This window comes from Megalobrama amblycephala, linkage group LG21 (assembly GCF_018812025.1).
Source record: "Megalobrama amblycephala isolate DHTTF-2021 linkage group LG21, ASM1881202v1, whole genome shotgun sequence".
Classification (NCBI taxonomy): domain Eukaryota; kingdom Metazoa; phylum Chordata; class Actinopteri; order Cypriniformes; family Xenocyprididae; genus Megalobrama; species Megalobrama amblycephala.
The window spans coordinates 21,108,495-21,341,861 of record NC_063064.1 but is presented as its reverse complement, the minus strand read 5'-3'; the positions used below and the strand labels follow the sequence as shown (position 1 = coordinate 21,341,861).

General features: G+C 37.0%; 10 protein-coding genes and 1 long non-coding RNA gene across 27 annotated transcripts in view; 1 reads left to right on the top strand and 10 right to left on the bottom strand.

Moving 5' to 3' along the window:
- Nucleotides 1-13,320: 13,320 nt before the first annotated feature.
- On the bottom strand, nt 13,321-42,701 carry LOC125256732. Its single transcript, XR_007182170.1, has 8 exons — nt 42,598-42,701; nt 41,844-41,929; nt 41,605-41,680; nt 41,444-41,521; nt 40,513-40,696; nt 40,251-40,351; nt 27,420-27,590; nt 13,321-13,917 (listed from the first exon to the last, which is right to left on the bottom strand). It is a non-coding gene; the product is annotated as an uncharacterized LOC125256732 (long non-coding RNA).
- On the top strand, nt 24,819-42,615 carry myh7ba (myosin, heavy chain 7B, cardiac muscle, beta a). 4 transcript variants are annotated; one of them, XM_048172945.1, is made up of 42 exons: nt 24,821-24,995; nt 25,257-25,360; nt 26,236-26,379; nt 27,454-27,610; nt 27,754-27,781; nt 27,978-28,074; nt 28,982-29,002; nt 29,093-29,185; nt 29,400-29,463; nt 29,562-29,660; nt 29,749-29,852; nt 29,937-30,075; nt 30,162-30,280; nt 30,539-30,688; nt 30,779-30,949; nt 31,099-31,278; nt 31,550-31,682; nt 31,770-31,846; nt 32,208-32,295; nt 32,475-32,592; nt 33,103-33,226; nt 33,354-33,490; nt 35,544-35,799; nt 36,249-36,491; nt 36,656-36,832; nt 36,925-37,070; nt 37,146-37,236; nt 37,317-37,706; nt 38,786-38,912; nt 39,041-39,159; nt 39,259-39,455; nt 39,534-39,883; nt 39,990-40,114; nt 40,267-40,382; nt 40,522-40,714; nt 40,880-41,083; nt 41,176-41,301; nt 41,393-41,563; nt 41,653-41,757; nt 41,859-41,954; nt 42,041-42,187; nt 42,286-42,615. In XM_048172945.1, the coding sequence occupies exons 1-42, from the start codon at nt 24,896-24,898 to the stop codon at nt 42,295-42,297; spliced, it is 5,838 nt and encodes a 1,945-aa protein (XP_048028902.1). In that variant the 5' UTR covers nt 24,821-24,895; the 3' UTR covers nt 42,298-42,615. The 4 variants fall into 4 exon arrangements, with proteins under 4 accessions (XP_048028900.1, XP_048028902.1, XP_048028904.1 ...); XM_048172943.1 differs by having other exon boundaries at nt 24,819-24,995; nt 30,539-30,949; XM_048172946.1 differs by lacking the exons at nt 24,821-24,995; nt 25,257-25,360; nt 26,236-26,379; nt 27,978-28,074 and having other exon boundaries at nt 27,527-27,610.
- A 1,156-nt stretch (nt 42,702-43,857) lies between the features above and the next one.
- trpc4apa (transient receptor potential cation channel, subfamily C, member 4 associated protein a) lies at nt 43,858-57,740 on the bottom strand. Its single transcript, XM_048172407.1, has 19 exons — nt 57,556-57,740; nt 55,376-55,504; nt 55,104-55,220; nt 53,418-53,472; nt 53,127-53,182; nt 52,906-53,034; nt 52,577-52,778; nt 52,160-52,348; nt 50,518-50,660; nt 50,291-50,422; nt 50,133-50,191; nt 49,939-50,040; nt 49,765-49,848; nt 49,592-49,682; nt 49,348-49,488; nt 49,149-49,260; nt 48,051-48,163; nt 47,743-47,949; nt 43,858-45,693 (listed from the first exon to the last, which is right to left on the bottom strand). Exons 1-19 carry the CDS (start codon nt 57,679-57,681, stop codon nt 45,556-45,558), a joined length of 2,325 nt encoding a protein of 774 aa, XP_048028364.1. The 5' UTR covers nt 57,682-57,740; the 3' UTR covers nt 43,858-45,555.
- Nucleotides 57,741-59,411: 1,671 nt separating this feature from the next.
- sla2a (Src like adaptor 2a) lies at nt 59,412-62,464 on the bottom strand. Of its 4 annotated transcripts, none has more exons than XM_048172384.1 (8): nt 61,889-62,464; nt 61,599-61,717; nt 61,354-61,459; nt 61,186-61,272; nt 60,843-60,946; nt 60,602-60,748; nt 60,343-60,472; nt 59,412-60,234 (listed from the first exon to the last, which is right to left on the bottom strand). In XM_048172384.1, the coding sequence occupies exons 2-8, from the start codon at nt 61,672-61,674 to the stop codon at nt 60,120-60,122; spliced, it is 765 nt and encodes a 254-aa protein (XP_048028341.1). In that variant the 5' UTR covers nt 61,675-61,717; nt 61,889-62,464; the 3' UTR covers nt 59,412-60,119. The 4 variants fall into 4 exon arrangements, with proteins under 4 accessions (XP_048028341.1, XP_048028342.1, XP_048028343.1 ...); XM_048172385.1 differs by having other exon boundaries at nt 61,605-61,717; XM_048172386.1 differs by lacking the exon at nt 61,186-61,272.
- Nucleotides 62,465-62,579: 115 nt separating this feature from the next.
- ndrg3a (ndrg family member 3a) lies at nt 62,580-112,864 on the bottom strand. 3 transcript variants are annotated; one of them, XM_048172381.1, is made up of 17 exons: nt 112,697-112,864; nt 91,631-91,702; nt 87,467-87,499; nt 74,784-74,889; nt 74,574-74,694; nt 73,900-73,962; nt 73,618-73,678; nt 71,146-71,232; nt 70,562-70,618; nt 70,336-70,439; nt 70,184-70,249; nt 68,395-68,446; nt 66,798-66,845; nt 66,615-66,650; nt 66,419-66,470; nt 64,648-64,686; nt 62,580-63,617 (listed from the first exon to the last, which is right to left on the bottom strand). In XM_048172381.1, exons 2-17 carry the CDS (start codon nt 91,685-91,687, stop codon nt 63,451-63,453), a joined length of 1,149 nt encoding a protein of 382 aa, XP_048028338.1. In that variant the 5' UTR covers nt 91,688-91,702; nt 112,697-112,864; the 3' UTR covers nt 62,580-63,450. The 3 variants fall into 3 exon arrangements, with proteins under 3 accessions (XP_048028338.1, XP_048028339.1, XP_048028340.1); XM_048172382.1 differs by lacking the exon at nt 64,648-64,686 and having other exon boundaries at nt 112,697-112,862; XM_048172383.1 differs by lacking the exons at nt 87,467-87,499; nt 91,631-91,702; nt 112,697-112,864 and adding an exon at nt 80,380-80,713.
- Nucleotides 112,865-114,127: 1,263 nt separating this feature from the next.
- Nucleotides 114,128-131,819, bottom strand: phf20a (PHD finger protein 20, a). 4 transcript variants are annotated; one of them, XM_048173135.1, is made up of 17 exons: nt 131,671-131,819; nt 128,884-128,981; nt 128,611-128,782; nt 127,380-127,464; nt 124,506-124,582; nt 123,903-124,413; nt 121,168-121,224; nt 120,927-121,079; nt 120,787-120,837; nt 119,951-120,361; nt 119,743-119,841; nt 119,122-119,303; nt 118,514-118,613; nt 118,117-118,321; nt 116,748-117,120; nt 115,226-115,379; nt 114,128-115,111 (listed from the first exon to the last, which is right to left on the bottom strand). In XM_048173135.1, the coding sequence occupies exons 1-17, from the start codon at nt 131,713-131,715 to the stop codon at nt 114,969-114,971; spliced, it is 2,916 nt and encodes a 971-aa protein (XP_048029092.1). In that variant the 5' UTR covers nt 131,716-131,819; the 3' UTR covers nt 114,128-114,968. The 4 variants fall into 4 exon arrangements, with proteins under 4 accessions (XP_048029092.1, XP_048029094.1, XP_048029093.1 ...); XM_048173137.1 differs by having other exon boundaries at nt 128,925-128,981; nt 131,671-131,689; XM_048173136.1 differs by lacking the exon at nt 128,884-128,981 and having other exon boundaries at nt 131,671-131,802.
- A 585-nt stretch (nt 131,820-132,404) lies between these two features.
- On the bottom strand, nt 132,405-169,289 carry arhgap46a (Rho GTPase activating protein 46a). 2 transcript variants are annotated; one of them, XM_048172195.1, is made up of 10 exons: nt 169,082-169,289; nt 152,949-153,416; nt 143,346-144,648; nt 140,292-140,916; nt 138,399-138,491; nt 136,269-136,342; nt 135,984-136,183; nt 134,212-134,303; nt 133,948-134,117; nt 132,405-133,851 (listed from the first exon to the last, which is right to left on the bottom strand). In XM_048172195.1, the coding sequence occupies exons 1-10, from the start codon at nt 169,093-169,095 to the stop codon at nt 133,657-133,659; spliced, it is 3,234 nt and encodes a 1,077-aa protein (XP_048028152.1). In that variant the 5' UTR covers nt 169,096-169,289; the 3' UTR covers nt 132,405-133,656. The 2 variants fall into 2 exon arrangements, with proteins under 2 accessions (XP_048028152.1, XP_048028154.1); XM_048172197.1 differs by lacking the exons at nt 152,949-153,416; nt 169,082-169,289 and adding an exon at nt 145,511-148,343.
- Nucleotides 169,290-171,642: 2,353 nt separating this feature from the next.
- sulf2a (sulfatase 2a) lies at nt 171,643-208,627 on the bottom strand. Of its 4 annotated transcripts, none has more exons than XM_048173193.1 (21): nt 208,087-208,627; nt 187,869-188,108; nt 187,226-187,465; nt 186,974-187,125; nt 185,643-185,812; nt 184,469-184,619; nt 180,832-181,007; nt 180,607-180,735; nt 180,463-180,528; nt 180,093-180,216; nt 179,787-179,985; nt 177,154-177,397; nt 176,948-177,044; nt 176,367-176,461; nt 176,202-176,261; nt 175,923-176,092; nt 175,661-175,803; nt 175,442-175,550; nt 175,317-175,350; nt 173,023-173,076; nt 171,643-172,660 (listed from the first exon to the last, which is right to left on the bottom strand). In XM_048173193.1, the coding sequence occupies exons 2-21, from the start codon at nt 188,047-188,049 to the stop codon at nt 172,630-172,632; spliced, it is 2,625 nt and encodes an 874-aa protein (XP_048029150.1). In that variant the 5' UTR covers nt 188,050-188,108; nt 208,087-208,627; the 3' UTR covers nt 171,643-172,629. The 4 variants fall into 4 exon arrangements, with proteins under 4 accessions (XP_048029150.1, XP_048029153.1, XP_048029151.1 ...); XM_048173196.1 differs by having other exon boundaries at nt 175,923-176,089; nt 208,087-208,626; XM_048173194.1 differs by lacking the exon at nt 208,087-208,627 and adding an exon at nt 203,805-204,658.
- A 12,852-nt stretch (nt 208,628-221,479) lies between these two features.
- Nucleotides 221,480-224,884, bottom strand: timm17a (translocase of inner mitochondrial membrane 17 homolog A (yeast)). Of its 2 annotated transcripts, none has more exons than XM_048172172.1 (6): nt 224,733-224,884; nt 223,819-223,918; nt 223,636-223,699; nt 223,129-223,257; nt 222,468-222,578; nt 221,480-222,360 (listed from the first exon to the last, which is right to left on the bottom strand). In XM_048172172.1, the coding sequence occupies exons 1-6, from the start codon at nt 224,756-224,758 to the stop codon at nt 222,290-222,292; spliced, it is 501 nt and encodes a 166-aa protein (XP_048028129.1). In that variant the 5' UTR covers nt 224,759-224,884; the 3' UTR covers nt 221,480-222,289. The 2 variants fall into 2 exon arrangements, with proteins under 2 accessions (XP_048028129.1, XP_048028130.1); XM_048172173.1 differs by lacking the exon at nt 224,733-224,884 and adding an exon at nt 224,501-224,664.
- A 1,875-nt stretch (nt 224,885-226,759) lies between these two features.
- On the bottom strand, nt 226,760-231,524 carry lmod1b (leiomodin 1b (smooth muscle)). The gene is made up of 3 exons (XM_048172170.1): nt 230,426-231,524; nt 227,897-229,660; nt 226,760-227,496 (listed from the first exon to the last, which is right to left on the bottom strand). The coding sequence occupies exons 1-3, from the start codon at nt 230,693-230,695 to the stop codon at nt 227,470-227,472; spliced, it is 2,061 nt and encodes a 686-aa protein (XP_048028127.1). The 5' UTR covers nt 230,696-231,524; the 3' UTR covers nt 226,760-227,469.
- Nucleotides 231,525-231,663: 139 nt separating this feature from the next.
- Nucleotides 231,664-233,367, bottom strand: part of shisa4 (shisa family member 4) — a 12,430-nt gene continuing 10,726 nt past the window's right edge. Inside the window, exon 5 of the mRNA XM_048172171.1 lies at nt 231,664-233,367. This exon is cut by the window's right edge and continues 206 nt beyond it. The gene's annotated coding sequence lies outside the window, so the exon portion shown is untranslated.

Sequence of the window (233,367 nt, the reverse complement as noted above, 5' to 3'; positions counted from 1 at the left end):
AACTGTAATGACTAAATAATCATACTGAGCTATGATCAGATCTCTGCTATGGAAGCCTGTTTCTTTTTGGAATTAAAAAAATAATAATAATACGACTTAATATCTCACAATTGCAACTTTATATCTTACAATATCTTTATTTCTCAATTCTGACTTGTATAACGATTGTGACTTTATTATTCTCACAAATGCAACTTTATATCTCAGAACTGTAACTTTTATATCTCATGACTACATATCTCACAGCTGTGACTTTGAATCCATCTCACAATGTGATTTTACATCTCGCAATTACGACTTTATATATCTTGCAATGGGACTTTATCTCCCGGTTTCACAGACAAGGCATCCTAGGTGTATATGACTTTCTGATGAACACAATCGGAGGAATATTTATAAATATCCTGATGCATCCAAGCGTTATAATGGCAGTGAATGAGACCAACGAGTATGAGCTGAAGAAAGTGCATCCATCCATTATAAATGTACTCCACACGGCCCCAGGTGGTTACTAAAGGCCTTCTGAAGTGATGTGTTTGTATAAGAAAAATATCCATATTAAACAGGTTATAAAGTAAAATATCTAGCTTCCGCCAGACCACCTTCCGTATTCAACTTACGAAGAAAGTGTAAAACTCGCAGTTCAAAATGCTTAAGCTATGTCCTAGTAAGTAGTAAGTACTTTTTTCGTAAGTTGAATACGGAAGGTGGTCTGGCGGAAGCTAGATATCTGACTTTATAACTTGTTAAACATGGATATTTTTCTTACACAAATGTTACATAGTTGACCCCTCGGAGCCGTGTGGAGTGCGTTTATGATGAATGGATGCACTTTCTTGAGCTTCAAACTCGTTGATCCCATTCACTGCCATTATAAAGCTCGGATGCATCAGGATATTTATTAATAGAACTCCAATTGTGTTCATGAGAAAGATGAAAGTTATATATACCTAGGATGGCTTGAGGGTGAGTAAATCTTGGGGTAATTTTCGTTTTAAAGTGAACTAATCCTTTAATACCTCAGAGTATAACTTAAACGTATAATTCACCCAAAAATGAAAATTCTATCATGATTTACTCATCCTCAAGTTGTTCAAAATCTGTATAATTTGCTTTGTTCTATTGAACACAAAGGAAGATATTTTGAAGAATGTGTTAAACTGAACAGTTTTGGGGCACCATTGACTTCCATAGTAGTTTTTTTCCTACTATGGAAGTCAATGGTGCCCCAAAGTGGCCTGGTTACAAACTCTCTTCAAAATATCTTCCTTTGTGTTCAACAGAACAAAGAAATTTATACAGATTTGGAACAACCTGAGGGTGAGTAAATGATGACAGAATTTTCATTTTTGGGTGAACTATCCCTTTAATATCTCAGAGCTTGTGAATTTGTATCTCATAATTCTGACTTTGAATCTCACAACGAAGTGACTTCATATCTCACAACTGGATTTTGTTTCTTGTAATTGTGACTGAATCTCTCAGTGTGATTTTGTATCTCACAATCGCACCTTTACAGTTGTAACTTTATATCTCACGTGACTTCATATCTTAACTGCAACTTTTTTTTTCTCATATTTGGGGCTGAATCTCACAATGTGATTTTGTATATCGCAATTGTGACTTTGTCACATGACTTTGTATCTCATAACTATGTTTTTGTTTCTCGTAACTGTAGCTTTAATTGGCTTTATTTTCTCATATTGTGTCTGAATCTCACAATTCTATTGTGCAGTTGAGACTTTACCTCACAATGCAGCTTTATGTTTTTTTATCTCGTAGTTGCGACTTTATATCTCAGAGTAGTAACGTTATATCTCAGAATTGTGACATTATATTGCGCATTTTCTACTCTGAGGTGGAAACAGGCTTCCATACTCTGAAAAAATGAGGATGTAAAAAACTAAAATGGATTCTCCAACAGCACTTGTGCTGTAAGCTCCTAGTGGAAACAGGTCTACATTAATCAGACCGAACTGTTGAATCCAGACAGTGAGTCAGCTGCTGTCAAGAGTGAGTTCTCATAGTAAGTGTAGGTGCGTTTGTGGAGCATGAGGTAAGTCCTTCCATGTGCTGTCCCAGATCTGAACGTCTGAAAGAGTGTTAGTATGAGGAGCCTCTTCCCATTTAGTCACTCAACCACTCACAGACATATACGCAATCTCTGGAATGCATGTGTCAGGTGCTGACATGTACTTTACGCCAGTGAAGTGTATCTCTCGAGGGGTGCTGGTTTGGAAAGAATTGTTTAAACTTTACATTTTGGTGATGCAATTGGAGTTAATTCGTCTTTAGGTGCAATGCAACAGTGGAAGGACGCAATCCTCCAAACGCTCTGGAAAACAGACAGGAAAACATCTGTATGAAATGGAAGCAGAAGAGTTACATGTGGTCGATTTGTAACAAGCCCAGAGGGGAGGGAGAGGCGGTCTAATGAGATGACGTTATCGGAGTTGCTGTGAGAAACTTTAAAGAAGAAATTCCTGATAAACCTCGACTCTGTTTCGTCAGCAGGTACAGAGACCACACGCTAGCATATCTGATTCATCAAACTGATCCACGCAAAAAAAGCACATTTCCAAACCTGGAAAGTGTGCGGTGAACCAACACGTCAACGCAGCGCCAGAGAGTTTGCTGTAACGCAACCCGCAGCAATATTTAGTGCATATTCTGTGCTAAGAAATGAAAACTAAATATGCACTCTCATACAGTCGTTCCTGAGGGATAATGAGACGTCTGGCTCTGAAATCGGAGAACTCCTTCCCCACTGCGCGTTCCCAAGTGCCAGAACGTTCACTGTAATTTACCAAAAGTGGCTGCTGCTCCTGCCATAAAGCATGTGTTTAACATTCCAGCCCTTTTCTCAGGGCTTGTGTGTGCCTTTTATACTCCCTTTCTTTTGCTCTTTCTCAACTTTGCATGGCTAAATTTGAGCACAAGTACGATGCGCCTTTGCCTTCACATGAGGATCATCTCTCTCCCTCAGAGACACCCAAAGTCCCAAGCAGGAAATGGGAGTTTACATTGGCCTGACTTTGCAGGGAGAGAACAAGTGGGCTCAAGTGTTCAGTGACTGCAGTTCGGCTGCAGCGGAGCCCCATCCCCCCACTCAAGATTCCCTCCCACGCCTGCTCTCCCACTCAGTCAGGGGGAGAGCGCTGCAAGGGCCTTGGCCAAGACTTGGGGCTCAGGGCCTGGGATACAGGAAGAAGCTGTCAGCCTCTTATAAACACGAGCGGTTCTGCACCCACGACAAACTAGCGCCTGAGGGAATGCTCCAACGCCGCCATACTGTCTGCGTCAAACCGACTGAATGCAAAAAGTCACACATTTCTCACCACAGGTATTCAAAACTTCATTACAAGCATCTCTGGTGTTAGTACCTCAGAAAGCTGTTATGTCTCCTGTGTCAGAAACCGAAAGCACTCACTGGCCAGTCAGTCAATGAATTAACAGACGGCATTTAAGTATGAAGGAAACTGCTTTCGGACCGCCTTCCAAGGCACTGTAACGTCACATATGATGATCTATAACAGAGGTTCTGAAACGGTGGTATGTGGAGGGCGTACAAAGAACGACTCTGAAAAATCACTACAAAAAATAAAGTGTGTATTTTATTTTATTTAAAAGAAAAATGAAAAAATCACTACAAAAAAAAAAAAACGTTTTATTTCATAATTTATTGATTTAAATGTATTTATATAAATTACTTATTTGTATAATTTTTTTATAAAAATTACTACAAAAATAAAAAAGTGTATATTTATTTTTTTTGGAAAAAATAAAAAATAAATAAAGTATATATTTATATAAATATATATATATATATATATATATATATATATATATATATATATATATATATATATAAAATATTATAAAATATACACTTTTTTGTATTTTTTCCAAGGCCCATATATATATATATATATATATATATATATATTTTTTTTTATTTTTATTTTTTTTTAAGGAACTGTATTGTGGTATGTGGATGCTCTGATCTACAAAAATGTTAATTTATAAATTCACTTGCTGGTTTCAAATTGTTTTCAAACAAATACCAGACTGCAAGATCAGAATTGTGGGAAATCATAAGCATTGAAGGACACATCTGTGCTACCTTTAAAATGTACCAGATGGAGGCATTTATTTTGACAGATCTACAAATAATGGATTCAGACATGCCTTGATGACTTCCTACTTCCATATACTGCATTTTCAGGTTCTGGACACTATCTATGCAATCAAGTGTAATTCCTTTCAGATTTATTTCCTTTATTTCAGGTTAACAGGTAGACAAACAGGACACACATTTGGATCAGTGACATGGGAAAGTGAGTGCAGTTTAATGTTTTGTTTGTTTCGTAACGTTAAAGTTTTGTTTATTTCTAAGGATGTAGGGCTTGACAAATGAGAGAACTGCACATTTTTATCTCAAACTTCACCTCACATGACCCACATGTTTCAATCAGATGTGCCCCAGTAACACTACGAGCCTAATTACAGACAGAGACACTTCTGCATCAACTTCTCCAAGGTCTCCCATGAACAATAGCATCTAAACAAAACCACTAAACAAAATGCAAACAAAGACCCTCATCTCTCTCTCCAAGAGCTTCAGAGTTTGCCAGAGGGCCGCTGGAGAAGCGGAGAGACCTTATTACAGAATAATGAATCACACACTCACTAAGTCACAGGGTTGCTAAAGATGAATGTGCTCTCTGTTGGTTTTCCTGGAGCTGCGTGTTTACTAACCAATGACGCAGGCTGCACTTGATCAGAGACATGTGTTTCTGAGGTCTCAGTTCCAGTGAGAAGCGAGGGGAAGGAGAGCCGAGCGCGAATGTGTGGCGCCTGGGCTCCCTTGGCCCCAACTCTGCCACACACACAGGGGATGGGGTAACTGAGGGGGTCATGCTGAGAAAAATAAACCATGTAAACCTCAGGACAGGAAGCAGACTGCAGCGAGGAGATCCACATTAAGCGAGAGCTTGAAGCCTCTAATTTCAGTCTCTGCACTAATTTTGAACCTATTCAATCAATGCCATACACTCAAATAGCAAACAAAGGTGCTCAAGAAGTAATTATATCTACTGAACTCAAAAGGTCTGCCCACTAGTGGTAACAACTACTGCAAAAATGACTGTTTTCAAACAGGTTTCACTGCTGTCTTACACAGCACAAACAGGAGGTCCTGCCCCGAATTAACTCCAGTGTTAACACTTTTCAATAATTAATGTTTTTAACCTTGTTAATTTATTTAACTTATGTATAAAATGGTTACAAATGCATGTGTATATTTGGAAACTAACAGGAGGAATTAACATAGGAAGAGCATGGGATCCTTAAAGGGATGGTTCATCCAAAAATGAAAATTTGATGTTTATCTGCTTACCCCCAGGGCATCCAAGATGTAGGTGACTTTGTTTCTTCAGTAGAACACAAATGATGATTTTTAACTCGATGTGCCCTCCACATCCGGTTGGTGAGGTCTGAACATGCTCTGACAACGGAAGTGATGTCTCGCACTCATTGAAGCAAAGCGCGAGAGATCACTTCCATCATCAGAACGCGTTTTTTGACCTCACTAACCGGATGCTGAACGCAGTTGGACATAGTGGTGTTTTAGAGGTAACCTCTACCGATTGTTTCATGTCTTAGGACATCAATGTGTCGTCACGAGCCGCAGGGTTTAATTTGGATTTGTCTGTGCGTGTTTTTTTTACTCTTATAGATGGAGTTCCCATTGACACGCATTATATGGCTGACAGACCTCAACAGTTGGAGTTAAAAATCATCATTTGTGTTCTACTGAAGAAAGAACCAACCTACATCTTGGATGCCCTGGGGGTAAGCAGATAAACATCAAATTTTCATTTTTGAAAATGAAAGTGAACTATCCCTTTAAATGGGATCCTAGAGCATGGGATCCTTAAAGTCCCCTTGAAATCAAGTTTTTTGGCTTTTAGTATGAATATGTTAGCCTTACTGTTATCTATAAGCTAGTGTGCTCCAAAAACAATGACAAAATTCGCATTTAGAAGATATAAGCATTCAAAACTTACAGTCTCTCTCTTCCGCTTTTATGGATCAATGATTTTGGTGACATCACTCTGCACTTCAGTTTCTCATCAGATTTTCTGTCCAATCAAATGCTCTCTAGAATCTAAAGCGTAACGCTCCCTACATTATAAATAGACGCTAAAGCTATGGCTAAAAATCAGTCACTTGTTCACACATTTACTATTTTCTACATGGTGAATCACATAGTCCATAGGGGAAAGCGTAAATATGCTTTCCATTGGGGCAAATTAAGTGTAGTTTCACATTACCGTCACGTGAACCTCCGCAGCGCACACTACTCTACTGTAACAGTATTGTCCTTTGCCCATTCTTTGCATGTAATGCATTAACTAAAAAATAACCTTATTATAAAGTGTTAGAGAACCAATAATGTTGTAATGTCCGACCCTTTGGGGCAGGGCAAACAATCAGACTGCAATTCCATTGGCGGCCACTAGTAGTGTAGAAATCACACACTTCACCTTACGGTCTAACGGCATAACAATTCCTCAGATGGTTTTGTTGAATTAATTAATGAGAGTTTATCACATTCATGGAATACATGACATATTGTATCAATTATCATTTAAGACCATGACACACTCCACTTACTCGAAATATCCTTGTCAATTGCTTAAAGTCATGTAGAAATGCCTAATGACTCATGACTAAAATTCTTGCCAAAACAAGAGAAACATCCTTGACTGTAAAAATGAACGTAGGCGTTGGCTGAAAACCTAAGCGAGAGGGAAGTGAGGCACATGGAGGATGTAAGTCCAATTTTAGGTCTCTGGCTCACAGGTCGTACTTAACTTGTTCCTGAGCATAGCTTGTATCCTGTGCTCAGCTCCCGCTGCCCAGGCTTTTCCTCACACATGCGGGGGGAAAAGAGTGTCGTTATTCACAGGCTCAACCCCAGATGGACAAGTGTCAAAACTTTACTGTTAGATCAATGTACCTCACAGCATTTCGAGACTTTAACTCTTGAATTTCCTGCAGTTGTCGACCTGTAAAAGGGGGCGTGAACTACTGACTGGGTGTGTTCTGAACAACTGTCCTTCAGATATAAAGAACAAAAATGAATGCATGCCTGATGAAAAGCTGTTTATACGGCGGAATCACGTGGGGTGGCTCTCAGTTTACCAAACTAACTAAACAGTTTAACACAAACTAACACTCAAGCATACACAGTCTATCTACAGCTGTCATATAACATCAAGCAACCCACCAGCACCTTCCCCCAACACAAATACATATGTCCAGGGGTGGTCTTTTGTTGCAGAGAGACCAAACAGCAGCCTAGTAATGGCTAGAAGCACTTTGCAACCTCACAGTCACCCTGATCTACAGGCAGTCTCTAATCCTCTATGAGGCATCGTTCTGATCTTCTCATCCTGTTGTTTGGAGGAGTTTGACAACCCACAATCTCTAAACTAACATATTATGATAGGGGGGGATTCGCTCATTAATGTCAGAGAACTTGAGCAGGAAATGAGATGAAACTCCTCCAAAACTCACAACCACACACGCATTCATATTCTCATACATGCTAGGAGGGATGAAACAAGCTCTTTTGAGAGGGGTATGTGAGATTTGACTCCGGACATCCCTCTTTTGGGGGGTTTAAAAGGCTCATTATAGTGAATATCATGTTTAAGTATTTTCTGCATATTTTTCTTGGGGCCCCCAAGAGAAAATGGCTCCATATGCGTTGCATATCAAGCATACCCAATATTTGCAGCCCTACACGCTTGCATCTTTTAACATCAATGAATAATACATGTTAAACAAAGCAGATCTTCTTGCCATCTTGTTCTCTTCTGTCAGTTTAACAACTCTCACATGCTGAAGTGATTAGACTGCAGCTTGTTGTTTTCCCTTCCCAAAAGTAAAAAGGCTTCACGCAAAGAATGCTGAAAGATTTGCCACCCAACTGAGCTTTGGGTTATAGGAATGCTGGCGTGAAAAACTGTAATGAGCCATGAACGTACAGACTAAAATCTAAAATTTCTCAAAGGTAAAGTGTTATTAAATATTGTCATGGTAGACCAAAGCATTTCCCACATTTAACTCCCTCTCTCTGACATCAATTTGAAATACAGAGATTCAGTGGTGACCATTAATTTAGAAAGAGGAGGAGATCTAATAGATAGGAGGAGTATGGGAACCTTGGGAGGACATTTATAATTAAGTTTACTGCAAAAAAATAAAAAAATAAATGTACTCGAGAAGCAAAACTGTGTAAGATAATAAGATGTGTTTTATAAGATGTTAAACATAATTTAAAATAATTTAATATAAAAATTAAAATTAACTATATTTTAAAAAAAATTATAAATTATAAATAAATGTAATTAAAGGGATAGTTCACCCAAAAATGAAAATTCTGTCATCATTTATTGTTGAACACAAAATAAGATATTTTGAAGGATGTTTGTACGCATTGACACCCATAGTATAGGAAAAAGAAAATACTATGGAAGTCAAAAGCTACCGTCAACTGTCTGGTTACCAGCATTCTTTAAAGTATTACTTCACTTCTGGATAAATTTTCCTGATAATTTACTCACCCCCATGTCATCCAAGATGTTCATGTCTTTCTTTCTTCAGTCGAAAAAAAAATATTAAGGTTTTTGAAGAAAACATTCCAGCATTTTTCTCCATTTAGTGGACTTCACTGGGGTTCAACAGGTTGAAGGTCCAAATTGCAGTTTCAGTGCAGCTTCAAAGGGCTCTACATGATCCCAGAGGAGGAATAAGGGTCTAGCGAAACGATCTGTCATTTTCTAAAAAAAATAAACATTTATATACTTTTTAACCACTAGCTCTGCGATCCGCCAAGCATGACATAATCACGTTACAAAGGTCACATGTGACGTAGGCGGAAGTACCGATCTAGTGTCTACAAAGCGAACTTGCAAAGATTAAGCCAAATGCCCTTTACAAAAAAAAGGTAAAACAATGACATCGGATGATTTTGAAATTGGAGGAGAAAATCAGGTTAAGTTTTTCGGCCTACCGTGGTACTTGCGCCTACGTCACACGTGACCTTTCAACGTAATGCGTGGCCCATCGCAGAGCAGTGCAAGATGAGCATTTGTGGTTAAAAAGTATATAAATGTAATTTTTTTTTTTTTAAATGACAGATCGTTTCGCTAGACAAGACCTATTCCTCGTCTGGGATCACATAGAGCCCTTTGAAGCTGCATTGAAACTGAAATTTGGACCTTCCACCCAGTGAACCCCATTGAAGTCCACTATATGGAGAAAAATCCTGGAATGTTTTCCTCAAAAACCTTCATTTCATTTTGACTGAAGAAAGAAAGAAATTAACATCTTGGATGACATGGGGGTGAGTAAATTATCAGGAAATTTTCATTCCGAAGTGAACTAATCCTTTAAAATATCTTTTTTGTGTGTGTGTTCAACAGAAGAAAGAAACTCATACGGGTTTGGAACAACTTGAGGCTGAGTAAATGATGACAGAATGTTCATTTTTGGCTGAACTATCCCTTTACAATTACTTAAATAACATTCAGAAATTATATATATATACACAGTACAGTCCAAAAGTTTGGAACCACTAAGATTTTTAATGTTTTTTAAAGAAGTTTCGTCTGCTCACCAAGGCTACATTTATTTAATTAAAAATACAGTAAAAAACAGTAATATTGTGAAATATTATTACAATTTAAAATAACTGTGTACTATTTTGACAAAGTAATTTATTCCTGTGATGCAAAGCTGAATTTTCAGCATCGTTACTCCAGTCTTCAGTGTCACATGATCCTTCTGAAATCATTCTAATATGCTGATTTGCTGCTCAATAAACATTTATGATTATTTTCAATGTTGAAAACAGTTGTGTACTTTTTTTTTCAGGATTCCTTGATGAATAGAAAGTTCAAAAGAACAGCATTTATCTGAAATACAAAGCTTCTGTAGCATTATACACTACCGTTCAAAAGTTTGGGGTCAGTAAGAATTTTTATTTTTATTTTTTTGAAAAGAAATGAAAGAAATGAATACTTTTATTCAGCAAGGATGCATTAAATCAATCAAAAGTGGCAGTAAAGACATTTATAATGTTATAAAAGATTAGATTTCAGATAAACACTGCTCTTTTGAACTTTCTATTCATCAAATAATCCTGAAAATCCTTGTACACAAATATTTTGTACAATTGTACACATTAAATGTTTCTTGAGCAGCAGATCAGCATATTAGAATGATTTCTGAAGGATCATGTGACACTGAAGACTGGAGTAATGATGCTGAAAATTCAGCTTTGCCATCACAGGAATAAATTACTTTGTGAAATATATTCAAATAGAAAACAGTTATTTTAAATTGTAATAATATTTCACAATATTACTGTTTTTTACTGTATTTTTAATTAAATAAATGTAGCCTTGGTGAGCAGACGAACCTTCTTTTAAAAACATTAAAAATCTTAGTGGTTCCAAACTTTTGGACTGGACTGTATATATAAAATTCTGTTAAATATATATACATCTGTGTGTGTATTTATATATACATAATAAGTATAAACTCTAAACACAAACTTTTATTTTGGGCATGATTTATCACAATTAATCGTTTGACAGCACTAAAACAATTAATAAGAATAAGAATAATAATAATGAAAATAATAAATAAAAATAATGAGCAAAATAAATATAAATGAAAAAAATATATGTATAAAATAAATATAAATCATATACAACAATATCATGTTCAGATAAGTATATATGTTTATATAATTTTACTGAAAAGGTCAAAAATAGTTTTTTTGCAATATTCTAAAAGCTCTTCCTCTTTTGCTCCTATATATTCACTTCAAACACATACACAAAGGTAGCTGTGTGTTTAAGCAACGTGGACCGCTGGGCCTTTCACAGCACTGTTTTAATGCAGAGCTCCATCAAAAGAACACTGTCTCTCACTGGAACGCTAAATGAGTGACACTTGCCCACCATGCCGGACATTCACACCTTAGATCAAAGAACTGTAGGATAACGGCTTTTGCTCACATACCAGTAAGCTTCATGCAGCCCTCCTCCACCAACCCTCACTTTTAACACCCCAGTGATAAGTCTGAAGTGGGCAAATGGCACAAACACCTGTCTGCAGTTCAAACACTGACATCGTCCTTGTGCAATCACCTGTCGGCCATCAGCTGTGAAAAGGCTTCTCACTTTTACGAAGCAGGAAGGGGCTTTTCATTGTCTTCGCGACATGGTCGGTTTGTTAAGTGGTTTGAGTCTATGTGCATGGACCAGAGAGCTTGAATCCCCCTCTAAATGGTCCTTTACAAAACAAACACTGGTGTTTGCTTAGAAAGATGCATTAAAAAGTTGGTTGACACCTAAGTGAACTTTTTGTGTAATGCAACTTTAAAACAGTCTTCAGTTTGTTTCAATTCAATTGTGTTGGTACTATATTAAAAAAAAAGTTGTATGTGCACAATGAGAACTAGTGTTCTAAATCTCAACAGAGTCAGAGAGAGGAAACGCAGAAAAGAGGGATGATGAGAACAAGAGAACATCAGAGGGTTGAGGGAGGAAATCCCACAGCAACCTGACCTCCATTTGAGCCAACATTACACATGAGTTCACCTACTGTCTCTCTTTCCCCTTTTCTCTCTCTCTCTCTCTCTGGGTGTGGTAGGTACATCAAAAACTCCATGTCTCTATAGACTATTCCCATTTAGGACATTTTGGCAAAAACAAGCAAGGTGGCACCGGCCGCTAAAACACAGACAGTTTTTGAAACGAACATCTAAACAAAGCACACAATTATATGTCTCACATATAAACACGCACAAAACCGAGCAAGTGCATTCCCACAGTTTCGTGAAGCAGCAGAGATAGAGGTCTCTTAAAGTGCTGCATTCCTCTGCACTCATCCACAGTAGAGAGGAAACAGAGCCCTCTCTATCATCTCCTCATTCAGAAAGCTCATGGTCTGCATGTGATTTCAATATGGACACAGTCAACTGAGGGTCTGTTCACATTCATGCTAATATGAGAGCGGCCGTTGAAACGTTTCAACGGGAAATTAAACAAATCTTTTGGAATTTTTATGTTTTTGTGAAGTTCTTATATTTGTATCAGAGAGATCAACAAGCAAACAAAATAAATGTGTTATTTTGGTAAAGGAAAACACATGTACAGATTTGTCTTGGATAAAAGAAAACATTATTAAAAAATAACTGGGATAATTAAAAAATAAATAAATAAATAAAAATAAATAAAATGAATATGAATACAAAAAAGTAAATATTTAATTGTCCTGTTTTAAGAATGCTTAGACTTTTTCCTGGAGGACATGGAAAATGTTTTATATATATATATATTTATATGTGCTATATTGTTAGAGAAAGCCTTACGGAATAATGTTTGTAAAATGGTAAAGAAAAATAATTTAATAAATAAATAAAACAAAATAAATATGAATAAAATGTACATTATATATATATATATATATATATATATATATATATATATATATATATATATATATATAAAATGTACATTTTATTCATATATATATATATATATATATATATATATATATATATATATATATATAAAAATAACAATGAAAAATAAACAAAATTTATAATATAATATAATATTATATAATATAATAATAAAACAGTGGGGTACAAAAATAATAATGAAAAATAAACAAAATTTATAATATAATATAATATAATATAATATAATAATAAAACAGTGGGGTACAAAAAACTAATAATGAAAAATAAACAAAATTTATAATATAATATAATATAATATAATATAATATAATATAATATAATGAATGAATGAATGAGGCATTTATATAGCTATATATTATATTATTAATATAATATAATAATTAATAATAAAACAGTGGGGTACAAAAAACTAATAATGAAAAATAAACAAAATTTATAATATAATATAATATAATATAATATAATATAATATAATATAATATAATATAATATAATGAATGAATGAATGAGGCATTTATATAGCTATATATTATATTATTAATATAATATAATAATTAAACAGTGGGGTACAAAAAACTAATAATGAAAAATAAACAAAATTTATAATATAATATAATATAATATATTAATAACAGTGATTTACAAAAAAAAACTATTAATAAAAATAATAATGAAAAATAAACAACATTTATAATATAATATAATGTAATGTAATAAAAAACATTTTTTGATGTTGTTTTAAGGATTCTAATACTTTTTACTGGAAGACAGGTCAAAAATATAAATTAAGAAAATGATTTTTTAATGTGTTTTATTGGCAGACAAACCTTATGGAATTAAATGAAAAAGCATGCTCTGATTTGTCTGCTACGTTCATCTAAATTTTGGTCAAGTGGCACTGAAACTCTTCAGTCAGCCTGAACGGATTTCTTTTACTCACTAAATAACCGTCGCATGGTTCTTCTTATACCTGGTTCTCACAAGAGCATAAAAAGCGCTCTGTCTTTTCCGCAAAGGCAGCATATTAGTGTTAGTGAAGGATATGGCAAGTGCAGTGGCGGGTGGGGGTGGCCGAGGCACCTTGCAACAGCTGGACTGAATTAGCTGGGGGGATCGGGGGGTGTGGGGGGCTCTGAGACTGCTGGCGCCAGGAGCAGGCCAGCAGGTCAGGGTGGATGAAGATTACCAAAACACAAGCGGGCAGCCATGCCCTGCGGAGGGACAGGGAGGGGGGAGCAGGGGTTCCTGGCTCACAGGCCTTCAGCTACAGGATGGGGCGGCAGGAGGACTTCCACTTCCTGTCAGATAACCCTTTCCTGTCCATATGACATCCAGAGAAAGAATGCCTGAAAAGAAAAACAGTGGATGCAGATATTCACGTGATATATTCGAACAAGGCACCGTTCTTGTCTGAGCTAATGTTGTTAGCAGCTTTTTCTGAGATCTGCCATCCCGTCATAGTTCATATATGCGAGCAAACATGACATGAAATCAAGATATTTAGAATTAGTGGGAGAACGGAATGAAAACAGAGAGAACATTGCTGTAAAGATCTAAATATAGATGTTTTATTAGATTTGGAAGCCAAATGGTTATGTATAAACACACTTAGCCACCATGTCTGGATGTGAAGTGGAGAATGTTCAAGAACAAATTCCATATGAGGCAGAGAAACACATTTTCAGACATTACAGGCATGCAGACCTGTTAATTCAGTCTAAACACAAAAACAAACACTCAGAAAACAGCAAGGAATTACTTTAAACTACTTTTGTTTTGCCTTGTTGTCATTTGGTGTAACAATAAATGCTAAAAGAGGACCTATAATACAATTACAAACTTATAAATACAGAAAAAATGGGTGTATGAAAGCTCTGTAAAATGAATGGTAAATATAAGTCTATGAACAATGATTTACTTTCTTCAGTTAACTTTACGGTTAAAGTGGCACATGGGGCCATCTAGTGGCCGATTACAACATAGCAGCTCTTAAAAAAATCGACCCAATTAAAAATGATAAAAACCTTACTGCTAATTTTGATTGTCAATTTAGTAAAGGTATTTTCAGTTGACTTTTTCCAAGTGACTTTAATTATCAGTGCAGTAATTACATAATCAGACCTGGAGGATCCTAGGTTAGTAGTGGGAGTTTGCATTAGCCATTAAGACAAAAATGTGTTGCATCACTGTTCGTCTGGACAAAACGTACTTTAGAAGACGTGACTATGCATTTCATCAGCAGTCTAATGTGAAGAGCAAATTGTCCAAACACTTTCTAGCATACCAAAGTCCCGCTAGCCACACCTGCACAATCACCAATGACTAGACAATACCAGTAGATGGCGCCAAACGCACCTCACTTCAATACTGGGACAAAACAGGCAACAGCGCTGAAATACGTTTATATATTAAGACATTATTTTGGATTACTCTGATTAACATGTTCAGAGGTTTTCGTTAATATGATGGTCCAGCCCACTGTTTTCTCACAAATTTATTTTTCCTTTATTAATTAATAATTCTAAAAATAGACAGATATTATATGAAAAAACAGCATTTTATTTTATTTTTTTGCAAAAGCAATTTTTCATAAATTGTCGCAACAGAAATATAATAAGTTGCTAGCTATTTGTTTGATTTGTTATAAAATCCCAATTTTTCCCCAAACATTTTTTTAAATTATTATTTCAATGAGATGGCACACAGAAAATTCAAGTAATCAAACATAATTTGTGAAAGTGATTCTACATGTGTGTTAGGAACATTCTAGTGATCATCGCTGATTAATTTCAAAGTAGAAATGTTACTATTTTCAAAATGGCAAGTCAAATTGTGGCACCTGTTGTGTCTCAAAAATCAATGCCCTGAATGTGCAGAATAAAAGCTACTGAAAAGCACAAGTTACATAAAAAAGTTACACTCTAGCAACATTATATTTCATAACAATGGGCTGTAACTGGATGTCACGATATGTGCACAGCATCAAGTGTGCTCCAAATTGTCAGTTCAGTATCATTAACTGCAAAATGAACACCCAATTTACTTAAAGGGTCTAGTGACACTTCTCAAGTGCCTGAGACTCTGCCAAGAAACAACACTTCTCAAGATGCTTCGGGGTTCACACCAACACCCCACAATGTTAGAAGTGCAAGTGATGCACACACAACTAACACCCTTTCTCTCACTGTATACAGATATCAAGCCCCTGAGGGCGGCCATTACATGTGTCAAAGTAGTTTGCCATATTTTCCTGCCAAGCCGTATATTAGTGCTAAAGCAACTGAACTACCTGCTTTCAAGGGTTATGTTGAGCTGCAAACTTCTTACATGATGTATTCATTTACAGATGGAATGAGACACAAAAATGACTGCAAATGCTTGCATATATAACATTAAATGTACTTACTTCCAGACATATTAACATAGGGCAAATTAAATGTAAAAATGTTGTTTGAACATTCAGGTTTTCGTATTAACATCCAGAAACTATAAAGAAATTTTCAATTTTTTATTATATTGTATCCCAATGTAAGATGATAGATACACATTATATATACATTGGGGGTGGTAAGATTGTTTTTTGCTTTTATGATAACCATGACTGCACATATTTGATCAAGAATAGAGTAAAACAGTAATATTATGAAATATTACTGCAATCTAAAATTACTATTTTCTATTTTAATAAAATTTGAAATGCAATTTATTACTCTGATAGCAATTTTCAGCATGATTACTCCAGTCTTCAGTGTCACATGATCCTTCAGTAATCATTCTAATATGCTGATTTGGTGCTCAACAAACATTTCTAAAGATCAAAAGTTATGCTACTAGATATTTTTGTGAAAATGAAACACTTTTCAGGATTCTTTGATGAATAAACAGTTCAAAAGTACAGCATTTATTTGAAATGTCTATTCGCAAAAACATAATTTACATATACAGCATCGTGAACTAGCTATTTTACTGTACTCATTAATTTTTATGCTAATGTCTCCACTCTGTTGCTTTCTAGGACTTATACCAACATTAAAAGACAGTTTAAGCTATGAGTTTAAGTATAGCGCCCTCTATTGATGGAAATGTCTAAAAGTTCTATTGTCTGATTAAAGTCACCATGATATCAAAATGAACAATTCTTAATTTTTTATGGAATATTGCAGTATTTAATATAAATGATTTGAGATCAGTGCACATAATTATTATTATTTTTAATGAATGTGCCCTTGTAATCTTTAATCAAAATAACTACCCCTGCCTCTTGCAGCAACATCTCTTCTCTAATGATGTGTTTACTGGCGTGAGGGCGGGACAACCTGTCACTCACATGACATCATTTTTGCAGTTATGAGACATCGACAGTTGTGAGGTTTTACCAACAGTTTGAAGATAAAGGAGTTAAGAGGTTTAGTCACAAGCTCTTAACTCTTAGCTTTTTTCATTAGATAAATATTTAAAAAATTACGAAATATGGAGATACAAGGTTTTCGCCCGACAGCGTCAAAATGCTTGCTAGGAGTTTTGTGTTTAAAACTAAAGATGGGATCAAATGTTCACATGAACATGTGAAGAGAATGATAGAAAAATAAAACACATGTTTCACAGTTCAGATGCTGCTCTTTAGTCTTTGAGAAAGGCATGCTGAAAGCCATCTGTGGTCATGGGCAGGCTGTGTCTGCGTTTAAGCAGTTGCTCCATGAGACAGGTGCCACGCTCCCCCGGGACGCTTCAGAGGCGCGGGGGGCAGAGGCAGAGTAAACGGACTTCAGTAGTGGGCAAACCCCCCTGCATTCCACACCACCTTAAAGATTAACTGTGGCCTCTGGCATGTGAATCACTACCCTCGTAAGGTTCAGAGGAACCATGGTAAAAGCCATGAGGAGGACAATGTAAATGTATTTACACCTCATTCATCTGATGTGCATGCTGTCTTCAGGTAGCCCGTGAGAAACTACTCAGCAAGACATGCCAACTATATTAGCAAGGTCTTCATATTAGCAAGTTATCAGAGCAACAACTGGTCAGACAAATGAATCAGGTTTAAAATTTCTTAACAAGACGATGAGGGATAAGAGCTGCTTTCACTTGATGCCCATCACAGAGCCTTTATATTCTTTGCTTAGTATAGGAAGCTTAAATAAAACTTGTTATGGAATCCAGGTCTGTGGTCCACTGGCAAGTTTGTTCAGCTAATAACAACAAACAATAGCCTGATTTTGTTAACATTAGGTAAGTGTTTTCTAATTATGTATTTTATGGCTTTACTGTAAAACTGCTCTGGAACAATATCTATTGTGAAAAGTACTACATAAAATTATGATAAACTGAAAAGATCACTGGGTAAAGATAGACTTAATAAAAAAAATAATAATAATACAAAATCTATATTTTCCAGAAAAAGTTTTAAAGGGGTGGTTGATTATGAATTCCCTTTTTTAACTTCAGTTAGTGTGTGATGTTGCTGTTTGAGAATAAACAACATAAGCACAGTAAGGACGCTCAAAGCAATGGGAGATTTTCTCTTTTAACGAATTCTCTGTTTAAGGACTACAACAAACGGCTGGTAGGGGCTACAACGAGCTTCTTCCAGGGTTAGTGACATCACCAACCATAAAATTTACATAAACCCTGCCCCCTGAGAACATGCAACAAAGGGGTGAGGTCATTTTATTGCAATACAGTAGCATGTCATAAAAGCAAGATGACAACATAAGTTATAACCGTAATTAAAGCTGAACTCAGTAAGATTTGCGAAGCTCCCCCTACAGTTTCCTTCAGTGAATCACACTGTCGTAAATACTCCAAGCGCAGCTCTGGACTACAACGCTCACCAGCGCAGTAGTTTTGCAAATACAGTACAAGAAAGAGGAGGTGGGCAATTTGCAAATACAGTACACTCAATGGAGGTGGGTAATTTTCGAAATTGTCTTATAAAGTCATAATATATACATTGTTTTTGAATTACCGTAAAGCATTTTGTCACTCTCACGTGAACGTGAACATGAGGCGAGATTGTTTCGGGTCGGTGCAGCTCAACTTGCAAGTGCTGTTTTCTAGCGTAGATGTGCCAGAGGGGGTTAGTGCACGCCTCAAATACACCACTACAAGTCAATTAACCATCGTAAGGACTTAGAAAACTATTTATGAAGGTAAAAAAATTTACTTAGTTCTGCTTTAAACTAAACTATTGTCACTTGAAGTGTTGGCACTTCTTCTTGAGTCTCTCCATGATTGTCTGACTCCGGTTTGAAAATAAAAGGCTGAACAGTTTCTGACATTTTCAGTGAGTCTGCATGAGGTAATCGGAGCTGCTAACACGAGCTCTTGAAACTCCGCCCTCTTCTTGGGAGCAGCAGCTCATTTGCATTTAAAGGGACACACACAAAACCGGAGCGTTTTTACTCACCCTCAAAAAGTGACAAATTTAACATGCTAAAAGAATTATCTGTGGGGTATTTTGAGCTAAAACTTCACATATACACTCTGTGGATATCAGAGACTTATTTTACATCTTGTAAAAGTGGAATTATATGACCCTTTAATAATTTGCTTTGGTTTCAGTTAGGGTTATTATCGTTAACTAAAATGAAAACTATTAAAACATTTTTGTTAATTGAAATAAAGCTGAAATAAAATAAAATATGAACATTAGATTTTAAAAATTAGAAACAAATTAGAAATGAAATAACTGAAATAAGTTTAAACATTAAAATTGCTAACTGTAATAAAACTAAATGGAACTAAAAATAAAATAAAATTAAATTAAACCTGAACAGTAATATTACAATTAATAATATTACAAAAAAACTTAAAATAAAAATGTCAAAATTATTACAAATTTAACTAAAATTACAATGAAAACTGAAAATATTTAATATCTAAAATTTAATTCAAAATATTAATAAAACCCTAATCATAAATAAATAATACTAAAATAACACTGATTTTAGAACAATAATATAATAATAGTATTATAAAAGCCAATTATTTAATTTTGCAACATAATGTCTTTATAATTTTTTCATACAGTATAAAATGGTCTTTATACATGAAAATTTTATATATATATATATATATATATATATATATATATATATATATATATATATATATATATTTAGCAATGGTATAATGACCATATTTAATTATTTCTTAGTCTCTTTATTAGAATATAACCAGAAAATACAGGAAATTTGTATGCTAAACTTAAACAACAGAAAAAAAATTACTTCTATAGGCTAAAGTGGCAAGTATTTGGTGACCCCTCTTACACTTGAACAATAGCAGGAACCTGGCTCTCTTAAACCTAAATGGAAAGGAAAAGGCCTGGAAGGCCAAGAAAAATTTCAAAATCAGATGAGAAGTTTCTCAGATTTTCTTCTTTGAGAAACTAGAAGAAGTCCAGGAGGTCACACTAAATACTGACTTTCGCTTTAAGCAGCTATTTTGTTCTGATTTTTTTCACGTTGTGTGTACACATTTTCTGTTTTTTTTCTGTTTGCATCATAATAAAGACAAATATGGATGTATATACTATATATATAGTTTTTTAAATTAGCCTTTTATATTTAAAGGTGCCCTAGAATGCTTTTTCAAAAGATGTAATATAAGTCTAAGGTGTCCACTGAATGTGTCTGTGAAGTTTCAGCTCAAAATACCCCATAGATGTTTTTTTTTTAATTAGTTTTTGTAACTGCCTATTTTGGGGTATCATTAAATATGCGCCAATTCAGGCTGCCGCCCCTTTAAATCGTCGCGCTCCCCGCCCCCGAGCTCGCGACTCTATAATACATTGCATAAACAAAGTTCACACAGCTAATATAGCCCTCAAAATGGATCTTTACAAAATGTTCATCAAGCAATGCATCAGATCATGCAAGTATAGTATTTATTTTGATGTTTACATTTGATTCTGAATGAGTTTCATAGTATGTTCCGTGGCTAACAGGCTAAAGCAAACATTACACACTGTTGAATAGATTTATAAAGAATGAAGTTGTGTTTATGAATTCTACAGACTGCAAGTGTTTAAAAATGAAAATAGCGATGGCTCTTGTCTCCGTGAAAAAGATGGTAACTTTAACCACATTTAACAGTACATTAGCAAAAATGCTAACGAAACATTTAGAAAGACAATTTACAAATATCACTAAAAATATCATGTTATCATGGATCATGTCAGTTATTATCGCTCCATCTGCCATTTTTCGCTATTGTCCTTGCTTGCTTACCTAGTCTGATGATTCAGCTGTGCACATCCAGACGTTAATACTGGCTGCCCTTGTCTATTGCCTTGAACATGGGCTGGCATATGCGTACATATTAATGATCCCGACTGTTACGTAACAGTTGGTGCTATGTTGAGATTCGCCTGTTCTTCGGAGGTCTTTTAAACAAATGAGATTTACATAAGAAGGAGGAAACAATGGAGTTTGAGACTCACTGTATGTCATTTCCATGTACTGAACTCAATTTTCCATTCTATGGCACCTTTAAGGAGAAGGTATATCAGGGTATGGGAATTATCATATTAGGGAGCCCTTGGCATCAGAATTTATTTTTAAACCACTGGTGTGGTTCAATTGTATAGTTAAATTATATAAAAACGAATCAACAGTCATTACTGCCTCCAAAAATATACCATACCATATTATCCGTTTAAAAGGCCTCCATGATCTCAACTGTGTAAAATTAAAACATCATCAAGGAGGACAAAAAGCACCAGTTAATTTTCCTACAACAGTAATATTGATGATCGTCACCACATCAGTATGAAGTAGTCTGGGGACGCTTAATGCATAACTGGAATGATGCAGGGATTTCTGCAATATCCCAAAGTGCGACCGCTTGTCTGCATTGGTTTAGATAAAGCCACGTGGCGGTGAGATAGCCGAACAAAGGCATGTTGTGACAGGGAATAAATAGAAAAACAGCTAAAGATGCTGGTATCCCCAGCTAGGGCCAAAGGCCATGACTTAACCAGTGAAAGACAGTCTATTATCTGAAGCCACAGGGGTAGGAGAGGAGAGTCTCTACCCACCACTTGCTTAAAGACTAATTAACTAACTTTCATTGCCCGTTCGTGTGTTTGTGTTAGGCTTTGTTCAGGGTATTGGATGAGATTACTGAAGAGCTGAGGTATTAACTCATGTCTCCTCAATATGCTTTCCCGTCTCCCCTCAGATGGATTGACGACTTGCGACAGAGACAGCACAGTTGCTGAAAGGTTTTGCGTACGATCACAGCGATTATCCGATGGAGTGGCTGCTGCTAACTGGCACCAGTGCATTCTCCTTTAAAGGCCGCTGGCGGACACAGGCGCTATTTTATTTGAAACACTGTCATGCTTTACTATTTTTCCTATTACCACTTGCTGGGCTGGGCGTTTTTTTGAATTATCAGGTCTTACATGACAAATTAGGTATGTATGTGTGGTGGTCTACCCCCTTAAAAGTGTGTGTGTGTGCCTGTAAATCTCAGCCTCCCTCCACTTTAGTGTCTAAGCCTGCTGGCATTTGGTGCACGATGATCTAAAACAACTGTGACCCAACTGCAATTGCAACTTTGATTCCAGGAATCCCTGTTTCAATAGGGATGATCTACTGTTTCGCAACAACAGATAAACATGCAGATACCTATATGCATGCACAAAAAGTCTGGCTCGTTTAAAATGTTTCTGAGCTTGTGTTATTGAATTACTGTAGCTGTTAACAGTTATTTTAATCTTCCTAAATGTTGCGTATGTATAAAAGGATCTAAAATGTTACAGGCACCCTCCGATTTCATTATCTCTCACGTTTTATCTGTCCGTCAACTTTTTTATGCACAGACTAGCGAGTGAGGCTGTACATAACGCAGCTGCCACACTTATGAAGCGTCCCAGAATAGCCCTCAACTGGCCTGCTATATCTAAAAGTTTCAGTCATCAATGCAACACTCCCTGCTTTGCCAAAAGATAGCTGCAGTCCCAACGACAACAATCATTTGTAGTTAATTCCACTAAATTGCTATAAGATTGATAACAAAAACAGGTCTCAGCATTTCATAGATTATGATGCTGTTCATAATGCTGTCTGTGTCCTGTAAATTTGTCTTTTTGTTGAGGGATTTCTTTCTTAAACAATGAGCAAAGCAGCGAGACTTTAACAATAGCCCTTGTCTATTGCTCTTTGTCAGGAATGTCAGCCTTTGGCATGAGGCAGGGATGGAGTATTCTCGTCTATATCGGGACACTATGAGCCCCCTCCCCTTTTGGTCCACACTCTTTACCCCTTTTCCACATACAAGGACACCGATCTCAAGGTCAGATCCACAGGGGCTGGTGTAAAAAGAGGCGCTGCTCTCTAGCATGCTCCATTACTGCGCTGACACCATAGTGGAAAAGTAGCACCGGCTGCCTTCATAATAAGCTGAATTTAGGCCTGTTATTTTAGCACTTTGTCTGGAAAGTTCTGCGCCACACCTGCCGTTTCGTATATCAAAAATGTGTGTCGGCAGTGAAGTGGTCTGGATGTGTGAATTAATGATTATATGAGAAGGTCTGAAACTACATGCAATTGCTCCCTTAAGAAAATATTTCAGACTGGTGTTTTTTTTTTATATTACATTTATGATCGTTTTAGAGTTATTGTATTGATTTTCCTTCTACTCAATCAGAAAATTGTGCTCATTTCCATCGCGGAAAGAATATCCGTCTCAATTATGTTGCTATTATCATTAAGGGCAGTCCATCTTGGCTTATATTGGCATGTATTTTTAGCGTCTCATATCATGTCAAGCACAAGGGACCCTTTAGTAATTTCGTCTAGGGTTGCATTTACTGTGACCACACACACATACACACACACACTCACACACACACACACACACACACACACACACACACACACACACACACACACACACACACACACAATGCCTCCCTCCACTGGCGTTTACAACAAAGGATTCCGCAAACAAGCAATTAGAGTAAGGGAGAAGACTGAACACATGGCCATTATGTTCACCTAATACTTGTCCTGTATGTTGAGGAGAGAATTGTTGACGAGTTATTGAAGAGATGTTAAAGAGCCAATGGTAAGGGTGTTGCTTGTTGCCGCTGAGTGGATCTCTGTAACCTTTATCCAAGCAGGGACCGGGGGAATTTGCAGTGACCACAGCCGATTGTTGGTGTTGAAAACAAAATATAACTCAGAAAAAAAATTATTAACTGAGAAAACTTGACAGAGAAACATGTTTGTTATTAATTATTATTGCAGTTATTAAAAACGTAAGTGTTAAGTTGATGCATATTTGTTACGGTGATAGCGGTTACAAAGCTGTCACAGTCTCAATTAGCACTAAACATGCATACATTTCAGTCTGATAATCAGCTTGAGTGATATAGATAGAAATAATGGTGTTCACAGGAAAAGTTGCTTATAAATGAATCACCTTTTTACATAACAGGCATTCATTTTGAAGTGAAAAAGATGAAACACATAACAGCTAAAAAATGAAATTAAAAACATTTCCATTTATATCTCATATATAATTCATACATAATTTTTTAATGTCATTAAATATTAATTGTTTTATTGCTGTATTCTAATGATTGCTGTTTTTATTGTCCAAAAGATGAAAAAAAAAAATTATATTCCTTTTGTAAGCTATATAATTATCAGAAATGTAAATGAAAATTTGATATAAAATAAAAAATAGACTATTGATTAGTTTCTAATCAGTGCCCTCCACTTAGTCTGCATAATATAATGCTGTATTAAAAATAACTAAGCTTGGGTTTGGGTAAAGATAAAAATGCGGCTTGCCCTTTTGTGTCAGTTTGGGCACACAGTAAGCACCAATAGGCGGTGGAGGAGGTGACACATGATAATTTCTGTGACCATGACCTTGGAGGAGATGATAAAAGGAGTTTGGCCACTCCACCCGTTCAGTCCGTGTTAAGGTCAGTTAGCAAATTATGACTGGACACTTTAACTCATTTCATTTAATTGATTATTTGTCTATAGTAATACAATACAGGAATCATAAAATGCCATCAAATCAGATTCTTAAAACTAAAATCTAATCTTCTGTCAGTAATGCTTTGTTTTATTAAATAATACACCTACTGGAACATATATACTTCATTCAAATTGTAATTGTTTTTGATTATTCCCTCAATGTTTACAAGTTTGTACATTTGACTTTTTGTTAAAATAATACTAGTCTATGTTTTTCACGTTTAGTTATTTCATTATAAGTTTAACCATAAATATATGTCTTCTTTTAAGGTATCTGGAAAGTTTTGTCTTCAGCGAGTAAGAGAGCGGTGGATTTATCATCATGTCGAGACTGTTGGATATGACGGAGTTTGGAGAAGCTGCACCGTTTCTGCGCAAATCCAACCTGGAGCTACTGGCAGCGCAAACTGTGGCGTTTGATGGTACTTGAAATACATTTTCAAGTTACTTACAGTGGATACGAACACTTCAATTCTCTTTGAAATACTTCTGGTTTACGCGGCTGCTTTTATGTGTTAGTAGGCTAATTGCATGTTAGGTTCTCAACTTGTTAATGTTGAAAAGGGCATATTGAGATAAATGTGGCATTGAATAACTGGATTCATAGCAAACAAACGAACGAACGAACGAACGAACGAAAAACTTTCTCGACGCATGGATATTGACAGACTTCTTGTGCGCAGGAAAGAAACGCGCTTGGATACCTGATGAAAGGGACGCGTACATTGAGGTGGAAATCAGGGAGATTGATGGTGACAAAGTCATCGTTGAGACGAAAGATGGAAAGGTAAATCTCTTTAATGGAATTTGATTAATCATGAAAAAAACTATCAAATGGGAGCATCTGAATTTAATGATTTGCGGAACTTTTGCTGCATCAACAGGGCTTTGACTCAAGTGCAGAATCAATGCAACTATTAATGAAGTTAAATTGTAATAATTATGTGTTATTTTGCGATAATGACTTGCTACACTATTCTGCTATTTAGGCCTACCTACATAAATAGCCTACAAGAAATATTGTTTTGTGTTTAAATTATTTTACAAGTAAGGAAAACACACCCATTACAATGTTAAAGACCAACATTGCGTGAGATATTTAATTAGGCTATAGGCCCATATTATCATTTTTATTATTAATCTGCAATTCAAGTTAGCAGTTTTTAAACAAGGAACTAGTTAACAACCATGTTTATCAATGTAACTTGTCCTTCTCTATTTCAAGTTCTCATCATCCAGCACTTTGCCTCTTACCTGTTCGAGGTTCTTCCGTTCAATGTTTTGGTTTTCTTCTAAGCTTCTAGCCATTTAAAGGTTTTATATTTAACATACATTTAAAATTAAGTTGTTCAGAGTGTTTTCTGAGGCGGTAGTAGTAACCGTTTTGAGTCGCCAGATGTCGACATGAACTGTTTTAAAGTGATACGAGGGACATGAAAGTGCCACCGGTGTGTTGACATGAGCAACTGTGATCCAGTTCAGCGGTCATTTAAAAATATAAAAATATTTCACAGCTCAATGCACGATTGACCAATTAGAATTAAATATTTCAGAGAGCCATGTAATGAGGAACAACAATTAAGTTGATTTTCCTGTTTCTTATTATTAGCAACCTTGTTCTGACCCTTTACACATTGTATTTGTTCCCTCTGAATCCTATAGTGCTTAACTGTCAAGGAAGATGACATTCAACAGATGAACCCCCCGAAGTTTGACATGATAGAGGACATGGCCATGCTCACACACCTGAATGAGGCTTCGGTGCTCTATAATCTGCGGAGGCGCTACAGCAGTTGGATGATCTATGTTAGTACCATCACATCACAGTTCAAAGCAAAGAAAAGATCTGCCCTTTCTCACTAATCTTTGATGCCACAAATAACCTGACCGGAGCATTAAACATAGAGGGGCGGCACTATTCATAGAACTTTACAGTCACAGTAATGAATTTAACACTTGCCTTTGCCAAGGGACAAATACAAGTGAATTCCCTAGAGGCATGTCCTTTATAACTGCCATATTCAAAGTATCTCATAAATCTCAGGGAGGTTACAGTTTCCTGAAGTGCATTTAAACAGTTTGTGTACATGGGAAAACAAAGTCCATATAAATAGTAAAAAAATAATAGTGAAATTAGCATTAAAAATATTGTCACATTGTGAGATAGAACAACACTCTCATGGCAATTTGTAATTATTTTACAACTGGTGGCCAATTCGTATGAATTTGTACAATCTCATTCATATGTTTTCGTACAATATGCTTACAGTATGCTTAGTTAGTTTTAGGAGTGATCCTTCTTGCTTTTTTTCTCTAAAAAAACATTTCCTAATGAATCAAATCATATGAATTCATATGAAATCGCCATCTTTTAAAATAGTAACATTTTCTAATGAGATCAATTGGAAATAAAAGTCACATTATGACCTTTTTTCTATGTTTTTATTTTGAGGCTATTTATTATCCTTTTTTGTACAAGGAGGAACTGCAGGGCATTATTTGGTTACGATTATATTGGATTTCAAACTAAGAAAATAAGAATATTAAATTAACAAAGCTGAGGCAAAAATGTAGCTAAATGTAGCATTGCCATTTTTGACAAAAATGTTTTAAATCAAATTAAAATGTACAAGTATATTATTCTATATATGAATAATGATTATTTTTTGGCTTTGCAAATGTAAGGATCATAAAAAAAAAAAAATGTAAATACATTAGTATTTTCTCTGAAGGTCCAGGCTTAAAATTCAACCCTCTGCTCCATCTCTCTATCCACCAAGGCTTGAAAAAATTTGAAGACCCCTGGCCTAAAGAATTGTGTCATTTATTGTGACTAGATAGCATACCTGAGATTAATCTTGTCAAATCCTCTCACGGCAGACGTACTCTGGACTGTTCTGTGTGACCGTGAACCCATATAAATGGCTTCCCGTCTACACGGCCCCTGTAGTGGCTGCTTACAAAGGCAAACGCCGCTCCGAGGCTCCACCTCACATCTATTCCATCGCTGACAATGCCTACAATGACATGTTGCGCAGTAAGTATTTAATTAAAGGATTGCTTGTCTCTTCCCTGCCCTCTACAATAACTTAGAGGAGGGATAATTTTTTCTTAACACACTTTATCCAATGCAGGGAAGCCCTTTATGACCTAAAAATCTGTTTTTGTTTCTCTACACAGATCGTGAGAATCAGTCCATGCTAATCACGTAAGTTTGGACATATCTGTACACATTCTGTATTGTTGCATTAACACATATTTTCAGTCTGGGAAAAAACAGTTTTTCTTTTTTTTAAAGAACATTTTGTTGCACTGTTTTTTCTAATGTTCTTTGCTATGGTATTTTTCTTTCTTTTTTTTATTTTTCAATGTCTTATCACTCAATCATTTCTTGATACTCATAGCGGAGAATCTGGTGCTGGCAAAACGGTAAACACGAAACGTGTAATTCAGTATTTTGCCATAGTAGCGGCCCTGGGTGAGGCACCAACTAAAAAAGGAGTAAGACAAAACGCTCTCTCGGTTTCCCTCTCATCATATCCCTCTTCTTTTTCAATCAGCTTTTTTTTATACCTCTCATGCTGACAAGTGTTTGTCATTTTCATTTTGAAGTCGTTCCTCATCTAGGTGTCTGGCATATTTTTACAGTGACATTACTACTATGTACTGTACCTTTTTTCTATAAATGTAACTGTATGGACATCTAGACTGAGGTTTGACTATCCCTTCCATTTGCATATGTCTTTGCCAATTTTCCCAAATGTTTTTGTGGGGTTAACTTGACTCTGTGTTTTCGAAAGCTTAACCTCAGCACATCATCTCCTGCATTTTTCTTCCTTGTTCTTGAAGTGTTTTTTTGTTGTTGTTGTTTTTTGAAAACAAATTTGTGATTAACATTTAAACTTTCCTTTTTCTGTTTCAAGCTGGCCCTACATATTTGTTCCTAGATTACTGTTTTTACAGTCTTCATTTTTAAACCCATTATTCATGGAATAATTTTTTTCTGATGATCATAGGGTGTGATTGTTAAATACTTTGTTGTATTTGATGTGAGCTAACATGATTTTACCACATTTTTTAATTCTTAACCCATAATAGTCTATGAGTTAGCATTTTAAGTTATAATAAACATTTAATTATTCTTTTAATAATTATTAAAATACTATTTTGATGACACCAATTATTAACATACATAATATAATACTTGTTTAAAAAAAAAAGTACACTTCCCAAATACTTAGAAATGGGTAATTTAAAAAATGTTACATGCACTTTATCACATTTATATAAAAAAATCAGTCTAATAAATATAGAATGAAATAATTTAGTATAATAAAAATAGAAGTTGAGAAATATGTACTGTTTAATGAAACAACAATCTTTTTTGTTGTTGTTTTTTTGTTTTAAGGCCCCTGGCACTAAAACAGGGGTGAGTATATCTTCAAACGTGGAGACATACTGCAAAAACTGGAAAAAATTAAGCTGAAAATCTCATCAATTATAAAATTACTTTTTCCAGGGTACCTTAGAAGACCAGATCATTGAAGCTAATCCTGCAATGGAGGCTTTTGGAAATGCCAAGACACTGAGGAACGACAACTCGTCCCGTTTTGTGAGTATTTGACACTATATAGAGCAATGTTGTAAGTCTGCTCCGCTTACATACACAAAAAGACGAATGTTACCTTACTGTAAAATTAAAATGACTGCATATTGTAATTGCTATAAAGCATGGTTGATTCGATCATGGTGTTCAACCATAAGCATTTTAAGATAATACATAATGTGCAGATTCATTTACATTCTTGAAATAAATCTTGCTCTAGGGTAAGTTCATCAGGATCCATTTCGGACCAACAGGGAAACTGGCTTCCGCTGACATCGACATGTGTAAGTAAATTGTTCAAAGCATGATGATGCCCTTCCAGTTCATGACATTCCAAGATGTAAACCTGACAGTGTAGTGATTTCTCAAATTATTTTTATAGATCTACTGGAAAAATCCAGAGTTATATTTCAGCAGCCTGGAGAGAGAAGTTACCACATCTACTACCAGATCATGTCACAAAAGAAGCCTGAACTTCTCGGTATGATAAATGCTGTAATATTGTGTATTTTATTGACCTATTATTAACGAAAATCCTTAATTCATTTTTTTTTCCTTGTGGATTTCAGACATGCTTCTGGTCTCTTCAAATCCCTATGACTACCATTTTTGCTCCCAAGGAGTGACAACGGTAGAGAACATGGATGACGGGCAGGAACTTATGGCTACTGATGTAAGCGGTAAAAAAAAAATCTCCTACAAAGACCAAATGGAAAAAAAAAAAAAAAGTCTGAAAAAAAAATCTTTTTAAATCCAGCATGCCATGGACATCCTTGGCTTTACTCCAGAAGAAAAGTACGGCTGCTATAAAATAGTAGGCGCCATCATGCACTTCGGGAACATGAAATTCAAACAGAAGCAGCGGGAGGAGCAGGCAGAGACCGATGGCACTGAAAGTGAGTGTAAATCCATATAACCTGACTTGTCTATCACAAATATGCATTAAAGATGGTCCAAAACTTAAATAAAATGATCTTTCCAGGTGCTGATAAGGCCTCCTACCTGATGGGTGTTAGCTCAGCAGACCTCATAAAGGGTCTTCTGCACCCTAGAGTGAAAGTAGGCAATGAGTATGTGGTTAAAGGACAGAATGTCGAACAGGTGAGAAGTGTTCCCAAAATCCTACCTCCTCCTTGGATGTGTGTCTATAGTTACAGAAAGAAAAATATTATTTGGCAGGAATTTTGCTATGTCAATAATAATGCATGTCGAAACCACTGACATTTACTGTTGATCTACTAAGATACAAGGAATAAAACAGCCTGAGAAATCAGCCTGGTATCCAGGCAACTGTTGCAATCCATGTAAGTGACAGCTGTGGTCTTAATGTGCTCCACACACATTGTGTGGCTCCACCAGGTTAACTATGCCGTGGGAGCTCTGGCCAAAGCCACTTATGATCGCATGTTCAAGTGGTTGGTGGGGCGTATAAATAGGACGCTCTACACCGTTCTGCCACGCCAGTTCTTTATCGGAGTGCTGGACATCGCTGGCTTTGAGATCTTTGAGGTGAGTGACTCTCGAAATTCCACACCGCACTTATCTAGATTTCCGCCGGCATTCACACTTGTGCATCTGTCATGTGGATTCTCTCAACAGCTCAACAGCTTCGAGCAGCTCTGCATCAACTTCACCAATGAGAAACTGCAACAGTTTTTCAACCACCACATGTTCATCCTGGAACAAGAGGAGTACAAACGGGAGGGCATTGAGTGGACATTTATCGACTTTGGGCTTGACCTCCAAGCCTGCATTGATCTCATTGAAAAGGTTTTTTGCAGTTGAAACATAATAGGAATATTATAGAAAATATGGAAATAAACAATTCAATTGATTGACAATTCAAAAAATCATTTTGATTACAGAATGTGTCAAGAATATTATTACACCCTTCTGAGCTTTTTTTTTCTCTTTGTTAGCCCTTAGGAATTATGTCCATCCTGGAAGAGGAGTGCATGTTCCCTAAAGCTTCCGACAGCAGCTTCAAGGCTAAGATGTTTGATAATCATCTTGGCAAGTCTGCCAATTTCCTGAAGCCAAGGCCTGACAAGAAGAGAAAGTATGAGGCTCATTTTGAGCTGGTGCACTATGCAGGAGTGGTGAGTTTGTACCAATAACAGACTAAATTTAAAGGTAGCACTTAATATTAGAAGTATATTTTAGATTATTTTTGGTGCTTTCTCTGCTGAAAAACCACTTAAACCAGTCAGTTTGCTGGTTTTAGCAGGTTTAAGGTTGGTCTTCCAGACTGGGAAGTGCCAGTAAGGCTAGGATGGGAAATCAGTTTAGGCTGGTTTAAGCTGTTTTAAGTAACCCTGCTGAAAAAAAGAGATTGAATATTACATAAAAAGAGTTTTATCTGAATTTCAGGTGCCATACAATATTATTGGTTGGTTAGACAAAAACAAAGACCCCCTGAATGAAACAGTGGTAGTCTGTTTCCAGAAATCAGCCAACAAGCTTCTGGCTTCTCTCTATGAGAATTATGTTAGCTCTGACTCAGGTAAATAAACCACACATTCTGTCTGAAATATACCACAGTTCCTTTCTAAACCATAAAATACTAAATGCCGAAACTTTTTCCTTTTAGCCTCTGACGTAAAAACAGGGGCCAAAGAAAAGAGGAAAAAGGCTGCTTCCTTCCAGACAGTGTCACAGGTGCACAAGGTGGGAATATAACAAGACTTTAATGCTACTTCCTACTAGGTAGAAACTGATATTAAACAGAAATAATTATTCATGGTCATTAAACCAAAAAGAAAATCAAAACTCATCAGTACTAAGAGGGAGGCAGTTAAGACTTGCAGTGATGTTTAGAGAAATGACACATGAACATCACTTTAAGTCTGTGCTGGCTCCTGTTCTATCTGTTTCCACAAAGAGCATCAACGACTCAAGGTAAGTCTAGAAACACACTTGACAATGTTTTTTGAGGAGAACGACACCTTTGCATTTGTTGAATGCATTATGCAAAACGTGGAAAAACTGCTGTATAACATGACTTACAAGAGTTGCTTCTCAACTACAGGAGAATCTCAACAAGCTGATGACAAACTTGCGGAGCACTCAGCCCCATTTTGTGCGCTGCATCATCCCCAATGAGACCAAAACACCAGGTGCTGCACTGAGCACTTCAACACATCCAAACCGACAGGATCTTGATGAAAATCACTATTTTAGAGTATCAATCAAAATCACAGCTTTATGTTACACTAAAACAATGGTCTGAAAAAGAATCCAAGCTGCAAAACCTCAGTGCAAACATCTAACTAAAACATTTTCATCTTACTTGCAGGGATCATGGACGCTTTCCTGGTGCTGCACCAGTTGCGCTGTAACGGAGTCCTGGAGGGCATTCGTATTTGCAGGAAGGGATTTCCTAACAGAATTCTTTATGCCGAATTCAAACAACGGTAAGAAGAGCTACTATTTACACTCTTTGTGTTCCTGAGTACATCAAAAAATGCACTATGAATTACTACATAATCCATATGGAATTTCTTTACATTTAGAGAGTATAATTCCCCCTATGTGAACATAATTTGATCTAATGTATGATTTGAAATATTAAGAATTTCAATGAGGTTGAAGATGAAGTGTGATTTCAGGATCACTAATGGCACCAAATGGAATTGCTAAATAATAACTGTCTCCAAAAAGGTTTCCTAAATGATTCTATCACTCACATCCTTTACATCTTTCAAAGAAATTAACTTATGAATGACTTTCTTCACAATAAACTTTGATACTAAGTATTTTAACATTATAAAATTGCACACTTCACCTTTAACATTCAATGACTTGTAAGAGGTTAGCTTGAAGCCAGTTGATAAATAGTCAGTCAAAACAGTGAACACTATAAGAAGAAGAAAATAGTGAATAAGAATAAACAATGAGGATGTGTGAATTCCTCCATTTCGAAGGTATCGCATTCTGAATCCTCACGCTATCCCTGATGACAAGTTTGTGGACAGCAGGAAGGCTGCAGAGAAACTGCTGGCTTCACTGGATATCGACCATAATCAGTACAGATTTGGGCATACTAAGGCAAGTCAGACTTCAGTAAAAATGTTTGTTGCTTTGAGCCACAAGCAATAGGACATCAATCAGAGGTGCTACTCTGAACAGAAGGCAAAATTGTCTAAATCAACCCGTCTGTGTCTCTGCATTACAGGTGTTCTTTAAGGCTGGCCTGCTGGGACACCTGGAAGAGTTGAGGGACGAGCGTCTGGCTAAAGTTCTCACTTTGCTGCAGGCCGCCAGCCGCGGCAAGATCATGAGGATGGAGCTGAAGAAGATGATGGAGAGGAAGTAATACGTGATTCCATGCAAAAGATATTACTAACATTGAAATGATGGCCCCTGAATATATTTGGACATTTAAATCACACTTAATGAATGAAGATCATTATATTAGATAACATTTCCAATCAGGTTTCACTTATTTTTAAGAAAGATATTTCACAAAAAAATGTCTCTTTGGTCTACAGTTAAAAAAGAAGGTATGATCACTTTATTTAACATTTTCTGATTATCAAACATTTGAGGAACATCCATAAAATTATCACTTTGACCCCAGTAGGTCAAAAATAATTGGCTTTACAAAAAAAAGCTCTATCATGATTTGTTTGAAGATGTTACTTGGTTTTACAGTTTGACATCTAATGCAACCAAATGTATACACTTTAAGGCAAAATATATTTTGGGGCCATTGTAAATAGATTTAGAGATTTTTCTGAATATAAAATATAATGTAAAATATGAAGGTTACATATTAAGCTTTAAGGTGCCGTTACATTAACAAAATTTCACGGGTGAAAAGGTCCATTGTCCATTCTCAGTAGTGTAGTGATGTTTGTAGCCTAACTCACAGACAAGCCACAATACTGCGAATTCGAGTGACCATCTTGAACCTGATGCAACATGTGCAAGGTGAAATCTTTCGCCCTCATGCGAAATTCCCGATCGTGCAGATTCCTGATGAAATGGTTTGATTGTGATCTCGAAAATCGAACCACAGTATATGTGACCGCAGCTTTACCCTACTAACAGCTCTCACCTGCTTTCAATCCATCAGTATAAAGAAAAATTCTTCCATGCTCTTATATTTTCCATATTCTTTGTTTAAAATGATGCCGCCCACACAAATATTCACAAACTATACTGATATCCAACAGGTTCAATCCTAATAAAGTTAGCAACAAGCTGTTGTCACTTGATACCTCTCAACCCTCAACATATGAGAGGTATTTCGGGGCCATGTGGATGGAGTGTGTGAGGCGTGTGTCTTCAGACATGCATTTGTCCATGTGCATGTGTGGCCGAGACCCTTCATACGCTCCGACACTCTCTGTGAAACACGTAAGGTTCTCCATGTCCACATCTATGACCTCCACCCTTTCCCTTTATTAGACAATGCAGACAGTGTCCTTAAAGCGTAGAGGCCCAGTGGGTCACATGGCAGCTGCTCACCCCACTCCCCACTAAAAATACAGGCCAGCACCCTTCTCAAAGCTCTGTTTTGCCAAGGCGCCTGTGCCTCTAAAGGACCACATTGAAAGCATATCTGCAGACTGGCAAAGGATTAAAGTCAGTGGTCCAACAGAAGGCCTCGGTTTCTAAATAAATATTAGGCACTTCACCTTTTGGGTGGCCTGGGGCACACATGCACGGCAGCTATTTGATCAGACCGAAATTTCTGCCATCATCCGGCAACATGTAACCGCAGAACTGTGACAGCAAGTGCATGACATCTGAAAGTCGCCCCAGTAATAGACTAACTAAAATGAGCCTCATTTCATGCATTCATGGACATAAGCCAGTGGGTCATATGGGGGTGACACAATCTTCCCATGATCAGTGCTGTTATTGTTAACTAAAACTATTCAAAATTGATGTCACTAACTGAAATAAAGCTCAGATAAAATAAAATATAAATATAAAAAAATTAGAAATGTTGCCTCAGCAACTAACTGAAATAAAAAGCACATAACAAAAAGAAAATTAAAAAAATATATTAATAAATACTATAATAGTATATAAATTATACTAAAATAACACTGCCATTTGATGGTTCAAGTAGTACACACTGCGTTTTTATAAATAGAAATACTAGTTCAATAAATAATGAGGCTGTAAAACAAAACTAACTGTATTAAGCCAATCACATGATGTAACTGAACCAGCCTGAAAAATATAGTATTTTATCATATTTTGAGTTAAAGTCACAAAATTGTAAACTTAATACCAACAGTTTTCAATCTTTCCCAATTCAAGTATATAGGAGTTGTACTTGTATCACAAGATGGCCACCAAGTAGACTGATGTGCCTTAAAGATGATATATACCTGCCTTTTGTCATTAGGGAGGCTCTGATGATCATCCAATGGAATATTCGGGCCTTCAACATAGTGAAGAACTGGCCGTGGATGAAACTTTTTTTCAAAATCAAGCCCCTGCTGAGAAGCGCAGCCACAGAAAAAGAGCTGGCTGCTCTAAAAGAGGAGTTCCTGAAGCTAAAGGAGGCACTAGAGAAATCAGAGTCCAAGCGTAAGGAGCTGGAGGAGAAACAGGTCAGCCTGATCCAAGAGAAGAATGACCTTTTCCTGCAACTTCAGGCAGTAAGTATCATACAGTATCAGTTTGCAGTACGAGTGGCAAAAGTACTGCTCATAAACACCACAAAAATAGCTACAGTGGCCATAGGACTACTCATTATTGGATTTTCACATTTTATTGTGTTACAGCAGGACATTTTGTTGTTCTTCAACATCAAAGTACATCAAAGTTTTCTGCAATGACTTTGTAAAAAAATACCTAGACAGACTTGAGAAATGTAAATAAAAAAATAGCTAAATGCAGAAGTATACAATTGCCTCTCTTCTCCAAGTCACTAATTTTAACATGATCTATTTAGGTTTCAGGGAAAGAAGATCAATGTAAAAGATCTACAATTATAGAATTTTAATGCTGATACCCAATAAAGTGTGAAACAGTCCAAAAAGAAGAAAAATAATTGTATATATTCAGGTGTTAAAATGCTTAAATTTACTTTCTAATCGCTCTAAAGGAGCAGGATAACCTGGCAGATGCAGAGGACCGCTGTGACCTGCTCATCAAAACCAAGATTCAACTTGAAGCCAAAGTGAAGGAGATGACCGAACGCCTGGAAGATGAAGAGGAGATGAACGCTACCGTTCTTGCAAAAAAACGCAAGCTGGAGGATGAGTGTGCTGAGCTGAAAAAGGACATTGATGATCTGGAGATAACCTTGGCCAAGGTGGAGAAGGAGAAGCATGCCACTGAAAACAAGGTAAGGCCATTCTCAAGAAAAATGAAGCTCAAGCTGTGTTGTTGAGCCACAGTGGAGTCTATTAAACTAATCTAAAGTCTCATTCATGAAAAACCTACACAAGTTTGAATCATGACAACCAATATGAATGTGCTACCAAAAGTGACAGCAGCACCTTTTCATAGGTGAAGAATCTGATAGAAGAGATGGCAGTTTTGGATGAAACTATTCTGAAGCTTACCAAAGAGAAGAAGGCCTTACAGGAGAGTCACCAGCAGACGCTGGATGACTTGCAGATGGAGGAAGACAAAGTCAACACTCTGACTAAGGCCAAAGCCAAGTTGGAGCAGCAAGTAGATGATGTACGTTCATATGTTGGATAGATGTTAACAGGACCGTTAACAGATCTAGAATGAGTCAGGAATCAGTAATACTATATAATCTCTTGTTTTAGTTGGAGGGATCCTTGGAACAGGAAAAGAAATTGCGAATGGATCTGGAACGGGCCAAACGCAAGCTGGAGGGTGATCTGAAGCTGGCCATGGAGTCTGTCATGGACTTCGAAAATGACAAGCAGCAATTAGAGGAAAAGCTAAAGAAGTAAGATTATTATATGACAGGATTCTGTAAAACAAAACCATTTCTGTTCTTTATTTGTTGGGATTTTTTTTGTAGGAAAGATTTCGAAATGAACCAGATCAGTTCGAAAATCGAAGATGAGCAAGCATTAATCATCCAGCTTCAAAAGAAGATCAAGGAATTGCAGGTAAGTCAAACTTGACTTTAATCTCCAAATGTATGTTTCAGTCAGAACATTTTTTCATTCGTTCTTTCGTTGTGTTCAAGGCTCGTATTGAGGAGCTTGAAGAGGAACTGGAAGCAGAGCGTTCCACCCGAGCGAAGATGGAGAAACAGCGAGGCGATGCATCCAAAGAGCTTGAAGAGCTCAGCGAGCGTCTCGAGGAAGCTGGCGGTGCCACCTCAGCCCAAATTGAGATGAATAAAAAACGGGAGGCAGATTTTCTAAAACTGCGCCGTGACCTTGAGGAGGCCATTTTGCACCATGAAGCTATGACTGCTGCACTGCGCAAAAAGCACGCAGACACCATGGCTGAACTGAGTGAGCAAATTGACAGCCTTCAGCGAGTCAAACAGAAGTTGGAGAAGGAGAGAAGTGAGGCCAAGATGGAGGTGGATGACCTTGCTTCCAATTTAGAGCAGCTGGCAAAGAGCAAGGTGGAAAATATGATCTGTGTTGCATCACATTCTGATCTAATTTAACTAGCATTAATTTAGCATTGACTTTAACACTGAAAAATCAAGGGCTGATTTCAGTTCGAGCTCAGGTTTAAATCGTCCCAGTTGAATGAATTTTGCGAGCTCTCATTTTGTATATACTATTATTTTATTTTATTTTTAGTTTATTTTAAACAATAAGTTTAAATGCATATTAGGTATAATTTAATTTACAATGAACGATAATTTACAGCATTTATTAATGTAGCTTAATGTTCATTTTTAAATATCCCTCAAACATTTTTTGTTGTATGAATTAACTTCAGTGAATCTATTACGAACAAACATAAAAAAACAACAGTATATCTATGAATTAACATTAACCTAGATTAATAAATGAAAATTGTTGTTCATTGTTAGTTTATGATACCTAATGTTAACAAATTTAACCTTATTGTAAAATTAAAATATATGCCTATATATAACATAAATAATGCTAAAGAAACAATCATTTAAAACAATTACAATTAAAATATTCACATTCCTTATATATAACAAACATTTTAATTTACTAAGAGTTTTAAAAAACTTAATTAAAAATTAATTAAATTAAAAAAAGTAAATTAATAAAAATAAATAAAAAAAATGGTGTGGAAAACTTAAAAGACTTTTTATCCATTTTAGACTAAACTTTAGACATAGTAAAAAGTCCAAACACATGACATCTGCACATTATAAAATAACCAGACAGCCTTAATAAAATTAACTGAACTGAATCAATCAGCAGTTACGGAATCAAAATTTGGCTCACTGCAAGTTATCATAATTTTGAATTAAAGTTTTGTGTCAGTATCATTACTGGGTGGTTTTCCATAAAACAATGTGTTGGTAAAGATACGCAAATAAAGGAATAAATAAAGCAATATTCATATATCTGACAGGAAACATAATAATGTGTATGTGTATATATAGTTATATACTCATATATTTCATATATTTTCATTCTTATACATTTATGTAGGAGACCATTTATTGAAAATGTATCATCTTATTTCATTAATTATATAAAAATATTGCAGGCTACTACTGAGAAAATGTGCCGCCTCTATGAGGACCAGATGAATGAGTCAAAAGCCAAAGTGGAGGAGCTCCAAAGGCAGCTCAGTGACACCAACACACAGCGAGCCCGTGCTCAGGCTGAAAGCGGTATGTCAAAAAACTACGTATTGAACAAATTCAATCTTAACAAGAACCACTCAAACATCTATGCCCTGGTTTTGAGACATTTAATATCCCTACTAACTCTAATCCTACATCATTTTAACATAATACAGCTGAACTGGGCAGAAAGCTGGAGGAGCGTGAAGCTCTGGTCTCTCAACTGCAGCGCACCAAGAACTCCCTTAGCCAAAACATAGAGGAGTTCAAGAAACAGCTAGATGAAGAAACCAAAGTAAGAGAAACCATTTTTTCCCTCGCTGTTTAACAAGTTTTGGCTTTAATGTGAAACAAATTTGTAATTTTACTTGTCTTTGGCATCTACTACTTTCAGTCAAAGAATGCCTTGGCTCATGCCCTACAATCATCCAGGCATGACTGCGACCTGCTGAGGGAGCAGTATGATGAAGAGCAAGAGGGTAAATCTGAGCTGCAGCGTGCACTATCCAAGGCTAACGCCGAGGTCGCCCAATGGAGGACCAAATATGAGACAGACGCCATTCAGAAGACAGAGGAACTCGAGGAGGCAAAGTGAGTGTGTGGATTATAAGGACAATAATAACTGGCTTCATTCGATCTAAAACTGAATCATATTCCTCAACTTGACAGGAAGAAGTTGGCCACCCGCCTCCAAGAGGCTGAGGAACATGTCGAGGCATCAAACGCCAAGTGCTCCTCCCTTGAGAAGACCAAACATCGGCTTCAGTCAGAGATTGAGGATCTCGTAGTAGATCTGGAGCGCTCTAATGCAGCCGCTACTGCCCTGGATAAGAAGCAGAGGCAATTTGACAAGATTCTGGCCGAATGGAGGCAGAAGTACGAGGAGTGCCAGTCTGAGCTGGAATCTTCACAGAAAGAGTCTCGTAATCTGAGCACCGAGCTGTTTAAACTCAAGAACTGTTATGAAGAGGCTCTGGACCATCTGGAGAGCATCAAACGGGAGAATAAAAATCTACAGGGTATGTTTTGAACTTTATGGATTAGAGAAAAAAATGTATGATGTCAAATTAACATATATTGTCAGTCACAAAATGTGATCTTTCAATACCATCATGTTTCTAACAGAGGAGATTTCTGACCTGAATGACCAAATAAGCCAAGGCGGCAAGACCATTCATGAGCTTGAGAAGATGAAGAAGGGCTTGGACATGGAGAAGACTGAAATTAAAGCAGCACTGGAGGAAGCTGAAGTATTGCTTTTTGTGTCTGAAAATTTTTGTAGCTGAGAACCAGAAATGAAAACATGATTCATATTTATGTTACGCCAAAAGTATTGAGGATTGGTCTTGAAGGTACTTGGACTCTCATTCTCTTAAATTCTCTTACCTTATTTTTGTATCAGGGCACTCTGGAGCATGAGGAGAGTAAGACTCTACGTATACAGCTGGAGCTCAACCAGATCAAAGCAGACATTGACAGGAAGCTAGCTGAGAAAGATGAGGAAATCGACAATCTTCGGTGAGAACTTGGAAAGCAAATATAAAAGATTCATGACTAGTGAGGAAGTGAACCATTATTTAACATTACTCCATTCCATTATATGACCATTATTGTTTACACCACAAGTCTTCCTAACCTATTTACTCACCTTTACTAGGCGTAACCACCAGCGTGCCATAGAGTCCATGCAAGCCACCCTGGATGCAGAAGCAAAATCCCGTAATGAAGCCATCAGGGTGAAGAAGAAGATGGAGGGCGACCTGAATGAAATGGAGGTTCAGCTGAACCATGCAAATCGCTTGGCCACTGAGTCCCAAAAAATGGTCCGGAACCTGCAGACACAGATTAAGGTAAATCCAAATGTTACATCTATTAAAACTAACATATTTCAATTATTGCATCTTTAATGTGGGAAACAAAAACAGGTTTGGATTATGATATATATGCAAAATGATCTAAACAAATAGTGACCTACTCAAGCCTAAATAACATAAAATCCGTCTTATAAATTAAAGGACCTTCAGATAGAGCTGGATGAGACTATTCACCAAAATGAAGAACTGAAGGAACAGGCTGCTGTTACTGAGCGCAGGAACAACCTCCTGACTGCTGAAGTGGAAGAACTGAGAAGCCAGCTGGAGCAGAACGACCGTGCCCGCAAACTGGCAGAGTATGAGCTCCTGGAAACCACTGAGAGGGTCAACCTACTTCATTCCCAGGTAATGGACAGATGCTCCATCAAGGCAACTCTTCCGAGCAGTCCCAACAAATAATACCTTGTCATTTACCATAATTCTTTCTGCCTCCCCAGAACACGTCACTGCTCAATCAAAAGAAAAAGTTGGAGAGTGATCTCTCCACGTTGTCTAGCGAGGTGGATGACGCTGTGCAGGAGTGCCGAAATGCAGAAGAGAAAGCCAAAAAGGCCATCACTGATGTGAGGAGCTTGCATAGAGAGGATTTTTTTTTTGGTAAATATTGTTTTGTTTATCGTACAGGGAATTTAATATGAAGCTTTTAACGTGCAGGCTGCCATGATGGCGGAAGAGCTCAAGAAAGAGCAGGACACCAGCGCTCACCTGGAACGTATGAAGAAGAACATGGAGCAGACCATCAAAGATCTGCAGATGCGTCTGGATGAGGCTGAGCAGATCGCTCTAAAAGGAGGCAAGAAGCAAATTCAGAAACTGGAAAGCAGGGTATGCAGGATGACTTTTGCAATCTATAAAATAATTCAAACCTAAATTGCATTGATGATGTCTTGCGTCTTAAAAAAACTTTCCTCAAGGTGAGAGACCTGGAGAATGAACTGGAATCTGAGCAGAAAAAAAGCAACGAATTCCAGAAGGGAGTTCGCAAATATGAGCGAAGGATCAAGGAGCTCACCTATCAGGTACAAACTCCATGAGACAGATGCAGAAATTTAATTTAGATAGCTTGAGTTGCACTACTCTAAAAGAATAAAGCCTGTGCCACCACCTGCTGTTTCTACAGACTGAGGAGGACAGGAAGAACATGGCTCGCCTCCAGGAACTCATAGATAAGCTGCAGGCCAAAGTTAAGACCTACAAGAGACAAGCAGAGGAGGCGGTGAGTCCACAAATAAACCTTCATGTGCTACATCTCATGTATACTTAAAACAACATCACTGATGGCTCCTGCTGATTGTATTGTAGGAAGAACAAGCTAATACCAACTTGACCAAGTACAAGAAGCTCCAACATGAGCTGGATGACGCTGAGGAACGAGCTGATATTGCAGAGTCTCAAGTGAATAAACTACGCACCCGCACCAGAGACTCGGGTAGCAAGGCTAGTCCGAAGGTATGTTGTTTAAGTCTTGCTTTTCAACTTATATATTGTTTTTCCATTAAGTCTGTATTTACTACATTTAGAATAATAAGCTTTTATACCCATTTCAGCTTGCAGAGTGAAGAGGAAGCCCCCTCTCGTACCATGAACACAGCCCACAGCTGCAACAGTTTTGTGTGCCAAAAACAATGAGCAAGATAAAGAAATGTCTTTGTTTATGTAGACTATAGAAATGTGTATTTCATATTGTCCTCATTTGTCAGTGTATACTGGAATTTCTTGACAACTCTGACTTTAAACTTAGAAGAAAAAAAAAAGATAAAATAGCCACTGTAAGACCCTCTTCAGGATGTTCAAGGTAAAAAAAGTTTCAAAGTGTATGATTATACCACAATGTAAACAAATGTGTTTACAATAAATACCTTACAGATGCTCTCAGACTTTCCTGTTGCTCTGGTCAATATGGCAGTCTTCGTGGACGTATACAGACACCTAGTGGCGTGGATGCAGCTTTACATAAAAACAATAACTTTCTAGTTACTGGTACCACTCGAAATGCGCTACTAGAAGCAGCAATGTTTATCTATTTCACGATTGCATAAAGCGAGTAGTGCTGTGTTCGAGTGGCTCCATGAGGCGACACGCTCCATACAACACAAAATGGCTTTTATTAGGCTACTGGTATGACTGGTCTTGCCGTCTTCATCTTATCTAAGTGTAGATAAAAATTAATCATTTAACTTTTAACTTAACTTAATAACACTGCAAAATACACACCTAAAATCAGTAACAATTTTAAATCAGTGCGAAGAAAGTGCTATAAATCATTAGCACTTTTTGAAATATATATTATATAAAATGTATATATAAAATATATACATACAGTCAAACCAAAATGTATTCAGACACCTTAAACATTTCATTAATATAGTTTAATCACTAGTTTAAAAAAAAAATGGTAATAAAATATGACAAGATCTCAAGATCAAGTTAAACTTGTGTCAAAAAAAAAAAAAATCTTTATTTGAATGAAACATGGATTAGGGCCACGCAAAAATAAAAAATAAACCATCTCGAGATTAAAGTTGTTAAATTGTTAAAAACATTTTATCTCGATTTTTTTCTCGAAATGTAACGATTTTTTTCTCGAAATGTAACAATTTTAATCTCGAGATGGTTTTATTTTTTTATTATTGCTTGGCCCTAATCCTCTTCCGTGTATATATATATATATATATATATATATATATATATATATATATATATATATATATATATATATATATATATATATATATATATATATATAAATTTAACCAATAAGTTTCCTTTAAGACGGGTTTTCAAAACATTTTTTTCCCGTTTGTACCATAACTATATGCCAAAAGAATGAGACGTGAATGGCAATAGCTTAAACTTTTTTTTTTTTTTTTTTTCAATTTAAAATTTGTTGTTGTTGTTCTTGTATATGAATCATTTTCTTTTGCATTTCATGTCTATATTCAATTCAAAGACAGGCTTTGACTTGTGCAGTTGTATTAAAACAAAAACAAACTAAAGAGAGGCAACATGATTTATATTCAAACTGTTATAGATTCCTGTTATAGAACCAGTAAAAAAAAAAATAAAATAAAAAATAGGCCTAATAATAAAATAAACACCATCAAAGTAACTCTCAGAGGCAGGGTATTGAATTCAGGTTTATTTAAAGCATTAAGTTTACTGGGCTTGACATGGTTATCTCTTATGACTAAATTCATCCAGACAGAGCTATGCAAGAAAATGTCAGTATTTAAAACCAAACCCAACCCATGCGAGACATGAACCAAGGCCTGTGGATAAAGAAGAGACATTCAGATCCTTTGTGTTGATGTAGCAATCATTCAAATCAGAAAAATCACATTCACACTACTGCTATTATTACAACTACACATTCCTGGTGTCAAAGGAAGTGACCAAAACTCTGTAGCATTCAAACCGCTTTATACGAATGGTATGAAATTGATTTGCCAACGCAAAGCACCGTGACAGTATAAGAAACCGATATAAAGAAAAAACACGAGAACTTGCAAACATCCACAGGTAAAAGCAAAGCAATTCTTGTGAAACACATTTAGTCATTTATACACAGGAACTTTTGCATACACAGTGAAATTAGGTGCAACAGAATAAAATCCGCAACATGCTTAAACTATAGGAGTGGGTTAGAAAACAACACTAATGAAACGAGGTAGTTGATTGGAAGTTTCTAGTTTAGCGCTTCTAGTCTAGCTCAGCTACCACATCCAGCACAAAGCGACCGCAGAAGAGCAGCACCTTCGCAGGTTCCCGGCCACCAAGCCGGAGCTGCATGTTTGAGCGCAACAGATTGTCAACGGCTGAGGCCTGTAAAGTTAGAAGATGGTGATTTAGTGGTTTGCTACAGAACGAACGACAGATGGCAGCATGGAGGTCAAGGCTAGCTGGATATTTACGACCATGGTGTGAGTGAACCTGCATAGTTTAACACCTTCCGTGCCCACGAGATATGAAGTGTTTCACTGTGAAAAAATAAAACAAAAGGGATGATACATGTACTATTAAAAACTAATTTATACAAAAAATTAAAAATAGAAGAACGGAAAATCTCTTATTTCATATGTGCTTGATAAAACCTAACAAAAGGAGCGAAGCAATGAAGAATATGAAAAGAAAACAGGTTTATGATCTCACCACGAGCGCAAAATTACAAGAGAAATGTGAGAAAATAAATAAGACTTGTCCAAATTTCATTTCTAATTCATCTACACTGTACAAAGATTTTGACATCATTCAGTTAAGCATGAGTGCCGTTCACCTCTCAAATGTTAGAATAACCTTCTGACAGCTTGGCAAAGTAACATCCAAGCCACCGTTCATCAATCCAACACTTCTCTTTTGCTTTTTCCATTCTAAATTACAGAGAAAATCTCCTTAAAGGCTGGCTGTGCAGTTCTTAGATCACTAGATCATCGACCACCCTAAGTCGAGGATACATCTTTCTGATCCAAGTCGGACATTTATCCTAAATATTTTCTTCTTTGTGTAATTCTGCATAAAAGGCCCCATGCGATTTCACCGAAAGTACGGCACCAGAACACAACGAGACAGTTTCAGGTCAGAGTTTCGGCTCTGGCTTGAGCTGTCCGGGTACTGCGTTCCCGCTGAATGAATAACGGGGTGGGCGATCCTTCACGGGAAGTTCCTTTGCACCCAGGACCTGGAGATGAATTAAGTGGAACATGGGCACCAAGTAAAGAATGGACAGCTCACTGAGCCATAGCATGCAGTCGGATGAGCCGGGAGGCTGTTCTATACGCTCTCTGAACGTGCGAGTCCCTCCCCGAGCCCACCCGCAAGAGTCAATCCTCTAGAAGGTCCCGGTCTAGCTCCATGTAAGGCTCATCTATGTAGCTGATAATGGCACAGGGAGAAGTCCTGTCCTCTCCGAGCAGTACTGAAACCGTCTCCTTCCAGTAACTGAAGGGAATACAGGAACTCTGAAAGGAAAGAGAACATTGATGGTTAAATATTAGCCTGATACAGTAAAATATAAACTGTATTAGGACTGCACAATATTGGGAAAAAAAACACTGAGACTGTGATATTTTGTTTTAATGTGATTTATATTGCCAAATGAACAAAATACAGGAAGTTTCACCAGATGACTTGAATAGCTTTATTTTTAAAGAATTAATCATTCTAGAATAACTGGAGTGATTCTGTTGGGGAGTGCATCTGCATAGGAAAAAAAGAGCTGAAAAATTACGTTTTGCTCTGAAGACTTTTATCCATGAAATCCTTTAAGGGCTGAATAATTTGGGAAAAATTTGAAAAATTTGGGTGCTCATACTTGGCCCATACCTCTTTAGTTTTGTCTTCATCAGCCACATTCACACTGTTTTTGACCAATTCAATAAGACTATAAAATAATCATGATTTTATTGTGATTTATTATACAAAACAAAACAAGATTAAATAAAATTAAACAAAATAAGAAATATATTGTAATACTATTGTACTGTAAAATAATTAAAATAGTCACTGTAAAATTATAATACTAATATTTGATTATAACTATAATTATAATCTAATTTTTTTTTTTAGCAATGAAAACGAGGCTGTGAGGGATAGAATTACAGGGCATTCAATGGTTTTTACTATTGCTTAACCAATTGTTCAGCTGAAAACCTCTTTCCGAAAAAAAAAATTCAGTGGAGTTTCAAAAAACTCCTTGTCTGGCTATCACCAGACCAAGCTCAATTTAAAATTGAACATTGGTCTTGAGAGTCTGTATGTGTTTTCTACTGCACAAGAGGCGTGATCAACAAGCATTATTCACGCAATTGGACAGTCCTTCAACCAATCAGATCAACGATCCGGGTGACGTACTTTGCAGAGCGACGGGAAACGCCAGACAGGTTTAGTTTGTATTGGTTTGTAGCATTGATCAGCGGTTTGAAGAAGCAGCAATGGCATCGAGCGATTTTTGCAGGTTTGCAAAAAAAAAAAAAAAAAAAACATGAAAGTGAGTGGTATTTACACCCACTCGAGCGATTTGTTTGCTAAACTAAAGAAGTCATTCAGCATCGTCGAGAGGTTAAAAGGAATTAGATTGACGGTCGTGCTTGCCGTCGCTTTTCTATCGTCATCGTGTTATACCCGCCAATAGCGAGCAAGGTGGATAAGCCATTCTGTGATTGGTTCCCGCAAAAGTGTAACAGAAGCAGTAGAAATGAATGTACGGGTTTCCAGACTGAGTTGCCAGGCGAAATCAAATCGCCGGCAGATCAGGCTTGGTTTACCCAGTCTAAAAAACTCCGTAAAACAGTTTTAAAAGTTTTCTAAGTTGTGAAAATTGCCATTGTAAAGACTAATTCTATCCCTCACAGCTTTGATGTCATCCGCGTTTGTGGTGAGGCAGGGCGGGGCTGTGAGCCGTGGAAGTGGAGCGAGGCCTGTGGAGACAATGCTAATGAGAGACATCTGTGTGGCACACCGGTCTCGAGTCCCACAGAGGAGCTCCGGAAGGATAACTGGAGGAGTGATGACAGTGGAAGTCAAGAGAGGCCTGGGACATTTACATTGTTTGTTTCATTATGATTAATATGCTTGCTTTCAATTTATTTGTGATTAAAGTTTATGTTTACCGTTTCCCGGTTCGCGCCTCCCTCCTTCCCTGAACTTGAAGTTTGTTACAGCCTTAAATTCAATATGACGTCTAACCTGACTAGTGTCTATTACCATCAAGCTTTTATTTTGACAGGTAGCCGGAAAATAAATAAATGCACTGCCGGTTTCAGAGTGAAGGCACTGTATGTTAATGTATACGCTGTGCAGCTCACAGCATCTCAGAAAATGAACAAAGCCGTTCTGAGACTGAAACACTATCATGAACAACACAGCGTAAGTGACACGCTTCATTCTGAAATCGGTAGCATAAATATATTAAAGCACAGCCTGTGCAATTTTGTAATTGCACTAAGCCATAACGTGATATTGTTTTTATTTCATCATATTGTGCAGCCCTTAACCGTATATAGCCTCACATTCTCCAGGCAGGTGCTGTCTTTATCCTTGTTGAGGTAGTGGTGCTGCCAAAAGCGCAGCAAGTTGTGGAAGTTGTTAAGGAGGCAGCCAGGATATTTCTCTGTGTATTCCTTCTCCCGCAGGGCGTTCAGGTAAAACGGGAGCTTTCCTCTCCTCCGGGCCAGCATCAGAATCACCAGGCTGGTGTTAAGACAACTCACGTTCTCCTGGGAGAGAAGCCAGAAAAACACAGGAGAAAAACAGAGGAATAATTATCACGGACTCAAACGAGACAAACAGGGTGAGGTGATCTGCACTGTGGTCTTGCCTGTGTGAGGGTCTGCACATTGATGATGTTAACCAGCCTAAAAAGGAAGGACAGCCTGTTCTCCACTCGAGCCATGTAGGACAGCAGACAGCACTCAGAAAGCACTTCAACCACTGCAGAGGCACAAACACAAAGACTAAAATAGAGACTGCAATTTGTCAATAGCGATCAGAAATGATTGACTAATGGCTCTGAACAGACTACCCATCAGATAAAGCAATTTACAATTTAAGTGATAATATTATCAAATCTCAAGTTGCCTGGAAAAACATTTTCATCTTTCTTATCTATCAGATTTTTCTCAGGAATAAGGCAGGGGAAAATATTGAATACTTATATTCGCAGTGCCTGGCAGCTTAAAATTAAGCAAAAACATAATATACTGAGATGATTTTAGTGCACTTTTAATCTGACTTAAATTCCTAAATTAGACAAGCATGAAAATATGAAAATGTTTTAAATTCTGATTATCCTTCAGGTTTTTGAGTGAATCGGTTCAAAAATTCTCAGTGTGGGATTTGTAGTGTTTATAGTTTTAGTAAAAACAACATGGAGGTGAATATTGCTGTTGCTATGTACTGTTATTTTGGAATACATTATTAATACATTTAAAAACAATATAGAAATCTTTCTTTGTATTAAGTGTGAATATTCGAGTACAAGCATACTTTTTGGAAGCAACCATATTTCTACTTTTTGCTTTATCTTTGTTGATCTACCTGGCATACCTGTTTACAAATACATAAAAATCAAGATCAATATATAAAAAAATATATATTACCAATGCTGTTTTGGTGCTCAAAAAAATTCTTATTATCAATGTTGAAAACTGTTGTGCGGCCTAATTTTTTGTGGAAACCGTGATATACATATATTTTTTCAGGATTCTTTGATGAATAGAAAGTTCATAAGAACAGCATTTATTTGAAATAGAAATTTTTGTAACATTATATATGTCTTTACTATCACTTCTGATCAATTTAATGTGTCCTTCAATAAAAGTACTGATTTCTTTCAAAAAAATCTTACAGACCACAAACTTTTGAACGGTAGTGTATACTTTTAGCAACAATCCAAGAGTACAATAGCCAAATTTACCTTTCACATCTTCCGTCTGGCTCTCAAATCGATCAAGAGAGAGGACAATACAACGGACAAGCATGTTGGAGTCCACCAGAGAGCTGTTGATCTGGGTGAGGAACACCTGGAACTGAAGGAGGCACAATGTTTAACCAAAGTCGAGCAGATGTTGTTTAACAACAGCTTTTATTTCTCCACATTTTGTTATTGCTGGTACCTTTTCATCTGTGTTGACGTATTTGTTGAATCTCTTGAAGGCATCGATGTTGAACTTCATAAGCTCCCCGAGCAGGTCAAAGTAGCTCTGCAGGACATCTCTGGACTTGCAGCCACTGTCGATGATGCAGAAGAGGATGTGCTACAATCAAAAGACAAGATTTGAGCAACTCAATCAATTCTAAGGGGAAAAACATTTTGACCAAACAGACAGGCACAAGAATGTACTGTATAAACATCTGTACCTCCAGCAAGCCTCTCTTCAGCAAAAACATCTGGTCTGCATATGATGTGGCCCCTCGGAGGAAGCTCTCAACAGCTCTTGCCTGCCAGAACCTTTAGAGAGAAAATATGTCACCATGACTCATCTGGCATTCAAAACACATTTAGCCAAATCGTTATGAACCCAGTGTCTCACCTGAAGGAAGAGTCTGGCGGTTCTCTTTTCATAACGGCGAGGAGCCGTGTGAGGAGCCCTTTTTTACCATCACACACTAAACTCCTGAAAGACACCACAGATAAGATAAATTATAATATTTGTCTGCTGTAAAGAAAAGTATATTAGCATATAGATTTGACATCTGAACAGTACCTGTCGGTGTTTACTAGTGCCTCCACCTCAGGGATGTTTGCCTTAAGGGAGATGGCACTCAACTCATTCAGCTCTTGAGCGTTCAGAAGCAAGTACTTATTTCTGAGAAATAAAGAATAAATGGATGAATGCATTCTTCTGTCAATCCACAGGTATGTGACATCCCACTTTGAGCTCACAATCTTGTAACTTACTCATGGTGGTCACTAAAGCTCTGCAGAAGCCTCAAAAACTGGATTTTAAAAGAGATTTCCTGCACAGAAAAACAATAGCATAACATGATCAATGAGAATTTGGGGAAATGGATTAGAGCGAATGGGATAAATCTACAATGTATTCGCTCAAAGCTCACCGGACTGCAATCGCAGTTTTCATTCTGTCCATGAACCACGTGATTAGAGGTGGTGTATTTCCTCCAGATGAGCTTGTCGAAAAGGTTATTGAGTCCAGGAATCAAACGAAACTCCGCCAACATTTTATGCACCTAACAGATTATGATTAACAAGAATGGGAATTACAAGACTATTAGAATTTAATTAGTTCTATTGTAGATCCGTAACAGACATGAGCGGCTCTTGCCTGGTTCCGTTGTCGGCCCATGAGCAGGACGCACAAAACGTACAGCACTTCCACCTTATACATGATCTCATGAACAATCTTCATGGACTGTGGCAAACGATGCCTCAAAGGGATGGTGGCCAATGTACTCTCATCAGATGATTCTGTGAGAAAAAATAAATGAATTAATAATTTTATATATTATTAGTAGGGCTGTCAAGTGATTAAAATTTTTAACGATTGCAAATTAAATCGAACATCAAATTTGGCTGAGAAATCAACACCAAATGATTATGATTAAGTCATTATTGTGTTAAATGAGAAAAGCATCAAATGGACATCACAAAAAGTAGCTTTAGAAAGAAATATTATAAGATTCAACAGAGAATTTATTACACAAACTCTTAGGCTACAACAGCCATGAGGCTATTTTTGGATAAACTATATGAAATGAAATAATACTATAAATAAGAAACTAAGACTGCCAGTAGGTGGTGGTAAATAAGACAATAGCTGCGTCTGGAATCGCATACTCTCGAGTAGGTACGTATTTTGGATAAGTAATTACTTCACAACCACTAAAAAAGTATGTTCTATATAGTATGAATGTGTATAGCATGAACGTAATCTGGACATACTACATTCGCCATGTTGCCCTTATCACGTGACCCACCAGCATCAGTTACGTCGCTTCACTGCCATTCACAAATCCTCTCCCATGGCGTCATGGGATAGTAAAGTGTCCACTATATGAATCTTGCCGGAAGTAGTAGGTCATCGGAGTACTTTTTACCTACTCTTCTGTGAATACTGTGAATTCGGACATACTATTTTTGTCACATACTGTTTTTGCCTACTATATAGTAGAGAAGTATGCGATTTCAGATGCAGCCAATGTCTAAATTGGTTTATTAATTAGATTTGTTCAAATGGCTGATTCATTCAGGAATGAAGCAAATTGCTATCTTTATGAATGGGCCACTGAATCACTGGTTCACCCAATTGACTCATTCAAAGTTAGTTCAGAGACACAATCGTTCTGCTGTGGCTTTATATGTAATATTTTCATTGCCGAATCAGACAATATTTACTTTTTTTTAACTGTATAAAATCAGTATCGCATTTGCACTCATGCTATTCGGAACAAAAACAGCACTCGTGTGATATTGCTTAACTATATCATATGATATAAATATGAGACAAAAACTCATACAGGGGCATTCTATAGGCTCCATCATGCAGTGAGTTGTTGCACTGCATCATGTTTATCATTATCAACTGTATGGATGACCTATGTAGGTCTGTTGCAGGGTGGGTGCGTTAAAAGCATTAATTTTAAAGCGTTATTTTTTTTCATAACTAATTAAAATAAAGTGTTAAATCGACAGTTCTATCATGGTTTCCATTAAAAATATTAAGCACACAAATGTTTAACATTTCTTAAACACCAAATCAGCATGTTAGAATGATTTCTAAATGATCATTTGACACTGAATGTTATGAATATATCTAGAAATTAACACGATATATGATGCATAATCATAACCAGTTATTAAGTTTCTTAATGAACGTTTCATTTCTTATAACATTTTTATTTTTATTGTTGATAGTACACACTTGGCTTTGTGTCACATTCATTTTCAGAGCAACCCAACAATTCTACCTGTGCTGCTGTGCTCCGCTTCATCAGTTGCTATCTGCATGAGCGCATCCAGTACTAGCGTGTTGTCGAGCCAAGTGTACCACTCCTCCAGTTCCTGCAGAAAGTTTGATGTTCCAGTTGCCTCGGACACCTTCCGTGTGGCCAATTTACAGAGACGCTCAATGAAGCCAGGGATGTTCAGGAGCGTGACTGGAAAATATTACATCATGTTTTTATTATTCGTGCCCTGTTAACCCTCACCCCATAAATCTATCCCTGCCAGAAATACTCTATATATGCACTGAAAAGTACTGAATGGAAAGAGCTGTCATTTTAACAGATCTACTTTCCCTTTAGCAATGACTTTATTCTCCATCACCACTTTACTGCTCTTTGTGGCATTAGCTCTAAGTAAAGTTAAGTTAGTAGTCCACCTACCCTGGTTGACCTCTGCTCGTGAGGGGCTGGTATTGCGTTTCTGCTGTGCGTTTTTAGCCAGGAGTGTGTGTTTGTCATCGTTCCCCACATCAGGCTCAGATATGGTGACGGAGAGGATACGACAGAAGTTGGCGAGCTGCTGCTGATCAAAGCTCTGGACCAGTCCTGACAGGTTTGGGATCCACTCCAACTGAATCATTTCCTGTTGTTTCATAATGGTTCATAACATCAGACATTAGTGGTGACATTCCACATGGCATGCTTATCACTACTATTTGTTAGGCGTTTGACAAATATTTTTAATACTCTGCAATGCATTTTATGCGGACCTTTTTAACTCCAAGAATATCCTCAATCAATGTAGCTGTTTGCAAAAAGGTCTTCTTATTTGTCATCAACGTGAAGAGAAATAAGACAAAATCATCCCTCGATGCCAGGTTTTTTGTGACCCCTTCCGTCTGTAGGAAAACAAGTGCACTTATTGAACTCATCACATGGATATTGGTCACCCTTGTGTTTTCTATATAATAAACAAAGCCTGAATACTTACACATATGCAGCAGTTGTACAGCACACTAAGGCAGTCTTTAACCAAGTCATCATTCACTATAAGCAGTTTAAAAATGGAATTATTATTATTTATTGTTTTTCACATAGATTTTCACATCTGTTGAAGACAGATATAATATAACAATGGTTACTAGAATAAGTGCAGTTAAAAAATAATTATTATTGTTGTTCTTACTTTATATAAATAATACATTTATATATTTAGCAATAAATAATAATCATATAATTACTTACAAATAATCTGCATAAAATATTCTACTAGTCAACTTACTTTTGGGCTTTTGTAGCGTTGTCAGAGTGGGTCTCATCAGAAGTTCCACCAGGAGCTAAAAAGACAAAACAAACAGTCATCATTATGAATTGATCTAGGTCTGCAACTAAAATCCATTTGATAAATAAATGGATCTGTCAATTATTTATTCAATTAATTGAATAAATGAAAGTTCATTTTATTTACTGTATTTTATTGAAAACACATTTTCCCCCACATCCCACCCAATGTTTAAGCCCAGATGGATTTTTTGTGCTGGTTAGGGTGAAATATGTGCTGAATATTGTCAAATAGACACTACAATCTTATTGACAGATAAAGCGCAAATTATTCAAATATAACATTTATTTTTAATCAACAAACATGTAAAAAAAGGCGAGCAAAACTGTGAGCAACAGCTGTTCCAGTTCTTTTGAGCTTTCTGTTGAAAATAAATTTAATTTTACAATATATTCGAATTTTAAAGGTGCCCAAGAATGCTTTTTCACAAGATGTAATATAAGTCTAAGGTGTCCCCTGAATGTGTCTGTGAAGTTTCAGCTCAAAATACCCCACAGATTTTTTTTAATTAATTTTTTTAACTGCCTATTTGGGGCATCATTAACTATACACTGATTTTGGCAGCGCGCCGCCCCTTTAATTCGCCTGCTCCCTGCCACACGAGCTCTCGACTATATTACAGCGCATTTACAAAGTTCACACAGCTAATATAACCCTCAAATGGATCTTTACAAGATGTTCGTCATGCATGCTGTGTGCATGCTTCGAATTATGTGAGTAAAGTATTTATTTTGATATTTACGTTCGATTCTGTATGAGTTTGAGGCTATGCTCTGGGGCTAACGGCTAATGCTACACTGTTGGAGAGATTTATAAAGAATGAAGTTGTGTTTATGAATTATACAGACTGTACGTGTTTAAAAATGAAAATAGTGACGGCTCTTGTCTCCGTGAATACAGTAAGAAACGATGGTAACTTTAACCACATTTAACAGTACATTAGCAACATGCTAATGAAACATTTAGAAAGACAATTTACAAATATCACTAAAAATATCATGCTATCATGGATCATGTCAGTTATTATTGCTCCATCTGCCATTTTTCGCTGTTGTTCTTGCTGGCTTACCTTGTCTGTGCACAGATCCAGACGTTAATACTGCCTTTCCTTGTCTAATGCCTTGAACATGTGCTGGCATATATGCAAATATTGGGGTCATACATATTAATGATCCCGACTGTTACGTAACAGTCGGTGTTATGTTGAGATCCGCGTGTTTTCCTGAAGTCTTTTAAACAAATGAGATTTACATAAGAAGGAGGAAGCAATGGGGTTTGAAACTCATTGTATGTCTTTTCCATGTACTGAACTCTTGTTATTTAACTATGCCGAGGTAAATTCAAATTTTGATTCTAGGGCATCTTTAATATAAAATATATTTACAAGTTTACAACACAGGTTCCAGAGAGCTTACATTTTCAAAACAGACATTTTAACAGTGTTGAGAACTGGAAAAAAAATTATCTTCTGTAAATTGACAACAGTGACAAAGCTTCTCTTTGCTGCAACACACAGACCTGGCTAATCAATAACTTCACCGTCATCCATTTTCATTAGCACTTTATATTGATCAAAGTTAGGGTGCCAATTCCTTATTATTCAGACATGAGAGTGTCAGAACTCACATCTACTCCTCCAAACAGGTCAAAGGTGTACGTGTTGGGAAAGGTGGACTCTTGCGCCGTCTTCCTGTCCTCCGTCACAAAAGACATGGCCTCCATAGATAGCAATGATGACAGTTCCTGTATCAGAACACCACAATGAGACAAATTCAGCCTAGAGAGATACTCAGAGTGAAGTCTGCTCTAAAATAAGGCTATCAAGTGGCTAAAAAATATTTATAAGACAGCAGAAAATATCCCAGACTATAAAGAGAGAGTAGAATCAGAGATCTCACCTTCAGGACAATATGTGAGCGGGTGAAGTCACTGTTTAGGTGGCTGCTCTCGTACAGCTCTTGAAGTAAGACTGGAATCCCGTGCCATTTCGCCCTCTTATCTCTCTCTTGAAGAAGAACTTCTGGGAGCTGAAAACAAAGAATAAACAGTAACTAGATTTGCATTTCCTTAAGGAAATACCAGTTCTTGCAATTTGGCAAAAGGAGTGTCAAGGCCCGTTCAAACCAAACAAGATAGCTATAACAAAGATGTATTTTAAAGAATGATATACATTTAAAAGAAGTGCAGAGTCTAAACCACAACTGTAATGATAACAGCACAGAGGAACAATATCATGGAATCACTTTCACAACAAATTTTCCCAGTTAATGAATGATAAAAACATTGAGAGCCAATCAGAATCTGATTCAAGCAGGAGCGTTTAAAGATATCGACCGCTGCTGTAATAGATAAGCAAAGATGCTTTAAGTTGATCAAAAGACAATAAAGATATCTATAATGTTACAAAAGATTTCCAATTCAAATAGATGCTGCTCTTTTGAACTTTCTATAGATCAAAGAATCCTGAAAGATATATAACATTTATATTTTATTTTCAATACAATAACATATAACACAATTATTGTGTTTGAATACTAAAGTCGGTTATTAATAGCATCAATTTTTCGAATATGCTGCCTTGTAAAGCGCTGTAATAAAAGCCCATTGCATGTTTGACAACTAATGGTAATAATGAAATGAATTTACATGTGCATTACTTTGAAGGCTGCAAAGTACCCTTTACACACACAATGCTTTCAAATAAATGCAAATGACTTGTAAATACAGGTTATATTCTTTGCATTTATGCACTTTGCAGTTAGTTAATATGACATCAAAGTGCTCTACATCCTGAAACAAAAGTGACATATTCCTTTAGTTAAGAACCTGATTTAATGTTCATTCTATCAGCAGTTGTTATAGGTTGCCGATTCCCAGCTGGTATAATTTTTGTATGATATTAATACTTATAAAGTGTCTTTCAAGGTCATGCTGATACAATGAACTCCATACATTGTACCATAAGCCTCCTGTAAATAAGTAGGTCCTCTTCCTTTTAATTTCTTCAAAATACAATCAAATACTCAGGAACTAGTAGTAGGTGCCAAAAAAAAAAGAAAAGCATAATAATAAGTTACAACAGAATAATCTTGCTGATTTAGAAGGACACATGCTTTCTGCATGCACAACAGACCACATCTCTACTAGACTTTAGGCCATTTAGAAACATCAACCTGTCATGGTAGAAACATTGAACAACAAATTATTTGCATAGGTCTTTAGTGTCAGTTAGTATCAAATACTGTGTATGAAGTGAAAGCGAAACCTGAGGGGCTTAAATTGAGTGAAATTCTCAGGCTCAGATCATGTCCAACTCAACAGGACATCTTACATAATTCAAGCTCTTTAAACTCCAGGCCTGAGCCAGCAAAATATCACTGCCTGATCCAATAACCCACACAAAATGAGTGCAATTTACTGTTTAGGCTGGTGATGAAACAAAATGGACAAGGAAATCTATAAGAATACGATATGACAGAATTGGAGACTAGATAAAATGACATTTGACATCTGTGGCTGTCAAACTCTAGCATGCTGACTACCCTGACAACATTTATGGTCTACATGACGTTCAAGGTGCCTATATTGATCCCAAATGCTGTCTAGGTTAGGCACCTTTAAGTTGTGAGACTCAACCCGTGTTTACTTGAAACAGCTGATCGGTTATAAACATTACATGATTACAGATTGATCTGTGTGTGCTTATAAGTGATAATATTACTCATTCATAATAATACGACTCATTGTGTCGGAGTCTTTAATTGGATTGTATTTGGACGGCATTTAAAGCCTCGTTTAACCCAAATTATTATCAGACAGTCAAAGCCAAGAACAACCTAATTAGTTAACGGCTAGTTGTCATTCTCCGTTTACGTGGTTTATTTTTAAACCACACTGACCATTTGCCTTCACAAGTTTTAAGAGATTATTTAAACAACCTTTGGATCAAACTTAAGCGTCACACCCGTCCTATTTATTTTGTTGCTTAACTTAAAGCAGGTTGATCGACGGTTCAGCTCATAACCGCGGATCCCTGACAGCGGCTTTCTCTGTCAGCAGCACAAATTCTCCCATTTACCTGCGTCCCTCTGCTGAAGCCTCGTCCCGCAATCTGACTCTGCCGTATTCTGGTGATAATATTCCTGTTTCGAGTCCGTTTCTTTCCTCCCATCCAAGGGGACTCGGGCCCCAGTAGCGTCGCCATTACTTCGTCTTCCTGAACTGCTCCAAACAGGAAGTTAAAATCGCTCAGCCTTCGACGCTCACTTGTGTGAGTTGAGCGCCCTCGTGTGGACGATGTTTTAACCGACCAGTAGAGGGCGCGGTCGCAGTGCACGTCAATAAAAACACAACCGTACAATGTAACGTACATTTAAAAATATATATTTAATTTTAATATATATGTATATTTTTATATTTAAACAAATTAAAAGCTATTTTTATATTATTATTAAAAAAAAAATACGTCGGTTGCAGATTGCTAAAACAGTCATACAGGAAATGTTACAGGCAATGTCTGTATTTTGTATGCCCATGTCAGGAATGCAGTAACAATGTTTACTCATTTAGAATGGCTTCCAGAGAATAAATATGTACTTGTTTTGTACTTAATTTAATTGCTCATACAACCAAATTAACCAAGAGCCATATTTTGTAGAAAGAGAACTGTCTGTTTGAACTTTATTCTTTTGATAGCTGTATGAGACATGTAAAGACAACTATGTCTAAGCTCATGAAGGTCAATGTAATTCTTTATAGGATTTATGTGCATGTTGCAGGGGTTGTTTATTATATTTAGAGGCATGTGACCATTCCAAAGGAATAGTCTCCAGGAGAGTTCAACAGCAGTACAGATGAGAAGAGTCCTTCTGGAAGTTTTGACTCACCTGTGAAACTTACCAAAGTTATATGCAAATATAGAACAAACAAAGCGTGTCAGAGATAATGTCTCATTTGCGTAAAGAACGGAATACCATGCTCGAATGCTGCTAGAATGATCCATACCGTTAACCTGTTAACCGTACTGTTAAAGGTGCCCTAGAAAGTTCTTTCACAAGATGTAATATAAGTCTAAGGTGTCCCCTGAATGTGTCTGTGAAGTTTTAGCTCAAAATACCCCATAGATTTTTTTTAATTATTTTTTTTAACTGCCTATTTTGGGGCATCATTAACTATGCACCGATTCAGGCTGCGGCCCCTTTAAATCTCACACAAAAAGACAATTTACAAATATCACTAAAATATCATGTTATCATGGATCATGTTAGTTATTATTGCTCCATCTGCCATTTTTCGCCGTTGTCCTTGCTTGCTTACCTAGTCTGATGATTCAGCTGTGCACATCCAGACGTTAATACTGGCTTGTCTAATGCCTTGAACATGGGCTGGCATATGCAAATATTGGGGGCGTACATATTACTGATCCCGACTGTTACGTAACATACGTTATATTGAGATTCGCCTGTTCTTCGGAGGTCTTAAACAAATGAGATTTACATAAGAAGGAGGAAACAATGGTGTTTGAGACTCACTTTATGTCATTTCCATGTACTGAACTCTTGTTATTCAACTATGCCAAGGTCAATTTAATTTGATTCTAGGGCACCTTTAATCAGAATTAGTAGAAATAACATCAAGTGATTTTCCATGAGACTATAAGTACTAGTGTTTCTGTATGCTAAGTTAGTTTGCGGTTGAATTCTCTTACTCATTTTCGACAGACTATGTAAGAGTGAAGAACTTTGTCTTCAGTAAACTCTGTCAACTGATTGAACTTTAACTTTGACTTCTGGCCTTCATTGAGCTTACTTATCTCTTTTATGTGGTGTAACTGTAATACCCAATACTGAGTCCCATTTTAATGACGTAACTTCTGACTCATTTATAAAAATCGATTTTAAAGTATTGTTACATTAAATTAAACAAAGTAAAGTTAAAATAAATGTATTTATTTATTACCCTTTTCCCACAATTGCACAATTAATTCCCCACAATTTTATTTACATCATTATTTTATGTCACACATAATTATATTTAAAGTATGTTACTACATTGTTTGTATTGTTACTTTACTTTATGTAACTGAGCAATTTACTCTGTAGTTTCCCAAGGTAATGCATCTTGTCCTTTACAACAGACATGACTATAACATAACAAATCTTCATTAAAAAATAATAAAATAACCAAAATGATAATTAAAAGCAAACGATAATAGTAACACTTTACAATAAGGTATCCTTTGTTAACATTAGTTAACATGAACTAAGAACGAACAGTACTTCTACTGCATTTATTGATCAGTTAATGTTAATCTCAACATTTACTATTATATTTTTAAGATCAAATGTTGTATCTGTCAAACAGTATGAACTGTGAACTAACATGAACATTTTTATTAACTAACATTAACAAAGGTTAATAGATGCTGTAAAAATATATTGCTCGATGTCAATGCTAGTTTATGCATAAATTAATGTTAACAAATAAAACCTTATTGTAAAGTGTTACCATGATCATTAATCAGGCTTAAGAATGTACTTGTACAGGACAGAGCGTTGTGGTCAAAATGTCCACCAAATATACTGAAAAGACCCAAAACATCTATTACTTAAGTGATGTTAATAAATGTGTGTTCTTTGTGACTCAGTCCTCACAGCTCGACTCCTCTGTGATGTAAAAATATGTATTTAGAGTCTCTCGCAGTCCTTCACTAACCAGAGTCTCTTCATCCCCCTTTAACTGCCTTTGAATCATCGACCTGATGATAAACATTAGTTATTTCTATGCATAACCAAAGCAAGCATCCTACTAGCCTACATTATAGGAAAAGCCTGGAAAGTGTTATCCAAATAAAAACTGAACCTACCTGGACAAATCTTTCCAGTTAAGACTGGACCTCTGGAATACTTTTGGTGAGGGTGTATGTGCTACTGTTGTGCTCAAGTCATGAAATAAGCAAGGTTCAGTCAGCTGACAGCATGTTCCATTAAAAGGTCCTGTAAATTAATGAAATATATTCTCTTTGATTTATTTTAACATTCGTATTTCATTCGTAGACTGTCTTTTGTGGGTGGAAGGACTGATAGTAAGCCTTTTTTATTTGTTTTTTTGTCATTTGAGCTTACGTGAGTAATAGTCTACCAGCTGGATGAGAGTGGAGAAGGGCCGGTTTTTGTGGATATAGAACCAGCCGTTGTCGATCTGATGGATTCTGTAGTGCTTTACATTGTGCATATGGTCTCTATCATGTCGTATTGAGAGTGAGTAGGAACCTACAACCAACAGCAATGCATTTGTTAAGGTTAAGAAATAGACTTTTATTAATACAAAAGATGGCAAGCAATAAATTGCCTTTGGAGCACTAACCAGGGCATGACTGACTTTCCCGAATTAGAAAACATCCAGAGTAGTTTTGAGGCAGCCTAAGAAGTTGTTCTGCATTTCTCCTGGTGATCCCTTCAAACAGCCACCTTTATGGAAATAAACAAGATTGGGCAAAGTTTATAATGGACATAATAATCACACTTTTCCAAAATCTCTCAATCAGAAGTGATCACAATATATGATTAAATCCACACTCACAGAAAAAGAGAGAGAGGCTGCGGGCCGGACTTAAGCCCGGGTCTCCCATAAGAACAGAAAGTCAAGAATGTCTTTTTCTTTTTGTGAATAAATAATGTTTTTTAAAAAAGGGTTGAACATGACTGACCGATTGTGCACTTTGGAAACGTAGGTGTGAGGAATGAAAAACTCTGTGGCTGTTGATATAGATCTAACCCTCAACATGTCATCATCTCTGTAACAGAAACAAACCCATTCTGCATTCATTTGAGCAAAGACTTACATACCTTTATGTATAAAAATAATCTTTACTTACTCTGATATAATGTTCAGTCTGTCTCCGAAAAATATAGTATGTTCATCAAACGTGTGGGGTGGAAAGTTGCATAAGGCCACCGCCATGTTCATGTGATTTCCCGAAGCTAAAGTAAAACAGACACAGTTGAGGGATAAATTTACACAACATGAATGATAAAATATGTAGTACATATTAAAAGCTAACCGAGTTGCAGGTGTTTGACAAAGAAAATGTGTTCATATGTGGTAATTAATTACACATACACCCACCAGACGTCAAAACGGGATCCTCCAGTCGAACAGCGGATCGACGCCAGAGTCTGCTTGTTAGACAGCCCATGTTTATTTTATGACCATTTTCTGACTTTATGACAGAAACCAACCTAAAAAACCCCAAAAAACACACAACTAAAGAAATAACACTATACTTGAAAGTTCAATTACACAATATTACTTGTGTAATATTATGATATGCTCACTGAGTTCTTTGAAATCTTCATTTTTTTAAGAGTACAGACAGACTGACATTTATATAGCTACATAAAAATACTTACTCTGCACCGTTTCAACTCCGTGTGAGAAAACGCTGCAATTATAAGATGATTTTCTTTGCCAAAAATAGACAGAAGGCCATGTGATAGAGCATCCACTATAGGAATCCCAGCACTAGAAGTGTGAAGACGCTTTTGATGCAACCTCTGTTCCTCTGTTGTCTCTTGTGCGTGTGTGAATTGACTTCTGTGCTCTCTTGAGTAGGAGTTGTGGTGAACTAACCCACATGCAAATGAAATTTCCTGTGCTAATACACTTTACAAATCCATGATACAACAGTCAGAATTAAACTGAAAGGACTAAGTGCAAGATGTAGTGCATTCAGTTACAATAGATTACATAGATTGGATATAGACTCTACATATATGTGCAAGTTAAGAAAATGTTACATCACTCAAAGGCAATTTTGTGTGTATGTGATCAGTTTGAGCTTCTAATGTTTTCTTGGCACAGTGATATGCACCTTTTATTATTTTAAGAGTCATAAAAGTAGTGTAACCACAACCTGAGGATAAGCGTTGCTCGATGTGAGGTACATTTGTGGTTGGAAACTTTGTGACTTGATGATCTTCCGTCTGTTATGCCGTTAAGAGGTTGTTTCTTGAGTGATTCTGAAAATGATACTACTATTTTGAAAGCAAAAGTATAGCTATATAGTTAAAAATGCCTAAGTAAAGAGTGCATGAACAGTTATTTTCCATGATCTAACTTTATTTAGTAACTGAGAATCAGTGGACAGTGATTTTGTCAGACACTATTTCATACTCGTATACGGCTGTCATTCCATGTGTACATCAATTCATGTTTTGATTAAGAATAATTGTGTTAAAAAATGGTAAGGTAGTGAATGTACAAAAGAAAAAACATGATTTTATATCAAACTAAGTCCTTGCTACTTTTGTTTTAAATATTTAAAAGGGTGATAGCCTAATGTAACTTTAAAAAAATACAAAGAAACAATTATAAAACGAAAATAAAGAATGATATTCCACTTCTTTTGTCATCACAAGCCTTTGTCTCCTAATAGCTGATGGTTTTTAGTACAACCCATTAGAGTTCTTAATATAAATACAACAAAAGTCAGATACTGAACATTCATTACATTCATAGGATGAACAGGAAATTGGATTCAACACGTTTGTAAGACAGTTAAACAGGACAACAAATTAAACAAGAGCATACAGTGTAGCAAGATAAGAGCACAGGAAAGGTCACAGGTCACAAAAAAACATAAAAACTATTTTTTTGTTAATGCATGTGTTTTTCTTTATGTGAGAGTGGCTCAAAAAAAGAGGTGGAATTAATTCAATGTAAAATAAAAAGCCTGATGGAAGACCCTTCATGTGTAAATATATATTAGTCTTTAATTTTATCTGCTTTTATGACTGAAAATGTGGCTAGCATATAGTAACATCTGTATATATTCATTATGCATACCTTCAGTATATAATACATTTCATTCGAGCCTCCCCTGCCTCACTATTAAAGGCATTAGAAACACGTAGGTGTCTAGGACACAAATAACAGGAGGTGAGGGGTGAAAGGACAGCAGACAGCGAATTCTTTAGCAGGAGACCTCCATGGTTTGTGGCCTGGCCTGGTTGTCCAGGACTCCAGAGTTGGGCCCGTCCAGAGGGCTGTTCAAGTTGCGGCTGCGTGAGCCCTCCATGGATGTGATGCTGGAAGAGGAGGATCGGGATCGAGACAGACGGGTCATGCCAGCTGCTGGTACTGTGAGATGGGAGAGAGATATGAGAATGTGTTTATTTCAGTCTTTAGTAGAACTGGGGGGGTTTGCAAGTCAAAAGAAAAAACAAGCATCATGCAAGAGGAAACCAAACCGAGAATGTAATAATAGATAATCACAAAATTATCTTGTGTCTGCCTACACAGTTTAAATGTGCACACAGAAGCAAATGTAGACCTACCAAACACAGCGCAAAGACACATACAAGCAAAACTAAACGCATACCTTCTAAAGGCATAACACATAATGTGTCAAGTAAACTACAAAATAATAATGATAATAAAAAAATACACACAAATAAAATATAAACGTAAAAAAATAAAAATTAAAAAATAAAATAAAACTTTCTTCTATAAAACTTTTTTTTAGAAATTAAAAAATAAAATAAAAGTAAATATAAATAACAAGTAATACTACAAAACAATATATACCATAGCAGAAAAAGTAAAATAAAAAAAATGGTAATAAAGTGGTAATAAAAAAATGGTAATAAAGTTTAATCATATAGCTCATAAAATAATAGAAAATGTATGTAACAATAATAATAATAATAATAATAAATATAAAAATAAAGCTTTCTTCTATAAAACGTAATAAATGAAATAAAACAAGTTCTACACATCTTCCGAAATGTTGTTTGGAACCTGAAACACTTTAGTAACTGTAGTGATGGACCGATATGTAGACCAGGCCAAGTAACTGGCTGATTTTTTTATTTTTATTTATTTAGATTTGTGGCATCTGCCAATAACTATGTCCACTTGCTACAGTTTTAAAATCTAACAACAGCTTAATCAATGGAAAATAAAAATTATATATGTTTTTGACCCAGTTTTACTTATTTTAAATTTGTATAAAAATAAACATTTTTTTAATGAAAATTGATATCTGCATCAGCCATTAAAAAACCCATAACGGTCGACCACTAAATAATACCACGTCAAATAGCTACATGCAAATATGTCTATACCATGCAAGCATGTATACACCAGTCAAAATAACTCATCCGAGTACCTGATTCAGTGCTCAGATGGCTGAGCAAAACATGAGGAACTGTTTGCAAGGGTTGAAGGGAGACAGATAGACAGAACAATAAGATATCTGTACAATACAGGTTTTAGTATAAAAAAGGATGTGAAGTATTTCGTGGAAATGTTTTCAACATTTCTGTTAATCTGAATGCAGGCCAGATACCGTTCAAACACTGACTGTGGTCGGGGACGGCTGTGTTTTAAAATGTAACCTGGCAAGTTACAACCTCAACCCTACCAATTACCACTGTAGAGCTTGCAGGTGTTTACAGTTTACAGTTGGCGTCACTGCAGCATCTTAAATCGCAATCCTTTTTCTGCAGTGACGTGAGCTGAGCCTCATGCTGCATTTATGGCTCCTCACCTACAGAGGGCATCAAGAGGTAAAAAAACATGTGCTGTGTCCCAATTCGCCTACTTGTACTACGCCCTAAAATATGTAGGCCTACTGCAGGGGTGTCCAAACTGGTCTTGGAGGGCCAATGTCCTGCAGACTTTAGCTCCAACTTGCCTCAACACACCTGCCTGGAAGTTTCTAGTATGCCTAGTAAGACCTTGATTAGCTGGTTCAGATGTGTTTAATTGGGGTTGGAGCTAAATTTTGCAGGACAGTGGCCCTCCAGGAGCTTTTGAGTGTGTAGCAGAAGAGTAAGAAAGCTTTGGGACATACTACTTCATCATAACTACGTCTTTAAAGGACTGCTCTGTTGCTTAGTTACATGCATCATGTCACTGTTTAAACTGCCCTGTCAATCATCTCGTCACAGTTAAAATCCTCCACATTCAAAATAATTTAATTTCCTACACTGATCTACCAGTCGTGGGTCTTCATTTTTACCTGACTATTAATTACGAGTCAAACCCCCTACTTAAATGTCGGTCTTGCACATCCACGACAAAGTCCTAATAGGTTCTTCATAACCATTATCCAATTTCACTAATTTCCAATCATCTTTTCACTCCCTCCCCATAGTGGGGGTTATTATGAAAAAAATAAACTGTTTTTGGGCCTGTTTGGAAGTTTACAGTTTGTTTTCATAGTACAATGTTCTCTTTGATCTCTAGATAAGATTTAGCAATTAGATTCCTCACGGTGTGACCCCTTTAAAAACTCTCTAGAGCTATAATGGCTTAATTTAAAAGCTTGCAATGAATGTTACAAAAGTATTATGCTCTTGAAAAGCTGCTGCTTTGTTCTGACTCCTGACATGTAAATTTCTGCCTGATTGCAACAAGGACTATACAACAGTGCAGAAATGAAACAGCAAGAATCTTTGGAGGGGGAGGTACGGGGTCAGAGAAAGGGTGACATTTTTTCACACAGAGCGCTGGCAGCACACTGAGCGCTATACTGGTGCGCCGAAACCTGTCAACCAATATGTGAGGAGGGCTCATTCAGAGGACATTGCGATTTTGTGCACGTCGGTAGTTTGGAAGGAAGACGAATCAAAACACAGGGTGTGTGGGAAGTCATGGTGAGTTGTGTGCGGTAAAAAAAAAAAGCAGAAAAGAAACAAAGACAGACTCCCTGAGCCGGATTTGTCTTAATAAAAGATGCCCATTAGTCATAGTGTTGTGTTGAATTGATAATCAGCATAGCCCAGTGTCTGAGAAACGCAGATAAACAGATGCATGTTTATGGAGAAAGCTGACCCAGATTGCTCTGCAGATTAAACAAACTTCTGAAGACACATTCAAAGGTTAGAAAATGTCAAACGTTGAGGTTAACAGATAAAACAGTTAAAAATACTCACTGTATCCCATTCCTTGTACAAAATATTTGAAGGCTTCGGCCAACTTTCCAGGCTGTTGGGAGATTAGACATCATTTAAACAGGTTTACACATTCATATTACATAATTCATACTTGAACATTGGTGAAGATAACAGCAAGGGTGGAGGTGTTTAATATGGTGTTCAATATCAAGAAAAAATAAAGGTCAGGACTAACCTGCACAACCTGAGGCAGACCGCCACAGTCAGCCATCTGGCATAGATAGAGAGAATTAAAATAATGTACAGAGATAAAGAGATACAAATATCATTGTAAAGAACACACAGTTCACAAAGTACCATTTCAGGAGAGCAAAAAGATTAACAGTTAGGGCTTTGCAAAATACCCATGTTGTCTTACCTTCAGCAAGGTGGTCTTTGTTGGATTTAACCTAGAGTTACATTCAACCTGTAATATAAAATAATTCAATAGACTTCAAATAGTGAAGGTGCAGCAACAAAGGAAAAAAGGTAACACTTCAGTTTAGGGTCCAGTTCTCACTATTAATTAGTTATTAGCATGCATATTACTAGAATATTGGCTATTTATTAGTACTTAAAGCACATATTAATGCTAGGGATGTCCAGATCCGATCACGTGATCGGAAATCGGGCCCGATCACGTGGTTTCAGACTCGATCGGAATCGGACGTTACCTCCCGATCCGGACTCGGATATATATGTATTAGGGGTGCCACGGTTCTCAGTAAAAAAAAATCGAACCGTACGGTTCTCCACTTACGGTTCGTTACGCACTTGCACCGCGGTCCATCTCGAATGACGACGCATCTATTAATATGGTTTATATTATGGTTATAATATAAACCATATTAACCATATTATGGTTAATATGGTTTGTTTAAAATAGCAACGTGGAAAACAGACAGAGTTCAAATATTGTATGTTTCAGTCGATGGATGCGCAAAACGTTACAACAACGATAATCAGAAAGCGTGGACAAAACAGTCACTCTTTGCAAACTGTTAACTGCGAGTGCCGTCTGCTCTAATGTCCAGTCATTTACGCCGTCATCGCTCGGGTGTTGATACAGGTGAGTCTGTGTTTAAACTAACTCGTTTAAGCCCTACTGTTTTAAACCTTCAAGAACAAGACGCGAAAGAGAACTCGCGCGCGCTGTGAGAAGATTTGTGTGCGCTCATCTGAAGCGCGCACACGCTTATTTCAGTCAGCGCGCAAATACTGAGTTCTCTTTCAAGTCTTGCGCTTCAGCGGACAAATGAATACAAAAATTATGTCAACATGCCCGTCTTAGCGAGTATCCTAGCAAACATAGTCGGTTATGTCTTAAGTGAACGTATATTAGTCGAGAAAGACAGCGCATGTGTAACAGTATATGTACTGGATCGTGCATGTCTTATAGGGAAAAAAACTATTCCTGCTGCCTGTTTTTAACGTTAAATCAAACAACAAATAACAAAGAAATCACTCACTGCTCTTGACTGAATAGTTTTTGTAACTTCAATAATGGTTAATCTTTATTTATTTTATACAGTAAAGATAATATGCAGTGATATTTTATATTTGATTACTTTATCCATTTTCTGTACGTGAAAACGACTGTTAGATACCTGAAAAACCTGAAAAGCACTGTTCCTGGATCCTGGATCTGTTTTTTCACTCATCTTTATTCTTTTTCATGTATTATAGAAGTATCGGATCGGGACTCGGTATCGGTAGATACTCAAAATCAAATGACTCGGACTCAGACTCGAGGGCAAAAAAACGTGATCGGGACATCCCTAATTAATGCCTTTTCTGCATGACCATATTCTACATCCCTTAATCCTACCCACTACCTAAACTTAAACTTAATAACTACCTTACCAACTATTAATAAGCAGTAATTAGGAGTTTATTGAGGCACAAGTCATAGATAATAGTTCATAGTGAGAATATGACAAACTAAATTGTGATCGAAAAAAAAAAGGCAAACTTACAACAGCCTCCACAGCAGGGGAAGTGTCTCCAACCACCAGAAGAGCAGGGCATCTGTACAAGGACAAACAGTGGTGAAAAGTAATACACAAAAATAATAAAATAAAATAAAATAAAATAAAAATATAGCTGCAAGCAGCAATTACGGGGCCAAGCACAAAAACGGCACAATAAGCCAGCCAACATGGCTGGGAGCATCAGATTAACTGCAACAGTGAGCAATTAAAGACCTATTAAGATCATTTTAGGCAAAATAACTGAAAAATTATAAATACAGTCAATAATAAAGATTTACTGGTTTATCACTTTCGACCAATAGGTGGCGCTGTGACCAAATTAATGTGGTATAGTCAGAGTGAGGTGACAATGACACTTACAAAGTTTGGTGTCAATATATCAAAGCATTGCAGAGATACAGCTTCAAGAGTGGGTTTTGCATCATGCCTCAAATTCGTTGCTCCGGTATACGAAAACAGTTTGACGTATTAACTTGAAATCCATAACTTTTTGTCGGCATGGTCTGAAGATGATACGGTTCGATTTTGGTGAAAATCGGAGCAACGGCCTAGGAGGTGTTCGAAAAAGTAAGTTTTCATCATGATGCCCCGAATCCAACGAGACCAAATTTATGATTTTTGGACAAACCCATCAGAAGTTATAAGCAAAAATAAAAAATTTTCATATCTCCGCACCAGTAGGTGGCGCTGCGCCGAAACACCGCATGATGCCTCAGGTCATGCTTGTGATGACACGTACCAAGTTTGGTCTGAATACGATAAAGCGTTGCGGAGATACAGCCTTATGTTTATTTTCGCAAGCACTTCGTACAATTCGTTCGCGTGTTTTTCAAAAACGGTTTGAGGAATCATTTTGAATTCCATAACTTTTGTCGGAATGGTCTAAAGATGATCTGGTTCAATTTTCGTGAAAATCGGTGTAACGGCCTAGGAGGAGTTCGAAAAGTACGTTTTTGAAGAAAAACAATATGGCAGACAAGAAGTTCAGCTGACTATGGCAAATTTGATATCTGTGTTCTCGGCATGACCCAAGGAATCAACTGAGACCAGTTTCATTACAATCAGTTAAAATAGTCAAAAGTTATTAGCATTTTTGTAAAATTTTTTATAACTTTTGGTCCGAAACTTCTCAGGCTCCTTCAGGGCATTGTGCTGATGACCCATACCGAGTTTTGTAAAGATATGCTAATGCGTTCGTAAAATACAGCATTTTAGCACAAAATTCTAAATGGCCGACGGCTAAAATGTCCGATATGGGAAAATTGGATATCATTCGACTCGGCATGATGACCCGAATCCAACGAGACCAAATTTATGATTTTTAATTTTTTTTCAATTTTCGTGAAAATCAGAGTAACGGCCTAGGAGGAGTTCGAAAAAGTAGGTTTTTCAGAAAATTCAAAATGGCGGAAAAATTTTCATGATGGAAAATGAATCGAATCGGCTTGACCTAAGGAATCAGTTTCTATCCCTTACGGTTCAAAAGTTATTAACATAAACATAAGTGCAAATGTGGACAGCTGGTGGCGCTAGAGGGAATGAGTTAGAGACTCCAAATTTGCTATGGACAAAGTTCAGACTGTCCTCTAACTGTGTGCCAAATTTCACAACTTTTTACCATACGTTTCTGTGGGCTGCCATAGACTTCCAGAGCGGAAGAAGCAGAATAATAATAATTAAAAAGAACGCCAACGGATACAATAGGTGCCTTCGCACCTTCGGTGCTTGGCCCCTAATAAAATAAAAAAATAAAATAAAAAATAAAATAGCTTACGTCAACGTCTTCACTGTGTTTTCGTTGAGACCGGCAACTGGCCTCTCGATTCCAAGGTCTTGACGCCTGTTAAAACAAAGACCTAATTTAGAAGGTTTGTCAGCTTAAGTAATGACCAATACAGACAATTTCTTTAATGAAAAGTAACTTACGCATTGTATGAGCCACAGAAGAGGGCCAGGTTGTCCTGGTTGATGTCCTGGGCAATGTGCAGACGGTATGTTTGAATCAGTTCTTGGTTGTCAGTCAGCTCCTCCTAATTTATCAGAACAACAAATAAAAAAGAAAAGAGAAAGAGAAATAAAAGCCAGCTGGCTCTCATGGTGCTCACAAAGCGTTATGGGAATGATTGTTGTAAAGCCAGAGGGGTTTACTCACAGTGCTGAAGTGATGAGACATCACAATGTCCACTAGATTGCTAGTCCACCCAGTGAGCTAGAAAAAACAAAACAAAAAAAACGGAATAATATGGATAAGGATAACATTATGAAAGTAATAAAATATAAACATAATCATGCATCTGTGGAACAGTCCTTAGGGCACTAACAGTTTACAGGCGGAAGAAAATTAATGTCACAATTCTAATAACTTAGGACACTAAAGAGACTATTCTACTGACTGCAAAACACCAGGAGAAAGATGATCCCTGATCACATGCGTGAACAGGTTATAGACCTGCTGCAGGGAGGCATGAGGACTGCAGATGTGAATAGCGCAATGAACTGAAATGTCTATAATGTAAGACAGTGCTACAGGGAGACAGGAAGGACAGCTAATCGTCCTTGCAGTGCCAAACCATGTGTAAGCATATGTGTCCCCAGACGTGTTTAAGAACTTGCATGTGCCTTAGTGCAAGAGTGAAGCAACATCTCACAGCAAGAACAGGCAAATCTATATATAAAATAAAATACTGCATATTCACCTATATAATCACCATCTGTTTGTTCAACCTTTATACTCACCTTGGAAGCAGCCCAGTCTATCCAGCCCTCAGCGCAGGGGTCCACATTGATCAAAACCAGCCCCTCTACCAGGGACGGCTGAATCAGCTGCAGACAGAGCAAAGGATTTATTTAGGGAATTAGGGTCTTTAATGAGGGAAACGTGGGGAGAGTGATTTAAAAATGCATGTAGTCATGGCAGAAGAGGAGCTTTTAGCAGCTGAACTCAAAGCATTTTCCTTCAGAAGCCTCTGCTGCTGCTGACTGTCACTGACATTAATCTTTCAGTGTGCCAGTCTGTGCACACACATATGAAGAGAGGACGAGAGAGCACAGCACAGGAAAATGACACAGGTCACTTAGCATTACGTGAATGAGAAAAGAGAGAGGGGAGGGGATGTATTAGGGGTTGTTTTGCATAAAAGAAATGCTGAATAGCTTGTGAGTGTGTCAGAGATATTTAGACTTTGATCAATAGCCTCAGATGCTTGAGGCTGCAGTGCACGCAGTATAAGAACAGTCCTGCATTCAGAGCCTCTGGGGGAAATGCAGTTTTGCGGCACTATTTTGACTCTGCTCTAAAAGGGCAGGTGGGGATGATATAAAAATATGTGATATAGCGGTTTGATATAGGCCATGTACAGCAGTTCAATATGCACCATCATTTTAGTGTTTTATTGTTAAAGGGTTAGTTCACCCAAAAATGAAAATTCTGTCATTAATTACTCACCCTTATATTGTTCTACACCCGTAAGACCTTCGTTCATCTTCAGAACACAAAATTAAGATATTTTTGATAAAATCCGATGGCTCAGTGAGGCCTCCATTGCCAGTAAGATAATTAACACTTTCAGATGCCCAGAAAGCTTTATTCAACAATATCTTGTGATGGGTGAGTTCAAAAACACTGCTTCATGAAACTTCAAAGCTTTATGAATCTTTTGTTTCGAATCAGTGGTTTGGAGCGTGTATCAAACTGCCAAAGTTATGTGATTTCGGTAAACGAGGCTTTGTTACATCATAAGTGTTTTGAAATTTCATTGGTTCACCACTGGGGGCCGTGATTTTGGCAGTTTGATAAGCGTTCTGAACCACTGATTCGAAACAAAAGATTTGTAAAGCTTCGAAGCTTCATGAAGCAGTGTTTTGAAATCGCCCATCACTAGATATTGCTGAATAAACTTATTTTGTTTTTTTGGGGCACAAGAAGTATTTTCGTCACTTCATAACATTAAGATAACTGTTTTAAATACGCCTTTAGCAGCTTTCTGGGCATCTGAAAGTGTTAATTATCTTGCTGGCAATTCAGGCCTCACTGAGCCATTAGATTTTATCAAAAATATCTTAATTTGTGTTCTGAAGATGAACGAAGGTCTTATGGGTGTGGAACGACATGAGGATGAGTAATTAATGACAGAATTTTCATTTTTAAGTGAACTAATTCTTTAACTAAAACTAACTATTAAATATATATATATATATATATATATATATATATATATATATATATATATATATATATATATATATATATATATATATATATATATTATTTTATTTTATTTTTTTGAAAAGATGAATAACTTTAAATCTTAACTTTTTAAATCTTGCCTTGGCAACTAATTGAAATAAAACAAGTTTAATTTGAAGTAATAAAATGACTAAAAATAAATAAATAAAATTAAAATAATAAAATACTAATACTAAAAATATATAATAAAAAAATATTTAAAAAACTAATAATAATAATAATGACAAAGAACAAAAATTACAAAACAAAATGACTAAACTTATAATAATTAATTATAAAAACTAAAATTTCCAGTAAAATGTTTATGAAATTTATAGCATTACATGTAGAGTAAAATAAACTGTTATTTTTGTAAATTAAATACTATTAATTATAAAAACAAATTAATTATTTGTTTTAAATATTAAAAAAAAAAAAAAAACTACTAAACTAAAAAATTGATTTTTTTTATACTTTCAAAAATTTGTCCAAAAATATTTACAACAGGCAGGTGAAAATGTTGCAGGGAAAGTAAAATTTGAACTTGACATGAGACAGCAGAAAAAAATTCTTCTTGTTGATCCCTACAGGGGTACTTGATTTACAAATTGTTATTGTACAGCCACATTACAATCCAAAGAGAGTTTAAAATGGCTCAGTTGATGGAGAATTACTAATAATCAACAAAATCTCCATTCGCTATTTATTTATTTTAGTAAAAACAGAAAACAGCAAACAAGTTAAACTGTTGGCATCCATGTTCCTTGTTTACAGCTGAGAGACTCCAAAATGTTGCTATGGTTACGCCGACTGGTTTGGGAGGGAATTCAGAATTCCGTACACAAACAGAATGCTAATTTAGGGGATTCAATACCGTTATAAAGAAAGAAAGAATGAGTGAGACAGAGAGAAAGACACATACAATCTTTTAAGATAATAAAATTAAAGCGAAATGAAAAGTTGAAAAATGTCAGAGAACTCACAGCAAAGCGGGATAAGATGTATGCACCTGCTCCCACACCAATGCCAATCACGCTGTTCACCCTGCAAACGGATACATACACATCCTGTCACTTTCAACATCTGCAGTATTTCATCAGTGCTTCCTACAGAGAAATATTGTAATTCACTCAAACCGTGACAAACTGCCACTGTGTCCTACAGATGCAGTGATGTCCAGACCGCAGGTTCACAGACAGACCTCACTGATTGATGTGGTACAGAGTAATTCATTACTAATGGACCAGCTGGACTTTGTTACTTACTTCAGCTGAGTCAGGACTGAGGATAACATCTCTGCCAGCTCATCCATGGTAGGGTACTGGTACCTGAAGAGCAACAAAGACAGAAAATGAGAATATGACCAACCAATACTAAGGGAATATAACTAATAAATAACACCACTCTGCATCATATTTGCTGAATGAAATCCAAAATTAGTGCCTGTTTGCACACCACACTTTCTCACAAAATATGACGTGCAATTCATAGCATTTTTGCTTCCGACAACCATTTGTAAGGTGAAGACATCTTGTATTATCCCTTAAATCACCAGAAACATTGCCACAAAGACATGATTCCCATCTTCCTCTGAGCCAACTTAGAACTCTTTGTTCAATTCTCAACTGAATTTCACATATATGACATTATTTTATGGCTAATCATCATTTTGAGTTAGGATTATGGCCAGTAATGAAAGAAAATGCAAACATAAGTCAGATGTCTTCTGCTACATCTGTGGGTAATATATAACTAGAAAAATCAAACAATTGTGAAAAAAAAAAAAAAAAAAAAAAAAAAACTTACCATCAAATTACATAATATTTATCAATTTCTTGCAGAAATTGTTTTTCAAGATGCAGGGCTGTGTAATAACATCATTTTGACAATGTGTTTAATGGCAGTATTGCCTCATTGGCTGTAGGGACATGCCACTCACCCTGTGGGAAAGGGGGGTGCTGCCTCCTGCTGGCCAGGGGCGTCCACGTGCACGACGGCAAAGTGCTGAGTGATCTCCATCATGTCCTCAAAGTTAAACAGCGTGTTGAAGCAGGACTTGTCTGAAAACCGACCAAACACCATCTTCATCATCATACTCAGATTTCTGACAAGTATACAATTTGTCTGTTATTTAATTATTTTCACATACGGTTGAGGCCGATGTCATGGTAGGTGAGAATGACAGGGCGGTTGCCTTTAGGGGTGCCTCGCATGGTCACATGGAGCACACCATAGGGCGTCTCAATGTCATGCTCCTGGAACAAAACAAGAAGTCAAATACAGACAATAAAATCTCTCCTCAAAACTTCTTCAAGCTACCAGGAAATGCTTTAGGATTTACTATGCTACTAAGTGAGTGAAGTGTTGGTGCTGTTTGCTTTCAGGAAGTGTGTATTTGTGTAGTAAATGATATCTCCCATGAGAGGCTCAGACAGATGGCTGCAGGATCAATAGAAAGATCTAGAGGGAAGGCCAAGCAGCTGCATATAATCATGATTCAGTTCCACCATGCATCAGTACTTTTGCATTATGGGTGTGTGCCTTAATAATGCTTAGAAATGTTTTTCATTGCATTATACACACTGATTTGGGCTTATGGTTAATATAAAGAATCCCTGGGCATTCAATTAACAATTGAAGATTAGTGAAATGATCATATGAATTTATCCAGTGATTCATTTTTATTGCCTAGATTAAATCCATTGGATTTATGTAAGTGATCTAAATGCAGAAATCTAATATGAATAAAAACACATAAATGTTGAACGGATGAACTCCTTGTACTGTAATTTCACTCTAGTCATCATCATCCAAATCTGTTTAGGAAGCAATCCAAAATCTATGAAGCATCCTTCTAAGAGCCCAATTAGTGCAGTAATATAGTAGCTGCTTATCCTAGATACGAGGGCAAACATATTACACACAAACTACCCTGCCGCTCAAAAATTTGGGCTCAGTAAGTTCATTTTTCTTTAAAAATGAATAATTGTATTCATCAAGGGTAAATTAAATTGATCAAAAGAGGCAGTAAAGACATTTATAATGTTACAAAAGATTTCTATTTCAAATAAATGCTGTTTGTTTGAACTTTCTATCTATTAAAGAATCCTGGAAAAAATTTTTTGAAGCAGTGCAATTGCTTTTTAACATGAAGAAGATATATGTAAAGGAAGAAGCACCAAATCAGCATCATATAATGATTTCTGAAAGATCATTTCTTTCATAAATGACATTTTAAAATGTCTAAAAACAGAAAATAGTTGTAATAATATTTCCAAATATTGCCGTTTTACTGCATTTTTGATCAAATAAATGCAGGCTTGGTGAGCATAAGAGGCTTCTTTCAAAAACATAAAAAAAAAAAAACCCAAAATGTTTTAAACTAGTGTATATGAAAATATAACCTCTAAACATAAATGCTTCCTCTGGTAAAATAAAAGCCATCAATGTGGATGCTGGCCAGATGCTTCTGAGCCACACTGGGAGTGGCTGCAGAACAAAACCATCATCTTGAGAGTATGACTTTGCAGAACTGTAACACACTGTGTAAGCACAGAGTGCTTTTCAAAAAGAGTAAAGCTCTGAGTCTTAATATTCACTGATTCATATTGCACACAAGATTGGAAAGCAAAAATCACCAGTAAAATCTAATTGGCTGCTTTATGCAACTCCTGAGAATTTTTTTTGTGAGGCAAGTATCGAGTTTGTCGAATTTGTATGGATAAAAGTTCTCATTACAACGTTTACACATTTTCTGCTATTTTAAAGTGAGTCAGTGCATTATCTCAAAGAGTCTATTTCATATAACCCCACCCCTAAATAACATGTAAAAACAAAGCAAACCGATTAATCAGGTTCAGTCTATCCGGAGTCAGTCTATCCGGAGAAGGCTACAATGAGGACCAGACTGTGATGTCCCTACCCATATGATCCTTCAAATCCAACTGATCTAATCCAAGATGGAGCCGTCATATGCCTGAGAGAGCTGAGATTCCTCAACAGGAGAAGAAGTTATTATACAAAATTCATTTTTATACGGTGTCTGAACACAGATGTGTGTCCACAGTGTGTGTAAGCCAATAATGGTAAAAATCCACCCACTCCTTTTTTGATGATAATCAAAACCAAACAGATGTTTTGGCAGAGTATCCGAGGCATGAGTTGTACAGGCTCCTCCCTCTTCTGGAAAGCGGGATGGGGAGCAGCAGCTCATTTGCATTTAAAGGTCCCGTTCTTCGTGATCCCATGTTTCAAACTTTAGTTAGTGTGTAATGTTGTTGTTAGAGTATAAATAAAATCCGTAAAATTTTAAAGCTCAAAGTTCAATGCCAAGCGAGATATTTTATTTAACAGAAGTCGCCTACATCGAACGGCCAGTTTGGACTACATCCCTCTACTTCCTTCTTTAATGACGTCACTAAAACAGTTTTTTGACTAACCTCCGCCCACAGGAATACACAAGAGTTGCGTTTGTAGAGTGTGTTTGTCGCCATGTCGTCGAAACGCTGTTATTTTCATCCCGCAGTCCAATCACCGGGTTTGATTCCGGCTCAAATTGATAGGGTAAAATTAAAGACATGTTTACAATAACACTGAGCGCGTGCATCTCCACGTTATGGTAAGAGGCGTGACCGCTGGCACAATCAGAACTCGTTACGTATTTCTGAAGGAGGGACTTCATAGAACAAGGAAGTCATCAGCCCGTTTTTATGACAGTGGAAACAGCGGTATACAGATAAGTAAATTATGTGAAAAATACTGTGTTTTTTTACACGCGAAACATGAACACATGTTATATTGCACACTATAAACACAATCAAAGCTTCAAAAAACCACAAAAAACGGGACCTTTAAAGACATGCACGAAAACAGCAAGTTTTTGCTTGCACTCAAAAATGGGCATTTACAACATTGTCTAATAAATGATCTGTGGGGTATTTTGAGCTGAAACTTCACAGACACATTCCGGGGACACCTGAGACTTATACTACTACATCTTGTAAAAAGTGGCATAATAGGTCCCCTTTTAGAGATTAATGATAGAACAGAATGTCTCAGATAAATATCTGCTGATATAAAATTATAATTGTTTTAATGTTTTATTCAATCTATATATCATCAGAAGGAGATACGGTACACGTCGTCAAGAAGGAAAACTGGGAAGGTTGTCCTGAGCTTGTACTGAGGGAGGACCAACTAAGGTCCTGGTGTTCCTTTATGGAATGTCATGTTCAGTGATGTATATACTGACATCACAAGGTTGGACTTGTGTGCATACGTATTTATGCATGCATTATATACAGAGATAGATAGATAGACAGATGGATAGAGAGAGAGAGAGAGAGATAGAGAGATAGAAAATTCTGCGCATGACAGCTTCCTCTCCATCAATAATAGAATGAGTCACAGCAGAGGGACACAAGAGTCCTGAGGTAAGAAAAATTAGCTTCTATACTGAAGCTCTTTGTGTGAATAAGAGTCACGTAATTGTGACTGGCTATTATTTGTAAATACCTTTCTAGCTTTGGGGCCATCTTATATGTTGAAGTTGGCATTAAATGGAAATTCACCCAATCTCTTTTCTAAATGCATGCTATTGTGAACGATTAATAAAATTGATATTGTAATTTTTAAATTAATATCATGACTGGATCTTCCGGGGAAACAACAGAATTCTCTTCGGTGATATATATATATATATATATATATATATATATATATATATATATATATATATATATATATATATATATATATATATATATATATATATATAAAGCCCACCCCATTCTTACAATCGACTACAATCAACAACCGACAGATAAAAGTCCATGCTCTATAATTTTTTCTTTTCTGATAATCCATTCCACTCGGATATACGTCACAATACAGAAGAAACAATTGGTCACTACTGCCGTTTCATCATGACTTCAAACACTGACAAAAATTAGATGTACGCAGACATATGTACAGTCATTCTTACAGGAAAACAAGCCAAAAATATTTATGACTCATCCTGCATTACACAGATTTTGTCCAATCAAATGCCCTCTAGAGAATGTTCCGCCCCAATGCTACCTTCAACCAACTAGCAAGTAGCAAATCATGATTCATGGCTGTGATATAATTAAATCCGACTGGATATTCATTAAATATGTCCCATCCAAACTCCATGTTTCAATACATCAATATGGAAAAAAAAAACTGTGCTCATGAAATGATTTTATAGGGTCTTTAATATACTTGAGTATGAGTAGTGCTTGCAGTGAGGCATGCTGATTGAACAAATTTGGTTGCACTGGAATGAGTCCGAATGTTTTCAGCTCTCAGGGAAATGAGTGATCAAGGCCAGAGAGTGGGAGAGTCTGAAATGTAACATTTAAAAAAAAAAGTCTCTCCTGTTCGGTCTGCCAAACACACTCTCAATCTTTCAGACACACACATTTATACTCTGCATGTGGGTCTAGAGAGTGTGGGAGAGTCTAGAAAGAGGGGCAGAATAGGAATGAGCCTGGAAAAAAGACGACTAATTCAGTGGGACAAATAGTGATGGGTCATCATGATTCCTGACTAGCACAACAATTAGCAGGAGGTGATCAAAACTCTCAAACATATTCATTAAAAACCCTATAATATGATTTGATATCAAATGCTTGCATCATCTTACTCTCTGTGCTCTTCAAATAGAAAAAAAAAAAATCAGGATGGACTAGGGAGCACTGCAACGTCTGCAATCTTCTGTCAAAATGCTGATCAACCAGCATAGCCTTTCTGGAGAAATTGGTAAACCAAGGATGTTGCTGGTTTAGCAAGTTAAGAAGCCTGGTGGGAGCTTCCAAAACACAAATTCCAGGATTTTCAACTGGGTAAAGACATTTCTTACATTCAAACAGTGCCATAACAATCAGAAATTGAAGTGGACACATTTACAAAATAATCAAACTACTATTGGACATAGGTTTTTAAATGGTTGTTTATTAAATAATTCCATCTAGCACTGTTGTACCCTGAATATGTGGTTACATCCTTGCATGCAAACATTCAAACATGGGGAAAGGACAATCAAAGCCACACTCTCTTGGGAAACAGAGGCTAAGCCAAGGTGAATGAATGAATACAAGCCAACAGTCTCAGCCTTTGCCCCCACCCCCGCTCCAGCTCCTCTAGCTAATAGCATCAATCAAAGACCACAAGCCAGGGAGCCATTACACAGCAAAACTTGTCTGCAGATAACTATTACACACACACAGATCGCATACACAGATCTTAGTACACACCATCCATACTAATGCATTCCTAGAAACACACTGAGTATATACTCTCTACCACACCCTGCCAGTAATGCTAGAGTATTAAGTGCTCCAAATGTCCTTGATTTGCTTGACCTATTAGACCATTTGATGATCATCGGGACGTGTGCCATATTTAAATACGCAAACGCCTAATTTACCTGACAATCCCTCGACTGCATCAACATATCATTTTAGTGTAAATCATGTACATTCGAAGCTCATGAACTAAAGATATTTGTAACTAACAGTTTAGCCTCAAACTGGTCTAATCTGTGGTAAGGTAAACAAGCTGAGAGGCGCATGACTCGCATGACTAATGCAAGAAAACACACATCCCTCACTGGAAAGCATCACATATACTGAGGATATCAGCGCTAAAACAGCAGAAATCAAGAGTCAGGAATCAGCCTCGGTGGTGAGTTGCAGCAGTCTCTCTTACACACACACACTCACCACTTCATTTCCAGTGCATGCATTCTGCTCCACATCCAGAACGGTTGACATGTTTCCACACACGAGACAGTGACAGCTTCAGAGAGGAGGCGAGAAGAGATGGGAGGATCCACGAGAGAAACACAGAGTAGCTGAAGGAGGGATGGAGGGAAACGGACAGGGAGAACAGTAGCTAGGCAGAGATCCAAGAGGGAGGGGTGACAGAAGAGGAGAGAGGGAGAGAGTGAGATAAATCAACAGAGGAGGTATTTTTTGAGAGAGAGGGAGAGAGAGGGAGAGAGAGAGAGATGTTGAGATGCAGATAGAGTGAGGAGGAGAAAGAAGTGACTGCGGTTTGCGCTGGGGAGACAGTGCTTGCTCATGTATACGGCAGCGCTGAAAGAGCCCTGCTCCGATTGGACGAGGGGAAGTCAGGTGGACGGGAGGTGGCAGGAGCAGGGATGATAGGGGTGGGGCAGACACAGAGAGGACGATGCTCTCCACTGCACTTTATTATTTGTTTTTGGGTGGGGTCAACTGGTTCACAGCTTCAGATATAACAAGAAATAAGATGCAGAGAGATTTGACCTCACATATCAATGGATTTGGACTAAATATATTATTTAATACATGGCAGGGGTTCCCAACTGTTTGTTGCCTCAGGACATATTTGAGATTAATCAAGTGGGGAACAAGACCAACAAAAAATAACAACTGATTATTATATGAATCTATTAAAAAAAATACGTGAGCTGCATGACGCATGCGTGTGATGCTGACGCAGGAGCCGGCCAATACTGAGCCTGTGCTCAGAAATAAACACTGAAGCTCTGCAATGAAAATAGTGTAGCAGTATGACAAGGGATAGACGAATTCGTTGAATAAAGTTGTTACTTTTGTTTTGTTTTTTGCACACAAAATGTATTCTCGTCGCTTCATAATATTAAGGTTGAACCACTGCAGTCACGTCGCCGGTTTTAACGATGTCTTTAGTACCTTTCTGGACCTCAAAAGGTGCAATGTCATTGCTGCCTATGTGTGGATCAGATACCCTCGGATTTCATCAAAAATATTTTAATTTGTGTTCCGAAGATGAACGAAGGGTTTGGAACAACATGAGGGCGAGTAATTAATGACAGAAATTACATTTTTGGGTGAACTAACCCTTTAACTTTGCTTGTTTACATCAAAAACAGTGTGTGCGTATGTGTATGTACCTACTTAACCATATTTTGGCGTCAAACTGCACCCACAAGTTAGCTAAATTTAACAAAACATTCCAAAACCTCAATTCGGGGACATCCTCATTTGTAAGAACAGTATAAAAATAAAGGTAATAGCACAGAAGGTTCTGTGTTAGGATTAAGTTATACTATTTATGACAAATAACTAGCTGTACATAAAAACAATAGAAGTCTATGCTATCTGTCTATCCATATAAATATATACACGCATTATTTTATATACACACATACATATACATATCTACCTTTCCTCCTTCTTATATAAATCTCATTTGTTTAAAAGACCTCCGAAAAACAGGCGAATCTCAACATAACACCGACTGTTAAGTAACAGTCGGGATCATTAATATGTACGCCCCCAATATTTGCATATGCCAGCCCATGTTCAAGGCATTAGACAAGGGCAGAACATCTGGATGTGCACAGCTGAATCATCAGACTAGGTAAGCAAGCAAGAACAATAGCGAAAAATGGCAGATGGAGCAATATTAACTGACATGATCCATGATAACATATTTTTAGTGATATTTGTTTATATAATGTCTTTCTAAATGTTTCATTAGAATGTTGCTAATGTACTGTTAAATGTGGTTAAAGTTAGCATCGTTTATTACTGTATTCACGGAGACAAGACTGTTGTTATTTTCATTTTTTAAACGCAGTCTGTATAATGCATAAACACAACTTCATTCTTTATAAATCTCTCCAACAGTGTGTAATGTTAGCTTTAGCCACGGAGCACTATCAAACTCGTTCAGAATCAAATGTAAACATCCAAATAAATACTATACTTGCGTGATTAGACATGCTGCATGACGAACACTTTGTAAAGATCCATTTTGAGGGTTATATTAGCTGTGTGAACTTTGTTTATGCTGTTTATGCTGTTTATGCAAGCGCGAGCTCCGGGGGCTGGGAGGACGAGAATTTAAAGGGGCCGCAGCCTGAATCGCCGCATATTTAATGAAGCCCCAAAATAGGCAGTTAAAAAAAATGAATAAAAAATAAATCTATGGGGTATTTTGAGCTGAAACTTCACAGACACATTCAGGGGACACCTTAGACTTATATTACATCTTTCGAAAACACGTTCTACGGCACCTTTAAAAACTGTTTTTGCTTGATCATATCCATTTGTTGTGCAATTCATTGCAAACATCGTTCATGACAACATATGCATCTAGACCTGTATGACCATTTTATACAGTAGGTTGTGACTCTCCAGTTGAGAACCACTGGTTTATTGTGTAATGACATACAAATAATTACTCAGTCAAATGAGCTATCAAATCAGTACAACAACAAGAAATAAACATATTGTCAGTGTCCTTGGATGAACAATAATGTTTTTTTTCTGTGCTATCTACCACTGCAATAAATAATCATGGTTGCAGAACACAGTTTGTCCCCACTGAAGGAATTATGACCCAGCAGAGGTGCAGCGTGGTATATCATCTGAGCGATCTCTCTGTGGATCTTGGGCTCTGATAGGTTATTGATCTGCCTTGCTTCCATTTATCAGTAGATGAGGTTGAAACATTGTTTTTCATTCAATAAGCCTCAGGGGCCACCATAGACAAACACAATCTGAGGAGAAATAGTCAGGGAAAGCTAACACAACTGGAGCTGTAACACATAAGTTAAAAGAAGTCAGCATTTGTGGATTGGAGTACAGCAATGCATTTATAAAAGGTATGTACAGTGTTTTGTATTTGTGTATCAGGCCTTTAGCTAAAATACATTATTCGGATAACTGCTACTGCATAATGCAACTGACACAGCACAGTACCCAAGGGTTAAGAAGTAACATGGTTTGGTAACTTTATTTTAGTGTCCTTGTTACATGTACTTACTGTAGTAATAACAGTAAATTAATGCATAATTACATGCAACTAACCCTAAACCAAACCCAATTCCTATCCCTACATTAAGTACATGTTGTTAATTGATATTACTCAGTACTTAAATGTATAACTAACAAAACCACCTTACAATAAAGTGTAACCTATGGTTTTATTACTTATTGATGGACCTGCAGCTTCAGTAATAAATCAGATTGTGTCAGCCACTCTCAGTAAGCAGTGCTGCCGAGCGTGCTGTGTCCGAGTGACCTTCAGGAGAGTGCACTAAAGGGCAAAATGGACAGACACAGCCACATGAAGGCCAGTCAAGACTGTCTAGAAACTTCCTAAATCAACAAAATATAATTTATAATAGAAAATACTCTGAAACTATCTGAAATGGACACAGAAAGGGAGAGCGGCCAGTCTAGACATTTGGGTTACATTTTTACATTCCTATTTGAAATATGAGACTGAGAGAAGGTTGCAAAGAACTGGGGATCAGAGATGAAATCATGTTATAAAGGATTCTTTTCCCTTGGACAGTAGGGGTGTGACAAGATCTCATGCCACAAGGTCTCACGATATTAAAATGTGACGGGATTTCTTGTCGGGGGTGAAAAGCTGTCTCGCGATATCTCCATGATGTGAGGGTGAAATTAGCATAGAAAATGCCACTACTACATTTACATTACGGTTTTCACAGCGGCACTGCCTCTACTGTTGTTTTGCTCTTTTTTAATTGAAATAAAACCATTTAATTAAGTTGTATAAAGGTCGCTTCAATTGTAAACTATCGTAAATGTCTGCTCTGCTCATCCAGCATGAGCTGCAGAGTCGCACACAGTGCAGCAGGAATCACAATTCGCTAATCACGTGACGAGAGTAAGGCGAGATGACTGACAGGACCATGGCAGAGAATTGGTTGCCAACAGAGCCTAAGTGTCTGATAAATGTCTTATCTTGTAGAACGCACGCTCAGCACCGCTGCTTCCTATTCACAGAGTATGTGCGATCGCAAATTCGAAAGCAAAAGTAAAATGCGAGCTCCCCGATGTGCGCAAATTAGGCTACATACAATAACCTGTCTCCCAATATCAAACCTATGGCTGGGCTGTGTAGTTGTAACCACCTCTTAGCTCTGGTCTCTGTTTTGGTCCCCGTTTGCACTTTGAATATTGAGAGGGTACTTTGATTATGGTTGCACTTATTGTTTGCACTTAATAAGACTAAGGAAAAACTTCTTTATTTTTGTCATTTATATGGTTTTTATTTCTCTGTTTAATTTGTGGAAAGGAGTTCAATTAGGAGGTCACACACACAAACTCAATCAGAAGTTCTGGAAGCTCATTCATCATTCAAATTCATGTACAGTAAGATCTGAAGAGACTCATGTGAAATCATACAGGAGAGAAGCCAGTCAGTTGAGTTTGTGGCAAAAACTTTTACAGTGTTTGTATATTGTTGTTTTTCGATGCATATAATAATAATTCATACTCAGAAATATGAACTAAAATTACTTTCATTACAAGATGATTAGTACAAACATTTCAAAATGCACCTGCAGACTATTTTTCCAGTCATTAATTTTGTCATTGATGATTTCTTAAAAATACTGTGCAAAAACCTCTTGTCTCGTCTTGTCTCCTGATCTAAGTGTCCCATCACACCCCTACTAGGCAGTGGTCTGTTACATATTTTGAAATGATCTAATAAGTTAATGACACTGGAGGATAATGTCAAGGATATGACTTTGCTTACTCTGAGCTTCTGATGCCCTCTATGGGATGAAATTGTCTCTGAATAATGATGAACCTGACATGATGACTTGCAGTATTCATGCTAGATGCTTCGGCTATTACTACTGGCTAAGAGCAGAAGGAAAAATAGGGTCTCAGAGAGCTTATTCCCCAACTGAGACCTAAGTATTTTGGCTAGCTAGAGAGAGAAAGAGAGAAAGAGAGAGAGAGATTTTACCTTATTTTTAATTTTACCTTAAACCTATAAGACTCTGTAAACCATTTATGTCATTAAAATAGTGAATATTTCAGTTTTATCTTTTGGTCATTCACACAGAATGCGTTTTTGCGGGTAAAAACACGAGATGCAAGGCAGTGGAATGAAAAAACGCAAGGTTTAAAGACAAGATTTTGATAGTATATCTTCTTTTAGCTTAAGCACCGTATTTTTAGAATGTTGTAATGTGCTGCAAAAGACGTGAACGCAATGGTCAAACATGTCCGTCTAGTGGTGCATGTTTACATAAAACAATGAAAAAAGCAGTGCAGTGGAATGTAAAAATACATTCTGTCTGAATGGCCCCACAGATTGTGTTACCTCTCTTCACCAGCAGAGAGCAGTCACACCTTAAACCTAAGCCATATCACGCACATGTAGGTGTTCTGCAGCACTCAGTGCTGGTGGTGTGAGATTGGATTGGCTGGTTCGGTGTCAGCCCATCAACTGACTAACTTAAAGTGTGCAAGCTTGTGTATGGAGGTTTGCTGAGTAAGGAATAATAAAGCCTCTATATAATGTAGACCAGGTCATGCCTGAGTCTGAGCATGCTCACTTTAACAGCTGCAGGCGCTATATTTAGATCTGAGACCCCTGCTCTGAAAGAGGAGAATGTAATTCACGAAGATGTAATTCCATTTCCTCATTGCTACAGAGGCATTAAAAAACCCTATCAGACATGGATTTATAAATGATGTATACATCTATATTTCAAGATATGAGATAATGATCAATGTGGACAATTATGAAATGCTTTACAGGACGCATTAAAGGTGCAATATGAAAGATTTTCTGTCCGCTAGAGGCCTATTCAAAACAAAGGCGTAGCTTGATGACACCAAGTTTGAGCGCGTAATCTTGGGACACGTGCTCTTCACCTCACAGCCGGTGGAAAAGAATTGGGATAGGACTCGGAAAGGAAACCATGTTCATGGATGCGTTTATTAACGTTACTGTAGTATGAAGCAGAGCAGGACCGAGGGTTGTGGGAGCTGAATGAGGCCGCTGGAGCGATTGTGCAACACTTTTATTATGCCACAGTCGCCGGCGCCACTTCTGCTTTTCCGGTCATGAGTATGAGGTAACGCAGTGTTGATAAATGGCATGCAATTATTTTTAAAACGTATTGTATGATGGAGAAAATGCTGTATTATTGTTACGAAAAATAAAGCTGCATCTGATTATGCTATGTTAGCTACTTCACAAAATAGTGTTTTTCTCTGAGGCATGGTAAAGCATGGTACTCGCAAAAAATCAAGAAAATAAGATTTAAACAATAAGACTAAACGTGTTGAGCTATATAACAACAATTAGTTTTCTGTCCATAAATATATCAAAACAGTTGTTCCCTTGTCTATTAAAACATGTAAATATTAAAGCGTCTTTGGTGTTTCCATGGTTTCTACAAACTAAAACGGAAACCGAGGGTAACGCGGGTATGACGCAATTGACAGGCGACTCCTCACATGTCCCGGAGCCTTGGTTAAAATTGCAATTTTGTCATGATTTACAAATAGTTACAAACATTTGGGATATTTTAAGTACTCAAGTGAACAAAATATATAAAACTGGCCTAGTGGTTTTTGGATATTTTAATTCAAAATTTAAGTTCTTGAGTATAATCTCAATTAGAACTACATAATTTTCATCTTATTTTCTTTTAAATGGACTTATTTCAATTAAACAAAATCAGTTTATGGCTGTCAGAGCTGATTTGCAGAATCCCGGTGTGACAAAGTTTGAACAGAAACACAGTATCATCAAAGCGCATGTTCATATATTCATATTCTCCAGTGAGGCTTATTTCAACATCAAAATAGGATGTTTTTCCCAAAATAACACCTTTGATATTAAAATGTGAAGGTTGAACACCCTAAAATATCCATATCACACCACTTGTATGTTTTTGCACACAAACCTCTAATGAACATCTAAGAGACCAAAAATTGACTTTTATCACATCCACTAATGAAATGCATGTAAATTCGAAAAGATAAGATTTCTTACCTGACAGTCAAAGTCTTGGAAGTTCTGAGAGTTCTGTAGGAAAAAGAAATCATATTTGATTAATCCTTACTCAGTGAATTACATAAAAAAAATGTCTAACAATGTTAAAATAATATTGATCATATCATAAATTATTGTCTCCCAGCCACTGCTGCTCTTTATATTGACACCACTAGATGGAGTGAGAGGTCAGAGAGTCACTCCAGTTCATGCATTTAAAGAATGAAAAGGAAAAAATAAAATAAAATAAAAAATACAATTTTGTCATAATTAACTCACCATTATGTCTTTTTAAAGCCCTATTTTTTCAGTGGAACACAAAAGTAGAAAATTAAGAATTGGAGTTTGTGCTGGATGGATGGATGGATGGATGAACACTTTTATAATGCATTTTTGGTGTATTATGGAGCTTGACAGCCAGTCATTATGAAATGTTGCACAAATTGCATAACAATTCTTTGTTTTTCAGGAAAAAGCTAATAACACCCACCTGCAAGTGTAATAAAAATAAATAATAATAATAATTTAAACTATAAATGTGTGTAAAAATTCTCTGAAAAATATTATAAAATGATTACAACTATCTGTATACTGTTAAAAACCTGAAGGAAAACAAAACTATGGCTGTCAACAATGAAATAGTTTTCAACCAGTATTGTCAAATTGGAAACATCTTATTTTATTATTTCATGTTTTTAACCCTATGGCCGCTCTATGGTTTAGCCCATTCATTAGTTCCAAGGGAGAGAAGAACCACCCATAAAACGTATGTCCCTTGCCTCGTGAATTATACTGGTGGCCTTGCTCAGTGCTAATGGGTGTATGACATTTTCGTTTCTATTTTTAGCGTTTTTGATATGGACGCTATGTGGCAAAAACGAATGCCATGATTTAAACTGACAAACTCCAGGATGCCATGATGAAAATTTCTACAAACAGGGGCTGCAGGAAGAATAAAAATAATTCTGAAACAGACTGAAATATCTTTCATTGCGCAGAATTTTTTGGCACCTCAACCCCATCTGCCCTTTCTTTATCTATTCCTATTTTTTCCAATTTCAATCTTCCACTTTTTCTCATGCTTAAACCATTTCACTAATATTCCACCCCATCCGTCCCTTTGCCATCTCCGTTTGTTTTCACTTGCTACAGTAACCCTCACATGAATTATTCAGTTTGATGAAGTAAAGAAAAATGCAGGGGTAGAGACGAACTTTGCTTCAGCTACAGGAAAACACAGAATTCTCTAACACGAGGAGCCACGGAGGGAATACGTGCGTTTGCATGTGCCACAGATGTGTAATACATGAGTCGTGAGAGTTGGCATGTGTGCGTGAGCATCACTATGCATTACGGAGTGAAACAGGTGATGAGTTCTGCTGTCTCTATAGGTTTTATATTATGTTAGATCTTGCTCCTCATTCATTTATGTGCATATATAACAGCAAAGTCTGGCTGCAAATTCTGCTGATTTAAACTAGATATTTAGCTGACTTATAAGACATGTAAGATTTATAACAAACAATTTTGTAAAAATTGAGAGAATGACTTTAGGAATGGGTTGGAAATTATAAGCCAAAAAAATGTGATGGAGTTGGAGCTGTAACATTTCCAGCCTTTTATTGCTTTTTATTACTTTGGTCAAGAAGTGGTCAACATTTAAATAAAAATTTCAGTAATTCTTCTAGCACAGAAACACACTGCTTAAAAACTGCTTTAAAAAAAAGTTGCCAGTCTCCGCCACCATTTTTGAGAATTTTCGCAAAAATGTAATGGCCCCCAGCATAAGCAATGCTTTCATTGTTTGTTTCTGCCCCTTTTTTGCCTGTGTTTTAGGGTTGCCAGGTCTGTACAACAAAAGTAGCCCAATGGTCAGTCAAAAGTAGCCCAAAAATAGCCCAATGGAAATGGGTGGCCGAATTCTCCACTGAATTTGTATGCCTGGGGGGTGTTTTGGGGGTGTTGGAGAGCCGAAATCATACGTACAGGGGTGGAAATCAACCCACGGAAAACATTTTTACCCACGGCAACAAATTAAAAGCAGCCCAATGGACCCTTCGCTAAGCCCCGCCCTCCTTAGTTACTGTTGCTACGCCTGTCAAGCTTTCGCGTCTGGCAAGTCATTTACAGTATGTGTGCACCGGTGTCAGACATTTTCAAGGAGATAATTAGTCATTTTTGGTGAACAGGTGAAATATCTGAGAGAGCAAGACAAAAGGGACTGCAGTATGCATTCAAGGGATATATGCAACCGATTAGAAAATTATTTGATCAAAATTAAAGCTAAAGTCCCAGCGCGAGCAGCAGCCGCCTCATACGCTGTCCATTCAAATGGGAAACACACAATTTATTGAGGAAAAGCTTTGTTCATCCACAGCAGGTTAGCCTAAGTGAAATTTGTGAAAATAACCTAATAATTATAAATCAAACAGCTTATCCATAAGTCTTGTGGAATAAACACAAGACGTTAGCCTGACCACTTTGCAATGATAACATTCTCCCGCTTATATTTTTAGCACGCCAGGCTAACGTAACTCCGTCTTGCCTTTAATCGTTTTATTTCACGTTCAAATATATGCATTATGAACAAAGATCCGTCATTATTTCCAAGCAATGATGTGCTGAGTTAGCTAGCTTGCTAACCTACTCGTCAGATTGACCTACCCGGGCTTACTGCAAATGCATACATCAATATTACATCATTGTTATCATGATAAATAACACAAAATTACTGTATTTGCATTATTATAAGGGTAGATTTAGGGTTGGGGTAGGTGTAGATGTTAATAAAGCCATAAACCCCGTTAATATCACACTGGAAGCACAATCTGATAGGTAACGTTAGCATTTTTCGGATTTTGTCAGATTTTGCTAACGTTACCTACTGTTTCAATGGGAGGTAGCAAAATCTGACAGGGTAGCACAAACTGTCAGAACACCGCCATTTCTCCACTTGGGTTTTAGGTGTCGGGAAGGGAAAAAAAAAATTCAACCACCCCGTCCAAAATTTTAGGATACCGGGTATCATGTTAACAAAATCCAACGCTTCGGCATGTTCCCTCACTCGAAAGCTTGACAGACCTCCCGCGCCTAGTAGGGGTTGCTAAACCACGATTGGCCTGTGGCGGTTTTCGGGCGTGGCTTAGCGAAGGGTCAGTTCTGCAGAAAAAATGCAGACTTGGCAACACTGCTGTATTTTGATCCAGAGATTCTCTCCCCTTTCAAAAGATGCGTAATAGCGCCCCTAGTGTATAACTTTGAAAACACAGAAAGTCTGAAAATTCCATCAATGGCGGAGAAAGAGTTAAAATAAATTATTATTATTATTTTTATTATTTAACTTTTTTGTGGGGCCTGCATAAAAAAAAAATTACTACTGCACCCACCCCCTAAAAAAGATTTTATCTTGTTATTTATTCATGCACATACTGAACACTAAGGCCCTGTTTACACCTGGTCATTTAGTCTCACTACTTTTAATGAAGATAATTGTGTGTTGAGCTTCAGGATGCGACATCAAACTTTGAGTTTTATTTGTGGCAGTTTGCATATCGGCTTGCTGAAGAGATAATAGGCTACTCATCTGTGGCAATGTGTGTTGCAGTAGTGCTGTCATATCTGGCAACCAGAAGCCTGTATAACACGCTCTCACACGTTTATTTTTTAACATTTTGGAAGGAGTAATCTCACATTTGTGGCTTCCACAACCAGATGCATGTTCACTTGGCCAGTTTCATTTGGAATGCACCTCAAACCACCTCCTGAAGTAGTTTGAGTGATCGGATTCAAATCCATCGTGAAAGCGTTTCAGAGGGCATTTGTCTTTTTTTCAGACAGGGACCTTATCTGGAGGGCATTTGTCAGACAGGGACCTTGTCTTTTCACATCATTTGATGGCTTTACGATCATTTTACTATCATTTAGTGGCTTTACTATTATTCTAAAATGCATTTTAAAAAAAGAGGTGTTTATCACTGTTCCAAGAAGAGGTGTTTATCACTAGTGAAGATATCACTAGTAAAAGATATAGTAAGCTACAGCTTGTTTGTGAATGTGTATACAGTAAACTAGTGTGTGTGTGTGTGTGTGTGTGTGTGTGTGTGTGTGTGTGTGTGTGTGTGTGTGTGTGTGTGTATGAGGATGTTTCGGATATGTTTATCTCACCTTGTAGGTCAGCAGAGGCTTGATCTCGGTCAGCTGAACATCTTGTAGCTCATCCATCTCTGTCTGTCTGTGCTACAAAAAGAAAAAAGCACATTCATTTAAACAATATATGTTCAACCCATTTTCTTATTAATGTAAATAAAAAAAACAATGAGCACACTATCAGTTTCAGTTAAAATCTAATCTAGTCTAATAACGACCAACATTGCCAGACATATTTCACATTGCGTCATATTTGCAGCTGACTTCACCTGAGTCAACACACAGGCTTTATATTGAGTTTCTGTTAATAAAACACGCTTTGCGATGTACTTAGCAGACTTCTAATAATTTCCACTCTTGTAATCAAGCGTAAGTGTAGTCACCCTTTTTATTTTTAATTAACCTGGCAGACCTGAGATTGGGTATCAGCCCACAACAGCCTTTAGTTACACACTCTCGGTAAACAGTAATAAAAGCAGAGAGCCGAAGGGAATGTCTCTACAATTAAATCTGCTCTTTTCCGTTGCCTTGGGAACAGGGTTGTTTTGATGTAAGGCTACAGTCTGCTAGCTAGTTAATGTATAAATGTTGCATGATTCTGGTCTGCGATTAAAATTCTGAAGGCTAAGGTTTATGCAAGGCTTAGTTTTTAAATCATCCAATATAATCACTTCCTGTATTCATTACAAGGACTGAGACAGGAATGATCACACAAATTGTTCCTTATTTGTGTCTCTTCTGTTTGCACTGGCTGGTAATGAGTGACCATGCAAATGAAGCCCCACCTTGTTTTTTTTTTTTTCAATGTCTGTTCAAGGTGAGACCAACAAAACTATGATGTATGATCAAATACTGACCTAGATGCAACAAAAATGTGACATTCAGTATGAATGATGTGCAATGTGCCAATTGAGATCTGCTGAGCTCTTGCTGTACAGTGGAATGACATGCTGACGTGGCTTAACCCACTTCCACTAGCCTCATCTGTCTATTGTCACAGTCATTCTGACCTTCCTGACCTCGGGACAGATCCAAACGTGATCGGCTGCTTCAATTGGAACACCTTCAACGAATTGATGGACCACCATCAGATGAGAAAGATGTGATAACATGCAGTTTTTGGGTTTTAAAACATTTTAAATCAAGATTTTTGGTTAGAATTGATAAGAATGACTAGTGCTTAAAAGTTTAGGATTGATAAGATTAAAAAAAAAAATTATTTTTATTTTTATTTTTTTTTAAAGCTGCACGTATTTGATCAAAAATACACTAAAAACATTCATGTAAAAAAGTATTACACTTTAAAACAGCTGTTTTCACTGAATTTTATGATCCTTCAGAAATCATTCTAATATTATGATTTGGTGTTCTGGAAACATTTCTTAACCCTTATGTGGTCTTTGTTTAAGGGACTACACTCGTGGTCGAGTGTACCCTTGAGACCCCGGCAACAAAATGCAATTTTGTAACAATATAATATATTTTTAAAAAACCAATGTAATTTTACTCTGTTTATTAATGTTTTTACTCAACATTCGTGCAGTTTTTGGAGGTTTTGTGATATCTTTTAAATTTATATAAATAAATGTAAAAATATTTTTTTAAATAGGTTATGTAAAAGCAGCTTTTTATGTAAAATTCACTTTATAAAAGGCCCAGATTTCTAACTTTCATTCATGGGGATAACATGGATAATTTGATAATTTTTGGCACACTTCCAAAAATGCAAAAAACATCCCCAATACAAAATGGACATGCTCACACACACACACACGCATGCACACAAAAATAAAAATTATTTATTTTATTATTTTTATTATAAAATTATTATTGAAAAACTGATTTTTCCCTGCACAAAAAATGCTAAACTTTGACAAAGTAATTTTTATTGTTATAATTGTGATTTCATAACATTTAGATATGAATCTAACTGAAAAAAACTTGTGAAAAGACATCTTTCAATCATTCAAATAGCACATAGCAAATAGTGGAGCTCTGCAGCCATCTACTGGTAAAAGTGATTTTTTTTTTTTTTACTTTTAAAACTGCATTTTTTAAAAGATGGGCAAAAATCTTACACTAAACCATGTCAAATTATCCATGTTATCCACATGAATGAAAGTTAGAAATCTGGGCCTTTTATAAAGTGAATTTTACATAAAAAAAAAAAAGCCTATGTAATGTTCATGCATAAAAGCCTATTTCAAAAAATATTTTTTAATTTATTTATATAAATTTAAAAGATATCACAAATCCTCCAAAAACTGCACAAATGTTAAGAAAAAACATTAATATATAGAGTAAAATTACATTGGTTTTTAAAAAATATATTATATTGTTACAAAATTACATTTTGTTGCCCGGGGTCTCCAGAGACCCCGAAGACCACGAACGTAACTTTTTTTTTTTTACACTAACATAAAAACAAGATATCACTCCAATTTTTTTTTTTTTTTTGTAGATCTTAAAAGTGTTAACCACCGTACAAAGTCTCATGCCATTTGGACAAAGAGAATTTATTTTTTTTAATTTGAGCAAACATCATTTGCGGGTCAAAAAGACCCCGAAGAGGCACAATATGTACATTTTCGCTGCTCAAGGTTGCCTATTCAAAACAAAGGTGTAGCTTGATGACGCCTTGATTTTGCGGAATCATGGAAGGTGTTGTCTTCACGTCTACAGCTGGTGGAAAACAATCGGGATGGGACTCGGGCAAAAATCACATTCATGTATGAGATTATTAATGTTACTGTAGTATGAAGCAAAGCAGGGCTGAGTGCTGTGCGAGCAGAAACGAGGCCGCTGAAGCGATTACTAATGATAGACCAGCGCAGCACATGGCGAGAGCAGCAGAACTTTTATTATGCCGCAGTAGCCACTTCCGGTTCTTCCAGTCAAGCGTAAGTGGGGTAAAGCAGCACTGTTTAATCATAGATAAATTTGTGTGTTGAAAGATGTTATAGTGCTTCTCTGCATTTGCACACTGCACTAAACACCATGATATTACAGGTAGGCATGGTAAAACATGGTACTCAAAGTAAATCAAGAAAACGAGACATTAAGACTTACTGTGTTGAGCTATATAACAATGATTAGTTTTCTGTCAATGAATGCATCCATTCAAACAGTTGCTCACCGGTCTAATAAAACACGATATATTAAAGCATCTTTGGTGTTTTCATGGTTTCTACAAAATAAAACCGGAAACCTAGGGTAACGCGGGTATGATGTCATTGATAGTAGATGCACGGACACAGTCCATCTCCTGGTTAAAATTGCTTATTTCTCTGGATCTAAACATTTTTGGATACATTTGGGATAATGCAAGTACACAAGTCAATAAAATTGTTCTAGTGGTTTTTGGATATTTTAATCCAAAAATCTTACATATTATGCCTTTAATATTATCATTGTTGGAAAAACAGTTGTGCTGCTTAGTATTTTTGTGGAAAACATGATATATTTTTTCAGGATTCTTTGATGAATAGAAAGTTCAAAAGAACTTTTTCAACATTATAAATGTCTTTACTGTCTCTTGATAAATTGAATGCTTTACTGCTGAATAAAAGAAGTAAAGAAAAAAAACTGACTGATTCCCCCAAACATTTGAACGGTATTATATATATTACATTCTGTAACAGTTTTCAAACACCTTTTTGCCTTCACTGGTTCATTTTAAACTTTGGTGTGACAAATAAAAAGCTGCATGTACAATAATGAGCAAATGCAGTTCAAAATTTGTTTTTAAAAGTTGTATATCTTCCCTTGCGTCAGTGCAGTGCCTTTCATCAATGAAATAGCAGAGCAGCATGAAATCAAACTTCCAAAACTACTAGCACATATTAAGATTTGAAAGCTTAGGGTGTGGAAATCTCCTCCACAATCCCAGCAGCAAATCCGGATGAAGGGCATTAAATAATATTTAGAAAAGGAGTGAGTGACACAAAAAGAAAACAACAAATGTTCAGCATGCCAAAGATTTGTCCACGAAGTCCACAAACCTTCTGTGCACATGAATCTGAGCGGAGGGCAAAGGCCAAACTGCAATCATGACCTCTGCAATCATGTAATCCCCAGAGTGAGCTGAAAGGCTCCGGCTAGAATTATCAAGCAGTTTCATACTTTTTTTTTTTAAACGCGCTGCCAAGATCAGTGTCAAGATTTCATATCAACAAGATTTGACTTGCTTCACTAACCCGAGTTAACTTCGTCACCAAACTATCAACCGCAATCAATGTCATTTTCAGTTTCTGCCCACTCTAGTTGTGCATTCAGTGAAGTGTAAAACTGTTGCCATAGAGACAAAAGGGCTGATGTTTATTTTCAGAGAGGGCTCCCAAAGGGACGGGGAGAAGTAATGAAGACTTAGTACAGCAGACCGAGGCATTAGCTGAGACTCACAGACACCCACAGTTCTGTATATATAATTCTCACATCAAATCATGGCTTTTTCTGAGTATCTATTGTAGGTAAAACCTACAGCAAAAATCCTGATTCACCATCTTCCCATGTGTATTGCATAACTGTGCCGTCCGAAGAAATGTGACTCATGTAAAAACACTTCCCAGGGTTCCGGCCTCCTATTTCAGAGATTTTCAGCCAAAATTTGTATACACAGCTGCGAAAAGAAAATACCAGAAAAAATGATGAGAGTTAGGAGTCAGATGACAATGTTGCTAAAGGGCATTGCTGAATCAATTTCACAGATAAACTGTCTACAAATGTTAAAGGGACAGTTCACCCAAAAATGAAAATTTGATGTTTATCTGCTTACCCCCAGGGCATCCAAGATGTAGGTGACTTTGTTTCTTCAGTAGAACACAAATTATGATTTTTAACTCCAACCGTTGCAGTCCATCAGTCGTATAATGCATGGCGATGGTAACAAAATATCTATGACGGTAAAAAAAAACATGCACAGACAAATCCAAATTAAACCCTGCGGCTCGTGACGACACATTGATGTCCCAAGACACGAAACGAACAGTTTGTGCGAGAAACTGAACAGTATTTATATAATTTTTTTTACCTCTAATACACCACTATGTCCAACTGCCTTGAGCGAGTGCACGGCATCCGGTGCGTGAGGTGTGTACGCGCTTTGGCGTAGTTTACGCAAGTGCCGGAAGTGATCTCTCACCCGTATACGTCACTTATTGTTTCTGGTAATCAAAAATGGTACTTACTTGCGCTTATCCAGATTGTTCAAACCGACTTAAAACTAAAAGATTACATTCTGTTGCGCGAACTCATTCGGGAGTGGTGACTTTCCACGTATTCCCAACTTCTGAGCCTGCTCGCCTGAAGTTAAGGTTGATTGCTCTTCAGCTGTGCCTATGATGTAAGCTTATTGATGTAATAAAACCATGTTTTTTAAAGTAGTCCATTTGTATAACAACTGTTGTACTATAGGCACCATGTTTAAACTACACCAGAGCGCGTACACACCTCACGCACCGGATGCCGTGCGCGCGCTCAAGGCAGTTGGACATAGTGGTGTATTAGAGGTAAAAAATACTTATATAAATACTGTTCGGTTTCTCGCCCAAACTGATCGTTTTGTGACTTAGGACATCAATGTGTCGTCACGAGCCGCAGGGTTTCATTTGGATTTGTCTGTGCATGTTTTTTTTACTCTCATAGATTTTGTTACCATTGCCATTCATTATGCGACTGACAGACTGCAACGTCATCATTTGTGTTCTACTGAAGAAACAAAATCACCTATATTTTGGATGCCTTGGGGGTAAGCCATAGACTGTAAAAAAATATGGACGTAGTGTCCGTGACGTCACCCATAGAGTTCTGAACAGCAGTTTTGACGCGTAAATGAGGCCGCGGCCATCTTAGCTGCACGTGACCGCACGTCACTCACGGATAACTGAAAATGGGCAAAGAGGCGGGACGAAGTTGGAGCCCATGCGACTTATTGCTGAAACCACGCCCGCCCTAGCTATCTATCTTAGATACTATCTAAAATATTAATAAAGATAGCAATATCATTAGAAAGTACTAAAGGATTACTGTCAATCTACGGTGATTTTTTTACGATAACGTTATAGATGCTCCAACACCAGTAGGCTAATTAATTTGTGTGGGGTGTGCAAATAACACAAATCAAATGGGATTTCATACCTTTATAATGAAATAGAGATCGCGAGATGAATCCAATTCGTGGCACTTGGGTAAAATATATATATATGTACCAGATGTATATCTCTCAAATGTTCTCTCAAACTAATGAGCACGTATCCAAAGTATAATTTTTCAAAATAGTGCAGCAGTTTTAGTTATATCCAAGCAGTGCTGTCGGAGTTGTATATCCTCCTGGTATTGTCATTGTAGTAAATCTCAGGAACAAAACTTTTAGCCAATGCCACGACGATCCAACAACGTGTGTTCCGCATGCGAGCACATGTACACAGACTGACATCTGTCTCGAGTATGCAGCAAGCCATATATTGTATAAAATAATGCAGAAAAAAAACACAAATACGAGTGAGATGCCAAATTCAGCGGCTGAAATGAGCTGCTGAGGTAACATGACGGCTCACAGACAGCAGCGGCATACCTGTCACTCAATTGACCACGCCCTTAATTATGCAGAACTTTAAGGCTTAATATAATTTAAACAGATGAGCTATAAAAAAAATTCACCCCCCTCAGAGTTGTCATGAAGGGCAAAATTCGCAGTATAGACCAAAACCACAATATGAACCAGACTGTAAACATGTTTTTTTCTGCTGTAAACTTGGCTAATTTAACATGATGGTCAATGAGATTCTGCTCACTTCTGCAGCCTGTCCCTAGCGGCCAGTCGATGAATTGCAGTTTAATTCACTTCCGTATTGGCTTCACGAGAAACAGGGGGAGGTTGCCGCTTGGGGTAAGCAGATAAACATCAAATTTTCATTTTTGGGTGAACTATCCCTTTAACTTTTAGCCCTAACAAGCCTCTCTACACACCCTGTTAATCAGTCACATATGGGTAAGGAGGCCCTCTGGGATACTTCAGCCCACCCACCCACGCACATATATTTGTTTTTGTGAATTGGGGGGACGTTCCATAGGCGGAATGGTTTTTATACTGCCCAACCCGTATTTTTCCATCACCCTACCCCTAAACCTACCCATCACAGAAAACTGTGCACATTTTTACTTTCTCAAAAAAACTGATTCTGTATGATTTATAAGCCTTTTGAAAAATGGGGACATGGGGTAATGTCCTCATAAATAACCCTCTCCTTGTAATACCCATGTCATACCCATATCATTATACAAATAAATTTGTGTCCTGATGTGTCACAAAAACACACACACACACAACCTTGAATACCCTTGAGGGGGTTTCTTATTTATCTTTAATTCTTATAGGAAGTTTATGGAGAAATCATTCACAATAAGACCATATATATATATAAAGATGATCATTTTGTATTTCATTTTAAGTTGCATGTAACCTATAAGATACTTTGTCTTTATTTAATTTTATTTAATTTAATGATCAGGGTTTGTTTGTGGGAAGACTTCTGGAAATTGTCTCCACACATTTAGATAACCACACACTAAGTGAAATAAAAAGAATAGCGGGCACGAATGCTGTCACAAAACACTGCTGAATGATCGATGGTTATCACAAAGCACTCCTACTCTTCTCTGTCCATCCATCCATCTCTCTCTCTCTCTCTTTCTCTCTCTCACCTTGATGCTAAACACCCTGTGAGTCAACAGTCATCCACAGATGTGGACAGATGGTTGTGCCTTCTCTCCTGCATAGGTTGAGTTCTATCCAGTTCGTGTCACACAACTGATTTTAAAAACCTTCTTTATTCAAGAAACTTTGGTGAAATGTTGCATTCTGTAAAAATAACAAAATATCTTTAAAACAAGATAAACAAACTTGAGAAGATTGTGTTTTTCTTAACCCGTTGTAAAATTTAAAAGTTTATTGTTCTAAAACAAGACGTTTTTTTTTTTTAATTTTCCAATAATGCAACAAAGTTATTATCTTACACAATTTTCCTTTCAAAAAAATATTTATTTATCTTGTTTTAAAGATATTTATATATTTTTACTCTAAAACAAGACTAAAATACAAATGCTGAAAATGATTTTTGCAGTGCAATCAGTCCACGCTAAAACTAAACAAAACATCAGTGCGCGTTCATGTTACAGGTCACTCGTTTTCTAAAGAATAAAAATGCCTGTTTGAATGATTTGTAATTGTTTGTCATAGCAGCAGACCAAAATTTAATAACCCAATTAAGGCCAGAAAATTGCTGCATTGTTTGAGCTCATCAGCTCACGGCTACGTTCAGCTCCTGCTAGCTTTAATCCTCACCACAGCAGCGTAATTCTGTTTAAGGCGGTGTGACATGCTCAGCTCTAGATTATTCCTTATGCCGTAACCCTGGCGATTTGGAAAGGGAATTACAAGGAGATTCAGACCAAGTAAGAGAGGCAGAAACAGGATCATTATGAGTATCAACAATGGGGAATGCTTGAAGGCAAAGGGTTTTCTCAAAGATGAGACAGAAATGAATCTTCAATCTATCATAAACTATGCCCTCATTCCTGCTTTTGAGCTTTATTTATAGTGAATTATTAACCATAGCTGTCATCATGTTTATTAATGAAGTATTATGGGTTCAATATGGATTCAGCATTCATTATTTACATTTAATATTTCATTTTATAACTAATTTATTAATTAAAAAATAAAATGCATAACAAACGATTAAAATTAAAACTACTACTGTAATTTTTAAACCTACTGATTCTGTATTGTTAAAAGAAAACACGATTCAGAAAAGTCATTACTAGAAAAGGTTTTTAGATTTGCTATTCTGAAGACAGCCTGTATGTTCCCACTCTCACCTTTTTCTGCCTGCTTTTGTCTCCATCTCTGTGGCTCCCTCTATCACTAACTGAATTAAGGGAAACCCCTCGTCTAAGCAGTTGTGTACGTGATAGGGTGACGTGCGCACTCTATTATAAAGCTCTTGTGGTGGCAGAGTGCAGCCAATGCACTAGACTCTCTGCCAAAAAAGGATTTCCATCTCTCTCTCTTTTCATACACTAAGGGCTGAGGGACACCCTGCATTCTGACGCAAACTGTCACAGACTCCCAGCATCGCATCCATCATACTTTTGCTTTTTCCTGATACATTAGGCCACTTCCTTGCTGTCATTTCTGAAGAAGTGAGGACTTGCATACACACAAGGGTATTTGAGGATACTTGTGTGTCTTTTCTAGAAGTGCTCTCAGAAATCAGAAATGCACACATACAATCACATACAATATTTTTCACAGTGCAGACTATAGCTTCTTAGAGTTCCCAGAATGCTTTGAAAGGAGTGCATTATTCTTGAAGGGTCACAGTATTTAGCCTCATTAGAACAGAAAGCCACTCACTGGATTGATTTAACACTTAATATTTGTTGGCATCATCAAGAAAAGCATCTTATGCCTTCCATTAGTACTAGTCAAATCGATTAATTGCAATTGATGGCATCTAACATAAAAGTTTGCATTTACACAATATGTGTGTGTGTAGTATATTTTGTAAACACAAACCTTTATGTTAGATGTGATTAATCGTGATTAATCACACTGGAGCTTTGGGTGTGGACCTGAGCCTGTTTGATTTCAGAGCTCAGATTAATTCATTGGTGTTAAAAATTAAGCTTGGCACACATTTAACGACTAACTAAAACATTCTAAGACTGTGCTCAACATACAGCGATTGTTTCCTGCGACTAAAGCAGATTTATATAGACAAATCCGGTGAAACACGGAAGTAAAGCAGCGCCGCCATTACTGCGTGCCTTGCTGCTAAGGAAGTAGCAGAAGTAGCGTCTTGGTCCCGTAGGCTGTAGCAGATGTTAGCTATATAGTTTTTTTTAGTACGTATGCTGTCCAGTGATGCCGGGCAGAGCTCGTTGTGTGGTTGGTTGTTTTAACAACAGCACAAAACTACAGGCCTGGAATAAAACCGTTTGTGTAATCCACGAAGCTTTGTTGCACATTGACTGCCCATGTTTACGGCCATACGGATTGCACAGAGTTCCTGGTCGAGCGGAGGACCAAGATGTGCGTCAAAAGTGGATGAAACACATAACCGAGATGGCTCATCGCATGCCAGATGATTAATAAAATAATCTTGAATACCTATAAGAACATGTATTTTATTGCTACAACTGGTCGTGGCTAAGGCCATCCTTAAAAATATTTTGGTTTGCCGTAACAGCCAAAAAAATAAAAAATGGTTGGTAGGTCGTAAAATTTTTTTTATTGCATCACATTAAGTGTATTGTGATTGTCAAAACATTTTAGTAACTAAGCTGAATTTTATTAGGTTTAGTGACATGTTACAATGTTTACATGGTAGGCTACAATTTCTGGTAAGCTACACTTTTTTATTATTTTTATTAAATTATTATTATTTAATTATTATTGTGATTTGATTTAATATTGACTCATTTGGATAAATATTAGCTAGGCATTAATTTTTGTCAAGAAAAAAACAACTCACCTAACTTAATGCTGTAAACATACAGAGAGCCCTATCAGCTGGCAGTATTATTTAAAAATAACAATTTAAATATAATGCATTTTTTATTATAATAACAACTTTATTTAATGATATAAGTAAAAATATAATAAAGATGTAATACAGTACACATATCAGCCAAAACAGGTTCTGTGTGAGGGGCTGCTAGCTGACAGCGTTCGGTCATTTATGAGAGATTTACCTCAGACAAAGGTAAGTGTGAATACATAAATCCATTTTGAAAAACATGTTTACAAGAACATAACATTATACGTCGTTTGATGTTGTAATATTTTTTTATCTGTATTTCTAGCATGTCACATTTACAAGCACCAAAACGGTATTTATTGTTTGAATTTCGTAATAAAATTGACAGAATCTGAGAGCTGAGATTTTTTTCTATCATAAGTAACCTGCTCTGTCTAGTCTGTCGGTCTCTGTGTCCTCTTTACTTCGCGATTTTTCTGTGCGTGAGAAAATGGATGTGTGGCGTGAGAGCGTGTGAAAAGCGTCAATTGCGTGTGTCTCACATTTTATTGCATTTGTATTAGCTGTTTGAAGAGTAAAAAAAAATCCGTGGGTCTTAACGCAATTACAATCGGCAAGTCGGTCGGACTAAAAGGGGAAAAAATAATTAATTGGGTCGGTCCTAAATTGACAGGGTCGGTCGGGTTATGGCAAACAAGAATATTTTTAAGGATGGCCTAATAATTATTTGAAACTTGAAGCTTGTGAACATATTAGCAACACAACTAGTAATGACAGCGTTCGGTTTTATTGTTGTCATCAATTAATACACTTCTTAATTACATTACATTACATTATTACATTATGTTGTCAATTAATTACCTTTATCGGTAAGTTTTGGCCACTGCCTGACATCATCTACCCATGTTCCCTTTCACCAGACATTTTCTTTAATGAGCAGGATGCGCTTTAATTGAAATGTCATTAGAGGGCACCGGCAAGTGTCACACCGTCACACTTCGCAGGCACGCAGTAATGGCGGCAGGCAAGATGGCGGCGCCCATAGAGTTTGCGGCGGATTTGTGTATACTTTCACATGGAATTTGAACACCGACTGTAATCGCAGACTGAATGCAACTGGCTCTGACTGGACGCATTTGAGTGCGATCAGTCATAAGTATCAATTTACATTCATAATCGGCCTTACAATCGTGAAGTGTGTGCGCGGCTTTAGGGATGTGTCACGATTTTCAAATATTCGATTAGATGATTTAATTATAGAATATCGAATAGGTTGTGCGATTATCGTCTTAAAAAAAATTCCCCATTTGATGCGGTGGTGACTTGTAACCAGAGGGTGGTGCACGCTGCCAATAACGCACCTTAATTTTTAACATAAGTGCCGTCATTCAGTGTTCACAATATGTCATTACGAATTTAGGCATTCAAAAATCAGTATGGCTTGAGGTAGGCTTGCTGTGATAGGCGGTGTTCCCAGTGTTCAGCTACAACACCGGTAGCATCAGTTGCCCACCGCGGCACCGCCACCCACCGTCGTTTTTTTTTTTTTTTTTTTTTTTTTTATTTATTTTATTATAGTAATAAAAATCATTTAGTTCAGCAAGAACAGACACTACAATTAAAATCTAAATGTGTCTACTCAATTCAGCGCGAGCTGAATGAGAGTCGCAGCACAAATCAGCAACAGTCAGTCAGATTTCACCTCACTTCGCCTCACTCTTGAGTGACAAAACGACGATGGAAGTTTTGGTTTCAAATCGAAATGTCCATTTAAGCGGGTTTGTCATTGTACTGCTTTGTTGTTGTGTTTTTCATTAAAAATAACAATGAACCCAGCATTGAATCGCCGCTACCGCATTGACGCTAATTTGAAAGTGAAAGTAAAAGGCTCACGGCCGCACGCGCGTTCATAATGGTGCGGAGAGCGAGCGTTTTCAGTCTGCTCTGCACCGTTATGAATGACCATGAAAAAAAGATTGAAAGCGCGAAGGGTCTCTCTCCCTCTCTTTTTCCGTTTATGTGTGTGTAGCCTATACATGCGTGATGCGTGCATGCGGGGGAGGGGTGCGATTTTCGAATAATATTCAAATAATTCCCAGCGATTTTCGAATATTATTTTTGCTTTAAATGCCCATCCCTATTAAAATGTATGGGTTTTAAAAATGGGTTATGTTAAAAAGGGTCAGTTTTTGTGAACTTCAGTACAGTTCACAACTGAAAAGAGTCCGTTCTAACCAAGCGGCAACCTCCCCCTGTTTCTCGTGAAGCCAATACGGAAGTGAATTAAACTGCAATTCATCGACTGGCCGCTAGGGACAGGCTGCAGAAGTGAGCAGAATCTCATTGACCATCATGTTAAATTAGCCAAGTTTACAGCAGAAAAAAACATGTTTACAGTCTGGTTCATATTGTGGTTTTGGTCTATACTGCGAATTTTGCCCTTCATGACAACTCTGAGGGGGGTGAATTTTTTTATAGCTCATCTGTTTAAATTATATTAAGCCTTAAAGTTCTGCATAATTAAGGGCGTGGTCACTTGAGTGACAGGTATGCCGCTGCTGTCTGTGAGCCGTCATGTTACCTCAGCAGCTCATTTCAGCCACTGAATTTGGCATCTCAGTCATATTTGTGCTTTTTTCTGTATTATTTTATACAATATATGGCTTGCTGCATACTCGAGACAGATGTCAGTCTGTGTACATGTGCTCGCATGCGGAACACACGTTGTTGGATCGTCGTGGCATTGGCTAAAAGTTTTGTTCCTGAGATTTACTACAATGACAATACCAGGAGGATATACAGCTCCGACAGCACTGCTTGGATATAACTAAAACTGCTGCACTATTTTGAAAAATTATACTTTGGATACGTGCTCATGTTTGAGAGAACATTTTAGAGATATAACTTACATCTGGTACACATATATATATATATATATATATATATATTTTACCCAAGTGCCATGGATTGGATTCATCTCGTGATCTCTATTTCATTATAAAGGTATGAAATCCCATTTGATTTGTGTTATTTGCACACCCCACACAAATTAATTAGCCTATTGGTGTTGTAGCATCTATAACGTTATCGTAAAAAAATCACCGTAGATTGACAGTAATCCTTTAGTACTTTCTAATGATATTGCTATCTTTATTAATATTTTAGATAGTATCTAAGATAGATAGCTAGGGAGGGCGTGGTTTCAGCAACAAGTTATACTGATGTATAATTAGGGATGCACCGATTTTTAAAGTTCAGGCCAAAACTGATAATTATTTTCAGATTATGGAGACAACAGATATTAGTCTATTTTCTCAGAATAAATGCAAAATAAAACACTAAAAACTAAAATCTAAACGTCTGAAGGGATGTGACTGAATTCGTGGAAACTGTGGCCTCAGTTTTTGCACAGAAAACATGAGGATTTAAAGTAGGTTAAATTAATGTAATTTATTCCTGAGAATTATTTTCAGATTATGGTGACAACCGATAAGTGACAGATTTTATTTTCTCTAAATAAATAAAACACTAAAAACCAAAATCAACCATTTTAAATTACAAAAGTGAGTTTAGCCATTATAATGTGCAGTATGGAAAATGAATTTAAGGCGCGTTCACACCAAAAATGATAAATCTAAAAATAACTATAACGATAACTATATTAGTGTTCTGCTTATTATAAGCGCACTGCAGTTTTGTCTTCTGACACTTTAAGAGCTCTTTAAATAAGGATGGATTGTGATTGGCTGTCAATGTTTTTATTGTTTATCAGCAGAAAAAAAAAAAAACATTCTGAAAGGGATACCAATGATATAGTTTCTCTGTGCCGTAATCGTTATTTTTGTGTTGTGGACCTTGCTATTCTTTTATATTTACACCATGTCTATGCCGGACACGAGCGGCACAACACGACGCATCAAAAGACAACAGAACCCATTTTAATCAGTGATATTGTCTACACTGGATGCGGTGCGACATGACAACAAATTCCCGACAGTAAACGGATTTCCCGTTCTATTTCTGACGTAGTCCAAGTGCTTTGCAACGGCCGCTTTGACGCGTTTAGTGTAGACACAGTGTTAGAATGATTTTTGGATTTATCATTATCATCTTTGGTGTTATTAACAGTGTTATAAATTATTAGTGTTTTTAGAGATTAACATTAAGTCAGCATTCGATTATGGCAAAGATAATCTAAATGCAAAAATAGGGGAAATGAGCATGTTGATGTATTGTGCAGAAGGCCTACCCTAGTAAAAAGCAGAATTATTTAGTCAGGTTTATTAGGGGACATCATATGTGACATCAAAACAATCCTATCACAGTGTTTTGCACAAAGCTTCAGAGGCTTTGTAGGGATGTGACTGAATTCTTGGAAACTACAGCCTCAGTTTTTGTACTGAAAACATGAGGATTTAAAGACTAAATTACACTATGAGACTAAAGCCTTCAAACAAGCAGATGGTCAAATTTTATTTCAGATCTAAGACATACTGTGCACATATATAATTCACATTCCATATTTACGTCTTATCTCAAAAATGAGGTAATAGATAATCGACAAGGTAATCACTCTTAAGGGCGCCAGATCCCCCAGAGATGCACAAAGCAAAACATGTGGTGCATTAAACGGATGTCAACAAATTAATCTGGTTTGATAAATGACAGAAAATAAATTTACAACCTGTCCAGACAAGGTGTGAGCTGGGTAAATGACTTATGGCTCACAGAGCCATAAATAAAATCTAAACGTGTGGCATGTGGAGCCTGGGCTAAATGTATTTAAGAGAACCTGCATTAGCACAGTCTAAAGGGAAATCCCACCGTCTGACTTCAGCAGGGCCAGGGGAAGTGCTCTGAGTCAGATTTCATCTCAACAACATTCTATGACTCTTTACTTCTACCCTAAATGTACCTAATATCCTTAGAGTCAATGTATTATGCATTTTCCTTTGGAAATCTGATGTATTTCAGAGAGGCTGCCACCATCTATGCTTGAAAAATGATCTGAATGGCTAAATTCTAAATATGCAAACTGTGTTTTATTTAAATGCCTTCAGAAGGTCTTTGACTGATGTGTTTATTTGTATTTCAGACTTAAACAGGATATTCAAGAAGACAAAAGTACACTGTAAAAAAGAACTGTTGGTTTAACTTAAAGTTACCTGGTTGCCTTAAAATTGAGTTCACTGAAATTAAAAATTTGAGTTAATTCAATGAAGGCGATTGATTTAATCAACAGAAACTCGAAATAGTATGTTATCTGAACCACATTAATTATCTAAGTTGATTTGACAAAAGAAAAAATGTTGTGATACAAATCATGAAAATAATTGTTTACAGTGTAGGGTGAGACTTGCTTTTGTTCATCAGGAGAGGATTGGATTAGATTTCCAAAATTAAAAACAGGTTCATGTTTGATCATATACACTAACACTCAAAAATTGTTTAAGATTTTTGTAATGTTTGGGATATTATGATTTTTTTTAAATGTTTTTTGAAAAATCTCTACTGTTCACCAAGGCTGCATTTATTTAATCAAAAATACAGTAATGACAACAGTAATATTGTTAAATATTATTACAGTTTAAAAGAATTATTTTTTATTGCAATATATTTTATAATGTAATATATTCCCTGAAGGCAAAGCTGAATTCTTATAAACAATTATTCCAGTCTTCAGTGTCACATGATTCTTCAGAAATAATTCTGATATGCTGATTTGGTTCTAAAAAATATCATGTTGAAATATTATATTATATTATATTTAATCTTTTCTATTTAATTTAATTTGAAATCTTTTGTAATATTATAAAATGTCTTTACTGTCACGCTTGATCAATTCAATGCTTGCAAATCTTACTGACTCCAAACTTTTAAACTGTAGTATATTTTACATTGTTTATTATTAATAACACACTAGGCATTTCAGGGTAAAAAGCTAAAGAGACACTGATCCGTTTCATTGAGGCTCATGCAAAAAATTTTGCAAAAGCAGAATACCGTTGTTCTTACAAAAGGATTGTTATATATATTTTGCTTTTAAGAGCCCTGAGTCCTTAGGGATCCAGTGCAAACTACTGCTCAAGATTAAAATTCAAGAGCTGCATAAAGATACACTGAGCAAATAAAATAAGTGATGTGATCTGAAAAAGTGCTGGGTCAGTGTGAAATCTGATGATCATTTTGATGGAATAGACTGAGACATCTCAGCAGGCCAGCCTGATATTGAGCCATCAGGCAGAAGCACAGCTGTCAAGGTGAAAATGGGAGGAGGGAACGATGGGAGACAGAAAAAACATGGCACAAAACCAAAGACACAGGTTTAGTGGGCTGGCCACGGTCCAGGACAACCACATGAAACCCACAAGGCCCGTGCGACAGGTCAGAGAGAATGACCTTTAATGTTAATTAGACAAAGATCGAATTGGTGAAATTGATTAAAAAAGCTCAGAGATTCAGCACCGGGATGATTCGCCTTTTGTAGGTCAGATATTAGATGGGTTTGAGCTGATTAACAAGGTGCACATCTGAAAATGAGAAAAAAATCAAGTGCACCACATAGCAACAGCAGAATCTACAAATTAAGGTCACAGGAAACTCTCACAAATCTTCATGCTAACAATGGCCGCCATATGCCAGAACCAGTTTCACAACGTCTCTGACTATAATAAAGGTTAAAACGGGGAGAAAGCAGTAAAATACAACAGATCCACTGAAAGCCCTTAAAATCCCTCTACTGAATCACTAAACAAAAATCAGACATTTGATGTTTGTATCCTCCACTCTCTCTCCCCACTAGACTGCACTTAAAGAAGCACACTCACGGGAACAAACGCTCCAGAGCAACATATTCACCATTCGCTATGCAGCAATTACACTATACAAACAACCAACTTGCTTTTCAGTAAACCTTTGTCTGTAAGGTTACATTAAATCACTACCTATAACCTTGCAAAATAAAACCAGTTTATTTTGAAACCAATTAAAAAAATTAATTGAATAATTTTAAGGCAAAACAGTAGCAAAGTTTTACTACGATTTTGTTTGAAAGACCCTGGAATATATGTACATTACCATTCAATAGTTTGGGGTTGGTAAAATAACGTTTTCAAAGAAAATTTGTTATGCTCAACAAGGCTGAATTCATTTAATCAAAATACAGTAAAATATTATTACAACTTAAAGGTGCCCTAGAACCAGTTTTTACAAGATGTAATACAAGTCTAAGGTGTCCCCTGAATGTGTCTGTGAAGTTTCAGATCAAAATACCCCATAGATTTTTTTTAATTAATTTTTTTAACTGCTTATTTTGGGGCATCATTAACTATGCACCGATTCAGGCTGCGGCCCCTTTAAATCACTGTTACGTAACAGTCGGTGTTATGTTGAGATTCACATGTTTTTCGGAGGTCTTTTAAACAAATGAGATTTACATAAGAAGGAGGAAGCAATGGAGTTTGAAACTCAATGTATGTCATTTCCATGTACTGAACTCTTGTAATTCAACTATGCCAAGGTAAATTCAATATTTGATTCTAGGGCACCTTTAAAATAGCAGTTTTCTATGTTATTATATTTTGAACTCTTTAATGTCACATGATCCTTCAGAAATCATTCTAATATGCTGATTTGGTGCTCAAGAAACATTTCTTATCATTATCAATGTTGAAAACGTTGCTTTTGTGGAAAACATGATACATTTTTTCTGGATTCTTGGATGAATAGAAAGTTCAAAATAACAGCATTTGAATTTTTTGTAACATTATGCATGTCTTTTTTGATCAATTTAATGAATCATTAAAAATATTAAAATAAAAGTATTAATTTCCTTTAAAAAAATCTTACTGACCTCAAACTTTTAAACTGTACTGTAAATACCATAGTATATGGAAATGGTATCATTCTGTATCACAAAGCTTATAAAAGTTAGATTTTTTGCTAAAAATGGCATTTACATGAAACAAACATACTTCACCAAATATCTTAGATATTAGTTAAATACTGCGAAGAAAAAATATTTACATTAAAGCCAGTTTTATGTGGTAAATTATGTCTGGTGAAGCATAATTTTAGTTCAAATAGCGCATTAAGTATTACAGAGTGTCCCTTTGTTTTTGCAGTCTTGCAAGTTCCTGCAGTGAGGGACGGTCTGGAGGACCAGCTTGGAATCTGTCCACATCCCAAACTCAACAGCCTGACAACTGTGATATTGCTCCACCTGCAGCAGGTGCTTTACAGAGGATGCTATGAGGGAGAGTCGAAATGCACTGCTTAGTTTATTTAAAGGAATAGCAGTATGAGCCTTGTATGGCAAAGTGCTGCATTAAGATTCTTCAAAATGTAATAAATATATAAAAGCATATGGGTTTGGATCAACATGTGGTTGACTAAATAATGACAGAATTTTTGGATGAACTGTCCCTTATACTGTGGCCCGGTTTCACAGACAGAGTTTAGATTAAGTCAGGATTAGGCCTTTACTCAATTAGGGCATTTAAGTAGCTTTAATAAATGTTCCTAAGACAAAAACATAACTGGTGTAAATCTTGAGACAAAACAATGGCACTGATGTATTTTAAGATATTTCAGTGCAAGATGCTTTCACTTAAAACATGCATTTTAATCTGGGACTAGGCTGCCTTGTCTGCGAAATCATGGGTACATGTATTAGCACTAACTCTGCTGTACACACTGATACATGCCTCATCTGTCACTAACACACACACACACACACACCCCAAAATATGATATTTTACATTCAGATAAGATCTGACACATTCAGAACAGCCAGTTTAAGATGAAGTGTCTTCTTTTTTTCTCCCTATAGCACTATGGGCTATACTCATTGGCCCTCGTGCTGGTCTACAGTCCTGATAAGAAGGGTTATTGAGATTGTGAGCACACTCAATTGAACCGAGCATAGCTTAATTAAAGCTTGCAGCTCCCAAGAGTCCCAGGATTCCCTGACATCTATCTATCTCTACATGCCAACCTGCAGGAACAGACAAAATTGCTCTCTCTTGCTCGCTCTGCATATACAAAAAGATGTTTAAATCTTGAATTAATGATTTTCACTGATTATACATCTTTTAAAATAAGGGAAAATTAAAACAGAGAAAACGTACAGTGTAACGACAGTAAAATGAGTTAAAGCATTCACTGCAAAGTCAGAAATCAGAATAAAAATAGATTATATTCTTCTAAATTCACATAAGTGCACCATTCCTGTGTGATTCACTTGTTATTTTGTGGTTTTAATGATCTAAAAAAATGGGTTAACTCAGTCACAAACTTATCATAGACAATAAAAGACAGGTAAACTGGATAACTTGCTTTGCACATGCAATTATGGATGTTTATGATTATTAAGACCTAACAAAATCTGAAATTTCCCATATGGAATGCCCGTTAGTGTGCACTGTGCAGGGCAGAAAGTTTCATTGGATTTCTATGGAAAAGTACAAGCTCATCTCAAACAGCAGCAGAAATTTCTGTTAAAGCTTTGTCTTGAACATAAATGATTAACAGAAATACTGTGTACTTAAACAACAAACAACGTTTCAATGTAGGTACGACAAACAGATTCCAGCAAAAAGACTTTGAGGGATTTTTGGAGTCCTGTGTTGATGATAACAACAGGTTAGTGTTGTTTGTTTATTGTGTCAACAGTGTGTAGTTTTCTGTCTGAGTGTGCTAAACAGCACACCTGCGAGCACATGGAGTTCACATCTCCAGCACTGCGACCTTCCCATGAGCAGGTGACCGAGGACAATGTCATTTGTGTCATGCCGGAAGTTGTCTCACATATAATTGAAACTAGCCCAAAATCCATCACTTTACAGTACGTCTTTAATATATCGGCGTCCTTCGAGAAGTCCTAATATACTGAGATTTTTTTATATAGGAATTTTACATTTATAGGTTAAAATTAAGAAAGAAAACTTAGAAAAAAATCAAAGTTAGACCGACGTAAATAATTTAGCCGTAGACAAATTAAGATACACTACGACGACAGTAGCATTTTTTCATTTAAACAGTTATATATATATGTGTGTGTATACATATTGTAGACAAAGAAAAATCATATTCAAGACCATGTAGGATGCAGCTGGCCCTCGTTATCTAACGTTATACGAGAAGAACCATCTATGAAAACTATGAAACATCTGCAGCGACGAATGGACTAAAATACACTGACTGAATTACAACCCATTACATCTAGTGAGGTACAAAGTTTCTATTTTTGGCGACAAAACCCAACATACTCGGTGAGATAAGAGGAAAAATCGATTTATAATAAATCAAAATGTTCGTGTTTTTTCTCTTCAGTCTTCTTCAGCGGCTGTTGTGATGGAAATGACGTTATTGTGGCTCCCAGCAGTTTAAAAACATGGAGCCATTTTAAATGGATTTACATTAGTCGCTGTGGAGAAGATGACCAACACTATCACGCTAAATTATGTCATAATTCCCGTCAGTTTTGTTCATATTCATATAACAATCGCACTAGTTCAGTTCTAAAATTAGGCATTTAACTCACCAATCAGTCTTGAGGAATACTTGGATCTGACTAAGGAAAAATCCCCCACAAAGATGTTGAGTGAACAGAGACTGGTGGAAGGGCTCGTCGTCCGCACGTTTCTCCGCTCGCAGTCTCTGCCAGCCGTGTTTTGATGTCACTCGGTGGGCGGGGCCTTCTGGGCTACCCACATTACACTCAACGCGTCTGGAAGACCCCCTCATACGCGATTTATCGCCCCCGTGAGGTTATCTATGATATCATGTCACGTCTTTATCGACAGTTACGTCTTTTTCTTTGGTTCGCTAATTTTTCTACTACAGAAAATCACCAGCAGACCACTTATACTACATATGCATACAAAGTGCTTTTATTGTAACTGTCTCCAGTTTCAACAGCTGGGCAACAACAAGCGAATCTTCATCATAATGCAGTATATATAGGGAGAATACTGTTTTCCACTAATACAGTATTGAAAAGACATGTGAATAAATAATGACAGAATTTTATTCATATGTTCACCAAGATAATAGCTAATATGCATAGATTTAAATTTTAGAATTGCAATACTGAAATGCATTCAGAATGAGAAATTCAGTATTTCCAGTTTCTGCTTTTAGACAAACAGTCATGTGGTTCAGTCTTTGTTAAAGGATTAGTTCACTTTCAAATTAAAATTTCCTGATAATTTACTCACCCCCCATGTCATCCAAGATGTTCATGTCTTTCTTTCTTCAGTCAAAAAGAAATTAAGGTTTTTGATGAAAACATTCCAGGATTTTTCTCCTTATAGTGGACTTTAATGGAGCCCAAACGGTTAAAGGTCAAAATTACAGTTTCAATGCAGCTTCAAAGGGCTTTAAACGATACCAGGCAAGAAATAAGGGTCTTATCTAGAGAAACCGTCACTCAAAAAAAAAAAAAAAACTAATTATAATTATATTAACTAATTAACTAATTATATACGTTTTAACAATAAATGCTCATCTTGAACTAGCTCTCTTCTTCTTCTCTATTAGAATTCCTGCAGTGTAGACGCTGCTAAGTGTATTACTGCCCTCCACAGGTAAAAGTTCGAACTAATTGTTATATACTTGCATTAGAATATTGTATATGACAATTTAATTCAAACTTTTACCTGTGGAGGGCAGTAATACACTTAGCAGCGTCTACACTGCTGGAATTCAAATAGAGAAGAAGAAGAGAGCTAGTTCAAGATGAGCATTTATGGTTAAAATATATACAATTTTAAAACTTTTTTTTAGAAAATGAGCGATGATTTCTCTAGATAAGACCACTATTTCTCGTCTGGGATCGCTCTAAACTGTAAATTTGACCTTCAACCGTTTGGGCTCCATTGAAGTCCACTATATGGAGAAAAATCCTGGAATGTTTTCATCAAAAACCTTAATTTCTTTTCGACTGGAGAAAGAAAGACATGAACATCTTGGATGACATGGGGTGAGTAAATTATCAGGAAATTTTAATTTGAAAGTGAACTAATCCTTTAATATACTAAACATTTTATGGGTAATCCATAATGAAGTGATGACACAGACCACATTACTGCACAAAGCTTAAAGGAATAGTAGAGTACAGAGGATTGTGGTAGTAATTATGAAATTCACAGTTGTTCAGAAATAAATATGCAATATTCAAAAAACATTTGAACTTTCTAAGCATTAGGTCCTTTAAATACAATGGAGCACATAAACAATTGTTTCATTGTGTACATTTTACTTCACACCCAGCTTGTTAAATAGAGGTTAATGGTTACTAGCCTTTGAACAGTGAAGGACTGATCCTTATTTTTACTATCCAATAGGCTTTTAGATTAAACATGAATAACTTTCTACCTTTTCTCTGAAAAAAAAAAAAAATCTGGTTATACATGTGTGGCGTTGACTTGCTTTATGACTAAGTGTAAAAATATTAAGAAATTGGTGCATGGCATGCTGTGCATTGTTAAATGACAAAGACAATGTCTTGTAAACCTTTCGGCAAACATACTTTTAAAGTATTTTGTTATAGGTTTCCTTTTGGTGAAACAAAGGATGAAAAGTATCTGGATCACATTTGCTGTGAAAGGATAGAGGAGGTGATAAAGTTTTGCAACATTCGGTCTCAATTCCAAGTCCACAGTCAGAATCACTGACTCTGTAACAAACAGTTTGTTCAGTTTCACATTGTTCTCAGTCTATTATTCTTTAGGCTCTTTGGTTTTGTGGCCCGGTATAGGAATGTATTAATCCGAGGTAGTCCTGTGATGATAGTAAAATATGCCCAGGCGCCCTCATGTGGCACAAGTCAGTGCGATCTGCTGCACCTTTCCCAGTTCATTCAGCAGCTGTTTGATGCTTTGCTTGAGTTCAGGCAGACGGTCCAATGGCTCTGGAGGCTCCAACTCACCCGTACAGTCCAGCCAGTTTTCAAGCACTGAAATAGGTAGAGTTTTGATTTATTATCTTTAATGTATACAAAACATAATACAAATCACCACATGAAAAATTGCAAAACATAAATCCAGCCCCCTGAAACCCTCTGGCGCACCATCAAGCTCCCTTTCGATGAAGTCCATCCTGTGAGTAACCTCTTCTTGTACAGTCTCGATATGTTCCAGCAGGTTGATCCTCCACTGCTGGGGCTGAGCTCCGCCCTTAACCCCGCCTCCATCACCACCTGCCTCAATCTTCTCTCCTACATCCTACAATGTCACATTCACTCATTACTTACATTGTAGCATTCAGTGTAATTAACGTTCAGTCACAAACAATATAAAACAGTCAGTCTAGACTGTTCAAAAGTTTGGAGTTGGCAAGATTTTTTTCATTGTTTTTGAAAGTCTCTAGGCTCACTAAGGCTACATTTATTTAATAAAAATACAGTAAAAACAGTAATGTCTTTAAATATTATTACAATTTAAAGGTGCCCTAGATTGTTTTTTTTACAAGATGTAATATAAGTCCTAGGTGTCCCCTGAATGTGTCTGTGAAGTTTCAGCTCAAAATGCCCCATAGATTTTTTTAAATTAATTTTTTTAGCTGCCTATTTTGGGGCATCATTAACTATGCACTGATTTTTTCAGCACGGCACCTTTAAGAGATGCGCTCCATCTGCCACACGAGCTCTCGACTATATTACGGTGCATTTACAAAGTTCACACAGCTAATATAACCCTCAAATGGATCTTTACAAGATGTTCGTCATGCATGCTGTATGCATGCTTCGAATTATGTGAGTAAAGTATTTATTTAGATGGTTACGTTTGATTCTGTGTGAGTTTGAGGCTATGCTCTGTGGCTAAAGCTAACATTACACACTGTTGGAGAGATTTATAAAGAAAGAAGTTGTGTTTATGCATTATACAGACTGCAAGTGTTTAAAAATGAAAATAGCAACGACTCTCGTCTCCGTGAATACAGTAAGAAACGATGGTAACTTTAACCACATTTAACAGTATATTAGCAACATGCTAATGAAACATTTAGAAAGACAATTTACAAATATCACTAAAATATCATGATATCATGGATCATGTCAGTTATTATTGCTCCATCTGCCATTTTTCGCTGTTGTTCTTGCTTGCTTACCTTGTCTGTGCACAGATCCAGCCGTTAATACTGCCTTTCCTTGTCTAATGCGTCGAATGGGCTGGCATTATGCAAATATTGGGGTCATACATATTAATGATCCCGACTGTTACGTAACAGTCGGTGTTATGTTGAGATCCGAGTGTTTTCCGGAAGTCTTTTAAACAAATGAGATTTACATAAGAAGGAGGAAACAATGGGGTTTGAAACTCAATGTATGTCTTTTCCATGTACTGAACTCTTGTTATTTAACTATGCCGAGGTAAATTCAAATTCTGATTCTAGGGCACCTTTAAAATAACTGTTTTCCAATTTAGATACATATCTAATAAATATATGTATTTCTATTCAAATTCACTTTTATATGTACTATTCCTTTAATAAAAATGTCAGCTCAATGTAGAATCAGACCTTTATGATAATTATATTTCACAGATCTGGACAGTGTTAATCACATAATATTAACCTCATATGACCCTCACCATCCTGTGGTTGAACAGCTGAGTACTAGATGTATTCAGTAGTGCTGGTTGGATCTCTCCATAATAGTGTTGTTCATTCTTCAGCACTCTCTCAGTGTTGTGAGATCGGTTTTCCAACAACGACTCAAACTGTGTCTTTAGCACCAGCCTCGGCTCCAATACTTGGTAGAGTGTTTGTGGCTTTTGGTAGCAGTGCTCACTGCTAATGTAGTCCTGGAAGGATGAAGACAAGGGCTCTTTACGTAAAATGGCTTCCGAGGATGCTGATGAAGAAACTGTTTTTGCGTCTGGAAGAGCCATGCTTTTCATCCTGGATTTCTCTGTAAGCTTCCACGGCTTCTGCCACAACTTGAGGTCTGGATGAGTCTGGCTCCTGCAGAAAAGTGTTATAACACTCTTAACATGTGGCATTTCTAACAGCATATGCCTTATTGGTTTAAACAGAGATAAAATGGCATCACTTAGGCCGCATTTACATTACATTGTTCAAGTGACCCAATTCCGATTTTTTCCTCCCATGTGGCACAGATCGGATATGACCCACAAACACGTAAGCATGGATTCCGACATTCTCAGATATTCCGATATTATCAGTTTCAGGCCTCGTTCATATGTGGAAATAAATCTGATATGAATCGGATACATGCATTTGCGCCTGCCATGTAAGCGGACAGATCGGATATTTCCCTGTCAATGCGAGTCGTACCTCACTGAAAAAGTGACGGTGGCAAATGACACCAGCTCAGGTGAACACCAACCGTGATCACATGACTCTTTTCAATGGCGCAATGGAGGACACAGGCTCAACCCAGTAGAGTAATGCTAAAGTTTTATGTCTTTTGAGCCTTTGGGGTGCAGGCAAAAATGAAGGGTTGTTACAGAAACAAAGCCGTATTTGAAGAAACTTCAGACGAGATGGGAAGGTGCGATTTTAAGAGCTTGTGGCTACAGTGTCAACGTAAAATCAAAAGCTTAAAAAGCAAGTACAGGGCGGTCAAAGACCACAACAACAAAGAGTGGTAATTAGCCGTATTATATTCCCATTCTACGAACAAACGGAAGGCATTTTAGGTGACGGGCCAACCTGCCGACCACCTGAGATACTAGATAGTTTCAGAGAAGAGGATTCCTTGTTGTCACTGGACTGCGAAGAGCCAGGGTGTGAGAACATTAACGTTACAGGTTAGAAAAAGTGATTATTTATTATTTTGTTAGTCTATAACATTAGATACAAGGGTGTAATGTGTAATGACCACGCTATCATTAAGTGTATATTGTAAAAGAAGATGTAAGCTGGTCATCAAAAAATCTGATATAATCAACAAATCGGAATTGGGCATCAAGAACTGCGGTGTAAATGTGGCCTTACTGTAGCACGCTGATTTTGAGCTGCAGGCCATTGAGGACTTCCACCACATGCTGAACGTCCCCTAACAGCTGATGAGTGGCTGCGATCTTCTTGCCGTTCTGATGGGAGTAGTTCTCTAAAAAAGAGAGGCCGTACATATGGCCGGTGCTAAGCCAGTCCCTGTCATACCAGTACCGCAGGCTCTGTCTCTGACCTCTGGTCTGCCCTAGATACACACAAACAAATGCTCTGGTAAGCCAAAATTAGCTTAAAACAGCAGAAAATTCCCTAATTTCCCAGCAGGAGAAAGGGGAATTGACAAAATGTTGAGTCAAACTACTCAAACTGCCACTCATCCTGATGACTGCATTAGGGTTTAGTTCAGAATTCAACACTAAAACATGCATCACTTTCAAACCTGGGGAATCCCGGCAAATGAAGCAAGAGTATCGTTCTGGAACGTTCTCTTCCAGGAGGCCCATACAGGTTCCATGCTGCCAGTATAGACACTCTTCACACTGAGATGAAAGAGAAAAGGCAACCAATGTGATTGTTGTTAATAGTGATCATTTTTACAGCCAAATCTTCTACTGATATATACATTACCGTTCAAATGTTTAGGGTCGGTACATTTTTTTAATGTTTCTGAAAGAAGTCTCTTGTGCTCACCAAGGCATTTATTAAAATACAGTAAAAACAGTAATATTATGAAATATTATTACATTACATTTCTATTTTAATGTATTTTAAATTGTAATTTATTAATGTGATGTCAAAGCTGTATTTTCAGTATTACATGATCCTTCAGAAATCATTCTAATATGCAGATTTGGTGCTCAAGAAACATTTCTTTTTTTTCTTTGATGAATAAAAACATTTATTTGAAATTGAAATCTTTTGTAACATTATAAATGTCTTTACTGTCATCTTTGGTGAATTTAATGCATCCTTGTTGAATATAAGTATTAATTTCTTTACTGACCCCAAACGTTTGAATGATACTGTACAGGCCAAATTAAGGGTCACCTGTAACATGAAGTCATTTTCCTCTTCCGCTTCACACACACAGCGGACAGTTTCCTGACTTCCTGTAGTCGAGGCAACAGAGCTACAGCTGAGAGGTGAGGCGATGACATCCAGATCTGCCCCCATTTCATCTTCACTCCACCCACAGCTGTCAGAGGACCAATCAGAAATGCTATCCTCATCTGGAAACATATTACAAAACATGACCTGAATTATGAGGAAAAAACTTAAGATAATAAACAATTGCAAAAATCTATGTATAAACTCTAAAAAAACATTAAGATGTAAACGAAACCTTCACAGCTGAAAATAATAACTGAACATATAAATTGACAGGAAGGGGACGAAGCAGAGCAAAATGTTTTTTTTCTTTCTTAAATTATAAAACGCAAGATTTTTTGCATAGCATGTGACATAATCTAGTATTATTATGAGATTATATAATATAATTTACACTTCTATAATTTATATTTCTGCTTTTATTATAATTTGCTGTAACGGACAGATTTTAGACTTGCAGTTACAGTTGTTGTGCACAGAAATAAACATTTACCATCACTCAAAAATCAACTCTTTAATAACTGATTGCATTATCTGTAAATAAATTCTGCTTTTCGTTACCTGATGTGGTTTTTTTCATCTTTTTCTTTTCCTTCAACTTTATACGCAGGAAGTCTCCAGTCTGTTTCTCTTTCAGCTTGTCACGTTCTTTCACACTTTCTACAGAAGGCAAAAAACAAAGCTCAGTTAAATCATGTCATGTATTAAAAACTATTAATCCAACATGCTTTCTGTGAAATACTATATAAATCTTATCCATCAGCCATACCCATTTCCATAAATCTCCTCTCTCTTTCCTTGTTGAAGTATCTATGCGAGTTGCTGTCTAGCTGATTCTCTCTGGTCTTGTCCTTCAGTGAAGGCCATCGTTGGTAATTCTGTGCACTGACAACAGGGGGCGCAAGAGAGCGTCTCTTCACAGTCACCTGTGCACACTCATGTGATGTAATGCACCTCTTCTTAGAGCCATCCTGATTATTAAGTGCGGTCTGTTTGTCCATTGCCCTGATCTGGTCCAGTTCCATCAGACGATCATCTCCATGGTAGTATTTCATATGATAGTGCAGGAGTTTTGCTTTGCGGAAAGACTTTGTACAGCCAGGAGCACTGCATTTATATAGATTATGGTCCAAGTTGATAGAGAGCACTGGTGGCGGTTGGTTTCTGATTACTCTGTATACTGCGATAAATAGATTTTACATTCATTGTCACTCATTCAAGATCGTTCTGATGATTCATGATTCAGTGAATCTCTTTATTAAGGGATAGTTCATCCAAAAATGAAAATTCTGTCATCATTTACTCACCCTCGAGTTGTTCCAAACCTGTATGCATTTCTTTCTTTTGCTGAACACAAAAGAAGATATTGTGAAGAATACATGTAACCAAACAGTTGATGGGACCCCAATGACTTCCATAGTATTTTTTTTTTTCCATACTACAGAAGTCAATAGGGTCAATCAACTGTTTGGTTACCCATATCTTCTTTTGTGTTCAGTAAAAGAAAGAAATTCATACAGGTTTGGAACAACTTGAGGGTGAGTAAATGATGACAGAATTTTCATTTTTGGGTGAACTATCCCTTTAGTTGTAATCATTACTCACATGGTTCTCTGCTGAAACGGTTGGGGTTGTGGTAGGCTTGTTTTCTCACTGCTACATTTAAAAAAAAAACATTGATTATAATGAACCAGGTCTTATTTGAGTAAATATGTGTTTTACAGATGTGGTGGGTGGAATCTCACCTGTAGGCTTAAAGGTTTCTGATTGGCACTGAGCCTTAGGTACTTCTGTGTCATTGGACGGTTGTGTCAGACATGAAGGGTCTGGTCCTTTTCCTTGAGTTCTCTGATTGGTGGATGCGCATATGGGCTTGGAATCAGTATGAAAACTTTTTTCTGGAGGAAAGAGATGATGGAATGATAAGGAAATCTACCATTATGGCACTAGTAAACACATTTTTATGCAACATTAAAGTAGTCAAACCTGAATCAGTCTTGCTTTTTTTGGAGCTCCTTCGTGCCATTGATAGTCTCCTCTTCCCTAGAGAAAATAAACTTAAATTTTTAAATAACATTAACATAAATAAAGCCTCACCAAATAATAGGGCTGCACAAATTGATTTTTTTCTGATAACTGCATTTGCGATTTATAATGCAATTGTAAAATTTTAAAACTTGAGTATTTAAAGAAAAGGCTGTCTTAATTTCTTCATGTTCAAACATTAAACCATCATTTTATGTCAGTGGAAAACTGCAGAGAGCTCTTAAAGGATTAGTTCACTTTCAAATAAAATTTTCCTGATAATTTACTCACCCCCATATCATCCAAGATGTCCATGTCCTTCTTTCTTCAGTCAAAAAGAAATTAAGGTTTTTGAGGAAAACATTCCAGGATTATTCTCCTTATAGTGGACTTCAATGGACTCCACTGTTGAAGGTCAAAATTACAGTTTCAGTGCAGCTTCAAAGGGCTTTAAACGATAACAGACGAGGAATAAGGGTCTTATCTAGCGAAACGATCGTTAATTTTCGAAAAAATGTAAATGTATATGCTTTGTATAAACAAATGATCGCCTTCCAAGTGGTTTCGCCAAAGACCGCACTTTCGCATTCTTCAAAAAGCTTATGCTGTATGTCCTACGCCTTCCCGAACGAGGGAATAGGGAAGGCGTAGGACATACAGCATAAGCTTTTTGAAGAATACGAAAGTGCGGTCTTGGCTGAAACACTTCGCGATCATTTGTTTACATAAAGAAACTTTTTTGAAAATGACCGATCGTTTCGCTAGATAAGACCCTTATTCCTCGTCTGGTATTGTTCAAAGCCCTTTGAAGCTGCACTGAAACTGTAATTTTGACCTTCAACAGTGGAGTCCATTGAAGTCCACTATAAGGAGAATAATCCTGGAATGTTTTCCTCAAAAACCTTAATTTCTTTTTGACTGAAGAAAGAAGGACATGGACATCTTGGATGATATGGGGGTGAGTAAATTATCAGGAAAATTTTATTTGAAAGTGAACTAATCCTTTAAAGCTCTTTTGTTGAAAACAGCCAGTTTATAAGCACTTCTCATTACAAGTTTGAGAAAATGGTTGGTGCATTTTTGGTTCCCAAATGTACGTTATAAGCAACCCAAACCAAGAGCAGATGCAGAGATGAGTTTGTGTGGAGCAGCATTTACTGCAAATCAAGCCACTTTGAGATGACAAAACCACCGGATCATAAGATGCTCACATGTTTGAAAAACACACGCCTATATTGCGATTTAAATTTTATTTTGATTAATTGTGCAGCTCCCTATCTGTCAGTCAAGTTTGACGTTATGTTGATGACTGACAAATGGGGACTCACTTGGGATCCCCAATCACCTCTGAGTTTTATAAAAACGGCCAGTGGTATTGGTGAGTGGAATTTGCATGGCAAGCCAACCCCCGTACATAAGGGTCTATAAGATGGTGGCTTGCATCCACTCATTCAGAAATTTGCTTCGGTGCCTTTGAGGGTTGGGCTCAACAACTGGCTCATTCTAGCTAACACTCGAGATCTGCTGTGCAAACACAGGGACCTAGTGCTCTAGGTCAACTGGGAAAAGAGCAAACTCTCCCCCGTGCAGAGTATCTCTTTTCTCAGTATGGAGTTAGACTCGGTCTAGAGTCGGTGCTGAAATGCCTGAATATGTCCAGGGGGGAAACACCAGTTCCACTGAAATATTTTCAGAGGCTCCTGGGGCACATGGCATCCAAGGTAATGCCACTTGCTTTGATGATTATGAGACCTTTTAATGCATATGAGGACTTTCACAGCCGAGTACTGAGATGGGCATAGCGCATGGCACACTCCGTGTGACCATCACACTGATCTGTTGCCAAACTTTCAGCCTTTGGTCAGACCTTGCCCTTCTATGGGCCAGAGTGCCCTAGGAACAAGTGTCCAGGCACGCTGTTGTCACAACAGATGCCTCCAGAATGGGCTGGGAAACTGTATGCAAAGGGCACGTAGACTCAGGCTCCTGGACGGGACCTCGACTGCAGTGGCATATCAACTGCCTAGAGCATGGGTCTTCAACCCTGCTCCTGGGGACCCACTGTCCTGCAGAGTTTAGCTCCAAACCAATCAAACACACCTGAACCAGCTAATCAAGCTCTTCAGGATCACTTGAAAATCACAGGCAGGTGTGGTGAAGCAGGTTGGAAATAAACTTTGCAGGACAGTAGGTCCCCAGGAACAAGGTTGAAGACCTCTGGCCTAGAGTTTGCAGTGCTTCTCGCCCTGCACCGGTTTCGGTCGTTGCTTCAGGGCGGCCAACATGCTCTCACGACAGCTCATGCTACTGGGAGAATGGATACTCCATCCCCAGGTGGTCCAGCTGATCTGGAGTCGATGCAGGGATGCACAGGTAGACCTGTTTGCTTCCCAGGAATCCTCCCATAGTATCTACCATCACTTAAGCTAGAGCCCCCTCTACTATGCGCACTTATGCAAATAATGATGGTTTCAAACATGTTTCCCAAATGTTCCCCTTGCTATTGGTCAGTCAAATAGATAGCCCCACCCCAAACTCACACCATTGTTTTAGCCTTGTTCTGTTCTCAAACAAACAGAACAATGTTTTAATACTGCCACAGAAACACAGTGTTTATACTTTTCAGGGAAAACAACATACAAATCACTTGCATACATTCAAGCAAATAACTTTGAATAGTTTAACTTTGTACTTACTTCTTATTCGCTGCCTCCGTGACTTTTTGTCATGAGGAAGACCTTGTCCTTTGATTTCCTCCTCTTTTTGTTCCAGGACTTCTGCTTCCTCTGTCTCATTTCTCTTTACCATCCCCTCATTAAAGTTCACGCCCAAATCAAACACCACAGAGTCCTCCATTTTCACCCTGGCCTTCTCTTCTCTCTCCTCAGGCCCCGAGCCCCTCTTCAGAAATAACTTACTGTAGTTGTGCTGCCCTATTTGCTCCAAGACTCTCTCTCCCTCTGCATTTTCCTCCTTTATGCTTTTATTTTCCACATCAAGGCATTTCCCATTCCCATTGCTTTTCTTCTGTTCACCTTCCTCTCCATCCAAGACCGGGTTCTCATCCTCCTCTTCCTCAGGAACACGGTCGGTCTGTCCTACTGCTTGTTTATCATCGCTGATTTCATTCTCCTCCATTTTCTTGTCCTTTACTGTCTTTTTTACCATAGACTTCTCTCCATTTTTGTCAGCTAGTTTCTTTCTACTCTAATTGGAGAGAATGAGAGAATGAGTAAAAGAAGAGAAGGCCAAAATAGGTACTGAAATAGAGATGAATAGGATACAAATACAAAATGAACCTCTTTGGTGAAGGGCTTCACATGGATTCCTTTGACTGTTTGGATGACACCATCATAGAACTTAACAGTGTAGGATGCTGCAGGATAATTTTGTACATTTGAATCACATATGAAACATAACATTTCAATTTGAAGAAGAATCTGTTCATGTAACATTTGTTTCATGCAATATATACAGTGCACAGTATACATGAGTACACCCTCTCTGAACAAATACAAAATATGTATTTTCTTTATGATCACTAATACAATTCATGGAAAGATGGCAAAACTAAAATGTATTAAACATATACATAATAGAAACTGATAAATATATGTCATTAATAGTCATAAAATAAGTAAATTAGCCAATTTTGTTTAAATGAAGGATTGCAGAAATGAGTAGCTACACCTTATTTTTAATTCAACAAATGTATAATATTCTAGTACTTAGTATGCCCTCCATAATTTTGGATATACTGCTCTGACCCTTCTTGGCACGGAGTGTACAAGTTCATGACAAACTGTCACATCTGTCCTGTTTAACTCCTGGATGAGCTCCTTAAATGCCCTGATCTTTAATGGGGAGTGTTGCTCAACTCGTCTCTACAGAATCCCCCACAGGCGCTCAAGAGTGTTAAGATTGAGTGCAATACATGTCCACAAAAGGTTTTTCAGCTTGGGAGAATGCATATCATTGTCATGTTGAAAAATGCCCAACAATGCAGGGAATGAGGACAGGGTAACATCTTCTGTTTCAAGTTTGTGTATTAAATTCAGGGCTCTGAACCGGTTCAAGGAACGGAAAACCGGAAACGAACGAAATTTTGACCGGAATGTAACCAGAAACGGAAACTAAATCAAATTTAATCGTTCTGAACAGAAACGCTAATTTGAAATGTCCATTAACCGGTTAATAACGTTATTTTATCGTTCCGTTTAATATTTTGATTTGGTAGTCAACCAATCACGAATTAAAATAGTACAGCCTACCGTCAAGTATTAGGCCTACATTTAAGTGAAAATGAATGTCAAGTAATATGCAGCTTGTTGTGCGCTTTGAAACCAGCGGAAATTGCAGGACAATTTTCAACGTCACATCACGCGTCTGCAGTGCTTCTGTGAACGGAGAAAACTAGGCCTACCTACATAACACATATAAAATAAAAGGGAATATTTAGGCCTATAGGCTACGTGAAATATTTCACTTAAATAATTTGGGTCTACAGATTAACAAAACGAAAGTGGTTATTTGTGGCGCACTCCAAAGATCTAGAAAAGGAAACGGACATTCTGCTTACTTTCGTTATTTGAGTGTCTTTTGTAAATGTATGAATGATGTCTTAATTTTACCTGTATGACCATAAATTATGGAGACAGTTTACTGTCTTATAGAAGGAAAACAAATCCAGCGGTCGCGCCGGCGCCTCACGCCTCACGCCTCACGATTTTCTTGCATTGCTTACTTGATATCGCAGCCTGTTAAATATTAAAATAAAATACAAATCAACCAAACGTTACACTGCTCAATTCAATTCTGTAATACAATCTGCCGTTTACCCCCCATGACCACCGCCTCACTGTGCTGTTATATGTGAAGGATGATGTTTTACGTCGATAAAGTGAGTGAAGTAGGCTACAAAGCTCATATAATAAATAGTTTAGCATTCGTCTCGAAAATTAAAACATTCGATTCGTGCCGAATGAGAAAGGTAGGCTACAGATTCACTTTAAATTAATTCGTTTTGCATCTTATTTCCAATAAATAAACCTGTTTTGGCTTGACGTTTATAGCCTGAATAGTCCAACTGTTAACTTTGGATGTTTTGTTGTGGAGTATAGGCTAAGTGGATAGGTAAAATAATATAGGACAGTTTTGTTCATAATTTATGTTTACAAACATTATAAAGAAAGCGTTAAAATATCGATTCTGCTCGGAGCGGAACGATTGAATTTTTTTTCGTTTTTAAGCCCTGATTAAATTACACCGTGGTGTGGGAATTCATGACAGCATTGATAAAGCACAACTCCCTCACACCTTTAGCACTCATAGATCCCTATATAAGATCTTTACTACCACTGAACTTTACTGTGGGAACCAGGCACTTCTCACTGTACTCCTCCTCTAGCAACACCATAACATTTTGGATGCTGTTAATTCCAAAATGATTGATTTGGTCTCATGAGACCAAAGTATTGATTCCCAGAATCTATATTTTGTAAATATGGGCTTTCGAAATGGATAACTGACTTCATTGTGCTTTGGCTACAGGTAGTTCCAGTGAGAACAACAACCATGCATGTCATTTCTGCAGGCTGCATCTTACTCTGTGAGATAAACAGTCACTCTTTTCATAGCTTTTACTGGCTCTGAGACACTTGCTTGGTTTTCTCCTGCTCTTTGTATAGCAAAAAAATCCCTCATCACTAAATGAAAGCTTAAAATGAAATAAAATTAAAAAAAAATTTAAAAAGTCTCCTGACAGTTCTCTCCCAAGTGGTTCCATTGTTGTCAGCATTAAGTCTGAGAATGATTCAGTGGGCTATGTAACACTTTTAATTGTGAAGACATTACTTCTCTTTCGTTTTGGTTCAACATACATACCTGTTGATCAAACATTGCCTTAAACTTACACCAGAACATTTTTATTTTATTTTATTTAGTAACTTTTAGGAGGGTGTTTTACACAACATTTTATCACCTTGATAAGAAAATCTTATTTTCTTGAGTAATTTTGACATGTTTCTTTGGTAATTGATAAAGCAGACTTGCTGGAACATTATATCTCTAAAGAACCCTAACATGTCTTCTAAGTAATTGAGTAATTGCTGACTTTCAGAAGTTTCAGAGGGGGTGTACTCATTTATGCTGTGCACTGTACATCAACAGCTTACCATCTTTATTGACAGCCAAGACTTTAGCTGGATAAAATCGACAATCAGACCAACTTGCAAGAACTTTGTCATTCACATGAAATCCCTGCCAAAAATTATAAATGAAAACATAATTCATTAATTTGCATTTTACAATGATTTTAAATGTGGCTCAACAAATCAGTATTTAGGGTCAAATTATCTAATTTTAGGAGCATTATTGACCTTGACACATAGGCAAGTGGGTCTGCAGAGGTCATATGTATCATATAATTTCCTGCCTTTTTCTGCATGTTAGCTGCACCACAAAACTAATATAAACAAATATTAATAAGCAGTGAAGAAGTTATAATATACACTACTGTTCAAAAGGTTTTTTTTTTTTTTAAATAAATTAACACTTTTATTCAGCAAGGATGCATTAAACTGATCAAAAGTGACAGTAAAGATATTTATAATGTTACAAAAGATCTCAAATTTAAATAAATGCTTTATTTTGAATGTTGTATTCATCAGAGAATCCTGAAAAAGGTATCATGGTCCACCAAAATATTAAGCAGCAAAACTTTAAACATTGATAATAATAAGAAATTTTTCTTGAGCAGCAAATCAGCATTTTAGAATGATTTCTGAAGGATCATGTGACACTGCAAATTACATTTTAAAATATCTTAGAAATGGAAAACAGTTGTTATATTGTAATATTATTTCACAATATTACAGTTTTTACTGTATTTTTTTTTATCAATGCAGCCTTGATGAGCATAAGAGACCTCTTTCAAAAACATTAAAAAATCTTATGACGCCAAACTTTCAAATGGTAGTTTTGAAAGTTTCTAAGATATAATTTTCTAAGAAAATATAATAAAGGATTATGCTAAACTTCTTTACAGCATTTTCTTTTCAAAAGATCAAATATGATCAAAAGATTTAAGGCAGAAATTAAAAACATGTTCATCACAGAAGATGTGTACTCAAGCCATTGTAAGTATGAACTGCACTTTCAATGTATCCAATGAATGAACAGTTAGTTATTACCAGCTGGACAAGTATCTGTAAAGTATATTTGTGTAGATTGGTTGATACACAGCAAGATTTGCTTTTGTGATCCACACAGTAATAATCAGTTGAAATAGCAAGAGGACTGATGCAGCATCACTTTCACATCCCACTGAACAGATTTATACATTAGGCTGATCCTAGATTAGCTTTCATATACTTGGATTTTTAAGGAGCACAGTCTGTGACTCACAGGGATAAAGTTGTCTTCCTGCCGTCCCTCTCTCCTCAGCTGAACCCTCTCCATGGGCCTCAGATACGGACTGGCCCAGTCAAACCACTCGTCATAGCGATGGCTCCACTGGCGATAGTGGATTAAGACTTTCTCATCCTCATAATCAATCTTCTCGATGTTGGCAGCATACCTGGGAGTGAAATCACATACAGACAGCTTTCTATAAAAAGAAGTGATAAAAATGCTAAAAAAAAAAAAAAAAAAAAGTGTTTTTAAAAGAATGGCACTTGCCAGTTCTTCAGACTGTCCCGTGCTTCAAGAGCAGCGCCCACCTCAAAAGTAATTCCTCGCCTGTTAGGAGGTGTTTTGCTCATATTGTCAGCAAATACCTAATATGAAAGTGTCACATTTCAGTAACTGCCCAGTGATGATTACATTACATAGATCATTCTCAATACAGGGGCTGGGTTAATATCGATTTCTCAATTTAATCGATTCTCATTTTGAAGAATGGATATTGATTCTTAAATCCCATTTATTTATCTTTCAGTCTGAGTCTATGCTGTTTTCAGTTGATTAATAAAGTGTTTTAGCGTACCTCCAATCCAATCAATCGCAATAAGCTTTGTTACTTCTGATATGAAAAAAGGTTCAAGTTCAAGTTACGGAAAAAAACGAAACTGGCGCCGCGTTCGTTCCGTAAGTAGAATAGGGAAGGCGTAGAACATTCTGCGTAAGCGTTATGAAGAATGCGGAAGCGGAAGGTACGTTCAATGCGATATTTTGTTTATAAAGCATAAACGGTTGTATTTTTTTCGAAAATGACCGATCGATTCGCTAGATAAGACCCTTATTATTCATCTGGTATCGTTTAAAGCCCTTGAAGCTGCACTGAAACTGTAATTTTGACCTTCAATCTGTTGGTAGCCATTGAAATCCACTGTAAGGAGAAAAATCCTGGAATGTTTTCCTCAAAATCTTCATTTCTTTTCGACTGACGAAAGAAAGACATGTTGGATGACATGGGGGTGAGTAAATTTATCAGGAAAAGTGTATTTAAAAGTGGACTAATCCTTTAAAAATGTATTATTATAACATTATTATAAAAACCTTACAGTGATGTACCAACTGGGATGTACAGTTTATAGCATTAGCTGAGAGATATTTTTTCCTTGAGGAAATTTGCCATGTATTGTACCTAATAGTCCCCAATTAATCGATATTGAATCAAAATCGAATCATGAAGTTTGTGTCAATGTCCAGCCCTACTCAATACTGTTTTTAGTAGACTATAGCTAACATGAGAGAGAAATTAAGCCTAAAAAAAGTAGTAAAAGAGATTAAATAATACCTTTTCCAATAAATATAAGTAACAAATACTTATAACAGTAGCTGACACTCTGAACTGTATCACAGCAATAGTTTTGGCAGGAAAACAATTATTGTATGTATTGTCACAGCTTGCTAGAATCACATATCAGGGTCACTGATTACTGACACTATTGCACTGTTTTGTAACAAATTTAGTAATAAGTATTTAAAAATGAGCAATATTTTGTTACAGTATTTATTACATATTTTTAATGTTAATTAATAAAAATACAACTGTCCAGGTAACTTTATTTTAAGGTGACATAGTTACGTTACTACATGTGCTTACTATAGTAATAACAGTAAATTATGCACAACTACAAGTAACTAACCCTAAACCAAATCCTATATTAATTTCATAGTTAATTATTACTTCTCAGTACTTATTTGAATAAGTACAACGTAACTACGTCGCTTTAAAATAAAGTGTAATGACTGTTCATTATTAGTTCATGTCAGGTCCATTATATTAACAAAGTATTTTTGATTTTAATAATGTATTAGTAAATGTTGAAATTAACTTTAACAAAGATTAATAAATGCTTAATAAACGTATTTATCATTGTTACTTCATTTTAACTAATCTATGTTAACGAAAGAAACATTATTGTGAAGTGTTACCAAGATTTTAATTTTTATTGCTACAAATATGCATTACCATTCATATTATTAAAATCGTTTAAATGAATAAGACCTAATAATTAAATTAATAACTGTTTAAATGATTAGGTTTACAAACTTAAGCAATTAATTTAAAAGAAAAAAAATCACAAAATTTATTGTTTTGACTTTTGAAAGCCATGATATTCAATCATTTCTTTTTATAGGTCTATCAAAGCAATAGCGAAATCTTTCCCAGTACTCCCTGGAACACGGATCATCACTGATCTACAGTATTTGACTTAGAAACAGTGTAGGTGCACAGAATCCAGGTCATGGCATCATGCCACTAAACACACTGCGAACAACAGACTTAACTCAATTATCAATAGCTTACTTAACTAAGCCTCTTATTTCTATATGTAACTTTTATGTTAAGTTTAGATTCAACATTCCGTTTATCTTAATAAAACGTTAGGAACAGGATATTACATAGATCTATCAAAATATGTTACAATTTAAATTATGAATGTTACCAAATAAATCATATAAATCATAACATATATTACAAAACACAAAAAACATACTAATTTATTTACTCTTGTCTGATTAGTCATATAAGTGAGTGATTAACTGTGATTTATCAGGGGCCCCTAAGTGCCTGACAATGACAATGGAAACAATAGAGATGCCATATATTCCAATACTACACTACATGGCTGCTTATTATTCCCAGATCATAGATTTCTGCCTGTCTATAGCCAAAAGCAGACAGAGGATATCATTTAAGACCATTTGAAATAGTACAGAACCATTTTCATCTTAGTGAAAACACAAGCAGACATTAACTTCCTGACTGATCCACACCCTCCAAGAGAATAATGACATGGATAGTAATGGGCGAGTACATCGCCACTCCCACAAATACAAGCTGTAGATTACAACATGCATCTATCAGTGCACGTTACGACATTTATTTAATTTCATTACCTAAAATCTGCAATTAGAGGTTCAGTTTTCTAAAACAGCATCTTTAAACATTCCGTACTCGAGCAAAGTCTTGCCACTGCGAAAACAGTATTATATAATGCTATAAATATCAGTTACCTGCAGTGATATCCGTCTCTTTAAGTATAAAGGCGCGTCGTGCATCTATTAAAGCGTCTTTTATTGTAACCACGTTGGGCGCGAGACGCACTTACTCTTTTCCAATGTGTTCCACAGACTACCGGTATGAACAATACCAGAACTGCGCATGCGTCAAGAAGACTTCGCGTCTGGTAACATTATTGTGATTGACAAGGACGTTTTAATACACCACAGTTCAAAAGTTTGCGGTCATTAAATAAAAAAGCAATTAATACATTAAATTGGTCAAAAGTAACAGCAAAGACATTTATAATGTTACTTATAAGAGATTACTATTTGAAATAAATGCAGTTTTTTTATTATTTCTATTCATTCAGAGAATCTTGGAAAAAAATATCAGGTTCCCACAAAAATATTATGCAGCACAACTGTCATATTAGAATAATTTCTGAAAGATCATGTGACACTGATAACTGGATTAATGGCTGCTGAAAATTCAGCTTTGCCATCACAGGAAAAAAAAGTACATAAAATATAAAATTCAGTAAAATATAAATAAATAAATGCAGCTTTAGTAAATGATAGTAAAAAAACATTTAAAAAAATCTTATTGACTGCAAACTTTAGAACAATAGGTATTTATATAATGTAACATTATATAGGTATAATGTATTGAGCTTAATTCAATAATTATTTAAGAGTAATTCTAAAAAAATGTCTTTACCCCTAAAATATGAAATAAACAAATCACATCTTTGTGAAACTTTATTATACTTATTCCTCAACATCCATTTCACACAAAATACACACACAATCCAAAAGTTGTATAGAATATTTTGATCATACAGTCTATAGCACAGAATACTAAATACAAAAGTGTTTAGATTTTCTATTTTCCAACAACTCACACCACTCAGTTCCATTTATAAGTAACGTCAGTAAAATAAGCAGCACTATTTACAAGCTTTATTTACATACAAAGACTCACAAAGAACATGAATACACAAAGGGTACCTGTGTCTTTTTAAATAAGCCATGGATTTTATCTACTCTTTTCCAAGATTTTACATTTTAATTCTTCAAAGGCTATTTCACAGGCATCATACAATGGCATATTTTTTCATTATCACTTAATATATTTAATTCATTTACAAACTTTCTCAGAAGTAGTATTTTCAAATGGTTATGTATGATGCTGTGGACTTCCAATGGGAGCTGAAAATGTACCATTTCATGACATTTCATTTTTCAGGACAATTCCACATAAATTATATTCCTGATCATCAGGGAGTAACAGTTTAAAAAAAATCATAAAATAAAATAGAAAACTTTCACATCTTAAAATACTGTATATTATTGGATAGAGTATGAAAAAGTCACACTCGATCTAACAAACCTATTTTTCTTTTTTCTTTAGTTACTTTTAGATCAAACTAAGAACAAATACAATGTTCATACAGATGACCTTTTCTTTGAAATCCACAAATACACAAATATACTGTCAGAGAACAAACTAAATAAACTGCTTTCTTACAGCCGGTCACCATGACTTACTATACAAAACAAGCAGACAGCGAGTGAGTGCTCACAAACCAATGCATCCATGCAAGTTACTTTTAACTTTGACCCTTGCAACGCACATTAACATATGTAAACCACTAATAGTTCATAATCATCGCATTTGAAGATTTGCATTTTTTCATGCATTTCTTGAACATGCAAAGAACTTGGATGAAGGCATGAAATTTCTGCCATCAATGACTTTCAACTTTACCAGTCTTTATATCACTGAGGTGGGCAGAACACACCTAATTAAGGAAAGTAACAGTGATGTTGTTGAGAGTTTTACGGTCAAAATAAAAACAAATTTTTCACAAACAATCATCCTTAAAAGTGTACTTTTCTCTTAGATTTTGCTCAGTTTTTGTCCACAATGTCATATTTGTGAGAAGGATGGTTGTGTATCACTGATTCATATACTGCCAATGAGACAAAACGAGAACTTTAAACAATGCCCTCTATGAAGCTTGTGTCCAGATGTACAATGAGCATTCGCAAGAAAGACATCTCCTTGCGGGTGTTCTCGAATATGACACGGGGGTCGTCCGATTGGCACCGAAGGCAATTAGGAGCCATTACCATAGCAAGGTTGTTCACGTCCATTTTAGTGACTGCAACATTCGCAGGCTGAGCAAAAACCTGAGGAAGACATGGGACATATGTAAGTGAAATAAGACATTTTTGTGCATTTAAAAGCACTGTTGCCCATTGTGTGTGTCTGAGTGTTGTGGCTACCTGTAGGAAGTGGATGAAGTAGCATAGCACCAGTCGGTTGAGCTCAGGCAGCAACTGCACCACACTGATGGCTGCCACAGGATCATCATAGTTACTGACACACTGCTTGTAGAAACTCATAGGGATGAGAGGCTCTTCCAGCTCACGGTACCAGAGCTTCATCAGAGAGGCTGAGGAAAACATTGGCATAAGAGGTTTAAACATTTGGTATTTTACTGGAACGCCAGAAAATATTGTTATAAATGCATGTGAATAGTTACTCACCAGGAACATTAGGGTCTGATAAGTTTTCAGGGATCCTCCACTGGTCCACCTGTAGCTTCAGTGCATTAACTTCATCAATGTCACCAGGGACCCTGTGGGAGGAAATTGTAATGTTACATTTGAGAACCACCAGAGGGAGACAGCACACCATGATTATGCATGAACTATGACTGACTTGGGTAAAACTGCATGTCCCCCAATGTTTGAAGAGCATGTTTGCAGAGCATATTTATAAACAGTTAGCCTTTCGCATCCATAATTTGTGTAATTTCACACACAAGAGATAAATATATGACAGTACCGGGGAAGCAATTTTGAAACTGCAGTTTTACAAGCAACAAGCTACTCATGATTTGAAATGTTTAAAAGGAGAGTTTGATCGCCCTTGCCTTTTGGCTCAAACTCAATCTGTCAATAATACTAGGTGTAGAATACTACAATACAAATGGATGCCTAGAACATACATTACCCCAGTTAAATTGCATAGGATTAGTCCTAACAACCTGGATAATTGCATAAATTGTAAAGAGGAAATTGGCACACTGTTTCACTCTACAGTATGTGGGAATGTAGAGAGTCGCAGGTGTTCTGGAAGGAGCTTCTTGAGGTTATTTGTGAAATGACTGGATTAAATATTTCTTTGGAATCTAAATTGTGTCTATTGCATATATAGAGGGTATGCACGTGACGTCACCGTCGACCGTTACGACTGCGGTCACGCCGCTGAGTGGCAAAAGACTGAGCGGCAGCATTGGTTTTCAGCGTGAATGTCGCGAAAAACACACAAAACGCATCCAAAACGGAAAAGAGCTTTGCGACTGACTGTATAAATAGCTTTGACACAAAACCTGAGGTATATATTTAAAAACTTGCGAAAGCTACAGAAAAAAAAGCAAATGGATTACTGCAATTCACAGAAACAGCTCGACTCCAGCAGAGAAACATGGACTTGCACTTATCATTTTGTGTCAAATTGTTGGATTTTGAGGTAAAATCATACCGCATATATTGTATTGTTATATATTATGTTGACAATTCATTAATTAAATATTTACCATCTTATATTCTGCATAATTGTGTGTTTTTAAATAAACACTGACAAAAACTATACTATAAAGCTATATATGTTTTAGGGCTGGACAATATGACGATATAACATTGATATAAGTGATTACGCGGATTTGAACCTACCTATATTGTAGTTATATAAAGTGTTCACAGTTAGATTTGCTTTATGTATTTCCCCAGCGTCAAATCAGGCACATATAAATGTCAGGAAACACGACTCCTGGCTGCATGTCAATATCCATGGATTAGGTTTATTTGACAAGTTGTAAGGAACACTTTTGAGCCCAACCTTTAGTGTAATTCGTTAGTTTTACTCGCGTTTTCGCAGTTTCCCCTATCAAATCCAGTCACGCAGCAGGTTCTTTTGCCACTCATTCCAGCTGAGGGACCCTGTAGTTAACTACACTACAAGTTACATAGGAGGTTTTTAAGGGCACTAAGACCTTTTAAATAAATTATGTGATGATATGATTTATTTTTGCAGTCAGAGCAAAAACATGCAATCAGTGTTAGTATTTAACTTAAACAGATACATTTGCACTCAGGTTCTTTTTTTAGCTGTGCTAATGTCATATTACTGAAAAATGTAGTTGAGCTAGTAGCATTGCAACTTCTAATTATTTGTCATACTGCAACACTCGTATAGTAAAATATAGTCTGCTCTTCAATTCTCTCTAATTAGCAGTAAGTTGAGCAGGTCTTACCTGAATATCCCCTCAGTCTGAGCTCCACCCAGAGCCAGCACATACTGCGACAGCTGCACTTGCACCCATGGCAACTTCCTGTCTGGAAAGAGTTCACTCTGCCGCTCCATCACTTCCTCTAGAGAGCTGCCGAATAGTGAGGGGGTCATGATGGCACGTCGACTGTGGTCCACCTCCTCCAAGCTTGGCTTACGAAGACCCTTTATGGGAAATAGAGGAATTGCTACTTATTGTCTTCTTTCTTAAGCATCTGATTCTTCTTCAGTGTATTTGTTAAAAACTCACCTTTTTCCCTCCAGTGACCGCCACTTTCTGGAGCTTCCGGTAGCAGTACTTGGCATATGTGCTGATGGGGAGCGCTAGAGATGAAAAGACACGAGTTATTCCTACTATTCTTAGACACGGGACCTGAACAGACAGATTTACATCTAATGCATCAAAACCTGTTTTACAAGGCCAACGCTTTGAGAAACGAGTCACTTTGCTTTGTCTGGAATACGAGTTCCATAATGCTGCTGTTGCTATAACATCAGTGATCATGAGATCACAGCGGAACATGAAGAGTGAAGCTTCAAAATGAGTCACTATTTTAACAATGAATGAAAAATTATTTGGTTCCATCAAAAGTGTGGAGGAGGAAATCCAGCCTGCACATTCTGTTAGCAATGACTCATCAGATCAACATGTGAACTGTAGGAGAGGAAACAAACAGACAGAGGGGTTTTCTACTAGACTGTTTCATCAATGTGCTGTTTTGTCCTTCTGTTATGTACGAGCCATGGACTATAAAAGTAGACATCGCAGAACATTTTCCATTACTTAGAATAAATGATATTCGCAGATATCACTTGATGTCAGATTTTGAAACAAACTCCAGACTTGTAGAATCACTATGATTTATTGTACATTGAGAAATGTTGAATTTATAGCAGTCTATGCTCAGTATTTTAGAGAAACCACAGCCGGTCTCTTCTGGTTTCACAGGAGATCTTCATAACTCCAAAGTTAAATCCATAGGGGGCATTTCTAATACCGTCACTGCAGGCTTTGCGGATCTTAACTAAAGGAGCCAGATGGTAAAAACTTGTGCAGCGATAAAAAGCATCTTTTCTGGAATGTGCCCCAAACTCGACACCCCTTCAGATTTATGGCAAACAGGTGACACACATGTGTGTTGACACAACCTCTTGTTCATTTCCCTGCACCAGACTGCAATTACGTTTAATGAGAGATATTGCGTTATAAATTTGCCCTTGATCTCTTTTTTTTTTTACTCAGATTCCTGAACCTAAACAGTTCATTTACAGGGTAAACATACAGATTCTGCTTAATTCTGAATATTTTGTATGACTAAGTGCTGGTGGTCCGGCTCTGAAGCAACAGCTTGCCCTCATTTGAAATGAAAGGCAACAATAAAGTGAAGGAAAGCCAGAGGAAACAACAATCTTTTCAAAGGCCACAAATGAGACCACACAGATCTTTGTGGTGACTCCCTATGTCAGAGAGATGAGTAAATTCCTGTTTTACAGCAGCCCCGTCATCAGGGTTTCCAGCTTAACATCCCAATAAACTCCTCAGCTGAGCCAGCCTTACATAAAGAGCAGATCTAGCCTTAAGAATCCCCCCATAATGACTCACACCCAGCTGCAGCACTATCTGTGAAGTCGACCCACTTATCTGGACATCTGCCCATCAGATCCAAATGAATGATTCAAAATCATTGCATGCCATAGCAGACATGAGCCATATCCTGCTCCTTCAAGTGGCCAGTGGTTGCTGGTGCTAGTCTAATGATCCTGTGACTAGAAACGGCTCATGAGTAGGTCTGCAGCAGTGGCTGTGAGTCACTATTATGCCATGCCTGCAAGCAGTGAATATCAGTGTGAGGGATCCTCACTGTGGTCAATGCCACAGCTATGTGTAGGCAGATATCTGATGAGATCATCAGGGCCAATCATTGTGGTAACAGTAGCAAGGTTAAAGTGTCACCATACGGAGGGCATTGTCATTTACTGATTAGCGCACGTGATGCGTACTGCCCGAAAGGGCTAATTAAAATAGTTTTATTGACATGTCAAATAATCGACGCTGCTAATGCACCCACAAATGAAGAGCACTCAATATAAAACTACAGACCAACATCTAATTCTTCTTCAGTGTATTTCATAATGGTGCAGCATATCTCTAATTGATCCATTACATATTCCAAGTTTCTTGAAAATCTCTCAAATGCATATTTCAACAAACTTTCCTCTGAACAAAGTGACTTTCGTCAATTTATTCTTTTTTTTGTTGTTGTTCCAAAATGTGTCTCAGATAAGGAAACAGCCATGTTAGCGTTCCACTGTATCACCCGTGGTACAAATACCATTCAAAAGAGACCTTAGGAATGCTAAGGGGTTAAAGAAAAACTACCTTCTGCTTCCTCCTCTGAGCTCTGTTTTCTCTTCTTCCTTGACTTTGAGTTCTTCTTCTTAATATCCTGCTGGTCCAGTATGTACTGGGTTACTGCAAAGGAGACAAAAAGCAAAACAAAATGAAACAAAAAATGTAAACAATCCATAAATAAAATATTGATTTCATTTGAGATATATTTCTTTTATATATTTATCTTTTATATATATAAAATTAGTTAAATTAATTCAATCACAATTAATTGCATATTAAGAGGTAAGTTTTTTTAATGTTTAAGAAATGTCCTTTATTTGATCAAATATACAGTAAAACTAATACTGTAAAAATTATTGAAATTTAAAATAACTGTTTTCAATTTTAATATATTTAAAATCGTAATTTATGCCTGTGATGGAAAAGCTTAATTTTCAGCAGCCATTACTCCAGTCTTCAGATCCTTCAGAAATCATTCTAAAATGCTGAGTTGGTAACATTTTCATTTTATTATCAATGTTGAAAACAGTTGTGCTGCTTAAAGGTGCCATCGAATTGAAAATTGAATTTACCTCGGCATAGTTGAATAACAAGAGTTCAGTACATGGAAATGACATACAGTGAGTCTCAAACCCCATTGTTTCCTCCTTCTTATATAAATCTCATTTGTTTAAAAGACCTCCGAAGAACAGGCGAATCTCAACATAACACCGACTGTTACGTAACAGTCGGGGTGTACGCCACCAATATTTGCATATGCCAGCCCATGTTCAAGGCATTACACAAGGGCAGCCAGTATTAACGTCTGGATCTGTGCACAGCTGAATCATCAGACTAGGTAAGCAAGCAAGAACAATAGCGAAAAATGGCAGATGGTGCAATAATAACTGACATGATCCATGATAACATGATATTTTTAGTGATATTTGTAAATTGTCTTTCTAAATGTTTCATTAGCATGTTGCTAATGTACTGTTAAATGTGGTTAAAGTTATCATCGTTTCTTACTGTATTCACGGAGACAAGAGAGCCGTCACTATTTTTATTTTTAAACTCTTGCAGTCTGTATAATTCATAAACACAATTTCATTCTTTATAAATCTCTCCAACAGTGTAGCATTAGCCGTTAGCCACGGAGCACTATCAAACTTATTCAGAATCAAATGTAAACATCCAAATAAATACCATACTTACGCGATTAGACATGCTGCATGACGAACACTTTGTAAAGATCCATTTTGAGGGTTATATTAGCTGTGTGAACTTTGTTTATGCAGTGATAGAGTCAAGAGCTCGGGAAGGGGCGGAGAGCGCGAGCAATTAAAGGGGCCGCAGCCTGAATCGGCGCATTTCTAATTATGCCTCAAAATAGGCAGTTAAAAAAATTTATTAAAAAAAATCTATGGGGTATTTTGAGCTGCAACTTCACAGACACATTCAGGGGACACCTTAGATTTATATTACATCTTGTAAAAAAACGTTCGATGGCACCTTTAATATTTGTGTGGAAACAGTGATACATTTTTTCAAAATACTTTGATGAATAGAAAGTTCAAAAGAATAGCATTTATTTGAAATAGAACTCTTTTGTAACATTATAAAAGCCTTTACTGTCTCTTTTTGTCAATTTATGCATTCTTGCTGAATAAAAATATTAATTCCAAAAAAAAAAACTACCCCAAAACTTTGACTTGCGGGGCTTTTCACACAGGATGTGTTCTTCTCATTTTTAAGATGCCACAACAAGTTTTAAAAATGTGTCTTTAGGCCTTCCGTTACATTCAGTTAGAACACAAGAATGTGTCCTGTGTGAACAGCTTCTTGATGATTTGGCGAGACAAAGTGACAAAGTGGGTCAACTAGCAAGATTATTTTATATTATATTTTTTTACTTGATTTTTAATTAAATGACAAACTCACTTTTTTTGTCATTGGTTGGCTCCATGTGCCTCTGAATGTAGCCCTCCAGGTAGCAGCAGAACTTGGGTGAAGGAGCGAAGAAGGCAAGGCACACAGCCATAAGCTCCCAGCCTGCTGCCAGACTGCGTGGACTGGTGTTGCCTGTGGTCTGCCTCACGAGCTGGACATAGAGCTCATCCCTCAGTCCCTGCATGCCCCAGCACTTAGTGACAATGAGAAGAGCCGCATGTCGCCGGTCCAGCCGTGAAGGTCGGTCTCCCATGTATGCCTGGACAAGCTTAAACATCTCACAGGCTTCTTTGCGCACAGTGCGGTCATTGGTCATCAGCATGGGTTTCTTGATGGAGCCGCGGTTCCAGGACAGCATGTTGGCGATGGAGACTCGACGGCGGAACAGGCCCTGGGTGTGCATGTTCAGGTGCTTGCTAGCCCAGTCGGCCATGTTGGCATCTGGGGGTGGTGGCTGACGGAGGGTGGCATAGGATAGCTGGTAAGCCCCACCATCACCTCCCTGCAAATTGGTATCGCTGGCTACGTGGCGATGAGGACCGAGTGAGCCCGTTCGGCCTTCTACCATACCTTTCTTTCGGCTGTCCAACTGAACCTTTGGCTCCAGAGTTCCTGCCTACAGAGGAGAAACACGGTGAGAACAACAGTATTCATAATTTTAAAAAAATAAATAAATCTATTTTTCCACAGCTTCAGTTTGTTCTGACTGCTGTTTACTAAACTTGGCTCTCTGTCCCTCTGTTAAGCTCTGCCTAAATTTGTAAATTAACACAAAAATCACAACAAACTCCACACAAACACTACATAAAAATAATTAAAATTCACTATAGATGAAGTATGACCAATAGCTGACATAAAAAGTAAGTTGTTTCTCCTTCCATGTCTCTAAAAAATAGTGCAAATCCAGCAATGGCCTCATTTTGATCCCTAGAGGAATTGTGTCCTGTAAGAAGGTCCCTTATGCAGTCATTGTCTCTCTTGCTGTACTGAAAGCTGTATTCCTTTTACAAAATCCAGACACAACGTGTGTGTGCCAACTTTTATACCAAATATAGAGTATTTAGGACACTGTGGGTCAAAATGAAATAATTCATAGAGGTCATTTAAGCAAGACAATTAGAGTTCATGTTTGTAGAAACAATGTTGGTCTGTTAAAATTGCATTTTTTATTACATTTAAACTTACAGATCTGTGCTATTTTAGTATTATTTATTTACTATATATATATATATATATATATATATATATATATATATATATATATATATATATATATATATATATATATATATATATATATATATATATTCACTAATATTTTGAATTGGCTGTTATTTTTTAATTTTCATATAGAAAAATATTCATTTAGATTTTTTTATTTCACGTTCAATGATTTTAGTATGTCAACTTGCACTTATTTCAAATAAGTTTTTGTTTTTTAACAATGTTTTTTTAATCTAATATTCAGCTTTATTTAAATTTATTTCAAAAAACAATTTTTAATAGTTTTAGTTAACAATAACACCACTGTTATGGAAGGATTCTCTATGGTTCCCCATGACACAAGAAACAGAATCATAATATATTTTCTGATTTTTTTTTTTTTTTACGTTATTCGCTCTCATCTGCCAAAGGTTTTGGGAAGTGGCACACTGAAATTGCCAGTGTGGTGAAATGACATACACCAGGGAATGAGGTGACCTATGATGTCATCAGCTTATGGAACAATCCCCAGCAGGTATCAAACCCCTATCAGCTGCACTGTAGACACACAATTGGTCGGTACAGTGACCACGCCTGTCCAGGACCCAACTGTCCCGTCTGTGTCAGCGATGCTACCATATGGGCCACAGTAGCCATCCTTCCTGCTCAATAGGCATCGTGTTTTGGAGCTCCGCTACGTTCTGGCATTTCACCCATTACCCAGACAGTTCACTGCTGGACTCGTATCAGAGGACCGTGGGAGGGAAGAGGTGGGCGTGAAGAGAGTAGATATCATCACCTCTTTTTAAACAGGTAATGAAAACGTTTGCAACGATCAGCACCTGTAAGTCTCAAAGCCCTAAAATAATCCCTTTCATGTTTCCAGAGTTGATTGTATCGAAACCCAAGTAGTAAGTTCTTGAAGGCATTTGAGATGTACGGTCCTCTGGGCGCCTGGTTGTTGAACAATGCAGATAGAATTCATCACTGAGGGAGGACAGATTACAGCTTTGCTACGGGTCAGAGCGGCAGTAACCATTCCTTTGAGTGAAATCATTTCCCTTAACTAGAATCATGTGCAGCCGAGGAATTGCCTCTAACTTGCCTGACTGCAATGTTGAATACCCAAGAGAAAGATGTTGTTATACTGCCTGTTGCCTCATTGCAATTTATGTTTTAGACTGAAATAACTACAAGACTGATATTTTACATCACTATTATGTTATAATGGCTGGTGTAAGGTGTACACAATGATCTGTTTCTTATAAAGACTATAGTAAAAAATCAGACAGGCATGAAAAACTTCAACCAAAACAAAACGCTCCCACATAGAGATTAAACAAATACGACGTCTGGTTTTTAATGATGCTGAAACTCAAGATCTGTGGAAAATACACTGTGCCAGAAGTTCATACACATATTTTCTACGAGACTACAAATCTGTATAAAATAACTCCCATGGAGGACATGTAAATGTTAAGCTCATTATAAGTAAGTGAAAGTGTACCAGAAGACTGCCAGTAACATGATTTTACAAGTTAATGTATTTAAACAATAAATATACTATTATTCATTGTTAATTCAAGCTTGTTCATAATACATGAACAAAATGTTAATTTATACTTGAAAAGTTAATTAACATTAAAGGGATAGTTCACCAAAAATGAAAGTTTCATCAAGTAATTTCAAGTAAATGACAGAATGTTCTTTTTTGGATGAACTATCCCTTTAACAAAGGTTAGTAAATGCTGGAAACGTAGTGTTAGTTCATGATACCAAAATAATGTTAACGAACTGAACTTTATTAAAAAGTTATTGAAACTGAAAATTTCTATGATATACCTGTGAGGGGGGTCCAGCAGTCTCTGGTGAGGACAAAGTCACACTCTTCTCTAGCGTGTCCACCTTTTCATAAGTCCGCTTCTGCCGTCCTGGAATCTCCAGAGGTGTGAAGGCCATACTGGGATGGTTACTTGTCCTGCTTATTGACCTGCTGCAAGATGCAACATCCTCCCTAGAGGAACACCGTCCCACGCTGTGTGTGCGCTGCGAGGAAGAGCTCTCAGACATCTCAGAATCCAAACTGACTTTGGTCTCCCGCATGGTGTTTGAGCGACTGACCACCTCCCTCATCTCTTCCATCAAGCGCTCGTTCAGGGCTGTAAGTTCCCCGGTGCTGCCCACTGAACCGGGTCGGCCCTGGGCTCCAGCACCTATCCTCCTCCTGCTTTTTCTCCGAAGGCTAGGTGACGGGCCGGTTGAGTAACCTGAGTCCTGGTAGCTAACGGCGGGAGGTGGTGGTGTGGAATAGTCCTGAGATCCTTGACTGCCCTGCCGGCTGTGGTGCACTTCCATAGCTCTGAGCACACTCGCTTCTAGGATCCTCAGTGACTGCTTCTTCTCCAGGCTGGCGGGTTCCTTCTGAAGTCCCCTTGTCGGGAGAAGCAGAGACTCGGATGCTGAGGTCGGAGAAGGGCTGGGAGACGGGACCGGTGAGGTGGAAAGGAGTCCTTGTTTGGGATCAACATTCACCATGTGCTTGATACACTCCAAGCCTGCTGGACTATAGTCTGAAGGGTTTCTCTTGTGTCTCGATCCGGTGTGAGACTGACCCGGGTGCTGGAGGAGTTTCATCTTCTGGAGGCTGTGATTGTGTCTGGATGGGCCATTGTGTAGGTGAGCACCTTCAACCTCCATATCTACTGGAGGCTCGTCGTAAATTGGGCAATCGGATGATGGATCGTCATAGAGACGTGCAGTTGCTCCATATTGAGGAGATACTGGCCTTGGTGAGTTGGACTGTGGTCGTAGAGACGTTGTAGAGTCCCCAGAGGTCACAAGGCAGAAGCTGCCATTACTCGCCTTCCTCAAGTGGTGGGCCTGCCTTGAGTCCGCTGCTATTTTTCCTCCTGGTGTGGTTTTGTAAGCCTGCGGGGACAGCATGTAGCCTGAAACAGATTTGATGCTGCCAGGATTGAGTGTGCAGGCATTATGGTCACTGGCTTTGCTCTGTGGGAGATGAAGTGAAGCAGCTCCACTGGTTCCTCTTGTCTGGCTTCTGCCAATGCTGCTGACCTTTACCAACATGGCAGCTTTGGATCCAGGTGAGGGCTGCCACCTCTGAGATGTGTCTCTTTGCTCTTGCCTGTAAAAAGTAAAAAAATAAATAAATAAATAAAATTTTAGTTTGTCAAAATAAGAAAAACAAAAATAAGGAAAGAATTTGTAACACCAGAAGGTAACACAAATCTACTGAAGGTGAAGCAGTAAAAAGTAAGTACAAGTAACTTTGTTAAAAAGCTAATCTATGAAGCCAAAACCAATCATCTTTATGACGCCTTTAACAAGCCCAAAATCTCCATGGTTGCCTTTATCATCCAGACAAGTCGAGCTAAATTCTCAGCAATTTAGGGACTCTAAGGGTCTGTGAAGAGTATAAAATGTCTATTTAAACATCCATAATGCCATTGTCAGGAAAACAAAACCACGATTGTTCAACTGAAATAGATTTTAAAACACTACAATGTCTGAGTGTAAAACTGTTTTGTGGTGAAAATGAATGTGGTTCCTTGAATTGTTCTTATTTGAGAGTTTGCCTACAACATGTTATTGTCACTACACCGATTTGCTTCTGTTTGTAAACCCAACAACTCCCACAGCTTCAGTACTCCTAGACAGAGGTGCATACTGAAGACAAAACTTCTAATCTGTTCACATCAGGCAGACTAATCATTTAGAAACAAAGGTACTCACACTATTCCCAACAGAACATTTCCTGACGTGGCCTCCTAAATCCTAATCACATGTTAATTTACTCATAAATCTCCAAATTTAGAAAATATACATTATTATAGTAATTTCCTATCAAATGTTTAAAATACATAGTGAAAACACAAAATAAGTGATAGGTGTTTAAAAAAAGAAAGTTAATCACTTGCAGATGATCCCTATTCGTACAAAAAAAAAAGAGAAAAAAAAACAAGCAAAGAGAGTAATACTTAATTTACCGTTATTGTGTGAGGAGATGAAAGTCTGTCCTGTACTGAAAGAAATCTACAAGTGATATGCTTTCGCAGAGCTTTTATGTACAGTATACAACTGGATACCACGATAAAAAATCCCCAAGAAATCCTCTGATAAAAACTGCTCAGGTGACCTCCTCTGGGGATTTTTAATGAGTCACTTCTCAAATTAAGCTCTCATCTGGTCCTACTTCCTCTTTCACCTCTACATTTCATAATCAAACAAAACAGATCTACCTTGTCAAACTAAAAAAAAAAAAATGGTAAAGATAAGAGTAATTTCAGATTGTAGGTAAACACTTATTTTGAAACAACACAGGAACATTGCAGTGAGGAAAACACTTCCCTTCTCTTCTATACGCTGAGGCATTTTCTCTCATTAGAATTGTTCCTTTTTCTTCTCAAACCATTTCTCACATATTTGAAGATAAACGGCCATTTGAAATGCCAGACAGGTACAGCATCTAGGAAGACTGGAAGTCAGCCATCTGGCAGAGCTCCAAGGCCATTGTAAAGACTGTCAGGCGTGACAACACAACAATCAACAATGTTCAAAGTCTGTCACACTGATAGAGAGGACTTGACACTTGAATCACACAGAGTGTGAATGTTTAGATGGTGTTGGTTTTCTCAAGGTGGTGACGGAGGGGGCGTTGCTGAATGAGTGTTACCCACCACCAAAGAGAAGACTGTAAACAAGTAGCTGCTCTTTCCTGTGAAATTCAGCCTTCTGTGTCTGGCATGACCCAATGACATAACATCCTCAAAGAATATGCTTAAATGTTGGGAACGCAACACCAGAAATGATCTGTAATGTAGATTTGGGTCTCCAATGTGACAATGAACATCCAGGAGAGATGTTTATGTAAGGCCCACAGATTAAACGTACTGTTGTTTTATGAGTTCTGCCGATGTGAGCATACAGGCAGCTCAATTTCCTGTCACATGGAATGACTGGTAAAGAGTTCAAAGGACAGACTACACAGTACAAAGAGGAAATACTAATGCAGATATAAATTTAGAGCCAGCTTTACCACTGGACTTGTGAAACATTCCTCAGAAATACAAACAGTAACGTGCACTACCGTTCAAAAGTTTTGAGTCTGTAAGATTTTTTTTATGTTTCTGAAAAGTATCTTATGCTCACCAAGGCTGCATTAATTTGATCAAAAATACAATAAAAACTGTAATATTGTGAATTATTATTAGAATGAAAATATTTTTTTATTGAAATATAATATATAACTGACACATGTGTCACAATTTTCCCTCTTAAAAACATAATAAATAAATAATTTGAACCTGAGAACATGGTCTGAATGAACAACATACAATAATTTGTCAATAATTATACAGTACATCAGTGACACTTAGTTCACCCAGACATGGAAAAAGACACCAGTAAAACTCAAAACCTGTTTAAACATGTCCCCAAACAACAGTAAGTTTATACATTGCCTTCTAGCCTTTGGGTGAAACTAGACACATATTGGTAACACCCAGTCTGACATTTAAATAGTTGACAAAAAGGCCTCAAACAAATTAGCAGTTGCCCAAATAGTTGCCCATAAATTTCAAAAGGGAAAAACAACAAGAAATTTCCAATAAATCAAGCTTTTTTTCTTGACATCTGAACATCTGAACATATCTAATGTCAGCAGAATAACTTTATACAAAGCAAAATACATAACTTACTTGCTTTTGGATTATTTGCTTTCAGAAAAATATCCAAATCTATAGGATATTTCTCTTTATTTTCCCCAATAGAAGTGAATGAGTTACTACAGCAACCAAGACTTCTTGTCCCTGATGCTAAAGCATGGCACCAACACATGACGTGTTCCAGACTGTATTTATACATACCCTTGGTAAAAAAGTGCTGTGTGACCATGAAAGCACCGAAGAACAAAAACTAGTAAAATGAGAGCGGAAGAGAGAAACTGAGAGAGTGAGAGATTAGTCATGGAAGGCTGCTTTGGTTGGTATTAGAATCAGCATTGGCATTCCTTCCACTGATCACTCAAAGGCACCAGGATTGTTTAAATAGCAGGACAATGCATGGTTGTTAAGCATCATGGCAATGGTTCTCTTACCATAATGTTTCATAATAAGATCCTTGTGGAGAGGGAGAGTAGTTGCTACCAAACAGACTGATGAAAGACAACCTAGCATATTAATGTATCACAAAACAAATGTTGAGATAATTCTGATTTTATTTTATTTTTATTTTTTTGGCCAAGATCATTTTGATTTTATTGATTATCCATTGATTAAACCAAATCCCATGTGCACATTATGACAATTCATAGATGAATTATAGTTCATGCACACATTTTATTAGTGTCTTTGTGTAAAGGAGGTCAGCATAGCTAAAAAAGCAAGATAAAATCCTGTAGAGCCACTCTGGATAATTTAATTTGGCAGTGAGGAAAATAAGGTTAACTAGTCAGGGAGGATCAATTTGTCCCAGGCCGTCTGGTATAATAGTCCAAACAGAGGCGAGAGATTAGGAGTTTCAGAGGGTGAAATGTGTCTAACCTTATTATTTTTATGAATGCATCGGACTTTCCATGAGTATCGGAAAACACATTCAAGACAATGTATCCAAAACTCTTCCACAACTAAAGAGGAAAACTGAAATAATGGGCTATTTTCATCGTATGGACAGGAAGAGGAAATGTGCTCTATAGCAAAAACCTGAAACATGACTCAGAGTTGATAATCATCTTTTCAACAGATGTGAAAGACTTAGCAGCATTAACATACACTCATATACAGTACACTACCGTTCAAAAGTTTGTGGTCTGTGTAAATGTTTTTCTCTTATGCTCATCAAGGATCCCATTATTTGATTAAAAATGCAATAAAACAGTAATATTGTGAAATGTTATTACAAATTAAAATCACTGCTTTCTATTTTAATATATTTTAAAATGTAATGTATTCCTGTAGTGGCAAAGCTGAATTTTCAACATCATTACTCCAGTCTTTGGTGTCATGTGATTCTTCAGAAATCATTCTAATATGATGATTTGGTGCTCAATTTTTCTTCTGTTGAAAACAGTTATACTGCTTAGTATTTTTGTGGAAACCGTAATACATTTTTTCAGAGTTCTTTGATGAATAGAGAGTTCAAAAGAATAGAAATCTTTCAACAGTGACAGTCTTCACTGTCACTACAGATCAATTTAATAAATCCCTGCTGAACATCAACGCTGAAAATGATTTGCTTTTCAGTCTTTGCTCAATGAAGCAAAAGAAGGTCTCTTGAGGACTAGAGGACTCAGCTGTTTGAGGACAGCTGAACACCTCTCACTATTGAGCCAGTGAGTCTAGCTTCTTCACATACCGCACACGTGACCAGCCCATCCTCTCCCTCCACACCCTGCTCTCAAAAGTCTTATAAACAACTTAAGCAGATAATTCAAATTATTAAGAGCAATAAAGCCTGACCACAAACAGGGTGGGAATCACTAGGGCCTCTACAACTACAAAATCTTGCAATTCTCACAATTAGATTTACTGGTTATGGCTAAATTATGGTTCATTACTTTTGACTGCAGCAAGCAACACATTCTAGATCTAGCATATTGTATGTTTCACACCGAGCTCATGGTGCATATGTATATTCGGCTCTTCGTAACCCCCCAGGAAAAGGCAGTCAGAGGGGGCGGCTCAGCATATGGACAATGAGATGGCTATGGAATCTCAGCACTAATCTACATCTGTTGATATGAAATCAGATAGCATGAGAATGCACGGCTCTGATTACAGCTGTAAAAACTGTCTATTCTCTCACGAACAGTGAGCATACTGTACAGAGGATAAGGCAACAGTATGACCAAAACATGTAGAAATTTGTTTCAAATACTTTTTTCCATGAGAGATGATTGTGTTTACGGGTGAATAGTGAGGTCCCAACAACTAGAGTCGCAGTTCTGGTCAACTACATAAATGGATGAAGAATCATAAAGGAAAAAAATAACTTGTTAATTAACTTTTAAGTTCAGCAAACACTAAATCATTCTGAAAAACACTAGCCCTGCACCAGGCTGAGTATCTCTGCATTTAAAGCAGAGCCAGTGGATCAAGGCAGCAATCTGTTCTCAATGTATTTTAAGCAACACCAAAGGCACGACTAAAATAAAACAAAACAGGGGAAATTGCTCTACTTTCATATACGATCTGTGTTAGGCCACTAATCTAGTTTTCAGAGAAAAGGACTGAGGTAGCAAAACGTGTGAGACAGGAAGTGCAAAAGATTTAACAAAGCCTGACTGAGTAGCTTCAGTGTGTCTTTAAGGAATCTCTTTACAGTTTAATGTTTAAAGGTAAAAGCACAAGAAAGTCCAAATGATTTCTGAAATCTGAGATGCCCCTTTAGCGATACTCCCTGAGGATATTAATGGCGACCTTTCCACTCCAAACATGAGCAATAGCCTGTAAAAAGACCAAATAATTCATTTAAAATGTCTTTTGCAATCTCAGCTATTTATTAACTCCCAGACATTCCCCAAATCAAACAAATCTTGTGAGCATGACACAAGTGAAAGTAAGAGCACGAAAAAAGTGTCGCTTCTCCTTTACAGCTTTCACTTTTGGTATCTATCTAACCAAGCCAATATACAGCGTTTTTTTTTTTTTCAGGCCCTTCTGAGAAATCCCCATAAATACCAATTTCATAATGATAAATGTTATCTAGGTTATGGCACGCATCATTGCCATAGTTATCATTAACTTCACCCCTGAATCATTTCACTCTGTAAAACATGCCATAAAAAGAATTACGCAACTCTAAATATCAATGCATATTATTCAGATCTGTCTTAGCTCCTTCAAAGGAAAGTCTGCAAAATCATTTGTCCACAAAGAGAAGGCTGTATTAGGCTGGGTGTTAATTTAATGTCTTAGATCCCACTCCAATTCATTCTATGGGAAACCCTAACAGCTGGTCCTCAGGGATTTGCGTGCTTAACTAAAACCCTTGTCTTCCTATAGCAGCAGCTCGGCCTGGGGTCCGCCTGCAGGACAAAAGAATTTCGTGACCCCTTCACAACTTCCCCAGGTCATCCCTGGGTTACGTTACACCATTGCGTCACAAAGCAAAGGAAGCACAGAGGTGTCCTCTAATCTCCAATCTTCTCGCCATAGTAACTTACTAAATGGCTGAATGCTAGATAACACACAGACATTGTTGAATAAACCCTTGTGATCTCTAGTGCAGATGTGGAAAAAGTAAGCTTCCTTTTTCTTGACACTTAATAACTTTCACAGAAACACCCCGTCCCTGCCACCTATTCATCATTTAAACAGGATCACATTGTATGTGTGTGCCAGTGTGTTTGTGTTTGCTTACAGGGATTTGGTTTGCATGTTTACAGAATCCTCCGACTAGGGTCAACCTCTGCTTGCCCGTAGCATGACTGCGTCCTGGAGGGGCGGGTGTGATGACTACCAGATTTAGCACTTTGTTCATCAATCAGGGGAAGTTGATTGTCCCAAACACACCATATGATAACACAGATGGTGTTGTTTGGATCATTGTCAGACTCATATTTTATTACCACTCCCTAGCTTTTATTTTTAGATGAACAAACAACAGAAATCGTTATTGGAAACTCCTTCCCCTTGAGGTATGAAACAATAACAAAGAACATGTCACAACAGATCAATAATATTATACAGCAATTCAGCAAAGGAACCTTACTTCATTCCGGTGTAAGCACACATGGGACAGTAGGACACAAAATAAATATCTGGTGAAATATCTAAAAACCTACTAGCATTTGGGAAACTTAATCGGCAAATTAAAAATCGCCACAATATTCACAATCCACCTTAATTTAATGTCGCCAAAAAACATCTGAAATTCACAGATTGAAAGAAGTATCTTAGGCTCACCAAAAAAATTATTTGATCAAAAATAAAGTAAAAAATTATATTGTGTATAACTCTTTTCTGTTTTAATTTATTTCAAATGTAACTTTTGAACAGTAGTGTATATCATGAATATTCAAAATATCTTCTAGCCCTACTCACAGCCTACAAAAGTTTTTTGAAAACAACTAAGATATTATCATACTTCTAAATTAGGCACAATGCACTCATGAAGCTATAGCTATGGTCGCACACAGCTGTCTATTGTTTTGTACATCGTATGACCTTTGAAAAATGTGAGTCATCCGTAAGGAGGCTTAGACGTGTGGGGTTCCCGAGAGAGCTATACTGTTGCTTGTGAAGTTTGAAACAAATTGAAGTCCAGGCGGTGGGAGATGAGTGGTTTGTTGCCCTTCTAGTTTTACCTAAAGGTCAAAAATTTGTTGCCCTTCTAGTTTTACAAAAAGGTTAAAAATGTTGGGCCTCCCAGAGACAGCAGTCAAGCGTGTCTGAAGCGAAGACAGAGGACAGCTCTTCATAACACTCACCACTCATCAAGTATCTCGTGCCACAATATTTCAAAATCCTCCCAAGCAGTGGGATCCCACTGTTAAGATATTGGAGTCCATTAACTCTTTTTCCATGGGTGGATTTGAAAGAACGAAGGCCCTGCTAAACATTTCCCTGAAATAGAAAGAACCGCTGTATATGCTGGATAATGTATACCGTGGCTTCAAGAGCGCTTTTCTTTGCGGGGAAAAAGGGAAAGTCCAGTCACGTTCGAACCACAATGGTTTGGCTCTCCCTGGGCCCCGACCCCAGCAGCTTTCATCAAGTGGGGCCCAGAGATTGTTTTAGGAAAGAATGAAAGGCCTAAGTACTGTAGTTGGGTAAAGCATAAGGCACTGAAATAACAGAGACATAGCCCAGTGCCAGGTGAAATAGAGCTGGCATGACTGGAATCTGGTTATGAAGGTGGTTTGATGGGTCTGGGAAGAAACCAGCAAACTCTCATAAAGCACTCCATAATAAGGGTTAAGAGGAAATTTCAACTTTTTACATTTGGCAACAATTTATCTAAATGACTGCTTTTTTTAATCTGACAGTAATGACAGTATAACGCATAAAAAATAAATAAATAAATAAATAAAACATAATATGTGAGCTGTAAAGCTGTTTCTACAGTATTATTTACACTTTTCAGCGTAAATAATACTCAAGTTTTAACAGAAGAATTAATGTAAGTACTTTTATAAATGCTTTTAAATCCTACAAAAATTGCCTCAATGTAACCTTGATTTTAGCATTTTCTAAAGAAAATGAAAGACAAGTCACAATTTATTTTTTGTGGTAATCAACATTATGCCACAAGTGCTGCCAGTTGAGCGTAACTTGTACGGATCCAGAATGTTCTTTTAATCTCAGGGAAAATGAGAGTGATATTCCAGCAGTCGAAGATAATTGGTCTCTGGTTACGGCCAGTTATTTCTGAGGAAATATAATGACTAGACTCAAGATAACATGCAGAAAAAGCCCAGAGGCCTACCTGAGAGAGTCTTTGCTGCTGTCTGCACCATGGATGTCTGGTTTCTGTCTGTTGTCCATTTCTTGTTCTTTAGACTCTTTGTCGGCAAATTCTGGCTCTTTAGTGTAGGGCTCCAAGGGTGGTAGAGGGGTGCATCTATCTTGACTCCCTATGGACTGATTACCATGTTGCCTTTCTTTAGTACCCCCATCAGTCTTGCGCTCGGATGCTGTGTTGCGTTTCATGGCCTGGAGCTGAGACAGAGGGACAATATCTGCACCCTGCGGCCTGTGCCACACGGTGATCCGGCCGGCAGAGTTGTAGTAGTAGAACCTGCTGCTCTGGGGGTCAAAAAGCTCCCACCACTGGTTGCCATCAGCCTGGCGGACGGGCACGTTGGTTGGCGGGTCCCAGCCACACTCTCCTGTGGCCAGATTCACATACATGCGCTCTTGTGAACGAGGCTCCAGGATTTCCACCCAATCAGCGCTGAGAAGACAAAGAAAGAGTGTTATAACTTTTCACCATTTAAATCATATTTCCATTTAAATTCATCATAGGTATTACACAAACATAACACATTTATTTGGCATAATATTGACTGTGATTGTTTTCCAAACAAAAGCTGGTATATTGGAATCCTAGTAAATTAAAATCAAATCAACACAAAATAGCACAAATGCGCTGTTATAAATTAGATGCCGGACCTCATGGTCAATCTCTTAAGTGTAATCTGACGGATGTGTTATCAAGGGAATTAGGCCAAAGCCAGAGAGAGATCCACCATGTGCGAGAGAGCAGGCACAGAAACGCTGTCTCAGCACACCCATAATCCTATCAGCAGATACAGCCACGGATGAGGAAACAAAGTTGTGAGCTGGAAAGCATTCACATATATTCCCATACACACATGCACCCCGATTACCAGGAGACAAGTCAGGACTCCCTTCTGGTCACAGATGCACTTGTCATGGTCTGAAAATCTCTCTAAATCATCTTAGTGTGTCATGTGAGTGACTGCTAAAATATTTATAGATGACAAGGAATAAAGACCATGCAACCATCTTGGAATCACACGCGCAGACACTGAGGTGTGGAAAGTTAGTTTAAAAACATGTTTGACCAGACACTTGACATTACACTAAAATCTGAACTGAGCACGGTGACTACCGTGAGAATAAGAGGAATAAGTCTGGAAATGTGTCAATTTTATAAATGCATATTATTGATCTTATTATGAACGATTCATCTATTTATTTTTTTACCTTTTGACCCAAATAAAGGTACTACATTTTACAATAAGACTCAAACTCAAGTCAAAACCTTTCACCTCCGTCTGAGACACTACATGGGGAAAGTGACATCGGATGGAGAACTAAACAACAAAAAAAAAAATCAAATGTAGTTAATTTGGGTCATGTTAGCCCTCTGAGAAACCTATTATGTTTCTTTTGATCTAGTTTCCTAATGCAGAAAATCTTAAGTGTGCTAATTTAAGCCATGTGGGTGCTCAGACTATCTGTCCCAGGCGGCGGGATTTCTTCTTTAGGCCACCCAAACCAGCAAAAGGCTTGCTATGACTCATTCCAAGAGTCAAAATACTGATATTTATCTGATGTGGTTTAAACTTTAAACCTTAGTAAAATAAACACACACTTACATACTAGAATAAAACATGAGACGATATGAACACTCAGATGTCTAGACATGTAGACAGAGCTACTGTAAAGTATCCTTTCGATTCATCTTCAGCTGTTTAGCATGATCTGATGATGCTCCAGTGAGGAATGTTAGCTTCTATGCCACAACAAGTGTGCTCCTTCTCTCCTGCCACGTGCTCTCTATACCACTGGTTAGATAGTGAACAGTGTGCTTGTGTGTTGTCACGTCCATATGTCCATTTGTTCCCTGGGCTTCAACCCAAGCTGTGGCTCAGGATCAGAAATAGTCAGCCCACCTGTTCAAAGGTGCTTGAAACGTAACATAAGCAGTCCAACTGTCTTTATTGTTCTACTCCTTACATTTGAGAAAACAACACATACCAAATCTGTTAATATATCATTGCATCTTCATAAAAACAAATGTAGATATACAGAGGTCAAGAGAGACTAATATACAGCTGGTGCCAGGTAAGCTGGGAAACACAAACCAAAACAACAGACCTCAGCAGAGACATACTGGGGCACCATCTGTCTCCAACATACCAATCAGCTCATTTTACCTTCATTAACACCATTAAATATTTAAGCCTTGCCTTGAGAGAAACAGCAACTGACCTGAGGAAATGCACTGATTTTATGTTGATGCATGTACAAGTGCGTGTGCAAGACTGACAGTGTTACTGCTCATGAAGAATCCTGTCCTGCAGAGTGTATTCTGCACAAACTGTTTCTCGCTACTAGATCAAGAGCTTTATGGGTGGGAGCCGTGTAATTGAAGAGCAGTTAAACTGAAGGCCTTTTGTGTGCTGAACTCCACCCACCTTTTTCTCACTCGTTCACGAGGTCTCAAGAGGCATTCGGTCTCTGCAACAGAATCCTTATGACTAAATTCCTCCTAATCAAGTTCAAAATGTTTGGCATTAATTTATCAAGAAAACAGATTTGCGTACATGTAAAAAAAAATGTGGAAAGAATGTGAAAAGTTGCATAAGAAAGCATGAGGTATTTAGGTTGACTGCCAAGACCACTGTAAAAATCAAACAGACTGGCATGTGGTTGAGTGGTGTCATTGTGGTATTTCCTGGGTAAATACGCAAGCACATTAGTAAGAGTTGAGTATTGTTGACAAACACAGAGAATCCATCTTTTATTAAACAAACTCAAATTGAGTCACCATTTCTGTTTGAAGCCTGCAATTGCAGTATTTGCTGAATTATCGGCACGGCTCCTCAGCATGGATGAATCTAATGTTTACTGTCAGTCAGCACACCGGTGTGGATACTGTACTTCAGAATCACAGATTCTACGTCTTGGAAGTATGACCAAATTAAGAATTTTCACTGGACAATGTCATTTGAACAAGAAAGTAACATGTCTGCCACTTTTGTTCTCACCAACTGAGAAAAAAAAAAAAAAAACATTACAATAAATCGCACTACCAATCTTTAAATCTAACAATCGCTCGGATCACATCAAACCGTGCAAATTATTATTGTTTTACTTTGTTCTCAAATTCTTAATGTTATCAGCATTGCGTGACTATGTGTATTTAGTGTGTATAAGCTATACCTGTAGATTTCAATTTCTGTAGCCACTCTGCAGTCCTACGTCTTTTGCTTTTGTCTACGAGTGAATCTCCACTTGTCACCTTTCTGGATTACAATCCACCATCAAAATAAGTTTAATTATTCCAGCTGATGTGAGAAAAGGCTATAAATGAAACGCCACCTGCAGCATACTCACATGCCATATAGCCTACTAGCTGGGCCTCCTTCTTCATGTAAACAGACGTGACGTAAATGACGCAAAGACGAACGGCTGCATGCTCGAGAGCTACCAGTACCACTCTATTTAGAAAACATTATTACAAGCTTACCGTTGTAAATCGGGCTAAGGTAAGGAGATACGTTTTGAACACTGGCTGGTTATGCACTTGCTCAAAAACTGATTTTGGATCATATCGCCTTCTGGTTCTGCAAAAGCTATTCTCTGCTAGTAGTGCTTCTCGGGCACTACTTCTCAAGAATATATCAATTTAAATAGAATAAAAATGCCACCAAAAGCAGGCAGCATACAAGAAAGCATCATACTAAGACGTTCACCCTCTTCTTTGAGTCTAGCTCTGTAGGACAAAATATATTTTTAGAAAGTGTCTAATAATATGTCAAATCATTTCCTCATATATAAAACAATGAAATTATTTTTTAAATTCTTGAAGTCTAGGAATGTGCACCATTGTTTAAAAATAGCTGTAAAATGGCTGGTCTCCAGGCATTGAAAAACAACGACATCATGGACTAAATCCATTGTTCCAAAATGAGGCCAAATGCCGTTTTTTATTCAGTGCTTTTTTTAGGAGCGCAATTTTGAAATTCCACCTTAGGTGTTTCTGATTTAGACTACCCGAGACCACTCTGAAACAGCGGGAAAAATGCAACAAACTTAACAATAATTCTCTGTGCCAAAGTCTATTAGCTGCCATTTACTCCTCATAAAGCTGAACGCCAGGCCAAATAACATACTATTCTGAGTTTGACACTTGACAAACATTCACCACGCCAAGCCAACATTTTTAAAAACAGAACCTGCCTTTGACTTAGACAACTTGTTAGAACTTACAAGCTGAAAGTGTTAAACACAGCTACTTTATCTCAAAATAAACTGTGTTCCTGTCAGGGATTATTTACAAAAAAAGAATATCCTTAGAATAAAAGGTGAAAGGAGGTTGGAATAACAGGTGAAAGGAGGTTAATGTGATGTAATGCCATTCAATATGGTAGAAGGGCATGCAAATTGTGTTACAGGTGGGGTTACGTAATTACCTGACTCAAGGTGTGGCAAAAAAACGAAGTACTTGCTTATATACTAAAACTAATTAATTGTTCTAACCTTAAATCAGCATTCATCTCTCAGACTATATCAACCATGGAAATATGGGCCTACAACTAATTTAACTTGCATATTTGTTGCATTTAAGAACTGAAAACATGCTGTGTCACTCTCAAACACAAATGCACAGAGTGTCAGCTGAGTACACACATAAGCAAACAAAAGGCATAGTTAAACAGAACACACAAGGAAGGACACTGCCCTGCCCCTGAAATAGAGAAGAGTGAACAGTGAACACACGTTCATTCAAATAAAAAACAAAGTGCTGCACCTGTGAGAGGAATTCTTTAGTTCTGTGAAGTGAGGTCACTCAGTCCAGGAAAAGCTGGACACACGAACTATACTCACACATTTGAATGAAAATAGATGTATGAAAATGGATGGATACTGTTCTTCTATCTCTTCCTGCTGCATGCAAATTCTTCATTCATCTCATTGTACTAAACACCTTGAGAATGAACACAGGGTTTAGTTCCTGGCCCCTGGGTTTGATATATAATAGTGAATGAAGGTGCAGCAGACTGCTCCAGACTGTGCCTAAAACGGTCCATATCCCTCGCAAATAGATGAGAGAGATAGAGAACCACAGAGGATCATCTTTCCGTGTCACTGAACGAACACCCAAGTAAAAATGCACACAATGTGGATAAACTACAACAGGTAAATGTGTCAGCTGTGTGGACACTAACAATATTGTTAAAAATTCTCATTTTTAATCAATACTGATATGGATTCTTAAATCTCAGAATCTTTTAGTCTATGTTACTTTTAATGTTTATTCCATTTAATAAAGTCTCAGCTTTCAAATTTAGTCAGTTTTATCATGAAATACAAACAATGAATGCCATTTTGGTGCTCTTTAATGTAGTGTGACAGATAGCTGTAGCCGCATCAGTTCAAGTGGCACATAAACTGATCATCTCTTTGTCTTTACTACTAGTTATTAGGGCTGCCCTCGACTAAAGATTTTTCTAGTCGACCAGTAGTCGTTCAATTTAAGCCATTAGTCGACTAATCGCGCATTTATATTAATAAGCCATACATCATAATAATGAGCCTTTAATCTTATGTATACATAGCCTAATCAGTGCTCAAACACATGCATAAAGCTTGCCACAGTACACCGGCAAACGTAACGATTATGAATGTGTCGTGAAAAAACAGCAAGGAGACGGTCTAAACATTTTAATAATTTATTGATAATGTTTTCTGTGTTTTCGGCTGCAGAGATTAAGTCAACAATGCTGACTCATCTCTCATCTCCGCAGTAGTGGACGCGCCTATATGCAAGTTTCATATGGATTACATAATCTGAGAATATTTATTTTCCATTTGAATTGGCTCGTTTAAAAGTAGACATTCCAAGCTATAGATATATTTCTTGTGTCTGTGAGGAAAGCAGCCTATACGATGAGTTTCGGTTCATGCTTGTTACGAGCTCAAGTTCACCGAGACCGAGATCAGAAAACGCATCCTGATTGCTTTCATTGTTTTACAAAAGCACAACGTTTTGCTGTTATTGTGAGTTTACAGAAATAAAAGTAGACCCTTTACATTTTGCATTACTCTTATCTATGACCAAAAATGACGGAGTATTTTAAGTTAAGTGCAGTGATCACACCGGCGCCTCCATGTCATGCAGTAAACACACTCTCCACACAAACACTTGGATATGCTCCAAATAATAGCGCACATTTATCTATAGGCAAACATTAAAGAGAATGGACTAAAGTTGCGACTTACATGTTTCAAGTGATAAGCCATATTTGAGGTCGATAAATGATAGGTGAATGTTTGGATTTCCTGCAGTTAATGATCTGTGCCTCTAGGACTGCGTGACCTCGCCACTTCCTGTGGAGATTTTTTTTTCTGCGACTAACCGATTAATAAAATCTTGGTCGACCAAGCCTCTTCAAGTTGACTAACGGTTAGTCGACTATTAGGGGGCAGCCCTACTAGTTATAGCATGAAATAAACATGAATGAACATCAGAAGGTATGCTGAAAGAAACAGTAGGCTACAACTTACTGAAATGCATAATTTCTCATATAATCACTCAGAGTTACAACCGTGAAAAGACGTCAATAAAACAGCTTGCAAACAATGTCCCCGTAACATTACATCTACCTTAGAAAGGCCATTCAAAACTTGTTAGTCAACTAGAAAAAATAACTATAAAGAGTAGAATTTTGCTAAATATATGCACTGTATTACAAATTCATTATATTTTTACTTAACCCGTTGTCTACATAATGAGAAAGAATGGAAAGAGTTCAAAATAAATTTCAATACCGACTATTGCATGTGAAGAGCTGTCTTGCACCAAATTTTCCTCAGAAGAACAATGGACTGGATATGTCCAAGATATATGACAACATTTATGTGATACACATAGGAGGAGGCCAAACTACACTCAATGGCCAAGTGATGCTGACATTATGGACAGTGACATTGGCTCAGACCCTGTGTAAAGATTAATTCTTTGTGACTAAATATAGTTCTCAAGTTGGAAAAGACATTCAGTTCCCATTTAAGGTGAACCTAGTTCCCAGGACATCCACAAGATGGATGAAAATTCTGCTGCTGTAAAAGGAGGAAAGACAAATACATGACAGTGTGACTGCAATTAAGTGTTTAAAAAAACGTATGTTCATGTTATAAAAATAAGTTGCCGCCTATTTATTTTCTTATAGGAGCCAATAGCTTCTTAAAAGGTGCCCTAGAACGTTCTTTCACAAGATGTAATATAAATCTAAGGTGTCCCCTGAATGTGTCTGTGAAGTTTCAGCTCAAAATACCCCATCGATTTTTTTTAATTAATTTTTTTAACTGCCTATTTTGAGGCATCATTAACTATGCACCGATTCAGGCTGCTGCCCCTTTAAATCCTTGAACATGGGCTGGCATATGCAAATATTGGGGTCATACATATTAATGATCCCGACTGTTACATAACAAATGGGATTTACACAAGGAGGAGGAAGCAATGGAGTTTGAAACTCAGTGTATGTCTTTTCCATGTACTGAACTCTTGTTATTCAACTATGCCATGGTAAATTCAATTTTTGATTCTAGGGCACCTTTAATTGTTTTTTTTTTTCCATCTGGAGGCTGGAGCCCTTTGCACATTGTTTTAGCTCATTTTGAAGAGTGCAAATGACTAGAGCGGACCAGGCCTCCATCAGCAGAGGTCATGGTACAGCTGCTCCAGTCCATTTCACTTTTATTCTGCCTGGCTGTACGGACCAACATTGGCTTCATTTATCTTTGTGAGTAACATGTCAGGACTGATTTAGCTGGCTGTGTGTTAACAGATTGGTTACAGGAAGGCATTCTGATAAATGGCTGAAAGCCAGCAAAAGAAAAGAATAAGGTTAAACAGACAGTTTATTCATACAGGACAAGCGAAAATTAGCAGTTTTGGTATGGTCAGAGTCTCCTACACAAGAACAAATGTGAGAGGGAAAAACATAGATCACTTGTTTGTATTTGTTTACATTAAAAACGATTTAAAACTACACACACAGTGCATTCGACTGGATTAGACATGAGAAAATAAGTCTATCCCTAACAAAACCAAACCCTTGGCATAATCTTATGGTACTTATAAGTACTGTCAACTCAAGCTAGAATTAAAAACTGATATGAATACAATCACAGTCATCTGTTTGTTTGTTTGTTTGTTTGTTTGTTTGTTTATTAAGTTTTTACACCATGTTAGCATCATGGCTATTTACATGGCAAACAAAAAGGTCAATATCATCCATAAAATTTACATTATTATATAAAACATTTCAACTTAACATAATATAGAAAATCTAAAACACATTCAGGTGATACATTTTGAAATATTCCATGCAAGCAGGTTTCTGAATAAAAGCATTTCCTAGCAGCATCATAAAAATTACAATTCAACAGAATATGCTTAATAATCAAAGGAACTTTACATGAGAGACATGGAGGAGGAACTTTACCTAGTAATAAAAACCCATGGGTAAGTCTTGAGTGCCCCAGTTTACACCTAGTGAAGTTTGAAGTTATAAAAGGTACTTCTTTTTATAGGGTTTTTTCATACAGCTTATTATTTTTATTTTCATCCCATTCTTTCTGCCACTTGTTAGTGATAAATTAATTACTGGTTTAAAATCAGAAGGTGGTATCTGACAGTCAGATATTTCCAGGTCAAGCACATCCCTGGCAGCCGTGTCTGTTCTCTCATTACCAGTAAGTCCAATGTGACTTGGAACCCAGCAAAAAATAATATTAAAGTTTTCCTTCTTTAAAAGATCGAATTTAGTTAAGATTTCAACAATTATGGGGTGATCAGTCTATTCAAGTGCTTGAAGACATGATCTTGAGTCAGAGGCAATTAAAAAGTCATGTTCTTGACACTTCTCAATATTTTCCAGAACCAGAAGTAATGCTCGAAAATAGAGCCTTGGTCTGGGATTCGAATGCCATATTGTTGATCTCCTATCACTGCTGCTGCTGATACACTGTTATTGGTCTTTGATCCATCTGTGAATGTAGTTCTATGTAATGGAAACGAAGACCTTAGCTCTAAGAATTTCTGAAGAGTTTCTGTCTTTTTGTACTGATTCGGAGTCCAAATAATTGTTGGTCTTCTCCAGAGCCCAGGGAGGTACAGGGCAATAATAGAGCTGTTTTATATAATCCATGTTGATATTTAAGTTCTCTAGATGTGGTTTAATCCATAAACCAAAAGGTCTAATATATTTCGGTCTAGCTTCATACAAGTAAAGGCGTTCTGGTTCAGTCATCTGTTTGAAATCCATGCATAGATTCCCTTTTTTGAGCTAACAACTTTTAATCTAAATGTCTTTCGAGTTAAACAGCAGACTTCTCTCTGGTGATGTACACTGGTCTTCTCCAAACATTTAGTTCACTCAAACCCCACTCCTTTCTGACAATCAACTGCAAGTTCAGATTCAGAACTTCCTCCATTCAATAAAAAAAATAATGTCCCCTACATTTTTTCCATCTCACACACCTTTAAAAAAATAAACATTTACTAGATAAGCAAAATGACTAATATTTACTCAAAGTTCAATTACTAAATAAACTGTTTGCCAATAGGGTAGGAAAAATAAACTCAATTTCAATTCTTATCCCACTTGTTTTAAAGTTAAACCTTTATTTATTTGACTTAGTATCAAGTCATTTTGCTTCCAAAGTAAATTTATCTTGTTTTAAGGATCCACTGATATTTTTATTGGAAAACAAGAAAATAATGATTAAGAAAATGTTATTTTTTGTGGTGTAAATGTGTAAATCACTCTAAAATCTGCAGGGTGCAGATGGCTAATGTCTCTTGCGTTTCCGGAGATGATGATAACTAAAGCAGATAGTACTTAAAGCGGAACTCAGTAAGATTTGCGAAGCTCCCCCTACAGTTTCCTTCAGTCAATCACACTGTCGTAAATACTCCAAGCGCAGCCCTGGATTACAACGACTACAACGCTCACCAGCGCAGTAGTTTTGCAAATACAGTACAAGAAAGAGGAGGTGGGTAATTTGCAAATACAGTACACTCGATGGAGGTGGGTAATTTTCGAAATTGTCTTATAATATATACATTGTTTTTGAATTACCGTAAAGCATTTTGTCACTGAACGCGAGGCAAGATTGTGTCGGGTCGATGCAGCTCAACTTGCAAGTGCTGTATTCTGGCGTAGATGTGCCAGAGGGGGTTAGTGCTCGCCTCAAACACACCACTACAAGTCAATTAACCATCGTAAGGACTTAGAAAACTATTTATGAAGGTAAAAAAAATTTACTTAGTTCTGCTTTAAGTGTTGTGGTTCAACGAAGGATGGCTTCAAACTGTCTAGCCAAATTGTACTAAGTCAGTATCATATGCATGACAATATGTGAGAATTCCACCCATTACTAATGGATAATGGGGTCATGACAATGGAGAGCATTGTTAGCACAACCATCAGCCTCTATTCATTTGGAACAACCCCCTTTACAATTAAAGCTCTCACGGCACTGGTGGCCAATCAGAACCCGAGTCGTGCCTTAGCGGGGGTGTGTGGCTTTGGGGTAAGGATAACGGGTCTGAGATGCTGAACTACAACCCCCTTCCGAGAATTCTTTCTATATAAAGCAAGAAAAGTTGACCTCATTGGGATGATGCACTGCCTGTATCTGTTATATGGCTCTTTTTGTCCGCACTGCTGCTGAACTACTTCCTGTCTCAACGGACAGTGCTGCCGGAAATTTCTACTCCGGGCGGGAAGTCTGTAACTGCCAAACAGCAACTGCGTTAGCAAAACAATAAATCTTCTTTCCAGAGGGGACAAATCTGACAAGCCCACTGTTTTCAGGCATGCACACACACAACTCCAACGGCCTTATTCAGGACAAACGAGCACATTGACAGCAACAGTGAGACGTGAACGGACATGTGTGAGGGGGGTAAGACACACTGAAGGTAGCAGAGTGGATGTGCGCTCAAATACAGATTTGCTTGTCTACTACCAGCTGTCAGCGTCAGTATCAATACTTCTTTCGAATGAACATCTCATTTTGAAATACAGAGACAACTGTAAAGATTTAGCAAGATAAGGGATTAACTGTTCCCTGAGCTGACCATCCCCGCTGAACATGATGATTTTATCATAACGTGTCCGATGGGAAAGCGTTAACATCTTACTTTTAGTGTTTAAAAGTATCAAATTCAATGCATCAAATTTCCTCATAGTATTGATGGTCAGGCTGAGTGACTGGGTGGGAGCAGGGTCAGAGGTCACCTAACCACCTCAAAAGACGACGTTGCCAAAGTGAGCTCCTAGGAGATGGGAATGGGAGCCCTGAATGCACAACTGATTGAGCTGTTAATGTTTGTTTCAGAGCTTAGTAGGGAGTTCTAAGTAAGGACAGGATAAAAATAATGCTTTCAGGTTTTGGATAAGATTAGCATATTAACAGTCAAGGTGGGGTCAACAGCTGCATTATAAGTGCCCCATCCTGAACAAACACAGGAATTAATACCAGTAAAACAATTAAAATAACACTAATATGATTATAAAAGTGTTTTACAAGGCTATGATCAAATAATGTTCACCTGTTATTTATTGGCGCAGTAATGTTGGCCCATAAAATCCAAAGCATGCAAACGGGTTGGTTTTGAATTATATAATATGTCTAAGAAATGCTTCCTTAAGGTCAATTAGTCAACTAGTTGTTAAAGTCACAATGTAATGTATTGTGACGTACATCTGTGTGCAAAATTGTAAGAAAGGACCGGGGTTTCATCAACAGAGAAAAGTCAGCCATTTTCATTGGGATGGTCAAAAATATGAGGCCAAAAAACCTTTCCATAGATGAATAGTAGGGCTGTAACGATATGCGATATGAAACCGAAATCGCGATACGCAGGTCCACGAACCTGTATCGCGATGTGAGAAGGCAGAATCGCGACACACCCCTTCCAACTCCCAGAGTTATCCTTCCTGTCCAGATCCAATGCTACCACATTTTTAAATTACTATAAGTATTAGGGGTGTAACGATTTATCGTAGATGGTGTGTCTCAATCAGCTCTCTAGTTCAGTAAGTGTTTCGGGCACACATTGAATCTTGCAAGCAGGTTTAAACGTTTCTCATGTCAGTCTCTTGCATGGTCGCGTGAGAAAAGTCGTGGCTTTCTTTCACCGCAGTGCACAGCAACAGCTGTGCTCACAGAAAAGCAAAAGATGCTTGCGATGCTTTGCTTTAAGAAGTTCAGTAGGGCCGTTCACATATTGCGTCTTTTCCGCGTGCAAGTCAGTTATTATTTTCAAATGTAGCCGCGCGGCAGGCGCGCTCATAATGGGATCAACGCGGTCGCGACGCGCATGCAATTCTCAACTTCTCAGAATACCGCAAGCGCACCGCAGGTCGTGTGACAAGAATCAACCGATCAGCTATGGCCTTTCCGTAACAAAACATCAAAAGCTCAGCCGAACAGCTGATCATAGCTGTACATGGTGGTTTTTATATCTTATCTCCATCAATATATCTCGTAGTAAAACTAATGCAAGGGCTAGAAATCATTTATCCTTTGCAGAAACATCCTGATCCTCTTGGAGAGCTCAGTTCATGGTTGCATAGCAACGGCCGACGCCACGGGAGCGCAAGCGCTTTGGAAAGAAGGAGAAGCGGTTCGCGGGCCGCATTAGACGCGATATGTGAACGGCCCCTATTCATAATTCTAAGTTCATGTTAAATTTAACATTTTTTTTCAGTGACAGACAGCCCTATTCAACTGTTAATTTGAATACAGAAGGTTTTTATTAAAATGTTATATTTATTTATTTTATTGAAATGTGATCTTGTATGTACAACAAGGAAAATTATTGAAATTTGTTCATGTTTTTTTAATAAATCTTGTTTGAATTTCAGTTTCATTTTGTTCAAAATATCGTGATACGTATCGTATCGTGAACTCCGTATCGAGATACGTATCGTATCGTGACCTGAGCGTATCGTTACACCCCTAATGAATAGTTCATAATAAGATCCATAAGATCTTTTTTGAAAACAAATAGGATGAGCTTCCACTTCATACCAACTTTAAGACGACTTGTCTTTTTTAAAAAATATATGCACATCCTTTTAAAATTGCACCTTCAACATAAAACCCAAAGATCTGTCAATATCTATGTTTCCATCCAAAGTTGCAAATTTAAGTTGTGCGCAAATTTAGAATATTACATAAAACATTTGCGAAGAAAGCACTGTTTCCATCCAGTGAGTCGAAGAGAACAAAATGATCACTTCCTGATAAACTGCTGCTAAATATCACTGAGAAAAATGGAAGTTGCTGCAGTAGAAGCCACTGTATAATAATTTTTGTATATAATAAATGCATAAACGTTATCATGTTATCTTGTATTCAGATGCCTGGTGTTTGTGAACCAGATCGCTCCGATTATATCGAAATACATTAATGACAGACTTTGCTCAGGCATTACAGAATGACCAAAACAGCATTTCAGATGCTGTGCAACAAGATTAGGCCACTGGTTGGTCCAGTTATGCCATCTCATCACAAAGTCACGTCTTTTTTGAGGCGCATCAAGGAATTTATCCGTTAAGAGTGTTTCCATCCCAGTTTATGTGCATATTTTTGTATTGCATAAAAAAATTATCCAACTCAGTTGAGCGCATAAATGCCCATTTTTTTGAATTTATGAGCATCTTGCCTTTTCCATCCAGCGTTTTTAATGCAATATCCCAAAATTTGCATAAAAATAGGTGGATGGAAACATAGCTAATGTCTTTGCCAGAGCAAAAAAAACAAAACGTGTGAAGTACATGACAGCTGAAATTCAATGTATTTTTTAAAAGCCACATGACAATATACAAAAGAACAGAATCTCATCATCTGAGAAGATGAAAAAAAATGAAATCGAAAAGCAAGTTATTGGCCTGCGAGACGCCCTCAGGCAGAGTGCTGGAGATGGGCCATTGGGTGATTTTCACATTGAGCTCAAAGGTCTTGTTAAAACACTGGTGCTAAACTGCTGTCACAATGCTACGTCCTCCCTTTGTCTGCACACTATTGTGTACCAGATATGCAAACAGTGGAAAACATCCCATTGTGAGATCCCATTCTGGATCAAAGATAAACCTCAGCATGTCAAAACATACATTTACACTCACTAGTAGCTGGAACGACCACAAAAGTGTCCATTAACTTCAGACAATGGTCTCTTATCATATTAGAGTTTCTTGAGTGGTGCAAAACTAGAACACCATCTGAAGAATTTTAAACAAGCTTCAAACTTGAGCTTCATAGAGACGTCGCAATGTTAAAAGCATCAAGTGTTCAATGTCATGCCCCTGCTCAGCTTCTGAACAGAGAACTCAGAGAGAACACAGAGCCATCAATACTACGGCTGATCAAAGCTCGGTAGTGTTACATCAAACGGTCCACACTCACAGAAGTCTTTCAACCACCTCTTTTCATCTATTTACACTTCAGCATCTGTGTCATAATCAAGCGCAGGGTGGAAAAAGACGTTAATTTAATGAATTTAATTAATTCGTACATCTGTAACCCTGCACTAAACACATGCTCTGTGTTTTTCTGGCAGTGCAGCACCACCTAAAGCAACATGTGTCCACGGCTCACATTATGTGACTTCAATGCTTGTAACCACAGTAAAGGCGACAGAAGGTATTGTGGGATATCAAAGAGGGTTCTGGTGGTTTCCTGTAACCATCAGCCGATATTAAGAATTAGACCAGATTCACTATCTCATATATCTCATATATTAGATTCACTATCTCATCTCTGATTCTTGAATATAGGAACAAAACAGGCAACAGCTGAAAAACTAAGTATAGTTTACATATCAAGGAATTATTTTGATTCAACATGTTCATTAGGTTTGGGTGCAACCTCCTGATTCTTCTCAAAATGTTCAATTTGTCATCACTGTCAGATAAAAAAAAAAAAAAAAGTATGTGCCATTATGCCATATTACAAAATAAAATGACAAATCCAGCACTTCAATGAATGAATAAATCAAGTGTACAGGATGGTTTCTAATTTTAAACACCATCCATTGAAATGTCAAAACAGCCATCACTATTTTTATTAAATGCACTAATCACATTTTCTGGAGTTACCTGTTACTAATAGGGCAATCTTAAAATTAGGGGGAAAAAATTAAGAAATAAAGTCTTAATTAGAGAAATTAATTCCAAAAAATTCTTTAGAATTTGTATGATATAAATATGATGATTGTGAATATATATATATATATATATATATATATATATATATATATATATATATATATATATATATATAAAGCACAGCAAAACAATTCTCACCAGAGTCTGAATGATGTTGTTGAACTCAAATGGAGTGAAATATGGAAAGATCTTCAGGAAAAATACTGACTTTGATACCGTCTGATTTTTTTTTTTTTTTTTTTTTTTTTATTATTTTACTAAATATGTGTTGACCAAAAGTAAGGACACAGTTGTAAAACATTAAAAAGAGGTAGCCAACTATATTCTAGTGATCATCTCTGATTACTTAATAATAGAATAAAAACTTAGTAATAGCAGGTAAAGTTGTGAAACCTTTTTTGTTGCACGACTCAAGATCAGTAAACAGTACTGTAGTTTATCCTTTTCATTTATCAAAGGAGATCAGTCTGAGATTACAGTAAGAGGAACACTAGTCAAAACTGAGCTTTGTTTATAGTGAAGTCAGTTCAAATCAAATCAGTTCAAATATATATGGTCGAAACAGTTGGCCTCCGGCAGTGATGCTGATTTAATGACACGACTGAACAAACGACAGCAGCAAACTGAACAAAATATCACATTTGACTGACTCCTCGTGAGTCGTGAAGTCGTGGGAAAATCATCTCTTCATTCACACAATCACCACATTTTCCGTCATACTGACTTATCGCCGATTTCTAAAGCAATTTAAGTTGTATTTGTAGTTTCCTAGTAAGTAATAGTTAATTTACAGATCTATAACTAGTTGAGCGGCTAACGTACAGGCGAGACACCGCGCTAACCTCTCGTGTCAAAACTTGATTCATTTTCCAAAAGAAAGATTCAAACTTACCTTTTCCCAGCCATTTCTTCTCACATTGTACGGTTAAACCACAAACAAGTATAAAAGGGTAGCGTAAAGACGGTAAAACTTTATCTCTTCGGTCTGTCGGACGTCCTGAGCGAGGGCTTCGTGATATGTTCAGAGTCCTGAATGCTCGACCGCCTGTGCTGCGTGCGCGTGAGCTGGGGGGTGTCTCGTGAGCACCACTCTCTCTCTCTCTCTCTCTCTCTCTCTCTCTCTCTCTCTCTCTCTCTCTCTCTCTCTCTCTCTCTCTCTCTCCACCCCCTACACACAGATACAGCAACTCAAAAACAGTTTACCAGACACGGAGTAAATGTGACGCCCAAAAAGTTCAGTAAAACAAACTACATGTGGTGGAGAGTTTTGGTGTTGGTTTATACTACACGACAGGTGCAAGTTCAGGTGGAGTTGGATTCATATGTTTGATTGCCTGAAGGGATTTATATCGGATTATTCAAAATAGCGCCACCTGCTGGCGAACAAGGCAGCACAAAGTGTCTCTGTTATGATATCCTGCTGAAAATACAGCATAAAGGTAAAATAGTTTAGGTTTAGGCTGCTCTATCTGGTCTCCAAGCCTGGTTTTAACTTTTTTTATGCAGCAGCAGCAGGGTAAAAGAAATCACAATCACTATTTTCATGACCTTTCAGGATGACAAAAACAAGACGAGAGACCTGTACCAATAGAAATCTATTTTATATGTGAAATACAATTTAGAATATTCATAACTGCTGAAAAAATAATGGTTTAAATGGTCTTCCAGTTTGGATAAACAAAATCTTCAGATGATTTCCCAATCTGAGGACATTAAAGGATTAGTTCACTTTCTAATTAAAATTTCCTGATAATTTACTCACCCCCATGTCATCCAAGATGTTCATGTCTTTCTTTCTTCACGCGAAAAGAAATTAAGGTTTTTGATGAAAACATTCCAGGATGTTTCTCCATATAGTGGACTTCAATGGAGCCAAAACGGTTGAAGGTCAAAATGACAGTTTACAGCGATCCCAGACGAGATATAAGGGTCTTATCTAGAGAAACCATCGCTCATTTTCTAAAAAAAAAATTTTTTTTATATGTTTTAATCATAAATGCTCATCTTGAACTAGCTCTCTTCTTCTTCTCTATTTGAATTCTGTCAGTGTAGACACAGCTACGTGTATTACTGCCCTCCTCAGGTCAAAGTTTGAACTAATTGTCATATACAATATTCTAGTGCAAGTATATAAGTAAACTTTGACCTGTGGAGGGCAGTAATGCACTTATCAGCGTCTACACTGCCGAAATAGAGTACCCCAGGGATGACGTGTTTTTGTAGGCCAACCCGGAAGTTAGCGGCGCACGGGTTCCCTCGATTGAAAGCCTATGCATTTTTCCCATAGACTTTTAGAAAATCGCAGAAAATAAGCTCTGTGTTTAACAAAGGGTTATGACACTTACACGTTTTGTCTATCAAGATAATCTTTACAAGTTAACACAACATTTATAGATTTTGAAGCCTAAATAAAGTGGTCAGATATAAAAGGCTAACAGTAGGCTATAAACGGACTACAGCACACCATGGTCGCGGATCAACGTCGTCACCACCAAGCTTCCTCAAACTTTATTTAGAAAACAACTTTATTTAAAAACATGCTCGCTGATTATGATCTGCGCTGTTATGAATACTTATCCACTTTTTCATGAGAAATGCTGTCCAAATGTCCCGTTTTTAATGATGACGTCTAAAGTCCCCGCCAAAGGAAGTAGTCCCTTTTAGCAATTTGTTAGCAACCGCCGATTTTAAGACACAGTAAAAGTTTAAAAAATCACAAGTGGGTTATAACTGGTGTGATTTATGTCATAGATCAAAACGTGAAAGTAATTAGAGGTGTTGTTAATCACAGACCTTATTTCAGGTGATTTAGCAAAAACCCATTCAAAAAACACATAGACTTTACGGCGTTGGAACCGGAAGTCCTAAAATGCTAACTCGCTTCCGGGTTTTGCCTAAGAAAATGCGTCATCCCTGAGGCACTCTATTCTAACAGAACAAGAGCACTAGTTCAAGATGAGCATTTGTTGTTAAAACTTATTATTTATTTATTTTATATATTATTTATTTTTTATTTTTTTTTTAGAAAATGAGCAATGGTTTCTCTAGATAAGGCCCTTATTCCTTGTCTGGGATTGTGTAGGATGTTTTGAAGCTGCACTGAAACTGTAATTTTGACCTTCAACCGTTTGAGCTCCATTGAAGTCCACTCTATGGAGAAAAATCCTGGAATGTTTGCATCAAAAACCTTAATTTCTTTTCGACTGAAGAAAGAAAGACATGAACATCTTGGATGACATGGGGGTGAGTAAATTATCAGGAAATTTTAATTAGAAAGTGAACTAATCCTTTAAAAGTGCCCAAAACCCCTTTAAAACTAGCCAAAAGATGAACATGATTTTGGCTTTAGTTGTTTTTTTAAAGTTCTGTTTAAGTTGTTTTTTTAAGTTATTGTCTTTTTTTCTGTTTCTTTTTTACTAAATAAAAATATATAGGGGGAATATGAAAAAGAAGTAAACCTGGGTATTTAACACTTTATTCACCAACTACTACACCTTCATTGTTTTCCATATTTCAAGCCAATGGAAAACAGCAAAACGGAGGGAATTGGTTTCTGATGACACCTACACAGATATTTGAATTGAACTATTATAACACATCATTACTCCAACACTGTTTAGTATGTTATTCATAAGTGCATTCAGATAAACATAAAACATTTGTTAGACTGAGGGTGCTCTCAAAGAGGAACTCCCATATGTTCAGTCTGGTAAAAAATATACTAATATTTACATTAATTGCACATACATTCCAATACATATTATGCAGCATTCAGTTCCAAGTGTTAACTTACAGTAGCACCATATTTCAAAAAGCAACATTTCCATAAACGGAATCACACAAGTTGCAGGTGACATTAACATTATACAGCACAACATGTGTAAAGTATCATGACGTTTCCTTGGGATTTTCGGTTTGAGAGTAATATTACAATATCCACAGCAGCAGAGAAGTCAGAGCACATCGGCCCTGCATTTAACACAGTATCAGAGTCCCACATCACAGTCACACAGGAACGATAAAGGAGTGGTGTGTTTATAGATGACAAGTTTATATCTCAATGATGAGCCATGTGAGTTTTCTTGTCTTTTCAGAGCAGTGAAGGTGATCGATCTTAGTCACAAAATGGTAGGTGCTGGGTTGGATAGAGATTGGCTCATAAAAAAATAAAAAAAAAATCCATTATGGTAAAAGTTTCCATGTTGGAAGTCTTTCATTAAAAAGTTCCCAAAAAATGTAGTGAATCAAAAAAAAAATGTAAATAGAAAAATGCATTTAGAGAGAAAATGAGATGACCACACTGATACAACTCTCTCCGATTCCACACTTCATTATCGCTGGACGTTTGCACAATTTACTTGCTCGGGTCCTCGGGTCAGGAGTTCATCGGTTCACATTCCTCACCTCTGCGCATCCTTCACAGTGGAAAGTAGAGACAAACTAACCTACCCATCCTTCCCAGATTTGACCCCTGTGTAAACAGACAATAGGAAATCTTAGTTCTTATAACAGGACTCCAGGTTTAAGCAGAGTATAAACAACATAAAGACAAAAGAAAGTCATGTACAAAATGAGGACAATGTGTAATTATGGCAGTGGGACAGTCTGCACCACTCTGTACTTTGTTAACACACTTCTTCTTATCAGTAATGAAGGACTCTTGTCGTCACGTGTGCATATAAAGGAATGTCAGGAGAACTGAAAAGCTGCTCATGCAGTGAGGGACAGCATGTTCATACACTGTATGACAGAGGGAGGAGGGCTACTGAGGATTAGTGCTGATAACTGGCTGGCTGAATTATATTAAGCAGATGGTGTGTACAACAAACTCACATTGATTTGGAGGACGGTTTCTTCACTTTTGGCCTCTTTCGACGATGAAGGGGCCTGAAGCATGTGGAGAAAACACACACACACATTGGGTTTCCATGTTTTATGGAGACTTTCCATAGACAATGATTTTTATACTGTACAAACTGTACATTCTATCCCCTAATCCTAAACACAACCCTCACAGAAAACTGTATGCATTTGTACAGTTTCAAAAAACATTACTTTGTATGATTTATAAGCTGTTTTCCACATGCGGAACAAAAAAATGTCCCCACAAGGTCAAAGATTTCTGGTATTACCACAATGTAGGGTTTACCAGGACCACCCATTCACACTCACACACACACACACACACACACACACAAATACACGCCACCACATGCCAGCAAACACACATAACAAAAACAGGAAATCATTTCTTTCCCAAGTTCCAGATCTGATAAAGCCTTTATAACTAACTTTATAACTAATATACTAATATAATATTAATAAACATTATGTATTATATCTTTATCATTATGTATCTTATGCTTTTTATTTAATAAAAAAGTAAGTAAACACATTGTGAAATATTACAATTTAAAATAAATGTTTTTATTTATTTATTTATTTTAAATGGAATTTATTCCTCTGATGGTAAAGCTGAATTTTCAGCATCATTACTCCAGTCTTCAGTGTCACACGATCCTTCAGAAATCATTCTAATATGATGATTTGGTGCTCAAGAAATATTTCCTATTATTATCAATGTTGAAAACAGTTTTGCTGCTTAATATTTTTGTGGGAACTTTGATACATTTTTTAGGATTCTTTGATAATATTTTTTATAATATTTATTCAGCAAGGACATGTGTGACATATGTGACACAAAACCGGCCATAAGGGTCAATTATGAATAAATATTCTGAATAAATAAGCTTTCCATTGATGTATGGTTTGTTAGGATAGCACAATATTTGGTCGAAATACAACTATTTGAAAATCTGGAATCTGAGGGTGCAAAAAAATCTAAATATTGAGAAAATCGCCTTTAAAGTTGTCCAAATGAAGTCTTTAGCAACTCATATCCACTCACAAAAATAATTTTTTACATATTTACGGTAGGAAATTCACAAAATATCTTCATGGAACATGATCTTTACTTAAAGGTGCTAAAGAGGATGTTTTGTTTTATACATTTTTGCAATATTACTTGAAACTGTCTTTACTAACTGATAAAAGACTATTTATTAGGTGCACTGAAAGTAATAATATTAATATACATCATCTATGAACGAGGTAGGGCCTTAAAAACATCAGCCAATCGTTTACGCGATGATCGCGTAAACGATTGGCTGATGTTTTTAAGGCCCTCTGGCCCTCTGGCTTGTCAATCACTGCCATGACGTTCCTTGTGAGAGACGTGCGCGGATTGGCCCTCTGGCTTGTCAATCACTGCCATGACGTTCCTTGTGAGAGACGTGCGCGGATTGGCCCTCTGGCTTGTCAATCACTGCCATGACGTTCCTTGTGAGAGACGTGCGGCTGCGCGCTCCAGTAACTTTCCACACTCCACAGGCGCTGCATGCAATGTTTTTGTCAGGAGACAGGAGTAACAACTGCAGATTATGAGTTACCTGCGGTGAGTCTGACATAATGAATCCACGGCTTTAGGTCACGCACACACTTAACGATTGTAAGGCCGATTATGAATGTAAATTGATACTTATGACTGATCGCGTTCAAACGCGTCCAGTCAGAGCCAGTTGCGTTCAGTCTGCGATTACAGTCGGTGTTCAAATTCCATGTGAAAGTATATAAATCTGCTTCAGGAGCAGGAAACAATCGCTGTATGTTGAGCACAGTCAGAATGTTTTAGCTAACGTTAGTCGTTAAATGTGTGCCCGGCTTAATAACACAGCGAATGCCAGTGGTAAACACTCGTGTTCAGATACTCGTGCCCGAGTTTTGGGAGGCGTTCCCTCTAAATGAGCTGTGAAGGAGGGGGGTTGTTCTTACCCATGCGCTCATTTCAAAAACTCAGTCGACAAAAAGAACCTCTTTAGCACCTTTAATATTCTAATGATTTTTGGCATAAAAGTAATTATAATATAATAATTTTGACCCATATGTATTGTTGGCTATTGCTACAAATATACCCCCGACTTATGACTGGTTTTGTGGTCAAGGGTCACATGTTTAATTGATCAAAATAGCACATTTATAATGTTACAAATATTTCTATTTCAAATATATAGAATCACATATATAAACATATTAATAATATTCTCTTAAAAATAAAAATGAAGTCATACCTATAATCGTACAAAGAGTTTCTTTCTTTTCCGCCTGTAAGAGATATGATGTGTCATTAGGTTATAAATCATATGTTTATTGGTATTATGTTGAAATGCAACATCAAACACATGGCATGACTCACCTGTCTCCTGATTGCACTCTTTGTGACCTTTGCAGCTGCGCAGTTTCATGAGCTGCTGGTGCATGTGATTCACTGCATCACGATCAAGGGTGCTCACGCCATTCATCAGCTGCACGCAGCAAATAACAGCAGTGGAAATGATGGGGGTCCCCAAGACTACTTGACAAATCTTATTAAATGATTATAAATTGTAAAGGAGGTAAAAAGATAAAGAACTACCTGATAAGGATCTGTGTTAAGATCAAAATACTCCAGGAAGCCAGTGGCAAACTCACAAAATAGGAAGTTGTGTGTATCATTGATAGTCCTCAGACACCAGTAAGTATTATTGTTGGCACTCGTGCAAGCACAAAATGGCCCCACTGTCGACACAAAAAGATAATATAAGTGAAATTAAATCATTATATTTAACAATTAAGTGGAAAAAAAAGTTTTTTGTGACATAAAAAAAAAAAAACTGGTGTGATGTGCTATGCAGTACTTGTCCAGAAGGGGGCGGTCTGCCAATGTTGGTTGTCATGGGTGAAGCAGGTGAGGCCAGGCATGCTGCAAGTGTCATTATTACGGAGGCGCTTCAGGAGCTTCCTCAGCTTCTTCCTGCGTTTCTGCTCTTTCATCAGCCACTGTTTCTTATCTTTGGAGGTCATTCTACTTAGATTAAAGGAAAAGATGACTTTACTATCAACTGTTAGATTTCAACATTAGCAATAAGGCATTAATGTGCCTTCCTGTTAATGATAGATGATGAATGAAAACCTACTTGACTGAATGTATCCGGGCTGATTTGAGTTTGAACAGTGCTCTATTGTTGTACTGGTACCTTTAAGGAAAATATTACATGATTATGTCAATTGTGTGAAAAAGATCAAGCCAACAGTTAATGGTAGTATGAATAGCTTTATTTAAAGTGATAGTGGAGGCTTACGTGTTTTGGTTGCATTCACACTCTTTTGGTCGAACCTGCTTCAGATGCCCTTTGACCTCTCTGAGGTTCTTTATTTTGGTCTGCAAAGTCTCAATCTAATCAAAGAGCAAAATGTGGTTAAAAGTAGAACTTAACCCAGCTAACTGAAATATGTTCTATGAACGTTTTGCAAAACGTTTTGGAAATGTTTTCTGAATGTTCAAAATGTCCAGTTTTTAAAAAGTTTTACAAATGTTTTTTTCATGGTTATATGAATGTTAAGGGAATAGTCAATTTTATAATTTTGCAAATGTTATGGGAATGTTACTTTTGAATGTTCTCTTAACATTCTGAAATAAGTAGTAACATTTAAAAAAAAAACATTAGATGAACTAAAACATTTCAGAAAAAAGTTCCGTGAACATTATTATAACTTTGAACAAACATTCTATTAAAGTTACTGGAAGAACATTCATTCATTACTTTGAGAAAACGTTGCCAGAACGTTTTGAGAACATTGCCTGTTAGTTGCGAATGTTTCAAATCAATTTTTTTTTTTTTTAAATTCAGGTTGTATTAGAACAATTTAATCATGATCTTACCTCATGCTCAATGTGTAGTTTGTGATCTTTCCATGCTTGTAGAGATTTATATAATCCACCATCACACCTGACTGTGTCGTTCATCAGTATTGAGCATCTGAACAAAAAAGAAACATTTTACAATATATAAAGATTTTTTTGTTTTAATTTATTTTTAACTGACAATAGCTGATATCATCCACAGTAACTGACTGTCTGTAATGAACCTGTAGGTGACTTTAAGAGCAGCAGGTGGCGTAAGGGTGTTGAAATTGTTGTCTGCAGGTCCCATTCCGCTATATTCTTCATTCTCTCCATACACGGCCTGCTTTCTGCCTAGCATAAGGCTGGTGTTCAGGTTGAGGGGCTGGTAGCCCTTCTCCAGGTCCAGAGTGTACACATTTGAGTCCAAGTGATGCGGGATAGAGCGAGCCCAACGATTCCGTGGTAAACTCTTCTTGGTCTTCAACTCTGGAATATTGTACATGGACTTTGTTACAGATAGGTATATTATTGCTTAAACTGCTATCATACCTATACCATGGACTAATGTGGTCTCCTACATGAATATGATCCTTAAATATTAAAGGGTTAGTTCACCCAAAAATGAAAATTCTGTCATTAATTACTCACCCTCATGTCGTTCCACACCCATAAGACCTTCGTTCATCTTTGGAACACAAATTAAGATATTTTTGATAAAATCCGATGGCTCAGTGAGGCCTCCATTACCAGCAAGACCATTAACACTTTCAGATGTCCAGAAAGCTACTAAAGGTATTTAAAACAGTTCATGTGACTACAGTGGTTCAACCAAGGCCTTTGCACACCGAGTCCGAAATGTTAAACGTTAAAAAATAAATTTCGACCTCACCTTATGTCAATCACGTTTGCACACTGCCTCCTAAACGTTCGTCCGTCAAAAAAATATTCGGATCTGGTTCGATTTTCTGCGTTTTTCGCATCCGTGGCACGCATTTTGAGAGACGTTTTGACAATTCAGAGCCACCGTACGCGAACGCAAAAATCCAGAATGCCATCTGACAAGTTGATCCCATCCACGTTGCCTACAGCACAAAACAGCAGCACTGAATGACAAACAACGTGAGGAATACAAAGAGACCGAATATAAAGACAGATTGTGCCAGTAGTAAAGCATCGAACTGAGGCACTGACATCCTGAAGTAAACTTTGAAACGCTCGGAAAAATCACGCAGCTCCTTGATGAGGTGAATTCTCCTTTCTCTCTGCAATCTCGGAATTGAATTGACCCAATATTTCCTCTTTCTTTTTCTCTTTTTAAGAAGAGAGGAGACAACTAAATCGTGCTCACTGCTTAAAGACTTAATTTTGTATTGTTTTGCGATTTTTTTCGCAACGCATTTATTTTTACGCATCGGACTCATTGTGCAAGGTCTCTGTGCGTGACGAGTTTTTAGGATTACGAATACGAAAAAACGCATGCGAAAATTTCGGACTCAGTGTGCAAAGGCCTTTATGAAGCGATGAGAATACTTTTTGTGCGGCAAAAAAAACACAAAATAATGACTTTATTCAAAAAAATCTCTTGTGATGGCCGATTTAAAAAAACTGCTTCATGAAGCTTCGAAGCTTCACGAATCTTTTGTTTTGAATCAGTGGTTCAGAGTGCCTAAGTCACGTGATTTCAGTAAACAAAGCTTTGTTATGTCATAAGTGTTTTGAAATTTCAATTTCAATGTTTTGAAATTTCAATTTCAATGACTTTGGCAGTTTGATACGCGCTCCGAACCACTGATTCGAAACAAAAGATTTGTAAAGCGACGAAACTTCATGAAGCAGTGTTTCGAAATCGCCCATCACTAGATACTGTTGAATAAAGTAGTTATTTTGCTTTTTGGCGCACAAAAAATATTCTCATCACTTCATAACATTAAGATTGAACCACTGTAGTCACATGAACTGTTTTAAATATGTCTTTAGTAACTTTCTGGCCATCTGAAGGTGTTAATTATCTTGCTGTCAATGCAGGCCTCACTGAGCCATCGGATGTTATCAAAAATATCTTAATTTGTGTTCCGAAGATGAACGAAGGTCTTATGGGTGTGGAATTTTCATGTTTTGGGTGAACTAACCCTAAAGGAACTGGTATATGTTTGTCCTATTTGAAGTTTGACAGTATAAATTATCATCCAGTTTTATTGCAAGTAAGAGCACCTAAGACATTCTTTTGTTCCAGAGAATAAGGAAGTCATTCAGATTTGGTATGACATGAATGTGGACAATTTATTTGAAAATTTGAATGTTGGTGTGAACGGTTTTGATGTGCATAATTATCCAGCCCCTTTTTGCCGATGCCACTCTGGCTGTAAAAAGCATGTTTCTTCATAAAATAAGCCATGTTTCCTGACTTATTTTATTTTTGCTACATATAAATCTGAAATATTTCATTTTATTATAGTAGATGTTTACTAGTTCAATTTTTTGGAGGGAGCTTAAAAGTATAAAATACCTTTTCCTGATGTCAAATTTTAAACGTCACACTTCCAAAGAGTTCCAAGCAACTGCCACATTGCAACTGCCTAATAAGTGAGAATGCTAACAAACAGCTTTTTCCAGGCATCCTTGGAACTAACCCCATTATTAATAATGATTCTAATATTTTAAATACTATAGATGAGATAAGAAATAAAAGGCATGAGATTGAGGGGAACAGGATCAGCAAAGGACCTTGAGACAGGACTTGAACTCGGAATGTGTCGAAACGCTGCCCACAATGCTCCGACATATACAATTATTATTAATCTTTTCCGTAAGACTCCTAAAAACTGAGCAAGCAAGAACACCTGGACAAAATATGTGAAACTATACTGTGACGCACTCTTTTTGGTGAGTGCCTTCTTCCTTTTGAGAGGCACGTTGGGTTCACAATCACAGTGGTCCGATGTGGAATGAGCTCCATTGATTTGTCCCCTGTTGGCAGCCATCAGGCCCAGAGCACGAGGTGCATAGAGACCCGCCATCCCTTTACACTTAAACAGCCTCGGCATGCCAGTGGAATCCTCAATACACTGCCACTTCTGCACAGAAGAGGAGTGGTTACTAAGCACTAGAAAGCACTAGACAGATGGCAATCACTGGAAATAATCAAGGGAATATGCCATGGTAACTGAAAGTGAATATTTACCTGCCCTGGCTGCTCACAGGGCGTCTGGTACTCAGCTCTTTGACACAGGTCTCTGACCCGCTGAAACTTTGGCAGCGAATTCTGTTCCACCTCTTTGCCATCTGCTAGCTTATGCAGAGGCTTCCTGTAGATCGGAAAGAGATCACATCAGGTTGCCACTCAAAAACAGCAAAGAATTAAATACAGCCCATATTCGAAACACGTAGATGTGTCCGATGTCAGTGTGCCATCTGCTGTCTCTCTAATGGAGCCGTGTCTAATCAATTTCTGGCGTTGAAAATCTTTTTCCGAGCGATACAGTGTAAGAGTTTGTGATACGGAATTTAATTAAAAATGCATGGGTTCATCTGGCCTGATCAAATGTACTCACCCCCTCTCTACCAGGAATGAATCCCGCCATACTTTCGCCTTCTTGTAAGAATGAAACCTGGTAAAACTGGAAGAATATAATGAGGAAAAAGGAAGTGTTTTTGAATTGTGAGCATAAAATGTTTATTTGGGTGTACTTTAGCACCTGTTGACAGGTCGTTCTGTTTCCAACAGCTTGAGGATAGACTTGCCATCCATGTCTAAGGGAATATCCACTCCAGCCATGTCCAGCAAGGTAGGGGCTAAGTCAACGTTCAGGACTATGTGAGGATTACTGCAGGAGATCACAAGCATATAATAAAAAAATGTGTTATTTTGTGTATTTTTAGCATTTCGCATTAAAGTTGTGAGGTTAATATCTTTGACTCACATGGCACCTGCTTCCACATTTGGCCCTCTCAGGTAGAAGGGGATTCGAATGTCAAATTCATATGGCATTGATTTGCCCTTGACCAACCCAAACTGGCCAATGTGATAGCCATGATCAGACATGTAAATGATGTAGGTGTTATCAAGCTCCCCGGTTTCCACTAACATATTGTAAACCTGTGGGGGGGAAAAAACAGTAAACGGCACGTTACAACATCTAGGCTAGTTACGCACAATCATTTCTACCTTTTTCTGTGCATTTCAGAGGTATCTCTCATATGTTTTAGACACTGATGTGCCTCACCAATCAGAATCAGAATTGCCAAGTACCATGGGTTTACATGTACAAGGTATTTGTCTTTGGCTTAGTTCATTAGAAAGAAGATTCTGGTTTTGCTAGTTATTCCAATGCAATCTCACAACAATTCGTACGTATTTTACAAGGTGGCTAACATGAATTCGTATGACCTCACTTGTACGTTTTCGTACGCTTTGTCTAGACCCCAGTGATTGGTAGGTTTTGGGGTGGGGTTAGGGGTGGTCCTTCCTGGTGATGCTTTCTATAAAATTGTACGAGTGAGGTCGTACGAATTAGCCACCTCATAAAATACGCATGAATTGCTGTGAGATCGGGTTGGTTATTCTAGTAAACTAACAAATATTATTACTTTCATAAAACAGTTTTATAAACAGGATGTTAATATTGTGTAACTTGCACTACCATTCAAAGTTTGGGGTCGGTAAGATTTTTTTTAATGATTTTTAAGCATTTAAGAAAATGTATATATATATATATTTTTTTTTTTTAAGAAAAATGAGTTTCTTAAGCATTTATTTGATCAAAATACAGTAAAAACAGTAATACTGTGAAATATTAAAAGGAATATTAAAACAAATAATACTTTTTTATTAGTAGTTTTTCTATTAAAGGTGCCCTAGATTCAAAATTTGAATTTACCTTGGCATAGTTGAATAACAAGAGTTCAGTACATGGAAAAGACATACATTGAGTTTCAAACTCCATTGCTTTCTCTTTCTTATGTAAATCTCATTTGTTTAAAAGACTTCCGGAAAACACGCGGATCTCAACATAACACCGACTGTTACGTAACAGTCGGGGGGTATGCCCCAATATTTGCATATGCCAGCCCATGTTCCCAACATTATGAAAGGCATTAGACAAGGGCAGCCATTAACGTCTGGATCTGCACAGGTGAATCAACAGACTAGGTAAGCAAGAACAACAGCGAAAATGGCAGATGGAGCAATAATAACTGACATGATTCATGATAGCATGATATTTTTAGTGATATTTGTAAATTGTCTATCTAAATGTTTCGTTAGCATGTTGCTAATGTACTGTTAAATGTGGTTAAAGTTACCATAGTTTCTTACTGAATTAACGGAGACGAGTCGTCGCTATTTTCATTTTTAAACACTTGCAGTCTGTATAATTCATAAACACAACTTCATTCTTTATAAATCTCTCCAACAGTGTAGCATTAGCCGTTAGCCACGGAGCATATAGCCTCAAACTCATAGAAAATCAAATATAAACATCAAAATAAATACTTTACTCACATAATTCGAAGCATGCACACAGCATGCATGACGAACATCTTGTAAAGATCCATTTTGAGGGTTATATTAGCTGTGTGAACTTTGTAAATGTGCTGTAATATAATCGAGAGCTCGTGTGGCAGGGAGCACGCGAATTAAAGGGGCGGCGCGCTGAAAAAATCAGTGCATAGTTGATGCCCCAAAATAGGCAGTTAAAAAATTTTTTTTTTTTTAAATCTATGGGGTATTTTGAGCTGAAACTTCACAGACACATTCAGGGGACACCTTAGACTTATATTACATCTTGTGAAAAAGCATTCTTGGGCACCTTTAATATTTTTCTTTAGTTTTCAATTCTAATATATTTTAAAACGTAATTTATTCCTGTGATGGCAAAGCTGAATTTTCAGCATCATTACACCAGTCTTCAGTGTCGCATGAGCATTCAGAAATCATTCTAATATGCTGATTTGGTGGTCAAGAAACATTTCTTAATTATTATCAATGTTGAAAACAGTTGTGCTGCTTAATATTTTTGTACAAACTTAAACTAAAATAGAAATTTTAATTACTTTTAATCATTGTAATGTGTTCTTTCTGAATAAAAGTACACATTTCCTAAAAAAAATACTTACTGACCCCAAAATTTTGAACTGTAGTGTTAGGGGTGTGACGAGATCTCGTGTCACATGAAAGTAAACAGGAGCGCGCATTCAAACGCGATCCCAATACCCCGCATTTTGAAAGCGGCTCCCTGATGAATACAGATATCTCTCAATATGAAAGCTATTTTAGGCTGGGCAGTGTAGTTGTAACCATCTCTCAGCTCTGTATCAAAGAAAAATGTGGTCTTATTTGCACTTTGAATATTGAGAGAGTGTGATTATGGTTGCACCATAGACTGTAAAAAAATGGTTGCACTTATTGTAAAGTGTTACCATGAAAACGAATAACAGTTTTCTCTTAATCTTATTAAGCACAAACAATAAGGTTTCATTTGTTAACATTAGTTAATGCACTGTAAACTATGAACTAACAATGAATGACTATTTTTTATTAACTAACATAAACAAAGATTAATAAATACTGTAGCAAATATATTGCTCATTGTTAGTTGATGTTGGTTAATACATTAATGTTAATAAATGAGACCTTATTGTAAAGTGTTACCATTTTTATTTATACTGTTTTTATTTCTATGATCAGTTTGTGGAAAGGAGTTCAGTTAGGAGGTCAAAAGTTGTAGAAGCTCATAAATCATGTACAGTAAGGCCTGAAGGGACTGAAATCATACAGAAGAGAAGTCAGTCAGTTGAGTTAGTAGCAAAACCTTTTACAGTACTTGAGTATTGTTGTCTTTTACTGCATATGATAATTCATACTCAGAAAGTAGAACTGAAATGACATTCATTACAAGATGATTAGTTAAAACATTTCAAATACACCTGCAGAATATTTTTTCTAGTCATGATTTCACCATTGAGGATTTCTTAAAAATAGTGTGTAAAAAATCTTGTCTCGTCTCGTCTCGTGAACTCAGTCTCGAGTCTCGTCAACTCAGTCTCGAGTCTCGTCTCGTCTCGTCTCGTGAGATACCTGTCTCGTCACACCCCTATGTAGTGTACTTGCTTGACACAATATTGCAAATTTCTGTTTGTCTATTTTGCTCCGCCAATGGAAATCATTTTAAAGGAAGGCACAGAAGAACACGCATCTCTAAGCATCACATAGTAGTTGGCATGTCGTTCCTGAATTAATCTATTTTGAAAGAATCAGTTCAGTGAATGATTTACTGACTTACTTATAAACAGTCACTTCTTGGTTTGTTCCTGAATTAATTATTTAATTGATTCACTCATTCAGTCAGTATGAGTGACTCTTACTCAACCTGCAGTATGAGTCAATGAAAAATTTGCACTACTAATGGATAGACTGGCACAGTGATAAAAACATATCAGTAGTTTCAGCACTCTTACAACGCCACACGGACAAAAAAAGAAAACATACAAGGATTGGAACTAACTTTTATCTAAAATTTGATCTATGTGCTATATTGTGAGGTTATCATGATCTGTGACCTTCTCAACGCTGTCATCCACTGAAAGCAGGGTCTGCAGCCTTCTTCTCTGTAACATATTGGTAAACTGCATGTGCACAGGCTTCATAGGTCCCGTGTAACGCAGGATCCAGTGCTTGTCTGCGTTGGGGGCGTGGTTGTAGCTTGGTGTTCTGTGTGGGACATTTTCAGAATTTAAAAATGTTTTCTGTGCCATTAGAAGAAATGATACATTTTTATATACTTCTCTGTCTCTGAATAAAAATTAAAAATGTTGACAAGGAAATTTAGAGTCACAGTCCTACATTTTGTGCATGACTTGAGGGTACAAACGTCTGTGAATGGAGAAGCTTTGTGTATAATGCATTGTGTGCTGCTTCATGGTGCTGAATTATGTTGCTGAGAAATTTCATTGTGCTGCAGATTGAAAATGTCATTGTTGCAAAATTGTGCATTGTGCTGCATTCTGAAGTCCTGTTTCATATTGTAATAGGTCAGTGCATTGTCATCTTTTGTTTTTTTTCACTGTTGTTTGTGAAGATTTGATTTGCATAAAGTTGCACCAGCTGCAGCTTTTAGATTGAGCAATTAAAATGATCATTAGAAAAACAATAATAAAATAACAGTGAACTTGTGATTGCACATGTGTTTCCATAAAATAACATGCTAATTTAGAACAGAAAATAACAGAAAAATTTGCAGACTAATCAAATACCACAAGACCAACAAAAATAACAGTACATGCACTAGCAATAGGCTTTATACCTCTAATGGGACCTATGAATGAATACAGATGCAAATAATAAATCATGATATTATAATAATAGCACTGTATATCTCTCTTGAGCTGTATGAACTCATTTGCTGGAGGCACTATGGAAACAATTACTGTACACAGAATATATAATCAAACCTCTGTTCCTGCAATAAACCAAGAAAATAAGTCATAAGTGTTGGTTCATTAAAAGTAGCTAGTGTGTAATGAGAATAGTGGCTACAGTACTATACAGTGAGCATTATTTATTAGGCTGTCGTATCTCAAATGGCATGAGAACATTTGATAAAGTGCTGAAGACTGAAAAATTGATACTAAATGAGACTTATGAGACCACATGAAGCTGTGAACTCATGCAGACTGAATTCTCCAAGTGCGTAAGAGAGAGGGAAAAAAAAAACATAAGGAGAAAGAGTCTTACATGTGTTGAGATGCATTGGGGAAGGCACTGCTGTACTGAGGTGCTGCGTCCTCCGGCCCATGGGGGGCAGCGTGGCTCAGGACCATCATCACAGGCCTGTGCGGATACATCCTCTTTGACATACGGAAGTAGTTGATACTGTCGTTTGTGATTACATCAGTGAGATAGTCCTGTAAAGGAAACAATATTAAAAGGGAAATCTGTCCAATACAAAAAAGTATCATTGTTGTATATTTACTAAAAAATAGCATCATTACTCCAGTTTTTCAGTGTCACATGATCATTCAGAAATCAAGAAACAAAATCAAGAAGGTGCTCAAGAAACATTTCTTAATTATTATCAGTGTTGAAAACAGTTGTGCTGCTTAATATTTTTGTGGAAACTGTGATATATTGAATATAAATGATTAATATAAAGTCGAAAAGAACATTTATTTTGAATGAAAAACTTTTGAAACACAGTGAATGTCTTCACTGTCACATTTGATCAGTTAAATGTGTCCTTGCTAAATAAAAGTATTAATTTACTTAAAAAAAAAAAACTGACTCCAAACTCTTGAACGTTATTGTGTAATTAAATCTTAGACCGTTTTTGTCCATGTTAAAAATTTATTTTCATGTTATAAGCAATAACTGATAAATAACCAAGTAATTTTACTGATTGCCAATATAAATTGTTAGTAAGGGAATAAGGGAATTTAGGCATATTGGCATGATGTTCATTTTGCAATTTGATGAAGATTACAATTAAATATATTAATAATTTAATAACACTGTTAAAGATGGTCTTTACATTAGCATCAAATAGCAGCAAATCTACAATAAATTTAAAAATAGAGGAAATGAGTGTGTTCAGTTAAATAATACCTAAAATCTAAACTCTCTAATATCAGCCGACAACCAATATGGTACCAAAATATTGTACATCCTAAATATATTGGTAATATGGTGAATATACTGTTGAATGAGCTTACACTGTAAACCCTAATAAGTTGAGACATTAATTTAATTGAGTTGACCTAATGTGGTCTTTTCATTGAATTAACTTAAATGTGTAAGTACAGATAACTTAACCCTAATAAGCTGAGACAACTCAAATGATTTGAGGAAAGTGATTCCCTCAGTTCAACTGAGTAATGGGGAAATTGACAACTCAATTTAATTGAGTTGACCAAATGTGATCTTTTTATTGAATTAACTTAAATGTTTAAGCACAGATAACTTAAAAAGCAAATAAAGTATTACACTCTGCCTATACTGTATTTAGGAAATACTATTAGTTTCATTATACAATATTCAGTCATATTCTTTGAAAAGAGACAGCAGACAACCTTCGGATACTGTGTGCCATGCTTTTCTCGGATACCGTTCCGGCACAATGTGTAGTTGTAGAAACGAGAGTTCTTCACCAGCGCTACCCATTCTCTCCAGCCAGGAGGCACATAAGAGCCATTATACTCATTCAGGTACTTCCCAAAGAAGGCTGAAACAGAAATCAATTATTTTGAGATCAAAACGCAACTTAAAATGCAAAAATACATATAAAAAACAATAACTGATAATTATACATGCTATCTATTAACCTGTCCTGTAGCCTGAATTGTTGAGGTGGACGGCAAATGTGTGTGGTTCGTGGTGGGCCTGCCAGGATGGTGATGAGCAGTTCTCGTTGTTGGTGTAGGTGTGGTGGTTGTGCACATATTTCCCAGTCAGGATGGAGGATCGAGAAGGGCAGCACATCGGAGTGGTGGCAAACGCATTGGAGAAGTGGGTGCCGCCCTGCATCATTATACGCTTTGTTTTGTTCATGGCCTGCATGGAGCCTTTAGGGAAAAACGATGAATGTATGTAGATTAGAAAAAGAGGGAGACAGAGAAAAAGAGATTCAGATTGTTTTATGTAACAGATGCTTGACCATAAATTTCCTCCCTAAAAGGGTTTGAATGAAAAGCCTGAACAAAGACCAGCAGCGAGCCCATTATGTTGCCACTTCAGTGATTAAAGTGCCAAAAATCGAGTAAAAAAACAGCATGTTTGGCACAATGGACCATATCAGTTGGCCAATGCTACTGGACTGAATGTAAGATACCCTTTTTCCAGAGAACTGAATTAAATATGATAATGATTCATAATTGTGAATCATACTCTGTATAAACTCACATGAGGTCCCACTACGCACATATTCACAACCAAACACAGTATGAGAAATGCAAATAGGCAACACACCGAGTTCAATGTCCTGGTCATCAGTGAGAATGAGAATGATATTTGGACGAACGTTTCGTCGATCCCTCTGAAGACGAGACCTGAGCCTCTGGCCTGAGAGGTATATGGTTCCATCCGAGGGGCAGAGGAACGTCAGGATGAAGGCAAGGAGAAGGGTGGCCGGTCTCCACCCAACTGCCATGACTTTAACCTGTCTTCCACCTCCCACACTAGTTAGTAAGGTCACAGTTTCTTCTCAACCTGGAGAACAAAACAAGAGTAATTAATTAGAGGCCATTATCAAATATTTCTTATAAAACTTTTATTTTTCTCACTGAGATGCAGTTAGGAAGTTTTAGTTTAAGTTCTCAACAAAGACACAGTTAGGAAGTTTTATTCATCCACATTCTGCACAACTTCCCATTCTTTTCTCCTCTTATCACTAGTAAAGCCGTAAAGACTTACATTGCTTCTCTTGTGGCTCATTGACTGAAAATTACAACCAAAAGCTGCACAATGTGGCATCATATATTATATTCTGAGTTGTGTTGTGTTAAAAATAGCAATATGACAGTGTCAGTACACAGTAGAATCCCCAGAGTTAAATCAACTCTGCACAGTGTACATATGGTCCCTCTCTAAATAGTGTTAAAGTAACACTGAAGCAGAGTTAATGAGATAATTAAGTAATTAATAAGGCTGTGACTGAAGTCAGTTGTAGTTCTTGTGTTTCTCTTTTCTTCAGTGATTCTGCTTGTTAACAGCAGGTGTTCATCACTAATGCACAGTCATCGCTTAATTAATTGCTTAATTATCTCATTAACTTTAAGTCTGCTTTAGAGTTATTTTAAGACTATTTAGAGAGAGACCATATGTACTCTGAGCAGAGTTGATTTAACTCTGGAGATTTTGCTGTGTAGAGCAGCGAGTGCAACCATTTGACGTCACCGATATAGAACGTAAAAAATTGTCCAAATATGTCATGGATTTTTTTCAATAACGTAAATCTTTCATGGGTTTTCTACAACATATTTCAGTAAGAGACATCATTTATATTATATTAAGCCATACAATTCTTAACACCAGGGTTTCCCTTTAATACAAAACATATATTTTCTGGTTTCTGATATCAGAAATAAGGATTTTGTTTTCACAATAAATGGTCTATTCAGCTTATATTTTGCATTTAAACATGTACTCACAAAAACTTTTATCACAAAAGACTGATATATCATCACCATATGCATTTATTTGATCAAGAACACAGTAAAAATAGTAATATCGTGAAATATTATTACAATGACCCCAAACTTTTGAATGGTAGGGTTTATACTGTGTTGTGCATTCTCTAACACACACAGTTAAAAGATCTCTCAGAATGATTTTTCAGATTTATAACATTAACTCGAACTGGCATTCACATTCACAGTGGCACATACACACACACACACACACTCCTTCTCAAATGACCCTCCACTTCTACTCCTTTGGGCTTTCGGTCACCACGGGCAGAGTAACTGAGGAGCTCGTCCATATAAACGATCTTATTTATGATGCTTGGCATTAATTAATCATTAATGATGCATAGAGACTGACTCATTCCCGAAGTGTAACGATCGGATCAGTTGAACACATGGCAGCTGGTGTGGATGATAATGACAGCGGGCTAGAGGCCAAAAGGAGTCAGAGAGAGGGTGAATGATACGGGCCAATGGTTAGATAAGGAAAGGGTCATTTTTAGAGAAGACAGTTGGGTGTTAATGAATTGGAATAGAGAGGGTATGTGATGTCTGATACAAATTGGTTATGGAAATGTGTAGATGCATGATTAGACTGACCTCACGGCCAGTTTTTAATGCAGTAGAAAATGGACCATCATGAAGAATATACATTTTGGTTTTGCCTAGGATTTTACAGTGGATGTCAACCAAATCATTATCGTAAAAGTCAATAAAAGAAAAAAGACATGTAATTCATTAATATAGTAACCTACTATGTACATTTTGCATTGTTTTCCCCTAATGTCCATATCCCCATCATAACAGACCGATTGAAAAACACTGAATTTGCTGACTTAAGGTGAAATTTCTGCCATATTCACAACCTGTTACAAATACCTCAATCTTAGACCAATGTTTTTGATTCACTGATGCAGAAGAGAAACATTTTCCTCTGTTAAATCAGTACTACTCGTACAAGAACACGAATATTGCAGTCAGTTTGCCAAATAAATAAATAAATAAAAATAAAAGCCACAGCAGTTGTTCTTTGTTCTCTGAGGAGGTCAAACTAAATAAGTCTAATAACTGATAGTCAAATACAATGGAAGGATTTTGTAGCTTCTTAACACAGCATTAACCCAACACACCACCAACTGTGATGGGTTACATTCAGAAGGAAACATGAGCTAAGACGGGAATAACTGTTTGTTTTGGACACCACAGGAAACCCATCTCCCTCAGTGACATCCCTTGAAACATAAATCCACATGGAAGTGTCCTTCTCATGAAATTCCATGCTATCTTACTTGCAGCTTATTTTCTTCAAATTCATATAACATAGGCTACAACAACAGAAATAGGAACATCTTGGCAATTTCCAGCAGTTAAAATTCAACTCAGTGCCATAATCTTACCTCAGAGCAGTCAAGGACTGGCGTGCTGTAGATCCAGGCACCCTGTGGTCTTCAGGGCAGAGGTGATCACACAAAGTTCACCCTTCAAACTAGCAGCCAAAACTTTTTTGCAAGAGATGCCTTGAGGGTCTCCCACTGCTCAGCCCTGGACCCTCTCATCTAAAGGGTATTTTTCATCATTTTTAATCTTATCATATATCTGACAGATTTCTCTCCTGCATCTATGCTCTTCTCCTCTCTCTCTCTTTCTGTTTCTCCCAACATCTCCTCTCATACCCTCACAAACACTCACACAGCTGCATTCAGTCCATGTTAATTCTTGTTCTCTCCTCCGTCATTGTTCTCTCTCAGGGGAATGGATGAGGTCTGACCTTGGGGGTCTCCTGTTTTAAATTCTCTTGGCTGCTCTGTTTACCCCGGGCCCCTCCTCTCCTCCTTGTCCCTCTCCAGGACTCATTGCTGGCAATTGATAAAAACAACAGCTTGAGAAAAGAGTTAAATCTTAAATAGCTCTAGCTGGACAAACAGGAGATGGGTTTTTTTTGTCATGAAAAGGAATGCTAACATTGTTAATTGCGGCATACTGATTGCTACAAAAATTTTAACAGTTGCATGGTGATGGAAGAGATATGTCGTGATTTTAAAGGCTCTTCATTACCGCCACACCAGTGAGAATAATTTATGACGAGGGGCTTGAGATAAAATGGTGCCAGTATCAGATGTTCTGTATCTGATCTACCGTTCTGCTTGCCAGCGTGTCCTTTAGCGCTGAGCTCCTGGTATTGCTGCTGTCAGCGTGTTGCTCAGCTTGCATTGTAAATTGGGTTGACATGATATGGCAATCCTTGGGATATAATAAATGCCGGGAAAAATATTGGACCTCAGTAAAAAAATTTAAACTCATCAAATCTCATTCAAATTTGGCAAAACTGCAATAACATTGATCAATTTTGAGCTAGTTGTGAAAGGTACATTTAAAATAAAATACTCATTGGCATAACACCGTAATAATGCTTTTTACGGAAGGTCTTGTTTATGGCAGAACAACATAAACTGCTAAGATCCATTGGACAGAGGTGAAATATAGAGTGCACTTGACCCTGGGCCTCTCAAGTACCGCCATCACTCTACTTCCTGCCCTCATAGCTATGCTGGCATGGCTTGGGGAATGTGCGTCCACCCTCCGATTCAGTATGCAAACTTTCCAAAGTCTCCTTGAATTTGCCAACAGCAGTTGGCATTCAGATGCAAATGGTGTGACAAGCCTCTTTCATGGGGAAGACCTTTATCTGCCAGCTAGTTTAAAGTGAGGTGGGGGGATATGTGGATTCTCCAGTTGAATACTGTACATCAGGCCCTTTTGTGGCAAACTGTGGCCAAAGGGACTTGCGTCGGATTTGGTCAACGTCAGTATCCATCATTCCCTACTTGTTTGGAGTGGAACATATACGCCATGGCACCTACAACAATTGATTCGCACGTTTTAATGATGCTGTGAGCAGTTGCAGAGGGGCATTTTCCTTGGGCAAATATTGAACATACAATTATCAAGAGCAAATTGTGTTTTCTGCCTTGATCAGCAGTATGATAAACAGCCGAAAAGCTGTATGTCAGCACTGTGTGAATACAGAGGGCTTGTAAATCATACGTTTAAACTAATCAGACTGGTCAGAGTCAACACCTTGAGTCCTGTAATCGCCACTGACATGTAACCCTTAGAGACACATCACATGACTATGCTGACAAGCAGAAGAGAGCAAATCAGAAACATCAAGCATTGCTTTATGTTATCGAGAATGGCTAAAGTAGCCTATTCTCTTCAGATAATGAAAAACTAACTTAAAGGAATATTAATGCTCAATGAACAGCATTTGTGGCATAATTAATCATCAACTTTTCTTTAAAGAAATCTTTTACAGTGATTTTACAGAATTTTAATTTTATAGAAGTTCTGTATAAGCATATAAAAGTGTAAGTTTAAAAAATGTACCACTTTAGGCAGCTTCCTCCAGCTATTTGAGCGTCTTTGGACTGATATCTGAGTTTATGATGAGCCTCTTCTTTCAGCTTCAAACAACACCAAATAAAGGTCAGAAAAAGCGTTAATCATCATAATCGCCTTCTTGATATCGTAGTGGCTAATAATGAACAGATGAAAAGCCATGTTTTGGTGATTGCTTTGAACACGGATGGCACTGACAATTTTCAAACAAGAACAAAGGGAGGGAAAAAATCAAATGCATTAAAGATAAGATTTTTTTTTTTTGCTGAATATGATTGAAAAGTGTTTTGAACTAAATATGTGCACTGTGTGTTATATGAGGCTAAAAATAACCACCAGCTAGACAGGAACCCTAGGTACTGCTAATTGTTGTTGCCCCGACTAATTGCAGCATCTAACCGGTGACTGATTAACAAAATGTACCTCCGTCAGGAGCAGAGGAATCCAGTTCCCGTCCTCTGTATCCGTCGGCAACCATATGGCATGCACTAGGCAAGCGTGGTGGTCCTGAGTCCTGTGGCTAATGGGGGATATTTGTAGGGGTCACTCTGGTGTCTAAGGCCACTTTATCACCCTCCGTCTGTCTTGTGACAGAAGGACAGAGGGGCCAAATACAGTGGGGTCCAAAATTCTGAGAACAAAGATGGGAATCTCTGATTCAATATCTAATTTATGAAAAAATGGGGATTGTTCAAACAAAGAAACTTTGGAGCTCATGGAGCTTGAGTGTTTTTGCCTTTAAAGCAAACAGGGGACAAATCCCTCTTTTTTTACTCATATTATTATGTAGATAATATAATGACAAAATTGGATAGTAAATGCAAAAGAGATTTATTCTTAGTAGTAGACCCAAAAATCTTTGGCCCTTACACACTATCAGCAGTGCTATGATTGTGCCTCTAAGGGTTTCAGGTGGACCCCAGATATCTGTGTCTTAACAAGCAACTAGAGGAGAAAATAGTTTCTGGTAAATGTTTCAGCCTAAAAAAGAAAGGTGTTTTTCCACCACTATCCGCCAGGAAAATCCTTCAAGATTAGTCTTTCCTATAGCACTGGCTCCACTCTATTCTGACAAAAGAGGGAGTAAGAAAGATTGAAAATGAAAATGAGAGGGGAGAGTGACTACTGATTACTTCATTTACATGAAGGAGAAGTTCTTATGTTAGTGAAACCGAGAGCAGGACCATACTGCTCATCAAAATGTTCATCACATTAAAGTACTATGAATATCCATATTAAAACTCAGCATATACAAATACATTAAATTAATTTGTAAGATTTTATGTATATAACATCTACTCTGAGTCTGTAGTGAAAGATTTGTTTGTTTGTATTGAACACTTAGTATCAGCTTTCAGCTAACTTTACAATCTGCTTTCTGCCACGCTACAGGATGCAGTTCATGTCATTCATTTTCTTTTAATTACTTCCAATTTTTCTTGTCTTCTCTAAATGACTTGGGGGAGAGGGGAAGGGTAATGGCCCCGACTTAATGATGATTACAGACAATATTGGTTTCTTATTTCACTAAGCTTGCTCAGTGGTGAATACAAATAAACACATAAATCTTTATGTTCACACAGCAAATGCTGTGTGCATCGTGCCTCAAACAGAAATAACAAGCATCGCTTCACCAAAGTCTACGTAATAAATCGCTAATGAAAATGGCTACAAATGACAAAAATTAGTGTAACCCCTCCGGTTCTACTCGCACAATGATTAATAGCTGGCCTCCGTTACACTCATGCCCCTAATCCTCACTCCCATCCGGGTCACGGCACCAATGTAACCCCTCCGGTTTTACTCGCACCGCTCCGAATAGGATTCAAACCTGTGTTTCTGGCATGGGAGCCGTGCACGCTAACAAGGATGCTAAAGACCGCATCCTCTAGCACCAGTCGCTAGTGCACCTCTTGAGGACAGGGGAGTGAGGTTTTACTCGCACAGCTCTTACTAGCGGGCCTCCGATACTAGCTCTGAAAAATATTAAAATGAACTAAAATTAAAATGGTTGAAATGGAGAATGATAACTAAAACAAACATTTGTTGATCTTCCAACAAAAAGAGTGCATTGTCTTCAAGCAACACAAAGTAGTGTTTTTTTGTTCCTGAATAAATTACAATTTGGTTGAATGAATGATTCAATGACTCACTCTTATAGATGGTCAATTATTTAGTTCCTGAATGAATCAGTGTTTTGAACAAATTGGTTGAATGAATTATGAACTAAAACTAAACTGGAATGTTGAAATCAAAATACACAATAAAATAAAAACAAAATAACCCCAAATTGCAGCTTTTAAAATGCAGCTCCCTCCGTTCACTGAAACCATCTTCAGTATTCCACCCACAAAGGAGCACTTGCAGCTCACAGCAGCAAGTGTAATTATCACATCCAACGCCTCTGACCCCTGTGGATTCCAGCACATGAACATTAGCAGTAATTCACATGGGCTTTCCACTGTCAGTGTGGCCACTGTGGGGATTTTCTAATCTTTGCTGGAGATGGTCCCTGGGGATGTGCGGCTGGTTGGTATTTTCCTTTTCTGACTTTCCTTATCCTAATCCTCTTCTCCTTCTCCCTTCCTTCTCTTTGTGGTTAGATTAGCAGGCTTAGCGGTAGCCCCTCCAAAATCTATACATGTTACAGGCCTCATTGCCAAAAACACACAAGGGCTTTAAGAACCGCAGGGATGGATGGGAACTTGAAAAGAGGAATTAGACAAGGTCCGATGCCCAGCACACTGACCCGAGATATCTCAGCTAATCAGATATAAAGTGTTTTGATTGTGTATGGATATTTTAATGAAAAGAAAAAGTTAATGAAACATGAAAATATTTTGAAATATGGACCTAATGTTCCGATACTGTATGGAATTAATAAGCTAATTTTTCCTAATAAGTAAAGGAACCACATCAAAATGTTGAGAAGTGAACTCTGTTTAACTAAACAGCTTCTTTAAAAAATGTTTTAAAAAAATCACAGCTTAAAACTTGCGATGTGTCTAAATGTTTCTAAAATCTGGATAGTGTGATAAAAGGACCATCTTCTTAATCATGCTCTATTTTGGGTACAACCGAGGCAAAACAAATGTCCAACCATTGGCATGTTGCTTATACCAACAACTCTCACAGCTAAAGCATTATATAACTTTCTCGGTTTCTTTTTTTTCAGTATTGGAAATATAGTTTATTTGATATGCCACTGTAGCTTCAGATTGACAAAGTACTAAGAATGTATTCCTGGACAGTTCTTATCACTATCATCAGTTCCTGTCTTGCAGAATTTGTCCTTAATGTGTAATCCATATTGAAAGTGGTTTCTCACACTCACATTACCATAAACACACACATTTAATGGAAATAAATCCACCCACTGTCACACACAAGCGCCAAATTGATAAAACATCTGGTGAAAATCATTAATTCTCATTTCCATCTCTTTGTGTTTTAATTGTACACAAATGTTTTTAATCATATCACCAATAACCCATGACTGGCACCCATAGAACTCAGAATTGGTTCTGTGGGTGCCAGTCAATCATAAAATTCTACAAATGCTTATTTATTGGTGTCTTAAATATTTTGGATAATTTCCTAAAACCCCTCTAATGCCAGTTTAGAAGAATCAATGACATGACATGCACAAGGAGTAGATCAACAGAGCATGGCACTAACAACATGGCTTTGATTTGTCAGGGAATCTCAATGAAATGCATTCAAGATACATTTACTCAATGTAAGCTGCTTTAGATAAAAACATCTGCCAAATGAATGAAAATGGAACAAGGTTGGAAAATATATGCCATTTCCCAAGGTAGTATTACACAGTTCCCACATACTATACTGTATATACATTAAGCGAATACAGTACCTAATCATTGCACAGTATCCGGTTACAATAGCCACTTTTTCCCTCCATTTGGTAACTGGCCATTAATGTGGAGTCATTGAACTAAAGCCCATTTCGTTAATGATGCTGTCATTGGGGCCCCATGTCTGCATCTTTTACCCTGTGGCGAGACTGGACCTTCTAAACTGCCCCTTTGATGATCGTAATCTGTAATCCATAAAAAAAGACTATTACCATTCCCACAATTTCCACTGCTTTTCCCCTCCATTTACTTCCCTGCAGATAACAATGGTCGTTACGTTCACATATAGAACAGTGCAGGTTGTTACCACCAATAATTGAGAGGTTCGAGTAGAATCTGCTTGAGGGAGGAAAGGGCTACACAAAGCTAAAGTACTTGATGAGAGACAGAGTTTGACCCAGCCTCTATAAAACAGGCAATAAATTGCAATAGTGAATGACTCCACAGACACACAGTCATGGCTTCGACATTAGGTTGAGTGAACAGCAATATGGGTCTTACAGTTCGGGCCATTCAGTTAATGACCCTGAACGCTCACAAGCTGATATGATCTGTGGTCCTGTGCCCGACGTGGATGATTGCATAAGTACAGCAGATTTGAGGCTTAAAATAGAGTATGCAAATAAAATAATCAAGACTAAATTTTAAAACCACAGAAAAGGGTAAGAGGAATTATTCACTTACTCTCAACATTACATACCCAATAAGCTTCTAGTCTGTCGCTAATCTCTATCTAAACCTATTAAAGTAATTAGCAAAGCAGCGGGAAAGTTGTCCATTTTGATAACTCTCAAAGGAAAAGGGTAATTATCAGGGTTTGAGCGTTTTTGCCGGAGGAGAGAGAGACAGTTAGACGGTTCCTCTGATGACAGCCAAAAAGTTTTGCTAGACAAAGTGCGTATGATTTCCCACTGACCTGCCAGGCTAACCCTCTCACACAAACAGGAGGTTTTTCAGACGTCCCCATACACACTGGGACGCATGTGGCGTACCTTTGTGTGTGGGATGTCTGTTGGCACAATCTATGTTGCTTCATTGGGCGCCTTTTTTAAAAAGTGGGCACATCGCCCAATGTTGACAAAGCAGGGTATCTCCTGCTGTCTGGTTGTTTCATGTGCACCGAGTGTAAAGAATCAATTATCCCAGCACACAGCTCACCATTTTAATATCTGACTCCTAATTAGATTGCAGGGCAGTATCCCTGATTAAAGTATATAAGTATATATACACTACCATTCAAACTTTTGGGGCCAGTAAGTTTTTTTTTTAAAGGAATTATTACTTTTATTCAGCAAGGATGCATTAAATTGATCAAAAGTGACAGTAAAGACATTTACGAGGTTACAAGAGATTTCCATTTCAAATAAATGCTGAACTTTCTATTCATCAAAGAAACCTCACACACATTTATATTTACAACTGATCCTAGTAAGAAAAAAAAGAGCTGTAAGGTCATCCTCTTTAAAAGTTTTATATAATATTAAAGGTGCCATCGAACGTTTTTTACAAGATGTAATAAAAGTCTAAGGTGTCCCCTGAATGTGTCTGAAGTTTCAGCTCAAAATACCCCATAGATTTTTTTTAATTATTTTTTTTAACTGCCTATTTCGGGGCATAATTAGAAATGTGCCGATTCATGTTGCGGACCCTTTAAATGCTCACGCTCCCCACCCACGGAGCTCGCGCTTGCCTTAAACAGTGCATAAACAAAGTTTACACAGCTAATACAATCCTCAAAATGGATCTTTACAAAGTGTTCGTCATGCATACTGCGTGTATGCGTCGGATTATGTGAGTATTGTATTTATTTGGATGTTTACATTTAATTCTGAATGAATTTGAGGCTGTGATCCGTGGCTAACGGCTAATGCTACACTGTTGGAGAGATTTATAAAGAATGAAGTTGTGTTTATGAAATATACAGACTGCAAGTGTTTAAAAATGAAAATAACGACAGCTCTTGTCTCTGTGAATACAATAAGAAACAATGGTAACTTTAACCACATTTAACAGTACATTAGCAACATGCTAATGAAACATTTAGAAAGACAGTTTACAAATATCACTAAAAATATCATGATATCATGGATCATGTCAGTTATTATTGCTCCATCTGCCATTTTTCGCTATTGTCTTTGCTTGCTTACCTAGTCTGATGATTCAGCTGTGCACAGATACTGGCTGCCCTTGTGTAATTCCTAGATCATGGGCTGGCATATGCAAATATTGGGGGTGTACACCCCAACTGTTACGTAACAGTCGGTGTTATGTTGAGATTCGCCTGTTCTTCGGAGGTCTTTTAAACAAATGAGATTTATATAAGAAGGAGGAAACAACGGAGTTTGAGACTCACTGTATGTCATTTCCATATACTGAACTCTTGTTATTTAACTATGCCAAGATAAATTCAATTTTTAATTCTAGGGCACCTTTAAGTTATTATCATGTATATTTTACATATAAAGCAAAAAAAGAGATAAAGTTGGCACACTATGGCTCCAAAGGGAACATTTCAAGCACATTTTGTTATTTTTTGGTTGAACTTTGAGCAACTTGCAAGCGATGTGTGTGCTTTTGTTTTGTGTTTGCAATGTATATTTTTGTGCATGTATATGATTTAGCTTGTACTATATCATACAATATTATACATTATCTTCAGTCATTTTAATCGATTTTTTTTTACTCCATTTGACTCTGTTAAGAATAAATATACTCCCATGAGCTGCAAGAAACCCCCTTTTAAAACTTTTGGCTTACGCCCATTATGTAAACAGCAAGGTTTTATGGGGAGAGACTTAGAAAGACCAAAGGATTTTATGCAATAATGTGCAAGAATGAAAAACTTCAAGGGCTTGTTGGAAGAAGGACATTTTTTAAAAAATTATAAAAATATATATATCAACACATCCACTATCTCTTTGAAGAGTTCTTTCCCTTTCTTCCAGGTTGCAGTGGCTGTTTTATCTTGCTGTGCTGAAGGCGCATTAAAAAAAAAAGAGTCTGAAAAGAGGACGAGAGGTGAAGTATACAGACTTTCTTTTGAAGTATACGATCATGCCTCAAACAGAATAGCTGAATATAGCTGTTTCCTGTAACACCACCAAGCAAAAGCCCTTTTAGTACACAAACAGTAATCCAAGCCTCAAATTCAAATCTGCTGATAGACAGCTCCTTCGATTCTTACAATTCATTAAGATGCGGTAAATCTCAAGGGTGTGATCTGTCAATGCTCCACCTCAAGATCAACACCACAGATGCTGATGTAATTATGTACAGAACTGAAAACGCATTAGTCCTTGGTTTGGTCTTGATTATATCCAGAGGGTAGGTCTCTCATCATAGCTCATGAAAACTACATTACTTTACACACTCATGAAGACAAGAGATCACAGGATCCTGAGCTACTGATCTTCCCTGTCTCCCACTGCCTAGGTGGCTATTAGTGACTCTGGCAGCTATTTAATATAAATGAGGACTCAAAATAGTGTGATGGGCAGAGATGCTCCTGAACGTGGGTTCTTATGAAGGCTGTGCATCATTACTCAGTGCACAGCTAACTGTGTAATGGGCTGTTTGTTCGACTCACTGCAGGATACATGGCAAGATAAAAACTAATAGGCCCCGTTCTATTTCTGTTCTGGGGCTGTGCAGAAACTAGGCAACAATTCAGTCCCAAATCAGTCTTAACCACGCTGCCACCCACAACCAATTATAGCAAACGTAACAGGAGACAAGCATAAGGGAGGATGAAGGTCTAAATATTATGCACTTTCTCACACAAGCACATATAGGACAATACTTGCTGAACTAAACGATATAGAATGTTTTCTGCTATATTTCAGAGTAGTTAGATTCAGTGTTTATAGGGTAATGCATGTTATGTAATCAGATTACTTTTTTCAAGTAACTAGTAATGCATTACTTATTATTATTGTAGTCTCGGAGCAAGCATGCATTTATTCTTCTTACTTGCACAAAAACAGATGTAGTATTCCATGAAATTAATAAAACAGAGAAATGCAAACTAAGGATATTATGCAAACCTGCATAATTAAATGTTAAATTACACAAATATACTTTATGTATTTAATCTCACTTTATTTTTAACAAGTGTCTTTGTTGCTGACCTTCAATGATCAAATTCAATCATACTAATAAGCAAAAAAGACTTTAAATAAATATCACATTTACACTCTTAGCCCGGATTTTATATTTACTTAAAAATATAATTACAATATACTTAAAATATTTAAGTTTGGTTGCATTACTTATAAAATATAAGTATATTCTACTAATTTGTGGGTGTATTTGAATGTGTTAATAAATGTAAGTTAAATGCACTTAAATTATGAAGTTTTTCTCCTGACCACGCCTCCTACACACTGGTTTGCGGCACGTAATGACGCCATTTTGTCGTGGTGTGTGTGAATTCAAGGAGCTGTTGATGAGCAGTTGGAACATTTGTTTTGGCTGTTCTACAGACATTTTTTCCAAACATTTACCTTTTTATAGTTTTTCACCAAAGGAGAAAATCACAATTTTTAAGTTACCATCATCGAGGTCAGGGTTTGTTTTAGTTGAGCTCTTGACCCTTGACTTTTTAATATTAGATTTTGTTTGGGCAGTTTTAACTGCATTAAAACCAACCAGACAAGCAAAGATAAAAGATGATCAGGTGGTGTTGACTATGTTTTCACATAATCATTATTTGATCTGAATCAATGAACTCATTTAGAGCCCAATCTCTGAGTTAGATTTACATTATTGATTACAGCAGCACTGTGATTCTACAGCAAAAGATCAACTTTTACAATACAATTTTTATTTATTTTTTAAAGTTGTCCTTATCACAAAAAAAAAAAAAAAACATTTTAGGCACACACAGACATCAAGAATCAGCGTATGAATCTCAACAACGGTGACAAGCAACATATTCTGATAAACAGATCAACTCTGAACATTAGAAAACAAGCTACTAAAAAGTCACAGAAAAACAGCAAAATTTAAATAGTGAGAATAAAGAAAATTATTAAGACAATTCAGCTCATAATTTATTCATGCAGCAATGCATGATGGGAGGCATGGATGAATTTTGATTGGTGGCAAGTTAACTCGCTTAGTACATTGAACTTAAATACACTAGGTGTAATTAATATTACAAAACATTTTAAGTTAAATGAACTCGAATTATTAAGTTAACATTACTTAACAGTTTCCTCAAATTTTTTAAGTAAATTCAACTTATCCGGGCTAACAGTATATGTTTAATTTTTTTTCTTTTATTACTGAAGTATGTGTTGAACTTTCTTCTCCTGCATCCTATTCTTCTGCAATCCAAGATGGCAACACAGCTGAAAGGTTTGTTTGAGCTGCGCCCTCTACTGTACAGGTGTAAACTTGCATTTCCTTCAGCCTGAGACTTATTAATTTAACTTTTACTGTGAAAGTGCCTTCACATTTGCCAAAAATAAACCTTTTTTGTTGTTGTTAAAAACAAACAAGCAAACCAGGTGGTAAAAAAAGTAATGCAAAACTAACGTAACACATTACTTTCCATGTAAAGTAACTAAGTTACACAATTAGTTACTTTTTTTCAGGGAGTAATTCAATATTGTAATGCATTTCTTTTAAAAGTAACTTTCCCCAACACTGGTTAGATTAATAACTGAAAGCAATACCAAATTTATTGTTGTGAACCAAATCAATAACAGATTCCGACTTTGGCTTTGTATCAGATTTATGTTCCCGAACCACTGGCCCGATGATTGAACTTTGATAAACTTGATTGTTTTAACATCTGTGTCTGGGACAGACTATTACTTAGATAACACCTGACAGATCTGTGGGTCTTTTTTAATGAAAGTCATCCAATATGGCTCATTTCAAGCAAACGCTCCCCTCAGATATGATTCTCTCTCTTTTCACATATGCCATTTACCATGATTCACACTTAACATCTGACATTCGCAGTCATCGCTCCACCTTTACACTGTCAGACTCACACATCTGTTATGAAGATATCATGATAAATTCAAAAGTATTTTTCTGAATATATTTATTTGTATTAAATTTTTTATATTTAAATTATATAAATATATAAAATATGGGGAAAAGGACCAAAACAAGTTTAAAGTATAAATGTCAGAAATGTGCACATCACCAACTCATTAGTTTTAATTTATGCTGTAGTCTATGTAATAGGAGCTTTATCATTTTCTGGTGCAGACTGGCCCTCAGGCCATGATTGTTTGATTCCGTCTGGTCCAGATCTCTCTCAATCGATTCCAGAAGCCTCTCATTCACCCAATTAATATCTCGATGTGTGCCCAAAAAAGAGCTCCCTTGAGTTAGTGAGGGTTTCTGTAAAGTTATTTTGTATCTTTCTAATCATCACACAGTAAAATTTGGATTTAACAATATGAATTGACTTGATTATAATTTGCAATATACATTATATAACATGTTATAATGTTATAGGACAGAAATAATATAATCATTCATAAACAATAAAAGGGGTGGTATCAACATGATTTTAGATTTAATTTAGTTAGAATTTTATCAAATTATGAAGAATGAACGAATACTGTAAAATATGTGCGAAAGTAAAGCAAGAAAAAGCAAGAAACATACAATATCTAAGTTGAGAAAACTCAAAAGTTTAAGGCAACAAACTTCAGCAGGTTTTTGAGTTCTCAACTTGTATTCAGTTTATACAACAAAAAGTTGAGAAAACACAAAAATCTGTTGAATTTTGTTGTCTTAAACTTTTAAGTTCTCAACTTACGATTTTTTTACGGTATGTAATGCAAAATGGCCTTTAGTACATGTAAACTTTTGTTTTGTGATAAACAAGCACTGACGTTTTATCCCCATTCACAAATAAAGACAAAGTGTTCATCTAAAATTTCAGCTAAATGAATTAAGCCAACTACAACAATACCGAAGGCTAAAGTGTGATTTCATTCTACTAGAGAGGAAAAAACTGGAATACAGATAAACATGCCATCTAAACTAATTGTCCATACTCAAACATTCAAGTTAAGTTTCAGGCCACAAAAACTCTGGTGCATGTGAGAGTAACCAGCTAATCTGCTTTCTTTAGTGAGTTGAGAAAATCCAATTTCAGAAATCTATAATTCCATAAAAGTTAATAAGCAGCCACAAAGCCTGCTGAGCTCCTGAGGGAGCAAGAGATAGACACGGTGAGCAAGAGAAAGCTGGAGAGAGTAATGGCTAGATGTGAGCTGAAGTCTAAGCGAGAACCTATAACTCAGTTGGGAGAACCCTGAGGGTGCGTGATTGAGGAAAACCTCAAGAATAAGGCAAAGAAATGTCTTTTTAAAAATGAGAAAAAAGACACATCTTTACATGTATATGAACAATGTTTTTCAAAGATCAATGAATATCGATAAAAACACTCTCTATATTCTCTTCTACAGACTCACTGTTTGCCAAGAGGTGCTTCAGATCACTTTAAGTCACTGTAATTTCCTTTGGTGTGCAGTTCACCATTAGTCCCAATAACTGTCACAATAGTCTTCCAGGGTACGTAATCAAACATCTGCAGCTCATCCCGAATGCTGCAGCCCTCCTATTGAACTTTCCCAAGTACTTCCACATCACACCACTATTATGCTGCGTTCCAGGCAGGTTTTTGAGCCCGTAAGTCACGATTTCAAATCACGACTCACGACTTTGTAGCGTTCCAGGAAAGTCACGCCAAACTGCGTAAAAGTGTAAACAAACCAACATGGCGGACCGTACGGGGCTTATGCTCATTAATTATTTCTATCGCCAAAGGTGCTTACTCCTTGCTTGGGAAACAGAGAAGGAAAACGGCGCATAAGGTAAGAGAAGCTGTTATACCATTTTTTTTTTTATTTTTTATTTTTACCGTGCACTTGCATAAACACGGAATCCGTAGGGGCTGCCATTGTTGTTTCACGGGCTATGTGACGTCAGAACTCGTAACTGGGAGTACATTGATCTGGTACGAGTTCACGGGTGGGAAGTCACGGCTTTGACTGCTGTTCCAGTGCACTTTCACGGGTAGAAGGTTGGAAAAACACGGGTTACGGGTTGCCTGGAACGCGGCATTATGTTCCCTCCACTGCTTCCCTATTCCTGCTAAAATATACATAAAAAAATCTTTTTTAGTATAGGTGTGCTAGCTTTGATCACAATGGTCTTATTTGTGATGATAACTGACTTTTACGAGACCTTCTAGATAATAGCTACCGTCTGCTAAAATGCCTTAAAAGGATATAGTTAATTTCAAATTTATAATTAAAGAAATTCAGAAAAATGTCTCAGTGTTTATTTGTCAATACAGTATTCCAATGTTGTGTTGGATCCTTTGACTTCCAGTGTATGTTCAAAAACAGTTCTCTACATTCTTTACAACATCTTTTGCATTCCGCAGAATAAAGTTTTGGAGTGACATGACCTAATTTTCTTTTTTAGGTGAACTCTTTCTTTAAATGTAAATGTACAGGAAAAATCTGAAACCAAGACTCCTATATCTATAGGCCTATCCAATATACTCATCTCATCTGAGCATCAATGGTCCACTTACTGTTGTTGTGACAGATGTTAATGTTATATGAGACGAGAGATGGATTCTAGTATTGAATGTTCATGGCTGATAGGAGAGAGGTGTGGTTTACAGTTGGAGGAGCCAGAGTGATGAGTAATGAGACAAGAGGAACAATGATTATGATGCTTTTGACCCCAAATCTTTGAGCAGGGTATTCCAACTGCAATGTTATATTGTCATTCAGAAAGCCAGTGAAAACATTCACCATTTATTTGATTAGTGAGGGGAAAAACACATTTGATGTTGACTGAAATAAAAATAAAAAATCTCTTTTGATTACACATTCTGATTCTGATCTAAGATTGATGTTCTCCATGTTCTTGGCTGGATGTAATTACAGATCTCCGCTGGATACCTGCCGTATCTTGGCACAGCTCTGTAATAATGTATTCACATCACTCTCTACCTCAGAGGGCACCGCCAGAGGTGCTGTACTCCAAATCACTCATCAAAGGCTTCCAGTCACCATTAACATTTAAGACGGTGGGCACCGGGCTCAAATTATACTTTAGATTCATATCAGGCCTTGTTTTGCTCTCAGCAGCTCATGAAAATGAAATCTTGTGTCTCACATATAGACGTGCTGTGGGCTGGTTCGGATTTGTCTGGTGTCCAGACTCTTTGATAAAAATCACTCAGTTCCCATGTAATTTTGCTAGATTTTTGGGATAAAATGTAAATGGATAAATAATAAATGCACAACCTTGTTCGCAGCTTCTCATCATTTTATTTAAATCTTGCACATCTACATCCACAACATCCGACACAGTTCTCAATGTCAGTTTGCGGTTAAGTGTCAAACCTTGTATGTTCTCAAATGAAAAGCCAATTAACTTACTCTAGTGTTTAATAAGTGCTAATCAAACTCAACTTCTCAGCAATTCAAAGATTTAAACTAGAGAAAAATCCATGATTTTTAACTGCTCGGTGTCGGTTTTCTTTGAAAAGATCCAGTCTGTCAATTACAAGTTCAAACTTTGCTAACACACTCATGACAACTTATGGCAAAATCATATGATATTGCATGATCATATAAAAACATAAAAACATACACTTTAATAGGTTTTCCAATTACGATCATGGTTAATTCTAGTTGGTGGGCCTTCATAGTTAGGTTCCCTCTTATGATTTCGCCATTTTGGTCAAATTATGATGACTTCTTGTTCAATCACCAATATAAGAGGTCTAAAAAGACTAGGAGAAACAAACCTAAAAAAGGTTTAATAAATTCAAGAAATCCAAGAATCACATTAGTTGACTTCCTCACTGTAAAAAACAATAAGTAAAATGTACTTAATTTTTCTTTCGCAAGTTTTTGCACGCATATTTTTTAAGTACATTTAAAATATGGAATTAAGTAACTCTACTTAACTAAGATAAGTAACATTAAGAAAGAAAATAAGTCATTTTAACTTGGCCAGTAAAAGGTTGAGTAATTTCTACTTTGTTGAAGTTTCTTTTGCAATACATTTTACTCAAACAATATAACACTGAATTAAGCCATGCTTTTAAAGTGAATGCTTTACTTAGAAACATCTAAGTAAATAATACAATAGATATTGTGTAGACACCATATCTTCATATTAGAAGTAACCCATTACCTGAACACAGAGACCTTAGTACTTGGTACACAATACACAATGGCGGTAACATTTGATGTTGTTTTGAGTCTGAGTGATTTTACAATCATGGTTAGATTTAAGGTTCATTAAAGGGTGGGGCTTCATGGTTAGATTTATGTTTGAAATACACATCCAAACACTGGGTTGAACTTTGCATAAAATCCCTGAAGCTACTCTACACCATAAATCCATTATGTGGACTTTCTCCCTAAAACCAACAATATGCCAGCTTACAGTAGACAAAGGAATCCAAAAATAGGTGGTTTCCAGCTTGTAATTTGGATAAAATCATCACAGGATATGAGAACCCCATTGAGGCCGGGACGTACATATGCAAATGAACCCTAAATAGCTCCCACTCAGGAATTAAAAAATTGAGATCAAATTCCTTTTTTTTTTTTTTTGTGCTGTCAGATGGAGGTCCCAAATGAGCAGTTTCACTCAGCTCTAAAGTTACTGCTGAACTACTTTAAGAAATCTTTGAAAAAAGAAAGAGTATGCATTGGAAGCCCCTGTATGTGTGTATACAGTGGGGTCCAGAAGCCTGAGACCACCAAAACTGAGATTCAAAATCATTACAACTGAATAAGAAATATTTCGGATTCTGCACTATTTCTAGGTCACGAAGTCAAGAAGCAAATTTGTGACATTGACCATGTGAAGTCATTTGTACAGGTCTGATGCACTAAACGTCATATGGACCTGGTCTACAGCTCTGGTTCAAACGACAGAAGAGGAAAAGGAGGCCAGTTGTTGTGGGGCTGAGCGGAGACAGAGTGCACATTAAATAATGAATGACTAAGGCACAGATCTCTCAGCCCCCATCACCTTTGTCATTACCTCATATCCTCACACAGCAAACACAAGCGCAAGCTCACTGATGCATATTTTACCCAGCGAATCTCTAGCACTCCAAACATCACTTGCTTCCAGAGACCTACTTGACCCAGAGAGCAGTTCTTCACCATCAAAAATGCAGTGTGAGTCATGTAGCATTTTACAGGGGTGACGACAGACTCTTGTTAAAGTCCTTAAAAGGGCCAAAATCACATACAAACACAGACGTTGTAAGAACCAGTTCAGTCAGACCGCAAATATGAGTAACAAACATTTGAGATACAAAAAGACCAAGAAATATGGCGACACCAACATGAAGAACCCGAGAAGACAAACCTAAAAATGTTTAATAAATGGGAAGAAATCACGACCAACAACTTTCTGAATCTCTCAATGGCAATGATTTGGGCTTTATAAGACATTGTTTTATGAAAAAAAGCATTTTATGAGAATTCAAGAAAAATGGATATAAAATCTCAGTTAAAGAAATTTCAGATATACATAAAATTGAGGTTCATGCAATGCAGAATTGTGCATATAACAATCTGGAAAGTGTATCAAATAATAATTCTCTTAAACAATGGAGAAATATACTACCTGTGCATCCATTACTGGCATCAAATCTGACAAAGGTGATGGTACCAAGCAGTAATTAGGGACAAAGGCACTTACCTCACTGATGCCCACCTCAGAATCCTTCCTGAGGAACAGCGAAACAACAGGAGATGTTTAACTCAGGGATATAATGATCCGTCACCTGTTTGGTCCTCGCCAGACCACCTCTGACTCGACTCCCCCCTCTGCCAGCCGTACAAGTGGGCTCTCTCATAGCTGGTCCCCTGATATAGACACACGGAGAGGTGAAAGAAAGGAGGCGTGGTTCTATAGCAGATAAATAAAAGAGGGCGGGAGGGAAAGAAGTCCCTTAATCTACAATTCAATATCGTCCACTCCCCTCTCTTGTTGTCTCTCTTTCCCTCTCTCACACAGTTACTCTTTCCCTCATGCATATTAACACGTCCCTGTTTTCCCTTATTCTCCCACACACATGGGGGAAACTCTATCACTCTCTCTATCTCTCTTTTGCTCGCCCGAACTCTGTTTTTTCCACTTTTTCTGGGCGCTCTGAGATGGTATTCATCCGGCAGCAGTGTGACTGAATCAGGGCAGCTCTGGCCATCTGTTGGAGCCTCAGAGCTTCACCTATTCACATGGGTTCTAAAGCTGCGGGTCTGGCAGTGGGAAGAGAAAAGAAGGGGTGGGGATAAGGGATCAATCTTAGAGCAGGAGGGCAGGGGAATAGATCGCTGGGTACAGAGAGAGTATTTATTGGGCTGGCAACTATCAGAAGCACTGGAGAGCAGAGGGCTGTTAACAGGGGCACGGACAAACTGCAAAGTTGAGTGCTTCAAGAAAAAAAGTATGGGACAATCAGATGCATACAGATGAACTTAGGAGGATAAATAAATTAATATTTAAATAATTGTATTTATGAATTTTTTTTTCCAAAGTGACATAAGGAGTCAGCATAATTTGTAATAACAGACGCTACATCTGAAGTTAAAAAAGACGAAAACTTGTGTTAAAGGTGCCCAAGAATGCTTTTTCACAAGATGTAATATAAGTCTAAGGTGTCCCCTGAATGTGTCTGTGAAGTTTCAGCTCAAAATACCCCATAGATTTTTTTAAATTAACTTTTTTAACTGCCTATTTTGGGGCATCATTAACTATGCACTGATTTTTTCAGCGCGCCGCCCCTTTAATTTGCGTGCTCCCTGCCACACGAGCTCTCTATTATATTACAGCACATTTACAAAGTTACACAGCTAATATAACCCTCAAATGGATCTTTACAAGATGTTCGTCATGCATGCTGTGTGCATGCTTCGAATTATGTGAGTAAAGTATTTATTTTGATGTTTATATTTGATTCTCTATGAGTTTGAGGCTGTGATCCGTGGCTAACGGCTAATGCTACACTGTTGGAGAGACTTATAAAGAATGAAGTTGTGTTTATGAATTCTACAGACTGCAAGTGTTTAAAAATGAAAATAGTGACGGCTCTTGTCTCCGTGAATACAGTAAGAAATTATGGTAACTTTAACCACATTTAACAGTACATTAGCAACATGCTAACGAAACATTTAGAAAGACAATTTACAAATATCACTAAAAATATCATGCTATCATGGATCATGTCAGTTATTATTGCTCCATCTGCCATTTTCGCTGTTGTTCTTGCTTACCTAGTCTGTTGATTCACCTGTGCAGATCCAGACGTTACTGGCTGCCCTTGTCTAATGCCTTTCATAATGTTGGGAATATGGGCTGGCATATGCAAATATTGGGGCGTACACCCCGACTGTTACGTAACAGTAGGTGTTATGTTGAGATCCACGTGTTTTCCAGAAGTCTTTTAAACAAATGAGATTTACATAAGAAAGAGAAAGCAATGGAGTTTGAAACTCAATGTATGTCTTTTCCAAGTACTGAACTCTTGTTATTCAACTATGCCAAGGTAAATTCAAATTTTGAATCTAGGGCACCTTTAAAGTTCATTTATGGAAAGTATTTTGGGTTATGGTTTAGTTAAGTGCTCACAGAAGAGGTGTGACTTCAATAATTAAGTATGAGTTAAACTAAATGGATATTGCAATGGTATTTCATACCATTATTACATTCAGTCTCTTTAACAGTGCTTCAAACTGTGTGGCTTATTGAGGAGATATGTGATGTTACTTTTCTAATCTAACAATTTTCTCTTGTTGGATGATTATGCAAATTAAAAAAAAAAAAATTGCAATAAGCGGGCCATATTTTGAAACTTTAATATGTGAGACATGGCTCTTTTGATTTGGAAAGTAATCAACCACTAAGCAGTTTCCTCTCACATTTTCTGTTGCATTAGTTCCAGAAGTATTTTTCCCATAGGGATTTTTAAAAAGTCATTTAAGAGTTATAAGCCACAAACCAAACCGCTATGATGTGAATCACAACATTACAAACTTTCATTTGAAACAAAAAAAAAAATTTGAAAATCAGACAAAATTACACTTAATGGAATTAATGAGGGAAAGAAGTACAATAGCATTGTGAATGACATAATCGAATTATGGACAAATATACAACTTGGAACAACTGAGCTCTTTTGGCATGATTTGCTTGTTGCGGGCCTCTGGTGGATTGTTCGAGATTTTCTTTTTTGACGAATCATGGATAATGGGTAGTTTTTCACCTGGAATTTTGTAATGTTAAACATTACTTTAAAAAAATAAGTAAACAAAATGAGGCCTGATCACTAAAACAAAAGCATATACCATCAACTAACAACTTTGTAGCTCTGTTTTTCACCATTTACAAGTTATTGTTAACAATAAATGAATAGGATTTTTACTCGACTGTTGCACTCTATAGCAACACCCAGAATTCCCTAGCAGCCACCCAGAACACTCTTACAAAAACATAAAAGAATAAAGAACACTCAGAACACCTGCATAGCAACACCCTGGCAACCACCTAGCATCGTGTCTTTAGCACAAAGAAAGAAAACGTCTAGTTTGTTTGCTACAATCTCAATTTTAAGCCCATATCAATTCCCAAAGATATGTTTTGAAAAAGTAACACATCTAATCATGTTGTACATAAAGTCACATTACATGAAACGATTAACAAAACACCAGTAGAAACCACACACTTGACTGCTCACCCATCCAGTGCAGGCGTCTCTTACATCTCACTGATAATGTCACCCACGTGCATATTGGTTCACTGGCAGCTGCCATTTCTCACAATAAAAGTGCCAGTGTCACGTATCCTGTTCCCTCAGGAGCCTCGCACGGAAATCAGTCACTGTCTTTGGGATGCTCACATGATGGATGCCTCTGTTTATTTGCGTTCGCAGGTTATTTATTTGCACAGAGGCACAAACGATCAGAGGAAGAGGACATCTAATCACTCATCCACCCCCTTCCACACATACTGTATATCTCAGGAGCTGCAGGCAGCATCTCTAATGAAAATGAAACTATCAGAGTCAAACAACTAAAGTTTTCTCTCAATTTTGTGAGAGAATTTACACAAAGTCTTTGATTTACATCAAACTGACAAAATGACATTTGATTCATAACAAATAGTGAGTGTTTGCTAGGCCTCCATTTCGATCAAGCATCAATGATACAGCTTACTGCTCCTCAATCTCTTTCTAATAAAGTTATTTTGATCAGGAAAAAAAAAAAGATTTAGATAGATTTACTTCAATATAAAATGAATGTGATTTCAGTGTCCAAGTAAGCAATAAGGTACGAGAGGCTGTGCTGTATCGTGAATAAGTCACGACTGAAGGCCGTTATGCTTCGCGTCATGCCTGCAACCCCTTCAGCCGTGACTTATTCACAATACAGCACTAGCCTTGAGTACCTCATTGCTTTTATAAAACGGTTATCACACAATACAAATATTAAAGCCAAAAATATGTATCAATGCAACTTTCATGAAGTAAAGTTTAACTAATAGCCTTCCTTCCGCCGGGAAAAAATAGTCCCTGACTATGAACAGCAACAGAAGTTACATTATTATGCCATTAGATGGCGGCAAAGACTGTCTTTATGACTGTGTCAGTCAGTAGTGAAGACTTTTAAGTTGGAAAGGTTGAATTGTTGTGAACACGGAACAAGACGCAAATGCTTTGACTAGTGCTGTCAGTCATGGGAAAACCCCTTAACTGTTAAAAGGACAAGATAATACATCGGACATTTAAACAGATTTTTTTTTATGAACATAGGGCTGACCTGAATGAAAATGCTAAATCTGAATGCAGGTAATAAACTCGCTCAATCGATCTCTTTCTCACAATACTCTTCTAGATAATACAGTAAGCTTCAATGAACAATATCAATTGAGAACATGCAGTTTATGTTGCTAAGAGTGGTTGCTAAGGGTGTTGTGTAGTGATACACAGAACCGTTTTATCGTGAATAAAACACAGCTATTGACCAATCAGAATCAAGGACAGGAACTAACCGACTGATAAGCTATAATAGCTAAACTGCCCTGCAGGTGACAGAAATCGCACGTCAGCCACCAATCATCACTTTTTTTGATCATACAACATTTAATGAGGGAAAAGACTCATTAGTCACTGAGATGAGCAGCTGGAAAAGTCCCTGAGACAGACATGTTGCTCTAAAGAGGAGATGACATGTGCACACACACACGCTCATCACTGAATGGAAAGACATGATTTATTAATGCATGTTCTCCCAGGAGGAATGAGATGTCTGGATTCAAATCCTGTGAGATTTTGGCCCGTCTCAGCATGGAGATTGGGATGTGAACAAGTGTCACTGATGTCATTCCTCCTGAGGATGCATTTTGTTGTACTTTTCTCCACAGCAGTCCATATTTAAAAGTTTGAAATATATATATTATATAAATATATATATATATATATATATATATATATAAATAGGCTATATTGTATGTACAATTTGGTTATATTTTATAGTTAGACCAGATAAAGGAAAAGCAGCCCCAGAACTCAAAAAATAGTAATAATAGAGAATGAGTAGGTGTGTTCAAACTTAGTATATGATTTTTGGTAGTAAACGACAATGCATACCAAAGTATGCCAATGTATACAAAACTTGTACAAAAAACCATGGATAAAAACAGTTCCACCTGCATTCTGAACAATTGGCCTACATCTAAAAGCCACGTTTAGTTCCCGTGGGCACGGTTGTTTGCTCGGGCAAATAAATAAGGCGGAATAATGTTTACTCTGATTTTCCAAAAAGGACGGCTATGTTCCATCCTGCTGGGCCATTGTCCTTGGCAAGGACTCCACATTGAAATGAATGCGTTTCTCTCCATGCAGTGTGTTCCTCACTGATAAAAACGTCTGCTGTCAGCTCCAGTTTGAGAAAGAGGAGACTTTGTGCTAATTAGACCAACCCCTCTCTACCTCTGAAAGCAGTCCATTCTCTATGGGCATTTTATTTTGTTCAGGCCTGAATCCCTCCTCCATCACCCCACATTGCCTCTTCAAAACTGCTCCTCTTTTATTCCTGACGGCTCAAAGAGCATCTCTATCAATCGGTCGATGCCCTTGTGATCACCATGGCTACCTTAGGAAAGGAGCTCCCCGTTACAATGGACTTGAATGGTGGTGTCTTAAATATTGAAGGACAACATAGACGTTTGAGTGGCAAGCGGATTTACTGCATACCTCCTATGGCTTGATGTATAGCGAGTAATGGAACAGCAGTAAACTCACCCTAATTTGAGGTTAATCCAATTAAATTTAAAGAAATAATCCAGGGTTCAGTACAAGACTTTAGCGGCAATGTTGATTACCATAAAAATTATTTTCTTTAAAACAAAGAAAAATGTTGATTACAGTGAGATATTACAGTGGAAATACTCAATAGTATAACCACAAGACAATATTCATGTTACAATGATTTTAGCAGAAAAAAAAAAAATCATAAAAACTCTCTATGTAAAGTCGATTTTGACAACAGAACTACATAAATGCTCTTATAGATCAAATATTACAGACGTTTTAACAGAAAAATGAATGTGCTGTTGTAATATTAACATTTCTTTACCTCCGAAAAATAAGAGTCTCAAATCACTTCTATAGTAAGTGCCTTATTGTAACCTTGATCTTGGAAAAAATAAAAAATAAAATAAATAAAAAATTGAGAAGCCAAAATGATTTCTTCTGGTAATCAAAATTGTCACAAAGGTTGTCATTTAAGCTTAGGTTGTTTTGAACCTGGAATATTCCTTTAAATAATTTAAAGGCAAAATTCATGCAAGCCAGCACGACACAGAAGTGAATGCAGTCACTTTCAAAAGTTGTGTTACAGAGACTAGAGTAGTGCACTGCATACCAAAACCTCATTAAATGCACAGCATTCCACCAAACATCTGAGGGTCATTATCACCAACAGTGATAATGTCGATAGTACATCATGCTGTCATGTCTAATGTATTCCGTCTTATTTATTTTTTCCGCTTGCCACTGTTCACACGACAGACTCTGATTATTCACATAAATAGTTAATATGACATTTATGAACTGCCGTTTATTCCATGCAATTGCCTGCAAGCCTCACATTTGTAAAAATGATCTGTAATTCTCCCCAGCATAAGCGAAGGACAGAGCAAGAGAGTGATGAAAACAGAATATTTAAAAGGGCAGATTAAAAATGAGCCATTCAGAGATGTCAAAGTTTCACTGTTAGCGATCCAAAAAAATAAGAAGCTTGACACCATCCACTGAAGAACAATAAAACAATTAGACACACCTGATGTTTCTGATTATTATTATGAAAAAGTTACAGGGTGATTCTTCACTTAGAGGGATATTTGACAAAATAAAAATTTGAATTTAGAAGACATATTGATTGTTTCCCCAAAATGAAAATTCTGTCATTAATTACTCACCCCCGTGTCGTTCCACATCTGCAAGACCTTCGTTCATCCTCGGAACACAAACGAAGATATTTTTCATTAAATCCGAGAGGTTTCTGTCTCTCCATAGAGATCCAATGCAACTACAACTTTATGTTACCAACCAAAGGGGCTCCATCAACTGTTTGGTTACCCATATTCTTCAAAATATCTTCTTTTGTGTTTAGCAGAAGAAAGAAATTCATACAGTACATGATGGCAAAATTTTCATTTTTGGGTGAACTATCCCTTTAAGGGGTAAGAAAGGTTTTCTTAATTGATACAAAACCCATATATACAGCTTAAGTCAGTTTAAAACAGTGATACTATGCAGGGCAGGAAATAAAATGAGCTAGATAGCATGCATCTGGTGGTAAAGCATAAGGCCTCAAGTGAGAAAACATCTAATTAGAAGTCTCTTTGATTGCCTGTTACTTTGCAGTGATGCACACAATCGGACAGATAGGACTAGGATTGTTGCATTAGCATCTACACGTCATTCTGTAAGCATTCAACTATAACTTAAAATTCCACATGCATTCCCTATTCCTTTTTCAGACACACCACATCTTCAGCAACACAGAAAGTTTTGGAGTCTTTCACCAAACATCTTGAGTGCCTGGCCAGAGCTTGTTCACTGCTCTTGTATACAATCAAGAATGCTACGCTCCCACAGTGCCTTCAAAAGCCCTGAATTAATAATCACAGCACTTTTTAGGAACTATGCAGATTAGCAACCAGTCATGTCCGTTGCCTTAAATTATTAATGAGTTGTTTGCACCACAAGTTGACCTTCCTTCGGTTGTTGCTGCTTTATCAAACAAACTTGCAAGCAGTACGAAGCAGTGTGGGGTAAATTGCCAGGGCTTTTTATATGAGACATGCTTTTAGTGAATGAGAAGGTTAGGAATGAAAATAAAACCGAATTACAGAAGTCAAGCCAAACCCCATGGTCTTTTAAATGATGAGCCAAAAGGTCAAAGAAAATGACTCTCTCATAAAGGGACGTCAACCAGCAAGGCTGAAAACACACCAGTGCAAACTACTGAATGACATGATGAAACACAATAAAAACCAATGAAAACAGCAGGCTATATGCCCAGTTTTCAAAAGAAAACATTTGTATGCTAGCAGAAAAACTTTTGTCCAACAACATGCAAGCAAAGAGATGCAGAGACTAAACACACAATTTCCTCTCGTCAATATCTATTCAACACATTTGTTAATCTACTTCTTCATTGACCAACATAATTAACTTCCTATTTTAAAAAAGTATTCTCATTTATAGAAGTACTCCCCACAACTCCAAAATTCATATTTTACATATAGTCAAAGTAACACCATGGTGTTGGTGGACAACAAAAATATTGCTAATTCCAGAACTTCAAACAATTTTCTCCTCCAAACTACTCCTAGTTGAAACTTAAAATATTTCAAACTGAAAATCGTCAAACTTCAAACTTTTAAAACTACTTCAAACTTTCTAGCTAGGCTTTTTCAAGCCAACTTAAAGTTTGTCTACAAACTTTTTTATCTAGTTGCGTCATTACAATGCTAGAAGTTAAAATATTTATAAAGGCCTATTTTAATAGCCCATAGGCCTATACAAACATAATAATTCTGAAGCAGTGGCAAATGCGACAGGTGCTTATAAAAGATGTGAGAAGCACAGGTGTAACCGAAAACTCATTACTGTAAGCAGGGCTTGATTTGAGGGGGGATGTGGGGGGATGGTTGAAAAAAAATTACAAAAAGCATCCCCTCTGTAAAGCCACCATCCCCCCTTAGATTAATAGTGTTATGTATATTCAGTAAATCTTATCATGTATACGAGATTTCAATGACAGTCAGTTTTATTCTATTGAGATTTCAATGACAGGCAAGTTCGAAACAATTCAAACCGTTGGTTTTGTTTTGTGATGTGATCTCAACGACGGTCGGTTTTCAGTGTCAGTTTTGTTTCATTACGAGATTTCAATGACAGTCGGTTTTGTTTCTTTACAATATTTCAGTAACAGTCGGTTTTGTTTTGTTACGAGTTTTATTTCGTATTGAGATTTCAATGATAGTCGAGTTTGAAACGATTCAAACTATTGGTTGTTTTGTGACAATTAACACCCGCCAACCCGCCAAATGCGGGTAGATTTCAGCTGTGGCGGGTAAGACAGCCACTCCCACTAGCCACTTTGGTGGGTTGAATATAATTTCAGTTTACAGCCAAATGATCGTCGAAGATCGTTGTAGCACAAAATTACAATCCAATCACACAATTCGTTATTTAGGCTACGTGCAGTTAGTGAATGAGGGATAGGCGGAATTGCGCTGAATGACACACAACAGAAGCGCTCCTTAGTTAAACAGTGCACACAGATGTCTAAATGTCCATTGTGTGGAGTATCTCGCGTGAATACAGTCGGTTATGGCTTAAGTTGACGTAAACAGGTGGGTAATAACTGGATATGCGTCAGTTACGTCCATGCATTCAGCAGCCCAATTAAATACCTGTCTGTCATTAATGTTAATCAAACAACAAAAGATGTTAAATAATCTGAAAAAAGATTATTTTTAATTTACTATTGTTTTTGTAATTTGCTTCTTTGTTCTTTTATATAGCCTAACACAAATAACTTATACAATTTCTCATATTAGCCCATGCTCATACTGTCCACCTCTTGCCCACCTGTACATACCAGCTGATATACAATGTAGTCTTGATTTGGGTGGTCAATCTGCATTTAAAAGTTTGAAAGGGTTTTAAATCTTCTAAATCAAGTAAAATGACTCAAAATAAAGTAATTTAAGCATAACAAAGTAAAATGTAATTTACCAACATCAAAATTGTGGCCAGTGAAAATGCTCAGTGGCTAGTAACTTTGGAAAACCACTAGCCACAGTGGCTGGTGAGCAAAAAAGTTAATGTCAAGCCCTAGTGACAAGATTCCAATGACAGTCAGTTTTTAGTGTCAGTTTTGTGACAGTTGGTTTAGTTCCATTACGAGATTTCAATGATGGTTGGTTTTGCTGGGTTAGCCTACTGGATCTCAATGACGGTCGTTTTCAGTGTCAGTCGGTTTTGTTCCGTTACAGGATTTCAATGACGGTCGGTTTTAGCCGGTTACAAGATTTCAGTGACGCTATGATATTTCAGTGACGGTCAGTTTTGCTGGGTTATGAGATTTCAATGACGGTTTTGTTTCCTTACGAGATTTCAGTGATAGTTGGTTTTGCTGGGTTACAAGATCTCAATGACAGTCGGTTTTGTTCTGTTACGAGATTTCAATGACGGTCAGTTTGGCTGGGTTACGAGATCTCAGTGACTGTCGGTTTTAATGGGTTATGAGATTTCAGTGACGGTCGGTTTTGCTGGGTTACTAGATCTCAATGACGGTCGGTTTTGTTCTGTTACGAGATTTCAATGACGGTCGGTTTTGCTGGGTTACGAGATCTCAGTGACGGTCAGTTTTAATGGGTTATGAGATTTCAATGATGGTCGGTTTTGTTCCGTTACGAGATTTCAATGACAGTCGGTTTTGCTGGGTTACGAGATCTAAAAGGCTTGTCGCAAAAGATTTTTTATCAAGACGGAGTGTCCTCAATCTCAAATCGTAAATATCAAACATGTTTCAGATGCTTTTACTAGATAAGAAAAATGACTTAAGATATTTTTTCAAAATCAAAATTAAGTGAGTTGCTTAAAACAAGCAACATTATCTGCCATTGGGGTAAGAAAAAACATTTTGTTTTAAACAAAAAAACTTCACTTCACTTTGATTTATTTATTTTTTTTTTCAGAAAACAAGAAAAAATATCTTAAGTCAATTTACTAGTAAAAGGGATTTAAGAATTTTTAAATATTTAGACTGGAAACAAGAAAAAAACACTAAACAATAAAAGCAATTTTTTTTACAGTGTAATACATTTATATTACAAACTCTGGTACTACATGACATCAAACTATATTACAGAAATCAACTAGATTAAAAATTAAAATGACACAAAAACATCAAGAATCAGCACATGAATCTCAACAATGGTGACAATCAAAAGTGTCATGCCGCAATGCATGCTGAGAACAACAGTACAAAACTCCCAGCATGCATCACATCATGAATAATTAATGCAGCTGAATTTTCATATTATTATCTTTAATTCTAACTATTTGCTTTTATTTTTTGCTGTGATTTTTGTTCTGTCTTTTAGTAGCTTTTTGTGATGTCCAGAGTTGATCTGATTGTCTGAATATTTTGTTGTCACCATTGTTGAGATTCATATGCTGATTGCTCATATCTGTGTTTGTCAGTGAAGTTTAATGTTTTTCTTTTGTTTTTATTTTCAAACTTCTGAAATACAATGTGGTCTCATGTTGCAGTAAAACAAGGATTGTAATTTAAATGTATTAAGAACAAAACACAATTGTTATGTTCAAATGACATCAGTGTTTCCAGTTATTTCACAATGATTAAAAAAAAACATCAATAATTAAAAAACATCATCTGATCATATTTCGTTTTTTTTTGCTACTACAAATGTGATTGACAAGCACACTGTCACAGCAATCAGAGATTACAAGCATATTATAAGAGTTAAAACGATAGTTCACCCAAAAATGAAAATTTGATGTTTATCTGCTTACCCCCAGCGCATCCAAGATGTACTATGTCCAACGGCATTCATCACTCGATTCGTGAGGTCTGATCGGGCTCTGACAACGGCAGTGATGTCTCGCGCTCACTGAAGTATATGCGCGAGACATCACTGCCGTTGTCAGAGTGCGATCAGACCTCACGAATCGAGTGATGAATGCCGTTGCACATAGTGGTGTATTAGAGGTAAAAAAATTATATAAATACTGTTCGGTTTCTCGCACAAACCGATCGTTTCGTGTCTTAAGACATCAATGTGTCGTCACGAGCCGCAGGGTTTAATTTGGATTTGTCTGTCGTGTTTTATTTACTCTTATAGTCTAAGTTCCCGCTGACTTGCATTATACCACTGACAGATGGCAGCGGTTGCAGTTAAAAATCATCAATTGTGTTCTACTGAAGAAACAAAGACACCTACATCTTGGATGCTCTGGGGGTAAGCAGATAAACATCAAATTTTTGGGTGAACTATCCCTTTAAGAGCCTAACTAATGGAAACACCAATCACCATTATGGTGACTTCAAATGAAACAAACATGAGCGTAACTTGTTAATTCTGAATAAGAACTTCTGTAGATGATTGACAGAAATAAAGTCAATCTGGTTAGTAATATGTGAAGTTGTAATGCTGTTTGTGGAGTTGTTTAATCCTCCTCTGCTGAGATCTGGACAGATTTAATATCTTCTTTTATCTTCAGTTGATTTCATCTAAGGCTGTGGCTGAAGTCAGTTGTAGCTCTTGTGTTTCTGTTTGCCTCTTTTTTTTTTCTGTTCTCTTCTTTCCTTCAGTGATTCTGCTTGTTAACAGGATTGTTAACGCTAAGATGATTCAATGAATAATATATAAAAATGTTGTGGCTCAGATAAGGTCCAGTTCTGGTTTATTTCTTTGCTCTTGGCTGACATGTGGCACTGCTATGGCCTGCTTGTGGCTCAGATCTGATAAAAAGGAGCTGTCCGCCCAAGTGCCATCATTCCACACCACATGTGGCCCAAATCATCATACCACCACCACACGTGGCAGATGTGGGCTGGATTTGGGCCGGCACAAAGTTGCTATCTGTGGAGTGTCATTTGGAACTCATTTATAGACTTATTTTTATAAAAATATATGTTGATAATAATTAAACACTTTAGTGTCCTCCAAAGGCACCCCCCCCCCCCAACAAGTGTGGTCTTGTCCAATGAACATCGACCTTTGCTCATTTAATATACTAATAGTGTTCTTATAAAAATTGACAAAATTAACTTTTAGCATAAATATACAGTTCTCCCAAAATATTTATGATTCATCCTTTTCTACACTTATTTCAAATCACGAATGGCTAAAACAAAATGTCTATTTTAAAATTTTCTGAACACTCCAGAAACGTCATTGAAATATTACTCTGACGTCAGAAAGATGTTTTTGCAATTGATCCTCTTTCTGGAGCCAAGTCCCCCCCACTTTTTTTTCACAAGCTCAAGGAAAATCAAATTTTTCATAATCAATGAATTTAACTAATGTATCCCACATTTTTCTATCATGATTTTTTTCTGTCTCCATATGGGCTTATTTGGTGACATTTAAATTGCACCACTATAAGTCTATACTTCCCTCTAGTGGACAATATTGCTAACTTTTTTGTTTTACTCAAAGTAGTAGTTCATGTAGATGGATGTGGATGGATGCACTTTCTTCAGCTCATACTTGTTGATCCCGTTCACTGCCATTATAAAGCTCGGATGCGTCAGGATATTTATTAATATTTCTCCGATTGTATTCATCAGAAAGAAGAAAGTCATATACACATAGGATGGCTTGAGGGTGAGTAAATTTTGGATTTTCATTTGAAAGTGAACTAATCCTTCAGTGGATAAACTTTGAAATGGAAACCAAGTAATTATAACCACATAATCAAATAATAATATGGTAAATTTTACAATTTAACAATGTCTACGCTCTTTTCACACAGAGAACACCACAGTGGTAATAACTACTTTATTTATGTTTCTTAGCCTATATTGGCTCATATATCCACCAGAAGAGACAACTCTGTCCATTCATCAACTTTTTCTCTGATGTATTTAAACAAAACTCCTAATATTCACTGTAGAGAAATATTTAAAGTACAATATAGCATAACATCTTGAAACAAGGAAGTTGTACTAGAAAATAAATAGCTACTTCAAAAAGTAAACTGTGAAGGAACAAGAGAAGGTTTGGCATGGACCAGTCAATAAAAATCTCCACTATGTATATACGATCCTGTTGAGGCCCATGAGAAGGTTTACATTAAGGCAAACAATCAGTACACAGGCATGTATTAAACTCTCTAATGCGCGCACACACACACACACACACACACACACACAAAATTGTATTAACACATTCACACATGCAACAAACACCCTTTATACAGCCAATTGATTGGGGCTCAACATGAACAACCTAGCATGGCAAACAGTATACCTATTGCTTCATCAAACATTTCCAGCTGTGTCAGCGACAAAATGAGGTCACAGAAAACAAAAACACGGAACGTGGATGAAAAAACAGGTCTGAGTTTGATTTCCTTTTCACTTAAATAGGGTGACCCAGAGGCCAATGACAAGGCTGAGAATAGCAAAAGGCATACGCTATAACAGGAATAATAGTGTTTGCCCTTCATATTCCCTTCGTCACAGTCATTCATGGTTGATGGCGTGCTCTGTTGATGAATGAGGTCCTCACTGTAACTTCAGTGTCTCAGATGAGTTCATGGAATAAGAAAAGGCCTTGAGTTTTAAAGGGCTTCTCATTGGTACTGTCTATAGTCTCCAAATGATGAAGCAGGCATAGGAGCAGGCTCTTCTGCAAACTGTGGGCCTGTAAGAAAAAGATTATGTTGGATGTTTTTGTTTTATATATTGCTTTTTAATTTTTGCCTTTTAAAAAGTTTTATTCAGTTTTAAAGGATGACTTGCCACACTTACCAGTTGGGAATTGCGCTGAGGCGAACCTTGTGAGCAGGATTCCTGCACCTTCTATTAACGCAAGCAGGATACCTCCCATTGCAGCAGAGCCAAACATGGCTACTGGTCCATCTGCGAAGAGACAAAAAAAAAATAATTAAATCATTTAAAAAATAAATAATTAATTACAGGTGCAGTGTGTAAATTTTAGCGGCATCTAGCGGTGTAGTAGCGAATTGCAACTATTGGCTCAGGTCACGCTCACCCCTCCCTTTCGAAGCACATACAGAAGCTACGGTGGCCGACACAGGACAAAGATGTCAGCAGAGAATATCCAATCAAGTAAACGAGCTCAGTAGAGCAGTTTGTCCATTTAGGGCTACTGTAGAAACATGGCGGCGCAAAATGGCGAATTCGATGTAAGGGGACCCGCAGTGTATGTAGATAAAAATGGTTCATTCTAAGGTAATAAAAACGGTTCATTATGTAAGGTCTTTATACACCATTGAAAACATAGTTATGTATATTATAATGCATTTCTATCAATAGATCCTCCTAAATTTTACACACTGGGCCTTTAATAGAAGAATATTAAAAGAATGCACTTTAAATATTTATAAACTGGTAAGGAATTAGAACTTGCATATGCGACCACATCATTATCCACTGAGATTTGACTCACTTCTTGCTGCTAAAATGGCTCCTGTCATGGCACCACTTGTGATTGAGTTCCAGGGGTCTTCTTTCCCCCTCACCTTCACCAGCCCACAATCAATCATGGAGAAGAGGCCACCCCACACAGCAAAGCTTCCTAATGATGAACAAACATTGGCATTTTGTAATATCTTTCCAATAAATAAATTATAAACCAATGACATACACACATGCATATCAAATAAAATATACACAAATTGCTTCATTTAAACACACACAAAGAAAATCAGCTATTATGATTAATGATTTCTGGAGGATCATGTGACACCAAAGGCAGGAGTAATGGGAGCTGAAAATGAAAATAAAATTGTTTGTAATAACATATTACTATTTTACTGTATTTTTGATCAAATAAATGCAGCATTGCTGAACACTTCTGCCAAAAACATTAAAAAATCTTAACCCCACACTTTTGAACTGTAGTGTATCACTCTGCATACACGTGACAAAAAACCTTTGAACCATTGAACATTACCTCCTAGTTGTGGAGCTCTGGTCCTTATGGCTGTCAAACTACCCCTCATTCTGTGATTCATTCCCTAAAAAGATGAAAAACAAAAACAACAATGACATCTTAACATCAAGCCCCAAAGTACTAGTGGCATTTAACTTTAAGAAAAACAACATTGCTTTATCAGCAGCACAGAGAATTACTCACAGAGGGAGAGTTTCTAAAGCCTTTGACGGCCTGAAAGATCCCTCCACCAATGGCCCCCATGGTGAAGGCGCCCCCACAGTCATCCACTATCCTCCAGGGGCTGAGAAACAACAGTAAGAGTTCATGATCATGAGAACACCATTAGTACATAAACTTAATCTCTGCTACTAATAACTCTTGCAAAAAAAAATGTATTCTGATAAACATGTTTTGAAAAATGGTTATAACCACCTCTAAAATGACCTTTATTCACTTTTGGGTTACACTTTGTTTTAAGGTGCCCTTGTTACAGAGTATTTATACAAAGTACTGAGTAATATTAATTAATTAACAATATGTAATTAGTTACTGTACAATCAGAGTTTGGTTTGTAATTATGCATAATGTACTGTTAATACTATAGTTAGTAACAGGGACACTGTAAAATAAAGTGTTGACCAATTTTTGTTAGTTGAAATCCTACTCGAGGAAGTATCAATAATGTCGCCGATATAGGAAACAAGTAGGCTATGTTATATAAATGAAACATTTCTCTAGTCCTTATGCTTTCACGTCGTATTGCTAGCCAGGTGATCTACAGATAAACATATGTTAATAGAAATATAATATATTATGTTAAGTATTGTAATAGACTAACATTTTAAACAAAATATATTTCTATTAAACATTTAAAAAAAATCACCGGCATAACAAGGTCAGGTCATGCGCGGGACTGACAGCAAGAAGCCTTCACTGAAGGACATCGTGTTCACTAACATCCATCAAACCGACCATATCACGATAATTCGAGCGTCAAACAGCCTGACAATTACTCAAGCCGTATAAATAATAAAGAATATTTTAACAGTTATAATACCACAAAAATAAATGCTCGAAATGTATAAAACAATTAGTTGTTTGAACTGTCGGCTCACCAAGGCTCCCTCGCGTACTCCTCCATTTTGTTCTTTTCCTTTTCCCACTGACGTAATAAGACACGTGCTGCTGCAGGGAGTGACGTAAGGTTATTCGCGTGCTTCTTTTGCTGTCTTTTTCTTTGTGATCGTTGTATGGAGGCCCCTCTAGTGGCTGTATTTCACACCAACTACCAACCATTTTCACTGCGATAATATACAGAGGTCCCCAAAATGTGTAAAATCTCGTCCACCACGGACAGTAATGGATTATAGTTTACAAGGCACCATTTGTTGCCCCCACACATTGTATTTACTAGAGACTAAACAAAACAGACAATTGTAGGCTATCTTGGAATAGTGCTTTTAAATTTGTCTAACTCTAATTTTGACTTATAGGCCTTGCCTAAATTATATTTTATGCCAGAATTATGCCTGAAAAACTTTATCTCGCAATACCTACTTTATATTTTGAAATTAAAGTTGTCAAGTGGCTAATAAAACTGAATGATAGCTTGTCCTTTATGGTAGAGCCTCTTTGTTGCGCCCAGAGGAGATGCGGCCTTATTAAAAATTAGTTGATGGCTCTGCGTTAAAACATAACTCAAGAATCTCTCTCTCCTTCATGTCGCCTCTAAGTTATTGCTCTGAGTCCGACATGCGGTTGGCTGTGTTTCCATTATTAGGAATGGGAAAGGAATGAGATGAAGACTGAGCCTGCATTGAGAAATTACCAAATATAGACATTTCAGCAATCCTGAGGTTAGTCAGGGGCAATCAAAATATAAACTAGCATGCTTCGATTCCAATCAACGTTCAGACTCCAGTTTCAGAAGACCATTTCTGAAGTGCTCTGAAAAAGATGAACAACAGACCTTTGAGTGATTACCTCTGGCTCCAGTGGTGCTTCCTGTATATCCTATCAGTAATCTATGCATTGCAATAAGTTCCTGCTACTTATCTGAAGATCAATATTTTGTAAGAAAAGACTTTTAAGCTTGTAACCGGTGACCAGGTTGAATGTAATTTGTAATGTTACATCACAAGTGGTGTGTTCTGTTATTTCTCATGTTGTTGTCCTACATAGCATTCTTTATTCTAGTGACCAAATGAGCTAAGTAGAATTACGTGGCATTAGCAACAATGCATTAGATCACTGGTTTATCCACGCCCAAGGAACTCATTGTAGCTCTGGAAGCGTGCTACAGCCCTTTATTAGGATCTTTGTGATCATGTGAAGAGCTATTCACTAACACTGGAATCATTCATTCTATCTATGGTTCTGAACTGGACTCTAAAGCTTTTATAGCATTTTAATATCCTCATAAAAAGACTCAGATGGTTAGACTGGAGTAAATGAAAAAGAAAGTTAGTACTGCATAATGTTTACATTGAATTGCAAGCATTATGTGACTCTGCAATAATGTTGTATGGATAGTTCATCCAAAAAGACCCTGTCAATTACTCATCATCATGTCCTTTAAAAACTTTTTTGTGTGGAGTATCCCTTTAAGGAGTTTGTATTGACCAGACCAGTGCTGTTATTAACTAAAACTATTAATAATTGTTCTCAGTAATTGAAATAAAGCTGAAAAAATGCATTAAAAGTTTAAACTTAAAAATAAGTTGCAGTTAATAAATAAGTATTAAAATAAAATCACATGACTCTGGGTGTTTTTGTTGGACCAATCATGACTTTATCAGGCACATTTCTCCAAAAACAATTTAAATTTTCTACATAACACAAATGGAATTACTGGATTGTCACAGCTGAAACCTGATATAAGAATCATGAATTCATGTTCAATACTGCTTATTTTCAATGAGCATAAAATTTTGCTGTAACTTTCTCTAGGTGTGCTTTTGAAGAGAATGCTTCCATTCCCAAAATAAAAACTCTACATTTTTTTTTAATGTTGTTTGATAAATTACAGATGGTTGGTAAAAAAAATACACTTGACAGTGATTAAAATTTATATATACTCAATGGATTACATAAGTTTAAAGGAAATATCAGATCAAAATAAATATGTTTTGTAGTTTGTATGTTTATGCAGCCATATTCACATAGATCTGATTATCCATCCCTTTCTCCTAAATGCTGTAATCCTGTTCTCATTCACATTCACTCATTCAAAATATATGGTATTGAAGAATCTGTAGTACCATGGAAACAATACCTTTATTTATTTGTTTTTTTTAATATATATTAGAATCCCACCTTTAATCCCTGATCAGCAAGAGCTTTTACTATAGAGATTCCCGAACCCAAAATACCAGGATAAAATCCAGGTGACTGTTTTTATTCTTACATAGCTCAGTTCAGTCAGCTGTAAGAAGATCCAATTCTACTGCAGAAACAAACATCTACTCAACATCCACATACATACTGTACCAAACACACACTAGTAAATCTATCATATGAAATGATTCATGAAATTTAGTGCAAATGACAAGCTAGGCATCAACTCTGCAGTTCCATAGGTCATCGAAGCCTCTAAGCACCCATGACTGCACCACACTTCTCTTTCTTTCTATCGTCCAGTGTATTTTGTACAAAGACTTCTGGGCAGAAGCTGTGCAATCAATGGAATATCACCGTCTATACAAGCCTATACCAATCTTCCATACTGTAGGGCAGCAGAAAAGACTCTGTATGGAAGATTCTGAGTGTTGATCTTCTCAAGGTCTGTGAGATGTCTGTCCTTTCATTCCTGTCTTTTTTCTTCATTCATGTTTATCTCTCTGCACTGCTGGCTTACTGCAAGAGCTTTGGTAATTCAACCTGTGAAAAACAATTCATTTTGAGTTCAAATTCTCTCAGGGAAAACAGGAAAAGCTCTAAATATGAGACCCTGTTGAAAAAAACAGCATATGCTGGTTAGGTATGTTTTGAAGCATGGCAGCATGGTTTATGCTGGTTCTTAGATGGTCATGAGATGGTTTAAACTGGTTCTTAGTTGGTTATTAGCTGGTCCTGAGCTGGAGCTAGTTGCTTAGGACCAGCACTTGACCATCTTAAACCAGCTCATGACCAGCTAAGGACCAACTAAGAACCAGCTTAAACCAGTTTAAACCAGCTGTCATGGTTCAAAACATACCTAACCAACATATGCTGTTTTTTTCAACAGGGTAGGCCTATATGCTTTATTAATGTCAATAATTTTTTATTAATTATGTCATACCTTTTTGAGCTGTTTGATATTGCTGCCCCTAATGGAAGCAAGAAGTTGGTCCCTTGTATTTTGAGCTCCTCCTCTTCCTCCACTCCTATCGTCAAGCTTCCTCTGTGACACGGGCGTCAGGGAGTTCTTCAGGAATTCTCCATCTAGCATTGGAGGTGGAGGTGGTGGTGGTCCTCCAGGCGGAGGTGGTGGCGGAGGTGGTCCACCACCAAGCCCACTAACCCTCTTCTTATGGGTCAACTTGGGCGACGGGGCGGGTGACGGTATGGGAGAAGGTATAGGAGAAGGCCTGGGCGAGCCTCTTGGGGAGCCTTTACCAAAGCCGGGTTTTGGAACTTCTAATGAGTCTTTCTTGTCTCCAGCACCTTGGGCTTGAGCCTGCTTCTGTTCCTGCAGCCGCTTTTGTCGCTGACGGTCCATATTGCGACTAAGAATATTGGTCATGGTCATACGAGGACCAGCTAACTCAAAGTGGTAGCCCAGTTTCAGAAGAGTTGTGTTTTCTTTTAAGATTTTGGTCATCTCCATCTCAGACTTTCCTCCGATGATGTGTCGCTGGTTGTGGAAGCGTAGCTCAGTGAGTGTGGAGTTGTGTTGGAGGGCATGGATCAGGGCCATGATGCCTTTGCTAGTAAGAAGATTGGAATCCAAATTGATACTAGTGACGCTTTTGTTATTGCGTAAGGTCTCGGCAATAGCATAAGCCACATGGTCATCGGCGCGGCAGTTAGCCAAAGAAAACGCTTTGATGTGTGTGTTGTTTTTCAAGGCCTCGGCGAACTGAATAAGCGTTTTGGTTTTTATGACCTCAGAATTGTTCACATTGAGATCAGTCATGCCCGGATCGTTGCGACGAACTCTCTCAAGATCTTCATCAAACATGCTGGCTGACTCGTCCTCCTCTTCCTCCTCTTTGGTCTTATTTTTTGAAATGGTGTCTGAGACACAGTTTCCAATGTTCTCTTCCTTGATGGGTTCATGAATTTCATTTACGATTTCATTTTGGTTCTGAACATCCCCTCTTCCCTTATCGCTCGTTTTTGCATTATATTCCTGCGGCTTCTTCACATTTTCAGGAACTGTTTCAGGTTCTTTCTCTTTATTTTCAGCAAGTCCCCTCAATTCCAATGTGGGGCCCTCTTTCGTCTTTTCACTTGACCTTCTTATTTGTTTTTCATCCTGGTCCTTCTTCTCTTCTTTCGTCTTGTCTTCTAGAACCTGATTTTGCTTTTCCTCTAACTTCGACGTATAGCCTTTTGTCTTATTCTCCTCTCTCTTTCTAATCTCTTCCTTTCTCTCCCTTTCCTTCTCCTCTTTTTCCTTTATCCTAGAAATCATCTCCTTTGCTCTACTTTCCCCAGATTCCCTTTTCCGATTGTCTTCCTTTCTATTTTTCTCTTTACCATCCTCCTTTTTCTCCTGAAGCTTAGAAATTAATTCTTTGGTTTTGCTGCTGCTACTTTCTCTCATCTCTCTTCTATCTTTGAGTTTACTTCCATCATTTTGTTCTTTCACCCCTACTTTTCTCTCACTCTCCTCGTCCTTCTTGGAAAGGGCAGATGGGCCAGATTTGTCATCGTTGGTGCCCTCTGTGACTCTGCGTGTCCTGTCTTCCATTCTACCATCACGTTTAGGGAAGGAAGAGGTGGAGGGGGTCCTCTGAAGTCCTCCGTCTCTGCTGTCAGACGTGGAGGTATTCTTCTCTTGGCTCAGGCCCATCTTACGCAGGTACTCTTGCTTCCGGCTCTCCTTCTTCGGCTCTCCCTGAGGATCAAACATATATGAATTATGGACAAATTATGGTGACATATACAATAAATGTAATATTTTTTTGTTTTTTTTGGGGAGCTGACTGGAGGAGATACATGTGGCTTAGGCCTACATATCAACAAGAAAATGTTCAAATGAATCCACTGCTTTGACAGATGGGGTTATATAAAAGCTGTTGTGCATGCACATTGGATTGGATGTTTACACTATGCACAGTTGGTTGTTTCATAGTGAAGATGTAAACTTGCACAGTGGCTAAGTGTTTGATTTGTGAGCCAGACTGTTTTGAACTGGAAAGCTCCAGCCTTGGCAGACTTATCCTTAAAAGGCAGGGAGCAAAGGAGCAATCAACCAAGGAACTTCAACCGAGCCAACATTTCAAGAGACTTTAGCATCTAAAGAGACTCAATTGGGTATATCCTTTAGATACATTTCTCCTTTTTATATTGTGTCTTTAAATTGACAAATCATTAAAAAAGTAAACATTTACAAAGCAATCACTTAATTTACAGTTAAAGTAGTCTAATTTGTAAAAGTTGCACAAAATAACGTGACTTTCACTATGAATATACAAGAGTCATAAAATGATACAAATACAGTAGCTACATCTACAACCTACACAAAACATCTGTCAAGCCACATTATAGCCTATTTTTAATGAATTTTTCTGCCATGTCTTTCAAGGTCCTACGATAAGCATGTTAGTTCAATCTCCAAAATTCAAATGTTCACAGACAAACTAGGTAGTGAATATTTTACCTCTGTTGACAGGTTTCTCTGGAAGCGGGATTTGAAATCATCGGTCTGGCTGCTCGACTGCGATTCCTTTTTAACTGGCGCGGTTGGTTTTAAATCCGTTTGGTCCACAACGATTATTTCACTCGGATCTGGATCGGGAACAACCGATACCTCTTTCTGCAGCTCCTCCATTTCTTCGGGTGACAGGTTTGACAGCAAACTGTCGAGGTCCGGGTCCTCGCTCACCTGTCGCCCGGTTTTAGTGAGTCCCCTCACCTTCCTCCGGGACATAGTTGCGTTCAATAATGACACAAACTTGTGTAGAATTTGCTTAAAATATCTGTGTATTTTTCAGTTATTTTACCTTTTGAAATAGAGCTGTCAAGATTAGAAAGTGAAGACGAAAAACTAGGAAAATAGTCAAATTTAAGCCTTTCTGGATGTGAAAGAAACGCAAGGAGCAGCGCGAGACGCGATGGACTGTCAGCACAAGTTTGTAGTGCTTGGACATTCCTTGAAATCCATCGAGCACATGCCCATATTTAGATGGGGGTACATATTCCTTTAAAGGCAATTGGGAAGGATATGGTTTACTAAAACTCAAAAGCATCCCAGATACATACTGTTACTTCCTGGTAGGAAATCAGGATTCCTGGAGTACTGACAATATTTTTCCAGTGATGTTAAAGAATGTTATAGAATTGGATACTATAATAGTCTGATGTGCTATTCCAGGAATCAGTTTAATTTGGTTCAATAGAATATAGGCTATTCAATGACAAAAATACTCAGGATACAAGTAGATCTAAAAGCACAAACATAACCATCATATACAGATGAGAACAGAACAAAGACTTACTGAAAATAGCCTCAATATATACTAACTCGAGAAACCGGTGCAGTGCATTAAACAATGAATAACCATGATGGAAACAAATGCAAACGAAGGAAACACTGAAAAACCAACTCAAACTAATACTCAAATTCAAAACGTGATCAAATGTGACAAAAGTATTATATGACTGTCAAAATTTAAATTATTGTAATTCTTCAATGGCATTTTAGCTAACAGTAATTGTTTTTAACAAAGCACTACTTATTTTGTGATAGAGCCTATAGATATATTTGTGATATTACAAATGTGTGATTTGTAAAAATGTCAAAATAAATAATGACAATAGTCCAGTTTATTTTTGTCGATGCACTGCCCAATCTGGTTACCCATTGATTTCAGGTACAGCATTAAAGGAGACAGCAAAGTCAAGTCTGTTTTTATTGTAAAAAAAGAGAAGAAAACAAAAGAAAGAATTATGCAATACTCCTTGTCCAGTCTGTTCAATTAGACCTCTCTTATAGGATGATTAGTGCAAGTTCAAACACTAGTTGCCTATTAATTGCCACCCCCCAATTTAAAATAGTACCTGTTAATATTACACATTGTAAAAATTTCTCTTTATAGTTCCTTTTCTTATTTGTACTTCACATTCCAGAGTGACAAATACAGTAGCATATGCTGTATATAGCAAAAACAACACTGTTAAATATACATTATTTCAAATAACTAACACGTTATTTAAACAGTGGACAAAGCATCAAAACGAATCTTACAGATGTGAGATGAGGAGGTAGCAGAAATCATTTAAACATCTCAAATGTACCTGACAATTGACAACTGATTCTTTTAATGAGATGTATAATTCTTTTCATTTACATTCTAATCTACCCTTGAAAACTAACTTACGATGAAGTAATTAAGGCAGAGATGTCCACTCGTGCTTATATAAATGGGGAAAATCACTCAATATGGCTGCAACGGAAGTCCGACCTTAAGGTGCAGTTGCATTAGCGAAATTTCACATGCAAAAAAATTCCATTATCTATTGTTAATAATGTAGCGAAGTATGAAGCACAGCTCAAACAAAAGTCACTTTCAAACATTGACTGTTGGTCAAAGTGGCACAACGTGAACGCAAAATTCATATTCATGGGGATTCCCATTAAATGACTTGATTTCTCATGCGAAAATTCGCAGAACAATGGTAAATTTGACCACACCTTTACAGTTAAAAAGTCAATGGGAATTTTTTTTAATGTATAACTTTTTAATAACTTTCTATGAAAGTAATTTTGACAAACAGATTTCAGTATTTCCCTATTCAAGTAAAGAGGAGCTGTATATGGCTGGAAATAGCTGCATGTTGGCGTTACAAAAATGACTGAGTGAACGGACTTGCCTAAAGGGACTTAAATTTGCCTCGCTGTGAGGATGTAACAAAACAACATAAATTAATGTGAAATGTTTTATAGATCAAAAACCTTTTTGAAACAAATAAAATCGGACATCTAACTAAATGCAAACATCCTTGACAGCTGGCCTAGGAAGCAAGAGATACAATAAAAGACATGCAATTCTAAGGGCTGTTAACATTACAGCTCAACCTCAAGCCTGATCTAACAACAGATAACGAACTGCAAATGCACAGAATTTAGTTTTGGTTGCTTGTGAGGATGCCATGAAACATGAAATTCTTTCTTAATGTAAGTTCTTTCTTATTTACATACTGCATGGTAACTGTCTATAAGACATGAAAAGCGCACTGCATGATTTGGTGTTAATGATGCATATGACATACTCAGATTAGCGGTAAAATAAATACAATTTGAACAAACAAGCAGGGAGAGACAGCTAAGCATGTCTATTGCAGAGTAAAGTGCAAATGTCACACGCTGCTTCGTATTTGGCTGAACAGAGAATGATATCCTGGATACTGTCAGCCAGTCTCTTCTGCAGGACAGCCATATTTAATGGTCCATTTTAGAGAGTTTGAACAAAATATAATGGCAAATTTAAAGCAGTCTTTAGGTCTGTGAGTTGCTGGATTTAAGTGGGAAGAGTCTTGCTGATTAGTGAAACGTGAAAGCTGTACATCAAACAAGAAAACACTCCGACGCATGAGGCGATT

What these genes read in the sequence shown, in the direction of transcription:
- myh7ba (XM_048172943.1), top strand. Translation starts at nt 24,896, where the DNA reads ATGTCGAGACTGTTGGATATGACGGAGTTTGGAGAAGCTGCACCGTTT. An exon ending in AAGAAGATGATGGAGAGGAA is followed by an intron (nt 33,491 to 35,543) that starts GTAATACGTGAT and finishes TTTTGTCATTAG; the next exon opens with GGAGGCTCTGATGATCATCC. An exon ending in TCAAGGAGCTCACCTATCAG is followed by an intron (nt 41,758 to 41,858) that starts GTACAAACTCCA and finishes CTGTTTCTACAG; the next exon opens with ACTGAGGAGGACAGGAAGAA.
- trpc4apa (XM_048172407.1), bottom strand. Translation starts at nt 57,681, where the DNA reads ATGGCGACGCTACTGGGGCCCGAGTCCCCTTGGATGGGAGGAAAGAAA. An exon ending in TGAAGAGAGGCTTGCTGGAG is followed by an intron (nt 49,489 to 49,591) that starts GTACAGATGTTT and finishes TTTTGATTGTAG; the next exon opens with CACATCCTCTTCTGCATCAT. An exon ending in ACGTCAACACAGATGAAAAG is followed by an intron (nt 49,261 to 49,347) that starts GTACCAGCAATA and finishes TGCCTCCTTCAG; the next exon opens with TTCCAGGTGTTCCTCACCCA.
- sulf2a (XM_048173193.1), bottom strand. Translation starts at nt 188,049, where the DNA reads ATGGCAGTTGGGTGGAGACCGGCCACCCTTCTCCTTGCCTTCATCCTG. An exon ending in GCTCTTAAAGTCACCTACAG is followed by an intron (nt 177,045 to 177,153) that starts GTTCATTACAGA and finishes TTTTTTGTTCAG; the next exon opens with ATGCTCAATACTGATGAACG. An exon ending in GACCGCCCCCTTCTGGACAA is followed by an intron (nt 175,804 to 175,922) that starts GTACTGCATAGC and finishes TTGTGTCGACAG; the next exon opens with TGGGGCCATTTTGTGCTTGC.
- phf20a (XM_048173135.1), bottom strand. Translation starts at nt 131,715, where the DNA reads ATGCACGACGCGCCTTTATACTTAAAGAGACGGATATCACTGCAG. An exon ending in TGAAGCCCTTCACCAAAGAG is followed by an intron (nt 124,414 to 124,505) that starts GTTCATTTTGTA and finishes CTCTCCAATTAG; the next exon opens with AGTAGAAAGAAACTAGCTGA. An exon ending in CCGTTTCAGCAGAGAACCAT is followed by an intron (nt 120,362 to 120,786) that starts GTGAGTAATGAT and finishes TATTTATCGCAG; the next exon opens with TATACAGAGTAATCAGAAAC.
- ndrg3a (XM_048172381.1), bottom strand. Translation starts at nt 91,687, where the DNA reads ATGGATGAGCTACAAGATGTTCAGCTGACCGAGATCAAGCCTCTGCTG. An exon ending in TCCAAGACTTTGACTGTCAG is followed by an intron (nt 74,890 to 87,466) that starts GTAAGAAATCTT and finishes GTTTTGTTCCAG; the next exon opens with GAGCATGACATTGAGACGCC. An exon ending in TCAGTCCTGACTCAGCTGAA is followed by an intron (nt 73,679 to 73,899) that starts GTAAGTAACAAA and finishes ATCCGTTTGCAG; the next exon opens with GGTGAACAGCGTGATTGGCA.
- arhgap46a (XM_048172195.1), bottom strand. An exon ending in AGCAGCAAAGACTCTCTCAG is followed by an intron (nt 144,649 to 152,948) that starts GTAGGCCTCTGG and finishes TACTTTTTACAG; the next exon opens with GCAAGAGCAAAGAGACACAT. An exon ending in CAGACTGAGGGGATATTCAG is followed by an intron (nt 134,304 to 135,983) that starts GTAAGACCTGCT and finishes TTCCTCCCACAG; the next exon opens with GGTCCCTGGTGACATTGATG.
- sla2a (XM_048172384.1), bottom strand. Translation starts at nt 61,674, where the DNA reads ATGGGCTGTCTAACAAGCAGACTCTGGCGTCGATCCGCTGTTCGACTG. An exon ending in CGTTTTGACGTCTGGTGGGT is followed by an intron (nt 61,460 to 61,598) that starts GTATGTGTAATT and finishes GTTTTACTTTAG; the next exon opens with CTTCGGGAAATCACATGAAC. An exon ending in GTTTCCAAAGTGCACAATCG is followed by an intron (nt 60,947 to 61,185) that starts GTCAGTCATGTT and finishes ATTTCCATAAAG; the next exon opens with GTGGCTGTTTGAAGGGATCA.
- timm17a (XM_048172172.1), bottom strand. Translation starts at nt 224,758, where the DNA reads ATGGAGGAGTACGCGAGGGAGCCTTG. An exon ending in GAGTACGCGAGGGAGCCTTG is followed by an intron (nt 223,919 to 224,732) that starts GTGAGCCGACAG and finishes GTTGTTTCTCAG; the next exon opens with CCCCTGGAGGATAGTGGATG. An exon ending in CAGAGCTCCACAACTAGGAG is followed by an intron (nt 223,258 to 223,635) that starts GTAATGTTCAAT and finishes GTTCATCATTAG; the next exon opens with GAAGCTTTGCTGTGTGGGGT.
- lmod1b (XM_048172170.1), bottom strand. Translation starts at nt 230,695, where the DNA reads ATGTCCCGGAGGAAGGTGAGGGGACTCACTAAAACCGGGCGACAGGTG. An exon ending in AGAGAAACCTGTCAACAGAG is followed by an intron (nt 229,661 to 230,425) that starts GTAAAATATTCA and finishes TTTGATCCTCAG; the next exon opens with GGAGAGCCGAAGAAGGAGAG. An exon ending in ATATCAAACAGCTCAAAAAG is followed by an intron (nt 227,497 to 227,896) that starts GTATGACATAAT and finishes TGTTTTTCACAG; the next exon opens with GTTGAATTACCAAAGCTCTT.